Consider the following 288,358-nt stretch of genomic DNA (forward strand, 5'->3'; position numbering starts at 1 on the left):
GACACTGCTTTCTCTTCCCATGAACAAGCCACACTACTCCCTAGAGATCTCACTTTTCCTCTCCAGAACTTAAGTGGCAACCAGTGTGCAAAGAGATAATAGATCTGTATTCCCTCAAACTAAATCACAGCAGGCCCATCTGTGAAACCCCAGATGCCCATGAGTCTGGGATCAGCCTCTCATTTGATATTCATTTTAAAATGTAGGTTTTATGGTATGATTATTCGGGTATGGTGAGGCCAGCAGATTTTTATGGTATGATTATTTGGGGATGGTGAGGTCATTGAAAAGAAAAGACAGCTTGTTACTCATAGTTCCCAAGAGGAGAGGGGATGTCACGCAAGCCCATCTGGGGAAGCACCAGGGTGGCTCAAGAAGCAGGAAGAATGAAGGGAAAATGTGAGCAAGGGCTTTTATTGTGGTTTACGCAGGAAAAAACAGGCAACACAGGGTACACAGGTTTTGGATTGGCTAGTTTGAATAATTTCAGTAGGCTGCGGGGTTAGAGACTGTCTCTAGTTGTCTGGTACCTGGCCCTAGGGTACCTAGGGCAGGGGGAGAGTAGCCCAGAGTACGAAAGGCCACAGAGGAGGTGGCTGGGCTATGGGCTCCAAGTCGGTTTGTATATGAAAGGCATGCTCCTAAGCTAGGAAAGGGCTAGCCCTCGCACGGGCGGTCCCTCCAGGGTCGGCAAGGCCCTAGATGTCAAAGCATTAGAAATTCAGAAAATGGAAAGGCATGATTAATACAGAACATTCTCAAATCAGTGAGTATTTGCCCTCTCCACACACCACTGAAAAGATATCAGCATATTGTGGGGTGGAGGAGCTTCAGGAATAGGCTCCCCATAAAAGAAAGAGTGGGGCATGATAATCAAAGCCTCTGAAGGGAAAGGCCCCCTTGTGTAACAACAAAAGGTCAAGGTGCTCTGAAGAGGACAAGATAGAGCAGATTAATGTACCCTCAAGGCCAGGGCAGGGTTGGGCATGCTGCTAAGGAAAAAAAATACAAAACGAACAAACAAAAAAATCCCATGTTTTGTTTTTTTTTTCCAAGTAAGCATAGTCCCTGGCCTTAGTCTCTAACATCCCAACTCAGTGTGAGACTAAACGAAGCCCCCACTCTCTGAGTGAAGAAAGCTACATTTGGATTCAGACATTGTAATGGAATGAAGATGACTCTGCTTGAGTGCACTGACCTTTATCAACCATTTCATCAGAATTTCTGGAGCATGAATCTGTTAGACATCCTCTGCAACTGTTCGTAGGAAGAAGGATCATTCCTTTCTGGCTCAAGTCCAAAGGATCTTTCTCAAGCAACCAGAGATGGGGAAAGCAAAATCAAATCCACAGACAGTTGAAATCTAGTTAGGGAATAGTTAGAGGAGACAACAAAAATAACAGTCATGCTGCATAAGTCTCTAGAGGATACTGTTTTTCTTCCCGTGGCTGCCTGAAAAAACAATTACATTCTCAATATTCCTCCAACTAAGGCTTGGATTCAGTCCTATATAACATACCAATTGCTGGTTTGAGGCTCTTCTTTCAGGCCAAGTAGATATCCAGGAAAGAACGGTTCGGCACACATACACAAACCCATGCTCATAAAAAAACAACATGCTTTTCAAATTAGTACCAAGATTATAAAGACTGGGCAACATCTTACTATTTAAGAAAAAATATTTATTTGCAAGAAATGGAAATACAAAAGCATAACAATTTCAATTTATTTTTTTTTCCCAAACTAAGTACAAGTGTCCTACAAAGCTTTTTTTTTTTTCTTTTGGTATTTACTTAGCTATGATAAAGAATAAAAAGTCATTTAAAAAACGCGATAGGACAGATAACAGACTCACAACGTATTTAGATTTAAACACTGCTGGTCTACGTAACCTGTTACAAAAGAGAGCAAAACCTAACTGTCAGCATAGACATTAAAGCTCACCGTTGATTATAGCTCAGGGTCTGCTCAGCATTGTTTAAAAAGGGTCACTCACAGTTTTGTCAAAGAGTGCTGGTGTTCTCTATGAACTCATAAACTGTTTTATCTGAAAAGGTGATTTTCTAAGTAGTGTAAGCCATGGGTACATGGTGCAAAAAGTTCATGTTCTCACTCAGCTGGTGAGCGAAGGATGGGAGCAGAGAACAGAGCTAAAACCCCTGGTATTCCTTTCCCCAGATGTAAAGCCTGCTAGCTGGAACTCACAGAAGATTGGAACAAAAAGATAGGAGATGGACACCTGGGGGACTGCTCCAGCACGAAGGGAAGCGATGAGCATCACACAGCAGGGCCATTGCAGGGGACAGGTGCTGTAATTCCTGCCCAGAGAACTTGAAAGCTTACAGCGTGCTCACAGGAAGGAATCGGCTCAGCTAGTCCAGAAATTGCTGCATTTCCCATATTACTTAGTTCTTTATTCATCCTGTGGTAAAGAGTCACCCTTGTTTTCTGTATCTGTAAAACTGAAAGACTTAAAATTTACTTAGCGCAGCACGCAACACCCTAGTAAATGCTCAAGAAATATTATTTCCCTTCCTTCTAGAAACCAAGGCTAAATAAAACATTCCTGAATTTTATGTTGTCCAAAATAACAAAACAAAACAACACCTAGTTTTTTCCTGTGTTAAGTAAGTGCTGGCCCTTTGACCACAAAGACATGGAACATTAATCTTCAAACGGGCCAGGTTCCTTTGCCCTGAGAAATGTTCCGCTATGAGGATTTATAATACCTTTAATCCTGGCTGGTTGTTTTTTTGATGTGATTGCACTCCTGCAAACTGGGATTTTCCTAATGGACGTAACCCTATTTCTTTTCTCCTGATGTGCAAATCTGATAGTGGCTCACTTTTAGGAAACCACTTTTGAGCCTTCGGAAAAAAATTTTCCCCCACACCCACCTCAATCTAATAATAAAAGAATATATACAAAATCTCCCGGTGACGAGGGATTCCTCAGTCATCCTGGATTTATATATAAGGCACAGTTAAGGCACAAATGAGCATGTAAGGGAGGAATGTGCATGTGTGTGTGTGTGTGTGTGTGTGTGTCAGAGAGAGAAGAAGGGAGAGAGAAGTATAAGCATTTGGGTCTTTTGAATAACTATTATTAATGTTTCCTCAATCCCTTCTATTCCCCAATATTCCCTAGGGCCTCAGGCAACACTCTTCCTTATGAAACTGAAAAGTCTTAGGAGTAACTGAATGAATGAGTGAATGAACGAAACATCTAAGTCTTGTCTCTGGATCCTTCACAGCCCTCACGTCACCACCACCTACTCTCTCCTGTAACTGCCCTCCCAGCGGGGCCTATCCTAGCATGTGTCTATGGATAGTCTCAGCTGAAGGTGGCCAAATAAAATGACTCTCAAGAGGGCACTACCTGCCCACGGCTTCACAGGTCCAGCCAGCCCAGCAAGCAGAAGTGCTGGTGTCTTTAACCCAGGTTTCTTAAAGACTGGCTTCAACAGAACCAACTGTAGTGACTTGGGGCAGATGAAGGGGAGGATGAAGGTCTTCTAGTGCATCTCTGCCCTCTCCGTGTTGGCAAGGTTGGCATGAATGGGCCATTATTCAACTGGGGGTGGGATGTCTCCATTTCTGGAGTGTGCTCAAATTCACACCTCGTATGACATGTGGGCAGAGGAGCTGGCCTGGAGAGGCCTCTGATTCTGCCTCTACGCTTTTGCTGGGTCTGAGGACATGGGAGGGAGGAGCCATAAAATGCTGGAGAACAATTTTAATAAAACACTTATAAAAAAATGCTGGACACTTGACTCACTGCCAGAACAAAGAAGAGCCAATTCAACATCCCAACTTTATGGGCACGTAAGATTCACAAGCTGAACCAAGAGATTTAGGAAGAAAAAAAAAACATGGTAATTATAAGGGGTCTGTGAATAAGTTAAACTAAAAGCTGCTTTCACAATCTACAAATTAGGCCTCCAAATCAAAATCATTTATATTAACCAAAAGGTTATCTAATTTTGCCCATATTGGTGTCAAATCTCATCCCCACTCCCTGCCAAAAAAGAGCAACCTAGTTCAGCTGTCGGATTTTTATATAACACTCTCTTTATGTGAGCTAGACTCCAGAGTCCTCACACTTCACAGAAATTCTTTCTTAAAACTGGCACTGCAGCCTTTCATTTACAATATCCCTTTTTAAGTGCAAAGTCGAGGGCTGTGAAAAGAACCACAGTGGGGGGTCTGGGTTACTCAGGTCTTATCCAGTGAAAAATTAGTTCTCTGAATCTTTGCAAAACATCTCCTTCACTGGTGCAATCTAAGAAAGGGAAATGGGAAACTTGTTTACATGATGAAAAATATAATTAAGGGATTGACTCTTTATGGCTTATGGCCGCTCTGACAGACTCGTATTTCTCAAAACTTACATTCAGAAGACACTGTCTGCCACTATTTGAAATCTTTAGAGCTAACCATAAGTTAATGACTAGTCTAAGAGGCCACTTGGTGGGGAAAACAAATCCACTGATATTGTGGTCTTAATCCCTGAACAGAAAATGTGCACACATCCATTAATTATTTGGAACCAATCTGGTGCTATACAACTCTTCTGTGTCCTCTTGACCCCATTTTGTCCTCCTAAAGGGACAACTGTTAATTCCTTTAACCCACTCAAGCAAGGAGTGGAGGGCAGAGGTTTATCTAAAAGAGCAGTGATGTTGGTTCTTGGAGCCCCCTTAAAAGGGCCATCTGAGCTCTCTGCCTAATGTCCCATTGTCTACATAGATTCCGTTTTGGAAGGACAGTTTCCCAGAGAAAGAGTCCTGCTGTCTGGAGGTCTAGAGAGAGTGATGTCAAGCAAGGGTAGTAAGGGAGAAAATAAAATCCTCAAAGCACTAAGGACAGGGGCTAGAAGTTTCCTTTATCTTCTCCCTCCTCATTTAGAAGAGCATGTTTCCTACTCTACGTCTGGGAGCCTTGAAAACCCAGTCTGGTTCAGTTGCAGCAGGTACATGGGTTGGCTCATTCTCTCACTTCTGCCCCTAAATTTGAAACCTTTCCTTCCTCATTGCCCTAATGCTACTTGAGTAAATCTTATCTTTTTGCCTTCTTTGGGCCCTATAGGCTGCCTATGCCTGATAATGACCTGACAGTTTAAAAGAGAGGGATGCGTCAGTGGAGGCCCATGGTTACCAGACACCAGCCAGGCCCAACAGGATCTGGGCTGCAGACAGTGGAGCAGAGAGAAGCAGAAGCAGAACCTACTAGCAACCCTCCTCCTGCACAGCCCAGACAGTCTCCGCCCTGGCTAATGGGAGGGACAACAAGAACCCTCCAGACAACAGGGCTGCCAGGACTACGGGGGCCCGATCCAGCTTCCACTCACAGTGAGAAGATGAACTTGGCCGCTTTCCAGGCTGGAACCATCTCCAGCATAGCAGAGAGAGGGGAATCACTCACAGGGAGCCCCAAATGGGCCTAGACAGACAAGGCAGGGACCGACTTATGAGGTATGACGACAAATGTTAATAACATCAAATCCTGTACCTGATATGGAATGGAAGCCAGGGTGTGGGCTTAATCCCTCTAAGTACAGGCTCCAATAACAATGCAGATGACGTGTGTGGGGGTGGGTGGTGGGGGGAGAGAGAGAAGGAGAGACAGAGAGAGAGAGGGAGAGAGAGAAGCCAAAACCAAAGGCATTTCAGCTGCTAATAAAAATAAAATACAAACTCTATGCACATTTCCTACACAAAATCTTTCCCAAGCTCGGAAAAAACACTTGAGGGTTTTCTACATTACACAATAAAAAGGCAATTTCCACTTCTTATTTATATGAAAGAGGAAAGATTTTTTTAAACTACAAAAGTTACTTTTAACCATAAAAAAAAAAAAAAAAAAACTAAAACTAGGTTGGGGGTTAGGTTGTATCTCTTTGGGCGAGCTGCAAAGTAGCCAAACCTGACTATCAAAGGTAAGAATGTGGATACACAAATGTCACCTACCCCACCCTGCTTTGTTGAGGTAGGGGACGAGGAGGACAAAGTGGAAGTGTGGAGGGAGGAGGGGGCCAGGCAGGTGTGGAAAGCCAGCAAGGTTGTCTGAAATGTCTGTTGTCAGAACAGGGCTTCCCCTTCTCTGTCATGAAAACAGGATAGAAAAAGCTTGTGGCCAGGGAGCCCGGGGCCTGAGTGAGGCATTGTGTCATCTCTCGCTCTGAGCTCATCCTAGAGGCAGACACATACATGCTCAAGGGAACTTCTTTTTCAATGGTAATTATTCCAGTTAAAAGAAAAAACAAAGGAAAGGAAACAAAACATTGTCTGGAAAGACAGGGGATCCCAGAGCCTAGGGGGCCCTCCTAGCTCTGAAGGCTCGCAGAAAACTTGGCTAGCTTGAAAGGAGGCATCGATCTCTTCAGTGTGGTTGCTAGCAGGAAGCCTCGGCAAGCTAATAAATACTATTTACAAGTGGGGAGGAGAAGCTGGGGAGGCAGAACTATGGATGTGTGGGGAACCAGGTTGTGGGAGGTCCTAAACGCGACAAGATGGGGCAGGTTTGCCTGGAGTAGAAAAGCCTGATCCCCTCAGGCATTGCACTTGCGGCCTGAGAATATGAACGAGAGCCCTCGCCTGCCAGTGCTGCTGCAGGAGACGAGACGATCCAGCGAGGGCTCCCAGGGGGCAGAGTGGGCGGAGGGCTGCTGTCGGGGGTGTTCACACCAGAGACCCCAGTGCGAGCAAGGGAGGACATGGGTCAGTGCTTTGCCAAATACCAACAGGCATTATGGCATTTTTGTGGCCAGAGTCTGGGGTCTTGACTGAACAAGAGCCATCTCGTCTCCAAAGCGGGGGGTTACACCTCACAGGTGCACATTAGGCAGTATCTTTTTGGCACTATTGGTGGAAACAAGCCTGCTTGTCCCACCTCCAACCCCTAAAATAATTTCCTATGGCAGTAAGAGAAAGGAAGGGAGGGATGCAGGCTCCCTTCTGCACAGGAGGGGCATGGACCAGGGGGAGATGCTCTCTCACTGCAGGGAAGTCCCAGGCTGGTCTCCCATCTGAAGCCACTAATGCTTGCCCATGTCTTCATGAAGATCCAGTGGCAAAGAGGAAAAGCTGATGACAAAGGTGGTTTGGGGATGTAAAAGTAGAGTTAAGGGAAAGGGAGGGGGTGCAGGCAGCCTCTTTAGAAAGTGGTGTTCACTCTTCTGTCGAGTTCTACAACTTTTAGTGTTTCATTCCCCTCCAGTTTGGCGCTGACCCTGTGAAGGCATTAAAAGGAAAACGAAGTATTAGTCACCAGCTGTTAGCTACAATTCTCATGCTTTGTAGCGTGATGCAATCATTTAGGGGTTGCAACTTGGTGAGATGGCCTGGGCATGTTTCTTGTCCTTTTCTCTCCTAGTAGCAATTCTCTGTTTCCAAAGTCCCCTGCTACCAGCCTCTCCACTAGTCCACATTCTTACCTTTATCTACACCCAAGGCATCCCAACCCTACTAAGGATAATCATGGTGGCTTGATATTGATCTGCTATGAGATGCATTATATTATTCTATTTACTTAGGATGTTTAGCCCTATGCTAAACTCAGGGAAGGAGAAAATAAAATGATAAGAGCTGATCCTTGGCCTAGAAGAGCTAATAATCCAGATAAAGATTTTTAACAATGAGCTAATTTGAAATAATAATAAATCCATAACAGAAAATAAATACATTATTAAATTGTGTAACAACCTGGAAAATTTCTAGGCATTCAGAGGAGGGCTAGGAGGCTTTGTTATCTAGGAGACATCACAGAACAAATGGGATTTGAAGGCGGCCTTGAACAGCTTAGCTGAGAGAAGAGAAACTGTGTCCAGAGCCAAGTAAGCAGGCACTGGGTCTTCTACAGATCCCAGCGGTGGCTACGTTGGCAAGTCTCTCTATGACGGGAATAATAATGATGCCTTACCACATGGGATACTTAAAAGGATTTGTATGATACTGTTTCAGTAGCCCTCATCCGAAAATCTAAAATTCTAAAATGCTCCAAAATCTAGAAATTTCTGAGCATTGACATGATGCTCAAAGGAAATGCTCACTGAAGCATTTTGCATTTTTGGATTAGGGATGCTTAACTGTTAAGTATAATGCAAATATTCCAAAATCTGAAATCTATAACACTTCTGGTCCCAGGCATTTCAGATAAGGGATACTCAACCTGCCTCACATCTGTAAAGTGCTTAAAATAGTAAGTGCTAGTAAATGTTAACTATGTATGTATAATGTACACACATAAAAGTACTTCATTATACACCTTCCCCTGCAGAATTAGGGGATGAAAGCTGAAGAATCTGAAACAAAATCTTTCCCATTTACATCGGAACAGCCTCATTTCTGGGAGGCACAGGAGCAGAGTTCAGCTAAATCACCAACCATGTCACACGTAACCAGGAGCATGCATGCAGGCCCAGGGACCTCCCCTATTACAATAACAATACCTTGCAGTCACATAAGCCTTTATGTTTACAAAGGGATTTTTCCCAGAAACTGAGAAACAACTCATGTAGAATTGGAGCCAAATAGAGGTTGTTCTCAATATGGAAATGTGTGCACAGTGCCTCTTAAATGGTACCCCTCAACATACATCTATAAGTATAAAACTATAATATGTATAGTTTTAATTAACACATGTGTATTTACATATAAATCATAAACATATATTGACATATAGCACAATATATATCTACTCCCTAGTTGAAGCCATGGAACATGTCTTAAAGTTGGATTTGCACAGTAAACACATTGTGGTTACCTGGGCTGTGCATTCACTCGTGTGGCTTGGAAGGGAGGATGGAGACAGTGGCGGAAGGGCTTGAATCCCTTCCCCCACTTCTTGGTGCCACCACGCCAGCTCCCCGCTGATGCAGCAGACATAGGGGAGCTCATGCTGGCTTTTTTCCCCATCTCTGCTCAGGGCAACTGTTGGCTGGCAACAGACTCTCTGCAGTCCCAGGTCCTGGAAATAGGTCCTGAGAGAGCTGAGGGACTGAACCAGGCCTATGGAGAGTCTCAACCTCACATCCCAGGTTGCTGACTCATAACCCACCATCAGTGCACTAGAGGAGTTGGCTCTGTGTCTCTATGACTCACAGGTGCTGCTGCAGCTCCAAAAGCACTGACTTCTCCAGGCTGGTCTCATTCGAGATAATGAAATGGGGAAGATCCACATCCGGCCTGGACTCCAGCCCTGACACCCTGAGCAGGGAGGAACCTCTGTCCCAGCCCCCCAGCTCCCCAGCCGAGCCCGGGCTAGATGGCTCCTCTGGGGGAGAATGTTCCTCGTAGATCAGCAGGTTTCTGGATCTCACTGAGGACAGAGCAGAATAACAAGGTGTTAGCAAAAGACCACAGGGGTCCAACACATCCCCTCACTCCAGGTGCTCAGGGCTGGTGGCAGATGACAATGTGTGTGTTCTCGTTGCCCAGAACCGTGGGTGCCAACAGGATTTGGCTTTCTATAAAGACTTTAGAGCTTCGGAGTTTGTGCATTGAAAAATTATACCAATTATACAGTGCTGGAAGAACAATAGAAAAGCAAATAAACACAAGGCAAACTACCACCCCCACTGCTTTGAAAATATAAAACTGCCCCCCTTACCACCCATAACCATCTAGGGAAAATGATTCATGGAGAATGGGAGTGGAATACTTGGAGATGTCCAGACCCAGCTAAAAGAAGCAGCATCCCCAGTGAGTAGGTCTGGCAGGGGGATGAGGTACAGGGCATTTCATTTAGAAAGTGAAGAGGAGACACAAAGCCAAAGCCATAAATCAAAGGATAGAGACAATCTCCTTTGTTTTGTAGGACAGTCACACAGCTAGATGGCTCTGTAGCAATTTTCCATGACATAGAAACTATGCTTCCAATTAAATTTAGAGAGATAGTTCCTTGGGGGGAAAAATTCTCAACAGGCCACTGAAATTATTTAATTGGAATGCTAGCACTTCTGTCATACCTGGCAGAGACACACCTGCCTGGTGAAGACCACAGACGTTTCAAGATGGCAAAATTTTCCCTATCCCAAATCCAGTACAGTAGTCCTCCCTTATCCATGGGGAATACATTTCAAGACCCCCAGTGGATGGCTGAAACCGAAGATAGAACTGAACCCTATATATATGGTATAAGGTATATATGTATAGGAAAAACCATACAGGGTTTATATATGGGCATATAGCATGTAAGGTTCATATGCCTTTTCCTATACATATGTACTTATGATAAAGTTTGATTTAGAAATTAGGCCCAGTAAGAAATTAACAATAATAATAAAATAGAACAATTCTAACCGTATCTTCTAATAAAAGTTACATGAATGTGGCCTCTCTCTCTCAAAATTTCTTATGGTGGTGTACTCAGCTATTTTCAGATAACTGCAGGTATTTTTATTGGCTGCAGGTAGTGTTTCTTATTATAGTGTATTCAGCTATTTTAAGGTAACTGCAAGTATGTTCATTGGCTACAGGTAACTGAAAGCTTAGAATGCAAAACCTCAGATAAGGGGGGACTACTGTACCGCCTAACCCCATGCTCATTCCTATAGGTGTAGGTGTGAATTTGTGTGTGTATTCCTTACTCACCATCCCTTTATTTCTAGGTGAGAACACCATACGCTTCTTATCTGACACCGGAGTCCCCATATTCTCTAGATCTTAGGCATAAGGTTTTGGAAGGCAGGCTGATTCTTTTTGTTTGTTTGTTTGAGATGGAGTCTTGCTCTGCCGCCCAGGCTGGGGTGCAGTGGCACGATCTCGGCTCACTGCAACCTCCGCCTCCCGGGTTCACGCCACTCTCCTGCCTCAGCCTCCCAAGTAGCTGGGACTATAGGTGCATGCACCACCATGCCCAGCTAATTTTTGTATTTTTAGTAGAGACGGGGTTTCAGCATATTGGCCAGGCTGGTCTTGAACTCCTCACCTTGCTGATTCTTTTTTTTTTTTTTTTGATGGAGTCTCGCTCTGTCGTCTAGGCTGGAGTGCAGTGGTGCGATCTCGGCTCACTGCAAACTCTGCCTCCCAGGTTCACACCATTCTCCTGCCTCAGCCTCCCCAGTAGCTGGGACTACAGGTGCCTGCCACCAGGCCTGGCTAATTTTTTTGTATTTTTTAGTAGCGATGGGGTTTCACAGTGTTAGCCAGGATAGTCTCAATCTCCTGACCTCGTGATCTGCCCGCCTCGGCCTCCCAAAGTGCTGGGGTAACAGGCGTGAGCCACCACGCCCGGCCCTGACCTTGCTGTTTATTTAATTTCACTTTACAAGCCCTTACTATATACATTGCATTACATTACTCATACAATTCCACTCAGTGGAGGCAGAAACACAGCAGTTCTCTTAAAACGTCACAGAAAGCGACAGACTCTTTCCCTCATCTGCTTCCCTCTCCCTTATCAGAACTCAAAAATTAGATGTCAGAATGGATCAGGGAACACAGTCTAGAACAGCAGTTTGCAAACTGTGCTCTGTCAAGCTCTGGAGAATTCCCAGTGATGCCGCAGTCCAGTGGATGAGGGGCCCCAGGGGAACCCCCACTTGCCTCTTCAAAGGGAGAAGCTCCACTTTTACCACTTTTTAAACATTGGACTTTCACAGAAGATTCCTTTTGGAAGGCTGAGAAACCCAGCTCTAGGGAAATAAAACAAGACCCTGCCCAAGTTGCCACGTGCTGTCTTACCCACGGAGGCTGTGTAGGGCTCCTGCAGGGAATGCTGGCTGGGCAGAGCCATCTTGGTGGCAGAAGGATAGGGCCCGTAGCCTTGAAAGAAGCTGCCGAATGCAACGGCAAAACAGAGCACCACAACCTGTGGGAGAGAAAGAGGGGAGAGAGAACACGAGGGGCTGTGGACTTCAGCCTCTGGACAGCACAGCTTTATACCCAGGGACACAGACTCTCCTCTTCAGGCCAGTGGACTGCACCCACCAGTCACATCACCAGAGTGCCTCACCGAGGAACAGCCTCAGAGTGGAGTTCCTCCATGTGGTTTCTCCTACAGCACAGCACTTGGCCTTGGCAAGTGGAGGGAGAGGGGAGACAGGGGCCAGGCCAGGGGCGGTCACTGTGCTACCCTGCTGGGAAGCTCACCATGAGGCAGGTGCCAGTCTGCGTGCCAGCTAACTTGCAGGTTCGAGAAACCTTGCCCATCACCAAAGTCTGAAGCTTCTGGAGTTGCTGAAGGAGAGTCCTGCCAATGATAACAACAGCCGTGAGGGGAGTCTGACAGAGAAGAGATGCTTTTTGATCTCTCCATGTGACCCAAGAAGGCCGCCGTGCCTTTGTGCCTGCATTTCAACAGAGCCCCAAGGGACAGTTTCCTCTGGAAGAAGATACGAACACCAGTACCTTCTAGCACCATTGTCACAGAGCTCACTGGGGCTCAGAATCAGCCTTCACACTTGAAAGTCCTGTTCTTGCACTGCCCTGAGTTAGAGGTAACTGCCTCCACATTACCCCTGACAGGCTGTGGCTTGTTTCTCAGCGACTGAGAACAAAGGAAAAGGAACACTCTGATTGGATGGTGGCTAAAGTCAGAATGGTTGTGTCTCTCCTAAATTCCTATGCTAAAACCCAGTCCTCTATGTGACGGTATTAGGATGCAGCACCTTTAAGTCATAAATGGAGCCCTCATTGACGGGATTCATTCCCTTATAAGGAGCTGAAAAGACTAGAGTGCTTCCCTTCCACTATGAGAGGACACAGCAAGAAGCTGCTTTTTGTGAACCAGAAAGCAGGCCCTTGCCCAACACGGAATCTCCCAACACTTTTACCTTGGACTTCCCAGCCTCCAGAACTGTAAGAGATCAATTTCTGTTGTTTGTAAGTGACTTCGTTTATGACATTTTGTTATAGCAACCTGAACAGACTAAGAAAATGTCGATTAAAAGAAGAACTCATTTAACCAAGAGATGAGAAACATTGACAAAAACATAAAAAAGGGACAAAGGCAAAGAGAAGGAAAAATAAAAAATGACCAGCAGAGAACAACCGAAGGAGTGGCCAGAGGTGGGGGCTGTGACTGGAAATGCCAACACAGAGTAACAGGCATTCACAGGCAGGTTAGAAGAGAGAGAGAGAAAGGAGAGGAAAAACAAGAATGGCTCTGTTTAAGGCAGAGAGGCAAACAGCCACCTGCAGCTCAAGCCTATGGTTCTTAAATGCTCACAGCACCACCAGAGTCAGAAACGAAGCCAACATATGAAAGAACAAAGATGCCTGCTCAACTGGACCCTCACGCCCAGAGTCAAGGGTCTTTAAAACCATCCTTTGAAACAGATTCTAGCCTTTCTCCAGGAAAAAGACAAGAGAGCAAGAGCAGAAAAAAAAAAAAAAAGGAGACGTTTTATCCCTAAAATTGGACAACTGTGCCTCTCCTTAAAAGGCAAAGTTTGAGGGATAAGAACAGTCTTATATACTCTGCTCTGTGTGACATCAGCACACAGAGCAGATGGTAAAATTCTTTGCAAATTCTGAACACTGCAAGGCATAGAAAAGGATCTGACAACACACCCTCCTGAGTTAGAGCACCCGGGAAGAGTTCCCTGTGAGTGGTGTAAAGAGTTGAAGCTCCTCCTCATCCTCATCCCCCACCCCCAAACCCAGTGCATATGGCAAAGTGGAAAGATTTTATGAGCAGATGCTTTCTCTTGGGTCTCAAGGATTCTCGGAAAATGTGTGCTGTGATGTAACAATGTTAGACAGCCACATAAGTTCACTGGAAAACATCATCAAATCATTTGTTCACAGAATGCTGTGGGCTTTCGCAGATAACTTGCTTCTCATCACAGTCTACCCCCGAATAGCATTCAGGTGCTAGAAGGACAAGCAGATTTTTCCTGGGCTTACATCTTCACCCCCAGCTAGTACCAATGAAACAAGTTCTCCCAATTTGAGCAAATTAAGGACAGGTTGGCCACAAGAATGGTTTTGCTTTCAGCAGTTTAAATGGATAGGAGTGGTGGGTGAATTGGAGCAGCCCTCAGCACACAGAGTAGATGCTTTCTGGACTCAAAACTCCTTTCCGGGCCAGGCGCGGTGGCTCACGCCTGTAATCCCAACACTTTGGGAGGCCGAGGTGGCCAGATCACGAGGTCAGGAGTTCAAGACCAGCCTGGCCAACATAGTAAAACCCTCATCTCTACTAAAAATACAAAAAATTAGCTGGGCATGGTGGCGGACGTCTGTAATCCCAGTTACTCGGGAGGCTGAGGCAGGAGAATCGCTTGAACCCAGGAGGCAGAGGTTGTAGTAAGCTGGGATTGCACCATTGCACTCCAGCCCAGGCAACAGTGCGAGATTCCGTCTCAAAGAAAAAAAAAAAAATTTCTATGCGTTTCTATCTACATGACATTTTCCCCAGGTATAGTGATTTTAATTTAAGCAACACAGAATCATTCATTCTATTAGTTAATATCACTAATTTAAGTTCTATTTAATGTGAAGATCTTTTTTTGTACTTAATCGTACATTTTTGTTTCTGTTTATATAGAAGTATGATTGAATGTAGTTTAGACCTGGTTTATATTTAAATGTATTCAGGTACAATTTTTATTTTTCTTTTTTTTCCTGGAGATAAAGTCTTGCTCTGTCGCACAGGCTGGAGTGCAGTGGTGTGATCACAGCTCACTGCAGCCTCAACCTCCTGAGCTCGAGCAATCCTCCTGCCTCAGCCTCCTGAGTAGCTGGGAGGGAATACAGATGTGAGTCATCATGCCCAGCTAAGTTTCTTTTCTTTATTTTTTGTAGAGACAGCGTCTCTCACTTTGTTGCCCAGCTCGTCTGGAACTTCTGAGCTCAAACGATCCTCTCACCTCTGCCTCCCAAAGTGCTGGAATTACAGGCATGAGCCACTTACACCCAGCACCATTTTCTTTAAAAGCATTTTGTATGTTTACTTAACGCTGAGAAATACTCAACAGCGTAATTACTTAAAATTCTACTTAAAGAAAGTTTGCAACTAAATGGTTCTATGATGCAGCACCTTTCCTTCCTCATGAAACTTTTTCTCTGTTCTCCCAGGACTTCCCCAGAAAATTCCCTTCCTACCCAACAGCACAGCTGCCTTTTCCTTCTGCACTGCCACTTCCTGAGTGTGCATTCATTCTCACAGCGAGATTTCACTGGCCGAAGCATATATTTGACTCTCTACCACCTGTAATGCCAGCCCCAAAGCCCTTGCTGGGTTCTCCCTGCTGATATTTCTTCAAGTCCTTGGGCAAATTTTCAGGTAAGCCCACAGAAAAGACCACATGGCTCAAACCCTTTCCTCTTATTGCCAACCACTCTCTATGGTAGGAATGGGTCTCTCCTTCCTGCTAAGCTATGAAAAGCAGTCTCCTGTTCCCCTGGCCTGCTCAAGAGCTACTTCTGTAAGTGACAGCTGCCACTTTTCCTGGGCACCTCAGTTTTCCACTGGGCGCTCCTGCTGCCTGTAAGCTGGTGGCCGCAAGGTGCTGAAGTTTAGCTATGCTCTGGGCATGAGGGGGTAAGGTTGCTCCATCCAGGCTTCAGTTAGTACCTTTCCAGATGGTACCAAAGCATGTTACTTTTGCTCCAAAGTCTTAAGCTGTTTTGAAAGGGGAATGACCACTTCCATTTTTTACCAACAATCCCTATTGACCAGCAGCCAGCCCGTACTTCCTCCCTGCCCATCCCCTACCCCTTGCCTAGTCCTTAGAGCATGAATAGCTTAAAAAAAAAAATCCACACAAGGAATCAGTCCTCCCTTCCAATTTCTGGTTGATATCTCTGGGCCCTGTACCCCTTCCCCTAGGATGAACAGTCTCCTAGGAGGCTCCCCAGTGCCTCCTGAAAACAGACTTTCAGCAGGCCACATACACCTGAAGCCCACTGAAAGAATATCTTAGGCTCAAATTGGAATCCCCCATTCCCCAGTCACAGGTGTAAAGTGCTACAAGTTGGGAAGAAGGACCCTTCAAGAAGGGCTGCAGAGAGCAGGGAGGGCTGGTGTTTCCTGACTGCACAGCACTTTGCTTGGCATTCACGGACACATCCTTTCCCAACTCAAGATGACTATATTCTGAATTCACTGCAAATGAAAATGGTTGTTTAATAGTCCCTGATTTCTAACAGTTTATAATCTAACTCTTTAAGATGAGCAAACATGTAGTTTAAAATACACATTTTTAGTTTGAAATGTTGGTGGAAAGCGCGACAGTGACTAATAATATGCTGTTTGCCATTGCTTCTCCTACTGGTGCTGGAGAAAGTAAACGGAACTGATGGTGGAAATGACAACATGTGCAAGGCCCCATCAATCAGCAACACTGAGGCATTTCGCTCAGTCATCCCCAGAATCCAAACAGACTTCTATGATCCAATAGAGTTTGGGAAATTCACACACATCCATACAACAGAAACACTCCTTTTCATCATAAAAAGAGAAAATGAACAATGACAGGGTACTGAGTGCCTACTACTTGAGTTCCAAGAACTACATACGCTAAAATACTAAGCAATCATCTCAAAGTCACGTAGCTAATAAGTAGACGACCTAAGATGTAAACCAAAACCTATCTGACCCCATAGCTTGTGTACATTCCAACATGGTACAGCATGGTACCGTAATCAGTAACCTACTAAAATTAATAATAAAGCATGTCTTAGTTAAGTAGATTTTTCTTAACTCCAGTAACATTAATATTATGTTGACACCAGCCCAACTGAGATATGTCCACCATTAAATATGAAAATATTACTATTAAAAGAGACTAAGCCATAGACGGAAGAGCCACAATAAAACCCATTCTGATGGCTAGGAGATGCATACTAACAAAATTTCAGTAACAATGACACAAAAACCATCAAGGCAAATAAATATTGTGTGGTATTTTCTCTGGATACATCAAAGATAAAATGCAGATAATAGATAAAAGAATCAAGGGTACTTCTTGCCTAGTTAAGGTGTCAGGAAGTCAAGCCTGGGCTTTATTTAGAAAAATGGAAAATATAAAACCTGTCTCTCTGTGAAACACCAAAAAAGCTGATGAGATGGCTTTAGAATTGCTAAGCTGATGCATATATATCAGGAGGATTGGCTCTAAAGGCAAAGACACCTGAGTTTCAATCAGAGGATGACTGCTATGTGCCTTTATTCAAGTTAAGTTCTGAGTTTAGGCAGCTACTCAGATGAATTCCCTTGACCACATCAGCTCATGGAATAATGAGAAAATGCCCCCTCCCAGGGTAACTCTGGGTTTGCTGAAGCAAATACATCTTTGAAGAGTGCTTGCTGTCTCTTTTCACTGATGACAGATGAGGCCAGTCCTTTTTATGGGAAAGCCTGTGACCTCATAACTGATATGTTGGTTTGAGATGATGTGGCACTTTCTCTGATGTCACTGAGACAGATGTCACTGCCTGCAGCAATGGGAGCTTGGATGACAGCCCCCACCCTACTTGCATGAAGGGCTGGGTGGAGAAAAGACAGCCAGCAGATGAAATGGAAAAGTTATTTTTAAACTACAGCTATAAAAAGTCAACCGCAGGACAGATCCAATGGTGCCTATGAAGCTCAGTATACACTTCCTCTTTATTATTGTATTTTAAATCATCAGTGATCATGGCTAATTATGGCCTTAATGAATTCTTGGGCTTCCGGGAACAAAATCTTAATTTAGAGAAAGGAATACTCTTAGCATACGTTTATCTGGGCCAACAGATTTTTCACAATTTGTTAAATTGGAGTGTCCAACACTTGATTGAAAATGTGGATTTTGTCCTGTGGTGAGATGTAAAAATAAACTCAGTGGCTATCCTCATGCAGTTCCTTGCAAAAGAGCAGTGGAAAGCAGCTGCCAGGCTTGCCCAAAATAAACCATCACCCTGTATCTTGGGAGGCATATCAAAGGAAATTGGGCAAAACATTCAAAAGAATCCAAGAGTGGGAGACACAATCTTACAATAACTGGGAAATGCATCAACAGTCTCATGTTTTCTTCGTCTTTGGTTTAATTTTGCTTTTTGTGTGTGTTTCCTTATTTACAAAAGAAAGAATGAGAACAGTCATACAGTTATTGAATGTTGGACTTTGAACATTCAGGAACCCAATTTCCCACTGGAGTCAGAAACCAGGAGCAGGAAAAAAAAAAGTGGTGGTTCCCAATTATTTGCTGTGCTGGGAGCTTCAACTTAGGCCCTCTCTGTAGACATACTTTCTTTTTTTTTTGAGACGGAGTTTCACTCTTGTTGCCCAGGCTGGAGTGCAGTGGCGTGATCCAGGCTCACTGCAACCTCCGCCTCCCAGGTTCAAGCAATTCCCCTGCGTCAGCCTCCCAAGTAGCTGGGATTACAGGCATATGCCACCACGCCCAGCTAATTTTTTTTGTATTTTTAGTAGAGATGGGGTTTCACCATGTTGGTCAGGCTGGTCTTGAACTCCTGACCTCAGGTGATCCGCCCACCTCGGCCTCCCAAAGTGCTGGGATTACAGGTGTGAGCCACCGCACCCAGCCAGACATACTTCCATCAAATCTTACAACACATCTTAGAAATGGAACTCTCTGGGAAGTGGTGTGTGTGGGTGCACATATGTGTGTGTGCCCATATGTATGCGTGTAAACTATTCCCTGGGTAAATCAGCCTCCTTCAGAGATGAAGGAACTTTTTCACAGCCTTATGGAAGCACCTAGAGCAGTCATTTCCAAATTCCAAATCATGAACCATTTGTGGGTTTGTGAAATCAATTGGGTTGTGACTGGTATATGTTTTTAATGAAATGGAGTCAAATAGAATACACAGTATCAGAGGGCATTGTATGCTGTAAAGAACTATCGATTTGTGAAGCATTCATATTAGTGAGGTGTATGATGTATACGTACATGTTCATGTGGTAGTCTGGTGTGCCATTTACACTGCATAAAATGTAAAATAATTGTACAATCAAAAAAGCCTGAGTGTTACTTATCTAGTGCACACAATTAAAAAAAAAAAAAAAAAACTTGGCCAGGCACGGTAGCTCATGCCTATAATCCTAGTACTTTGGGAGGCTGAGGTGAGCGGATCACTTGAGGTCAGGAGTTCGAGACCAGCCTGGCCAACATGGCAAAACCCTGTCTCTACTAAAATATAAAAATTAGCCAGGGGTGGTGGTGTGTGCCTGTAATCCCAGCTACCTAGGAGTCTGAGGAACAAGAATCGCTTGAACCCAGAAGGCAGAGGTTGCAGTGGGCCGAGATCACGCCACTGCACTCCAGCCTGGGTGACAGAGCAAGACTCCATCTCAAAAAAACAAAACTCAGGTGACGATCAGGTGACCTCATGATGGAAGAGATGAGCATCCATGTCCTTCTGAGGCAAAATCCCCCCTGAATCCCTTCCCACCCCACCCGAGTCACATCTAGAGTTAGTGCCTGGGAGGTTCTGACGTGAGAAGGGGGTGTCCAACAGCTGAAACCTCTACCTCAAAATCCTGGGATGGAGGGCAGGGAGGTGGTGGGATACAATGTTAATAATTATAAGTTCTACACATTTCATAAGGATATTTAAGGAAAATCATGAACAATCTCAAAGACATTTAAATACTAAAGTGTGTCATACACAAAAGACAACCATATCAGCTCAAACTCCTAAACCTTGAGTAAATACCTATATGTTTATGGCCTTTTACTTAAGTTTTGAAGGTTGTTCATGGGGCTCTGGCCTAAATGAAAAAAAAAAAAAAAACCGTATAAATTTTCTCCTTTTTCTTCCTGTGTTAATTGCTACATTACAAGAGGCTTCTTTATTTTGTAGGAACCAGAGGGCATTTCTGAAATGCTATATTACCTACTGGCCCAGGAACAAACACTGGCCAAGGAACAAAAACTGAGGCTGTGGAATTTTGAACTTTACACTAAATTACACTAAAATGCCTTTTAAATCCCTCTGGGGAACTTAGTTTAGTACCCAATAATCCTTTGAAGTTTGAAATATTTCCACGTGGAAAGAAAGTTCACACTCTTCACACAACCAGAAGTTAGAGATAATGCAGAAATGAAAAGTGAATTAAAACCAAGGTAAAAGTGTACAGTAGAGTAACTTGGGTCATTTATCAGTCCTCAAATAGCTTCTTTGTGTGCAGCTGGGGGTGGGTTCAGCCAGTTATTGTCAGTCTAAGAGAGAAGAGATGAACCCACACACAGAAAACCATAATAGTGTGTAGGGAACAAATATACAAAATTAGTGCAAACAGACACAGCTGTGTGGGCTAAACAAACAGACCAGGAGAGCCAGAATCCAGTCAAAACCCAGTAGACTTGGCTGGAAAGACCTTTAATAGGAATCATATAGAGATTGTCAAGAACAAGAAAAGTAGAGTTAGAAAGACTATAGCTAAGAGGAAGATCAAAGAGAAAGATTAAGGAATTCTTATTTCTGATAACAATAGAGATAAATGTCAGGCAAGCATGTCCCTTAATTCTGTGAGGTCTGAGGAAAGTGTACAAATGAAGTCCACATGCCACACATCTTAAGGTTTCTCCAAGTCAAGCAGCCCAACACCTGCTCCTTCCGGCTCCCTCTATGGCCAGGTTTGAACAGAATTCTTGGACTTCCCAGGGCTGCTTGCCAAAATGTGGTAGTATAAGCAGAATTACTCCAGGCCTCAGCCTGCTCCACACCGTTGGAGAGAGACAGTCTCTTGGGTCTTCTTGTGTTCCTACACATTCTGCTGTGGATGCCAAGATGGAAAGGCTCTCACTGCTCTTTTATGATGGGCCACCTCTCAAGGTTGTTATGAAGCTGGTAACCTGGACAGATGAGGTAATGTCTCTCCCTGGGCAAGAAGCAGGCTTACTGATTGCTTGCTATCAAAGCAGTGGATTCTCCAAGCTCAGGCTTCCTTAACTGTGACACAATCCCCACTGAGAGCACAGCATCCACCCGGATCTGTCCTGGTACCTGGGGGCAAGGAGAACTGATACATATATGCTGCTGCTCACACTGTCTGCTGAGCAATAGAATCCTTTGTCTTTGACCCAGGAATCTCATATCTTCTATAAATAAGGCTAAATTGAATCCCAGACCTGACATATTGTGAAGGATGTCATGCACACACCAGGCCTGGTTCAAACTCCATATGCAGCCCTCACAAAGAGCTGTCTCTGTCTACCCCATTGGCTTCAGGGGTGCCCACTGGTCACCAGGTTTGCCCTTCGGAGAACAGATTTGGGGTAGAAGTCCACATAGGCCCTGGAAATGAGCTAAGACCTTTGGACAGGGAATTCCAGGATCCTAGGTACCGGAGTAAGCTCTAGAGGGCTAGGGTGAGAGCTCCAGATGGACGCATCCCCTTGGTCCTGCCAACTACACATCCCATGGAGGGGGACATGGCTGAAGGAGAGTCAGCACAGGGCCCTCTAAAACACTGAGTCCAAATCAAGGGCCCTTGTGTCCAGGTCTAAAGTTGGCTCTTGCTGGGGCAAGGTCCTTGAAGGAGCAAGAGGTATAGCAGCAAGAGAAACCAAAGTAAGGACCAGTTCAAAAGTTAAGTGACCAAGTTCTCGTCCCCATTCTACCTCTAAATGTTAAGATGACTTTAACCCCACCAGGCCTCAGTTTCTCCTTCTGTAAAATAAGGTGATTAGCAGTTCAATACAATGATATCTAAGGTGTATCTCAAGTCTAAGCTCCTATGATTCTACAAATCCATGCTCAAGGAGAAAAGCTGTAGCTCACAGCCCTAAAGATGCCTGAGAACAAAATAAGAAATAAATGGAGCAAACTGAGCCACAAACGCCTACAACTAATGGGCCGGGCAGTGTATGTGCATCACTCATGCAGAAGAAAACTATACCAGTGGGAAAAAATGACAAGATTTCTCAGGGATGAGACCAGGGTGGGGCCATCCAGAAAGCTTGCAGCTTAGAGAGGTGCATTCACTTAGAAAAGCCAGAAGGATTCTCTAGCAGCCACACAGGCACTGCTCAGACACCAGCAAGTGAAATGTATTTCTTGATGGAGCACAGGAAGAAGGGCCCCCTGGGAAACCATCTCACTCCCATCTTACACATTTCCTGATAGCATGCAATTAGCGGATCACCTCAGCAAAGGAAGTGTGAAGGTGCTTTCACACCACTTCAGCTCTGTTCCCAGAGTCTCCCAGAGAAAAACTGAAGAAAGATGAAAAAGACTTCCTCATCTACTCTCCTGGCCCTGTCCTCTTCCACTTTCCATAGCTCAGATAAAAGATCTTTTCATCTAGAAATCAATAATAGGCTAGGTGGCTGCTGCTGAGTCCAGTACAAAAAAAAAAAAAAAAAGAAAGAAAACCATACTCAGGATTGACTCATAATCCGAGCACAAATTTTCATCTGGGTAGATGGGAAAGTCCCCTGTGGGGTATTGTATAGGGGTGGAAAAAAGTAAAGAGGTATCATTTTCTTTCATTTGGTCAATGATGAACAGCCACTCACCTTCCCTGCCACACCATGCATATGAAACAATGGCCCCCAAGGCCTCTCCATCCCCCATTTCTGGTGACCCAGGATCCTGTTCACTTATCAAAGTTGTTCTACTTCCATCCAGCTGCCTCTGAAGGATGATAATATGAGAAGCATCAACAGGAACACACACACAGGTGTGCATTCCCCAGCCCAGCCCTGCACACTGCTCAAACACTGGTCACCTGCATGGGGTGATGTGAGTAAAGGGTCCCAACGTCTTCCCTTGCCCAGCGCCCCAATCACCAGCTCCCCATGGCTGGCTCTCGGGCAGGGAATTGCCAATGCTTACATCAGTCATTTTGGTTACTGTGGTGTTCTCTGAGTGCCACAGACGCCCTTGGCAGAAAACAAAGAGAAAGGGGGAAGAGCAGTTAGAGGAACTCTAGGTCCATTCCCCGTTTGAGCGAAGCAGCCCTGCTTTTATCTATTTCCCTCTCAAGCCAAAATACATTAAAAGCTACTGGTTTTGTTTGTTTGTTTTGAGATGGAGTTTTCCCCTTGTTGCCCAGGTTAGAGTGCAATGGCGTGATCTCGGCTCACCGTAACCTCCGCCTCCCAGGTTCAAGTGATTCTCCCGCCTCAGCCTCCTGAGTAGCTGGGATTACAGGCACACGCCACCACGCCCAGCTAATTTTGTATTTTTAGTAGATACGGGGTTTCTCCATGTTGATCAGGCTGGTCTCGAACTCCCAACCTCAGGTGATTCACCAGCCACGGCCTCCCAAAATACTGGGATTACAGGCGTGAGCCACCGCGCCAGGTCTTAAATATTATGATCTTAGGAGGTCCCCGCTACAATTATCTGTGGGAAGATCACAGATGAATCCATTGCCAGCCATTACTACCATAAAAGCGTTGACCACGAGGAGAGGTGAGTCTTGAAGAGGGAGAAGAAATGGGAGAAGAAGACACACAGAGCCACTGCGCTCCTGAGACTCAAGGGAAGGCACAGAGTACAGGGAAGGAGGCCAAGGGGAAGAGGAACATTGACAAACTTGTTCTGCTTTGTAAGTAAAATAAGCCAGACAAAGACAAATACTGTATGGTATCACTTACATCTAAAGAAAAATTTAAGTCAAACTCACAGAAACAAGAGAATAGAAAGGTGGTCACTGGGCACTGGAAGTGGGAGAACTGGTCAAAGAATACAAACTTTCAGTTATAAGGTAAATACATTCTGAGGATCTACTGTACAGCATGGTGACTGTAATTAAAAATGCCATATTATACACTAGAAGTGTGCTAAGCATTGGCACCAAAAAGAAAAAGAAAAAAAGGTAATTATGTGGAGTGATGGATGTGTTAATCAGCCTGCTTGTGATAATCATTTCATAATATACGCATACATCAAATCGTTACATTGTATACTGTAAAAATATGCAATTTTGTCAATTATGCCTTAATAACGCTGACAACAAAACACATAAACAAAAAACTTTCCCTGCTTTAACAGGTGGCTAAGCTACCCCTGGTCACATTCAGTAACAGCAGACTGTCAGGGAAGGCTCAGATCCCAATAGCATGAAGTAGATTATTATTATTATTATTTGAGACAGAGTCTCGCTCTGTCGCCCAGGCTGGAGTGCAATGGCACAATCTCGGCTCACTGCAGCCTCTGCCTCCTAGGTTCAAGTGATTCTCCTGCCTCAGCCTCTCAAGTAGCTGGGATTACAGGAGTCTGCCACTACCCAGATAATTTGTGTATTTTTAGTAGAGATGGGGTTTCACCATGTTGGTCAGGTGATCTCTGACTAACAGGTGACCCACCCGCCTCGGCTTCCCAAAGTGCTAGGATTACAGTCATGAGCCACTGCGCCTGATCAAGGTAGATTATTTTTAATGGTGAGTCAAAGATCCTGTAGAAATGTATATGTCCAGTGTTTTGTTATGTGGAAATAGTTCTTAACAAAGAAGTATGTACAATATAAATACATACACATAAGATATTCCAAAACATAAAGATACCTCTGAGTGAAAGGATTCTTTTTTTTTCTAAATTATTTTTACAAGGAGCACATATTATGTATGCATCTTCCTTAAGTCGAAACATATGATAAACAAGTAAAACTATATCAAACTAAAAAGCTTCTGCACAACAACAACAAAAATTAACAAAATGAAAAGGCAGCCCACAGATTGGGAGAAAATGTTTGCAAACCATATAAACCATCATGAGGGGTTAATATTAAAAATATATGAGGAACTCATACAACTCAATATCAAAAAAAACCAATTTTAAAAAATGGGCAAAGAATCTGAATAGACATGTCTCTAAAGAAAACATAAAAATGGTCAACTGGTATATGAATAGGTGCTCACTGACACTAGTCATCAGAGAAACGTAAATCAAAACCCTACATGATATCACTTCACATCTGTTAGTACTATCATTATAAAAAAGACAAGGCGTGAAAAGTGTTGGCAAGGGTGTGGAGAAAAGGGAACCCTTCCACACTGTTAATGGGAATGTAAATTAGTAAAACCATTATGAAAAACAGTGTAGAGGTTCCTCAAAATATTAAAAATAGAACTAGCATATAACCCAGCAATCCCTCTGCTGGTATATACCCAAAGACAATGAAATCAGCATCTCATGGTTACTTGTGTACCCATGTTCATTAACAATGAAGAGTCTTGCTTTAGAAAAATATTCTGCTAATAACTGGAGGAGAAATGATAGAATTCTATAAGGCTACTTTCAAACCCCTAATGTATTGATCTCTCTAGCCAGTAAGTATACATTGTGGAGAACCAAATAACCAATTTTTATGTTCCTTCTGATGGAGGCATGTAGTAGAACCTATGAAGAATTCTTACCAAAAACCAAAACCAAACAAAGTAGAGTCTGTAGTGGACGAAGCACTGTGCTAACGGACACCACAAGGACATTACAGGTAAACTAAGACCAGGGAAGACTCTACAGGACAACTGACTCGGCCTTTACTAAATAACAGCAAAGACATGCAAGAGAACTTACAGACAAAAAGATATGTAATGGACATATCAAACAGTTTGAACACATGGACCTTATTTGGATATCTGATTCAAACAAGCAAACAAAAATAAAAATGTGGAAGGAGGGAGGGAGGGAGGGAGGGACAAAGGAAAGAAGGAAAGGAAGGAAGGAAGGAAGGAAGGAAGGAAGGAAGGAAGGAAGGAGGGAAGGAGGGAGGGAGGGAGAAAGGAAGGAGAAGGGGAAAGGAAGGAAGGGAAGGAAGAAAGGAAGAAAAAAGAAAAAAAGAAAGAAAGAGAAAGAGAGAAAGAAAGAAAAGGAAGGAAGAAAAAGGAAAGAGAAGGAAGGAAGGAAGGAAGGAAGAAAGGAAGGAAGGAAGGAAGGAAGGAACAAGCAGCACAGTCCACCTGCAGAGGAGAGGAGAGACTTCCCAGGCAAGGTAGTGGGTCGGTCCTTCTCCCTCACACACCCGGACATCGCCCCAACACATCCCTGCTGTGCCTCTGCTGCCCCCATGTGGCCCAGGGAAGGCCTGACACGGAGCCTGTAGAGGACGAAACCTGAACACAAACTCCAAGGAGGTCTTTGCTCTTCCCTTTTTCGCCAATTCTTGGCCAGGATTTGTCCCACCCACCCATGAACATGGGGCTGCTGCGGAAGCAAGTGCCAGGATGGGTGCCGGGAACGCCTATCGGCTTAGGATGCTAAAAACATGCATACATATGCTGGCTCGGGGAGCAGGATCCAGAGAACCAGAGCCGCCTCAGGCAATCCCCCCAGGGGAGAGGAAGTGGAGATAAAAAGAGAGGAAGCCCCAGGAGACTAACGACCAAAGGCAAGCAGTGAAACCAGCTCCCTTGCCTCATGAGATCAAGGTAATGCCACACTAAGTTGGTGGCACTTCCTCCCTTTGGGCAGTCTGTCTTACAGAGCACTTGGGGTGAACTGCCCCTGACTGCTATCTGAGCACACATTCCCAGAAATGCAGAGAAAATTTCAGGGGGATCCCACTGGCGGTAGTTTTAGCTTATGTCTATATTAGCTGGCTTTTTGAGCAACAAACCATGAAGAATCAGGAAACGGGAATTAAATTCATTTGTTATTATCAAATAACATGCAAAGAGATTTAAACTGATCCCTTAATATTTGCACAATTGTTATTGGGCATTAACACTGACCCTTAATCTGATTAAATTTTTGTTTACACAGTAAGTCCATTTTTCTCTGCTTAATTTGTTGGATCTCTAACACTCAGGGTGACAGGAGTCTCTAAGAAATAATTGTCACAGCACAAGTATGTATCATGTGTGCACATGAACACATACATTCATGAAACTCCCCAAAAGCCAGTTTCTTAACCCTGCACTTTCACCCCTTTCTCTTGCATATGAGCCAGCATAAACCTCCATATACTCCTCCCATATCCAGGCTCCACAGCCAGACTGCCTGGGTTCAAATGCAGCTTTAGCAGTTACTGTGTGACCTTGGACAAATCACCTAAACTTTCCGAGTTTCAGTTACCTCCTCTATATAGTGAGGATGATAATAATGGCACCTCATAGGGCTAAATGAGTTCATAGCTGTAAAGTGCTTAAAATCGCACTTGGCACAGCAAGTGCTAGAGGAATTTATCAACTTGGTACCATTACAATTTTTGTAAAATGGGTTTGAAATGCAATTAATAAACTAGCTAATTTTAAAAAACTAATTTAAAAAACAATGATTTTCAGCCGGGAGCAGTGGCTCAGACCTGTAATTCCAGCATTTTGGGAGGCCAAGGTGGGGGCAGATCATGAGGTCAGGAGATTGAGACCATCCTGGCCAACATGGTGAAACCCCATCTCTACTAAAAAAAAAAAATACAAAAATTAGCCGGACGTGGTGGCGCGTGCCTGTAGTCCCAGCTGCTCAGGAGGCTGAGGCAGGAGAATCACTTGAACCCGGGAGACAGAGCTTGCAGTGAGCCGATATCATGCCACTGCATTCCAGCCTGAGCGACAGAGCAAGACTCAGTCTCAAAAAAAAGAAAAAAAAAATACCAATGATTTTCTCTTTTTTTAAACTAATAAGTATCATTTGCTACTAAAATTAGATTATAATGAAGTGGCCAGTGCCTCCTTGGTCACCTCTAAATTTTGATGTCATTTTCAGGAGAATCAGGCTTGTTGATCTTATTCTCCTCCAAGCCTCTTTTTTAACCCCCTAGTCATAGTCCTTGTCATGATCAGCTTCTTCTTCAATCCTGTATCATTTAGGAAAAGAATATGCATGTATGTGTACATGTATGTGCATATGAGAGTGTGTACATATGTGTATTGTGGATGTGAACATGAGAGCATGTGTGCATATGTGTTTGTATGTGTGCAAGAGTAGCAGGTGTGCATGCGTGTGTGTGTAGCAGGAGCAGGTGGGTGGAGTTTGGCCATGCTGAGCATCTCAGCACAACTGCACTTTCACTGTGACCTCCTCCACTTTTCTGCCATCCCTGGTTCTGGATTCTATCCTCTTCCTTCCCCACCTTCCATTGGTAGCACAATCAGCTCTCAGTCCACTGACACTTACCTATTAGTGTTTTCTAGAACCTCTACCTTCTTCCGAAGCTCCAAGTTCTCAGTTGAACAAGACTCCACTCTACAAAGGAGGGAGAAAGAAGAAAATTATTATCCATAGAGCAAACACTAAGCTAGGAGCTAGGGTGGAGGTAGGTGGGGATGAGGAAAAGGAGGGTTGGGGGGATCTGCCACCCCATGGAAGTGTGGGAAAGTATTGAAAGAAGGATGAAGAGACTTAAGAAAAAAAAAAAAAAAAGGCCGGGCACGGTGGCTCACGCCTGTAATCCCAGCACTTTGGGAGGCCAAAGCAGGCGGATCACAAGGTCAGGAGATAGAGACCATCCTGGCCGACATGGTGAAACCCTGTCTCTACTAAAAATACAAAAATTAGCTGGGCGTGGTGGCACGTGCCTGTAATCCCAGCTACTCAGGAGGCTGAGGCAGCAGAATCGCTTGAACCCAGGAGTCGGACGTTGCAGTGAGCCAAGATCGCCACTGCACCCCAGCCTGGTGACAGAGCAAGATCTGTCTCAAAAAAAAAAAAAAGAAAAATAGAAGGAGCTGGGGCCGGGCATTGTGGCTCATGTCTATAATCCCAGTAATTTGGGAGGCTGAGGCAGGCAGATCACTTGAGGTCAGGAGCTCAAGACTAGCCGGGCCAACATGGTGAAACCCCATCTCTACTAAAAATGCAAAAATTAGCTGAGCATGGTGGTGTGTGCCTGTAATCCGAACTACTTGGGAGGCTGAGACAGAAGAGTCACTTGAACCTGGGAGGCAGAGGTTGCAGTGAGCCAAGATCATGCCACAGCACTCCAGCCTGGGCCACAGAGCGAGACTCTGTCTCCAAAAAAAAAAAAAAAAAAAGAGGGAGCTGAGTGATGAGTGCCTGAATAATGAAAGATGAATAGTGACAGTACAAAATATGACCCTCTTTTAGGGTGTTACAACCCTCTTCCCTCTCACCTCCTCCCTAGTGTTCTCAATGCCCATCATACTTCTCCCTCTATACTACAGTAATCTGGATACTCCCAGCTATACTCTTACCAGGACTGATAAGAAGTGAAGAGACTTAAGCAAAGGGCAGGATGAGAGCCCAGGACTAGGAATCCTGGTGCTGGGGCACGCGTGCCCAAAAGAGACAGTAAAGAGATTTTCATAGGAACATCTTGACCCTGGATGCCCATAGAAAATGGTGGGACAGCATGGGACTACAGTCTTCCCACGGTATTCAGGGGGGACTAGTTCCAGAACTCCCCACAGATACCAAAATCTCCAGATGCTCGAGTCCCTGATTAAAAAATGGTGTAGTATTTGTATATAACCTTTACATATCCTCCAGTATATGTTAATCATCTCTAGGTTATTTATAATACCAAACACAATGTAAATACTACGTAAATATGTGTTATCTTGTATTTATAGTTGTATTATTTTTTATTGTTGTAGTCTTTTTTTTTATTGAGTTGCTTGGTTTTGGCTTTGGTTTTTTGAGACAGAGTCTCACTCTATCATCAAGGCTATAGTGCAGTGGCACAATCACAGCTCACTGCAGCCTCAACTTCCTGGGCTGAAGTGATTCTCCCCTCTCAGCCTCCTGAGTAGCTGGGACCACAGATGTGCACCACCATGCCTGGCTAATTTTTTTTATTTTTTAAGGGGTCTGGCTATGTTGCCCAGGCTGGTCTTGAACTCCTGAGCTCAAGCAATCCTCTCACCTTGGCCTCCCAAAGCACTGGGATTATAAGAGTGAGCCATCACACCCAGCCTATTGAGGTTTTTTTCTGAATATTTTAGACCCATGGTTGGTTGAATCTGAGGACGCTGAACCCCCAGATATGGAGAGCCAACTATACTTAATGCTGCATTACCAGTACTTAAGTCAGGTGATAGAAGCACTAAACTTTCAATAGTAGCTTTGAGAAACAGCCAGGAACCACCAGCCACTCCTTTCCCCAGATCCACATGAAGTTCATTTCTGGGTCTGGGACCTCATGCCCATCTTAAAAATATCTTGGTTTGTTAGCTAAAGAACTAACTTCTAGGGCTAAGACAAAACTGTATTTAATTCATCTTTTTCTAACAGCCCGCCTGATATTACAGACTTTTCAAAAGAACAAAGATTGCCTTCAAGTGTTTTTGCAAAAAAAAAAAAAACATGAATTGTAGTGGCTGGAAAATAAAGGCTGCCAACCTGACATCTTTCCCTATGTGCCCTCTCTAGAGCATGAGGGAGTGTGGCCAACGGGGGCTGATTAAGTAGCACTGCTCCTTTCGGCTAAAACAGGGCTTCTCCTGCTAGAAGTTTCAGGAATGTGCAGGAATGTTAATATTTGTATGTGTTTGAAAGGAAGTCTCTGAGGACCCCGGGGTCCTTGACTGGCAGTGGTATGATTCAAACGCCTACTAAGGTACTTTCACTTCTTTCTTGCTTTATTATAGACGTCTCCTCCAAATAACCACTAGGTGGCAGGCAAACCACAGCTGATAAACCACCGGGTTTCCAAGGTGGCCAGAAAGAGGAATTGAACTGCTTCTCCCCGATTCTCCGCACACCCATATTTCCCTGTGCATACTGCCCGATGAACGCAACAGTTTGCCAGCAGGCTTACTTCTTCTCCAGGCTGTCCATGTATTCTTTCTTCTTTCTCCTACTTTCCTGAGCAGAAATCTGAGAGAGAGGAGTGGGAGGAGAATGATTAATTTCCAGCTCTGTAAGTAAACCAGTTAAGATGGGAGGTGGTCAGCGTAGAAGTCACCAAAGCCCTGCTTACTTCTGCAAGCTGCTTGCCATTTGTTTAAGCTGCTGGTTCATTGACTAGTCTGTCCTCCCGGGTTTCTAGCTGCCAAACTCACACCTACTTTCCTACAAACCAGGCCACCAGTAAAATGGACACTGAGTGGCCAGGAGCAGTGGCTTACGCCTGTAATCCCAACACTTTGGGAGGCTGAGGTGGGCGGATCACTTGAGGTCAGGAGTTCGAGACCAGCCTGGCCAACATGGTGAAACCCTGTCTCCATTAAAAATACAAAAAAAATGGCAGGCGCAGTGGCTCTAGCCTGTAATCCCAGCACTTTGGGAGGCCAAGGCAGGTAGATCACCTGAGGTCAGGAGTTCAAGACCAGCCTGGGCAACATGGTAAAACCCCGTCTACTAAAAATACAAAAATTAGCTGGGCGTGGTGGTGCATGCTTGTAATCCCAGCTAATTGGGAGGCTGAGGCAAGAGAATCGCTTGAGTCCGGGAGGCAGAGGTTGCAGTGAGCTGACATCGTGCCACTGCACTCCAGCCTAGGTGACAGAGAGAGACTCCATCTCAAAACAAAAAACAAAAAACAAAAAAATTAGCCGGGCATGGTGGCACACGTCTGTGGTTCCAGATGCTTGGGAGGCTGAGGTAGGAGAATCACTTGAACCTGGGAGGCAGAGGTTGCAGTGAGCCGAGATCATGCCACTACACTCCAGCCTGGGTGACAGAGTGAGACTCTGTATGAAAAAAAAAAAAAAAAAAAAGAAAGAAAAGAAAAGAAAACAATGGACACTGAGTGAAGAGCCAGGCCAGAACATGTGGCTCACAAACCATCAGTGTGGTCTCAGATAAATGAGTTTAACTCCTGGACCTCTGCTGGCTGAAGTACATCTATAAAATAAGAGAGCTGGCTTGGTCATACATCAACTTGCTGCTGGTTCCGCACATGGATAGAGTGACACTAAGCTCTTGTCTTCCTTCCCTCTTTGCCCCCTCCTCCTGGTAGGCCTGCGCCTCAGCCATCCCCCTGGTTTTCATCAGCCCTGCTCAGCACTGAGGGGCCCAGGGGTAGGAGACTACTGAGTCCAAATATAGACCAGCAAACTGCAGAAGTTTTGTAATCACAAAATCCTACCAAGAAAAAAAAAATTAACCAAGCACTTGCAATGTATTTGTATCTTATATATATATATAATACATATATATGCTGTATTTTATATAGATACATACAGTACATATATATGTCTACTAGAGGAAACTATTGTATATATCATACACCCAAAATTTAAAAGGCTGAGTTAAAAAAAAAAAAAAAACTAGATGGAAATTCTAATAGCTTCCTCCCACCCGTGAATGTAACATCATGGGCACCAAGGAGGTAGATACTGATTTGGGAGTCTGCTGGCCTCAAGAGGGATGGGATGGGCTGGAGGAAGAGAGGGGCAAGTGGTGAGGGTGCTCCTCCCAGGGCTTAGGGAAGGGAAGGGCTGGGCCTTGGTCTCCACCATGGGATGGGGTAGTGCTGGCCATTGGGAAGGCAGGGAAGGGGATGCTGACTCGATTCTGCTCGTCTCTGCTCTAGAAGTGCCTAGATTTGAAGAGCTCACCTTATTCTTGATCTTCCTCCGAATTTTCTTCAGGGCCTTCTCCTCTGATTTTGACAGGGGCAATTTGGTGGGGATGGGATAGCCCTCAGCAATCAGGGTCCTCTTCTCCTCCTCTGTCAGGACCAGAGGGCCTGATCCCTGCAGTTTCTGTGCAGACCAAGGAGCAGAAAAGGGTCAAAGAAAAAGAACTGGGACCACTGAAGAATCACCTCCCAATGGGGTGATGAGAATCTGTTAACAATGTCTTACAGAAGGCTCTGAGACAAGGATGCCCCATCTGCTTTGGGTGATAGATGGGTATTCTGAAGGGCATGGGAAGATGGGGAAGACACCCCATGTGAGTGTTATAACCTAGGGATTATAATTCAAGGGAAAGAATAAAGAAGCCTCTACCCATTATTTCCCGGGAAGCACTCCACTTGCTAAAACATGAAAAGAAAAACAGAGAAGTCATTTCCCACATCCCTAGAGATTTCCTGGCCTTGGAGTGATGAAGGATTCATTTGCAGCCCTGCTTTGTGCAAGAGTTTTGTTGTTCTCCTTCTGAAAATGCAATTTTATAAGGTGCTCTCTACACACCAGGAGTCATTTCTCTCCTCCACTTTTAGCTAAGGGTGCAGAGCACCCAGGGACATACCTGCAGACTCTTTCCACAGAAGCCTCTGGCTTCAGCAGTTTCAGAATGTCCATCAGCAATGAAGACAAGAACAGTAGGACATCTCATGGAACCCACAGTAGAATGGCATGTTTATTATAATTAATCAAACAGAGTCCCTATTGCACTTTAGCTCTATACTAAATGCCATGGAGGACTCAAAACAAACCCTACCTCTCAAGTAGCTTGTGATCAAGACTGTGAGACTGAATTGATACCCATGAAAGGATAAGAGTAATTAAATGCTAAACTGTAATCTTAGCTGATATGGTTTGGCTCTGTGTCCCCACCCAAATCTCATTTTATAGCTTCCATAATTCCCACATGTTGTGGGAGGGACCCAGTGGGAGATGACTGAATTAAGGGGTGAGTCTTTCCTGTGCTGCTCTTGTGAGAGTGAATGAATCTCACAAGATCTGTTGGTTTTAAAAAACAGGAGTTGCATTGCACAAGCTCTCTCTTTGCCTGCTGCCATCCATGTAAGACATGACTTGCTCCTCCTTGCCTTCCACCATGATTGTGAGGCTTCCCTAGCCACGTGGAACTGTAAGTCCAATTAAACCTCTTTCTCTTGTAAAGTGCCCAATCTCGGGTATGTCTTTATCAGCAGCGTGAAAATGGACTAATACATTAGCTAAAGGTGTACTAAAAATTTGAAGTAAGAGAACACTGCTATGAGTTGTGTGATCAGGAAACGTTTAGGGCAGGAGATGAGATTTGAATTGGGCATCCTGAAAGAAAGGGGATGATTTACATAAGAGAGAGGAGTGCATTCTAAGCAAAAGGCAGTATTTTGAAAAGTCACTGAAGAAGCCACTGCCTAGTGTGGGTAAGGAGTTCTTGAAGCAGCGGAGGGTTGGATACCTGATAATGAGTAAAGGTGTCAGGGCTTGGTGCCAACAGGTAATAGGGAAACACAATATAGTTGCTGGGCAAGCATCTGACATGGGGAAGAGTTCCTCCATAAACATGTACAATGGACAGATCATAGTAGTACACACAGGTATATAGGATACAAGCTATTCTAGTAATCCAAGGAGTGAAGTCAGGTTCAAGTTGAAAAGGTGAAGAAAGAGGGGAAGGGTGAATTCCCTTGTCCTCAGTAATGATGAAATATAAGAATGTGGTTACAGATCTAGAACTTTCAGGGACAGAATCAATATATATTTTCAAAGTTATGTTAATTAATGGACAGATAGTACTTACAGAATTTTAAAACATCTCATTTCATTTAAATTTTCTAGCTGTGATATTGTAAATTCAAAATAGCTGATTATAATTTTTAAAATTTCACAGAAATCAATTCACTCCTAGAACAATAAGAAGTAACAATCTATTCTTCTTTATTATGGTGTCCTCATGTATGTGAGGGATGAACGAGGGGTTTTGATGTCTGATCTGAGTTTCTGGGTTAAGAGTCATACGACACACAGAAAAGGCTTAAACTGCTTTGACCTTTAGGCATCAAAGAAATTAATCTCAGAGTAATTTTTAAGTTCACCAAAAATTGCTTCTTTAAAATATAAAAGGTATTTCCTATGACATAGGTCACAAGGACCATTAAATTAATGCAAATATTTATGATAGAACTTTGAGGAGAAAAACCCCAAATTTTTATTCCTCATGTCTATAGCTCTGTAAAATAAACATATGAATAAAAACTGGAAGTGTGCATGTGAAAAGGAAGAGAATTGTGGTAGTAAAAGGTGAGATGTGCGGGCAGTTCCTAGAAAGTGTTCTTTAGGGTTGACATCACTCTGCTTTCGCCATTAAGCAGAGACTTCTTGACAAAAGTAAAAACCAAACAGCCTTGAGTGGTCCTGCTCTGGATACAGCCCCAGGGGAATGAATGGAGAGGGTTCCCTTTGGTCCAGGAATGCCCGCTGCATACTTACATGAGGAGCTGTGAGGAGAGGGGAGCTGGAGAGGGCGGAAGGGGCCCGGGGTGCAGCTCTGGAGGGGCTGTGGGTCTGAGGCAGGCTGAAGGGGTGCAGGCGTGGGTTGGGACTCAGGCTGCCCTCTGAGTCACTGCCGTGACTGCTCGGAGGGGTGGGCGGCAAATGCAGGTGGTCCACTGGGGCTGCAAAAAAGGAAGCACATCTCATCCATCCCAGAGCCACAAATCAGGACACAACTGATTTGTGGAATAGCAAACTAAAGTGCGAGGGGCCTCCATGAGCTGACCCAGACAGATCTCCAAGGTGCAGAGCGTGGATACTGGAGTCCTCCTTTTGTATCAAAAAGGAGAGAAAGAGGATATAGACCCACATTTGCTTATACTGGCAGAAAGAAACACTGGAAGTGAATACAAGAAACCAATAAATGTGCGACCAGGGGCCAGGCAAGGTGGCTCATGGCTGTAATCCCAGCACTTTGGGAGGCTGAGGTGGGCAGATCACCTGAGGTCAGGAGTTTGTGACCAGCCTGACCAACATGGCGAAACCCCATCTCTACTAAAAATACAAAATTAGCCTGGCGTGGTGGCACGTGCCTATAATCCCAGCTACTCAGGAGGCTGAGGCAGGAGAATCACTTGAACCCAGGAGGCAGAGATTGCAGTGAGCCGAGATCATGCTAAAATACAAAAAAAATTAGCCAGGTGTGGTGGCACACACCTATAGTCCCAGCTACTTGGGAGGCTGAGGCAGGAGAATTGCTTGAACCCAGGAGTTAGGGGTTGCAGTGAGCCAGGATCACACCACTGCCCTCCAGCCTGGGTGACAGAGCGAGAATCCATCTCAAAAAGCCGGAGTGGCTGCTTTGAAAAAAGCCAGTTTGTTTCTGGAGCAATGTGCGTGGTCATGCCCGCAGGCAAGACGCCAGGCATTCTTCATTCAGAAAACATGAAATCCATCTTCAGATACGGGAGTGAGCACAGGAAAAATAAGTGAGAGTGCAGTGGGGGAACTTTCTCCTCTAAAGTCTCCTGCGTCCTTCCTCAAGGAGGCACAACACCCTCTCTGCCAGGGCCTATGGAGCCTTGGTCAGCGTCCATCAGGCATCTCCAGGGCAGCAGAGATGGGCTTCTGAAGGAGGAATCCAACCAGGCTTCCACGTGAATGAAAGCACTCTTGGGTCTCACTGTTCTTTCTGAACAGTGCACATTTCTGTTGTACCAGCCACTGCTGCTGAGCCAAGGGAGATAACTGCAGGTAAACGCTTCACTCCTGGAGCCCCCAGGACAATGGATTCCTCTGTACGGCAGCCCCGTGGTGGGCATGGCCCACACAGCTGGTTCTGCTCGGCCAGAGAACTAACTGCTGAAGGCCACGGGAAGCCTCAGCACATCACCTCCTTGTCCCTTCTTCCAATGGAGACCACCCAACATACTATGGATGGGAAGGGCCCTCCTGAGACACAACAACTGACCCAAAAAAGATGACCTTACCCATAGCTGCCTGATATGGTTTGGCTGTGTCCCCACCCAAATCTCCTTGAATTGTAGCTCCCATAATTCCCACATGTGGTGGGAGGGACCCAGTGGGAGATCACTGAATCATGGGGGCAGTTTCCCCCATACTGTTTTTGTGGTAGTAAATAAGCCTCATGAGATCTGATGAAACCCCTTTTGCTTGGTTCTCATTTTCTCTCTTGCCTGACGCCTTGTAAAATGTGCCTTTCGCTTTCCACCACGATTGTGAGGCCTCCTTATCCACGTGGAACTGTGAGGCCATTAAACCTCTTTTTCTGCATAAATTGCCCAGTCTCGGGTACTTTATCAGCAGCATGAAAACGGACTAATACGCTGCCCTCAGAGAGGATGAGCAGCAATCAGCATCTCTCTCCTGCAGGAATACCTGAATAGCCAAGGCCACAACAGGCAATGCCCCCTCAGCCAACCCTGGTCCCCCCGGCCCTGGCATGCTTTTTTTCTTCTCTCTCTCATTGCAATTCCCTGTCTCTCTCCCACCCTTTCTTTCTCTTTCTGCCACATACAGCTTTTCTCTAGATGTTTCCTCTTTCCCTTTTTCTCTGCCAGTCTTGCCAAAGAGGTCCCTGGGCTTTTTAGTCTCTGTGGGCACTCTTAAAGCTAAAGAAATATGCTAAAATAATCCTAATCGTGCTATTCGCACTACTGCCACAGGTGCAGGCAGCCCAGGAAGGGAAAATATGCAGGTGCTTGGCTAAGAGTGAGGAGTCCTAAGCGTGTTAATCAAGGTTTCTCGAATGCCATGAATATTATGGCACTTCATGGTTTAAAAACAAAAAAAACAAACAAACAAAAAAACGGGAAGCAGACGAACCTAATAGGGGCTTTGTGCTGTTACATTCCCAAGAACGAGCGAGGAGTACCTAGAGCCACCCTGTCCCTTTCACTTGGTAGGGGCCAAATTATTCTAATACCGTTCTCCCGTCCAAGCAGAGGGCACCCCACAAAAGACAGAAAGAGAATGTGAAGCAAGTGAAGCAAGTAAAATCTTGTCTTTCCTATCTATTAAGAGCTACAGAGCTGGCCAGAGGTGCCTCAGGATCAGATTTCTAAATATCATTTGAAATGCTGCTTTTGGGTTACTGCAAGGTCTGGGGACAACAAGCTACTGTGCCTAGAAACTCATGCAGTGAAGGATATTGAATTTCCTTATCTCAGTTTATCCAGGATAATGAGGAAGGGCTGTCCTTAACTTCATTCTTGAAACATTTCTCCTCCAATAACCCTGGATTCAGAAGCCACTATGGGATTCATTGTTATGGTGATGACACTTCTGAACCACATCACAGCATAAATTAAAAGAGTAAGATGCATTTGATAGTAATAACTGGTGTTATACAAACGAAAGCAATTACTTTGAAGCAGTACATAAAGCTGAAAGGCACTACTGTCTGTCACTCAGTGCAAAGACATAGTGTCTCAATATGGATTCTAAGTATTATTAACTTTTACTAAGTAAATAAGTAGTATTTACTAAGTATTATTTCACTAAGTATTATTAACTTTTAAAATTTAATCCTTTCTTTATTGATAATAAAGGCAAATAAAGGGCCAGCCCTGATTACATTGTTACAAACCAAATCCTGAGTTAGTTTCTAATGGAATGAAGACAGATGATATTTTCATGAGAAGTGCTCATATGTAAACATCCTCACATTTATATACCGTAGCAAATATACCTTTTCGGTGACAACTGTATAAGCCAATTTCTTATTTGTTGACCACAGTAGTGAACTGTACTTTGAAATTTGTACTGAAAGGATGAATGGGACCGGGTGAGGTGGCACATGCCTTTAATCCTAACACTTTGGGAGGCCAAGATGGGAGGATCACTTGAGCTCAGGAGTTTCAGACCAGCCTGGGCAACATGGTGAAATCCTATCTCTACAAAAAATACAAAATTTAGCTGGGCATGGTGGTGCATGTCTGCAGTCCCCGCTACTTGGGAGGCTGAGGTGGGAGAATCGCTTGAACCCATGAGGTTGAGGTTGCCATGAGCCATGATGGCACTACTACACTCCAGCCTGAGCAACAGAGTAAGACCCTGTTTCACACACAAAAAATAAATAAATAAAAAGTATGAATGAGAAGGGAAGTGATGGCATGAGTGAAGGCACAGAAGTGAGAAGAGCAGGATGTATGCCGGAGAATCTGCATACGCAAGGCAGAGAGAGCTTCATTAGACCTTATGAGGCTCAGGGGTCTGCATCCAGGATTCCTAACTATGGGCTTCATAGGAGAACAAAGAGGGAGAAACTCAGAAAGAAACTGACATAGAGAAAGATAAATATAGAAATATAACAACCTTGGCCAGGCGTGGTGGCTTATGCCTGTAATCCCAGGACTTCAGGAGGCCGAAGCAGGCGGATTGCCTAAGGCTGGGAGTTCAAGACCAGCCTGACCAATGTGGCAAAACCTCGTCTCTACTAAAAATACCAAAATTAGCTGGGTGTGGTGGTGCACACCTGTAATCCCAGCTTCTCAGGAGGCTGAGGCACAAGAATCGCTTGAACCTGGGAGGCAGAGGTTGCAGTGAGCCGAGACGGTGCCATTGCACTCCAGCCTGGTAACAGAGTGAGACTCTGTCTCAAAAAAAAAAAAAAAAAAAGTATGATCACCTCAAGGATGTGTTAATTCTAAATGGATGGATGTCAAGAAGCCCAAAAAGATGCACAATTGTGAACCATGAACATGACCAAATAGAGAAGGGGCTCCTTGCAATAGTTGTCATTCAAAGTCAATGTTTACAAACAATGAATTGGCCACATAATTAATTGTGAATTTACTTCACAAAGAGTTGAAACCAGAGTTGTTTGAAATAAGCAAGGTGCTTTTGTAGATGGTTGTTGATTTGTGGGGCTATATAGGGTTCACGCCTGGATGAATAAGGGCTGCAGTTCTCTTGTTCGATAGTGTTTGTAGTAGCAGTCCATAAAAGTTTTGAAAAATATCACCCTGGCTAGAAGTAAAAGTATGGTAACACTTAGCTGAAACTTAATCCTGTGCATATATGGGAAAATAATATTTAGCTTGCAAAATTTTTATTTGGAAGCAAAATTTTTATTTTTTAAGAACAGAGCTATTTCATAAAGCCAGCTACAACATCTGTGGTACAAACTCATCCCAGCTCTCTCGCCATATTCCCTCTCTGTAGACCCAGACACCATACCCATAACCCAAAGGGACACAGGGAGGGCAGACAGACCTTCTTTAGGAGAGAAGTTAAGAAACTGATCCACTTCATGAGGCTCCAGCTTAATTTTAGGAATAATGGTCTGGCACGAGGAATCAACCTGGAGGAAGAATTTCAAACACAATTTTTAAAAACCAATCACAGCCTTGAAGACACATGCAGGAGAGCTATTTGTCACCTGTGTCTTCCTCTCGGGACAGCCCTGCCTATCCTGGAGAATAGCTGAGTGTAGGCAGCTTCCCTGACAGGGAGTCATTTTAGTTCTTAACCTTTTTCTCATTGCCAAACTTGGCATTACAGCTGACAGGACCTTCAGAACTTACTTGAGACCACCCTGGGTAACATAGTGAGACACCGTCTCCCCAAAAAATACAAAAATTAGCCAGTTGTGATGGCATGCACCTGCAGTCCCAGCTACTTGGGAGGCTGAGGCAGGAGAATCACTTGAACCCAGGAGAATCACTTGAACCCAGGAATTTGAGGCTGCAGCGAGCTGTGATCATACCATTGCACTCCAGCCTAGGTAACAGAGTGAGACCCTATCTCAAAAAAAAAAAAAGAAAAAAGAAAAAAAAAGAAAAAGAAAAACACTCAGAACTCTAAAGTTGAAAGCCAAATGCTCAAGCCCAAACTATATCAATATTCTTTTCTATGTTTTTATAGTACTATAAAGGCATTTTATTACAAAATATTCTGGTACTTTTTTTTTTGGTGGCATCATTCTGCTAACTTTATTCTTTATACATAGTTTGGGCAAAGTAAGAACCAAACACTGCTTCCACTCCCCCTATCCTCACTCCACTTGGGGGCTTTAAAAAGCAACTTATAGTTGATACTGGTAAGGATTCCCAAGACTACAGAATTTAGTTGTAGAGCGTAACTGTGCATTTGATCACTGAAAGAAAATAAGAGACCTTCTAAGAGGTGGTGACCTTAGCAGAATAAGGAGGGGCCAGGGGGTCTCTTATCCCAGTTCAGCCTCACACCAGCCTGGGAGTTTTCCCTGCCTGCAACGTAAAGCAGCCTGTAAATTACATATAGCCACAATGCACTTAAATCGAGTCAATCACCATGGAAAATGGGAACTAAATTTTAAAGAGTCAAAGGCCTCCACCAGCTTGCCCTGGGGTAGGGACTGTGCACCAAGCCACATCCTTTCTCTTATATATAACTTTATTAATATTAATAATTAATAATGTTATAATACAATTAATATAATTATTAATAATATTAATGATGTTATTATTAAGGCTTCCTAATGACTGATGGTATCTAATCATGAAAATCCTGGTAGGGAAAGGAGAAAAGTTATCTGGCCCATACACAGGAGCAAGGCCATGCCTCTGAGCTTTGCTAGTTACGTACTTTACAATAATTCAACTAGGCCGGGCATGTGGCTCACGCCTGTAATCCCAACACTTTGGGACGCTGAGGTGGGCGGATCACTTAAAGTCAGGAGTTCGAGACCAGCGTGGCCAACATGGTAAAACCCCATCTCTACTAAAAATACAAAAATTAGCCAGGCGTGGTGGCTGGTGCCTGTAATCCCAGCTACCTGGGAGGCTGAGGCACAAGAATCACTGAACCCGGGAGGCGGAGGTTGCAGTGGGCTGACATCATGCCACTGCACTCCAGCTTGGGTGACAGAATGAGACTTCTGTCTCAAAAAAAAAAGTAATAAATAAAGTAACTAAAATTCTGTGGAGCAAGGAGACTAATATAGACCAGAGAGCCCAGCCTAATAAAGAGACTCAGGTAGCTACTGAGAAAGGAATCCTAGCACACTTGCAGAGGCCTCTGTCTACAACCCTTCATCATCTACACAGATGGACTGACAAGGGAGTAAGCAGTGACACTTTAATGAGTCTACTGATTCTGTGTTACCTTATTCTGAACAGGTAGACACTACATCTTTTTTTCTTTCTTTCTTTCTTTTTTTTTATTTATTGAGACAGAGTCTTGCTCTGTTGCCCAAGCTGGAGTGCAGTGGCTCGATCTCGGCTCTCTGCAGCTTCCGCCTCCCAAAGTGCTGGGATTATAGGCATGAGCCACCGTGCCCGGCTGCAGATAGACACTCTATCTGGCTCACAAGAAATCTGACTTAAGGAATGTTAATGAAGTTGTTGTTTATAACCTGAAGCTTTGAACTTAAGGGAAGCTAAGACAGGCTTCCAACACTTGCAAGAAGATGTACAAATACGATGCTGGTCCATGGCCAGACACTGGAAATATCCAGAAAGAAGGTAGAGTAGAATTAAATTCTACTTGCAGTAGGCATGGAATCTAGTAAGGAAAAAATCCTGATTTCTTATGCTTTCCACGGGTAACACAATAATAGGTGTTATTATTACTATTACTATTATTATAATGTTATTAATATTGTTAATATTATTCATACTATTATACGAATCAATATGTGGGACATTCCTGACTTGAGTAAGGACAACTCAGCATCTCACTAGGAAAGTAAAATATTACACAGGAGCTCACATTCCCAGTAGCCATGCACTGTAAGCCATGGATTACATCACCACCTCAATCACTCCCTTTCCACTGCTTAAAAATCAGTGCCATAGAGAATTTTTTTTTACCACAGATATTTTCTGTGTTTTTTATTTTGTAACGGTAATCAAAAAGAGAATGAAATCAGCTTAGCTACTAATTTTTTCTGAACAATGGCTTTAAAGGAAGTTGGCACCAAATCAACATACCCTTATTAAATGTATACATATGTATATACACACATATAAAGTTGCATGTCCTTAAATGTACACAGCCACTAACTCCAAAAAGATTAAACACCTTATTGGAGAATGAGGATCTATCTGTATCTTTTAATCCAACCTGTTTAAACAGACGAAAATTGAGCATACCCCAGTGTTCATTTCCAGAGGACGTTCCTCCTTTTCCAACGGGGTGGAGATGGCTGTGATGGTCAGAGTGACAGACGGAACGAGTCCTGGGGGTGGTTCGTCTGTAATTGGCTCTGTCTTGATGGTTGTTGAAGGGAAGTCTGTAGACAGGTACCATTTCTCACTTTCCACCTCTTCTGCAGGAAAAAGACAAGCACACATGTGAACTTGTTCAGGGCATCAGGCATAAGCAAAACAAGCGACCACTAGTCTTTCTCCCCAAAAAAGCTCAGTGAAGGATGATTGAAAGTAGAATAAAAGAAAATGAAATATGTGAGGGAAAAGATTGATGGATATGAACAGCAAAGAAAGAATCTATACTTGTATTTGCTTGCATGTGAGTATGCCTAAAGAAACTCTGGAAGGAATCCATAGAAAAGAAAGAAACTTGGCTTCCTGAGAAAGGCAGAAAGAAACCTGGGTTGATGGGGAATAGAATAGGAGGGAGGATTTTGAATATGTAATGAGCTACTCTTTTTCGTTGTCAAATCATGTAAATGTACTATCTATTCAAAAATAGATAAATAAGCACATTTAAAAACATGAAAGAAAGAAGCAGCCGGGCACAGTGGCTCACGCAAGTAATCCCAGCACTTTGGGATGCCAAGGCAAGAGAAATGCATGCTTGAGCCCATGAGTTCAACACCAACCTGGGCTACAATGCAAGACTCTGTCTCTACCAAAAAAAATTTTTAACTAGCTAGGTGCAGTGGTGAGCATCTGTGGTCCCAGCTACTTGGGAGGCTGAGGCAGGAGGATTGCTTAAACCAGGAAGTCAAGGCTTCAGTGAGCTGTGATCATGTCATTGTACTCCAGAGCCTGGGCAACAGAGTGAGACCCTGTCAAGAAAGAAAGAGAGAGAAAGGGAAGGGAGGGGGAGGGGGAGCGAGAGAAAGCAAGAGTGAGAGTGAGAGCGAGAGCGAGAGCGAGTGACAGCGAGAGCGACAGAGAGAGAGAAGCAAGCAAATGGTTGGTAACCAACGGGAGAAGATGAGAGAACATGGTGAGTAGGTCTCTCTCTCCTTCTCTCCAAAGGAAAGTTATTTGGTTTTTCGATATTTTTTCTTCTCACTCCATTTTTTTGTTTGTTTTTGTTCTCTTCTGTTTTCACTGTGATCCCACCTAGCCTTAAACCTAACTTAGACTTTCATAGACTCTGCTCAGCCCTTTGGGAGACTTTGGTTTGTAATAACCATCTGCCCTTTGCTGAAATGGACAAAATACTCTTCCTGAGAAAACGGCTGCATCTTGGTGAGTCTGGGTCTTGTCTTTCCTGATTATCACCAGGCCTGGAGATAGCTAACAACCGAGAGACAAGACGGAACAGACAGAGTGCCTCTGCCACTTAATGCACATTCTTCTCAGAGTCTAAGAGAATAAGAATTTGTATTTCTTAACAAGTTACTTTGGAGCTAGCGCTCAGCACTGCCTGGAAAAGCAGGGAGGAGGGAAGGAAAGGAAACGACCAGAGAGTTGGAAACAGCCACAGAACAAGACAAAGCAAGCCAAAGGCAACGTTCCTTAGCTGATACCAGTTTTACTAAAATGAGGCTAAAACAAAGCAAAGACACGCTCCTTTGCTTTCTCAAAATGCTTACACACGTACACCACATTTCACATACTTAGTGACCCATGACTGTCAGGAGAGCAAAGTCGTTCACATTATACATTTATTTTACATTCAAGAATGTGACTCCAGTTTTCTTATGAAAAGTACAATCATTTAGAACCGCTAAGAAGAAGGGAAGGGTAGACACAGAAACTAAGAACTAAAACCTACGATTATTAAAATTATGTTTCATAAGTGACTTCTTTAAAGCACAAAAAAGTTAGGTTCATATTTGAGGAATGATTTCCCCCCTAAATCCAGTTTATAATTGATGAATTATCCCAGCCTCAATTTATTTCCCAAGGTGAAATAAAGACAGGATGGGCAGGTGGTGGAAGATGTTTTGCTTTTAGAGTGGGGCTGCTGAGTGCTATGGTGTGACGGGGATTTCCATCCTTCATGGGGTGTGGGCCACATCCTGGTGGAAGGGGAGGGCGGGGGAACAAAGGGCTCTCCGATGGCGGCCAGAGGAGGGAGACCACTCTGTACTGGACTCAGACCGTGCCCCAGCTCAGCCCAGAGATGAAGCAACTGGACCACGAGCCAAAAGATTCCGTTGACTCTCCCCAAAGGAGCTTAGGAGCTAGAAGACACTGTCCGCTGCAAAGAACACCCGCTTAGGACAGTTAGGGAAGGGCTGGAGAGACAGAGACCGCATAGATCCCATTTTTTCCATTCAGCAATGACATGGTGATGCTTTTGCTTTTTGTTTTGTTTTGAGACATTCTTGCTCTGTCACCCAGGCTGGAGTGCAGTGGCACCATCTCGGCTCGCTGCAAACTCCGCCTCCCGGATTCAAGCGATTCTCCTGCCTCAGCCTCCTGAGTAGCTGGAATTACAGGTACACGCCACGACGCCCAGCTAATTTTTATATTTTTAGTAGAGACAGGGTTTTGTCATGTTGACCAGGCTGGTCTTGAACTCCTGACCTCAGGTGATCGGCCTCCCAAAGTGCTGGGATTACAGGTGTGAGCCACCATGAACAGCCATGCTTTTGCTTTTTGAAGTCAACACTTAAAGCCTGCCCACACTGAGTAATATTTATCCCTGGCAAAGGCTGGAAGAAAGACAGTAGGATGAAATATAGCCTCAGTACAGGCTGAAATGGACGGTAAGGAAGCATCCCTGAGAAAAAGGTCGCACACAATTACCAGGAAATTGTGAGATAAGGCCAGATCCCTTGACTGTGCAGTGAAGGCAACTGTGATGAAACTTAATTCACAAGGCAAACAAAAGAAGCAAAAGTTAAAAAAAAAAGTGAATACAAAAAACAAAATGAAGATGGGTGATAGATAGAATCAGTTCTTCCAATCTAGTGAGGCCATTCTCAAAGTGTGCACATTCGTAAAACAAGTCAAGACCATTTAATATTCTTAATGCCCAGTGTCCTATAGCCCTCTTTACAAACATACAAATATCATCAGTGCTGCCTCAGGGAATGGAAACCACAGGGCAAGTGATGGTACTTGAACTATAAAAGGAAACCTTCTCTCTCAAGGACAACTGTACATTTCCAAGAGAGAAGCCCAAGGAAGCGGCCTCTCCTCCCCTGAGCTTTTTTGAGGGCAAACAACAGGCGCTGCTTTCATGCTTCCATTCCAATACAGCAATTTAGTCCTTGATCCTGAAAGATGCTTTAGAGTTATAAAGAGATTTAAGGCCATTGAGCTCAAAGATATCTTTTTTTTTTTCTTTGAGACAGAGTCTTGTTCTATCACCCAGGCTGGAGTGCAGTGGTGCGATCTCGGCTCACTGCAACCTCCACCTCCTGGGTTCAAGCGATTCTCCTGCCTCAGCCTCCCAAGTAGCTGAGATTACAGGCGTGTGCCACCAAACCTGGCTAAGTTTTGTATTTTTAGTAGAGACGGGGTTTCACCATGTTGGCTAGGCTGGTCTCAAACTCCTGACCTCAGGTGACCCACCCGCCTCAGCCTCCCAAAGTGCTGGGATTACAGGTGTGAGCCACCACACCCAGCCTATCATTTCTAGATGAGGAAAATGACACCTGGGCCTAGGTCACATGGCAAATTAGTGGCAGAACCCAGATCTCTGCACTCTGGCCAGTAATCTTCCCATTAACAAGAAAACTTTCTATGTGGATAAAGATTATGCATAAATAATGCTCACTAGGGCATTGTTTATGATGACAAAACACTGAAAATAACCAAAACATTAAAAAGCAAGAGAAAGGTTAAGTCAATTATGGTGCATCCATACAATGGAATATTTATGCAGACATTAATATTACATGTATATAGCCTTTTTAATTACAAAGAAAAGACTTATAATGAAATATTAAGACAAAAACTCTAGATAAAAATTTATAACTATTAAAGAAGAAAGTGATAGAAAAGCATCAAAAGAAATATGCCAAATAGTAAGCATCTCTGGATAATCGTTCAGAACATGAATGACTTTTTCTTTAAATTTTATGGTACTTCTAGATTTCCAATCTTGGGACACTATTGTCTTTGGATGAACACACAGGGACATGGCCTGCTCCACTTCATGGCTTAGGATGGTAATTATTGGGTAGAGGTTGTAATTGCCCATGGGGCCGTTTAGAAGCCCTTGACTCAGTAAGAGTCAATGAGTCCCTTATTATGTAAATAAGTTGCATTCCTGGCTCCAGGTCTTCCTCCTCCCTCCATCCATGTCTTTTGCCTTAGAATTTTGCAGTGACCTCCCACCTTGGGCTGATCCCCACCCACAGCTTGGTCCTGTGGCTTGATGTACCATTGGTATGTGAGCTTTTTAATACAAGCGGAGTTTTGGAATGTGCTTGCAGGATGGAACTAATGTTGCTGTAGTTTTGCCATCAGCATGAGAAGAACGAGCTAGGATAATCTAGTGATCTCAGGAGAAGGATGACAGCCACATAGAACAGTCACCCCCAGAGGAGCTTAGTCAAGACCAGCCAACTATTAGCTGACCTTAGAGATGCCAGCGAATCTAGCTGAAACTAGCAGAACCACTCTGCTGACCCCCACACAGAAACAGACAGGTGGATTACGATAATAAATGACTGAGTGACTGAGTTTGGGGGTGGTTTGTTATGCCGCAACAGAGCTAGCTGATACAATATAGCCGAATGTATGAAAAATAAATTAAACCCATTACATTAGAATCTATTACAATGAAATTACTACATTCATTTCCAAAATAATTCCTCTAAACCATCAACTATGGATCATATCAATAAATGTCTGTAGATTGGCTGATCAGACCTACTAGTTACATCACAAAATACGAAATGACTTCATATGAAGAAAGTCAGCCAGTAAGTAGTTTGGTGAGAACAGCATTCCAGTGGTAGCTGAAATGAAAGAAAACAGCTTTCATTCTGAACTGCTGGAGGTTGGGTTGTACTCTCTTACTCAATGGAAATAAATATCAAATCACAGAAAACAAAATGACAAATGTAATCTATGAAGTGAGGGTTAAGGAAGGACAGAGTAGAGGAGAAGGAGCAGAATATGTATCACAATGTTTCTCCATGTCCTTACTTTTGTAGTTTTACTTTATTGGCAAAAAGATCAGTAGGGCCACCCTGGCTTAGAACTGGAATTATCCTTGGATGTCGTAGTTATTGGCTAAACTACAAACATAAGAGTCAGTAGACACTCCACACCCTCTAATTTCTAAAACTTGAAGCTGAGATACCGAGTGGAAAAAACAAAAATGTTCTTTCCGCATTGTGTTTATACGTCTTTTAAGTGTCATTTCAGACGAAAAACATCCCTGGTAAAGTTTAGCAGTCCACAGTTTGGGAGTAAGAAGAACAACCCCCATATCAGCTGATTTAAACAGCTTCCTGTCAAAGATCAAACTCGACTGGCACATTTCCTCAGCTTCACCACTTAACTGTCAGCAAGAAAATAAAAACAAGCCACTGATCGTGGTAAGAAGCAAGTCCTTTACATCCAAAGACAAAATGGTGCAGCCATGAGCAATGGGGCTAGATGCCAAGTTATCAAATCATCAAGATAGGCAAATCATCAAAGAGACTGAAAAAGACATGAACTCAAAGCCAAGGTAATAGCAACATCAAAATGCAGATCTTCCATCATTTCCATAGGTGCCACGTAGCTAAGCGCATTGAATGGATACTGATTCCTAGGAAAGAAAAAAAACCCCTAAATTGGGAGTTGGCATTATCTTGATATATAATGAAAGGAAAATAAAAATTCATGACCCCAATCCACTATGCCAAAGGGAAAAATCAAGCTGAAAGCTGAGTCATCCAAGAAACTGCCTTTCCTTTTATTCCTAAGCACAGTTATATATGAAAGGTTAAAGATCTCCACAGGTAGACACTCTATGTTCACCTTTTTCTTTTCTTGCTCTGTCACTGCGGCCTTGACCTCCTAGGCCCAAGCAATCCTGCCGCCTCAGCCTCCCAAGAAGTTGGGACTACAGGCATGCGTCAACTCACCCAGCTATTTTTTTTTTTTTTTTTTTTTTTTTGATAGAGATGAGGTCTCACTGTGTTGCTGCCCAGGCTGGTCTCAAACTCCTGGGCTCCAGTAATCCTCCTGCCTCAGCCACCCAAAGTGCTGGGATCACAGTCATGAGCACCCAGCTCAACATACATCTTATCTTATGAAAAGTGTTGATTTACTGAGCACGAGATGAATGTGTAATGGACTATTCCCCTACCTGCTCCTTTTCTCTCTTGCAACATATGGATTACCGTACCCTCCCTCTTTTCCATTCAGCCACTTTTCCTTTAAATACTCAAGTCCTCAAAGTCATCTTTGGAGAAAGGCACAGACTACAGATTTTTTCTGTGATTCTGTGTTTATTTGTTCTGGGTATGTCTTTAACCTTGGCAAAATAAACTCCTAAATTGATTGGGAGCTGTATCAGATACTTTTTGGTTTACTATATATATATATATATACACACACACAATATATATATATATACATGTGAACATAGAGAGAATGGGCATTTATTCTTAAAAAGGGAAATCAGATGACGGCCTACCACTTACATGAGAAAAACACATACGCAGTTGGTCCTTGAACAACACGGGTTTTGAACCATGCGGGTCCACTCACAAGCAGATTTTTTTCAAATAAATGTGGATTGAAAATACAGTATTCATAGGATGCAAAACCCAAGCACAGGCAGGGTGGACCGTACATCCATTTACTATTTATGTAACATATCTAAAGTGAAAAGAAAATTTTATAAATTAAATAAATATGCCTCATCTAAATCCTTTAGCATTTCATTTGTTTGCCCTTTGAGAATTTTCAAAGGAGTTGGCAAATCTTGAACAATTTTTTTATGTAAAAATCTCTTAAAGGAAAAATATAATGGCTAGGCTCTGGAAGCTGGGGAAAGGGGCAAGAATTCAGTTAAATGTGTCAGAATCATATTAAACTACAGCCCACTACATGCTCCAATGGAAGTTACAGGCCTATCTCCCCCTGGCCCGTTCCTGAGTATCTTAACCCTGAAATAACTTTCAGTATTGAATGGCATGAAGAGGTGGTGATAGTAGTAGAAACAGAAAATATTTACTACATCCTTTTTTCTTCAATGGAGAAGTTATGACTCTCATGTATGAATATCCAAAGTAACTGTAATCACTGGATTAATGTGAACATGCTTTCTTGTACTAATCTAGCACTGCAATGGCTAGGCAGAGAAGTCATTATTTTACTTTTTTCAAAAAATAAAAAGGGAAACATCACTATTGTTTTTATCTGTTTGGAAAAAAGTAAAAGGTAACACCAAAAAAGCGGAGGAATAGCAAAATAGCGTGTATTACAAACCCAAGCTTCAGATGGAAGAGGTCAACTGTTCCTCTGCCTGTCCTCCACAATCACTGTCAGGTTCTCTCTTTGGCCGTGCATGACAGAGGACCCAGTGACTCAGTAGATACACATACTTTTCTCTTCTACCCCTGAGTCTGGCTACTCTACTATGATTCAGACTGATGTTCTTGTCATCATCTCACGCTATATGTGATGAAGACACCGCTATGCACCTCATTTCTGTGATTTTCAAGTCTCACTTCTATGGACCATGTCAACATCAAAATCTCTTCAACACTGCAAAGCAAAAACCTAAGTCATCTCTGACTCACCTCTGCCCCTTCCTCAGCATATTCGATCCTGTGCTTTTCCTGCTGCAGGTTTCATCAAATCATTTCAAAACCCATTTTTTCTTTGCCATCATGTTATATACCTTTCCACTTCTCCCTGGATAACTATATCTGTGCACACCTTCCCTGTTCTTGCATGACAGCCATAAGATCTTCTGTGTTTCGTCTAAGCTCCAAAAAATGTGATCCTATGTTTCTCAGTCCCTGCTTCCCATCAGGCAGAGATAAAACCCTAGTCCTTGCCCTCCTCCAGCCTGTCCCACTTACCCCATGTGACTTTGCTCCAGCAATATCTGCTCACCTTTACCTCAAGACTACTGTGTTCATTCCCACCTGAGAACACAGCTCCATAAATTTAAGGTATCCGTAGTGAACCAGCCTACCCAGCCATCCCTTGCCACTGAAAGCCCTACTAAATTCATCAGGAGGAAGATGATTCTTATCCATGTTCCTGGCCCACCCTGTGTAGACCTGGGACAGCCATAGTCACGGTCCTTTGTTCCACCCTTGACTACATTTGTGATGCAAAGGTAGTATTAGACCACTTCTGTATTAGCCTATTTTATGCTAAGGTCTGTTGATAGTCTATATAATCTTTAGCTCTGTTCTTGTATCATCTTAGAGGATAGGGGCCATGTCTGGTTCTCTCTGAACAGCCCTCATCCAGCACTAGTTTCTTCTTTAGGAAGAACACCAAAATTAAAGGACAATGCAAATGCATACCTAGCATCCCAACTGAATTACACAAAGGAACATGACTGAAATATAGTAACTCATAAAGACAACCTCCATGTGGTGAGGTACAAGACTTGGTCATTCAAATACAAGCTTTTGTTTCTCAAAGCATAAAAGTATCATAAATATTTTGCTGGGATGCTTCTGCGTTTCTCTCTTAACCTCATGACATGTTTTTTTTCTTCTTCCTTCTTCCTTTTTTTTTTGGTGTTTTCTTGTTGTTGTTGCCTTTTTTGTAGAACAGAAAACCTTGCTTAGCATCTGGTTCACAGCCTTAATCACAGGGAGAAATGGCTGAGCTGGATGCAGGATGTCTTTCTGGGGGTTTTGAAGGCTGCACCTACATTTCTAGGGTTGGCTCCTGTGGTTGCTGAGCCACGTGAAGTTCCTTAGCTCTAGTGTTTCAGAAGTCTACAAAGTCCCCCTGAGACAGATGATTCCTGTGGAATCTTAGAACAGTTATTTTTAACTTTTTTTGGTCACAAACTCTTTTGAGAATCTAAGAAATGATATAATAACTCTCAAAAAATTAACAAATGTAGATAGCCCACATTTTTGTATACAGTTTTAGGGGTCCACAGTTCATCTGAAGTCCGTGACAGAATGATAGGATAAGAACATCTGTGTGTGCCCTTTTCAGTTGTCCTGGGGTTCAGGTGGAGGATGGAGGGAGGAAGGGAAAGTTAGGAGGAAAAGGGCAAAGGAGGAAGAGGGAAAGAGAAGAGTTCTAGTGGGAAGGAGAAGGAGAGAGGGGAAGCAGGAGGCAGAGGGAGAAAAAAGGAGAAAAACTCTAATAAATTCGGAGGGAGTTTCCACTTAACTGTGTCATCACTCTTTTTCCAGGCTTAGAAGCAATTGCAGAAGAACTGTATTTAATCTAAGTACAATTGGACAGTGAGAGCTGAATCACTGGCTTTCCCAGGTATAATGAAATATTAATTCCCCATCTATCACTGAACACAAGGACTCCTAGTTTTGCTTAAGCTATTATCACCATGCAGCAGATAAAGAATATAAAATGTAATGTATATAGCTGTCTATACATGCTACATATTTATGTGTTGCCTAAAAATAACCATCCTTCTCCATCAGGGTGGTTATCTGCTCTAACAGAGCACTTCGATTTGGAAGGAATACTTGTGGATTGATTCCCCCACCCTACAGATCGCCACCTTAAGGGGGATGCAAACTGGGGTTCACATGAATAAAATAATCTGTTCCCAGACATCTGCCCATCCACACAACTCAGAAAAATAGATCCAGACAAAGCTTTGCTGAATAAGTTCCCCATCCACTCATCCACACTGCCTCACTCTGATTTCACACATCTTAAATGACTAGTATCCCGTGTTTGTTGTCTTGCTTTTGCTAGCCTAGGAAAGTGACTTTTACTCAGATAAGACACTGGTACTTCAAAAAAGCTGAACTGTGGATCAGAAACCCTTTGTAAAATACATCTGACCCACTGTACCTGTTCTCAGCAAATTACCAGCATGGCCTGTCACAGCCTAAGAGCTATAAATAGAACAAAGCCCCAGCTGGGGGAACTGAATGGTGAATGCTTTGGCCTCACAATTAAAGGGCATCTCATGCCATTTAGAATGGCGATCATTAAAAAGTCTGGAAACAACAGATGCTGGCGAGGATGCGGAGAAACAGGAACACTTTTACACTGTTGGTGGGAGTGTAAATTAGTTCAACCATTGTGGAAGACAGTGTGGCGATTCCTTAAGGATCTAGAACCAGAAATACCATTTGACCCAGCAATCCCATTACTGGGTATATACCCAAAGGATTATAAATCATGCTGCTATAAAGACACATGCACACGTATGTTTATTGCAGCACTATTTACAATAGAAAAGACTTGGAACCAACCCAAATGCCCACCAATGATAGACTGGATAAAGAAAATGTAACACATATACACCATGGAATACTATACAGCCATAAAAAAGAATGAGTTCATGTCCTTTGCAGGGACATGGATGACGCTGGAAACCATCATCCTCAGCAAACTAACACAGGAACAGAACAGGACCCGCATGTTCTCACTCCTAAGTGGGAGTTGAACAATGAGAACACATGGACACAGGGAGGGGAACATCACACACCAGGGCCTGTCAGGGGGTAGGGGGCAAGGGGAGGGACAGCATTAGGACAAATCCCTACATGATGGGTTGATAGGTGCAGCCACCTTCAAAAGATGCTGCCATATGTACAGTGGTATAAGAACAAGAGGTGAACACCAACACCAAGAAGGTCAAGTTGGTGAGTATTCCTCACCATGTCATCCTCCTGTAAAGAAGAAGGCATATGCTGGACTGGGAATAGGAAATAGAGTTTTTAAAATTTAAAGTACTAAAATAGCTGGCTATCCCTCTAGGAAAACAAAACATAGAAAATTAAATTTAAAGCTGGGCATGGTGGCTCACGCCTATAATCCTAGCACTTGGGGAGGCTGTGGAGGAAAGACCACTTCAGCCCAGGAGTTCAAAACCAGCCTGGGCAACATAGTGAGACCCCCATTTCTACAAAAAAATAAAAATAAAAAAATTAGCCAGGTGTAGTGGCACATGCCTGTAGTCCCAGCTACTTGGGAGGCTGAGGCTGAATGACTACATGAGAGCCCAGGAGGTCAAGGCTACAGTGAGCTGAGATCATACCACTGAACTCTAGCCTGGATGACAGAGCAAGACCCTGTCTAAAAAAGAAAGAAGGAAAGAAGGGAGTGAGGAAGGAAGGAAAGGGAGGAAGGAGAGAAAATAAAGAAAGAAGGAAGGGAGGGAACGGAACGGAACAGAATGGAAAGGAAAGGAAAGGAAATGAAAGGAAAGGAGGAAGGAAGGAAGGAAGGAAGGGTGGGAGGGGAAGGGAGGCAGGGAGGGAGCGAGAGGGAGGGAAAGAGGAAGGGAGAGAGAAAAAGAAGAAAGAAAAGAGAGAAGGAAGGGAGGGAAGGAGGGAAGGAAGGGAAGGGAAGCAAGGGAGGGAGAGGAAAGGAAGGAGGGAGGGAGGGGAAAGGAAGGAGGAAGGGAGAGAGAAAAAGAAGAAAGAAAAGAAAAGAAAAGAAAATTATACTTAAAAGATATATATGCCTTGGAGAGTTTGGAACAAGATACAGCTTTTACCAATTAAGGGCTGTAGAGTAATGGTCAAAACATCTTAACATCTCTAAGGCCAGAAAAACTAGACCTTCAACAAATACCACACTCATGGCATTGATGATGGGCATGAAAGGGTAATCAACAAGAAAGTCTAGGAATGTCCACTAAGATCTGGGGTGGGGGACATGGGGTCAATAGAACATGATGGAATTGGGTTAAGAGGATGCCCAAGAAGCTTCTATAGAGGAATAGTTCTTTCTCAGAAAAAAAAAAAAAAATGGCATGACCCCTTGAAACAGTGGACTTACTGTACTGATAGGAATGACCAGCCAGATAGGCCGGCCTGATTTGCAAAAGGCTGCTCTGCTGCTGAAGCCATAGGGCGAAAGAGAGTAATGACCATCCTTCAGTTATAGCAAGTTCCCAGGGAACCTGGGCAGTGTAGAGAAATGGGTCCTGGGCCTCTTTGCTTTTCCCCACAGCCCAAGCACAAGGCCGTACACACTGTAGGTATCTCACTAATGAGGGTGCTGACACCCTCTTTAATATAATACACACTCCACACCCTCAAGAGCTCAGAACCAAAGGCGCTAAGGTCCAGGTCTTCCTCCTCCTCTGAGTTTACCGTCATTGAAGCTGTCACTGGTGGTAATGTGGGTGAAGGGCGACTGGGCCCGAGGCTCCTCGCACAGGGAGTAGCTGTGCTCAGCCTGGATGAGAGGCGCCGGGGACGTCGGGGAAGGTTCCACCTCCATTGACACACTCTTCTCTGAGAGGAAAGGGTCATTCAGGAGCTGACCCAAGACGTTCTGGGAAAACTCATCCAGAAGTTCTGAGAAGTGCTACAAGAAACAAAGGAGGAAGAACTCAGTTTCTCTTAACCATAATGTGACAGATACCCTACGCACATACCAAATACCTCATCCACTGCTCGATATGAAGTCCCTTCTACACACACAATGTCCAGTTAGCTCGTGCTGTGTAGCAAACCACCCCAATGTTTAGTGGCTGAAGGTAACCATAATATTAATATATTACTTCTCCCTCCTCCGTGGGTTGGGCTGGGTGGGTGAGCTGATTTCATCTGGGTTCCCTGACACAGCACATTAGTGGGAAGGCTGGCTGGGAGTGTGCTGGGCTGGGACCCCTGGACACTTGGGCCTCTTTCTCAAAAGGAAAGATCAGGCCGGGCTTCCTCCCATGACGGCAGACATCTTCCATGAGGGAGAAAACCCAAAGCTGAGTGGCCCCAGACATCACGTATCATTACACCCTCCACATTCTTTTGGTCAAGGCAAGGGACAAGACCAGCTCACACCCATGGGGCGGGAAAACAGACTCCACTGCTTGATGAGAGGAATGGCAGAGTCACAATGCAGATGAATGTGGATGGTGCGGGGGGCATGATACACTGGGGGTCCTTGCTATCATGACCTACCACATTTTGCACTGATAATATGTTTAAATAAGCGATCCTCTGTTTCTATAGCACAAAGGTGCAGTTTACACTAAGGTGCCATGCTCAAAAACATTAGAGGTGGCTTCTCTCTAGTCTCCACATGGGCTGGACTTTGTTCCTCTCTGGTTTTTCCTTAATATGCTCCCATCCTTCATCTCTAATACCATGAACTTTCCAGCCCCCACCATGCTTTGGACATAATATAGGACTAGCCCATAAAAATACCCCGGGATTCCCACATCCCCTGTGACACTGTCCCACTGTAAAGGAGCTGCAGCCCCGTCCACTCTCCCTCCTTGATAGGTCTATATTCACGGTATGAGGATCTTCGGAGCAGGGTTTCTCAACCTGGCACTAATAACATTTTGGACTGGATAATTCGTTGTGAAGGGCAGGGGTGGGGCATTGTTTTGTGCATTGTAGGATATTTAGCAGCATTCCCGGCCTCCACCCACTAGATGCCGGTAGCACTCCCCCAGTTGTGAAACCAAAAATATTTCCAGACACTGCCCAAATGTCTGTAGGTGAAAAAGTCACCCCTGGTTTAGAATCACTGCTATTGACTATATTAGAAATAATAATAATAATATAAAATAGGGCCAGGCACGGTGGCTCATGCCTGTAATCCCAGCACTTTGGGAGGCCAAGGTTGGCGGATCACAAGGTCAGGAGTTTGAGACCAGCCTGGCCAACATAGTGAAACCCCGTCTTTACTAAATATACAAAAAAAAAAAAATTAGCTGGGTGTGGTGGCAGGCACCTGTAATCCCAGCTACTCGGGAGGCTGAGGCAGGAGAATCGCTTGAACCCGGGAGGCGGAGCTTGCAGTGAGCCAAGATCGAGCCACTGCACTCCAGCCCAGGCAACAGTGCAAGACTCCATCTCAAAATAAATAAATAAATTAATTAATTAATTAAAATAATTTTTTTTTTTTGAGACGGAGTCTTGCTCTGTCGCCCGGGCTGGAGTGCAACGGCGCGATCTCCACTGCAAGCTCCACCTCCCAGGTCACGGCCATTCTCCTGTCTCAGCCTCCTGAGTAGCTGGGACTACAGGCATCCGCCACCACGACTGGCTAATTTTTTTTTGTATTTGTAGTAGAGACAGGGTTTCACCATGTTAGCCAGGATGGTCTCAGTCTCCTGACCTCGTGATCCGCCCGTCTTGGCCTCCCAAAGTGCTGGGATTACAGGCGTGAGCCACTGTGCCCAGCCAATAAAATGAAATTTTAAAACCCACTTTGGCACCAGCTATTAGAGATTTCTGCCTTCTTAACATTCTCTGAATCACAGACCAATGGTGTCATCCTTACTGATTAAACTTTAGGGACACTTCTAGTATAGAAAGGAAGTTAAGAAAGCAGACACAGCAATAAGAGAACGATGGCAAATAATGAGGCTTGGGGTAAGCAATACAATTCTTGGGATTCACATGGACACCTAAGTCCCACCACCAAACTGAAGTGTCAGTGAAGGCGTTATGAAAATGAACACCAGAAGGGAAGGTGGGAGATGTCCCTAGAGCTGGAGCTCTAAGATCAGGGTAGTTGTAGAACAGGATGCTTCCTTTAATAAAGAAGAAAAGCGAACAGCAGAGAGGAAGCCTCTGCAGGCTCAGTCCCTAAAGAGTTAGAACGGTGAAATTCACTGACATCACAAACACGGGACACGGCATTTCATCAGGACAGAATGCAGGGAAGCTACAGGACTTGGGCATGTCCTAATAGGCATGATTGTCTATGAGAACAAGAGACACGGTCAGGGAGAGAGCTGAGTACAAATACATTTCAAACTGGAAGGTCCTTAGGAGTATTTAAGGCCACATGCCAACTGCCTGCATCACAATTACCAGGGAAGTTTGGGTTAGTCATTTCATAATGAAATATTGTAAGCATTCAGAAAGATTATACATATCATGAACAATTATGTAGTCATTCCTTTAAAAAAAAAAAAAAAACTGGGCTGGGCAAGGTGGCTCATGCCTGTAATCTCAGTACTTTGGGAGGCTGAGGCAAGAGGATCAGTTGAGCCCAGGAATTCTAAACCAGCCTGGGCACCATAGTGAGATGCAGTCTCTACAAAAAATACAAAAATTAGCTAGGCATGGTGGTGCATGCCTGTAGTCCTAGCTACTCAAGAGGGTGAGGAAGGAGGATTCCTTGAGCCCAGTAGGTCAAGACTATAGTGAACCATGATTGTACCATTGCACTCCAGCCCAGGCGATGGAGTGAGAACCTGTCTTTAAAGAAAAGGCCAAGCACGGTGGTTCACGCCTGTAATCCCAGCACTTTGGGAGGCTGAGATGGGCGGATCATGAGGTCAGGAGATCGAGACCATCCTGGCTAACATGGTGAAACTCTATCTCTGCTAAAAATACAAAAAATTAGCCAGGCATGGTGGCGGGCACCTGTAGTCCCAGCTACTCAGGAGGCTGAGGCAGCAGAATGGGGTGAACCCGGGAGGTGGAGCTTGCAGTGAGCCAGGATCACTCCACTGTACTTCAGCCTGGGTGACTGAGTGAGACTCCGTCTCAAAAAAAAAAAAAAAAAAAAAAAAAAAACTGGCCAGGCTTGCTTGGTGGCTCATGTCTGTAATCCCAGAACTTTGGGAGGCCGAGGAAGGTGGATCGCTTGAAGTCAGGAGTTCGAGGCTGGCCTGGCCAACATGGTGAAACTCCATCTCTACTAAAAATACAAAACTTAGCTGGGGGTGGTGGTGCACACCTATAGTCCGAGCTACTCAGGAGGCTGAGGCAGGAGAATCACTTGAACCTAGAAGGCAGAGGTTGCAGTGAGCCGAGATCACGCTACTGCACTCCAGCCTGGGTAACAGAGTGAGACTCTGTCTTAAAAATAAATAAATACAATTAAAAAAAATTTGAATACAAAATTTAAAAATCTTATTTTTACATGGTTGCTGCTGTAATCTTTCTTTTTTTGCTTTTTCTTTCTTTTTCTCAAGAAATAAAACATGAAGGACTGTTAAAGCTCCCATCCATTCCCTTCATCCCTCTCAAAGTTAACCATTAGCCAGACTTGGTGTTTATCTTTCCCATCCAGGTCTTTATCCTTTTACTACATATGCATGTATCCATTACACATAGGATTCTTTAAAATGTTAAGTAAATGGTACCATATCTCACATTTCCTCTGCAATTTTCTTTTATCAAAAAAAATTTTTTAGATTTATCCATGTTTATACATGTAGCCCTGTTTCATTGATTTAAACATCTGAATTCTATTCCATTGTATTTATCCATTTCCTCTTGAGGAACTCTCACATTTTTATTGTATGTAATATTGTAAAAAATATTCCTTAACATGAAGGGAACTTTAAAAAACACATAAGTTTTGTTTTCAGAATGTGGTTTAAAGGCATAAATAAATAAAAACATACAAATTTGATGATCCACCCTCAGAGACTTTGACTTAGGAGGTTAAAGACATCTATATTAAAACTACCACCTAGGCCAGGCGCAGTGGCTCACACCTGTAATCCCCACACTTTGGGAGGCAGAGGTAGGCAAATGGCTTGAGCCTAGGAGTTCAAGGCCAGCCTGGGCAACATGGCAAGACCCCATCTCTACAAAAAATAAACAACAACAACAACAACAACAACAAACTCACACCACCAGTCCTTCTATGCTCACCTCAGTTTCTCAATCACTGGCTCCATTTCCACTCAACAGTCCTCTCCCTACGCCACTTTACAGTTAAGTCCCTAGAAGCTTACAAAGTTCCTACAAGTTCAAATATGCCCAAGGTAAGAGGAAGATTCAAGGATTTTGCAGCTACTGTGTGTTAAACTTCAGATAGACACTGGGGATACAAAATAATAAATAAGAAACTAGAAAATGCCCATGCCCTACCAGAGTTTACCACTTAGGTCAGTGCTCAAAGTTTTATGTGCAGATAAATTACCTGGGGCTCCTAAGCCGTCGCTTCTGACTCACAGGTCTAAGCAGGCCCGAGATTCTGCATTTTTCATCAGCTCCCAGGTAACGCTGTGACTCCACAGAACACACTCTGGGCAGCAAGGAGCAGAACAGTGGCAAGGCTAAGATTAGAACCAGACTTCCTGATTATAAAACAATCTAAGTCAGCATCTGATTGCCTAAGTAGCTCCCCAAGGACAAATTTCCTGGTTGCCTGATGGTAACTATTCTACAACTGTTTGACAGAGATCCTTTCAAGACAAAACTAAGTTAACAAAAAGAGAAATAAATAACAGAATGTAACATGCAAATGCAAGAGGTAAACCCACAGTCCCTGCATTTCCAAGCCACAGTTTTGTTTCCTGAACTACAAGGTCAAGTCCCGATCTGCTGTGCTGGCCACTAAAGCTCTGGAATCCCATTCTATCCCGAGGCAACGCTCTCTTTGATTGGCCAGGCTTTCCTATGGAAGTTGCCCAGGTTGGCGCGCTCTGCTGACACTCTGTTTTCTTTCTTCTGAGCAGCACTAATGAATGTTTTCATGAACATCCCCTGGATAACCAATAATAAACGTTCTCTAACTCTGCTAACTTTCCCTGAACTCCCCCTACTTTGGATTATGCAGTAATTCTCATGTTACAAACCATTTAGCACTAATGATAGACAGTTTTGAAGCATTCACAGTTGTTATCAAGTTTATTATCATAACCTCCCCTCTGGAAAAGGATCCTCCTCAGAAGTCTAACTGTGCCTAAACACCCACCCACACCCAAGAATTTAGCAAAGTGGTGAGCTCTCAGTAGGTTCAGGGAGATCCTTGTGATGGAAAAGAAACCGGTTCCAACCAGATGCTATGACTCAGCCCAGCAAATTAGCTCCAGCTGGGTGTCCTTGGCAGTGGTGGGCTCCAAGACTCAGCAGACAGGTCAACATCCCACTGCTGGTGCCAGGATCGGGCCAGAGTGGGCCCATCTTTAATGCCAGCCAGTTGGAAAGGGGCCTTATGGTCCTGAAGGCCAAAAACCAGAGAAAGGAGCAAAGTGAGCCTCGAGGAGGAAGCCTTTCTGGATACTGCAAACGCTTTAGCGAAGTACTAGTCATGTGAACCCAAGGGTTATGGGATTTTACTTTAATTCCTTCAAAGGCAATGGCATAAGAACATTTTACCATTCTAATATTTGAATCAAACTTTATGAGTTTACAAAATAATTTCATAACCTTTTTCTCACTAATACTCACGACAATCCTGTAAATTGGCTTTTAGTCCATTGTCCAAGATCTCTGTCCCCTACTGAGAGACCTTGAGCTAGGGTACTCATGTCAAATTGACTGAATTTTTTTTCCTTATTGTTTCTCCTAGGAAAAAGATATTTAAGCCTCATAATACAACTGTATGGAGAGGTTCTAACAAGTGTAAAACCATGATGGTGATGATCATGGATAATGATGTTGTCAGGATTAGGTGCTAGACTTGTGTGATGGACTAAGTACTTGACATACTCGATTTTCAGAAAATGAAAACATGTCCCCATTTACAGATCAGAAAACTGGGGCTCGGGATAATTAGCTATTTTGCCTTGAGATGCACAGCTGATGAAAGGTGAAACTGATATTCTAGCCCATGTTCAGCCAGTTCCAAATCACAGGCACTTTCTACAGCATGCTGCCTCATTTGTGTCAGCCTCTAAAGCTAGATAAAGATAGGCTCACAGACGGTCATCCGCTATGAACACATGGTCTCCTGCACTAAACCTGTAGAAACATGCCAAGAGTTTGTTAGAAGGAGAGGTTCCTGGTATCACTTGCTGTGATACATCAGCAATAAGGATGGAGATACTTACTCGGCCTTAATGCATGTTTCTGCCAAAGGATTCAAGCAACATCACAGAATCTCTGAGTTGGAAGAAACCTCCTAATAGGATTGAACCCCTGCCTCACAACATAAATGTTCTTCACCCAGTTCAGAGAATACACATGGCAACTTCCCTTAAAAATTTGTGTCAAGTTTTATCTCCCCTATTTGTGTCAGGTTTTATCTCCCCATTATCTTAAGATTCTGCATTAAACATCCTCCGACTATCCCATAAAGTTTTGTCTCCCTTTATTCTTATAAACACAACACCTTCATTGCAATCCTAATGGTCACAGTATGGCATTGTGGCAATATAGCTTTGGAGTCGGTCAGCCCTAAATTTGAATCCTGGCTGTGCAAGCCTGAGGAAGATATTTCCATACTCCAAACCTTGGTTTATGAGGTTAACAATAATGCCGGCAAAGTGAAGTTAACAATAGTTCCGGCCTTGTGTCATGAGAATTAAACTAAATAATGCACGTAATATACCTAACACTTCACTGCATAGCAATCTTTTAAAAAGCTCTTTTAAAAAACTAACATAATTAAAACAATAAAATGTTGGCATTTGCTACTTGCACACCAGCTTCTCGCATTGTTCTTCCTAGAATATGCTTTCATTTTCATCTTTACCAAACAGGAAACTACCTAAGACAGAACAAATGTACTTGTTTTAGAAAGTCATCCCTAGACAGAGATACACCTTGAATTGATCTCTCATTTCCCTAACAAGTAAAGCCCTTTAAGTATCTCTTAATTTGACACATTTTTCCTTTTCTTTGATGTTCCTTTCATTGCCAAGTTACTTAAATATCTTATCACTAGGCCTTCCAAACTCTATGGCCCAGATGTAAACCGTTTACCCACCCCTCTCTCTGGACCTAGCCCAGATCAGAGATCATAGATCGTAGATAGTTGCTGCATTCAACAACTATCTCATTTGCATCTATTATCATTCTATAACATCCTAACGAAATAGAAGATAAATCCAAATTAGGGCTAGATCTCCCAACAGTTATAAATAAGTGCCTTCAAACATTTAAAATGTATATCCAAATTTACAAATCAGATAAATTAGGAGAAATTTTTATCCTTATAAGAATTACTTATTTTATAAAAAATTACCTTGGCTCTGAAGCATTTACGCTTTGAGTTTTCAGGTCACTAATGAACTGCCAAAGTAGCTTGCAAGGAAGGAGTGGTTTATGATCTGGGCCACTTCCTGCTGCTAACAATTGCCCTAAGATCGGAGGTCACGAGGGTGAGGAAAGGGGAACAAAGTGGGAGGAAAAGGAAGGATTCATAATTCTTTAGTTCAAATAACTGGCTGCATAAAGCTACCGACCTGTCTTCCGTACAGTACTCTCCACTGAGGTTCGCCCACTCAACAAATACAGTGGGAGCATGGGCAGAAAGATGAATAAAGGTCAGTCTTATAAAGACAGAGTTGTCCCAAGGTGCAAAATGAGTTAGCCAGAATGTATGTCCTGTGCCCCATCATCCAGAGAACTTATAGAGCGTGTTCTAAAGCAGTTGTGCCATCCCATAGTCAGCCCAACAGGCCTCTTTTGTGCACAGGCTAACAGAAGAGTGCTGCACCAGACCAGTTAGCGACAGGAGTTCTAGTCCCAGCCTTGCACTTCAATGGTGGTCAGTCTGCCTCTTCTAGACTCAGTTTCCTTCCCTGTAAACCTCTGTGTGTGTGCGTGTGTGCGTGTGAGTGTGTGAGTGCTATGTGTACTGGGGATGCGGGTAGGCTTGAAACCTGATCAGTAGTTTGTCACCTTTTTTCACCTTTTTTAAATTCTTAGACCCTTTTGGGAATCTAACGAATGCTCCTGCCTGAGAACCTAATGCTCCTTTTGGGAATCTAATGACAGTCCTGCCTGAGAAATGCTCACAGCCACAAACACACAAACACAGCCCAGCATTTCAGGAGGCTGACCCACCCCTGAAGTCTGTCTGCAGACGGCAGGGGGATTCCATGGATCCCGGGCTAAACCCTGCCAGCAGAGAAAGTAGTAATAACACAGGGATATTTATAAGTCATTGCTAACAACCTATTCAGCTCTACTACCCTATCATTTTCTAAAATGTTGCAGGCAACATAAAATGGAGCTACAAAGGTTTTTCAACTTGGGAAAAGGAGGACAGAGAACACCCTCTTTCTGCCTCACGGGTTTGTTTAGATTTGCCCCTGTAATGCCACCCCATGGGCAGTGAAGCAGGTGGGCACGGCAGGTAATAGGATTCAGAAAGCAGAACCTGGGCTGGCAACAAGAGGCCCAAGGCCTGCCTGGGCTCCTTCTGAGCTCCCCAAGCATTCAATTCCCAGCCCTGCCCTCTGGGATGCTTTGCAGCCAGTCTCTGGCTGAAAAGATAGTTCTCCGGCAGGCAGGAGAAGAAGGCTTTGTACTTAAAAATCGTGGCTAGGAGCCTTACCTAGAGCACAGAATGCCTCCCAAAGACTGGAGCCATAGAAGAAGGGAGTGTGGCAGGAGCAAGCTGATCCTCTCCATAAATGATTCAGAGGACACAGCTCAAATTCACATTAGAAACCAAGGCCTCCTTCCAGCAAAACATAGTTTGACTGTATTGCTCAGGCAGGGAGGAGCTGCCCTGGGCTCCTGGCATCCCCTAAGCCACCCTCCCTCCTCCCCTTGCAGGGAGAGAAGGGACCTGCCTTCAAAACCAGTGCACCTTAGACCTGAGTGGCTCTCACACAAGTACCCTGCACACAACACACAGAAAAGGGCCAGATGCCAACCATGAGGAAAAAGGTGACCTTGTCAAAGTCCCAAGAAAAAAAATGGCTCACAAGTCAAATCCCATTACAGTGAAATTTCAAGGATACCCAATTCTTTTCTAGTACAAAAATGTAGGCCCATTACATATTTAATTTTTAAAAAATGGGGGCTGAGCTTGGAACTCTTTATTACACCAGAGTTTTGGAGGTTTGTGGTGGGGGTTATTTTGGGGAGGGTGTTTTGTTGCTTTACTGAAATTTCACTAGCGTAACAAAAGCTGTGTTTTAAAGAGGCTTATTACCAAAAAAAAAAAAAATTAAATAAATAAATATATATACACCTTGCCTGGTAGTATCCAGATGAACCTTTTTTTTTTTTTTGTAAATGAAGTATGTGAAATAGATTAAGCAATAAAGGCATTGAGAGATGATATTTAAAGGAAACCTATTATAAATCCATTGGTAGGGTATATTCAATATTTTGTAAAAGGAGTCACCCTGGGAGAAGGAGGAATAAATAGGTGGACCACAGATGATTTTTAGGGCAGTGGAACTCTGACACGGATACTATAATGGTGGAGACACGTCTTTATACATTTGTCCAAATCTATAGAATGTACAACACAAGAGTGAACCCTAATGTGAACTATGGACTTTGAGTGATAACAATGTGTCAATGTATCTACCATCATGTCTACCAATACGATGGTAGATGTTGACAATGGCGGAGGCTATGAACGTGTGGGGCAGAGGACATATAGGAAATCTTTGTACCTTCTGTTCGATTTTGCTCTGAACCTCAAACTGCTCTCAGAAATGGGTTTTTTGTTTGTTTGTTTGCTTTTTGAGACAGAGTCTCACTCTGTCGCCCAGGCTGGGGTACAGTGGTGCGATCTCGGCTCACTGCAACCTCCACCTCCTGGGTTCAAGCGATTCTCTTGCCTCAGTCTCCTGAGTAGCTGGGATTACAGGTTCCCGCCACCACACCCAGCTAATTTTTGTATTTTTAGTAGAGACGGGGTTTCACCATGTTGGTCAGGCTGGTCTCGAACTCCTGACCTTGTGATCCACCCGCCTCGGCCTCCCAAAGTGCTGGGATTACAGGTGTGAGCCACTGCCCCTGGCCAGAAATGGTTTATTTTTTAAAACTAATTCCTAATGTATATATTAAGTAAAAATGAATTTTTACATATGATATTTGCTTCAAGGGTCATGCACCATACTAATTCCTTTTAAACTACATAATTTTTCATCATTAAAACAAGTAATGATCCACTTTCCCAAATACATGCCAATCCTGAATGGCCTATAGCAGTTATTAGAATTTGATGTGGAAAAAAAATCCACTGTTTCATTTTAAGAGCATCTGCCCACAATACAAATAAATCAGTTAATGAGATGAAGGGAGAAATACCCCACAGGTGGCTCCTGATAACAAAGGAGAGCTGCAAGATTCAGAATTAGCTAGCACACAAAAATTCAATCTGCCTACTTCTTGGCTTATTTACACATATAGCTGCAAATACCCCCAAAATGCACTTCTTCATTCTTTCTGAACCCAAATTAGCCTCTAGCCTAGTAGGGCCTGTCCTTCCATGGCCCAAGAGTATCCAACAAGTACCAACAGGTATAAAAATAAAGCAAAGAAAATTTAATAATAATAGCACCTTCCATGTACAATGCATAGTATTTACATATGACAAAACACTTGCACACCATGACTCTATCTGATCCTCACAAGATGGAGAATTATCCCGAGGGTAGAGACAGTGGGGCAGCCTGGAGTAGGGCAAGACCCCTTCCCAGGCACATTCGGCATAGTCCCTGCTGCCTCTCAATCACTAACACAGAGGACTTGGAGCTCAGATTTCTAATTGTTCCCCAAAAATGCTTTTTGAATTGTAACTTGGGCCTGAGAGAAGGGCAATCTCCTCATGTCAATGGAGGAAATCCTCAGGATCCTTTTAGAGCAGACAGAGCTGTTCCAGAAATACCCGTATCAGGTAGAGAAGTCCTCTGATATGCTTCAAGAAACTCAAACCATCCCTGAGTCCTCTTGCCCCTTCCTTCTGCCACAACAGACAGCTGAATCTCACCAACAAGTGAAAGACCATGAAAGCCATGATCAAGTCAACCGTTCAAGGCTGAGGCAGTACAGAACCTGTGATTCTGTTCTCGTCATCCATAGTGGGGAAGCCACGGAGACTGGGATGCTGAAAGCAGCTGCCATCAGGACCACCAATTCTTCCCTCTCCCTTTTCTCCACTTCTATCCCCGAGTCTAGACTCTACCCCTGCAATCTTGGACGGGAGTGCTGGAGGCCCAGCGGGGCTTTTTGCCTGATCTATCCGGCAAGCCAAGGCCAAAAAATGTTTGCTTTTAACCCTTCCACACTTAAGAGCCTCCTACATAACTCAATCTATGTCCAAATTCCCCACAGTGAGAGTTAAAGTAGATTTAAATTTCTTACTACCCAGTTAAATTCTCTAGATACTCTTCCTAATTGGTGTTGTTGATATCCCTCCTTCTGTCCCTTATCCTTCAATTTGCAGTTTTCAACCCTTTTACATGCTCATTATATAAGGAAATTTGGAGGGTTTTTTGGTCAGACTGCTCTAATGAGGTCTCTTGCCCTCTCTGCAGTCATAAGCTTCTCCTCTCTGGTATCTTCCACTCTCTTAAACAGAAGGCATCCCCATTCCCTCTCCCACAGTATACACTCTCCATCTCCATTTCAGTCTTTACCTCACCAGGGGACACCCAGGGCATTCCCTCATATCTTTCAGTGAAGGCACAAGCTAAGGTATTTACTATTCCTACACTCTTGTGTCCTACCCTAAAAGAATACAATCCGGTACTCTGCCATTCATACCAGAAAAACTCTGGATTATAGCAGGCTCCAAATCACAGACTAGTGAAGCTTGAGGAAACATTGGATATCATCTGGCCTGACCTGGTCACTCTAATTCGAGAAAACTGAGGTCCAAAATGGCACATGAAATCAAAGAGTTGAGAACTGAAATCTACACTACAGACTCTCTAACAAGAGAAACGGTGACCAGACATAAAGATCACCAAATGGGTGACTGAAAAGTGTTCCACAGACGACCCCCACAGAATTCTCTGAACAGAACGTGCATGTTGCAATGGAACAATTCCGCCTCCAAGTCAAGATCTAATGCCAAAAACATCAGGTATGAAACACTAACGGGCGATGAAGTTTGTGGGAAAAAATGAACGGCATGCATGCTTCCTAGAAACCTATGCTTTATTTATGAGCCAAATATGTCTTAAGCATTACTGAGATAATCTCATCCCTAGAGGGCCACATTGGGGAAAAGGGAAAGTGCTTGAGAGGTACAAAGTGCTGTTTGTGTTGTTTAAATGCTCAGGCATGACTCTGCCAGGAGGTACCCCTCCACCCCAAGATAAGAGCTAAGGGAATCCCGCAGGTCAGCAAATGGGAGACCAGGAAGGTTCTGGCTTCTAGCCACTTTGGCTCCTGCTCTGTGAGAGCTCACATGTATGCCCCACCTCTCTGGAATGACATGTGTTGAGACATACCAGGGGATCTTAGCCTTTGAAACCCTTGTGTTATGCACCGGACTCATGGGACAGAAGGCATATAGTCTACATCAGCTCTGTAGATCCTAGCAGCAACCTTGGGTCAAATCACTCGTTCTCTCCACACCACTAGAAAATGAGAAATCCAATCTGCCTTTCAAAACTGTAGTGAAGATAAAAATGAATTCATCGATACAAGTCTAATCCAGATACAAGATGGTGCTATGGTAAATGAAAACTGGCTAAGAAAACCATGTGCAGGCTATGAACACGAAAGTGACTTCCCAGACATCCACAGAATTCTTATCTCCATCGTGGCCAGCCAGTTAGCAACCGCAGTTATTGGGAGCGCAGCAGCCATTGGCTGTCTGCTCCTGCATGTTCCTTCCTCTCATGAACCTCAACCAGCTGAGGCAATGAACCCTCTTCTATCTCTAAGTGCTACCAGAATCCAAGAGCTTTGAGGCCTGCTCAGGACAGACTATCTTGGGGCAATGGGGAGTAAAGGGCCCCGGTTGGCTTTCTGTTATCCCACATTGCTAGCCCCAGCCAGGTTATTCATTCCAATCACATTTCTAGAAACAAGAGAGATCAGAAAGGCAAGCTCCAGTATTTTAAATGAAGAACCTGAAGTTAAGGTACACTACACCACTACCCTAAAGAAGCAGAGTTTGATGTTTCTCTATTCATTTAGAAGAATTACTTTGGCATAATAAGAGCTTAATAAATGTTAGCTGTTTTATTGTTGTTTGTATTACATGCCTCGCTAAAACTGGGACAAAATTATTAAGTATTTCTCTGACTTATCAGTCTCTTAATACCATAAAAAATGATGAAGGTCATAAAACATCATTTTTCTTTAGTGAACTCGGTCGATTCTAGTTTGCCCATTTGCTTACCAGGGGGCTCATTTTCAGTTCATCAATTCATAATTGATTGATTGATCTTCCTTTCCCCTTTTTGAAAACTAGGCCCATATCTCCAGTCTCAAAGCATCTCTCTCATTCCCTGCAATTTCTCCACAGTTCACCAGCCACACTGTGCTCACATCCATAAGCTTCTTTAGTGTCCTTTCATCTTAACCAGCAATTATAATTTTTAGGCAAACCTCTCATTCAAACTTTTATGAAGGAACTGTTTAAAGCTGAACTGCACTATCAAGTTCCTACTTTGGTGGCACTGCTGAAAACCAGACAAATATTTTCAGGTTCTCAAATCTTTCTCTGGAAGTGGGGTCCAGGTTCTCCTAAAAGTATCCCTCTAAATCCTTCTGCCCTCAGGCGGATCTCCCCTGTCATTGAGCCACAGTCCTGTCATCCCTTTTGGAACAGAAAGGAACCATTCTAAATGAATAGGGAAACATCAAACTCTGCTTCTTTTGGGATAGTGGTAGTGGTTCAGTGTACCTTAGCTTCAGATTCTTTATTGAAAACAATGGAGCTTCAATGCTTCAACTTGGTAGAGTTGAAGAAATTCTAAGAAGGAAAAACAAAACAAAACAAAATAAAACACGAGGCCATAATATTCTCTTTCTAAGAAAGACCATAAATAGAATCTAGTGATCTCAGCAGGTTATTATGAGAACAAGCAAACAGAGATATTCTGCAGTCCTGCTGGAAAACACATGCAACCACCATATGTTAAAAGTTATTCCCAAACAGTTTGAGTATTTTTCTCCCAAAAGACGAGGTAGAGCAATGCTTCTGAATATTTGTTCATGATTGAGCAATGGTGGATAGTTGCTTATTGGATCATGAATAGGACACATTTGCCTTCTAGTCACAAAAGATTATTTTCTGTTACCTATAAAGCCAATGGTGTCAGAAAGTACACAAGGTTTGAATGCAATAATGATGCAATGCCTCGGGGGTGGGGGAGATATTCTAGAAAGAAAGTCAGCACAGTTTCATTAAGAAGTAAGAAGTCAAAGGGGTAGTTGCTGGCATAGCAGAAAGAATGCCTTGTTTGGAATCAAAACGCTTGGGTTTTAGACCTAGCCCTGTCACTACTTGGTTCTGTGACCTTGGACAAGTCACTGAACCCCTCTGGGTCTCTTTTCTTAGGAAATAAAATAAGAGGTGGGACCAGGCAGTCTCCCAGGCCCCCTGCGGCTCTGGTATTCTGAGACCAACTATGACGTAGGTAGCTTCTGCTTCCACTCACACCTAAAAGAGTAAAACAGCCTGAAAATAAATCTTAAGCCTGAATCAATGTTCCCTGCAACTCCCCCTCTCTGGCCTTTTCTGAGATTCTATTGGCAAAGAATGGCTTCCCTTGAGGATGGCTGAGCTAACAGCTGGGCAGTACTGGGTGATTTCTGCCCTTTCAACAGCTGGTCTCTGAGACAAACAACCAGACAGGCTTTATCAGAAAAAAATGACTCAACTTGTGGAGGCCAAGCATAGATGGAGAGCAGTTATCAGACTTAAAACTACTGTACTACTTTCTCCTCAACCAAACCTCCTTTCATCTACCAATATCTTCTAGCCTCAGTTATGCAGAACCTCCATGAGAAATGCGGGAGGGAAATGGCACTAGACCATTTCTAGGAAGCCTAGAAAAAAATTCAGGGCCATAGTTTCATGTTTTCTGCCCTATTCCTCAGAAGAAACTAACAATTTCTGAAGTGGTTAGAGATGTTCAACCAGGCCATGTTGATATTGTCGATGAGATGATTCTTCATTAATGAGGATTTTCCTGTACATTCCAGGGCCCCTGGGCACTCAGTGCTGGTAACATACCCCTTTCCCATTATGACAACAACCAAAAATGCCGCCATATATTTCCAAAAGCCAAAAAAGGAGCTTTCAAAATGTAGATTCAACTAAGAGGGATCCATAACATTGATTTAGGTTCTTTCCATGGGTCTGTTTTCAGCATTCATGCAAAATGCAGCACTGTGTCAAAAACTTCTCTTCATGACTGTCTCTGGCATGAAATTGTATTCTCTTCACTGTCTAAAGACCCACCAATATCCAAGTGCCCTTTCCCCATTGATCTGAATACTCTTCACATTTGCAAAGTCTGGGTGTCTAATAGGTTAAACCCCTTAACTTTTGAAGTTTGGGCTTTAAACTGATCTTTTGCTTACCTTTGTTTAAACAGATTTTTGCCACCGGGAGCCCATTTAGAAGGGAAAGGGAAAGAAAAATAGCAATTCACAAAGCTGTACACAGAGTCCGTGTGTGGAACGAAGGTGCAGCTGGACCACCTCTCTGCCTCATGATGTCTGCAAATGCACAGTAAAATTAAGAAATTGTGCCAATGATAATATTCCCAGTCTCAACAAAGTGGTTTGTTTATTAGGTCTTCTAGCTCACAAAAGAGGTATTTAAAAACTCTGCATGTAGCCTTGGGAACCGACCACGGAAAAAGTAAACCTAAAGCACAAGTTTTGCCTTTGCAAGCAGCAAGCACTGAATCAATGAACATTAGACCATTTGAGTGAAGGCAACAAGATCACAATCAGAAAGAACAGCTTACTGATCAAAGGTAGATATCCCTGAATTGTGATCCATCAATCTGTGAAATTTAAAATAGCCCACATAAGAGTATTTAAATTAAGGTATATCTAAGTGGCTATGAAAACAAACTGCCACTGTAGAAAACTATCTGTTAATATACAGAAATGTCCACGTCATATATCTAAATGAAAAATATATTGTGAAAACTGAATTCCCTAATTTATAATTGTCTTTATATATTTATATATTTTGTTACATACTTTATATATCAATGTATTTTTATCTATTTCATAAATGAATAATCAAATTTATAGTTTTAGAATTTATAACTTTTATTTTTTTATTTTTATTTTTTATTTTTTTTGAGACAGAGTCTTGCTCTGTAGACCAGGCTGGAGTGCAGTGGCATGATCTCGACTCACTGCAACCTCTGTCTCTCGGGCTCAAGTGATTCTCCTGCCTCAGCCTCCCAAGTAGCTGGGCTTACGGGCATGTGCCACCACGCCCGGCTAATTTTTGTATTTTTAGTAGAGATTGGGGTTTCACCATGTTGGCCAGGCTGGTCTCCAGCTTCTGACCTCAGGTAATCTGCCCGCCTTGGCTTCCCAAAGTGCTGGGATTACAGGCGTGAGCCACCGTGCCCAGCCAAATTTATAACTTTTAATTGAAAGTAGAAATTATCTATAAGTGCTAGAATATAAAAATGTATGGACAGCCTTATAGCAAAATGTTGATGCACTCCTGTGTAGTGTTAATACGGTTTTTTAATTCTTCTTATCTATATTTCTGACAATGAAGACCTCTAATTTACAATGGGAGGAAAAAAGCATTTGCTTTTTCAAAACAGACTCTGTTTAACTGAATTAAGTGAGACCTGGTTTAAATAGTCCTCAGGGAACAAAAACCAGGGAGGACAACTGACTAGAGACAATATTTTCTGCCCAAAAGATAGATATTCTATATTTTATGCATGTTAACAAATAAACAAACTAACCCATTGGTAGGCACAGGCCTAAAAGACAGACTTTTCTGCAGGGCAATAATACCCCAAATCACAGATCCTTTTTCCTCTGACACTTTAAATGTTACATAGGCAGAAATCTGCTCTCTAATTTTGCCCTCCATGTAGACAGCAATCTGGACTAAGAAGAACTGGGCCTTTCACCAACAAGCATGGTTACCTACAGGTGAACACGCAGGTTTTGTATTAATACAGAACCTCAAATGCTGGAAAGGAGCTCCTCTTTATTCACCCGCCTCCTCATGAGGGTGGGCTCTGAAATGACTCCTAACAAATTGCCCTATCGAAACACTTTTTCTTTCATAAATCCAAATTTCCGCCTTGAGCCGCTACAATTAAGCTTTTATCTTTAGATTGTATTTAGTGGCCGTTTCTGTTCTCTCATGACTTGAGCCACCAGCCACAAATACTTAAAATAATATTTTTGATCCTGCTCTCCAAATGCACCCTCCCCCAAATTATAGTCTGTTAAATCCCTCTGCTTTTATGGAAAGAATAAACAGGCACTGGCCACACACTCCCTCCTGCCCACTGTAATAGGCTGAAATTCTAAGATGACTCCCAAGACTCCTGCTCCCTGCTGTAACATGCTCGGTATAACCCCCTTCCCTTGAGTGTGGCCTGTGCAACATGTGATTATGACAGATGGCAGTCCTGTGAGTGCTGGGTTACAACGGTGAAGGCAATTTTGTAGGTGTCTTGAAGGTCTCAATTCAGTTGACTCTGAGTTCATCAAAACGGAGATTATCCTGAGTGGGTCTGATCTAATAAGGTGATCCCTTTAAAAGAAGGTCTAGAAATGAGAAAAATTTTCCTCCTGCTGGCCTGGAAGAGGCAAACCACTAGAAGATGTACAAATGCAGAAAAAAAAAAAAAAAAAAAAAACCCTGAATTCTGTCTACAACCATATGATCCTGAAAGAGGACCCTGAGCCTCAAATGAGACTGCAGCTCCAGCTGACACCTAACTGCAGGTTGGTGAGCCACTGAGGACAGGACCCAGCTAAGCCATGCCCAGACTCCTGACCCATGGAAAATGTGAGATAATAAATGTGGTTGTTTTAAGCCACTATGTTTGTGGTAATTTGTTAGGTGTAGTGCTATATATATAAGCTATATATATAAGCTATAAGGCTGTCCATACATTTTTATATATAGTTATATATATATATATAGTTCAATCCATAGATTGAACTGAGTCCCACCAAAATCCAAATGTTGAAGCCCTAGCGCTCTCTCTCTCTCTCGCTCTCTCTCTTCCCTCCACTCTACCCACTAAGGACACAGCAAGAAGGTGGCTGTTTACAAGCCAGGAAGAGAGCCCTCACCAGAAACCAACCATGCTGGCACCCTGATCTCAGACTTCCCAGCCTCCAGAATCATGAGACATACATTTCTGCACCCAGCTGTGGTATTTTGTTATGGCAGCCACACCCACTCAACACCCGTAGCAAGAGAAAACTAATAGACCCACTGACTGGCTACATCTCTGTCCACTCCCTCACCTACACCCTCGCTTCTCTGGGTCTACTATCTGAAGACATTCTTGAGGAGGAAAAATGAATCCTGAAGAGAAACAGGAGAGCTGGAGAACCTGTGACACTTTCAGTCAGCCTCAAACTGGGGGTGTGGTCCTGGCCTGTGCCCTCCGGGGCTCCCCTGAGCCTCTCCACACCTGTGTCTTGATCCCGCCATTTGCCCCCCTCGGCTCACTCCTTTAGAAAAGGAAGTCAGACTAAGATGGCGCCTGTGACTTCATACCTTGGCTCCCAGATCACAGGTTAGTTGTTCTGCCCTGGCCTAAGTTTAGGTAAATCTCTTTATTCCTGATGGTCTAGCCAAGACCAAGTTGAGTTTTTTAAAGAAACTTTTACAGGAAAACTGAGGGGAGGGAGGAAGAAGAATTTTTGAAATGCTCAAAGTAGACACATTTATATAAGACACATTTCTTAACTGAAGACCAGTCACAGCCTGGCTTGGCTGGTGTCACGTCTAGAATATCCACCTCCACATCCACTTCCTTCCCCTGCCCTGTCTTTACAGGAGGTTTATAACTGTGCCAGGCCTCCTCCGGCCCGACCTTCATTTGAGTTGGCTCCCTCACTAGCCTGAAGCCTCGGGCCCTGCCACTCTGCAGCTACCCCGCCAAGTCCTCCTGCTCTGTTTCTGGCTCCCTGGATGAACAAGGTACTTCCATACCTGACCTCAACAATTCCTCACCTGGATCTAATATCGAGGACCTCACAAGACAGTGCTTTCCCATGATTCCCTGTCTCCAGGCCTCTTTGCTCTTGTGTCTACCACCTTGGCTTCAATTCAGCTAAGATATATTCGAAATTCATAATGTGTCAGTCAATTGTGCTAAATTCTGGAGATGCATAGATGCTGTCTTGCAGCTCAAAGCCTACTAGGACTACCTAAAACATGCTCACTAGTTCATTATTGAAGCTGGTATTACATCATGCTGAAACTCAATTCACGATTAAACTGTTTTTCTCAACTAGTGCCTAAGCTTCATCTTGCTAGTAGCCAGGGGGACATTATGGTAGGAACCAAAACTTACCCATAGCTTCTCCATCTCCTCCAACTCTCCAACTCTATAAAGTTGGAATAAAACAAATGTATTGGAATTTTGGTGTCTTAGTTCCATGTCCCTACTAAATTTCTCACTATTAGACTGTTTACTTACTTGCAGAAAGCCACTGCAAGTTAACAGAAGGAAACAGGATATTGATTTACCTTGGCCAAGGTAAATATTAGCATTTAAGAGGATCATCTTGGCTATTCAAAAGCGTGCTGGGCTCACCATAAGACTTCTCTAGTTTCAATTTTCCTACTGAATCCACAGCATGAGTATTAGTACGTAACTGAAGAATAGCCTCATGAAAACGAATGGACCATTCCTATCCAGTTATCTGTTATAGACTGCAAGCTCCAAGAAGGTATATCAGATGCATTTTGTTGTCCTTGTTCTGTGACCTGCACAACATAATGAACAACTGGCCATTCAAATGAGTTTCAGTGATGATGATGAAAACCAGCAGGATCATCAGTTTTGTGACCATCCCAGGCTTAAGGATGGCTGTCTGTTACCAACTTACACCATAGGAGTCATCAGAAATATAAAGGACATTCACACAAGAATGGAACAAAGTTCCAAACATGTTTACATGAAGTTGTCCCTCTTCCTAGTTGAGAAATAAGTCTATACCTCACATCAGGGTACAGAGATCACTGGTCTCACGGCAATCTCAAAGGCCAAGTCAGCCCAAAGAAATATCATTTTCTCTTAGGCAAATGCCAGCTATCAAAGTGCAAAAGGAAATAGCCACTTGGACCTGGAGTTTGGCATTCAAACTGCTGACCCCATTATCTCTGCCACAGTGAGGCTGATACTGACCCGTGATGGGCAATCCAGCAGTTGGGATTCACTTGCTAACTTCCCACAGATGTTTAAAAAAGAACATGTCAGAAACTGTGTCGTTGTAAGGTGTAAGCCAGATCTCAAAACACACTTTATAAGGGACTCACATATTCTCATTTAATTGCAAAATTATCAGGAGAGAGGGAATCTAGGTTTTGTTTCTCCAGTAATTCAAAGGCTTGGGGAGGATTTCCCTAGTTTCAAGATCCTTCTGTGCAAGTTACTTCCTTATATTTCGCTTTTCCCATGGATTAAATGGACACCAGTGTTGCACTAGCCTCTTCCCACAGCCCTTTGACCTGGGTCTGTTATATTCACCAAGCCTCTTCTATGACTTTATTCAACAGCTAACACAGACGTAAAGCTTGTCAACACCCCAATCAAGATTAGAAAAAAAATCTGAGGGATATTTCATGAATGTTTACTTTGGAACATTTGTGTTTCTCACACCAGGGAAAAATAACATGTTTTGGAAGAATAAAATTAAATAGTGACATTTGCTTAGACACTCATGGATGCAAAACCCAATCCACACTGGTTATTTGATAATGGTGTTATTGAGAGTGATCAACTCCAGGCCGAGTTGCTGGGAAACAAAGGTCACTGTCAAGATGACTCACTGATTTTCTGTAAGGATCTATTGATAAGCTCCTTGTCAACAGAGGTACTGTCAGAAGTATAATAAGGGAAGTGGCTAAGTATATTATTTTATTTAATCTTCACAACAGACATATGAGTGGGGTCATAATTATCCCCATTAGACCAATGAGAAAATGCAAGCTCAGAGAGGCTTTAAAACTTACCCAAAGTTGCACAGCTGAGGAAGGGGTAGAACTAGGAAATCAAAATCAGTTCCTCTGACTGCAAAAGCCACACTCTTTCCAATACACCATATGCTTCTTGATCTTTGATGGTGAAAATGTGGGTGGTTTTGTCATGGATTTGTGGGTCATATGAGGAGTACTGTATTTTCCAATGGGATAGCTATTCTCACCAAACAGGCACTGGTCAAAGAAAGGATCAAGACTCACACCCTGGATTTCTCCAGAGGGCAAAACGTCTGATAGTCATTTCAGGTAAGGTCAGGTATGATTACCATCAATCCACACTTGTCTTTTTCTGGGGAAACTGGACCACATCAAAGAAGCTCACAAATGCTAACGCCCCTCATAAATGTAAGGTGATATTATCACCACTGTTCCCTACTGAGACACAAAGGGCTGTTTCTCCTCTACCCCATGCTTCTGAGCTACTCCGTAGTAGTGCTTTTTTCAGGATTTGGTTTGTTTGGGGTGGGGAGTGAGGAGGTATTATGAAGGCTCCACAAACACCAGAGTAGCAGTGTCTGTGTATGCATCCGAAGGTGAGCCATTTATGATTTAGTTTCAGAGTAAAACAAACAAACAAACAAAAGGACATATCAGAAACTGTGTCGTTGTAAGGTGTAAGCTAGATCTCAAAACACACTTTATAAAGGACTCACATATTCTCATTTAATTGCAATATTACAGGAGAAAGGGAACCTTTTCATTTCTCCACTCCAGTAATTCAAAGGCCTGGGGAGGCTTTCCCTAGTTTCAAGATCCCTAGTTTCATGGTACAGCCATGGTACAGTCTGAAGAATAATACACTGATCCTCACTATTCACAGATTCCATATTTCTGAATTGTGTCTAATTGATAAAATGTATTTGTAACCTCAAAAATCAATACTTGTGGCACTTTCATGGTCATTTGAGAATCCGCATAGAGTGGCAAAAAATTTGAGTCACTGACATGCACGTGCCCAGCTAAGGCTGAAAAAGGGCACACTCTGCCTTCTTGCTGTAGCTCTCAGGCTATTACGCAGGTTCCTTTTCATGGTCTATTTAGTGCCATGTTTTTCATATCTTTGTGCTTTTTGTTGGTGACGTTGCTGTCTAAAACACCTCCCAAGCACAGTGCTGAAGTGCTATCTAGTGTCCTAAGTACAAGACAGCTGTGATATGCCTCACAGAAAAAAATCCATGTGTTCGATAAGCTTTGTTCAGGTATGGGTGATAGCACTCTTGGCTGTAGCTCAATGTTAATAAACCAACAATATATTAATACATTAAGTATGGTGTCTTTAAACAGAAGCACACATAAAACAAGGTTATATACTGATTAGTGATAAAAATGTAATCAGACACCCGCGAGAACCTAATCCTCTATTTCCCTTAGCAGCAAAGGTTTAGTATTTGCTAGTTCAGTGTTCACAGTGACTTAAGAGACCATAACCACTGCAAATAACAAGAATTGATTGTACTTATTGAAATGTATAAGTATGGTATATAAGCTTAAGGAATTATTGGGGAAATGTCTGTCATGCATTCAAAGGGCAATGTATTAACTATCTAAAATCATATACATGAAAAAGACTGTAAGAAACACACAAAACAGGCCAGACATGGTGGCTCATGCCTGTAACCCCTGCACTTTGGGAGGTGAGGCAGAAGGACTGCTTGAACCCAGGAGTTCGAGACCAGTCTGGGCAACATAGGGAGACTCTGTCTCTACCAAAAAAAATGTTTTAATTAGCTGGGCGTGGTGGTGCAGAGCTGCAGTCCCAGCTACTCAGGAGGCTGAGGTGGGAGGATCGCTTAAGCCCAGGAGGTGGAGGCTCTAGTGAGTCAGGATCACACCACTGCACTATAACCTGGGTGACAGAGTGAGACCTAGTCTTCAAGAAATATACAAAATAGATAATAGGGTTGGTAGGATAGTGGGAACATAAGAGCTTTTCTTTTCTTACTTCTCTAACTTTGGTAATATGTTATTTTCATAATTTAAAAGTAAAATTTCAAATGCAAATTTACTCCCATCCATTAATATCTCTGAGAAAAATCTGCAAGTCCTTATTGTCAAGTATATGACTAATACGCTGTTCAGCAGCCCTACAAAAAGGTAATTAAAATCATCTAGAGGCCTGGTGAGGTTTGATTTACTTTTCTGGGAAACTTGGAAAAGATCTTCCTAGTATGGACCTGATTTATCATCTGACTTTGAAGATTCTCATTGTGTTTGATTTCTATTAACTATCTCTTCCACATACTCAGCCTCCTTCCCAACTTCCCCATGGCTGAGAGGATATCCCCGCCCAGCCCTCAGGCTCTCAGCCTTGCAACTCAAATGTCACCTTAGAAAAACAGTGTCCATGAGCCCTACGGTAGCCACAGGTCCCATTTTGTCGTCTTCACTGCATTTGCCGGTATGTGAAATTAGCTTACAGATTTATCTGTTCCAGTTTTTATTATCTGGCCCCTGCTTTCCCGCCTTTGCACTAGAATATACAGGGACTGTCTGTCTTGCTCAGTGTTTGACAGCCACCCTACCTACCCCACCCCAACTCTACCACACCTAGAAGGAAGTGCTCAGTAAGTATTTGCTGACTTACTAACACTAAGTTTTTCCTGATTCCTCTTTCTCCTTTGACCCCAAATCCAGATATAATCACTTATTTACCTATCTATCCTATTCCAGAGGAGTTTAAGAATAATTGTTTTTTTTTTAGATGGGGTCTCACTCTCTCACTCTTGTCAATTAGGCTGGAGTGCAGTGGCGTGATCTTGGCTCACTACAACCTCCACCTCCCGGGTTCCAGCGATTCTCCTGCCTCAGCCTCTAACGTAGCTGGGATTACAGGCGCCTGCCACCACGCCTGGATAATTTTTGTATTTTTCGTAGAGACAGGGTTTCACCATGTTGGCCAGGCTGGTCTCGAACTCCTGACCTCAAGTGATCTGCCTGCCTCGGCCTCCCAAAGTATTGGGATGAAAGGCATGAGCCGCTGTGCCCAGCCAGTTTAAGAATATTTCAATCACTTAGTAAGACCTTTTAATGTAAACTCCTTGATGTCTCTTGACTTCATCCTGATTTATTTCCTGGGAAACAAGAGAGCTCAGGGTTAGAGAGTTTGTTCCCTCTAAGTCACTGTAGTTTATGTTAAGTGGGATTAGCTGCCGGTGGTGTTTCACTGAAAACCTGCTTACCGCTTAGTTGATTAACTGCTACTCCACATAACACATTCCTTCTTTATGACCAAATTACTGCCAGAGCCTTCTAACTTCTCTGCACCCACTCCAGTCTAGCTGAGGCCTGAGGAATAGATGGATAAATAACAGTATCTGAGACCCGCTGTTGGTGTATGTTAAATGTTCTTTAAAAAGCGCCAACCATCCCCAACATACGACTCTCCTGAAAGGGAAAGGTATGTGGGTTTGCAGAGGAGGGGAGAGTTGGGTGGGTGATGACCGTCTCAGAATGTGACTATAGAGAAATCATTTCATCTCTGTTGGAAAGTCCTTGTTTCACTTGCATTGTGTTTTAAGGCTGGGAAGGGGTAGACACTGAGCTCTTTCTAATGCCAACCCTTCATCAGAAAGCAGCTGTAATATAGAAAAAATGCTTTGCCTAATCCTGTTTTCATGATGGTTTCTAGGCAACCGCTTGATGCAAACTAGTTTGTAAACAGCTGGCAGCTAGATAACCAAGAGAAAAAGGGGCACTTAAAACAGACGGTCAAACAAAGATCTGCAGAAGGGAAAGGCATCATCATGGGTTTTTCACACAGCCCAGTAAGATCACAAGGTCCTGTAACCTCTCCAGGAGGAAAAAGCAGCAGGGGTGTGTGAGCTGTAAACCTGGAAGAATAAACAGCACTCTCCTGATGAATCACAGGGAAAGAGAAATTCTTCATGTCATTCTTCACGGAGGAGACAAGATCAAAATCTTGAGAGGCCACCTCTCTGCATGGGTTTCTGTCTGGTATTCTGAAGTTCCACAAACATAAGTAGAGTCCTGCCCTTTGACCTTGAGATACAGGTTGTACCTGTCCTGTCTACGCATGAGGGATAACTAAAATGACAACTGAAATTGTGAAATGACCCACAGCATTTAATGATCACCGGGAACAAAAGTGTAGGATCTTAGTGCTTGTTTACATTTGGCTTGAATTGTGTATTATTTTTCCTGAAAAAGAAAGACTAGTAATCCTAGGGACATAATCCACAGCTTACAAATACTCTTGCTCTTGCAGGTGGTGACAGCAGATAGCTACCCAGAAGTAGGGGTGGACCCAGGCAGGGGGCAGGGGGCTAGGGATCCTCTCAGAGGTTCCTGTTTGCTCCCTGTTCTAACTATAATGGCCACGGCTTTCTATTTTCAGAAAACTTTCAGTAAAAAGGAAAGAACCACAAAGAAATCATCAGGAGCACTGCAGGCAGCACACGTTTAAGCTCTATAAAGGCAGCTCATGCTTGCGTCCAAACTACCCTAGGAGCACTCCTATTTTTTAAAATGAATAACTTTGTGTTGCCAAACTCCCCAGGTCCACCACATGTAAAGTTTATCTGTAACAGCAGCCTAAAGAGTTTGGAATGCTCATGGTATTGTCTGGCCATGAGAGAGGAGGTAAGAGGAGAAGAGGAAGGCATGGAGGCTAGAAAGTAGGAAGACCAGCTGCCCCAGTTGCCTCAGACTTTTCTGGTTGTAAAGTTCCACATCCTGGGATATCTCTTAGTCCCACAGAAGTCGGAACAACTGCCCAACCTACAAAGGAATAGAAAGAAGACTACAAACGTTGCCTAAGCACAAGTGTAATTAGTCACTCAAGACTCCCAGTGACTGAGAACCCAGACCCAAGAAACCAGGCCCTATAACTGCCAGAGTCTGCGTTCTTATTTAACATAAAACTCTAAAGTTCCCTGGACAGAGCCACTGGTAGAGACACCATTCTCCCACCACGTTAACCTACATTTAAAAGTAAATAATGAATGACCATGATAAACCAATCACTCTCTTGACCCCTAATTCTCACCAGGCTGACCTTTTATAAGTGGTTACAGATACACTACTACTTCATCATTAGAAACCCCCGGAAATCCTTGCCCATTTCCATCTTCAACGAGTACAGTAAGAACCCATCCAACAGGTATAGAAAAAGCACGTGTTCACAGACAGTTTCTCTAAGGAGCAAGCAGCAAAGCCCTGGTGGATTGAAGCTGGTCGCATCCTGGTTTGGTAAGCACCACAGGATGGGGGAGGGTGAAGATGGCAGTCTTATGATTAGTTCTTCAGCACGGCCACCTCACTCCTCTCCCCTTAATCCCCACAAGCCAAACTTACACGTCCGGTTCAGAAATACTCATGGAGTCTAGAAATATGTGTGAGGGCACTTGGCATTTTCACTTCTAATTTGTGATTAAATTTTTGTTCTAATTGGAAAATAATCTGAAACAAACATAACTCAGAAAATAATTTAACAGGTACCCCTGAAATCCACCACCTCAACTTTTCAAATGTAAATCTGCAATCTTGGCCTCAAATTTTTGAAAAAGAACTGAAATATTACCAATAAAACTAAACCCACCTCAAAGAGGCAGATCTGAGCACCATCCTCTCCTTTTTATAAAGGCAGAAACTGAAGCTCGGAAAGATTAATACGCCTCGTGTTCCATTATTGGAACACTAAGCATGCGGGAGTTATTTATATCCTACTGCTCAAGGTCATCGCCAAGGTCTGATGTTTCATTCATGCAAAAATTCAAAAAATTACAACCTAAGGCATAAACGGGTTAAATAACTTACCCCAGGATGTATGGGGACAGTCACTGGACACATTCAAGTCCTAGTCTTCCTTGCTGCAAGTAAAATTTCTCTCACTGGGTACCTTTCAATCACTTGAAATCACTCATACTTTGATGTTTAAAACACTAGCTAAGGCACTTAATTTCAGGTCTCAGATTTTGCTGCCACTTGTGTTACTAGGCACCAGGTATTTGGTGGCAAGACAGAACCATCAGTTTGCCTCAGGAATGTAAGACTTTGAATCAGAGAAGACCCAAAGGCCTTCTAATTATTTATAAACAGTTGTTTCCCACTTACAAGTGGAAATAAAATTAAAAAGCACAAACCGAGTGAGACGAATAAGCTATAAGGAGTAGAATACAATCTCAATCTAATTGAACATTTTCATTATAGAGCATTTTCAAATAAGTGTTTAGTCAATTTACTTTAGAGAGCATCTCAGGTCAGTGTCTGGTTTAAATTCCAAATACCACTCTTGCCAGAAGAAAATCGTTTCGCAGTGTTAGCAGTGGACAGTGATACCCGGGTTTCCTCCCCAGTGCAAGTTTCCAGTAACAGAATTAATTTGAAGTCAATTTCCTCTAAATCAAATCTGAGCTCTCTCTTATTCACAAAAGCTCCTAAGCCCACCTGAGCTGCTTTCAAGCTGCCATTGCACTCTCTACCTTCCATCTTTCAGGTCCTGGCAATCCTTCACACGGACAGCCATGCCGAATATTTCTCGAGAAGCCAGCGGCCCAGGTAAGCCATATTGAAACAGCACAATTTAACAATGATAGTTATTTTACTTTAACTTGAATTTCACAATCCAGGTTCTGAATTCTTTGAGTTGGGCAAAGATTTGCGATTGCTAGCATACAGCATAAGGCCCCACCTAAAAGAGTTAGACCATTCAGACAGGTGAAACAACATTCCGCACAGAGCTAGGTGAATCTGTTCACCTTTTTCTAGAAAAAGGGATTTGTCACTTACAGGAAAGTAGGCAAATTCAATTAACCCAGTAGTGAAGAGCTACTTTTAGAGCTGAACAGCATTTCCTTTTGTCAAACAGAGGCCTTTTAGAAAAGCAGTGTGTGTGGATTTAATCCAATGCCCCCCACCCCCCAGTGTACATTAAAACTCATAAAACGTTTTGTCTTTTCTTCTTCGGCCTCTCCACTCCACTCGGTTCCCACTCTGGTCTAGTCAGATGTAATGATGACGTGGAGTTCCCTGAACACAGCGCTCGTCACTCCTCCCCGTCTTGAACACAGGTTCCTGCAGCCTGGAATTCCACTTCCCTGCCTTCTCCACCTGGAAAACTGCTACTTCCACAATCTAGCCTTTTTCCACTCACCCAGGAAATCATGTCACTAGGCACCCAAAGTGCACTCAAAGACTCACACATTTCCTTCTCTTAACACATTTACCACTTACTTTCTGCATTTTTTTTAACCTATTTCTCTCTCTTCAAGGATGTGACTACAGGAATCTACAATGCCTAGACATAACAGAAGCCAAATAAACACTTGAGAAATCCATTAACATCACAACCTCATTCCTTTCCCCACCGTCTGTACAGCATCCTGACTGTCCACAGGGGTGCCTAATTATACAACCCCAAGTCCTCCTTCACCCTGGAATCTCCACTGGGCCCAGACTACTTCGCATCAGAAAAAAATACAGTAACTCCAAACTCAACAACTAGGCCCAGCCCCTCAACTAGTAAAGAACTCTTAAACTTGAGAAGATGGATATTTTTTCTTCATTTTTAGAAAGTGAAGAACATATTAATAACCCAAATAATTCCTACTCCTTCCACTCAATTTACAGGCTTCACAAGTTTTCTTCAAAGAACGCACCTGTAAGAAAGAAGACTGGCTGTACAAGAAGAGTGGTAAATGCAATGACATTTATCTCTTTCCTCTGCCAAGGTATTAATTCATCAATAAGCAAAAACACTTCAGATGCATTCCTACTAATTTTTGCTGTATCACACAGGGTGGAAGACTGTTTGATCCCAAGGGAATAATGGCTACAATCTAGGACCTCCTCCCAGAAGGCAGGAACATTGTGTCTGGCGTGTTCCGTCCTAGGCCTGGCCCACTGAAGTCCCAGGAGCTGTTCAACTGAATCAGTCACTTTCTAGTTTTCCCCTAAATCCAGGTCATCACTGTTCCTAATTTCCATGGTCACCAAGGGAAACAGGCAGCTCCCTGACTCATGCAATTCCCTGGGGTCAGTCCTCAGTGGGAAGACAGTAGAGTTTACAGGCCAGAAGTCAATTTGAACAGTTCACACTACCCAAGGCACACAAGCCCAAGGCTATGCATAACAAACTTGATGGCCCAACACAAGTTAGAACTCAGGTAAAATTCATGTAAAAAAAGAACCCCTTAAGTTTGTGACTTGGAGACAAACCACTGAGATCCTAAGTCTACTGTCTTGGGAGAAATATTGGAATTTATTTTCCCTCAAAATGATCAGAAAATAAACCTTTGGCCAGGCACAGTGGTTCACACCTATAATCCCAACACTCTGGGAGGCCAGGGCAGGAGGATCGCTTGAGCTCAGGAGTTTGAGACCAGACTGGGCAACATAGTGGAGACCCTGCCTGTTTAAAAAAAAAGAAAGAAAGAAAGAAAGAAAGAAAAGAAATCCTTGGCTGCTTCAAACAAGCCAAACAGCTTGAGATATCTGATGAGTGATAAGAGTTTTAAAAAGCTGTATTTGAGGAACTCACTTATCTGCTTGGCATTTGGTACAATGCAATGTTTAAATGTTTTAAGAAATCCAGTGAGTTAAGGGCAGGCCCTTTCTCCCATGTCTCACTTTCTGCATCAAAGACAATGAATAAGCTGCTCTTGATCCAGGGCCACCTGAAGAGCCTCTAGTGAGGTCACCAGCTAACACTTCCTCATTCTGCCTGACCACTGCTTAGACACAGGTGAGTGGATCTGGTCAGGATTAAATCCAAGGAAGGTCCAGTGCAGTCAGGATCAATCCTCTGGCGCCAACACTTCAAACACTTGAGATCTGTCTGCAACATAAGGGATGTAAAAACTTAAGTAATTCTTTTCAGTCTTCAAAATGCCAAGTCATTTTTAAAGAGACTAACATTAAAGCAGAAGTTACTACAGTATGTGTGTATGTCTGTCTCATGTCTGAGAAGGAACCTATTGACTCCAAGAGACCAGAATTGACTTGTTAATGAGGACTGTAGAGTCCCCACCTAAGGAGGATTGTGAAAATGGCCTCAATGCTTGGCAGGTCCTCCCATGAAGAGGTGATGTCTATTTCTCTGCTCTTTGATTCTGCAATGGCATTTCGAGTTGCTTTGGCCAACACAATGAAGTAAAGTATAACTGTCCAAGTTCTGAAACTGGGCCCCAAGAGTCTTTGGCACTTCCAGTCTCCCTCCTGGAACCTTCAGCTGCCATCTGAACTAGACAGGACTAGTCTCTGGGTAATGAGTGACCCCCAAGGTCCATATTCCCCACCATTCCCTTTCTCTATCACCCCAGCTGATTGCCACCCATTCCCTAGAAGCAGAGCTGGCTGACCAGCACCTGACCACAGACTCATAGGTGAACCCAGCTGAGACCAGCAGAAGAAAAGTCCATCTGAGCCCAGTCCAAATTGCTGGTTCACAGAATTGCAGGCTAAATAAATGATGGTAGTTTTAAGCCACTAAGTTGTATGGTGATTTGTTATGTAGCAAAACCTCAAGCACCATTCCCAAAAACGTTTTGGGAGAGAAGACATGACCATATGTTGAAAAGACATTCAACTCTGTGAAGACAGGGAGCCCGATCAATGATTTCTCAAACATTCTACAAACTAGGGTAAAAGAAAGCACGATGAGAATCAAAGTATAATAACCAAATTAAATTATCCGAAGTAAACTGCATCCTCTGCCATCCAGCGAGGAAAGTACGTGCAATATTTAGAAAATGTAAGGTAATGTAATTACTGGTTCACCAGTACAACAGAAAGTTGAGTGATAAAATACTTATTTACCTCAGTAACTTTTCACTTTCACTCCCTTCCCTTTGTTTTTCAGAGGTCTACTTTCCATGTTCCCATTCCCTAGTTTTTAGAATGCTCATGGCTTCATGTCTCCATTGTACTCCTCTAGCAAAAACAGAAGCAGCAGTAGCTTCCACTAATGGAGGCACTTTACTAGGTGCTTGTAACATCTAGTAAAAAATATATAATTCTCATTATATAGTGAATTATCATAACCAACCCATTAGATAAGTAATAATTAGACCCATTTTATAGGGCAGTAAACCAAGGCTCAGAGAGGTTAAGTAACTTGCCAAGAACATGTGGTTTGCATGTGCTGGAGCTAGAATTTAAACCACCATCTGTCTGGTTACATAGCTCATGAATTTTCCATTATCTAACACTGCCTCTGAGGAGTAAGTGCTAAGTTCGTAACATAGACTTTCCATAAGAATGCAAGCTTAAAATACAGTGACTATAAGTAAATGCAAAATAAATACATATGTGTGTGTTTATACATACACACATGCACACACACACAGGGGGGTGGGGAGAGAGAGAAAATAAAAGAAAGAAGTAATTGTGAAAACTGAAATTCCATCAAAAGAGAATATTAGTGATTTTGTCCAAAGCCTTTCCAAGGCTTAGAGAGAGAATCAGGAATATATAACAGTTAGGGTCAGTGGGATATTAGCCTGGAAGTATCTAATAAAAGACAACATTGGATCAATTACCTCTGGCTCTAAAGCATATACCTGGAAAGACATCCACAGGGGAACCATCGGAAATTCAATTAATTAACTGTGCATATTTTGAACAGTTTTGCCATAGTACAACTACTACAGAAGCATGTGTTTTATTTCATTTAAATGAACAAATAAACATAATCTTATTTACCAATTATTTTAAACTTAAAACTAAATTATTTCTTTCTTTTTTTTTTTTTTTTTGAGACAGAGTTTCACTCTTGTTGCCCAGGCTGGAGTGCAATGGCACGATCTCAGCTCACTGCAACCTCCACCTCCCAGGTTCAAGTGATTCTCCTACCTCAGCCTCCCGAGTAGCTGAGATTAGAGGTGCGTGCCACCACACCCAGCTAATTTTTTGTATTGTTAGCAGAGACGGGGTTTCACTATGTTGGCCAGGCTGGTCTCGAACTCCTGACCTCAGGCGATCCAGCCACCTTGGCCTCCCAAGAATTATTTCTTTCACTCAGAAAGAAATGTGGGCTTAAAAAGCCAATCTATTATTTTAGGAAGAAGCCTAAATTGTTAAATGTTTATATTCTGCATTAAATTTACTTCCTTCCTCCAAATTATAAACTGGGGGGTGGGGGGTGGGGGAGATGAGAACATTAAAATTTTTCATTTGTCCTCAATTTTCTCAATGTAAATGAATTCGCTCAGTGTCCTTGCAATCAAGCCAGCATATAATTAAGTGGCAGTTTGGAGGAAAGTACGTATGTCTCTGAATTGAAATTGGGGAAAGAACATCATGGGGGCCCTCCCCCTGCACAGTCAAAGCACAGGCTGAGTCAGGCTTTCTCTCCTTGAGTCAGTTGTTGCTCCCCACACCCAGGCAACCCAAACCTGGAAGAATCTCAGGCTTTCTCCTACTTCAGCCTCTCAGGCAGAGGCCCTTTATCCCACCTTTGCCATCACAGGATACAGACAGAATGCGTCTTCTGTGGATCCAACCTCTAGGCCTCAACTCTTCCTGTCATTTTGGGGGTCCCTCCCCTGTGGCATCTCTTGTCCTCCCCTCCCCATTTCTATGCCAGACAGTCCTCTATCTTTCTCTCAGGTACCTGTGGTCCCTAGGAAACAAAAGCTTTCCTTTTCCCACCCGGGGGCACACCTCACAAGACTCAGATCGTCACCTTGGTCACACCGCTCTAAGCTCTGCCCTTGGCAATTCTTCCATTCATCCTTTGCTACTTCCTGAAAGATCTCTAGCCTACCCCAGGCCTTTCCTCCATGATCTCATGACCCATGCCCTCTTCATGCTCAATGCTCAGTCTCTCCGTGGCAGGCCCCCTCACTTTTCTGAACCATGGGAACTTCTAGGAAGTTCTTCTAGGAACTCACACTGCTCCCCTGTGTCTCCATGAACCCAGCCTCCACTTCCTCTCCTAGCATCCCCTGCACCTCCACGCACCTGCTCTGCTCTTCACCATCTGCGACCCCACCGAAGTCAGGACCAATGTCAGGAAACACTTGTAGAACAAGGGGGAAGACTCACTGAATGTTCACGTTGAAATGGACCCTGGTGGTTTTTAAGCGCAAATCCAGGGACACTAAACTCATGAAGCAGCACAGACCATTGCTTGGGCGACTTGAATTCTAAAGCTGCCATACACTGAACTAAAAGCTGTCTCTTGGTACCTTTCACTAGATGGCCATGGCTCTGACTTTGGAACTGTTCCCTTAAAGCATTGGAAGGCTGTCATCAAGAAGGATCCTGAGTGTGTATTCCCAGATCTTGTCCCTCCTCTACTCAAATCCTGAATCTCATCAGGATGAACAAAGGGTTTCTAGGCCCCCTTTCTCTGCCCTCTCACCTTGAGCTTCTTCCCGCACCATCCTCCTTCCCCTTCCCTGAGGGATCTCTGCTACAGGCACACTTGCCTCTCCCAGCTCCAGCACACACCCTGGGGAACCACTTTTGCCAGCCATCTGGGCTGATTGCACCTTCACTGCCCCCAGACTCAAATACCACAACATCAGGCAGGACTCCCCACCACCCTGTGTAAGCCAGTCAGAGCCTCCCACCCCCCACCAGCATTCTCTTACCCCATCGTGGTTTATTGTTCTCCATAACATGAATCACCCCCTAAGAAATTACATGTATGTTTGCTTCCGATCTCCTGCACTACACATGAGTTCCATGGGGGCCGAACGTTTGTCTACTTGATTCACTGCTACAACAGCACCCAGAACACAGTACCTGGCACAAAGTGGGTGCAGTGCTCTGTATGTATATATCAATAAATGAATTCCCACTCCCTTCCATCCTCGCACTCATCCCCCAGCACACACAAACCTCTTTGCTTTCTCTCTGCATTCACTGGTCTGCATATCCAGCTTTCCTAAACAGCAAGGTGATTTTGGATACTGATCTGACATCTGACATACCAGCAGTCCCTCTCAGCTTTGGGGCCCTTGGATCTTCATGAAGATGTCTCCCTCCTTCTTCATCTCACTCAACCAGCCCCCCTCCTTCACGTTCCTTCTGGATCCCAAGCCTGCAACACCTGGAAAGTCTAGATAAGGGTTAAGGTCTATGTCATCCTCAGATATGCTGATAAAAAGGCTGAGCAAACAGAGCACATTTAAAGATCCCCCTCTCCAGAGGCTCTAAGCCAGAATTTACCTGCTCTTCAGGACCTCTTAGCAAGTCCCTGTTCCCACTTAGTCAGCACTGCTTTCTTCCTATTCACAAAGGATCTCTTTAATAACCAGCTCTACCAGTTTTCCAGGTATTAATGTCAAGCTTTTCCCTTTTCAAAAACCAGTACGGTATTCACTTCTTTCTAGTTTTCATGCACCTCATACTTGACTTTGTTAGTCCTTAAACTGATTTCTAATTCATGCCATTTTGTATTTATCCTAAGGTAAACATCAATCTTTCTAGCTTCTGGATACATTATTTTAAATTCTGAGCAAAATGTCTCTAGTCACTCTCTGGTATCATGATCCACCCCTCCCATCTTTGTTTTTATTGTTCATTTTTACTGGATTAAATTTAAATGTTTTTCTAACTTCCTCCTTCACGAACTGTATTTATGTTAGAGTCTCTCTGGCCATGGAGCTTACCTAATTTTCCCCCAGGATCTTTTGAAATCTTGAAATCCTCTTCCCTAAATTGCCGAAGCAGGGATAATTATGTCCAGGGATAATTATGTCAAGCCAAACTTGATTTGTTTTTATAAGCTTAAAAATAGTTATTGCCGTTTTTATTTTGGTGTTTTTTTTTAAACAACTTATTTTGTTCAATGTTAGGATAGTATTTGACATATCTGTTGAAGAAAGAAAGAAAAAATAGAAATGAACAAATGATGACAACACCAAAGTAAGAATGTATCACAATCTGTTTTCAGCTGAAATAAATTCCTAGAAGATCCTTTATCCCTTTTAAGATGGCCATGTTAAAGAAACCCTTGCGGCCAGGCGCGGTGGCTCACGCCTGTAATCCCAGCACTTTGGGAGGTCGTGGCGGGCGGATCACCTGAGGTCAGGAGTTCGTAGACCAGCCTGGCCAACATGGTGAAACCCTGTCTCTACTAAAAATACAAAAATTAGCCAGGCGTGGTGGCAGGCACCTGCAATCCCAGCTACTTGGGAGGCTGAGGCAGGAGAATCACTTGAACCCAGGAGATGGAGGTTGCAATGAGCCAAGATCATGTCATCGCACTCCAGCCTGGGGGACAAGAGCGAGACTTCCTCTCAAAACAAACAAAACAAAGCAAAACAAACAAACAAACAAACAAACCCTTGCTTAACCCACTAGCATGTCTCTGGCTCCCAAAACACTTGTCACTACCAAATCAATCATGTGTTTCGACAGGGGAATGTTTTCCTCCGTGTTTAGCCTTTTGAGCACTCAGCATCTAGACTAAAGCACCCAAGGCTATTGACCCATCAAATACAAAAATGTTAAGCCATCTAGAAAAACCAGATCATTCAGTTAAAGGCTTTCTTTGTGCCTCCTGCACTCCCACAAAGATGGGGAGGGAACAAGCATGATATGCAAGGTAATCAATATTGAACAATCCAATATTGAAAACAAACGGACTGCTTTCAAATTCTTTAAATTCTACCATTCTTTTCAAATTCATAATCCAGTAGTGATATGGTTTGGCTTTGTTCCCACCCAAATCTCACCTTGAATTGTAGCTCCCATAATTCCCACATGTTGTGGGAGGGACCTGGAAGGAGATAATTGAATGATGGAGGCGGTTTCACCCATACTGTTCTCATGGTAGTGAATACATCTCATGAGATCTGATGGTTTTATAAGGGGAAACCTCTTTTGCTTGGCTCTCAATTATCTCTTGTCTGCCACCACGTAAGACGTGCCTTTCGCCTTCCGCCAACCACGTGGAATTGTGAGTCCATGAAACCTCTTTTTCTTTATAAATTACCCAGACTCAGGTATGTCTTTATCAGCAGCGTAAGAACAGACTAATACAAGTAGTGACTAAACTCTAGTTCTACTACAGAGATTGTCCAATGGGGGAAACAAAATAGGTAAAGCAACTGCCCATAAGGTAACATTCTAAATTCAGCTATCTCTAAAGCCAGAGTTAGATCAAGGGACAGGATAGTGCTCAAACTGTTGCCAACTCCAGTAATTACTGCTTCCTCAGATTACTTACGATTTTTCTATAAACAGAAATTTAGTCTGTCTCCTTCTGTCTTTCAAACATGCAGTATCAACACACATGCGCACAAATATATTTACACTCGTTGAGGAAAACATGGCCAAAAAGATAGAAATGTGAACTTTTGCTAGTTTAAGCATTCCATTTTTTCCCTTAGGATAATTAAATCAAATCAATGACAAAAGCCCCTTGATTGTGAGGCTTTGCAATCTACATCTGAAATATCAGAATATTGTTAATATTAAAATGTTAAGAGAACACACAGGTGAGTAGACCAATGCTATTGGTTCTTCTGGAATACTTCCTTAAGTTATTTTACAAAGAACCCTGGTCTCAGGAAGCACTGATTAAAGTTTCAAGGAAGTGACACAGCCCATGTTATAAGCAAGGACATAGAAAGCCCTAGGTTCTCCAGCCAAACACTGCAACTATCTGCAAAGCTCTCTCTTCTATGGTAAAGTGAGTTGACCAGGGTAACATCCACTCAAAATCCCTCTCCACTTAAAACTATGGGATTCTATGCCTGAGGAGGAGCTAAACAAAGTGCTATTATTTATGTTAAAATGGGCAACTGGGAGAAACACCTACTGAATCTAGCCTCCTCGTCTAGGGCAGGAATGCTTAAACCTGAGGGTGTATCACAATCGCCTGGAGAGTTTATTAAAACACAATGGGTGCATCTCACCCTAGAGTTTCTAATTCAGTAGGTCTGCAGTGGGGCCCAAGAATATGTCTTTCTACCAAGTTCTCGTATGCTTTGCTGGTCCATAAAGCACACTCTGAGAACCACTGGTCTTCCAAAGAAGGAATCTGATGTTCACTGATGGCATCAAGGACTTAGGTGAACAGAAGTTGGGAGGGGCATCAAGACAGAGGAGCCAAAGAAGATACAGATCAGAGACAGGAAGAGCAAACATGTGAAAAGTTATGAAATTCTTCCAGAGAGTGGAAAAATAAGGGCTAGTTGCATCTTCTTAAATTATATCCCACTATGTCTTACTGCATAATTTGTAAAATAGATTATATGTTACTTGCTTACATACTTTAAAAAATTATGTCCAATAAGTTTGGATGGTAATGTGATGCACTTTCAGAAAGCAGGTTAAAAAAAGCAAATTCAGTCAACAAAGAAAACTGTTAATACATTGGTGCTCCCTCCAGTGGCTCAGGGAGAAGGAGGAGCACTATCCTTGATATGGAATTGGAATATTTAAGAAGTGTATGTTGATCCTAGCCACGACTCAGATAGAAGGAAAGCTCAGAATAAGTTAATCTTTTGGATAAAATAGGAAGATTACCTCACTTTTGACTACAGACAGCTCAATTTGGAGATTTTACAGAGAACAGGAAATAACATATTTTGCCTCATGTTCATGCCTCTCAAATAAAAATAATAAGGAAATTTTAAAAAGAAAAATCGTAGGTAGAAAGGAAGGACCTATGCCATATGAGAGTTCATCAAAGCTCCCCCGCAGTGGCTTACTGACAAGCTGCTAGAACTGTGCTTCTGAATCCTTGTCTCTGCCTCCATATAATACGCAGGAGTCGCATACTCTTCAAGGTAACACTCTCATTACATATGGATTCTCAGGTGTCTGGGAATGAGGGCATGGAAGGAGGGTGTTATGAACTGAAAGTGTGTCCCCCTAAAATTCATATATTGAATCCCTAACCCCCAATGTGATAGTATTTGGAGATGGGGCCTCTGGGAGGTTTACATGACGTCATGAGGTGGGGTTCCCATGATGGGATTAGTGCCCTTATAAGAACAGCCCAGAAAGCTTGCTCTCTCTCCCTTTCTTCTCTCTCTCTCAGTCTTCTCTCTTTCTCCCTTCCTCTCCTTCCCACTCCTCTTTGCCCTGTGAGGACACAGAAAGAAGGCAGCTGTCTGCAAGTCAGGAAGCGGGCGCTCACCAGAGCTCAACTATGCTGGCACACTGATCTCAGACTTTCAGTCTCCAGAGCTGTAAGAAATAAACGTCTGCTGTTTAAGCCACCCAGTCTATGGTACTTTGTTAAGGTGGCCTGAGCAGACCAAGGCAAAAGGTGAGTGACTCTCCATCAGCCTAGCAGTTTGGACTCTGAGCTCATTATCAGGACATCATTATCTACCTAGAGACAATTTACCTAACTTTGGGCCAAGGACTCAGGAAGAAAAGAGCCTCTGGAATGTTATCATGGTCACCACACTACTAGCGGATGTAAAAGGAGAACAAACACTAGGCTTAGCTTGAGTCCCAGCCCCCCTCCCACAGTCACTCCCCCAACCCTAGCTTCTCCCTAATGCTAACCCAAAACAAGAGATACTCCGGATGACTCAGCCGCAACTGCCCTTGCTATTGATTTGAACCTGATCAGACAGTTTGGTTCTGGCTCTTCGATTCTCTCCCAGACACCAAGCCCCATGTCTCTGTACTGGAGTGTTCCTGTGGCCCCTGCTCCCGATCGCTGGAAACTGACTCACAAGTTTCCCTCCCAGGAACAGGAAGCCTGCCCTGCACTGCATTCCTAAGATCCTTCTAACCACTGGCAGCTCAGCCTCGTGTTGGCCACCTGCATGAACTTCCAACCATCACCTCCCCTCACTGTGATGCCCCATCCACTTCCTGGGACACCATGTAAATACCTAACAGCTACTGTTGACTAAACACCACCGTGTGCCAGGATCTCTGCTTTAATATGCATTATCCCTAATCCTCAACACAATGCTGCAAGGTAGGTTATACTCTTCCCATTTGTGGTTGAAGCACACAAGACTTAGGGAGTTAAATAACCTTCCCAAGATCACACAGCCAGTCAGTAAAAGCTTGCTATTTTCACCTTTCTTTCTGACTTTAAAGTCTATTTTCTTTCCAATACAACACAGTGTCGTTTCTACCCCATTTTGGCACACCCCATCCCTTCCTTGTCCTCCACAGCTGATGTTGCCCTGGACTGGAGCTAGCTACTCTTTTTTTTTTTTTTTTAATTATACTTTAAGTCCTAGGGTACATGTGCACAACGTGCAGGTTTGTTACATAGGTATACATGTGCCATGTGGGTTTGCTGCACCCATTAACTTGTCATTTACATTAGGTATTTCTCCCAACGCTATCCATCCCCCAGCCCCAGACTCCCCAACAGGCCCCAGTATGTGATGTTCCCCTCCCTTTGTCCATGTGTTCTCAATGTTCAACTCCCACTTACGAGTGAGAACATGCAGTGTGTGGTTTTCTGTCCTTGTGATATTTTACTGAGAATGATGGTTTCTAGCTTCATGCATGTCCCTGCAAAGGACATGAACCCATCCTTCTTTAAGGCTGCATAGTATTCCATGGTGTATATGTGCCACATTTTCTTAATCCAGTCTATCATTGATGGACATTTGGGTTGGTTCCAAGTCTTTGCTACTGTGAATAGTGGAGCTGGCCACTCTTGTATCCTCTCAGCCTCACACTGTTTGAAGCCAGCTGAACCTCCTCCAATGGGGGGTACTGCTGGATCAGTCCCCAGTATACCATCAGCTCAGGCCCGCCACCAAGTCTCTATCCCAACTCATAAATGAATCCAATTTGGTGGCTCCCACCTGCAACCTCATTGATTTCCAACTTCCAATTACAGCACATAAGAACAAGTCTTGTGTGTGTCCTAGGGGGTTGGAGAAAAGAAGGAAGAAAGTGAGAAGGGGCAAAAAGAAAATGAGGAAGAAAGAAACGAAGGAGAAGAATAGGGTCAAGGAAAAAGGTGGATCAGAGGAGAGAGAAGGAACGAAGAAGACGTGGCGCCCCATAAAACAGCATGTGTCAAGTGAGGACACTGTAGGGCTGCTTAGTCAGGAAGGGCAGAGAGCTCAAATCTGGAACTCCAGCAAGATCCCTGGTCTCCTAGTTAAGCCAAAGAAAACTGTTCCTAGTCTGAGAAGAGAATGTGCATGATGATATCAAGATTACAAATCATAAAAGCAAAGTTTCCTTTTTGATAAATTGGATCAGAAAAAGAGGTAGCTATAAAGGACATTTTGGGGACAACTAGGGCAATTTGAACATGAATGCCTTAGATAATAGCAGTGTATTAATGTAAAATTTTTTTGAGCATTATGATCTTCTCTTTTTTTGTTTTTTTTTTTTTTTTGAGACAGAGTCTCACGCCGTCGCCCAGGCTGGAGTGCAGTGGCACAAACTCGGCTCACTGCAAGCTCCGCCTCCCGGGTTCATGCCATTCTCCTGCCTCAGCCTCCCGAGTAGCTGGGACTACAGGCGCCTGCCATCACACCCGGCTAATTTTTTTTTGTATTTTTTAGTAGAGACGGGATTTCACCATGTTAACCAGGATGGTCTCGATCTCCTGACCTCATGATCCACCTGCCTCAGCCTCCCAAAGTGCTGGGATTACAGGCATGAGCCACCGCGCCCGGCCTATGATTTTCATTGAGGTTGTTTAGCAGAATTTTTTTTTTTCAAAGATACATTTAGAGATGAAATGTCATAATGTCTCAACTAACTTTCAAGGGTCAACACACACACACACACACACACAACATACACATACGCAGAAAGACAGAAAAATAAGTTAATATAGTAAAATATTAGCAACTGATGGATTTAGTCAAATGATATATGTCTTGACTGTATTATTTTTACAACTTTTCTCGGGTTTGAACTTTTTCAAAATAAAAAAGAAAAGAAATTATAAAATAGCCACAACCTAAGAAACAAATGTTTTCCAGACGCCCAGGGTATTTTAATTTGCATAATAAGTTCTTCCAGATGACTTGAAAGCACTGTTATGGGGGGGTCAGAAGATCATCCAGCTCTGGAGTCAGGCTGCCTACACTGGAATACCCTCTAAAGAGCAAGTTTCTTAACCTCTTCAAGCCGCAGTCTCCTCATCTGTAAAACGGTGCCCAAAACGGTATTGAATACAAAGGGTTGATTATGAGAGTTAAATGTAATAAGTCACAGAAGTTACTATTATTACTGATATGAGAAAAGACAGGATGTATAGTACTATTCTCACTTAAACTGCCCAAATAGAATTCCAAAGAATAAGCTGACCATTTTGTTTTAGAACTTTTTCTTTCTTCCTCTTACATAAAACACAGAGAAGCAATTTCAGAAAGATGACATGTGCCAAAAACCACAGATATTGGAATCAATCCAGACATCGTATCTTTTAACGAGAGAATGGGGTGACATTTCTCCACCAAATAAAGTTCCTTATAAACTCAGTTTCCTAACTTTACGTTCAGGGTGAATCACTTGCAATGAAGAAACAGCAACTGTAAGAAGGAAAAATGGGTCTTCTCCGATAAGCCGGACAGTTCACAGAAGGGGGTGGGTGGGGTGGGCAGGATCCAGGTGGGAAACCTAATCTTCCAAACAGATTCCTTCTTTTGGCCAGAAAAGCTCAGGTCAAGGAACTGAAGAGCTGGCTTCTTCCTTCCTCACAGTAACTGCCTTGATGACTGGCAGTGTGGCCCAGACAGAGCACATTCCATAGAGCTGGACAGCAGGCGTGGGGCCAGCAACCGTTAAACATACTTTTGTATCCTCCAGTAAAAAGAATGTCTGGAACCAACAGCATGTGCCTTGTTCTAAGAACAGATTTCTCCTCCAGCTATTTCTCCAGCTTACAGAAGAAGTGTTTATGCAGTGTGCACCTACCTACACTACGGTTACTTTATAGCTGGGTGCCTCAGTGTGAGATACTTAAGAATATCCATGTTTTTAAAAAGCTTGGAGAATGGCATGCTTTCAACATCAGTATGAACCTAGTCCCTAAATTAAGTTAGCACACATATTAAGAGATACACACAAACTTAAAGAAAAAACAAAATCAAGTCTACACAGAGTTTAAAGGTGCCTACTTATTTCCAGAGTCAGAATTATGTTTAAAAAAAAAACTGGGGCCAGGCGTGGTGGCTCACGCCTGTAATCCCAGCACTTTGGGAGGCCAAGAAGGGCGGATCACGAGTTCAGGAGATGGAGACCATCCTGGCTAACACGGTGAAACCCCATCTCTACTAAAAATACAAAAAATTAGCCGGGTGTGGTGGCGGGCGCCTGTAGTCCCAGCTACTCGGGAGGCTGAGGCAGGAGATGGCGTGAACCTGGGAGGCGGAGATTGCAGTGAGCCGAGATCGCGCCATTGCACTCCAGCCTGGGCGTCAGAGCGAGACTCCATCTCAAAAAAAAAAAAAAAAAAAAATTTGGATCGGGGGAGACATTGTATGAAGGACACTAAGGCAACACTGCAGACACCGCAGAACTTGATCTTTTTGCGGCTATGCTGTGATGTGTGAGTGCACACAAAACACCGGTCCTTACTCTCTGCAACCCTAATCCCCTGGGTCTCTTTCCCCATTGTAAAGAACCTTATCATAAGTTCTTACCTTAGTCATTAACTTCTCTGGATGGTCCAAAAAAAAAGCCAGGGACTGTTTTCTAATGTATATTCTTGCTCTTTCCATTTTTCTAAAACTATTAATTAAACATTAAGCCAACTTATTTAAAAGAGGGAAAAATGGGAAATAACCTAAAATCCTAATAATTGGATGTCACTTAAGAACCTACAAAACATACACTCAATGAATAATACACGGCCATTAAAAAGTGATAGATAGGCTGCTCTGTCTATGGAGTAGCCATTCTTTCATTTATTCACTTCCTTAAAAAAAAAAGTAATGGCTAAGTATTAAAATAGGAAAATGTCCATTATTAAATACAAAAGAGCATGGCACAATAGTTATATGGATATGTTTTATTAATAGCTATGTAAAAGAAGTATTCATAAAAAAATCTGAACTCTAACACAAGAGAAATTAACAGCAGTTTGGGGAGTGCATAATGAGCTTTTGAGAGATGTCTTGGCTGGGCGCAGTGGCTCATGCCTGTAATCCCAACACTTTGGGAGGCCTGTAATCCCAGCACTTTAGGAAGCTGAGGCGGGCGGATCACAATGTCAGGATTTCGAGACCAGCCTGGCCAACATGGTGAAACACCGTCTCTACTAAAAATACAAAAATTAGCCGGGAGTAGGGTGCACACCTATAATCCCAGCTACTTGGGAGGCTGAGGCAGGAGAATTGCTTGAACTCAGGAGGCAGAAGTTGCAGTGAGCCAAGATCATGCCACTGCATTCCAGCCTGGGTGACAGAGCAAGACTCCATCTCAAACAAAACAAAACAAAACAAAACAGAGAGATGTCTTTTTTGCTTGTTTTTTAGTTTCTTTAATGAGGTAATACTCTTTTTGTAATGAACAATAAGAACAGTATTTTTTTCTTGATAAGTAAAAGGAAGCCAGGTTTGGTGGCTCACATCTGTAATCCCAGCTACTTGGGAGGCTGAAGTGGGAGGATAGTTTGAGGCCAGGAGTTTGAGACCAGCCTGAGCAACACAGTGAGATCCCTGTCTCCAAAAAAAAAAAAAAAAAATATATATATATATATATATATATATATATATATATAGAAAAGAAAAATAATAAACCTAGGATAAAGGTTGATTTCTTATTTTAAATTCCACAGTCACCTAAGGGAACTAAACTCTAAGGCATCTGTAACATTCATGAATAAATACATTGTGGATCAACCCAGGGAGCATTTTCATACCAGCAAGGCCCCAGATGGACACCCTGGTAACAAAGTCCTCTTGTTCGGGGGAATGTCCCCAAATCCCTATATAGGAAAGAAGCTTCAGGGCCTCTACAAAAATATTTACACATGAGAGAACACAGACACGCACACCCCAAATCCACATGAGAAATGGAAGAAACAGCATATCTAGTGGGTGCAGCACACCAGTATGGCACATGTATATGTAACTAACCTGCATATTGTGCACATGTACCCTAAAACTTAAAGTATAATAATAATGAAAAAAAAAAAAAGAAATAGCATATCATGAAAAACTAAAATGGTTTGAAATTCTTCAACTAATGATGACCTTAATCATAGAAATCCCTATTCCAACTTGTTTGCCTTGTATGGAAGACTTGGGTCCTAAGGAGAATCCATACACTTATGGTGAGGGTGTGCTAAAGTTGATCAAATTTAACTAAATAGGTTTAGTACCACACCAAGGAACACAGAGTTTCCCAGACAGTGGCCCACCGGCGCCTATTCTCTTTGAACACAATGGAGAGGCACATGACCCTCGGGAGCTAGAGGAAAGCTCACCTAGAGTGAGTTGGAGTCTACTGTGCTCCTTGGTGGGAGCAAGTAGCAAAAAGGTAACAAGAGATATCCTAAAGTCAAGAAGGTAGCAGCATAGGGCCCATCCGACACAAGATCACAGTTAGTAAGCCCAGAGACTTATTATGATGGATCTGAGACACTAATGCCTAATGCCACGAGGCAAAAAAGTGAGACTGCCAAGAGGGACCTTAGTCAGCCACAGTTTTACAACTCAGTCTTCAAATCCTTCTCTTACAAACCTCCTGGCATTGTTTAATCAATTATTCAGACAGGGCTTCTGATGAATGGCTCCCCCATTCATATTCACAGTTAAATTCTCCAATAGTTAACTATGCACGTTTTCACAAGATTTCCAACAACCTGAAAACATTTTATGAGCTGGCATTGCACGTTCTGGGGAGTATTTCCAAACCAATAACTGCTCATCATTGTCTCTGCTGAAGTGAATCTGGAACGAGCCAAGACCGAGAAATGATGGCACAGGGAACCTATCAGAGGCAGAAATATCCATATTATAAAGTTAGAAATAAAATAATGCCAAGCATCTGCTCTTTAAAAAAAAAAATCAACCTCCTTGTGTAAAAAGAAAATGAATAAAAATACTTGTCCTACCTACCCCATTGGTTTCATTCATTGAACAAATATTCCTGAGAGCTGGGTACTGAGGTACAACGGTGATGAAAAGCAAATAGACCCTTGCTCTATTGGAACTTACAATAATGGGAGAGAAAAGGTGAAACAATCAAAATAATGAATCAAAAACATGAAATATTATAACCCCTCTGAAATAAAGGAATACAGATCTCTAAAAGCAGGAAGAGTTTCCTTAAGGCTTGAACACAATCTGAAGGCTAAGCACCAGGCAAAGGGAAAAGGGTGAAAAGAGTGTTCCAACCAGGACCAACCGGCATGTACAAAGGCCCCATGGCAGGAAGAAATGTATTTAAAGATCTTAAAAAGGGGAAGGGGACTCATGGATGGAGCGCAGATTGTCAGGGAAGAGATCAGATGTCAGGGAAGAAATCTTTGAAAAGATTTCTCTAAAACTTGGGGATGACATGAAAGAGAGAGAAGGGAGAACAGATATGAGAAAAGTTGTTAATAGGCTACTGCAATAGTCCTGGCAAAAGACAGGGATAGCTCAGTTCTAATGAGGTGACCAAGGAGATGGAAAGAAGTGAATGGAGTCAAGCTATTCAAGAGGGAAGAGCCACAGGACTGAGTGACAGATGGGATATAAGTTAGGAGGGAAAGAATGACATCAAGAACGGCTCCTAGGTGCCTGGCCTGCCCCAGTGAATGTTTGACTGCACCATTTGCTGGAGATAGGGAACAGGTTTGGGGCAGAGCCTGTGAAAGGTGAGGAACCTTTGAGATAGTCCAGTGGAGAGACAAGCTGGCAACTGGATAATCAGGTCTTAGAGACAGATCCAGGCTAAAGATATAAATTATGGGCCCATCATGATAGAGATGCCAACTGGAGTGTTGCCCAAGAGAAAGTTACAGAATGAGAAGAAATGGCATTTCAGCATCAAGCCTTTAAATACTCAGACCTTTTAGAAAGTTGCATGAATCAAGAAAGATAAGGTATATGAATATCTTTTATAAACCGTAAAGCATTATAAAAATATTAGTTACTTTAAAAGATGAAAGGGCATGGAAATTAATATTTCTCTGACATTAAAAGCTATAGATCAAACTCAACAAGGCCATCAGTTGTACAGAACTCAGGAGGAGTTTAATCCATATCAAAGCTCCAAAAGTCCAGGAGAACAGATTGAATTTGCTGTGAGCCCAAGAGGCTCTCAGAAGGGGACTTAGGGTTACTCATAACCAGCAGGCTATTTCTTCTTGCAGAACCCACAAATGAGTCCCATATTTGGGCCTCTGCAATCAGTTGGCTGCAGCTCCCAGGCAGGCTGACACACACTGCAACCTCACATCTGCAGGACTCTCGCCCCTTCTCTCTTTTTTAAAGGGCCTTTGTCCTTTGTTCCCCAGCCTCACAGGCAGGACAGAAGAGCCTTTGCTTCTGTACTTCTTAAAAGCATTAGAAAGGGACTTCATTCTGCACACTTCGGGGAGGACCAGGACCCATGACTCCATGGGAAGTAAAACACAAGTAGCACACAGCATACTTCTCCTAGATGCTCTCTGCGTCTTCCAGCACCTCAACATCCAATTGTAAAATAGCAGGAAAGATTGAGTTAGAGCCCAAAACTAAATTTAAAAATTAAAAAAGAAGTAAATAAATTAAACAGCAGGAAAGAGACAATCAAGCTTTGCATAAAACAGCTTTTATTTTTCTTTAGGAAAATGGTTTTAAACTATATTCATTCTCTGGAATTCAAAGTAGTTTTGCCCTTAAAAGGCTGACCTTAGAATCATTCCACCCAGCTGCATAAATCTAATACAATTCAGCTCAGGCCACTGGGAAAGACACTGAGTGGGAGGCTGAGCCAGATGACCCTCAATGTTTCTCTGCTCCAAGAGTCTGATCCCATAAGTAAGAACCAGATGTTCCACAGACATCATCTCCAATTAGGGAATCAGCATCTTTCAAAAACATCTCTTTCTTTTTGCTAATAATGTGGCCCAATGGCCCTCAGAACTCTGATTAACCAAGTATTGGGTTCAATATGGATATTTTATCAGCCAGGAGTCTGCTCTTACCTACTTTCTCAGTTGGACCTCCTTGGGGTCCCTTTCCTAAATATATGGCCACCCAGCCACCAGGCATGTGCCAAAATCTGCTTATTTAACACCCTTTACCCAGAGAACTAATGTAGTCTCTCTCCACTTACCTCCACACTCAAGCCTTGGGTGGCATCGGCCCCAAATTTCCTGCCCTAAGCACCTCAATGCAGTGGCCACTCGTTAATTTATCCTTTCGTCCAGTGATCCTCAAACCTGGCTGCATATTACAATCATCTGGAGAAGTGGTTATGTTTGTTTTTTCCCAGCATTCTAATTTAAAATATGCAAATGAGAGCAAAGTTGAAAGAATTTTATAATGAATACCATATGCCTACTGCCTAAATAACACCATTAATATTTCATTGTTCCTGCTTATCACAAACCTACCCATTGACATATTCATCCATCACCCCACTTTATTTTTTATGCATTACAGAGTAAGTTGCAGACCTCAGTATATATAAACACAAATCCAATCTGGAGACTATTTAAAAAAATCTTATGCCCCACCTCCAGACATTTTAATTTAGTCAGTTTTGAGTGGGGCTCAGGCATTAGTATTTTTTTAAAATCTCCCCAAGTAATTCAAATGTGCAACCAAAGGGATAGGGGAGAATGCTTCTGCCTCCCATGAGCCCTGCCCAGAGACAGTGGGAGAGGCCAGTGGGTGGAGCCTGTGGAACATCATAAGCTATATAGGCTACGCAGACGGCAGCCTGCCATCTTCTTGCACGTACACACCCACACACAACACCAACCATCGACAAATGAAGCAAAGGCCAAGGAATGGGTTGGGAGGTGGAAAGAGAAAATTCCCTTTATTCCTTTAGAAATGAGGCTGCAGAAGGGGAAATTCAGGTCTAAAGACAGACACCCCCTGAGCTTCCACACTTAAACACGGCCCCTGCCCCTGCACCTCCCACCATCCTTCCCAGGTTCCTCCCCCGTTATTCTGACTCCCAACCACAGTGGAAGTCTGCATGGAAATGGGGTTGCAGGGCTTCTCAAAATCCAGCAAAAGGAAGAAAGTGGGATTAGCAATAAACCCTGCCTAGATTTTCTAGTCCAGACAGTCCAAAACCAAAGTGCCGAGGTGGCAGAAGCTACCGGTAAGCAGCATCTCCACGTCTGTCCTCTAAGAGACCCAAAGCACACAAGTGAAATGGTTATGCAACAACACAACGATTATAAAATAAGACTGTGGGGACAGTTAATACTTACAAGGGTTGGGAAAAAGGAATGACAAATAGTGACTCAGCAAAGAATCTTGGTATAACCCACTGGGCATCTAACTACATCATTAGTAGCCATTTCCAAAAAACCTTGAAAATTAATTTCATTTTGAAGGCAATAAATGACAGATAGATAGATAGATAGACAGATAGATAACCATATGTAACCACAAATCTTGTTTTGTTTAAAAAGAAATGTAGGGCTGGGCGTGGTGGCTCATGCCTGTACGCCCAGCACTTTGGGAGGCTGAGGTGGGCGGATCACTTGAAGTCAGGAGTTCGAGGCCAGCCTGGTCAATATGATGAAACCCTGATTCTACTAAAAACAGAAATATTAGCTGAGTGTGGGGGCGCACACCTGTAGTTCCAGTTACTGGGGAGGCTGAGGCATGAGAACTGCTTGAACCTGGGAGGTGGAGGTTGCGGTGAACTGAGATCATGCCACTGCACTCCAGCCTGGGCAAGAAAGTGAGACTAAGAAAGAAAAGAAAAGAAAAAAGGAAAGGAAAGGAAAATGAGGGGAGGGGAGGGGAGGGGAGCGGAGGGGAGGGGAGCGGAGGGGAGGGGAGGGGAGGGGAGGAAGGTAGAAGCAGTTTCCAAAAGTGCCTTACAATTCAAACTTGATGCCTTACAATTAGCCTTTTCTGAAGAGATTCCTCACAATCTTAGTCATCATATCAGCTTTGTGAAATCAATAGGTATTATCATTTCACCTTACAAATGAAGCAGAGAGACCAAGATAAATAAAAACAAATCAGACACCATGGAGCACAAGGAGCCCAAAAATGCAACTATCCTGACTTCTGGACAACTTTACAGAGATATACTCTCTATAGAGAGATAACTCTCTATATATCTCTCTAGAGAGATAACTCTCTATATATCTCTCTAGAGATTATCTGTCTATATATAAAGCAAGAGATTTTACACACATATAAAATCTGTATTTCTAACATCTTTTGAAGTCAGAACAGCTGAAAACACTGGGTCCAAATTCCTATATGGTAAGGGTCTGTTGGAGCTAAGTGGCAGCTGCTTCCTTTAAGCAGGTCCTGAACTTTCCTATCCCCTCCGTCCCTCCTCCTCCCTATGATGTCTCTGACCAGCTTCACTCCTTCATGTGCCTGACTCCTGAGCTCAAATCAACCGAGATGGCAGGTGGTTCTGGAAGGTGGCAATGGCAGGCCCGGTACGATGTAAAGGTTAGGAAGTCATGTCATATCGTTTTCAAATAATGGTGAGTGGGAAAAGAACGTAAGACACTGGTCAGGCAGTGACACAGGGGTCATGAAGCTGAGTGACTCAGTGTGCTGTCATTCCCCCAGGGTGAATGAGAGGAAGGGGGGCTGTCCTGACTAGGGCAGTAGTGACGCAGCTGAGGCAGGCAGCTGAGTCCCCACAAAGTTTGTGTTCTTCCAACTCCTAGCCCACTGCAGCACTGGGCACAGAGTGCGGCTCAGGAAACATCTGTGGAAGAGAGCCGTGGATGAAAACCTCAAGGAGAAACACACACTCATTTCACCAACTGCCTGTGAGGGCCTAGAGAGTGGCCCCATGCATGGTGGGATGAGGCGAAGGTCTGATGGCATCTCAGAGATGTGATCTGAGAACTTGGAAGCTGTGTGACAAAACTCAAGACTCACAACGAGAGCAGTAAATGATGCTACTCTGGGAAAAAGAAATTTCAAAATAGTTGCATCTTAAGTAATTGACCATATCTGCCTGGTGTGCCCTGCTGACAGAGGAACTAGCATCAAGTCTGAGCTCAGTAGGGGCAAGATCTGTGTTGAAAAACAAGCATGTTCAGGACACACAGTGAGGGAAGAATACGAGTGCTTTGTGCCTGTCATCTCTGTTCTAACTGATCACAGCTCTAGCATATTTTACCCATTTTCTTTCATGAAACTTTTCCTTTTAGCCTGATTTTCCTGTTCCTACCCTCCAGGGTCAGGATGGCAGGCTCTGCCAGGCTGACCAAATAAAGCACAGCAAGGGTGGGTCATCAGGCCAAGACATCAAAAAGCACAGGCTGCAACTGGTCCTACCAGTCCTTAGTTTAATATAAGAATGCTGCCGGCCGGGCGCGGTGGCTTACACCTTAATCCCAGCACTTTGGGAGGCTGAGGTGGGCGGATCACGAGGTCAGGAGATCGAGACCATCCTGGCTAACATGGTGAAACCCCACCTCTACTAAAAATACAAAAAAATTAGCCGGGCGTGGTGGCAGGAGCCTGTAGTCCCAGCTACTCGGGAGGCTGAGGCAGGAGAATGGCGTGAACCCGAGAGGCGGAGCTTGCGGTGAGCCGAGATCGCGCCACTGCACTCCGGCCTGGGCGACAGAGCGAGACTCCGTCTCAAAAACAACAACAACAACAACAACAACAACAAAGAACACTGCCTGGCTCTTTCAATCTCTGGCCTTGAGACATGCTGGGACTTCTGAGTGGACAGGTATAAAAGGGATCAGTCAGAAATGGAGACAGCAGGGAGCCTAACTCAGATGTAGAACAGATCCCCAAGAAGGGATCCGGGGGAGGCCACATCAGTTTCTTGGGCTCCATCTAGCTTGATCTGGCATCAGTACCTGGTGCATGCGGATGATGGGTGAGTCCAATCAGCCTCACAGGAGGCAGCAGAATATTCTAGCCAGCAGTTCTCAAATTTTACATGCACATGGATCATCTGGGGATCTTCAGATTATAATTCAGAAAGTCTAGAGTAGGGCCTGAGATTCTGAATTTGTGACAAACTCCCAGGAGATGAATGTTGCCAGACCATGGACCATGCTTTGAGTAGTCATACTCCAAGCCAGTAGTTCTCACCTTGGTTTCACTTTGGAAGCACTGGGAGAGCTTTTAAAATGCCTGATGCCCAGGCCTCATCCCAGAACCAATTAAATCAGAATCTCTTGGGCTGGGACCCAGGCATCAAAGTTGTTTAAGCTCCCAGGTAAGTGTGATGTGTAGCCAAGACTGAGACTCTTTGCTCTAGACCGTGGGGATGGGCAGAGCAGGAGCTTCATCGTTCCAGTGGGTTCGCCTGGCCTGGGGCAGCTCAGGAGAGTGGTCACCCAGGCTGAGTTGCGCAAGTGACCACAGGCTCAGTTAAAAAGGTTCCAAACTGGTGGGGGGCAACCCCAGGCCTAGACAAACACAACCAGAGAAAGGGGAAGAGAAGACTTGCTGGTGCCCAGGGCTTACCCCAAGCATTGCAGACACCTGTAAAAATCAGGCCTACTTTCAGACTTCCCCAACCAGTGGCCCAGGCTCCTAAAATACATGACATGGGATTTCTCCATACAGGCTCCAAAGCTGCTAGAGCTATAGGCTGAAGGTCCTCAGGATTTCAACTGAGAGGGAGGAGTTGGGAAAGGCAAACTAGGAAACAATTTTCCACTGGCCATCAACAAAATTCCTCATTAATTTCTAAGAGTGACCAGCTCCTCTCTTTGCCTCTCCTGCTCTTTATTGATGCACTGGCCCCTGTTCCTCCACAATGTGACCCCCCTTTGTCGCCAGCTACTCCATACATTTAGAAAGTCAATTCTGCAATTTCCAAATGCCAGACAGAAATCCCCTCCAAAGACCCTTAACGATGATGCACACCAATAATGTGACACCCTCCAGAATGCCAAGATCTGCTGAGGACCCCGAGTCCTTGCAATAAAGCAGGAGAACCTGAGATAATATCCCAAGCCCTGAGTTCAGGTCCTCACACCTGTCAGGACTGAGCAAAGCTCTAGGAAAACCGGCAGAGTTAAAGCCCAGAGGAGGAGGGGAAGGCCTGCGTGAATGAAAGAAACAGGAGAGCAAAGGAGACAAAAAGGGAAAGAGAAGGAGAGAAAGGAGAGGAGGAAAAGGGAGCCTGGGTGGAGAATAGGAAGGTGGAGCATGGCAAAGGCCTCCAGCATTCTTTGGGGACTGGTCAGGGGTAGCAGTGACCTAGCCTGAGGATAAACCCAGATTCTATGAGGGCCTGTGCTTTTAAAATGGATTCATGTTTACCAAGTTTTAAAAAGGACTGAAGTGACTTAGAGAAAACATATCAAATGAGGTCAAATAAAATTCAACATGGGTGTAGAGAAGGATTAGTCATGTGGGAGCACCAGGAAGTAGAGAACAAGAAAAAATAATAAGTATGGGGCTAGAAAACAGTCCAGACCCCACAGAAATTAACTAGGAAAAAAGTCACAGACCAAAAATATATACCCATGAGTCCCAGCCTTGCTCTTGAGATCAGTTAGCCAGGCAGGCAGTGGTTTAGCTCAAGGAGGGATGAATGAATGTGGGGGCCAGAGCCCTCCATTTAGAGGCAGAAAAGCCAGCTTCTACTATTGTCTGCTTTGAGTCCGAATCTTGAGAATACTCTGAAATGCCTTTAATAAGCACAGTGGTTTTTCTGGTTTATGATGTAAGACAGCCACTCGTTTCATGTATTCTCCAAAAATAGAGTTTGCTCCAAAAATAAAAAGTAAAAGAAGTCAACAAAGGGTTAGGTTTCGAGTACAGAGGCACAGGGCAGCTTTTGGGGGAAGAGCTCTCTCTCTTTAGTTCTTGGGCAGTAAGCTCACCTGCCAGCAGTCAGGGTCTAATTAGTGCCCAGCAGCAAGAGGGAGCAGAGCTTCTCTGGAATGCTCCAGGGGGATGGGGCTGCACAATGAGGTGGGGGGTCTGCTGGTGGTGGACACCAGTGTGCACAGACCTGTTCCTTCTCAGCTTCTACTTTAGAGGTACAGTCTCTGGGACATTAGCTTTTACCACTGTTAGGTCAGCAAACCTTTTGAAAATGTGATGAAAGACACACATATGCACTGCACATACGATGCCCTGAAGAGCATTTCCAGAAGTTCCCAGACCCTCTTGAGGCCATAAACTCAGCTTAAGAACCTTCAGTCTGTAGGTTTTCAACTCCCACAGGTTTCTTTCAGTAGAAAACACACTGCTCTGGTCACCACCATGAGTCCTTGGGAACCTTATGAAACTCTAGTGAATCCCCAGTGCTATGGGGTTGAATTGTGTTCCCTGCTGATGTGATTTGGCTGTGTCCCCACCCAAATCTCATCTTGAATTGTAGCTCCCACAGTTCCCATGTGTCATGGGAGGGACGCAGTGGGAAGTCATTGAATCATGGGGGTGGGTCTTTCCTGTATCGTTCTCGTGATAGTGAATAAGTCTCACAAGATCTGATGGTTTTATAAAGAGAAGTTCCCTTGCACAAGCTCTCTCTTGCCTGCCACCATGTAAGATGTGCCTTTCACCTTCCACCAAGATTGTGAGGCCTCCCCAGCCATGTGGAACTGTGAGTCAATTAAACCTCTTTCCTTTATAAATTACCCAGTCCTGGGTATGTCTTTATCAGCAGCATGAGAACGGACTAATACACCTGCAAATTCATATGCTGAAGCCCTAACCTCCAATGTGACAGTATCTGGAGACTGGGCCTGAGGGTTAAATGGGCTGAAAGGATGGTGCCCTCATGATGGGATTAGCATCTTCATTGGAAGAGGACATAGCAAAAAGGAAGAAAGAAGATGCTGTCTCTACCACAGGAGGACATAGTGAGAAGATGGCCGTCTGCAAGCCAGGAAGAGAGCCCTAACCAGGAACAGAATTAGCCAGCACCTTGATCCTAGACTTCCCAGTCTCCAGAACTATAAGAAATAAATACCTGTTGTTTAAGTCACCCATCTGTAGCATTTTGTTATATCAGCCTGAGCAGACTAATACACCCAGATACTCTCAATGCCAAAATACAGTCTACCTGTTCCCATGTGTGCCATAAGAGCCTCTGAAACACTAGTCTCCTTATTTCTGCCCCCTCCACCAACCACATGGCCCTATGACAAGGTGGTGAATGCCTTCCAGAGGACTATCTACCACACAGCCCCAGTACTGAGGAGACTGGCTGGGCCCTCGAAGAAGGAATCTTAAACAAGAGAAGCAAGGGCAGAAATGCAACATCAGAGCTACCAGGCAGTGGGGAAGGGAAGAGAGGACGGAGATTGAAACTTCAGAGGAAACGCTGGTACAGAGCTAGTGGTCTTTTAGACATGTTCCAATAAAACTGGCTAACTTAATACTCCCTCTGCATCCATCAAGGAGTCCATAAGCACTGTTGACTCAGGCTGTTCTTCTAAAGAAAACACAGCAGGCTTCAGGCAGGTGTTGTTAAATTGCTCCAACCAGGCAAAGCTGCTGACTCTCACTTAGTATTTTTACACACCATTGTGAGCCGCCAAATAACAGACCTTTATAAATCCCTGGTCAAAGTCAACTCCTCCAAGCCACCTTCCCGGCCTGGCCACTCCGTCTGCTATGGCCTTTCTTCATTGTTCGCATACCTCTCTGTTTTACCTCTCCCCTGTGGTTGTTCTGTCCGCCCTACTAGGCCTTCACTCCTCAAGGGCAGGGACTGAGTCTTGCATGGCTTTTTCATTCCAGAAGGCTGGATTCCAGGTTCTGCACTCAGGGGCGGCCCAGTCATTATTGTTGGCCGGCTGCTTTTCCTGAGAAAGCACAATCGGACCTTTTGATTCCCATCCGCACACTGCCCGCTCCCTGCCACTCTGCTCTCCAGTGAAGGAACTTCTCAGCCCACTCACATTCCAGGCACAGTTTGGGGATCAGGGGATGAGCAGCCACACCCAGAAGTGCCAAAAAGTGCCACTGAGGTTTTTGGCTGAACAGAAGTAGAAGGAAATAAAGTAGCTCCCTTATCTGTGAGATGCAGGCGTCATTCTCAGCCATCTCACAGGTCCCGACCAGACCTTGGATTCTACAAATTTGGGAAAATGTTATTTTGGGATGTGGTGGACACTGCTGCTTGACCACTCAATATCCATCCTACCCGTCTTCCTTACTATCAGACATCAATTTTATTCAGGGTGGCAAGTATTAAGCTAACACACTCACACCTTCCTGGCCTCTTTTGCAGCTAGGGATGGCCAGTGAAACCTAACGGGAAATCTGCTGGAGGCCTCAGAGAAAGCCCTGGCTTGTCCTAATATAGGTACTACCCTTTCTGCTTTGCCCCGCCACTTTCTTCCACCAGTGAGGCTGATGTTACGCTGGAAGTGAAGCAGTCATCTTGTAGTCATGAGGACAAAGGTGACAAACAGCCTCACGGGAGGGGCCCCGTTGGCCCTGATCAAGCACTACACTAGCCCTGGAGGGCCTAGCTCAGGACTGCTTGGTTCATGAGATAAATAGGCCCTTACATGTTTAAATTACCAAATGCTCAAGCCAAGTGACAGATAAGCTTGTCATCTTCATACTTTTATTCTTCTTATTTTGTTGCTCCTGCAGCTTTTTGTTTGGTTTTTCTAAAAGCAAACTTGGGTCGAGTAATAGTTCCTCAAAAAAGCTATGGGGGAATAAAAAATCTACCTACCAGGATATTTTTCTTTCAGTTGGCAAATACCAAAGAACAAACTTCTCCATGAAAGGAGTCCGCGTTTCATGAAAGATCAAAGGTCTCAAAGTCTCCCAAATTGCAAACTCTTTTACAGTAACGTAGCCCAATAGAGAAGAACCAACAGGTAGCTCATTAAAGCTTGTCAGCCTCAATAGCTAACATTTTCTTCCTTTCTCATTGAACTCCATTATCAGCAATGAGTTTTGTGGGGAGCTGGGGGTTTTGTTTTCTTTTGCTTTTACTTAAAATAAAAATGTGTAACTTAACTTCCAAGAGACATTGAGATTTGGGCACAGTTTTCAGTCAGCTCCCTCTTCAAAGACCTACTGAAATTGCCAAAGCAATAATAAGACATTATGGAAAGGGGGAAGGGGGCCCATTCACACGCCAGAATCTACATATAACCTCTGTTTGATAAAATGCTAGTTGGTCCAGATAAAAGGAAGGCACAGGAGAGCAACTTAGAACCTGATTCCCAAGAAAGCAGGATTCAGAGAGGTTCTCTCGCTCAACAATATGTACATCAACTGCTTGGGAACAGCCAAGGCTAGACACAGTTCAGGCCAGGGGTCGGAGGAAGAACGTGGCTTAAATGCCTTTGCTGCAGTGTATGGACAGCATTCCAAAGGTGCTCTGCCAGGAAGCCCCAGGCCTCGCGGATGGAGAGCGCTTCAGCTTGTCCCTGACACTGCAGGCAGTAGCCCTACCAGGACTGCTCAGTGCCATCCTGCTGTCCCTTACTCACCTTCCTGCTGTTAACAGACCCCTAAACAGGTCACAATCAGCCCCAGAAAAACTATTTTCATTAGGAAAAAATAATGTAAGTGACCTCAGTGTCCAGTGATAGATGGTGTTTCAGGAAATGACAGGGACATGGAACAAGCCGTCCCCTTCTTGTCTTCCCTCTTGTAACTTAAAGAGTGCTAACACCTGCTGCCAACCCACCCCCTCAAAACTGACAAAAACATTTCAGTTCCTCAGAAGCAGGTGCCTGAAAATTTGAAGTGTTAATTCAGTCATGCAAATCAATACCAGGCATTGAACCTAAGAGGATTCAGGTAAGAATTGAAGAAATATTTCAGGTCTTTTTCCCTAAATGCCTTTCACAATTAGGCCACCATTCAGAGGTCTTATTCTATTTACTCATTTTATCCATGAGTTCAGAATGCAGCAAAAATTTTCTTCCTAGGCCTCTCAGAAACTATTGGAGAAAAAAAAAAATAGAAGAAAGGAACCTAATATCCCCCATCTAGTGGCCACAAACCAGACATAGTGACACTTTACTTATGTCATTTATCTTCCTCCACCATGGCCTTGTGAAACAGTCTCAGAAAGGTGCTCACAGTAGGGAGAGCCAGAACCAGATTGTAAGCCTAGACTCATTCATTTGTTCATCCATTCATTCACCAAACATTTTACTGGACACCTACCATGTGCACAGCACTGTTCTGTTAGCTGGAGATAAACAGCAGTGAATAAAAGAAAGTCTCTGCTTTCATGGTGTTTCCATTTTGTTAGACGAGAAAACAGACAAGCACACTTATCAGGGCTTCCCAACAGGTATGCCAGGGAGTGCCCCAGCTCCATGGGACTGGGAAGGAGGGCAAGTTGGCAGCAGAGGCTGGAGCGACTGCACCCCTGAGATGGATTCCACCCACTATGATTAGGCTCATCCATTACTTTGACACAAAGCACCATGCAGATATCATCATTTTCCATGACTGCCATGTCAGCAGGGCTCGGGGATACTAAAGAAATCATTTGCCAGTGGTGATAAGGGCTATGAAGTTGTGCTGACTGCAAAATCCCTGCTCCTCCTACCAACTGCCTTTTCCAGTGGTTGAGCAATCTGCAGACAAGAGGACATTCAGAATCCCACACCAAAACTGGGAGGATGGGAATAAGAAGCTGAAACTTCCTCATGCTCCATCTACCCAGCCATCCCACCCTCATTTCAGTGTCCTCCTAGAAGTCTGTATTTCAGTCAAAAGGAAACACTGGGTTTCGACGTACCTCATGTTCCTCAGCTTGTAAACACAGCTGAGAAACCAAATGGTTTTTTGGCAGCTACGTTTCTGCCCCTCTCTTAGCACACAAGAAAACGTGTCTGTGAAGACTGCCTTAGAACATGATGCCCCAAGCCCAAGGGCGACCCCACTGCACCATGCAGGTAACATCACAGCTGTGCTGCAGCTGTTCGCCTGGAGCTGGTTTGGGCCTTGGCCTCCTCAGCCCACTGCCCCAGCTCTCCCAGCGGCTCCAACATGGGTCTTGGGCTGCAGGAGAGCCTGGAGAGAAAGCTTGCAAACCCAGAGTGGAACCAGAAAAACAATTCCTGGCAGTGCCTCAGAAATGAATACCATTCGGGGGTAGGAAGTAAAAAGTCAAAACTACAAAGATCAGAGTCAGGTTCTTTGGTTACAAAAAATATATACTCTTTCCTCACTGGATCCCATCTCTTTCCAAAGGATAACATCTACTGCTTAAGGCATCTGTAACTGGAAAGAGGGAGGGAAATGCCGCACCATAGTTTGACTTTTTAATGGTACTGAAATCTATAGGTCTGTGCCTAGTCGTTTGAATAAGTTTTCAGTAGCAAAAAAAAAAACAAAAAACAAAAAACAGGATACAGTCTTCGGTGTTCAAGGCTTTTGTGGCCAATCTGGCTTCTTGCTGGACTACAAAGGGAGGCTTATCTGTGACTAATCTCTAAAAATTAAGTTTAAATCAAAAGCTGCCACAGGTGACCCCAGCTTATGACTCCATATGCCAAAAGTCTGTAATAGCAGGATGCTGATGGTGGGACAGGTTTTGTGTGTTGGGGGGACAAGAGATACACGGGAGCTTTTTGTATTTCTGCTCAATTTTGCTGTGAACATAAAACTGCTCTAAAATGCTTTCTGTTTTTGGAGAGACAGGATCTGGCTCTGTTGCCCAGAGTGGTGCACAGTGGCACAATCATGGCTCACTGCAGCCTCAACCTCCTGGGCTCAGGCGATCCTCCCACCCCGGCCTCCTGCAAGTAGCTGGGACTATAGACGTAAGCCACCACACCTTTCTCTACCTTTTTTAAAAGTTTGTAACACGGGTGGTTCAAACTCACAAGACATTTTCTTACTGACATAATGTGATAAAAAGTCATCTGTTTCCCAGTCAGGCCTCAGAAACCCATTTAATTCACCACACAGCTAAACTGTGGAGTGAATCCTAAACTCTGTGTCTCCTTCAAAGAGCCTGCTCTGCTCTGGGCTGTGAAGGGTGGCCCTTTCCTCCCTGTGCAGTCTGAGGCAGAATTCTCCTTCCTCTGCACCCACCTCTGTCCTCAGTACTCACATGCCCGACCTCAGGCCCAGCTGAAGGGCTTCCTCCTCCCACCCCTGTTCCTCATGTCCCTGAGAGGCCTGAGGGCCATGACAGGAACAGAGATTCAGTGAAACAGAGAGCAAGGGCAGAACCCAGAATCCAGCCACGGCACGTGGGAGGCACAAGAGGGGAGCAGGGATGTGTCTGGCCAGAGTGCCTTTGCGGGTCCTGAAACCTGGGCATTGCCAGCAGCTGCTCATTTTCTTTGAAGCTACAATTATTTACTTAATGTTCCTTCTGCAGGCTCATATTCTTATTACAAAGCCATTTGTCCTCACCTGTCCTTATTATTATGTCATACAAAAATGGAAGCAATTAGGGCTTGTTTCTATGTTTCTACCACTTGAATATTGTTGATGCCTCTGTGATCAAACTCATCTTCGGCATTCAGTGGATCCACCTGATACTTCCTTAGTGGAAGAGTCAGAAGAATAAAGAGAGGAAAAGACTCACACACCTTGGAGTCATGTGGTGAATCCCAACACTCTTGAACAGGTTAATGAGTACAAAGGCTATCCTTTTGCAAAGCCCCAGAACTAAGAACTGCAAATGACACAGTCACAAAACAGACACATGCACAAACTCCATCCAGCCGATGGGAAGGACATCCAGAGATAGATGGACTTATCTGGAGAGAAGAATGATGAAAGGACCCTCAGAGGCCAGGCTCAGTGGCTCATGCCTGCAATCCCAGCACTTTGAGAGGTGGAGGGGGCAGGATGGCTTGAGCTCAGGAGTTCAAGATCAGCCTGGGCAACATAGCAAGAAAGGAAGAGAAAGAGAGACAGAAGGAAGGAAGGAAGGAAGAAAAGGAAGGAAGGGAGGGAGGGAGGGAAGGAAAATAAAGAAAGAAAAAAGAAAAGAAAGAGAGAAAGAAAGGACCCTCATAAAACTACACAAGCACCAATGAACCAGTGATGGTCTCCAATGCCAATTTTGAGGACTGATATTAATCTTGTTCCAAAAAAATCAAAAGAGGCAGCACTGTGTTCTACACTTTGTCCATTTACTCTGAGTTCCTGGCCTTCTGCAGTTCGTGCTCTCGCCTGGAAACCAGGCCTCTCCTTCCCAGCAGAATGCCACATCCCATGCACACAGGTCTGCTACAGAGAAGACCTGTGGCTACAGAGACACAGACACCACCCTGAGCTAACATGCTAGTAAGTCCTCAGGGGACTCGGCGGTCAGCTGAATAGCACACTCAACCCTTATTTGTACTGACCACTCTGTAGCGACTCTCCCCTATTTTGGAGCCTATGATGGAATTTTCCTGGCTTTTCTCCAGTTTTTTTTTTTTTTTTTTTTTTTTTTTGATGATTCTTTCTGGGTTCTATCTGTAGGGTCTTCTCCCTGGCCAATCCTTCCGGTGCCCCCAGGGCTCCACACTCAGCCCTTCTCTCACACTCCTCCCTCTCACTCTAACCTTTCTGGACTATCTTATATGGATTATTGGCTTCACTAATCCCTCACCAGGATCCTAACACCCAAATCTACATCTCCAGTCCAGACCTTTCTCCAGAACTCCAGACCCAAGTCTCCAAATGCCCTTTACGTGTCGCTCCTGTGAATGTTCTGCAAGTACATTAGAATTACTGTGCCTGAAAGTGAACTCATTATCTTCCCTGCCAAACTCATCCTCCCTCCAAATATTCCCATTCAAGGTCAACGGCAACACCGTCAACTCAGCCTTCCAAGCCAGAAAACAAGAAGTCTCCCATAGCCCTCATGCCCTGTAATCACATCTCCAGTCTAACCTCCCCTATCCTCTCTTGAATTCATCTACTCCTCCCTGTTGGGTTCAGGCCCTCATGGCATCTTATTCTACTCCACGGATGAAATAGCCAGCCAGAAGATCAACTTGTCACTATCAATTCTGCCGTCCAGTCCATCCTTTCTAAAATACATTTCTGCTCCTGTCTGGTCTCTCTTGCTAAAAGCCTCCCACCTTCCCGCTTACAAAAGAATGTCCAAGTCATTTGCCAAGCACACAAACCTCTCATGATCTTGTGGTATCTCCCAAGACTCCCCATAGAGCACCCTACTCTCAAACTACATAAAATGACTTGGGATTCCCAGGATCAGTCATGACTTTTTCCACGTTCCTATTCTGTAGTTGCTGTTCCCACTGCCTGGTGAACTCCTATGTATACTTCAGCACCCATTGCAAATATCACTTGCTCCTCCATGAAGTGTTCCCCAACTCTTCACCCCCTTCAGATTTGTCATTCCATCCGCTTTGCTACAGAAATACTTCGAACACAGCTCTCATGCAAAACATGTATCAGGCATTTAATGACTTATAATTTAATGACGCATCTTCCTTCCTACTCTACTTGGAAAGCCACAGGTCAAGAATGTTTATCCCCTGCCTAGAACAGGCACATGCTTAGACAAGCAGCTTGTTAAGTTCCTCGAATTGGAGGAAGGACCAGCTATGTGAGAGGTTTCCCCAGGATGCACGCAGACAGGATGCGAGGGGAAGGAAGGAGTTAATGGCTGAACCTTTAAAACTCTATGACTGGTAACCTTGGATTTAAATTTCGGTTTAACACAATTGGCCACTGAGAAAGCATTTTCATCACAAATCCTATTTCCTCCAAGTTTTCTAAAAACATCACCCTATCAGTTTGAATCCTGCAAGCTCTTTCTCAGCCAAAAGGAATTTCCCTTTAAACAAAAACTATTCAGACATTTCCAAGATATGAAATGTGAAAAACCAGGATTTTCCACTCAGACAACTAGGAAATTGTTTGCAGATTTTTTTTTCCCCAGACTCCTCTTATTTGCCAAGGAGTCTGAAGGGACTTTTTTTTCTAATGTTAAAAAAATGTTTCCTACCTCTGTGTCTCTGTTTTTCCATTCTTTATTTTGTCTGGGTTTCACTTAAACAAAGTTTTAAGTCAGAAAACAGAGACTACAAAACGCAAAACTACACCTGCCAGTTGAATTGCCCAAATGAAATACACAATCGACTGAATGCTGCTGGTGCGGCTGTCGTCGTGGCTGTCATTGTTTTACATAGCTTTTTTTTTTTTTCTTCTTTTTGGAGACGGAGTCTTGCTCCATCGCCCAGGCTGGAGTGCAGTGGCATGATCTCGGCTCAATGCAAGCTCCGCCTCCCGGGTTCATGCTATTCTCCTGCCTCAGCCTCCCGAGTAGCTGGGACTACAGGCACCCACCACCACACCTGGCTAATTTTTTTTATTTTTAGTAGAGACGGGATTTCACCGTGTTAGCCAGGATGGTCTCGATCTCCTGACCTCGTGATCCACCCATCTCAGCCTCCCAAAGTGCTGGGATTACAGGCGTGAGCCACCGCGCCTGGCCTTAAATAGCTTATTTTTAAAAGATTCTTCAGTGGTAGGGGCATAACACATGTAATACCACTGGGATTTTGAGATCATGTAATAAAAATGTAGAATTTACAAACTGATCACTAAAGACGTGAAGTAAATTGTACTGTGATGAGTTTATAGATCAAAAGGCACGGCCGAGCACAGTGGCTCATCCCTGTAATCCCAGCATTTTGGGAGGCCAAGGCAGGTGGATCACTTGAGGCTAGGAGTTTGAGACCAGCCTGGCCAACACAGCGAAACTCTGTCTCTACTAAAAATACAAAAAATTAGCCAGGCATGGTGGTGGGCACCTGTAATCCCAGCTACTCGGGAGGCTGAGGCACAAGAATCGCTTGATCCTGGGACATGGAGGTTGCAGTGAGCCAAGATCACAGCATTGTACTCCAGCCCTCCAGCCTGGGCAACAGAGCAAGACTCTGCCTTAAAAAAAAAAAAAAAAAAAAAAGCTTTATCCTCCAAAGAAAAACTCTCTTCCAAGAACTACTGTTAATAATTCTAACAAGAATTGGGCATTAAAATATGAATGGTTCAGAATAACCCATCTCAGTTCTTTAAAAAAAAACCCCAAAGCTCTTCGTAATATCAGTAAAGTTCAAATAAACAGATTACACCTACACCAGAATACAGCAACTCAAAAGCAGGCAATTCAACATGAGGTAACCGTAGCTGAGCCCCAGAGCAGCTGTACACACAAGAGGAAAATATGGTACGTGATCTAAGAAGTTACGTCTCACTTTTGAATTGACCTTCCACACAGTCGAAAAGATTAGACCTACCCCCACAGGATGCCACAGAGGGTTTCCCAAGCCAAAGTACAAGCAAAAGTCTAGGCAAAACACAGCTTGCCTCTAATGAGTGACACGGACTGTAGAAGCAGCTGAATCCCAGGAATGACCCATGAGCTCCTCTTGGGTTTACACTGCAAGAGAGCTGAGTCACTAAACATTCCCTGAGATAAATGGGTGCAGCGATAAGAAGGATCAACATCCCAGCTCTTCTTTGAAACACATCAAGAAACACATGAAAATTCAAGGGTTACCCAGCCAGAGCTGTTCTGCTGCTCAGGTGGACCTAGCAGGCTTGAGTCAAACTCCAAAGATCTGCTTTTCGTCAAAAGACAAATAACAAGTATAAAAAACTGAGAACCAGATGCACTGAAGTTTATAGCAGAGCCCAGGGGAACATACAGAGAGAAGAGAAGGCCAAGTACCAAAACACTCACATTTAATAGGTGGTATGGAAGCCAGAAAAGGAGGAAGAACTAAGCTTGCCAGAGTGTCATGGAAGCCAAAGCAAAAACGAGTTATGAGACAATCCTGTGGGTCAGTATTGCCAAATAGTCCCATGAGGCCCTGCAGGTAAGGACAGAGAAAAGACTATTGGATTTAGCAGCCAGGGAGAGGCTGAGCAGTAGGACCCAGGGGGCAGAGGATACAGGGTAGAGACTAAGGAAATGGAGGCCATGGCTGGTGACCACGCACTTGAGAAAACCTGGCAGTAAACAAGAGAAAAGAAATGAGTAAGAGGGAGCATCTGGCAAACATGTGTTCAAGGCAGAGGCCTGTGTTTACAGCACAATGTAGGAGCTGGAGAGGAGAGGAAATAAAGATGCATGAGAGAGAATAATGACAGGCTCTCTCCACTTTCTGAATGATGTCAGACTCCTAAGGTTGGGACACCTCGTTCTCAAAGAGAAGACATTTGACTTAGGGGATAGGTTGGAAAAGTACTTCTATTATGGATCAGGCAGTGACTTGCAAAGAAACTGAAATCCAAATAGGTGAAGTAATGTACCCAAGGTCACCAGAGAGCCTGTGTCCCTCAACATCAAAATGGCCTGCCTTGAGAGCCCACCCTTTCCACCATGCCATCAACTCCACTCCCACTGGAAACAGGGACTGTTTCAATCACCCCACGCCCACCTTGTTCTCTAATCAAAACAAGAAAAGATATCAACACTGAATTACCCAAGTCACTATTATACTGAATTTTCACATTTGCAAAACCGTTTACAAGAATCCAGAGTTTATTTGTTTGCTCATTTATTTATTTATTTTGAGACAGGGTCTCACTCTGTTGCCCAGTCCGGAGTGTAGAGGCGTGATCACAGCTCACTGTAAACTCAACCTCCTGGGCTCAAGCGATCCTCCTGCCTCAGCCTCTGAAAGCGCTGGGATTACAAGCATGGGCTACCACGTCTTGCCCAGAGTTTTAAAAATATATAAAAACAGGCCAAAGCCACCCATCCATTTTCCAGGACTGCCTCACTCTACTTAACTATGCATCAAGCACTTACAATTCTCTGGGCATCCTGCACTTGACTAAGGACCATGAGGGTATAGAAGAGACAGTCATGTCTCCTGTCCTCAAGGAACTTGTGCTGAGCAAATCTCTCTACTGCTCTATGTCTTACATTCCCCATAGATAAAATGGCCCATCTTCTCCCATGTGCCTCATGAATAACCTATACAATTCGATTCAAGGAAAAATCAAGATCCCTTAACACTTCATTTAGAAAGACCAGAGAGCATCTACTGAGCAGGGAAAAGGAGAAATAGGCTCAAGGTTGATCCAGAGACAGTGGGTCTCATCATTTCCTTTCCATCCTGATTCCACAGGGGCAGAAAACAAGGGCAGCACTCCCTCACTCATAAGATCACTCATTTGGACAATTCAGATGCCCTGCAACCATAGGCCTCAATCCTACCAAATGCCCAGCTAAGGCTTAAGGCTATTTACCCCAAGAGAGTCACCAGACAGCGTAGAGCCACGTCAGGCTAAGGCCGGCAGTTTTAGCTGCAGACAGGCACATGTGGCCTCATCAATATTTGAACAGCCATATGCAACTGGAAAAATAGCTTCTTTGAAAAATGGCATTTAGCTTTCCACCTGCTGTCGATCCCAAACAGAACAAATCATTCTTGTCCTGCATGGTAAGCATGATTACAGGCTCAGCTAGCTACCTTCAGCCCTGGCATTCTACTCTGACGCCAAGAGTCCAGATAATACAGTTAATTCTACATCTCCTAGTTAGTGAGTCAAGACATAGCCGTAATCTCCTCCTGGCTCCCACCCCTCCCTAGCCTTTCCCTGCACTTTCAAGAGGCTATTTCTACATCTATGGTCTTCTTTCACTGGGCATTGGTAGCACAGCTAAATAATATTCTTAGAACTTTGCTGGGCCGGACGTGATAGCTCATGCCTGTAATCCTAGCACTTTGGGAGGCCGAGGCAGAGGATCCCTTGAGCCCAGGGGTTCAAGACCAGCCTAGGCAACATAAGGAGACACTGTCTCTATTTAAAAACAAAAAACAAAAGAACTCTGCGAGTGGCACAGCACTTGGGTTTACTGTTTTGCACCCAGGGCAAATTACTGTGAATTTTAAATTTTCTAGTTGCTAGCCCATGTTCATGAGAAAAGAAACATACCTTTTGACTAAGGAAAGAATTGTTAACTCAGACTGTTTTACTAATGATCCCAATGGTCATGCTGGTTGAGTCTCCATCCCCATATGATTAATCTAAGCTGATAATATAAATCCCATTCTCCTTTCCAGCCATTGGCTTAAGAATGGTCATATGACCCAATCCTTACCAATAAAGCTTTAAGAAAAATCAGCTAGTGGGCTACTAAGAAAAGTTTCTTCCATTCTAAAAAAGGGACACAAGAAAGAGACAACTTCTCTTCTTCCTCTGGATGTTGTCATTTTGAATGTAACACCTGTAACTCCTATGTCCATCACACATCCAACCTGAGGATGAAAGCTGCACATGGGCAGAACCAAGGTCCACTGAGGAACTGCTGAATCAGCCAAACAAGGAGCTCTATTTCTTTTTTTTTCTTTTCTTTTTTTTTTTTTTTTTTTGAGACAGAATCTCACTCTGTCACCAAGGCTGGAGTGCAGTGGCATGATCTTGGCTCACTGCAACCTCCACCCCCCAGGTTCAAGGGATTCTCCTGCCTCAGCCTCCCAAGTAGCTGGGATTACAGGCGCCCGCCACCACGCCCGGCTAATTTTTGTATTTTTAGTAGAGACAGGGTTTCACCATCTCGGCCAGGCTGCTCTTGAACTCCTGACCTTGTGATCCACCTGCCTTGGCCCCCCAAAGTGCTGGGATTACAGGCGTCAGCCACCGCGCCCGGCCAGGGGCTCTATTTCACAACCTCTTGCAACATGAGATAATTTACTTACTGTATGAGCCGATCTGAATCCATTTTCAGTTACTTCTAGCTGCAAGCACTGTAATTAATTCAATTATTAATCTAGATGCTATATCTTATAACTCCTGCAAAAGCAATGTCACATCAGAGATCCCTGTTTCCCATGAACATCATAACTCAGGGATCATTCGAGAAGGAGGGCAAATATAAAACTCTGTACTGCCCTCTCATCTTTCAGGACTGTGCCTATGTCTACCACCTCCCAACCAATGTTACTATCATGAGAACAATTTCAGAGACAATAAAATAATCCGTCAAAGATTTTTTGCTAAGCCAAGGGAAATCCTTTAGATCATAGGCAAATTAGCAACATATAAACAAGGCTGCCTTATGAATAAGAGCCACATTATGAAATAATGGAGGGCAGTGAGGGTTCCTCTCCCATTCCCCAAATATTCACCCACTACTACCTGGCTATCGCCCTAGGTTCTCCAAGTGGAGATTCACCCTTTTGACCTGAAGTAATTATTGTTAAATATAAATGCCCATTTAGGGGTAACATGTTAAATCTTACTAACACTAAAATTTCTAGTGTAAGCTTATCAAATCTTTCCTGACAGCAAAATTTGAAGGGATGAAATTGGAAAGAGAACATTACAGTGAACACTTGATGTCTAAGAAAGGAGGGGAACACAAAAGGGGTGAGAATGTTGAAAGGGAAAAATTATACTTACTTCCCAATTCTGTCTCCCGTTAGAACTCATTACATTCATTCAGCTTGTGGAGGTCATGTGACCATAAGTAATAACATTCTCAGCCAATGAGGACCCGGGTGCCCCTTCAGAACCTGGCCTGGGGCCAACCCTAGGAGTTAACTCCAAAGTGGAACATCAAACCAAAAGCTTCAATATCGCATTGAAATCATATCACTCTCCGGGCCAGGCGGGAGGAACAGGAAACCACACAGTCTGTGAGATCAGCCAACTCCTTTTCAGCACTCAGTAAGACATGGAAGCCAGATGGCCTTTCCATCTGGACACCAGGCAGGTCGAATATTCCCCCAACTCCCTACCTACCACTGTCTGGGACCAGTGGTTTCACTTGAAGAACCAACCAGATATAAAACTGTAGTAGCATAACCACCAAATGATTTTACAAATAACTTGGCTTTATAGGAATTCTGCATTTTAAACAAGCAGAACTTCTGTTGTTACTTTCACAAAGACTTAGTTTTTATTATACACTTTTTTAAAAGGATATAATCATGGCGAAAATTGCAAAAATTGTTTTATTTTCCAGATGGCTAAACTGAGATAGAAGAAAGGAGAACATTATCAAGATCTTGATGTTTATCATAGGCAAACCACCTGCCAACCTCTCCCGCTAAAGCCTCTTTCCACAGGGCCTTCCCACTTCCCCTGTTCTTCATCCAACGCCTCCACTGACCTTGAGTGGTGTTGAGTTTCTATATAGTACTGAAGCTCCCTTTTTCCCCCAAGAACACTTGGTTGAAAATTACCTCTAGTCCAGTTTTACATGGTGCCTACAAGTTGTATTTCTTCCATTTTCTAGACATAGTGAGGAGGTAAAAATCTGAATCGTACCAACAGGTATAGTGTGTAGACATGCTTCCCTTCATCTCTTGACTTCCACTTCCCCAAGCCGCTTTCCCAAAAATTATCCACTTCTTGAGCATCCTTCCAGATACAGTTTATACATATATAAAATACATTTTAAAATTTATAATTATTTTGCTCTTTAAATTGCAAAAGGGGGCTGAGCACAGTGGCTCACACCTGTAATCCCAGCACTTTGGGAGGCCAAGGCAAGAGGGTCCCTTAAACCCAGGAGTTGGAGACCAGCCTGGGCAACATACTGAGATCCCGTTTCTACCAAAAAAAAGAAAAAAAAAAATTAGCCAGGCATGGTGGCACACACTGATACTCCCAGCTACTCTGGAGGCTGAGGTGGGAGGATCACTTGAGCCTGGAAGGTTAAGCCTGCAGTGAGCCATGATTGAGCAACTGCACTCTAGTCTGGGTGTCAGAACAAGACCCATCTCAAAAATAAAATAAAATAAAATAAAATAAAATAGAAATTACAAAAGCACAGACAATTCCCAGAAAGTAATTTTCAGAGAATCTTATAGGAATACAATACAAATGGCAGAAATGTCCAACATACAGGCAGGTTTGGGGAAAGAGGCAAGGTTTCTTCTCACGGTGGTACCGAACCCCAAGAGATATTCTCCTGATTTTTAGATCTGCCATCTTTTCTGAACCAATTTTAGCCTGTATTCCATCTTGAAGCAACAGCTTTCCTAAAATCAGTACTCACTGAATTAAAATAACATTTCATCATCTGTATGGAAACAATTTTTTAAGCTTCAAGAGGAAGCCCAGAGCTTTAGCAATTCAGGATCTAATGATCAGTCCATCTTTGCCCTATCCATATGCTTCATTATTTTGTAGACTTTGAACCTGTCTGCCTTTGTCCTTGTAGACCAAGATGTCTTCATAACTAACCAAATGAAAAAAAACATTGCTCCTAATGGTTAACAGAAGGCTCCTGAGAAACATCATAATCTCAGCCTTGGGTAACTTGAACATTCTAAATTGTTTAAATCAAGTATGTGACAGGTTTGCTAAAACAGAGCATTAGCAATCATGCATGTAGTAACTAAATCCCTAGTAAGAGCAACAAAAGTGATCTCACTAGGAAGGTTTGGTGGCTGCCACTGTCAGCCTCATTTAAACATTAGCTGCTTTCAGGCTCAGCAGTTCCTATATTCCAATCACTCTCTCCCAACCTCTTATTCAGTTCCTTCTCTTTAAGTCAGGATTCTTCACTCAGACAGCCTGATAGGCAAGTACTTGCAGGCAGGCAAACATGGGTTTGAATCCTGGTTCTATCACTAAATAGCTGTGGGAACTGAGCCAAGTGGCTTAAACTCACGAAGCTTAAACTCATTTTTCTTATATGTAAAATAAAAGTAATAAAAATGGCTCATTTCACTGGGTCATTACAAGGGTTAAATGGCATAATATTTGTAAAGCACTAGACACAATGTCTTTCAGCAGGACCAGCTACGTAATTTGTGAAACCCAGTGCAAAATGAAAATGTAAGGTCCCCAGTTCAAAAAGAATTAAGATTTTCAAGATGGTGACAGCACAGCATCAAACCAAGTGTGGACCCCGTGGCACTGCATGGGTGGCAGGCCATGTGGTCAGCCCTGCCTTTCGGAAGATAAACACTCAATAGATGGTAGCTGTCATCATCTCTTACCACCCTCACAACTCATATTTGCACCTCACCCTCCCCTCAGGCTCTCTTCAACTTGGAAAGTTTTATGAAATCATTCCAAAAACAGGCACCGGTGTCTCAGAAGCACCCAGAGTTTATAAGACAAATAACTCACCAAAATGAGTAATCTGAAATACATGATATTAACACAGTCTCATGAAAATGCACACCTACCTTAGGCCTTTGCTCTAGTTCTTCATCCTGCTGAGCTAACACTCTTACCTCCTTCCAATCTTTGTTCAGATCCATTTTCTATGGGAAGCTTGCTCTGATCACTCAGTTCAATCCCATAGTTTGCTCTTCTTCCACCTTGTATTCTCTATCCCCCTCACCTTGTTCTACTTATACGTTTTCCATAGCACTTATTTCATCCAACATAATCACTTCTTTATAATGTTTATTGTTTATGTTCCCCTACACACACACACACACACACACACACACACACACACACGAATATAAGCTTCTAGAAGTCAGGGATTTTTGTCTGCTTCTGTTCACTCATGTTTCCAAGTGCTTTATATATTCCACAAATATTAATCGAAAGAACAAATATCTCTCTGACTGAATGAATAATCAGGCCATCCTTTTTCTACATAAAGATTCAGCTAGAGTAACAAACAGCTCTGCCCCTGGATATCTAACAGAGTTCAGGAAACAGATGGGAAAATGATCTCCCCACCTCTCCCAAACGTCCCTTAGTTTGAGAGAAATATAACCCAATCATCTGTGCTGCTAAACCAATACCTCTTTCAACAGTAATTCATATGCACAGTTTGTTGCACTGACTTGCAGCAATGATGAGCAGCATTTTACAGGAATGAGCTGTTCACAACAGACATGTACCTAAGTGGAGGACATAATAAGCATTTTTTAAAAATAGAAATAAAAGAAAAATAATCACACATTCCTGCTTTATCACAATGACAGAAAAACTGGGCTGTTAATATCAAAGCAAATGTAAGGCCTCTACTCCCTGAAAGTGTGCATAAGGTGTTAGTTAGAGCCAGTCCAAGCAGTTCTTCCCAGAGTGAACGCCACAGTCACGGGTAGCATCTCGCACCTTTCCCTGTGAACTCACAAATGCAAGCTACAGGGCCAAAGAACAGCAAGGTAGATGCCTGTGCGTAATTCATCCCACCAGCTGAAAGACAACCCCCTAGCTGTGGCATTGCAGCTGCTGGATGAGACACTGTCACAGCGAAAGAATACTTCAAGAACAAAAGAGAAGGGCTGCCCCTCTGCATATGGATAAAATGTAGCCTGTCAGTAGAAACTCCTGGAGCACCCATTCATCAAAAGATATTTGAGGAACAACATACTCCAAGTTCTTCACTGAGGACAGGAAGCACATCTGGTACCCCAACCTCCGTGCTGCCCACATAGTGTCCCCATGACAAGCTCAGCAAGCAAAGCCCAGAAGATCACACTGAACATCTGGCTTTTGCCCCAGCATGAACTACCACTCCCTCTCAGCCCTGCACTCTGCATTTTTTTAAAACAAGCCACTCTCAGCCACCACAAATACTTCGGTGGGAATCAGCAGGGAGGCCCTCATTCCTTGTCTCAAAATAACGTCAGCCAGAGTCAAAGGCCAAAGAGGTGGAGCCTGCAGGCCATTTTGCGAAAGTTTCAAATATCTTGGTACTGACCCCATTAAAAAAGCGTGAAGGGGAAGCAGCCAAGCCTCCAGTGGTTTTCTCATTAGTGTCCCCCCTCACCCCAGCCCCACCCCCATTACAAACGTCTGCATGGATAAGAATCAAACAAAGAGATCTTGCATAAAGTCCTATGATCAGTGCTGGCTATTGAAAACAAAATTTCATTTTGCAAACTTAATACCAAAAAGTTGACATTAAAAACTTTAAAAGAAATGTGCGTGCTCTGGGACAGCTTAATCCCCAAAGAGATCTCCGAGGCATTAGTATAAGACTGAACAAGCAACTGGTGAGCTGTCCCACCTTCCCCAGAGCCTTCCTTAAATATGCAACTGTCTCAGATTTTCCATACTCCTCTGCTGGTTTTTCCTCCGAAGAGGGAGGAAGGAGACTCCTTGGTCGTACAGTTTAAGAAAGCAAATAAAGCCGCCTTTCTCCTAAACGTAGAGGAGCCCTTTCAACACACACACACACACACACACACACACACGCGTGTACTTTTTTAAATATAAATATGAAAGAAGAGGAAGGGAGGGAGAGAGGGAAAGAGAATACGAGACAGATGAAAAGGAAATGCTACTTAATCTTGTCCAGTTTTTGAAAACCTCAAAAAAAAATCAATAGCAAACTAGGCGGAGGCATGTTATTCTCAAAACACACACTCCCTCTCCCGCATTACAGTACTGTTAACAACAGCAAATGATATTACAGATGGAAAAAGCCTCAGGGAAAAAAGCATGAATTGTTAAAGGAATACAAAGTGGCATTACTCTCATGAGAAATGTAAAGGGGCCAGCTGCCCGCCTTCATCTGCTCAGACATTAAAGTACACCTCGCCCAGGACCTCTTGATTCTGACCGTGCCCTGCCCCAAACTCTGCCTTCCCGGGTCCCAGGACTCCAGCTGCTCCTCGCGTGACAACACTTGCCCGCTTTGAAAGCCCTCCTGCTCCGCCCGCCGGGTCCTCACCGTGTGGTACATGAGGGCCTCGCCGTCCCCGGGCTCTGACAGCTCGCTCAGCTTGCGGTCCCACTGCAGCACGCCCTGCTCCCCGCTCTCCAGCACCTCCATGGCGGTGCGGGCCGCGCTGGGCCGAGGATGCTAAGCGCAGGAGGGGACGCGCAGAGCTGCCTCGGACCGGCAAGGTTCCTCTCTCTCCGCGTGTGCGTGCGTGCGTGCGCGCGCGTGTCTGTAGTTTTGCACTTGGAAAGCAAACGTCTGCTCCTCTGACGGAGAGAGGATGGCCAAGCGCTCCCGTCCGGTGTCCTCGGAGATCCGAGAATCCCCAGGGACACGAGCCGGACCAAAGGCTGCCGGGGCTAAAGCGGGATGTGCATCCAAAATGAAGGCAGAAGACCCGCTCTCATCCCAGGAAAATCCCTTAGTCGCAAGCCCACTTGCAGCTACGGCTCCAGACACAAACTTTGAGACACCCCAGGGCTCCTCGGCTCTGCTCCAGGACCCAGCTGCGGCCCCACCTCCCTCCAAGGCTTGACCAATTGGATATCCGCCTTGCCTAGCAGACCCAATCAGAAGTCTCATTCTCGGCTTTGTCCCGCCCCCAAAGGCAGAGGCCGCGGGAAGTCTCCGCCCACGCCTTGGAATGTAGCCGGGGAGTGTCTGTGACGTCACCGAGGAACTCCTCCTGCCTGAGCGCGGCCCGCTGTCGGCTGTCGCCTACAGCTGACCAATAGAGGGCTTGGATCCGGAAGTGATGGACTGGAGGCTTGACTAATGTGAAAGGGGCGTCTGAAAGGTACAGCCAATGAAATAGCGACAAGAATACATTTTGTAAAAGAGGGAGGGTGAGTTCAGTCCTCTTGCTGAGAATCCTCAGAAATTAGCCAGCGCGCCGACAGGGGGCGCGAGAGTTGTTGCGCGGGGGACTTAAACATTTTCAAGTACTTTAGTTCATTTGAATCTCTCGGAATTTTTTAAATGGATTACATATTATACAAAAATACAAATATTCCTCATGCACATACATTTATATTAGTGCAGCTCTAGGAAATTGTCATTGTTCTTCACCTTTTTCGCCCATTTTCTGTTGGGTTCTTCTATTTTTTATGGACTTCACTTATTGTATGTTTTTCTTTCATCTGCTTGATAAGAGTCAATGGCATGCTTTTCCAGGTCCTACAGAAGTGAGCCCAGTCCTTGAATTCATAGAGCTTTTATCTCAGAGGAGTCAGGCAATAAACAAAGAAATAAACATTTAAATTCAGAAAGTGGAATTTGCTATAAAGAAAAATAAAAGCAGGAAAACAGGATGCGTCAAGATCGATGCTATTTTACGTGCTGATCAGGGAAGTTCTTCCTAAAGGAAATGAGATTTCGGGGGAAGCTGGTGTTCACGTGACTGCTGGGGAGGCCAGTGTGGCTGCAGCAGAGGTGCTTGGCAGGGAGGGGTGGGAAAGGCCGGAAAGGTGAGCCAGGGCCAGAGCACCAGGCCTGCCTCCTAGAATAGGGAAGAGATGGCCTGTTCTAAAGGAATTCCCCCCAACACTGTGATTCTTCTTCCTCCTTTTTAATTCCAAAAAAAAAAGCCCTTAAAAATATAGTTTACCTATCTTAAATATAAAAGTAGGTCTTTGCCAGTTAGCTCTAGAAGTTTCTTACAATGGCACATTCAGGTATTAGCTATTGTGTTGTTTCCTTGGCAAGTATTTTTTGGCGGGTGGAGACAAATGTCTTTGAACTCTATGTTGTCTTTAAAGCAGCAGTTTATCATATAAACTATTGCATTTGTCTGGTCCTATCTTCTGGGGTCTTTTGAGAATTTTTTTTTTTTTTTTTTTTTTTTTTGAGACAGAGTCTCACTCAGTTACCCAGGCTAGAGTGCAGTGGCACGGTCTCAGTTCACTGCAGCCTCCACCTCCTGGGCTCAAACAGTTCTCCTGCCTCAACCTCCTGTGTAGCTTGGACCACAGATGTGCACCACCACACCCGGCTAATTTTTAAATTTTTTGTAGAGGCAAGATCTCACTTTGTTGCCTGGGCTGGCCTCAAACTCCTGGGCTCAAGCAATCCTCTCTCCTGAGTCTCTCAAAGTGCTGAGATTTAAGGCATGAGCCACCACGCCCAGCTTTTGAGATTATTTTAATGCTTAAATAGAAGCTCTAGTTTATGGGCACACACCTTCCTTATATAATAGTTTTCTCATTTTTCTCTTAGGTTCTTGGTTTTTCTTTTCCAGCCTAGTATCCCCTTCATCACATTCTTTCCATAGATTGCTCTTTCCATTTTTAAAGACCTTTCTTATTTTTTTAATCTGTCACTCAATGTACAATGGGATTACATCCACATAAACCCATCATAAATTGAAAATATCATCAGTCAAAAATGCATCTACTATACCTAACCTATCAAACATTATAGCTTAGCCTAGCCTACCCTAGATGTGCTCAGAACACTTATATTAGCCTACAGTTGGACCAAATCATCTGGCAACACAGTACTAGTTATTTACTGTCATGATTGTGTGGCTGACTGGGAGCTATGGCTCCCTTGCACCAGGAGAGAATACCATATTGCGTATTGCTAGCCCGGGAAAAGATCAAAATTCAAAACTCAAAGTACAGCTTCTACTGAATGCATATCTCTTTCACACCATCATAAAGTCAGGAAATCATAAGTCATAAGTCAGGAACCATCTGTACATCTTCCTTAATGTAGGAATACAAACATTTATCCGTGAAGCATTTCTGCTTTTGACAAAGTCTAATCCTGCTTATACCCCATGTAGTAGCCAGTTTCCAAGATGGCATCTAGTGATCCCACTTCCTGGTGCTCACGCTCTTGTGTAATTCCCTCCTCTTGAGTCTGGGCTAGACCTGAGGACTTTCTTCTAACAGAATATGCCAAAAACGAGAAGATGTCAAAAAGATTATGGCTCCTGACTTGCTTGTTTCCTCTTCCTCTCTTGCTTGCCTGCTTTAAGAGAAGCCAGCTGCCATGCCATGAACTGCAATGTGAAAAGGCCAATGTAGCAAGGATATGTCCAGCCAACAGCCAGTGAGGATCTGAGGCCCTCAGACCAGCAGCCCATGAGCAACTGAATTTTGCTAATAACCATGTAAGTGAACACAGAAGTGGATCCTTCCCCAGGCGAGCCTTCATATGTCCACAGACCCAGTCAAGACTTTGACTGCAGCCTTGTGAGAGCCCCTAAGCCAGAGGACCCAGCTAAGCCACGTTCAACTTCCTGACCTGTCAGGTAATAAATGTATGTTGTTTTAAGCCACTAGGTTTTTCCTTTGTAAAATATGTATTATGATCATTGGCACCCTAAATGGTTTGGTTAAACTTACCTGTACTCTAATAATAGCATCACAATCCCTCGTGGTGGGTTTCTCCAGCCTCCTTTGTTTCACGTATACTTCTCTGTTAAATGTACACACAACTTCTTACCAGCCTGTCTTCCTGTTTTGCATTTTGAAAACGAAATTCTTTCCCTTTTCATCTCCTTAGAACTTAGCAATGTAGTTGACTCTCCTTCCAGCTTCGCTGGCATCCTTGTTCTGCTGTCTGTTATTAATAGATTCATGGCACTTGCATGACTGGAAGTCATACTCTCCCAAAATGAAAATCAGATGCATTAGCCAACAAGACATTTCTCTGATTTTTTTCTGATATTATTTGCTATCTTTCCATGTGTCAGTCTATTTACAAATTTGTTCTATGTGCTTTCTATACCTTCATCTCAATTATTAAGATAAATTGTATCTAGAACTGGGCACTTGACAGATCCCCCACATCATGAAAATAGAATCCGCCTTCCAAGTTCTCATGCTCCCATTCATCGGCAAGCTTTTTATTTGACTACTCAATAAAAATTAATCTACTGAATTTTCCTTTTTCATGTCCTGTACTTTTTCAGTTTATCCACAGGGATAACTGTTAAGTACCTGCTTAATTCCAGACACCATTGTGTATACATTTTTCCAGGTTTAAAACTCTGTTAAAAAAAGACATGGGGCCAGGCATGGTGTCTCATTCCTGTAATCTCAGCACTTTGGGAGGCCGAGTTGGGAGGACTGTTTGAAGCCAGGAGTTTGAGACCAGCCTGGACAATATGGCAAGCTATCTCTACAAAAAATTTTAAAACTTAGCTGCACGTGGTAGCACACGCTTGTAGTCCCAGTTATTTGGGAGGCTGAAGCAGGAGGATGGCTTGAGCCGAGGAGGTCAAAGTTGCAGCAAGCTATAATTACCCAACTGCACTCCAGCCTGGGAAAGTCTGCCTAAGCCAACGTGAAAAGGCTGTGCAAAGGCATCCCTGGTGCCACATCCTGACACCGGCACATGACACAGCTGTGAAGACTTGGTCTTCTCAAGTGATATTGTCGGCCAAAGAATGTGTGTGGGGTTACAGTTGGCTTATCAAGGTCTCCCTCACCAAATGGTGAGGATTATGTGAAGGGGAGAGGAAGGCATACTCTATTGGTTTCCCAAGGCTACCATCACAAAGTACAACAGCCTGGGAGGCTCCAAACAACAGCAATGACTCTCCAAGGTGTATGTCACCCTCTAATGTTCTCTGCCTCCTCTCTTTCCTTTGTACCTGTCTATTCAAGAGCTCATCTCAGCCCTTCCCCAACCAACACACTGAGTTCTCCAAGTACAGCCCCCTTGCCATCCTTACTGAAACCATTTGGGATTACTCAATCAGAGTTGCATTTTTCAGATCATCTCATTCCTCTTGGGCAGTTTTTTTTTTTTTAAGTAATACAACAAACCATGGAATCCTGCCTATTTCATCTCTGACATTGTTTTAATAAATTCTGAAGATGTATTTATTTTACTCCTCCACGCTCTTGACTTTCTACCATCTGTTGAGATTTTTCTTTTTATTTTAACGTGTTCTATCATTCTATTCCAGTGTGGAATGGGAGCAAACTTTTACTACCCTCTGGCCTTCTTTTAATTCTTCCTGTTCTAACAGTGTTCAGTATAATAGAAATTTCCCAGCTTTGAGGATTTTCTTTCAATGTCTATTTCTTATTTATTTATTTATTTATTTGGAGACAGGGTCTCGCTCTATAACCCAGGCTGGAGTGCAGTGGTGTGATCATGGCTCACTGCAGCCTCAACCTCCCAGGCTCAAGTGAACCTCCCACCTCAGCCTCCTGAGTAGCTGGGACTACAGGTGTACGCCACCATGTCCAGCTAATTTTTTAATTTTGTATAGAGACGGGTTTTCTGCTTTGTTGCCCAGGCTGGTATCAAACTCCTGGGCTCAAGCTATCCTCCCACCTCAGCGTCCCAAAGTGCTGGGATTACAGGCATGAGCCATTGCACCTGTAATATGCAGTGTATATAGAACAAACAGGAGAGAAGATGTCTGCAAGAATCTAATACCTTCCTAGGAAATCCAGGAAATCAGGATAGGCCTCAGGAATGTGAAATAACTTGGTAATGAGAACTCTGAGTACTGGGATAAAGAGTCAGACAGAAGGAGGGGAGAAGGAGAGCTGCTCCCCACCGCTGAGAAGTCCACCTGGCGTAGAAAATGCGCTGGAAAGAGACGGCACAGGTGCCTTGGCTTCAATTGGCTGCAGATTGCTTATTGATAGAGAATAGCCCCTGATGGGGGTGCTGGATGGAACCGTTCTGCCTGAAGCCAAGGAAACACGTCTCTCTGCCTCTCGGTTTCTGAAAGGGGTTTGGGGGGGTGGACTCTGAAAACCTAGAAAGCAGGCTACCCTTGGAAACAGACCTCTTCCCATCTTGGCAAATTCAGAAATGGCCAAAGGCCCCAGGACAACAGGAAGAGCTACAGGTACGAGCAGCCAGAGTCACATACGTTGGTCCTTCTCCACCTCTGCTGACCTCAGGAGATCTTGAACTCCACCCTCCCAGGGCCACCCGTCGGCTTCACAATTACATGCTGAATTTATACTCGTACTAACCTGCCACTGTGTGGAGGCTGCTAATACACTACAGCTTGTTTAAAGACTGTAGAAAATTTGAAAATAAAACTTTATTATATTAAACCCCTACCTTACAACTTATATGAAAAAAAGCTTCAGATGGACTAAGGATATTAGTGTAAAATAAAACAAAGCCATCCAGAGAAACCAGAGATAAAATACTTTTATAATTTTGGTGTGACCAAGGTCTAGGCCTAATGTAAAAGGCAGAAAATATATAGGAAAAAATAGCTTTAATTTATACATAAGTATATGTGTCTGTGTGTCTATGTATGCACACACATAGCTATACAGAGATATACATCTTAACCTGTAATTAAATAAATGAGATTAAAATGTTATACATGTTACAGTTCGCATGAGTCATTTTGCAGTGAAGATTTTTTTTTTTCCATTGTTTATCTGCTCATGGCCATCCCATCCCAAGAACAGAGTGGTGACAGCCTGGTACGTATCGTTCCATACTTCCTTTATGCTCATATAATCATATACAAATACACAGAGACAGAGAGAAGTTCAGTCACTGTTTTATTATGCACATTTCTCTGCAGTTTGCTCTTACCACTTAATAAGAGATCTTGAAAATCCCCCGTCCTCCAGTGTGGATTTAATGCATTCTTGTTAGCAGCTGACTGGAAAAGGATGAAGCATTCTTCATGTTGATAAACAGGTTTTACTTCTAGAAACATCAATTGTATGACGCCAGGATCATATGCTTTGCATGTCTGAATTTCCCGGTATGTGACCTTCTCCCGGTGATAGAAGATCGGGCTCAGGGTGTTGAATTTTTTTTTTTTTTCTGAGACAGAGTCTGGCTGTGTTGTCCAGGCTGGAGGGCAGTGTCACCATTTCAGCTCACTGCAACCTCCACCTACTGGATTCAAGCAATTCTCCTGCCTCAGCCTCCTGAGTAGCTGGGATTACAGGCGTACACCACCAGGCCCGGCTAATTTTTGTATTTTTAGTAGAGACGAGGTTTCACCATGTTGGTCAGGCTGGTCTAGAACTCCTGACCTCGTGATCCACCTGCTCGGTCTCCCAAAGTGCTGGGATTACATGCGTGAGCCACCGCACACGGCCTCGGTGTGTTGAATTTGACAGCCTAAGGGCACACCCAGTGCCCAAGGAGCGGGGCTAGCAGGGCAGGAGAGGAACAGAGAAAGGGATCAGGCATGAAATGGTGTGAAGGGCCTGCAGGAGGGTTAGGCAGGACGCAGGGATAGAGAGGCTCAAGGATTGACACTGCTTTGCCACAATTTTTCCTCCAACCTCTGTAGGGCGCTCCCCTTAGGAGATTGTTGGCACCGTGTCACAAGAGAGGTTGGTGGAGGCAAGAGGTTCCTTAAAGGAGGACGGAGGACACAGCCAGAAACAAACAGCCCTTTAATTGAGCTAGAAAAGACCGGAACTTCAATTTCAGCCGTTTTGGTCACTTCTCCAACACTGCCACCAAGTGGCTAAAGAGGAACAATGCAACTAGCAAACCCAAAGGGAAAGATTGCAAGAGCTGGGCAGTCATAAAATAAAACCACCATGCCTGGCTAATTTTTTTTATTTTTAATAGAGACAGAATCTCATTATGTTGCCCAGGCTGGTTTCGAGCTCCTGGACTGAAGCGAACCTCCTGCCTCAGACTCCCAAAGTACTGGGATTACAGGTGTGAGCCGCCACTCCTGGCCCCAGCAGTGGTAAAATAAAACCACATCTCACATTCCAGATTAATTTGCAACCCTCAGGTGGAGAGAGAGAACATTTTCATCAACCTAAAGAGTGCCTTCGTGCTGTTTGCTAGTCAGTGCTTCTCCAGAGGTCATTGCCTTTCTGGCTTCCATAGATCAGATTTGCCTGGTCTTGAGCATGATGCAAATAGAATTTTACTGCCTATACTCCTTGTCTGACTCACGCATCTGTGAGATGGGTCCATGCTGTTGCTTGTACAGCCTATTCTCATTATTTGCAGTAGCTCTGTTCTACAAAATCATCACAGACACTGAACCATTGCTCATAGGGAAAATAGGGGTTAGGTTCCTGGGAGACTCTGCTCATGACAATTTCATCAAGCAATCAGTACATATAAAGAAACAAATGTATCAATCTATGTTTAACGTGTATCAACTGATAAACATGCAGAAACAAAATAAAAGCAGATAACCTGGTTTTATGTGTGTTTCTGTTTAAAGACACCTTGTTAAATATATATTGGTGATTCATTAACGTTGAACTCATGGCCAACAGCACTGTAATTCACGACTGAACGAAACTTATCCATGCCTATTTTCCCCCAAAAACACATCACAGCCTTCTTGCACTTACGAACATTAGACGGCACTTTACCCTTATGCTTGGGGCCATTTTAAACAGCAAAATCACCAACAAAGCACCACAAAAATGAATTTAATGCTATGTTTAGCACTAAATTGACCACAAAAATGATACTTGTTTTACCATATGACAGCCAGAACAAGAAGATAGAACTTGGTCTTGTTTGACCTCACTAGGATAACAAATTTTGGCTGCAGTGGGGCACACCAGGAGATTCAAATTTCTCACTGTTCTGTGCAGGTCCAAAAAATGGACCATAAGAATACCATGAGTATTTTAGGGTGACAAATAAATATTAGCAAGTAGCCAAATTCTCAAATACAGAATCCATGAATAAAGATCAACTGTATCTGTACTTTGGTCTGTGGAGTTTGTTGTTGTTGTTTTTGAGACAGGCTGTCACCGTGTCACTGAGACTGGAGTGCAGTGGTGGGATCATGGCTTACTGCAGCCTCAACCTCCCCAGCTCAAGCAATCCTCCCACTTCAGCCTCCCGAGTAAGTGGGACTACAGGCACACACCACCATGCCAGTTTTTCTGATGGGCTATGAGCTCTATAAAGTCAATCTCAATTCCTCAAAGCAGTCTTCTCATATCTGAAAATATGCCATTCCAGTCAAAGCCTTGGTAAAATACCCAGTGTCTCCACATGTGACCTGTTACTAAACAAAAACAAAAACAGATTCTTATTGAACCTAAGCAAATAGCTGTACTGACATAAATTAAGAATACTCAAATAGTTTCCAAGTCCTGGAGAAATCAGGTAGAGAGAAATTTTACTCAAGAGAGTATACTCAATTGTTAAAAGCTATAAATAGGCCAGGCGCGGTGGCTCACGCCTGTAATCCCAGCACTTTGGGAGGCCGAGGCGGGTGGATCATGAGGTCAGGAGATCGAGACCATCTTGGCTAACACGGTGAAACCCCGTCTCTACTAAAAATACAAAAAATTAGCCGGCGAGGTGGCGGGCGCCTGTAATCCCAGCTACGCAGGAGGCTGAGGCAGGAGAATGGCGTGAACCCTGGGGGGCGGAACCCTGGCAAGCGGAACCTCGGGAGTGAGCGAAGATCACGCCACTCCAACCTGGGAAACAGCGAGACTCCGTCTCAAAAAAAAAAAGCTATAAATAACTCAAGTTTTCAGCTGGGCACAGTCGCTCATGCCTGTAATCCTAGTACTTTGGGAGGTTAAGGTGAGAGAGTAGCTTGAGCCTAGGAATTCAAGACCAGCCAGGGAAACATAGTGAGACCTCATCTCTACAAATAATAATACAAAAAATTATCTCAGTGTGGTGGTGCACACCTGTAGTCCCAGCTACTCGAGAGGCTGAGGTGGGAGGATTGCCTGAACCTGGGCAGTCGAGGTTTCTGTGAGCTGAGATCATGCCACTGCACTCCAGCATGGGCAACAGAGCAAGAACCCATCTCCCAAAAAAGGAAAAGAAAAAAAGTTTTCTTGACTCTGAAAAACAAAACAAAAAAGTATCAGCAATGTTTCAAACAAAAAAGGCATAAAAAATTATTTCAGTTATAAATTAGTTCAGTCCCATGTAATTAACCTTTGTTCTGTCCAAGACTGGGCCAGCAATCTTCATGAACATATCAGCTCTTCAATGAAAGATCTGGCAATTTTCTCTCTAGTCCAATGACACAGCCTCCAAACTTAGAAACCTGCATTCAAGAGCACCCATCAGAGTCCTCTCCATGAACTTCCCTAAAGAAGAAGTAACTTTTGAACTGTAGCTAATCATAAACTACTTTTTGAGAAGAATCAAAGTAAAACAAGGACTGTCCATGGATGATAGAAGTCTTAGGACAGGCCAGGTGCAGTGGCTCATACCTGTAATCGCAGCATTTTAGGAGGCTGAGGAGGTGGATCACTTGAGTCCAGGAGCTCAAGACCAGCCTGGACGACACAGGGAGACCATATCTGTACAAAAAATAAAGTAATTAGCTGGGTGTGGTGGCATGAGCCTGTAGTCCCAACTACGAGGGTGCTGAGATGGGTGGATCACTCGAGCCTGGGAAGCAGAGGTTGCTCAGTGAGCCGAGACCATGCCACTGCACTTCAGCCTGGGTGACAGAGTGAGACTCCTATCTTAAAAAAAAAAAAAAAAAAAAAAAACAAAAACAGTCATGGTTAAAGATACAATTGACAAGAAAATTTGCTTATTTCTGTGACATGCAATTTACATCAGAATCATAATTATTACTGATAATATAATATATACTAAGACATATCAGGATTACAGGAATCTCATATGATTTTGGAACACATACTAATATTTATTTAACTCAAAGTTAAATAAACATTTGATATTTGACAAGGCTTCCTTTATGATTTTAACACACCAAATAAGGCAAATAAGTCCAAAATCTCCTTTGGACTTCAGGGGACCTAATATCTAAAAAAGTTAATAAGGTCAAAAAGAATAGATTTCAAACCTGAAATTTTGATTTTGGAAAGTTTGTCAAATATCAAAAGTTTAAAACATTTGACATCACAAAATAGGATCACAGGTTATTCATTTAGCCAAAAGTGATAACTCAAATATTTCCAAAAAGAAAAAAAAAAACCTTTACTCTTTGATAGAGAGGAGACTGAGTTTCCCAAACAAAAAGACCTAATAAAAATAGCGTGCAGCCAACTGAATCTGTCTCTTTTCTTGCCTCTTTTTTTTTTTTTTTTGGCAGTTTACTCAAAAAGTAAGCAAACATATTTTATTGTCTCTTAATTATTACATGAAAATCTTGTTTAAAAGAGAAAACCAAATTTTGCTTTTGCATAGTATATTAACACTGAAATTAATTTTTAATAAAATCTTATAAACAAATCCATTCAATCTCAATCACTTTGACCATTTAGAATTTTCTAGTAAAGAACAGATCAGTGCTCTAAGAAAACCCTTTTATTCCAACACAGGGTTTCTGACTCTGGCCCTGCATCGTGTGCTCTTGATATTAATGTTTAATTTGCAGAAAAACTAAATAATACCCTTTAAATTGTAGCCAACTTGATCACACAAAAAAATCCTTTCATAAGATCAATTCACCACAATCTTACTGAAAGCTTCAGTTTTATCCTATCATTTTATCTTAGGACAAAAATTTACTTTCCCAATTTTCTATATCCATTTCATTTTATCTATCATTTTTCCTTCCATTTAAAACAACTTAAAAACGTCTAAGCTAGGAAAAATCACTTTCCCTTAAAAAAAAACACTACATTTCTCTGACCTTTTACCAAAAACACATCCTACTTTCCTTATATACTTTACATATGGAATTTTTCTCTTCTATCTAGTGGTTTTAATTACATATATTAATTACAATGTTAACTCTTCATAATTTTTAAACGAAAAACCTAGGAGGTAAGCAATTTAAGTTATGTATCAGATGTGTAGCCCAGGACAAAAGGAGAGAGCTGCAGATAATACATGACCCTTCCCACCGCAGCGAGGAGGCATAGTTAGGCCAGAGAGAACTCCACATGTCCCCAGGCCTTACCATGTCATTTTTTAGAGCCTAGAATCTAAAGGTGCTGCTAAGACTGGCAAGTCAAACAAGCATCAAAAATATTCCAGAAACAGTTTATAACCTTAAAATCTCTAGCAAAGATAGCATCTGACCTACCTAATTCAGATCAAATGTCTATATTAAATCCTGAAGATGTTTCTATTTTATTTCACCAATAATTATAAAATTATCTTTATTTACTAAAGATTATTAAGGTCATGTGAACGAAAAGACATTTGAGTTAAAGTTTCTGGTTTTTTGATAAAGTATTTGATTTAAGCACTTACTTTTTTTCTTTAAGTCAATTAATTGGAGCTCTATTATATATTTTGGTAGTGAAACATCATACACATGACACAGATACACAGATAGAAGCAGATCTTATAGGTTTATACAAGTCTCATTAGCCAGTTTTTAAATAGTTTTTTTTTCCCATACACTCTTCCAATTGCCTATTTTATTGCCCTAGGCAATTATTATCTAGGTAACCCTATATTTGTCTTTATAAAGGAACATTCTTAGGTGAAATGAGATAGAAAATGTATATTTCAAAAGCACAGAACTAAGACATTAGTCCTATATATTGTACCATCATTTGCTCAAACCAAGGAAAAAATGGTGTAAGTAAAAGTTCAGTTAAGATGGCCAGGAAAAGCTTGCTTGCTTGCTTGCTCTTTCTTTCTCTCTGCTTCTCTGTCTCTCTCTCTCTCTCTTTCTTTTTGTATTAGTCTGTTTTCACACTGCTGTAAAGAAATACCTGAGATTGGGTAATGTATAAAGGAAAGAAGTTTAATCGACTCACAGTTGTCCATGGTTGACAGGCCTCAGGAAACTTACAATTATGGTGGAAGGGGAAGCAGGCAGGTCTCACATGGCAGCAGGTGAGAGGGACAGAAAAAAGAGAAGGAAGAACTTCCAAACACTTAGAAAACCATCAGATCTCATGAGAACTCACTCACTATCACGAGAACAACATGGAGGAAACTGCCCCCATCATCCAATCATCTCCCTTTCTCGACACATGGGGACAACAGGTCCCTTCCTCAGCACATGGGAATTACAATTCGAGATGAGATTTGGGTGGGGACACAGAGCAAAACCGTATCACTTTTCATTTTTGAGACAGGGTCTCACTCTGTCACCCAGGCTGGAATGCAGTGGTGTGATCATGGTTCACTGCAGCCTTGACCTCCCAGGCTCAAGCAACCCTCCTGCTTCAGCTTCCCAAGTAGCTGGAACTGTAACCAACTATCCCCATTTTTCTAAGAGATAATTTATTTTTTCTATCTTCTTTTCTCTTTCCTCCTTTTCCCACTTTCTAGTTAGTCCTTTAGAAATGCAAATATAGTCTTTTACCTCCCCTTCACCAGACATTCCCTACAGGGTAAGTTCATTTAACTATCTGCTTAGGAGCTCCAGAAAGGAAATCTCACCCACCAGGAGGTTGCCTTGAGAGATAACAGTCAATTTACAACCCAAAGTACACATGCCCACAAAGACACAGGCAGTCACCACCTTGACAACCTAGTAGATAAGGTACCAAGCTAACAGGTAGATGCCGCACTTGCTTACTTCCCCCGACCCCATGTGCCATTCATGTTAAGCCCCCTTTAAAAGTGCTCACTTTCTGCTCCAAAAGCAAAGTGATACCCCTAGGCAGGAAGCCTGTACTTGTTCCCCTCAGCTAGCTTTGGAATAATTAAAAAAAAAAAAAATCACTTTCTTTATACCAGAACTCACTCTTGTTAACTGGACTCTGCAAGCAGCAAATAGCTGAACCTGCATTTCGGTTACAATTTTGGTGGCCCATATAGGGAAAGTGCTGCATGCTCTGGGTGAATCTGTGCCTGACAGCCAGCTTTTGCTACCGGGCAAGGTTTGGGGTCACCTGTGAGCACCAGCTGCTCATGGCTAGCAGATCTCATGACAGGAACATTCAGGAACTTCTCATGACAGGAATATTAGGGAACTTCTCAGCAGCTGCCAAAAATGCTTTTGGTTTGGGGGAGCCTCCCTTTCGCCTCACAGCACATTTGCTGCCTTCAACTCTCTGCTGGTATAAAGTAAGTGACCTCTGTAAGACCCAGCAAACTTTGGAAGTGGCTGAGTTAGCTGGAAGTGCACCTGATCACCCTCTGCTTCTTTTGGGGTGTCACTGGGGCCCCGTTCTACCTAAGACTTGGCTGCTAGTGACACCATTTGAGCATTTTAGGTGTTTCTGTTTGTAAGTGTGGCACCATGGGAGCTTTGCTGGGCCTATGGAACCATTTGGACCTGGGGAGGGGCATTCAGCATCTCACTCAGCCTCCTTGATTGGAGACTCATTTGGAAGTATGCTGTTTGTTTGCATGTACTTTGTGAATGGGCCCTGATTTCTTTCTTTCCTCTCTACCTCCAATCTCACTCTTCTAACTATCTTCAGAGAGCCACCTACAGCCTTAGTCCTCTCAACTGCAGGCTTCCCTAGCTCCCTATGACTGGAAACAGCTCATCTTGACCAGTGACTTGTGAAGGTGGGAGGGTCCCATCCCATATTATATGGACCTGGGGTGCTGAGGCTCTCCTGAATGGGAGATAAATAGGGGTGATGGGAGTATCAACCCTGTGCCGTGTAGTGGCTGGAAGCTCACAAGCTCCCTTTCTATCGCTTTACTGTTTCTTCTTATTTCCTTTTCCTCTTTCTCATGCCCTGCTTGTAAAACCTGGCTCCTATGCAGAGGCTGGCCAGACTATATATTCCTCTATTTTCTTTTCTGCTTGCTTTAAATCTGCTGTTACTTTACCGGTGTTAAGACAAAAACCACCATTTGGATTCAACTGTTTTTTAATAAACAGATGAGTTTGCATTGATATCTCTTAGCTAGAGTTCAAAAATAAAAGCTATAAGATCTTTGTTTATATGAGTGTGTATATGTGTGTTTATGTGTACACACATGTATTTTGTTATATGTTGCTGCTACAAGGTACCAAATTGACTTAAAGTTAAGGAGTACTCATGAGACTTAAGGTAAATCTTGAATAAATAAGCTGGCTTTAAAATTATTGGTAAAATAATATTAGAAATGTCTTATGAATTGTCAATATACATTTTTGTTCAGATTTATTGATCAAGTGGTTTCATACTTATCTCTGCCAGATATTATAAGGCATCAAAATTTGGCATAAAAGTTAAAAAACTATAAACCTAGCCCCAAAAAGAATGATCTTTGTTTGTGTAATTTTTGATAAATAGGACATTTAATGTTGTTTAATAGAAACAGCTAAATCTTCTAAGTCAGCAGTCCCCAACATTTTTGGCACCAGGGACTGGTTTCGTGGAAGACAATTTTTCCATGGAGCCCGGGAAGAGGGTAATGGTTTGGGGATGATTCAAGCACATTACATATATTGTGCACTTTATTTCTATTATTATTACATTGTATATATAATGAAATAATTCTACAACTCACCACAATATAGAATCAGTGGGAACCCTGAGCTTGTTTTCCTGTAACTAGACTGTCCCATCTGGGGATGATGGAAGATAGTGACAGATCATTAGGCATTAGAGTCTTATAAGAAGCGCACACCCTAGATCCCTCACATGCACAGTTCACAATAGGGTACATACTCCTATGAGAATCTAATGCCACTGCTGATCTGACAGGAGGCGGAGCTCAGGCAGTAATGCAAGCAATGGCGAGTGGCTGTAAATACAGATGAAGTTTCACTCGCTTGCCTGCTGCTTACCTCCTGGTGTGCAGTCTGGCTCCTAACAGGCTATGGACTGGTCCATGGCCTGAGGGTTGGGGACCCCTGTTCTAAGTTATCAACAAAATGTCCATGTGTTTGACTATAAGGTTCTTAAATAAACACCTGATGTTCACAAGCTTTAAAAGTGGTTAATAGAGAAATAACTTTAAATAATGACCACCTTTGTGTCATAACCTAGTTTTCAGAAGTAATCTAAATAAATGGTTAAAAATGAGAAAATGGAGTACCTATAAATGAGACAAATGCTTAGAAAAAATAAAAATTTTGTATAATTTAAAATCTTAAATCTTTTTTTTTTTTTTTTCTTTTGAGACACGGCCTTGCTCTTTCACCCAGGCTGGGGTGCAGTGGTGTGATCTCTGTTCACTGCAACATCTGTTTCCCAAGCTCAAGTGATTCTTCTGCCTCAGTCTCCCAAGTAGCTGAGACCACAGGCACATACCACCATACCCCGCTTTTTTTTTGTATTTTTGGAAGAGACAAGGTCTTGCCATGTTGCCCAGTCTGGTCTCGAACTCCTGAGCTCAAGCAATCTGTCTGCCTTGGCCTCCCAAAGTGCTGGGATGACAGGCGTGAGCTACCGCGCCTAGCCCATTTTGAATGCTTATTGAATATTTGGATCATTTCCACTCAAGAAAGTTTTATTATATGGGAAATATGTTCCAAAATTGTGAACTATAAAATGCTAATATTGCATCTATAAAATGCTAATATCTGATAGGCAGTTCAGGATTTATTGCTTCCCAGGTTTATATAAAATGTGCCAAAGAAGATGTGTTCTTATTGAGAAAAAGAATACTTTCATCTAATTCGAAAGTTATCTAAAAGTTAACTCAAATTCTGGATTTGACAAGGTTATTGCATCCATGTAACTTTCTGTATTACCTTTAAAGTACTTCTGCTGTTAAGTTATAGGGCTTTGACTCCTTAGCCCTAAAAAGGACACATGATAATGTCATGTCTAGCCTTAATTCTCTTGAATAGTTAAAATCCTTTGCAAGCTCAACAGTGACTGCTCTAGACTCCTGGAAAAAGCAATAGCAATCACCTTGTGCTAACTCAGTAGCTAAGGCTTTGCTCTTTCACATTGACAGCCTAGGTTCAACTCCTGCCTTTGGAAGTAAGTCCTTTCTGGTTAACAGTCACGGGACTTACCATTTGTGGATTCTTTTCCCCCTCCATGGACAGCTTCTGGTTTCCTGTCTTGAATTTTCTTTTCTCTGAGCTACCCTACAGAGAATTCTAGATCTTGTGAAAACTGCTTGCCATCTTTTTGGAGATACCTCATACATCCATGCTTAAGCTGTAACCTTAATTAAAGCTTATTGGTTTCACTTGGGAGAATATCTTTGGAAAACAAAAAACAAAAAACAAAAGCCTAAAGGCCAGAGGTGTCAGCTGTTTTTCCCACCTAGAATCTGGTAATAAGAGATTTTAAAAGATTTTTGTTTTTTGGTTTTTTTTAGAAAAAAAAGCTCTATCATTAAAAGTCAGCCTAACTAAATGCTGATATGTATTATATACATATTATATAAGTATATATAATATACAATCATATAATATAACATATATAATTTTTATATAATAATTTATATATGATAGATCTATACATATATTCAGTCAACTGAACTCTGTCTGTCTTCATGCTACCCTCAATGCTCACATGAGAGGGCCTAAGGTAACTTCTGATAGCCTGGGACTCCTTGGGAGAAACAGAGAAGGCACTGCGGACACCGTTTCAGGAGAAGCCTCTGTTTTCCTCATGGAACTCCAAGAATTGTGAGTAGAAAGATCCCTATCAAAATCTAAGGCTCTGTTCCATTTTGCATTGTGTTACCTGAGCTTTTTGACTTTTAGGGGCATCAGAAATTACTCTGCATTACAGTAGAACTTTTAGCCTTGGCGTGTAATAGCTAGGTAACAAATATATTTTTAGGGATGGCTAATGGCACTTGCTTACAGTGAGTGGGCGTTACTACAGGCTGGTACTTCTTTCTTCTCGCATTTAAACAAGAAGAAAAACATGCTCTATTGGCACCTAAAAGGCATGGAATGGGGGATGGGCCGATTATAAAATGGGCTGATTGGCTTTGGTTTGCCCGTCAGCCTCGGGAGAATGTCCTTGGAGTGAAATGCACCAGTGAAACCATTGTACTGTCTTTTCCTGTATCATTTCCTTCAATTTTGGGGGACTCAGGATTCGGTGTAAAAATGGAATCCTTGGTTTTTGGAAATCTGTTCTGCTTTCCAGTGATGCCTGTTTTTGACACGATTAAATGTTAGGCCCTAGAAACTCCATGCTTTCTCGGCCCTGTTCCTCAAAGGGCTCCACCCTGAAGCCAGTAATCCAATGAAGAAACTTAAAATCTGGCAAATGAAAAGTCTTCAAACTACCAGATCATCTTCTGTCTGTCTGTGTATTTATATGTATTGTGTATGTGAAGTTTATATAAAAGAGCTCTAATTATTTGACTTAAAGAAAAACAAGTGCTTAAATCAAATATTTTGTCAGTAGAATAGGCAATTTAATGCCTTTTAGTTCACATGAATTTAGTAATCTTTGGTAAATAAATATAGTTTTCAAGATTATTGGTAAAATAAAAGATGTCTTCAAAATTTATACATTTGGTCTAAATTAGGCAGGTCAGATACTGTCTGCTAGATGTTTTAATGTCATAAACTGCTTCTATGACATTTTTTTTTCTTTTGTGACAGAGTTTCACTCTTGTTGCCCAGGATAGAGTGCAATGGTGTGATCTTGGCTCACCACAGCCTCCACCTCCCGGCTTCAAGTGAATCTCCTGCCTCAGCCTCCCAAGTAGCTGGGATTACAGGCATGCACCACCACGCTCGGCTAATTTTGTAGTTTTAGTGGAGACAGGGTTTCTCCATCTTGGTCACGCTGGTCTCGAACTCTGACCTCAGGTGATCTGCTTGCCTCAGTCTCCCAAAGTGCTGGGATTACAGGCGTGAGCCACCATGCCCGGCTGACATTTTTGATAATCATTTGACTTGTCCGCTTTACAGCTAACAGATTTTAGATAGGATTTAGGCTGGGAAGAGTCAGACACTGTCTGCAGCTCTGTCTTACTCCTGAGCTCTACAATCCCTTACGCAGTTACTTACTTACTTACTTACCAGGTCTTTTGCCAAAAATAAAAGTTGCAAAGAGTTAACACTGTGACATGTACTTGAAACTACTAGAGAAACAGTTTAACACACAAGGTCTATAAGGAAAGTAGAGCGTACTTTTGGTAAGAGGTTATAAGAAGGCATGGAAGTATGGCCTTTGTTAAAGGGAATGTTTAGGGTTTTTTTTGGTTTTATTTTTCTTGAGACAGGATCTCGCTTTGTTACCCAGGCTGGAGTGCAGTGGCATGATCATGGCTCACTGCAGTCTCGACCTCCCTGGCTCAAGCCATCCTCCAACTTCAGCTCCATGTGCAACTAGGACTACAGACGTGTGCCACCACATCTGGCTAATTTTTTTAAATTTTTTTGTAGAGATGAGGTCTCCCTATGTTGCCCAGGCTTGTCTCGAACTCCTAGCCTCAAGCAATCCTCCCACCTTGGCCTCCCAAATTGCTGGGATTACAGTTGTGAGCCACTGTACCCGGCCAATGTAATTTTGTCTAATTCAGAAGGTTTTAAGGATTGTCCTAACCTAAAAGAATAACGGGAGAAAACTGAAGGTTTAAACAAGCTGTAAATTGTGAAAGATTGATCTTGTAAAGGAAGTTCTGTGAGTATGAGCAAGTTGGCTAAAATTTGAAGGATATTTTTCAATGCGTCTGTAAATTCAATATTAAAATAAAGCCACACCTAATTCAGAGACAGAATCTGGGCCCATGTGTCTGGATAACAGGGTATTCTTGGAGCATTGATTTGTTCTTTAACAAAATATTGTAAAGGCTTATAAAAGGTTTATGGGAATTTTACCTTATGGTCAACTAATTAAAATTGGATAGATTTCTTTATAAGGTTTAATGAAGCTTTTTTTTTTTTTTTTTGACAGGGTCTCCCTCTGTCACCCAGGCTGCAGTGCAGTGGTACAATCTTGGATCACTGCAATCTCCACCTCCTGAGCTCAAGCAATCCTCCTACCTCAGCCTCCCGAGTACCTGGAACTAAAGGCACAAAACACCATGCCCACCTAATTTTCGTATTTTTTGGTGGAGATGGGACTTCACCATGTTTGCCCAGGCTGGTCTCAAACTCCTGAGCTCAAGAAATCCACCCACCTCAATCTCCCAAACTGCTGGGATTACAGACATGAGCCACCGCACTGGGCCTCCTTTTTTTTTCCTTTGAGACAGGGTCTCCCTCTGTTGCCTAGGCTAAGTGAAATGGTGAAATCACAGCTCACTGCAACTTCAACCACCCAGGGGTGATCCTCCCACCTCAGCCTCCCAGGTAGCTGGGACCACAGGCATGCACCACTATCCTTGGCTAGTTTTTTTGTATTTTTTGTGTTTCATCATGTTGCCCAGGCTGGTCTCGAACTCCTGGGCTCAAGCAATCCGCACCTCAGCCTCCCAAAGTGCTGGGATTACAGGTGTGAGCCACCACCCCTGGCCTTTCATTAAGAATAGTACACTAATGCAAAGATGCAATTTGGCTTTCTCTTTTGAACAAGATTTTCATGTAATTACTAAAAGATAATGAAAGGTTTTTTTGTTTTGTTTTTTGTTTTTTTTTTCTTTTTGGTTTTGCCTTTCAAATAAACAACCAAAAAAAAAAAAAAAAAAGAGAGAAGGGAGAGAGAGAAAAGTCAGATTCGGGTTGGCCTCATGCTGTCTTTATTGGGTCTTGTGTGGAAAGTTGAGTTTACCCTCTATCAACAAGCAACATTTTTGCTTTTTAAAAATTTCTGAGCTGCCACCACAGCTACCGCAGCCTCTGGGAGCCTAGAAAAGGGGAATGAGAACAGTGAATGACTCAGTCCCCTGATGGCAGTGGTGGTGGTTGTGGCCAGGGAGACATGATGATGAGGTGGGGGCGCTGCTGCTGCGAGGAGCAGGCAATGATGTGGTGGGGGTGGGGGTGGGGCCGGGGCGGGGTGTTGGGGGGTGGCACAGGAATAAAAAGAAAAAGAATCACCAAAAACAGGGAAAAGTGGAAAAAGTTTAAAAGGACAAGACACAGTAAGATCAGAGCAAACTTCCTTCAGGAAAAATAGCCTTGTTGCTGTCCCATCTACAGTATCTGCTAACATAAATGTACCAATCTCTCAGCCCATAGTCAAGAAAGACAAACAGCAAAATTCGTCAAGGTTTAGCGCAAGCAATAATAAAGAACTTCAAACACTACCATCTTTAAATGATGTTCCTCCTGCTGATCAAGAGACACTTTTTATTTGGAAGTTACATCAGTGTTGTGTCCTCTTTGACTTTGTTTCTGATCCACGAAATGACTTAAAGTGGAAGGAAGAACAATGAGCTACTTTAAGTGAAATGGAAGAATTTATCACCCATCATTGGAATAGGATCACAGAGCCTGTTTACCCAGAAGTAGTCCATATGTTTGAAGTTGACATGTTTCAAACATTACCACCTTCTATCGTCCAGGAGCTGAATCTGGCCCAGAGAAAAACAAACCAATGTTAGAAGCAACTTGGCCCCATTTACAGCTCGTTTATGAATTTTTCTTCAGATTTTTAGAGGCTGGGCACAGTGGCTCACACCTGTAATCCCAGCACTTTGGGAGGCCAATGCGGGTGGATCACAAGGTCAGGAGATTGAGACCATCCTGGCTAACACAGTGAAACCCCATCTCTACTAAAAATACAAAAAATTAGCTGGGCGTGGTGGCGGGCACCTGTAGTCCCAGCTACTCGGGAGGCTGAGGCAGGAGAATGGCGTGAACCCGGGAGGCGGAGCTTGCAGTGAGCCGAGATCGCACCACTGCACTCCAGCCTGGGCGACAGAGTGAGACTCCATCTCAAAAAAAAAAAAAGATTTTTAGAGTCTCCAGATTTCCAACCTAATACAGCAAAGAAATATATTGATCAGAAGTTTGTATTGCAGCTTTTAGAGTGCTTTGACAGTGAAGATCCTCAGGGAAGTTTTTTGTTGTTGTTTAGTTTTTTGTTTGTTTTGAGACAGAGTTTGCTCTCTCACCCAGGCTGGAGTGCAGTGGCACAATTATGGTTCACTGACTGCAACCTCCGCTTCCCAGGTTCAAGCAATTCTCCCACCTCAGCCTCCTGAGTAACTGGGACTACAGGCACGTGCCACCATACCTGGCTAATTTTAGTATTTTTTTTATAGAGACGGGGTTTCACCATGTTGCTCAGGCTGGTCTTGAACACTTGGCCTCAAGTGATCTACCCACCTCACTCTCCCAAAGTGCTGAGATTACAGGTGTAAGCCATGTGCCTGGCCTGGGAGAGAGCTTTTCCTAAAATCAGCCTTTGCAGAATCTATGGGAAATTCTTAGGCTTGAGAGCTTATATCAGAAAACAGATACATAATATATTTTATAGGTTTATTTATGAAACAGAGCATCATGATGACATAGCAGAGTTACTAGATATATTGGGAAATATGATTAATGGATTTGTTTTACCACTGAAAGAAGAGCACAGATTTTCTTATTCAAGGTGCTATACCTTTGCACAAAGTGAAATCTCTGAGAGTCTACCATCTCCAGCTGGCGTATTGTGTAGTACAGTTTTTAGAAAAGGATAGCACCCTCACTGCATCAATGGTGATGGCACTTCTCAAATATGGGCCAAAGTCTTACAGTCCAAAAGAAGTAATTTTCTTAAACAAATTGGAAGAAATTTTAGATATAATTGAACCATTGGAATTTGGAAGATCATGGAACCTCTCTTCTGGCAGCTAGCCAAATGTGTCTCCAGCTCACACTTCCAGGTGGCAGAGCAAGTGCTCTATTACCGGAATAATGAATACATTATGAGCTTAATCAGTAACAGAGCAGCAAAGATTCTGCTGATCATGTTTCCATGCTTGTACTGCAATTCAAAGACCCATTGGAACAAGACAATACATGGCTTGATATCCAACACACTGAAGCTCTTCATGCAGATGAACCAAAAGCTATTTAATGACTGTACCTAACTGTTCAAAGCAGAGAAACTGAAAGAGAAGCTAAAAATGAAAGAACAGGAAGAAGCATTGGTTAAAATAGAAAATCTAACCAAAGCCAATCACCAGGTACTAAAAAAGAGAGTAACATGAAAATGTCCAGGGTGTTACTTGAATGTTTTCATAAGATAGGAATATATCTTCATCCTGAGAAGGAGGGATATCATTTTGGCTAAATAAATGACTCATAGTGACCTGGGATTCTATTTTGTAATAGTAAGTGTTTAAACCTTTGATATTTGACAAACTTTCCAAAGTCAAGTTCTAAATTAAGCTTTTTCTTTGATCTGGCTAACCCTTTTAGATATTAGGTTCCCTAAAGTCCAAAAGAGACATATTTGGCTTATTTGGCATACTAAAACCATACAAAAAATATTGCCAAATATAAAATGGTGTTTAAACTTTCTTTGGGTTATATTCATATAAATATATTATTAGCATGTGTTCCAAAATTGTATAGGATTCCCATAATTCTGATATGTCCTATAATTCTGATATGTCTATACATTATCAGTAACAATTATAATTGTTATGTTAAATTGTTTTGTGCCATAAGGTGATCAGACTTTAACCATAGCTGTTCTGAGACTTTAGCCCCTCACTCGGCCTGGGCAGCCCCTCCCCTGACCCTGCCACAAGCAACCCCCTTGCTCCAGTACTCTTCAGGCCCCGGTGGCCTGGTGTTCACTTTGCAGGCCTGAGTGGCGGTGAGCGGAGTTATTTGTTAGGCTAGAGGAGAGAGTTGGCAATCCCCAAAGGAAAGGGAGCCTCAAACCCCTCTGTATGCAGTTGCCAATTATTATTTCACTCTGATTCTTTTCATAGGCAGTTTTATAATCAGCTATAGGACTCTGAGAGTTGCCCTGGAATTTAAGTTTCTGATAACTTTGAAAATTGTGACATTAGAATAGAGGGAAAAACTTCCAAGACTGCCATAGAGAGTTAATGTGTTCATAAATGTCAAGCAGGACAGGAGTTAATTACATAGACTGAACTAATGGAAGACCAAAATAGTCTTTTTACAACTTTTTGTTTGAAACATTGCTAATTCTTTTGTTTCACAAAGTTCAGAAAACCTTTTGTCTTTTGTACTGTTTGCAGCTTTTAGCAACTGGGTAAAGTACATTCTTGAGAGTAAAATTTAGAGCGTATTTCTTTCTGTCTACCTGGTTTCCTCAGAATTTGAAAACTATTTGTAAGTGTACTTAATTTATGGCAGTATAGTTGTTTGCACAAGTTCAATAAGAATCTTTTTTCTTTTGTAACAAGACACCATCGGAGACCCTGGTGATTTTACCAAGGCTTTGACTAGAGTGGCATACTTTCAGGTATAAACAGACTGCTTTAAGTAATCACAGTTGACTTATAGAGCCAATAAAAGCCCCTTGGGAAAACTGGCCTCATACCTTGTCTACACAGTCCTTGTATAGAGTTCCTCACCTGTGGTAAGTAAAGAATGTCACCTGACAGGTCCAGGAGCCCCAAATTATCTTGGGGCCTTAAGGAGAGGAATTCCCCCAACTCATACAAGTATTTGCAGGTACAGATAAATCCATGACTGGGCTCAAGGCTTTAAAAATCTGAGATTCCACACTACCAGCAAAGTCAATTTTAGAAAGAGTCTATGTGGCAAGTAATAATTCTTGCTATACTTTATGCAAATATTCAGGCCACAGATGATAAGACTGAAATTTATTATGCAAATAAATTGGTTCTACAATGACTTGTCTTTAGTAAAAATAACTAGAGAGAAAAAAATATGTTTTAGAAAAAAAACATAGTACACCTGTTGTTAGAGTCTAGTTGTGTTCACTGTTTGTTTGTGAGTTTTTATTTTCTGCAATTTGGACTGAATCCTGAATTCCATCCAGGCTTCAAGTCCCAAATTATTGCTTGAAAATTTTTCTGACTTGGAATCAATGAAATTACTACTACATTATTCCTTGTAATATAGATGAGAAAGACATGTCAGACTGCCACAGCCTTCCTCTTCTGTAACTAAAGATGCTTTGAGTCTAACATCTGAATAAATTGTGCTCAGTGTTAACCTTTGTTTTTCTTCTGTCTCCATAGAAATGCCTCTTATTAATAATCTGTTTGCCTTTATCACATGTAGAGGCCTAGCCCACCTGCAATGCCACCTCCTGGATGGGACACAGCTATTTAACTAAACTGATCCATTCTCAAGAACTAGACAGTGCTTATGACAATGTTCATGAGTATTCATAGCTCTTCCTGTAACCTGTTAAATACATATTTAGCCAACCTGTCATTATATCCAGTTATGATGGACAGTGGGCAACCTGTATGATAATTAAGACTAAATGCTGTGTATACATCCCAGTAAATTTGGGAAATGTCTCAGATAGCCCTGCAAGATACATACCAACAAATCAAAACTTTGTCTGACTCCACATTGTCACTAGACCAGTGATTATTGTCCTGACTCAGGTCAGTACCATCCTGGTAGCAAAAGCTGGCTGTAACATTCGCCCTGATTTCAAGGATAGGCATATCCCTCTGTTGTGGAGTTTACTGCTGCTGCACCCTCCATATGGGAATGCGAGATGGGCTTTCCCCAGAGACTTTCCAGACCTTGCACCATAATGGTCCAACAAATATCATCTGCAAAGTCCAGGTATTCATGAATATTTCCAAATCCAAACAGATCAATTCCATACCAATACCCAATAACTACACTGTCTTTCAGCAGGAAGTAGCCAGAATAAATACAGTACCCCAATTTCACAGAGATGGAAGGGAACTTGGTAGTGGGGAATTGTAACCAAGTACTCCCATTTTCCTAAGAAATAGTTTATTTGTTTTCTCTCTCTCTCTTCTTTTCTTTTTCCTCCTTTCCCCACTTTTTACTTGGTCCTTTAGAAATGCAGATTTCTAAATTTTAATAGCCTTTTACCTCCCCTTCACCAGACATTCCCTACAGGGCAAATTCACCTAACTATATGCTTAGGAGCTCCAGAAAGGAAATCTCACTCACCAGGAGGTTGCCTTGAGAGATAACAGTCAATTTACAACACAAACTATGCCTGCCCATGGAGACACCAGCAGTCACCAGCTTGATCACCTGGTAGATATGGCACTAAGCTAACATGCCAACCCCTCACCTGCTCACTTCCTCCCACCCCTTGTGCCATTAATGCTAAGCCCCCTTTAAAAGTGCTTGCTTTCTGATCCAAAAGAAAAGTGGTACCCTCAGGCAGGAAGCGTTATAACTTCTTCCCCTAAGCTAGCTTCAGAATAAAATATCACTTTCTTTATACCAGACCTCACTCTTATTAAATGGACTCCGTTGGCAGTGAGCAGCTGAGCCTCCATTTTGGTTATAAGACTAGAGGGCATGCCACCATGCCCAGCTAATTTTTAAATTCTTTTGGTAGAGGTGGAGTCTCACTATGTTGCCCAGGGTGGTCTCAAACACCTGGCTTCATGTGATTCTCCCACCTTGACCTCCCAAAGTGCTGGGATTACAGATGTGAGCCACTGGGCTCTGCCTCTATTTTGGCTTTTTAACTTAACTTATTCCCTATGTAGATAACTGGTTTTTGGTAAGGAAAGGGCCAGGAAAGCATGCAGCTTTAATATTTAAATATGCAACAAGTAGGCAAAGCTGGAAAGCAGAACACAGATGCCCCAAAATCAAGGATCCCATTTTACATTGAATCTTGGGTCCCCAAAAAGAGGGGGATACAGTGGAATGTGACAGTGCAATGCTTTTACAATACACTCCACTGCAGGGACATTCTCCCAAGATTGGTGGACAACTCAACACTGATCAGCCCACTGTGTGATCAGCCCATCCCCCATGGGAGACTTATCCCTTATTGGGGAGTGGGGGTATTTACATAGCTTTTAAATACCCAAAAGCACATTTTTCCCCTCCAAATGTGCCACAAAATAAGTAGCACCTTGGAGTAATAACCATTCACTATAAGTAACTACCACTAGCCATCTCTAAGAGTGTATCTCTTACTTAACTATTACATACACCAAGGTTATTTTTGCACAATGCAAAGTAATTTCTGGTACCCCAAAAAGCCAAAAAGACCACATAACACAATACAGAAAGAACAGTTTTAGATCTGAGAGGACTATGTCCATTTACAACTTGGGATTCCCAGAGGACAAAAAGCACTTGCTCCCAAAAAGGAGTCTGTGGCACCTTTTTCTGTTTTTCTTAAGGGTTCTCAGGCTGTTAGAATTTACAATATATGAAGAATAGGGTGAAATAAAACTAACTTGAAGAACAATTTTTAAGAAAAGGAAGTGAACATAGAAACCAAACACATGAGTTCTTTAAAAAGGTTTCAGTCATCTGAAAAAAAAAATTCCCAAAAATAGAATAAAAAAAAGGGAAGAAAAGTATAAGGCCTTTTAAATACACACACACACACACGTATATATATATGTGTATATATTTATAGAGAGAGAGAGAGACAGAGAGAGAACACTTGAATATCAGCTTTTAATTAAGCTGATTTTTAGCCACAGAGCTCTTTAAAAAAACAATTCTTTCAAGTCTCCTGTTACCAGATTTTAGCCAGAACAACAGCTGATATTTTTGGCTTTTGAGTTTCTTTACCAAAGGTATCTTTCTAAGGGTCTCAATCAAAATTATCACTTAATCATGGGTGCACGAGTTATCTCCAAAGAGGTGGCAAACAATTTTTACACGATCCAGAACCACCCTAGAGATAGCTCAAAGAAAGGAAAACACAGGACGAGAAATCGGAAACTGTCCATGGAAGGAAAAAGGATCAATAAATGGCAATTCCCTGGCTGGCTATTGAACCCACGCAGCATTAGTCAAATGGGAGAAACTTAGCTACTGTACTACGGCATGGGGTGGTGCATTAGCCTGTATTTGCATTGCTATAAAGCAATACCTGAGGCTGGGTAATTTATAAAGAAAAGAGGTTTGATTGGCTCATGGCTCTGCGGGCTTTAAAGGAAGCATGGTGCTGGCATCTACTTCCGGTGAGGCCTCAGGACACTTACAATGATGATAGAAGGTGATAGGGAGCCAGCATGTCACATGCCAAGAGTGAGTGAGAGAGAGAGAGAGAAAGAAGAGAGATCCTAGACTCTTTTAAACAACCAGATCTTGCATGAACTAAGAACTCACTTATCACCAAGGGAATGGTGCTAAACTCTTCATGAGGGATCTGCTCCTATAATCCAATCACCCTCCCTCCGCCCAGGTCCCACCTCCAACTTTGAGAATCACATTCAGCGTGAGATTTGGAGAGGACAAACATCCAAACCACATCAGGTGCTCTCCACTGATCTTCCCGGAGGGAATGTAGAGCAGGCAGTTTTGAACTTGCAAAAGATTTTAACTTTCAGGTCAAAACTTTTTTTTTTCACTCTTTTTAATTTTATCAAGAGAATTTCTAAGGCTAGCCTATGTCCTTTTAAAATTTTTGATTTTCCCATTAATTATTTAGAATAAGAAATGTATAAAATCTTTTTTATTTTCAGTGGTGTACTTAGTTCCAATAGTAACTCAATGCAAAAGCCTCTTGAAAGCCCAGGTGGTAACTTTCCAGGTTTTTTTCTACATAAGCAAGAGGTATTCCTGGGGAGGGCGTTGAGGAAGCAATCCCCATGATCATTAAAAACGTACTCTCAGAAATAGACTTAAAATAACAGAAGACAATGTGAAAGGAGAATAAATACTTGGGGCCCTAATTCATTATGCCAAAAGAAAAAAATTATCCTGAAAGCTGAGTCATGTAAGATGTTGCCTTGCCTTTTGTTCCTAAGCAGATAGCTGCAGATAAAAGGTTAATCATCTCCTCAGGCAGCTACTCTAGGTTCACCTTATCTTATGGAAAGTGCTGATTTACTGATCATGAGATAAATACATAATTGTATACATAAATTGAATGCATAAATTCCCCTGCCTGCTGCTTTTCTCTTGCAACATGTGGATTACCATACCCTCCCTCTTTCCCCTCCAGCCCACTTTTCCCCTTTTAAAACTGAAGCCCTCAAAATCACAGCTAGAGAAAGGCACAGACCACAGACCGTTTCTGTGATTCCATGTTTATTTCTTCCAAGGATGTCCTTAACCTTGGCAAAATAAACTTCTAAATTGATTGAGACCTGTCTCAGATACTTTTTGGTTTACACAACAGAAGCCCCATAGAGACGGGACCTTTTAAGACAAAACTCCCCTAAGAGCTTGACACACTTGAGATGAAGAGTGTGCTGCTTAAAATATTACATCTTGGACTCCCTGTCCTTTCAGACTGGTCCCCTGATATGAACCCAAAAATTCATGCCCTCTTCCTGGACACAGTGTGATGCCTGTAATCCCAGCACTTTGGGAGGCTGAGGCAGGATCCAGTCACCTCCCATCATGCCCCACCTCCAACATTAAGCCCAGGAGTTCGAGACCAGCCTGGGCAACATAATGAGATACCATCTCTACACAAAATCAAAAAAAATTAGCCAGGCATTGTGGCACGTGCCCATAATCCAAACTACTTGGGGAGCTGAGGTGGAAGCATCACTTGAGCCGATGAGGTCAAAGCTGTGGTGAGTCATGATCACACCACTGCACTCCAGCCTGGATGACAGAATGAGATCTTGTGTCAAAAATAAAAGTTAAAATTTAAAAAAAAAATCATGCAGTCCAGATGGCAGAGACCAAGAGAGGGTACCCCCATCTAGTCACAAGATCAAGCTCTCAAGGCCATAAAACAAGATGAGAGGGGACTCTCATCTGATTTTTATTTCTGGGACCTACAGCAAAGTTTGTCTTTACAGATGACAACATAGAACTGTGAAAACTGATCAGTCTGCAGGGTCTTGAACAGTGGGTTTAAAGGGGTTCTAGGCTCATGTTCTCCCCTATAGTACCCCTCTTTATGACAGAACAACCTAGAAAGAAAAAGACAAAGGAAAAGAGCAACAAAAAAAGCTATTTCTGAAAGGGAAGTGGGTCAAACAGTATGAATATTCATACCACATGTACACCAGAGTCACTACAACCCAAGGCTCGTCACACAAATTCTTTTTTCCCATTGATCAAAACCATGTAGAGGAGACAACCAGTGATTTTTACCATCTCATCAGCTGGAGTGCACAGAGGGAGAGAGGCCCCCTGGCTGGTAAGAAATTCATACCCCTTTGCTTCCGGGTTCCGGATAAAGGAACCCTTTACCCAGGTTCCTGGTTTCTCTTCAATGCAGCTTCCAGGACAGAAGCATAGCTTTGACCATCCTGCTCACACTGCCATGTTGTGGGGGCTATGGCCATTCACCCACTAAAGGTTCATTGAAAAATCACTGGCATGAAGCAGACTGATTAAGAGGAGAAAAGACATACAAATTAATTCAATGTGTCTACATAGGAGCCTTCAGAATGAAGACCCAACTTCCCAGTGAGTAATAGAAACTTTTTGAGTTATAGAAACTTATATACTATCTTGAAGTTATACAAAGAATGGGGGCTTGTACCCTGGTAACATAGATTATGGGAGCAGGTAGAAGAGGAATTCCACTGAGGGGCGATAAATAATTGATAGGGAGAATGATTGGATTGGGGAGCAGAGATCAACTTGCAAATCATTTTCTTTGGAATTTAAATGATCCTTGGAGACAGTCATTATACCGTCTTCTCAGGTATGGTCACGTCTGGGTCTTTTCTGCAATAGATAATGAGATAACGGAGCGGAAGAAAGAACTGTCCTCCTTGCTGGATCCGCATCCTAGGCAGATAAAGGAACTTCAGCTTCTTTGGGAGAGGCAGTGGAGGATAGGGGAAGGTCAAAGAGACCTTGAGGCTTTTTCAGTTCAGCAAGTCAAAATGCCATACTTGGAGGTATTCGTTTCTGAGCCCCAAACAGCTTTATATTTTTACTTTTCACATTTAAATATATGATCTGTGAAAGGAAAGTAGAAAGTTGGGATCCCAACTCACTCTGCCAAAAGAAAAAAAAATTAACCTGAAAACTGAGTCATGCAAGAAGCTACTTTCCATTTTGTTACTAAGCAGCAAGCTACAGATAAGTTAAATATCTCCACAAGTAGCTATTCTGTGGTCACCTTATGGTATAGTGAGCACAGGATGAATACATAATTGACTATTCCCCTACCTACTTTTTTTCTCTTACAACATGTGGATTCAGTAATGTGACCATATCCTCCCTCTTTCTCCTCCAGCCTGCTTTTCCCCTTTAAGTACTGAAACCCTCAAAATCATCTTTGGAGAAAGAAACAGGCCTGTCTCCCAGGCACACATCCTTCACTTTGGCAAAATAAACTTCTAATCAATTGAGACCTCTCTTGAATACTTTTTGGTTTATAAATTGGCAACACAGGTAAGGGACTCTGAGTGGAGGTGTCCCTGACCTTTGATAAATCTCCTATTGGTGCTTGGTACCAGCGTGAATGAATATCTTTATTGCTCAAACCAACAGGACATTTTGCTGAGGTCTGGGAGCTACTCCCCTCCAGAGAATCCTTGATCTCCCCAAATTTGATTGCGATCTAAGGTTTATTTTGCTGTACAACTCCTTTTTCTGGAGTTTTATTCACTTCCAACAAGAAGGCCAGCTTTTTTGCTTCCATGACGATGGAGAGCAGGCAACTCATTCCTGGAGTTTCAGCTCACTTCCAACAGTGAAGGAATGTTTGAGATTTTTCCTGCTTCTAAGATGGTAGAGCGCAGTCTTCAGCCTGGGCCCCATTCCTAGATAAGTAGCTGAATTTGGGTTTTGTCTTGGAAATTCTCCTGAATGACTAAAGTTAACATTAACAACCAGCTGATCTTAATTTTTCCTTACCATTAGAGTATTCAGTTATTGTATAAATTATGCAATTGCTTGTTTTGCTAACTGTTTTTTGTTTGTTTCTGTTTTTGTTGTTGTTTTGATCTTTTTCCATCGGGTTTGACTCTACCCAACTTGATCAAGTCTGAAAAAAAGTTTCAAATTATGGGGAACAAAGCCTCTGAATTAGCGAAATTCCCATAGCCGGGGGAAAAAAAAAACGGCCAGCAAAAAAAGAAAGAGTTTTACTACTTGAGGGACTGCATTTGCATAACTAGGCCACCTTTTGCTAGCCAAGCCAAACTGATAGAGCAATGACTTCACATTGTAATCAGTAGCTAAGATTCTACCCTTTTTTTCACCATGACAGCCTGGGTTGGTTCCTAAATCAGGTCATCTCTGGCTTGACATTTCTGTTACTTTTGAAATATCAGTAGTTTGTCCCAGCTAAAAAATGGTATTGAGATTTAAAAGGATTTTTTAAGAGCTCAAAGGTTAAAAGTCAGCTTAATTAAAAGCTAATATCCAAGATGTAAATGTGTCTCTGTGTGCATTTTCATATTTATATATTACCTATATAATATGTAATTCATATTTATATATTATCTATAATATAAAATTCATAATATAATATGTATAATGTATATATATATATTTAAAAGGCCTTTATGTTTTCTTTCTCTCTAGGGTCTTGTTTTTTGAGAAAAAGTTTTTTTTATTCTCAGTTGACTGAATTATGTTTTCTCCATTTACTTCCACCTGTCTCTCCTTCCTCTTGCCACCCTCTGCTGCATGAGGGAGATAAAATAATTTCTTTTTTTTTTTCGAGATGGAGTCTTGCTGTAGTTGCCCAGGCTGGAGTGCAATGGTGTGATCTCAGCTCACTGCAACCTCTGCCTCCTGGGTTCAAGCAGTTCTCCTGCCTCAGCCTCCCAAGTAGCTGGGATTACAAGTGCCCACCACCACACCTGGCCAATTTTTTTGTATTTTTAGTAGAAATAGGGTTTCACCACGTTGGCCAGACTGGTCTTGAACTCCTGACTGCCTTGGCCTCCCACAGTGTTGGGATTACAGGTGTGAGCCACCATGCCCAGCCAAACTAAAATAATTTCTAACAGCCTGGGCTTCCTTGAAGAAAACAGAAGGTACTAGACTCCTTTTTGGGGCAAAATCTCTGTTTTTTTAATGACCCCCAAGAGTTTAAACAGACAAAGTCCTCTCATATCATAATCTGCTTGCTTTTGTATTGTGTTACCTGATTTTTTTTTTTTTTTTTGAGACAGAGTCACTCTGTTGCTTAGTGCAATGGCACTTAGACTGGAGTGCAATGGCACGATCTTGGCTCACTGCAACCTCCGCCTTCTGGGTTCAAGCAATTTTCCCACCTCACCCTCCTGAATAGCAGGGATTACAGGCATGCACTGCCACACCCAGCTAATTTTTGTATTTTTAAAATAGAGACAGGGTTTCACCATGTTGGCCAGATTTCTCTTGAACTCCTGACCTCATGTGATCCTCCTGCCTTGGCCTCCCAAAATGCTGGGATTGCAAGCATGAGCCACTGTACCCAGCCTTACCTGATTTTTTTTTTTTTTTTTTTTTTTTTGCTAAAATAGTTATTACAACAGGGATACTCTTGGGTGTTTAACATAAGAAAGGGTGTGTTAGTCCATTTTCATGATGTTTATAAAGACATACCAGAGACGGGGAAGAAAAAGAAGTTTAATTGGACTTACAGTTCCATATGGCTGGGGAGGCCTCCGAATCATGGCAGGAGGCGAAAGGCCCTTCTTACATGGTGGTGGCAAGAGAAAATGAGGAAGATGCAACAGCAGAAATCCCTGATAAAACCATCAGATTTTGTGAGGCTTATTCATTACCATGAAAACAGTATGGGGGAAACTGCCCCCATGATTCAAATTATCTCCCACTGGGTGCCTCCCATAACATGTAGAAATTATAGGAGTACACTTCAAGATGAGATTTGGGTGGGGACACAGAGCCAAACTATGTCATTCCACCCCCGGGCCCTCCAAATCTCTTGTCCTCACATTTCAAAACCAATCATGCCTTCCCAACAGTCCCCCAATGTCTTGACTCATTTCAACATTAACCCAAAAGTCCACAGTCCAAAGTCTCGTCTGAGACAAGGCAAGTCCCTCCTACCTATGAGTCTGTAAGATCAAAAGCAAGCTAGTTACTTTCTACATACAATGGGGGTACAGGTATTTGGTAAATACAGCCATTCCAAATAGGAGAAATTGGCCAAAACATAGGGGTTACAGGACCTATGCAGGTCCAAAATCCAGTGGGGAAGTCAAATTCTAAAGCTCCAAAATGGAGGAGGCTGAGACAGGAGAATCACTTGAACACGGCAGGCGGAAGTTGCAGTGAGCTGAGATTGCGCCACTGCACTCCAGCCTGGGCAACAAGAGCAAAACTCCATCTCAAAAAATAATAATAATAATAATTAGGCAAATGGAGTAAATTCTTATAAATAAACTTGTCATATAATTTAGAATCTAAAATTACATTGGATTAAATAATACTCATTATATGTCTGAGTCATTTCCAATTTTTTTTAGAAAAATTATAGGAAAATATTTTTCTAAAGAATTGTGCTCTTTGCTGGGTTTGGTGGCTCATGCCTACAATCCCAGCATTTTGGGAAACCAAGATAGGGGGATCACTTAGGCTTAGGAGTTCAAGACCAGTCTGGCCAAATTGGTGAAACCCTGTCTCTACGAAAAATACAAAAATTAGCCAGGCATGGTGGCATGCACCTGTAGTCCCAGCTATTCAGGAGGCCTAGGTGGGAGGACCAGTCGAGCCTGGGAGGTGGAGGTTGCAGTGATCTGAGATGGTACTACTGCACTCCAGCCTGTGGAGGCAAGACAGGGTCTGGCTGTCATACACACACACACTCACACACACACACACACACACCAAATGTGTTCTTATTTAAAGGAAAATAATTTTTGTCTAATTAAAAGGTTATTTATGAAACAAGGTAAAAGGAACCAGTAAATAAGAGAGATGTAAAGATGGTTATAGTTATAAAGAGACACTTTTTGGTACGAAAGCTTAAAAGGAAAATAATTTTATATGAGAAAGAATCTTGTAAGGTAAATTTTCTGTCCTACAATGACTAGTTATTTAAGAAAGAGCAAGTTTCGGAAAAAACAGGAAGCCCAAGCATGTCATAAATGTTTTGTGTAAGTGGTAATAAGGTTTGTAAAAAGAGGATTTATGAGAAAAAAAACTTCATGTAATCGAGTTGGCTAGAATTAAAAGAAAATTATTTATGATAGTCTTTCTAAAAATTGGGCTTTAATATGAAAAAAACCCATGAATACACTAAAGAATTAGTTAGAACAACATTTTCTTAAATTATTAATTTTCTCCTAATAAAGTTACAAAATATTTTTTATTTTTATTTTTATTTATTTTTTTGAGACAGAGTCTCGCTCTGTTGCCCAGGCTGGAGTGCAGTGGTGCGATCTCTGCTCACTGCAACCTCCACCTCCTGAGTTCAGGCAATTCGCCTGCCTCAGCCTCCCAAGAAGCTGGGATTACAGGTGCGTGCCACCACACCCAGCTAATTTTTTGTATTTTTGATAGAGACGGGGTTTCATCATGTTGGCCAGCCTGGTCTCGAATTCCTGACCCCGTGATCTGCCCGCCTCAGCCTCCCAAAGTACTGGGATTACAGGCATGAGCCACCACGCCCAGCTGAGATTTTTATTCCTTTAACTCAAAAGTTCAACTTTTACTGCATCTCACTGTTTTTAGCTTTCTCTTCATTTTGAGAAGGCTTTAGATAATTACTCTCTCTCCTCCAAGTTTTTCATCAGTTCTTGTAACTTTTTTCCTCAGGTTCTAACTGCTGTTGTGGCCTGATGCTAAAAATGTTTTTCTTTAACAGTTTAAAGGAAATGTTGTCTTCTAAGATAACATTCTGTGCTCTTTGCTTTAAATTCTTCTATGAAACTTAAAATGTTCACTTATGACCCAGGACACACTATTCCTATGTCTAACTAATTCAAGTACACTTTTCGTGAGTTTTGACTTCCAGGTTATCTAAATGGACTCCCCATAGGGAAAAACAATCACAGTGCAGATGCATTCTTTTTTTTTTTTTTTTTTCACCGTTTGGTAACTGGTCTCACAAACAGATTTTTGTTTTTTCAAAATAATTCCTATGACATTGTTATTAAGTTTTGATTTCCTTAGGAAAACTGAAATTAAACTTTTAAAATTTAAGGTTATTACACCCATGTAACTTTCTGTATTGCTTTTATAGTCCTTATGCCATTAAGTTACAGGGCTGCTTCTCTTGGGTCTAAAAAGGACACCAAGTCCTGCCAAATCTTAAACACTGATGGCAGTTAAAGCCTCATCTTCAAACCTGGGAAAAGAGGACAATCAAAATAAACTGTGTTCATAAGACCCAGAGCCAGAAATTAAAACTATTCAACCCCTCTAAGCCCAGGGACTATCATGGAAGAGGTGGATGCATGAGATTGTGAAGGTGAGACACTTTCTGAGAGATAAAATTAATTCAGATTTTCTCTGTAAATTAAATATTAATATCAAAGGCACAATGATGCTACTAGACCTTGTCAAATTAACAAGGTTTTCTTGGAGCATTAACCCACTTCTTAATTTAAATAAACTATAAAATGTTGTAAAAAAGGTTTATGGAGGCCAGGCGTGGTGGCTCATGCCTGTAATCCCAGCACTTTGGGAGGCCGAGGTGGGCAGATCACGAGGTCAGGAGATCGAGACCATCATGGCTAACACGGTGAAACCCTGTCTCTACTAAAAATATAAAAAATTAGCCTGGCGTGGTGGCGGGCGCCTATAGTCCCAGCTACTTGGGAGGCTGAGGCAGGAGAATGGTATGAACCTGGGAGGCAGAGCTTACAGTGAGCCAAGATTGTGCCACTGAACTCCAGCCTGGGCAACAGAGCAATACTCTGTCTAAAAAAAAAAAAAAAAAAAAAAAAGTTTATGGAATTTATATCTTATGATCAAGATAATTACAATTTAATAGATTTGTTTATAACATATGAAAGACAGACTTGACTGGCCTCATGCCATTTTTATTAGGACTTGCTTACTGTTTGGGAAATTAAGTCTCCTCTCTGAAAGAATAAAGGTTTTTGCTTTAAAAAAGTATTTGAGTTATCACTTTGGTCAAATGAATGACTTATGTTACAATGACCTGTGACCCTATTTAGTGATATCAAGAGTTTCAAACTTTTGATATTCACCAAAGTTTCCAAAATCATATTCTAAATTCAGTCCTTTTGACATCATTTAATTTATTTGATATTAAGTCCCCCGAAGTCCAAAAGAGACATATTTGGCTTACTTGGTATAATAAAATCATACAGGAAGCATTGTCAAATATGAATTGATGTTTAACCTCCTTTGGATTATATTTATATAAATGTGTTAAAAGTATGTGTTCCCCCCACTGTCAATATTAGCCAGATCAATGAGACACAAGATTAATAGGGATATCCAGGACTTGAACTCAACTCTGCACCAAGCAGACCTAAAAGACATCTACAGAACTCTCCACTCCAAATCAATAGAATATACATTCTTCTTAGCACCACATCGCACTTATTCCAAAATTGACCAAGTAGTTGGAAGTAAAGCACTCCTCAGTAAATGTAAAAGAACAGAAATCACAACAAACTGTCTCTCAGACCACAGTGCAATCAAATTAGAACTCAGGATTAAGAAACTTACTCAAAACCACACAACTACATGGAAACTGAACAACCTGCTCCTGAATGACTACTGGGTAAATAATGAAACAAAGGCAAAAATAAAGATGTTCTTTGAAACCAATGAGAACAAGAACACAATGTACCAGAATCTCTGGGACACATTTAAAGCAGTATGTAGAAGGAAATTTATAGCACTAAATGCCCATGAGAGGAAGCAGGAAAGATCTAAAATTGACACCCTAACATCACAATTAAAAGAACTAGAGAAGCAAGAGCAAACACATTCAAAAGCTAGCAGAAGGCAAGAAATAACTAAGATCAGAGCAGAACTGAAGGAGATAGAGACATAAAAAACCCTTCAAAAAAATCAGTGAATCCAGGAGCTGGTTTTTTGAAAAGATCAACAAAATTGATAGACCACTAGCAAGACTAAAAAACAAGAAAAGAGAGAAGAATCAAATAGACGCAATAAAAAATGATAAAGGGGATATCACCACTGATCCCACAGAAATATAAACTACCATCAGAGAATACTATAAACACCTCTATGCAAACAAACTAGAAAATCTAGAAGAAATGGATAAATTCTTGGACAAATCCACCCTTCCAAGACTAAACCAGGAAGAAGATGAATCTCTGAATAGACAAGTAACAGGCTCTGAAATTGAGGCAACAGTTAATAGCCTACCAACCAAAAAAAATCCAGGACCAGATGGATTCACAGACAAATTCTATCAGAGGTACAAAGAGGAGCTGGTACCATTCCTTCTGAACTATTCCAATCAATAGAAAAAGAGGGAATCCTCCCTAACTCATTTTATGAGGCCGGCATCATCTTGATACCAAAGCCTGGCAGAGACACAACAAAAAAAGAGAATTTTAGACCAATATCCCTGATGAGCATCAGTGCAAAAATCCTCAATAAAATACTGGCAAACCGAATCCTGCAGCATATCAAAAAGCTTATCCATCACGATCAAGTTGGCTTCATCCTTGGGATGCAAGGCTGGTTCAACATATGCAAATCAATAAACATAATCCATCGCATAAACAGAACCAATGACAAAAACCACATGATTATCTCAATAGATGCAGAAAAGGCCTTCAACAAAATTCAACAGCCCTTCATGCTAAAAACTCTCAATAAACTGGGTATTGATGGAACATATCTCAAAATAATAAAAGCTATTTATGACAAACCCATAGCCAATATCATACTGAATGGGCAAAAACTGGAAGCATTCCCTTTGAAAACTGGCACAAGACAGTGATGCCCTCTCTCACTACTCCTATTCAACATAGTGTTGGAAGTTCTGGCCAAGGCAATCAGGCAAGTGAAAGAAATAAAGGGTATTCAATTAGAAAAAGAGGAAGTCAAATTGTCTCTGTTTGCAGATGACATCATTGTATATTTAGAAAACCCCATCGTCTCAGCCCCAAATCACCTTAAGCTGATAAGCAACTTCAGCAAAGTCTCAGGATACAAAATCAATGTGCAAAAATCACAAGCATTCCTATAAATCAATAACAGACAAACAGAGAGCCAAATCATGAGTGAACTCCCATTCACAATTGCTACAAAGAGAATAAAATACCAAGGAACCCAACTTACAAGGCATGTGAAGGACCTCTTCAAGGAGAATTACAAACCAGTGCTCAACGAAATAAAAGAGGACACAAACAAATGGAAGAACATTCCATGCTCATGGATAGGAAGAATCAATATCGTGAAAATGGCCATACTGCCCAAGGTAATTTATAGATTCAATGCCATCCCCATCAAGCTATCAATGACTTTCCTCACAGAATTGGAAAAAACTACTTTAAAGTTCATATGGAACCAAAAAGGAGCCCACATTGCCAAGACAATCCTAAGCAGAAACAACAAAGCTGGAGGCATCATGCTACCTGACTTCAAACTATACTACAAGGCTACAGTAACCAAAACAGCATGGTACTGGTACCAAAACAGAGAGATAGACCAATGGAACAGAACAGAGCCCTCAGAAATAATACCACACATCTACAACCATCTGATCTTTGACAAACCTGACAAAAACAAGAAATGGGGAAAGGATTCCCTATTTAATAAATGGTGCTGGGAACACTGGCTAGCCATATGTAGAAAGCTGAAACTGGATCCCTTCCTTATACCTTATACAAAAATTAATTCAAGATGGATTAAAGATTTAAATGTTAGACCTAAAACCATAAAAACTCTAGCAGGAAACCTAGGCAATACCATTCAGGACATAGGCTTGGGCAAGGACTTCATGACTACAACACCAAAAGCAATGGCAACAAAAGCCAAAATAGACAAATGGGATCTAATTAAACTGAAGAGCTTCTGCACAGCAAAAGAAACTGCCATCAGAGTGAATAGGCAACCTACAGAATGGGAGAAAATTTTTACCATCTACCCATCTGACAAAGAGCTAATATCCAGAATCTACAAAGAACTTAAACAAATTTACAAGAAAAAACAAACAGCCCATCAAGAACTGGGCAAATGATATGAACAGATGTTTCTCAAAAGAAGACATTTATGCAGCCAACAGACACATGAAAAAATGCTCATCATTGCTGGCCATCAGAGAAATGCAAATCAAAACCACAATGAGATACCATCTCACACCAGTTAGAATGTGATCATTAAAAAGTCAGGAAACAACAGATGCTGGAGAGGATGTGGAGAAATAGGAAAGCTTTTACACTGTTGGTGGGACTGTAACCTAGTTCAACCATTGTGGAAAACAGTGTGGCCATTCCTCAAGGATCTAGAACTAGAAATACCATTTGACCCAGCCATCCCATTACTGGGTATATACCCAAAGGATTATAAATCATGCTGCTATAAAGACACATGCACATGTATGTTTATTGCAGCACTATTCACAATAGCAAAGACTTGGAACCAACCAAATGTCCATCAATGATAGACTGGATTAAGAAAATGTGGCACATATACACCATGGAATACTATGCAGCCATAAAAAAGGATGAGTTCATGTCCTCTGTAGGGACATGGGTGAAGCTGGAAACCATCATTCTGAGCAAACTATCGCAAGGACAGAAAACCAAACACCGCATGTTCTCACTTATAGGTGGGTATTGAACAATGAGAACACTTGGACACAGGGCAGGGAACATCACACACCAGGGCCTGTCATGGGGTGGGGGGCGGGGGGAGGGATAGCATTAGGAGAAATACCTAATGTAAATGACAAGTTAATGGGTGCAGCAAACCAACATGGCACATGTCTACCTATGTAACAAACCTGCACGTTGTGCACATGTACCCTAGAACTTAAAGTATAATTTAAAAAAAAAGTATGTGTTCCAAAACATATACTTTTGTGTGATATTCCTGTGATTCTGATATGTCTTAGTGTATGTTATTAGTACTAATTATGATTATGTAAAATTGTTGTATGCCACAGAAGTAACCAAATTTCTTTGTCAATTGTATCTTTAACCATAGCTGTTCTAAGATTTTTGTCATTCATAATTGTTGTTTTACTCTGCTACTTTTATAAGCCAGTTTATAATCAGCTATAGAACTCTGAGGAGTACTCTTAAATATACATTTCTGATAACTTTAGAGATTGTTCCATTGAAATAAAGAGGAAAACTTACAGGACTTTCATGGAGAGCTGATGAATTCATGAGGTTTACTAATCCAACATCAGGAAGAACAGGAGTTAATTGCATGGGCTGAACTAATAGAAGACTGAAATAATGTTTTATGACATTTTGTTTAAAACATTTGCTTATTCTCTTATTTTTCAGTTAAGAGAACTTTTTCTTCTTTTAAGCTATTTACAGCTCTTAACAATTGAGTAAAGTATACTCATGAGCAAAATTTAAAACAGAATTCCTTTCTCTCACTGAATTTCTACAAATTTTGGAACTATTAAGTGAATATTCTTAATATATGATAATTTAGTTATTTGCATAATTTTAGTAACAGTCTGTTTTCTTTTATAACAGAGCATAATTTGAGTCACTGATTATTTTACCAAGGCTTTGACTGGGATGACATTTTCAGATTGCCTTGAGAAAATGAGGCTGATCTATAGAGCCAATAAAACACCCTCGGAAAAATTGGCCTAATATTTTGTCCTTTACAGGGTCCTGACCTGTGGATATGCAAAGAACGTCACTTTCTTCCTTTTCTGAAGCAGGTTAAAGAAAAAAAAGAATGACACTTTCTGGCAGGCCCAGGAATCCTAAGTTTTCTTGGGACCTTAAAAAGAGGAATTCACCCAATTCACACAGGCATTTGCAGGCACAGGTAAGTCCTTGGCTAGGCTCCAGGCTTTTAGATTCCTTATGAAAAAGGTTCTAGCAAAGCAAATTGTTTAAAAAGGATTAGGGATAAAAGTCTTTAAGGTTAAAAAAAAGAAATGTAAAAAAGAGAGACAGAGAGCCTATAGGGCAAATGCTTATTCTTGCTGCACTTTATGCAAATAAGTAAGCCAAATGTAATAGGACTAAAACTTACTTTACAAATAAGTTGGTCCTACTGAACTAATGCTTGGACTTCCGCTTCTGGCTAAGATAGAATAACAGGGACTATAGTTAACCTTCTCCCTGGAACAATCTAACAAACCAGACAAAATATATAAAAACCATTTTTTTTAAGACGCTGAATATTAGACAATGAAAGACAGTGATCCCAGAGAGAATAGCATGAAATACTGTATTTCTCTTTTGAATAAAAACTGATTTGTAAAAATATTAGAATTATATCAGTTTTCTTGTTGTTGACCTGAATTTAAATTTTTTTTTAATGTAGATATTTTCATTTCCAGGTGTGTTTTTCTCATTTCAGTGATATTCTAGCAGAGTGCAAATCTTGTTGCCCAATATACTTGAAAATAGACGTTTTCACAATGACTATGATACTCACCTTAATTTATCTACTGGTAATTGCAAAATGGTAATATCATAATTTTTACATTTATCAGTTGCATTCTTCAGAAAATAAGAGTCTTTCCTCACCAAGTGTAAATAAACTGTGTTACAAAACTCAGGATGAAAATGTAATCATTCGTACTTAACTGTCAGTTTTTGGAATGGGAGTAGACATAATAATTGCCTGCAGTGGTAGTCTGTGAAGGGCTTTTTTTCTTTTTTCTTTCAGTTCTTAATTTTTAAAAAATAATTGTATTAGCTGGGCGTGGTGGGCATGCACCTGCAGACCTAGCTACTGAAGAGGCTGAGGCAGGAGGATCACTTGAGCCTAGGAGTTCGAAGCTACACTGAGCTATGATCACACCACGGCACTCCAGCCTGGGCAACAGAACGAGAACCTGTCTATAAATAAATAAACAATAATTCTAGACTCATGAATTTTATTTACTCGAAGTTTTATAATCACTATTTTTAAAATAATTAAATTGTCCCAAATTGGACTAGCAAGAGCTCCAGCAAACTGACCTCTGTGTCCTTTTGATTCATTTCAGTTCTTTTTGAGCACTTTCTTCCCTTTGGCACATCCAGAAAGGTAAGTTCACCCTGTCCTTTCTCTGCCCCAGTCCATATCCAGTCATAGCTCTAAAGAGCCTTAATTTCCTGGAATATAGAAAGGTATTTAGACACTGAGATCTGAGCTCTAGGAGGGCTCACTACTAAGCTATCATTGCTTTTAGGTGGCTTCAGTGTGAAGAATATATGAATATCTTCTTAACTTGATTTTATATTGATATATCCAACTCAAATTTGATATGACATGGCATGATTTTATGTTTATAGCTCTTTGACACTTTAAATCTTGATTCCTAATAACTTTAAGATATTTATGTATTTATTTACTTGCTTTATCTTACAACAAAGATAAAAAACATTTTCAAAATTCTGCCCTGATGATCTTAGGTTGAGAAAAAAAAAAGTTTCAAAATTACAGTACCAATATCACTATAGGCACTGAACCACCACACCAGGCTAATTGTTTTACTTTTTGTAAAGATGAGATCTTGCTATGTTACCCAGCCTGGCCGCAAGCAATCCTCCCACTTCAGCCTCTCAAACCTTTTAGTTCTAATGGCTTTGAACTTCAGAGAAAGGATATCTTACTATTTGTTCTTTTCTGGACTCCATTTTTTAAACTCTATATTGCATTCCTGAGATTTGTGCATGTTGTTTTGTGAAACTGTTGTTTACTCATTTTCAGTGAGGTGTACTATTCCATTGTGTAAATATACTACAAGTCACTTAGCTTCCTCTGTCACTCAGGCTGGAGTGCAGTGTCATGATCATAGCCCACTGTAAACTCAAACTCCTGGTCTCAAGCAATCCTCCCACCTCAGTCTCCCAAGTAGCTGGGTTATAGGTATGCACCACCACACCCAGCTAATTACTTTATTTTTTGTACTGGCTGGTCTCGAACTCCTGAGTGGCCTCCCAAAAGTGCTGGGATTACAGGCGTGAGCCACCGTGCTCGGCTAATTTTCTAAATTTTTTTCGAATGTGACTTTTGCATATGTTGTATGTGGTTCGCTTCCTTTTCATCTGGCCTTGTTTTCCTTTCAGCATCTTTACACGGGGATTGATGTGATTCTTTTCTGTTGTTCATCTTTCAATGAGATGTGTCAAGTAGTTATTAATTTCAGACAAAGCCAACTTCAGAACAAGGAAAATGACCCAGAATAAAGAAGGACATTACATAATAATAGAGGAGTCAGTGCTTCAAGAAGACATAATTTCTAATGTGTGTGCACCTAGCAACAAAGCATCAAAATATAGAAGGCAAAAACTGATAAACTGCAAAGAGAAACAGATGAATCCACTATTACATGTGAATACTTCCATGCCCCTTTGGAGTAACTAATGGATCCTGTGGGCTGAAAATCAGTAAGGACATAGTCGAGCTGAACAGCAGCACCAAACAACAGGATCTAATTGACATCTATAGAATATGTCATCTAGCGACAGAGGAATCCATATTCTTTTCAAGTTCACACACAACATTCACTATGATATAAGACCACATTCTGGGCCATAAAACACACCTTAGCAATCAGAAATTATACAAAGTATCCTCTCAGATTACAATGGAATTAAACCAGAAATCAAATCAGAAAGATAGCTGGAAAACCCCCAAAACCCCCGAAATACTTCAGTTTAAACAATCCAATTTTAAATAAACATAGGTTAAAGAAGTCTCTAGATAAATTTTAAAATATTTTGAAATAAATTAAAATGAAAATACAACTTATCAAAATGCATAGGATACAGTGAAAGCAATATTTTACAGGAATGTATAGCATTGATAGCATTGAATGTGTACACCAGGAAAGAAGGAAGACTTCTGATTTTAAAATGGCAGCATAGAAGCAAGCTGGCTTCATTGCCCTCCTACAGAAAACCAAAAAATATATAGAGAGCATTGAGATTTTTACCAGCGACAATTCAGAACTCAAACATGAAGATAAGAGAGATACCAGATCCACAAAAAAGTAAAAAATTCCAAACTGATAGTAGGAGAATCAGACTTTCATATACCTGATGCCGCACCTCCTCATTCTGCCCAGCAACCTGCATGTGAAAAATCTTCCCTCAACCAACAGTTTCTACACTAGAAAAAGTGAGATTGAGGTGGTCAACCAGCTTTCTCACCACAGTTACCAATATCAGAAATTAAAGAGGGGCCATCACTACTAATTCCACAGACATTAAAAAAAATGCAATGAATAATCTATGTCCACCTATTTGAAAACCTAGATAAAATAGACCAGTTCCTTGAATGGCACAGCCTAGATCCTGCCAGTCAGCCATGCCTACACAACTGCCTGAGTTCTCACCACCACTGCCGTGGTGAGCAGCTGCAGTGCCACCTTCTCATTATCCTGGCTGGATATAACTGAGTCTTCAGGAAACTGGGGATTGAGCCTTGGGGATGCCCAGAGGCCCTGGTCACAGGGTTGGTGGGGGCATACGAAGATTACTCTGGGGTGGCCGGGTGCAGTGGCTCACGCCTGTAATACCAGCACTTTGGGAGGCTGAGGTGGGTGGATCACCTGAGGTTGAGAGTTCGAGACCAGCCTGACCAACGTGGAGAAACTCCATCTCTACTAAAAATACAAAATTAGCCGGGCGCGGTGGTGCATACCTGTAATCCCAGCTACTCGGGGGGCTGAGGCAGGAGAATTGCTTGAACCCGGGAGGCAGAGGTTGTGGTGAGCCAAGATCATGCCATTGCACCCCAGCCTGAGCAACAAGAGCGAAATTCCATCTCAAAAATAAATAAAATAAATAAATAAATAAATAAATTACTCCAGGGTTCGAGTTGGCATCGAGAATGCTTCTCCAGTGACCCGAGAAGGGAGTGCTGTTTCAAGAGGGGTCAGTAGTTGGAAGTGATCACACCTTTTCAGTTATACTTCAATTCCTTAATTAATCTTTAAACACTTTCAAATATGGAGATGAATAACAAAGTTCTTATTTTGAGGGTCAGTTGGATTCCGTTTTTTATTTAACATAATTTTTCTATCGTTACTGTCAAATGCTAGAAGGCTGTTTCCAAGGCTGGACAGCAGACTGTCCTTTCTGGTGGATTCTTAATGACTGTATCCTTCAACAAATAGAACACATACAGGAAAATGTTAAAGAACACCCTGTCTTCTTCCTAAAGCTGTTCATCTGTCTCCCACGATTCACTAGATATTCTGAACAGATAAAAGTAGACCTCTAGATTTTCACTTCAGGGCATTGTCATTTATTTTACAGCACATTTTCTGTGACAACTTTCCAAGCCTAGAGGTCAAACAGGATGCGCATGTCAGAGGAACTTTTAACCAGGCATTGCAATTGGATACATATATTTTTTTCTTGGAAGATCTGTTTCCTGGTCAGTCTGGTGGAATAAGAATTCTGAAAACACCATCTATTTTGAAAGCGATTTTTGATACACCAGATGAGGATCCAAATTACAATCCACACCTGAAGAATGGCCAGAAGGTTTCACCTGGGGTGAGGGCCAGTGCCTCAAAGGTTAAAGCAGCAGTGCCAATAATGAGACCCAGCTGAGAAGGACCCAGTGCTACCCATTGGGATTCTTTTATCCTTTGTTGCAAAAGTGTGGACACTTTTGACAGCCTGGCAGATTTTAATTCCAGGAGCACTTTATGAAATGATACACTGACAAATCCAGAAGACATTTCTAGCAGTTTGCCAGTGATTTCTCACTACGCTGGTACCGAAAGTGTAATCTCTTGAAGCCAAAAAAACTGAAGCAACAAACATCCTGCCACCTCTAACAAGTATATGAGTACTTGCATTCCATGGTATAAGGCAGGGCTTTTTCTTCCTCTTCTTTGATAGATGAGAACATGGTATAAATGGAAGTTTCAGAGAGGACAAAATAAAACTGAATTCCACTTTTCTCTCACTGCAAAAAAAAAAAAAAAAAGAAAGAAAGAAAAAAAAGGACACAACCCAAACTAACATACATAAAGTAGATAATCTGAAAAGGCCTATATTTATTTTAAAATTTGAATCAGTAATTAACCTTCCAAAACAGGAAATACAGACCAAGATGATTTCACTGGTGGATTCTACCAAATATTTAAAAAAATTGTATTGGTTATCTACAATTTCTTGCAGTAAATAGAACCAGAGAGAAAACTTCCTAATTCATTCTATGAGGTCACATTACCCTAATACCAGAGAGTGACACTACAAGTAAGAACTACAGACCAGTATGTCTCATGAACATAAATGCAAATATCCTCAGTAAAACATTAGCAAATCAAATCCAACAATGTATTAAAAAAATACACCACAAATAAGTGAGATTTATTCCAGGTATGCAAGGCTGATTCAATATTTGAAAATCATTTAATGTAATCCATCACATCAACAGGCTAAAGAAGAAAAGACATATGGTCAGTCATATCAATAGATGCAGAAAAAGCATTTGACAAACAAACTATGACACCCACTCATGGTGAGAACAACAGAAACAATCTAGAAAACTAGGAATAGGGAAAACTGTTACCAAAATGACCTAGAGGTTCGGTGTACTCCTGCTGCTTGCTGCACAGAAAGTCAATCACTGAAACAAGTATTGCCAGAAATGAAGCCTTTATTTGGGCTCTGCAGCCAAGGAGATGGGGGATCAGTCTCAAATCTGTCTTCCTGACCCATGAAACTTAGAGGTTTATATAGTAGAAATGTAACTACATGCAGGAAAACAGGAATTAGGGAGGGGTAAGGAAGAGAAGTTAGTCAGTGGGAAGCTGGTGGTTGGTTAGACAATCATGATGGGTTAGGGGTCTGACAATTCATTGTCCAAATGCAGTGACCTGGTGAGTTTCAGTTCTTTGATATTATATGGGAGGCCTGATGATTAATTTCCTGAGAAGGGAGCTCAGATAAGACAAATATAACTTTCTCAAATTTCAAAACTGAGAGGATCAGTTTCTGCGTTTATTCAAAAGCAAGCATGGACATCAGTTCTGTGGGACAATTGGGTCAGTTTCAAAATTTCCTAAACTCAATAAAGAAAAATTGAAGGAGATTTAAATAAATGGAGATATATTCCATGCACATGAATAGGAAGACTCAATAATGTCAAAATGTAAGTTCCTCCCAACTTTATATATTCAACACAATCTCAATCAAAATCTCAACTCATTTTGTGAAAATCGACAAACTAATCCTAAAGTTTATATAAAAAGCTGAAGACCTAGAATAGCCAACTGACATTATCTAACTTCAGGATTTACTATAAAGCTATTGTAATGAAGACAGTGTGGTATTGGTGAAAAAACAAACAGATCAATAGAACAGAATCAACAGACCAGAAACAGATCTATATAAATACAGTCAACTGATCTTTTATAAGGGAGCAAAGGCATTTCAATGGGGAAAAGATAGTCTTTTCAATTATTGGTGCTAGAACAACCAGACATCCAAAAACAAACAAACAAACCAAAAGTACTAATCCAAAAACAAACAAACAAAAAGTACTATAGCCCTAGTTACTCAAGAGCCTGAGGTGGAAGGATCACTTGAGCCCGGGAGTTGGAAGCTGCAGTGAGCTATGTTCATGCCACTGAACTCTAGCCTGGGTAACAGGGTGAAACCTTATCTCTTAAAACAAAACAAACAAAACAAAACAAAACAAAACAAAACTGGATCTGAACATGGACTTTACACCTTTCATAAAAATTAACTCAAAATGGATCATAGAACTATAAATGTAAAACACAAAATTATAAAACTTCTAGATTATAAAATAAGAGAAAATCTAGGTGACCTTGGGTTTGGCAGTGAACTTTTTGATACAACACCAAAAGCATGGCCCATGAAAGGAAAAAATTAATAAGTAGAACTTCAGTAAAATTTAAAACTTCTGCTTCAAGAAAGATACTGTTAAGAGACTGAAAAAACACAAACTGGCAGAAAATATTTGCAAAACATATCTGATAAAGGACTGGTATCTAAAATATATGAAGAACTCTTAAACTAAACAATAAGAAAACAACCCAATTTTAAAATAGGCAAAAGATCTGAATAGACACCTCACCAAAAAAGATACACAGATGGTAAATAAGCATATGAAAAGATGCTCAACATCGTATGTCATTAAAGAATTTCAAATTTAAACATTGAGATACCACTACACACCTACTAAAATCATTAATTCATGTGATATATGATATAAAATCTAACAATTTTTGTCTGATCGCTAAACTACCTGTACCTTAGAAAAATCAAAGGCAGAGGGTTAATTCAATCCTCTTTTGTAAGGATTGTAGCAATCCTTTTGTAAGCCAAAACTGAAGAGATTGCTACATATCAAAAGTCCGTGGAGGCTGGGCTTGGTGGCTCACGCCTGTACTCCCAGCACTTTGGGAGGCTGAGGTGGGCGGATCACTTGAGGTCAGGAGTTCAAGACCAGCCTGGCCAACATGGTGAAACCCCATCTCTACTAAAAAAATACAAAAATTAGGTGGGTGTGGTGGCACATGCTCATAATCCCAGCTACTTGTGAGGCTGAGGCATGAGACTCACTTGAACCTGGGAGGTGGAGGTTGCAGTGAGCTGAGATTGCACCACCGCACTGCAGGCTGGGCAACAGAGTGAGACTCTGTCTCAAAAAAAAAAAAAAAGCCATGGGTAATCAGTACAGTGACAATGTGATATTGGTGAAAATAACAGGCAAATAGTTCAATAAAACAAAACGCATAGCCCAAAAATAGACCCACAAATATAGTGGTCTTTGTTGAAGGAGCAAGGCAGCCTGGGCAACAAAGTGAGACCTCTATTTTTAAATAAATAAATAAATAAATAGAATTTCAATTTATGTATGTTTTGTGCCTGTCTTTATCACTCAGCCTAATGATTTTGAGATTCCTCCATGTTGTGGCACATACAAGTAGTTTATATTCCTTCTTACTCCCTGGTAGCATTTGCTTGTTTGTATATGCCACAGTTTGTTTCTCCATTGACCTGTTGATGGACTTTTGTGCTGCTTCCAGTTTGGGACTCACAAAGAAATCTGTTACGAACATCAGTGTACAAGTCTTTGTGTAGACATACTGTGTCCGGAATTGGTTCCTTCTGGTGGGTTCTTGTTCTTGCTGACTTCAAGAATGAAGCCACGGACCCTCGTGGTGAGTGTTACAGTTCTTAAAGATGGTGTGTCCAGAGTTTGTTCCTTCAGATGTTCAGATGTGTCCAGAATTTCTTCCTTCCAGTGGGTTCGTGGTCTCGCTGACTTCAGGAATGAAGCCACAGACCCTCGTGGTGAGTGTTACAGCTCATAAAGGTAGTGCAGACCCAAAGAGTGAGCAGCAGCAAGATTTATTGTGAGGAGCAAAAGAACAAAGCTTCCACAGTGTGGAAGGGGACCCAAGTGGATTGCTGTGGCTGGCCTGGGTGGCCAGCTTTTATTCCCTTATTTGGCCCTGCCCACGTCCTGCTGACTGGTCCATTTTACAGAGTGCTGATTGGTCCATTTTACAGAGTGCTGATTGGTGCGTTTACAAGCCTTTAACTAGACACAGAGTGCTGATTGGTGCGTTTTTACAGAGTACTGATTGGTGCGTTTACAATCCTTTAGCTAGACACAGAGCACTGATTGGTGCATTTTTACAGAGTGCTGATTGGTTCATTTACAATCCTCTAGCTAGACACAGAGTGCTGACTGGTGCATTTTTACAGAGTGCTGATTGGTGCATTTACAATCCTCTAGCTAGACAGAAAAGTTCTCCAAGTCCCCACTCGACCCAGGAAGTCTGGCTGGCTTCACCTCTCAATACGTTTTGGTGAGCAGGTGGTTCACAGAGAGAAACTACAAATAATCAAAAACAAGTTTTAAAAGACATAAAATTTGAAACACAATCTTTTAGTTTATTTATTTATTTACTTAGAGACAGTTTCTCACTCTGTTGCCTAGGATGAGGGCAGTGGCACAATCACAGCTCACTACAACCTCGACCTACTGGGCTCAAGCAATTCTCCCACCTCAGCCTCCCAAATAGCTGGAACTACAGGTGCCCATCACCACACCTGGCTAATTTCTGTATCTTTTGTAGAGACCAAGTTTCACCATGTTGCCCAGGCTGGTCTCGAACCCCTGGGTTGCCTCCCAAAAGTGCTGAGATTACAGGCATGAGCCACCGTGCTCGGCTCTGTGCTAATTTTCTAAATTTTTTTCTAATGTGACTTTTCCATTTGTTGTATGTGATTCACTTCCTTTTCATCTTGCCTTGTTTTCCTTTCAGCATATTTATATGGGGCTTGAATGTAATTCTTTTCTGTTGTTCATCTTTAAATGAGATGTGTCTTCTCATTTAAAGAATGACAAGACATTCATTCTTGTGGGCTCCCCATAAAGCCATTTCCACAATTTTGAGATCTGCTTCCTCTGGACCCATTCCACCAGCAGTTGAAACATTTTTCTTTCTCACTCTCCCTTTCCGCTCCTAAGTACTCCCTTATTTTCTGTTGTGCTCTAGGCAGCCTTTTCCATAAAATATGCTTCTGTGCAATTTAAATGAGTTTTTCCTGGGTATTTCCGAGTTCCTTGAATGAGGCTGCCTCAGGACTTGCTGATCTCCTACAGCCTCTTAGAGAGTACTCATGGACTTTTGGTGCTCACCTACATATTGGATCCTCCTTTCAACTCACTGATACTTTTTTTTTTTTGAAACAGATGAAATTAATTTTATTAATATATTTTGTTTAACCCAATACATCACAAAATTATTTTCAACATGTAGTCAACATAAAACATTGTTAGTGAGATATTTTACCTTCTATTCCCCCAATCTTCAAAATCCAGTCTGTATTTTATTCTTGCAGCACATCTCAATTTGTCTTGCCAAATTTCATGGCCAGGGGCTACTGTATTGGATAACATAGATGGATCCACGCCAAGAAATATCTGTTCCGGGTATTGCCAGCACACTTGATGAGCCCTCAAAGCCCTCACTCCAATCCCAATATTGCCTCAGAACCCTGGTCTTTCATATGAGAAATGACTTCAAATACACAAAACCTTCTGGGATGGCACCAAACCCAATTTGGATTCTGGAAAATACAAAGACAGGCCACTATATAGGATTTATGTTTTGATCTGTGGACTGATGTTAACTTGAGGATGCAAAACAACAGACCCAACTCAAAATCAAGAAATGCCTGGCATTCATTTACAGGGAAGCTGGGTGGCTGTCCTGTGCTTAAGAAAACAGCTACCATTACTGAGAGTGTCATGGTCTTCCTCTAGCGTCCTTAGGAGCCACTTTTGTATTTTGATAGACAGAGAAAGAAGTTGGACAACTTTTCTTAAACAGAAAGGATATTTTTAAATTTCCTAAAACACCTGTTAATATCTGTAATCAAAACGATAGCTGAAATAACTCATTAGGACCTCATTGCATTTTTGTTGTGCTAAAGATTTAGATAATAGCAGCATCAGATGAAATAAACTTTTACCCACTTTAATGGAACTTATGTATGGCCAAGTGCTTTTGAATTCCTATAAGGTGAAACAGAGTACATCAGAGAGTACCATTTGCATAGAATAATGTCACACATGAAGCCAGATTACATTTGTTAGATGATTTGGTAGTTTTAGTATCTGTCATAGTAAGTCCTATCACCCATATCTCTGAATGAAAGCTCATGCTAACTTTTTGTTTTTTGTGTTTTTTTTTTTTTGAGATGGAGTCTTGCTCTGTCACCCAGGTTGGAGTGCAACTGTGCTCACTGCAACCTGCGCCTCCTGGGTTCAAGTGATTCTCCTTGCCTCAGCCTCCTGAGTAGCTGGGATTACAGGTGCCTGCCACCACATCCAGCTAATTTTTGTATTTTTAGTAGAGACAGGGTTTCACCATGTTGTCCAGGCTGGTCTTGAACTCCTGACCTCAGGTGATCCACATGCTTCAGCCTCCCAAAATGCTGGGATTACAGGTGTGAGTCACTGCACCCAGCCAATTTTTGCTCTCTTTTATCTCCATCGTATTTTTAAAAAATTACCATCTATCTACTATTAAACATTACAGGAATATATAACTTAAAAGTGAAAATTCCCTGTAATGTTATTTGTTTATATTCTTTCAGATTTTTCTATGTATACTCATTTTTCTCTAAATTGAATTCATAAATTCATATTTCAATATTAATTATATTTGTGAAAGTTACCCTTCTCAAAGGCAACCACTACTACCAGTTTCTTCTGTATTTTTTCTAAAGATAGTCTATGCAAAGAACTCCATATAAATCTTTTTTTTTAATGGTATTATTTGAGGTTAGGAGTTCAAGACCAGCCTGGCCAACATCGTGAAACCCCATCTCTACTAAAAAAATACAAAAATTAGGTGGGTGTGGTGGCACATGCTCATAATCCCAGCTACTTGTGAGGCTGAGTCATGAGAATCACTTGAACCTGGGAGGTGGAGGTTGCAGTGAGCTGAGATTGCACCACCGCACTGCAGGCTGGGCAACAGAGTGAGACTCTGTCTCAAAAAAAAAAAAAAAAAAAGTCCATGGGTAATCAGTACAGTCACAATGTGATATTGGTGAAAATAACAGGCAAATAGTTCAATAATTCAATGAAACAAAAAGCACAGCCCAAAAATAGACCCACAATATATAGTCAAATGATCTTTGTTGAAGGAGCAAGACAGCCTGGGCAACAAAGTGAGCATGTATTCTATGCTTATTCTACTTTTTCATACTTGACATATGTTGGAGATCCTTCCATATCTATACATGAAAAGCTGCCTCTTTCTTTTCTAGAGATGCATGGTATCTTGCAGGCAGCACATTAATTTATTTCACCTATTGATGGACATTTAAATTATTTTCCATATTTTGGGATTGTAAGCAATGTCCAATAAATAACCATGCAATTGTGTCATTTCGAACGTGAATATTTTTATAGGATAACTTTCTGAAATTAGAATCATTAGATCAAAGGGTATATGCACTTTAAATTTTGGTTACATATTGCCAAACTGTACTCCTTAGACAGTTCTGCCATTTCACAATTCCACTAGTACAATGTGTTCTCGTTAGCTGAGAGGTAGAAAAACAGTAACTCATTTAGTTTAATTTGCTTTTCTCTTATGAGTGAACTTGGTCATGTTTAAATAGGTTTAAGGAGCCATTTGCAGTTACTTTCTATAAATTGCCTGTTATTATTTGCTGACTTTTTAAAATTATACTTTAATTTCTAGGGTACATGTGCACAACGTGCGGGTTTGTTACATATGTATACATGAGCCATGTTGGTGTGCTGCACCCATTAACTTGTCATTTACATTAGCTATATCTCCTAATGCTATCCCTCCCCCCTCCCCCCACCCCATGACAGGCCCTGGTGTGTGATGTTCACTGCCCTGTGTCCAAGTGTTCTCATTGTTCAATTCCCACCTATGAGTGAGAACATGCAGTGTTTGGTTTTCTGTCCTTGTGATAGTTTGCTCAGAATTATGGTTTCCAGCTTCATCCATGTCCCTACAAAGGATGCGAACTCATCCTTTTTTATGGCTGCATAGTATTCCATGGTGTATATGTGCCACATTTTCTTAATCCAGTCTATCATTGATGGACATTTGGGTTGGTTCCAAGTCTTTGCTATTGTGAATAGTGCCGCAATAAATATACGTGTGCATATGTCTTTATAGCAGCATGATTTATAATCCTTTGGGTATACACCCAGTAATGGGATGGCTGGGTCAAATGGTATTTCTAGTTCTAGATCCTTGAGGAATGGCCACACTGTCTTCCACAATGGTTGAACTAGTTTACAGCCCCACCAACAGTCTAAAAGTGTTCCTATTTCTCCACATCCTCTCCAGCATCTGTTGTTTCCTGACTTTTTAATGATCACCATTCTAACTGGTGTGAGATGGTATCTCATTGTGGTTTTGATTTGCATTTCTCTGATGGCCAGTGATGATGAGCATTTTTTCATGTGTCTGTTGGCTGCATAAATGTCTTCCTTTGAGAAGTGTCTGTTCATATACTTCACCCACTTTTTGATGGGGTTGTTTGATTTTTTCTTGTAAATTTGTTTAAGTTCTTTGTAGATTCTGGATATTAGCCCTTTGTCAGATGGGTAGATGGTAAAAATTTTCTCCCATTCTGTAGGTTGCCTGTTCACTCTGATGGTAGTTTCTTTTGCTGTGCAGAAGCTCTTTAGTTTAATTAGATCCCATTTGTCTATTTTGGCTTTTGTTGCCATTGCTTTTGGTGTTTTAGTCATGAAGTCCTTGCCCATACCTATGTCCTGAATGGTATTGCCTAGGTTTTCTTCTAGGATTTTTATGATTTTAGGTCTAACATTTAAGTCTTTAATCCATCTTGAATTAATTTTTGTATAAGGTATAGGGAAGGGATCCAGTTTTAGCTTTCTACATATGGCTAGCCAGTTTTCCCAGCACCATTTATTAAATTAAATTAAATTTCCTCATTTCTTGTTTTTGTCAGGTTTGTCAAAGATCAGATGGTTGTAGATGTGTGGTATTATTTCTGAGGGCTCTGTTCTGTTCTATTGGTCCATCTTTCTGTTTTGGTACCAGTACCATGCTGTTTTGGTTACTGTAGCCTTGTAGTATAGTTTGAAGTCAGGTAGCGTGATGCCTCCAGCTTTGTTCTTTTGGCTTAGGATTGACTTGGCAATGCGGGCTCTTTTTTGATTCCATATGAACTTTAAAGTAGTTTTTTCCAATTCTGTGAAGAAAGTCATTGGTAGCTTGATGGGGATGGCATTGAATCTATAAATTACCTTGGGCAGTATGGCCATTTTCACGATATTCATTCTTCCTAACCACGAGCACGGAATGTTCTTCCATTTGTTTGTGTCCTCTTTTATTTTGTTGAGCAGTGGTTTGTAGTTCTCCTTGAAGAGGTCCTTCACATCTCTTGTAAGTTGGTTCCTGGGTATTTTATTCTCTTTGTAGCAATTGTGAATGGGAGTTCACTCATGATTTGGCTCTGTTTGTCTGTTATTGGTGTATAGGAATGCTTGTGATTTTTGCACACTGATTTTGCTCACTGATACTTTCATTCACATCTGCTGTCCGAGGATTCCACTCAGACATATTTCTTCTCTTTGATGACTCAAGAGTTTGGGGTGGGGGGTGGGGGCAGGTACAGTGGCTCACGCATGTAATCCCAGCTCACAGAGGCAGGCAAATCACACGAGGCCAGGAGTTCGAGACCAGCTTGGCCAACATGGCCAAATCCCATCTCTCTCTATATATATAAAAACAAAACAATAACACAAAAATTAGCCGGGCGTCATGGCGTGCACCTGTAATCCCAGCTACTCAGGAGGCTGAATCAGGAGAATCGCTTGAACCCAGGAGGTGGAGGTTGCAGTGAGCGAAGATTGCACCACTACACTCCAGCCTGGTCAACAGAGCTAGACTCTGTCTCCAAATAAAAAAAAGAAAGAAAGAAAAAAAGAGTTTGTGGGGAATATCTGTGTTCCAGGTTTCTCTGGAGATCAGAATTCCTCTGTCCCTTCCATCCACTACTTCTGCATAGATTTATATAGACTTTAAATCTAAGTGAGTTCTATAGGAGCCTGCTTTTTTTGAGGCCATTTAACCCTACCTGTTGGTGTTTAGGGTTTCATGGAGGTTTCTTTGTTCCCAGTTGTATTGAAGATGTCTGTCGTCTTTTTTCTTCTGCCTTCCTAGTTCCCCTCTCTCTTATATAAAGACATTTGGGGAAATTCAGAAACTCTTCTGCCATCATAATCTTGCTGTTTCCAGCGATCTCTTATAAAATCTTAAGCAAAGTGGCTAAGGGAGTCCTTCCAATGTTCAGAGATCTGAGTTACATAATGAGTCACCACCTGGGCTGCATTGCTGACAATGAATTTATCCTCACCCTGAAAGTTTGGTACTTATTTAAGGACAAGGCTACTCTCCACAATTATCCTGTTGCTGGGGCTCAGAAACCAGTAACCCCAGATACGGTTCTTTGACATGCTGAACTGGAGAAGCCTCAAGATCTCTCTGACCTGCCCCCCTACCCACTATGGCCCCTGCCGTCTCTCCCAAAGCCTTTATCTGTCTGACATCCAGACCCACCACTTTTTCCTCTTCTCCGCATAAAACCAATAGGGTAACCCCACCTGAACAGACACTTTCACAAGATACTGTACAAGTTAATCTCTGCTCCCTGATCCATTCATTCTCCCTGGTAATTTTATCAACAGAATTCCTCTTCTCTGCCCTCCTGTAATTTGTTTTGCCAGGATGGTGTATAAGGTTCTGCACCCCATTGGGGGATGGGTAATCACTCTGTGATTCTTCCCATGTATGTGCATTAAATAAATTCGTGTGCCTTTTCTCCTATGAATATGCATATTGCCAGTGATTTTTTTTCAGCAAACCTTCGGAGGACCAAGGGGAACTTATGCCTTGACACCCCTCCTCTGTCAAGCTATAATTTTCAAAGCATTGAAAATATGACTGGTCAAAGAAGCCAGGCCCAGTGGCTCACGCATTCAATCCAAGTATTTTGGGAAACCAAGGCAGGAGGATCTCTTCAGCCCAGGAATTTGAGACCTGGGCAACATGATAAAACCTCATCTCTACAAAAAAAAAAAAAAATACAAAAATTAGCCGGATATAGTGGTGCAGACCTATACTACTCTCAGCTACTCAGAAGGTCGAGGTGGGACGATCACTTGAGTCCAGAAGGTCAAGGCTGCAGTGAGCCATGATTGTGCCACTGCACACCAGCCTGGGCAACAGAGCAAGATCCTGTCTCCAAAAGTATATATATAATATGAAAAGATGCCAAAAGTCTGTTTAACTTATTAATAAGAAGAGAAAAGAAGAGAGGGTAAAGCTAGTTCCAAGAGGATTCTAGTAACAAGGGTTTAAGTAATCCATCAGGAATGGCCTTTCAAAAATTTAGAAAAAAAATTGCTGGGTTGGATATAAAACTGATTATTGCCCCATAGGGTAATACAATATAATTTTGGGGTTATCTTTGCTACTAGACAAAATCTACAAGTCAACATGTAAATTCAAAAAGAAGATTTTTATCAACTAGTAAAGGGTACTAAAGAATTAAAGAATCCTGGGCCAGACACAGCGGCTCGCTCCTATAATCCTCCAATTTGGGAGACTGAGGCAGGAGGATTGCTCAAGCCCAGGAGTTCAAGACCACCCTGGGCAACAAGCAAGACCCTTTAAAATGTTATCCAGCATGGTGGTGTGTGCCTGTGGTCCTAGCCGAGGCAGGAGGCTCACTTGAGCCCAGGAGTCCAAGGTTGTAGTGAGCTATGATTGCACCACTGCACTCTAGCCTGGGTGACAGAGCGAGACCCTATCTCTAAAAAAAAAAAAAAAAAAGAAAGAAAGAAACTATAGGCTGGGCACAGTGGCTCATGCCTGTAATCCCAGCACTTTGGGAGGCTAAGGTGGGCGGATCACAAGGTCAGGAGTTCGAGACCAGCCTGGCCAATATGGTGAAACCCCATCTTTACTAAAAATACAAAAATTAGCCAGATGTGGTGGTGGGGCCTGTAGTCCCAGCTACTTGGGAGGCTGAGGCAGGAGAATTGCTTGAACCTGGGAGGCAGAGGTTACAGTGAGCTGAGATGGTTCCACTGCATTCCAGCCTGGGTGACAAAGTGAGATTCCATCTCAAGACAAAAAAAAAAAAAGTACATGAAATTAATCAAAGGCAAACTTGAACAGAGGCCAGATAAAGTAAAACTTTTATGGCAGGGGCTGCAGAAAAATCAAACGTATCCTTGCTAATTTCAAAAACTACCAGTTCTTTACTGGTGACACATGATTCCAGATGACATGGTTGCTCTACTGGATTACCCTGAGGGTGGTGTGATCCCCATATATGATTTTCTTTAGGGATGGTTTAGAAATGGAAAAATGTTAACTAATTTGGCAATTACTTTGGATCTATCACCTGTCATCATAATTGGTTGGTGCTTGTCATCCACACAGCACCAGGACTTAAGACAAATGGAACTGAAGTCATCTTGAGCTTTTCATTTATTTTGATGTATTTGAAGCACAGATATTGTTTTTAAGGAAATTACACGTTATGTAGGTTGTCTAAAAATAAAATGCATTTAAACTCATTTGAGAGAATACCTCTTAGTTTAACACATGTTAATATTTAAACTAAATCCATCCTGTAGCTGCTTCTTCCTGAAGACACCTGGCTGTAGGCCACTACAAGAAAGCATAATACTGTCATCAGATAACTTCTACAGTGGAAACTACTTCTGGGGCTAGAATATAAAAAACAAGAATCTTTTTTTATTTATTGTAGAGACAGGGGTCTCCCTATGTTGCCAAGTCTGGTCTCGAACTCTTGGACTCAAGCAATCCTCCTGCTTTGGCTTCCCAAAGTGTTGGGATTACAGGCATGAGCCACCATGCCTGGTCTAAAAAACAAGAATCGAAAGTTTTAATTCCTAGTTGCAGTAAAGAGAAAGACCATGCTCATAGCAGTGACAGCATTGGAAGTGGAGCCTTATCCATTTTATCGCCTAAAACGGAAGTAATGACTCTGGAAGAGATTGCCAAGAGAATAAAAAGAGGCTAATTCAGTTGGAAAAAAGGAAAAAAGAAACTAAGGCACTATGCAACCACATACACACACACACACACACACACACACACAATCAAAACATACCCCTCACCTGGTATAAATGAGTTGCTGCTACATCTCCACTGACAGTTTTAAGCCTTTTCATTCCTCTTGTTTCATCGATAAAAATGATGATACTAAATCATTGGATTGTCCCCACTTTCTGCCAGTGCTCAATCCTGATCAAACCTCTGATTCTTGAACTCTCTCAGAAAGAACCTTAGGCCAGGCCTGGTGGCTCATGTCTGTAATCCCAGCACTTTGGGAAGCCGAGGCAGGAAGATCACTTGAGCCCAGGAGTTTGAGACTAGCCTGGACCACATAGTGTGATCTCATCTCTATAAAAAAGACCTCAAATATTAGCCAGGCATGGTGGCATGTGCCTGTAGTACCGGCTACTCAGGAGGCTGAGGTGGGAGGATCACCCGAACCCAAAGAAGTCAAGGCTGCAGTGAGCACTCCAGCCTGGGTGACAGAGTGAGACCCTGTCTCAAATTTTTAAAAAATATAAAATAAAAATAACCTTAACGTAAAGGCTAAATTCTACAAGGAGCATCTTTTCACTCCCTCTTGCCAAGACACTCCCTGTTTCCCCAGAGTACGGTCTCCCTTGCTGCACCAAGCTCAATAAACGTAACCTTAACTACAAGATGTATTTATGGTAGTCTTTGATAGTGTGTGAGTGTTAATAGATGTGGAGGACCTTATCAAGATAAACCTGAGACTCTCTCTGCTATAAACAGATCTTTAACCCAGTAAGAATGTACATGCATTATCTGAGATCCTTTTTGTCTGTATCTGCTAGTACCCCCCACCACCCGCCTGACACTGCAATGTGTATGTTGAGTTGAATCTGAATCTGACCTCAGATTATTTGATTGAAGCCATTCAATGTAAGATTTATCTTGTGTTCCTAGAAATAACATCTCCAGAACTTTTTGGATTGTCTGGTCATAAGTTTATTGTTGTTTGAGATAAAGATGTCCAGTCTTCTAAAACTTGCTTCTGTTTTTCTGGGTGATTATCCAGTATCTTGAGTCTCATTTTTCTGTAACAGGAAAAGTCTATGGAGAGAGGATGAGCATAGGCCCAGTGAGTCCATCCTCCAGGTGGCCCAGGGCTGAAGAGTTCCAAGGGTCTCATTAGACTAGTGCCCTTTATATAAACTTTGCCTCAGATCTCTTTTCCAAAACTCTTCAAGGATTATTTCCTCAATCTTGTCTTTGTATCTCTGAAAATGTCTTTATTTTGTTTTATTTCCCCAGAGGCTTCACTGGTGATGACTTGTCTTTGGCCAGGTTTGGGAGACATGTAGTTTCACGAGCCCCACTCTAATCAGTCTCGGAAGTCTCCTGACTCTAAAATTCTGCCTCCTTTAGGCCAAATACCTACCTTTCTTCATGCTGTCTTGTTTCAGAGTCAATTCATGCAACTATCATTCCTTCTTTTTCTTTTCTTTCTTTTTTTTAGGTCAAGGGTAAAATGGATCTTTATCGATTTTAAGTGAAAAATAAAAATGGTATTATTTATAGTATACAGCATGATGTTCATGGACCTATCCTTCCAACTGGCACAGTTTACAAAGACAACCCGGGATTATAGTGGCCACTTTTAGAAATCTTTGGTATAAATAAGATTGTTCATTTGAGATGCCCTTTAGGAAAGCAAAACACAATTTTAACTGTCCAATGGTCTACTTTTTCTTTTTTCTTTTTTGCTCCCAGCCCCACCTGGTCTGTTTTCTTTAATTAAGATGAGGAGGCTTCCAAGTGCAATTTGCCCTTTAAAACTACCTCTCTAAAATACCCTTTAAGTCCACTGAAAAGTTTGAGAACTTAAAGCAGGCTCACGTGTGTCTCCGTCTGACTCCTATTCCCCTCCTTCTTGTTTGTATCTTTCCTTTTCCTCTCCAGATTTTGACTGGTGTGTGCATTTTAAACCTTGATCATATTCATATCCCTATGCCATATATTAATATTAATAGAAGACTTCTCAAACCCCAGAATGGACAGGAAAAGGTATATTGAAGAATTCAGACCTGTCATGACCACTAGCAATTATATTTTGATAAGATCAGAAGATACAAAAACTTGGTGAAAAAAATAATTAGCTTAATCATGAGAAGGATTTACAAATTAATGAATTTTTAAGGGAAATTTAATAATTTTTTTCAACAAAGAGACCTGTCAATATTTTAAACAAAGACGTTATGGGAAAATTAACAGTCCTATCCTAATTAAAAGGAAAAGCAAAAACATTAAACTTGTAAACTGTGTTGTCTTTTACAATTTCATCTTGCTAAAAGCTCGGAGTTTAAAGGAAATAATGAGAGATTTAATTGTGAGTTAAGCTAATGTCATTGGTTAGGGTTACAAGATTTAAAAAGTTGACTATACAGAGCTTTTGGCATAATTTAGAGTCAACTTTAGTTATTAATGCAGATGTTTATAAATTATATTTTAAAGGTTTATGTAATATTCTTGGTTAAAAAGGTAAATCTCAGCTTGAGTCAATATTAACTCCAACAAACTAGAGTTAATATTGGTTTAGAGACAAATAATATTGATTGAGAAATAACACTGTCTTTCCCCAGGTTTTGTCATATGAGAATTTTGTTAGCACAATATTTTCGTTTGTGCAAGACTGAAGTTTCTCAAGATTAAAATTTCCAAAATTCCTTTCGTTGGTCAAGTAAATATAAGATGACAAAAATACAAAATTGTATTCAATTAATTGAAATGGTCATAGCAGACGTCTTTTTAAAGGGTTTAATATTGTGAAATTTTTATACTGCTACAAATCATGAAGGCTTAATGTGCTGGCTAAAATTGTAATTTCCAGATCCTTAATTAGCTTTGATACCTTAGATAAAAGTTAAATTTAGCTCATTAATAAGTTATCACTGAATGCCCAAAAAGTATATTAGTAAGAAAAAGATACAGAAATTTAGTCACTAAACATAGTTTTAATTTGCCATTACTTCTTAAAATGGCTAAATTAAAAGTTTGTGTAAATGCTTTTAGAATAATGTCATATATTTATTTTTGCCACTTTATATTTGAGTTAATAATGTAACATGCGTATTCACTGAAAAAAAAGACAATTCTTGGCTTCATGTTCTTTAATTTTCTTTTCTATCTAAAGGCAATAGGATTATTTTTGTTAAATATGGCAATTAATGTAAATGGTACAATAGATACAAAAATATGTAAAATATATAAATATATAGATGGTACAAAAAATGATTTCTCTATTCAGGAAATTGTTGCAGAAAATTAAAATGGTAAATTCAATATGATAAGCATTATTTTATTTAATATATTTATAAAATTATATATTAAGACTAAAGTTAAAATCTTTCTGTTTATCATCTGTTTGTGTATTTATCTCTCTATGTCTAAATTCTTGCACATAGAGCAGTATTAGTAAATTATTTACTACAATTTGTTACGTGAATAGTGAACCAAAAGGAGAAAATTATAATTTGTGTTTTTCTGTAAAATGACTCAGTCATTTTTTGTCACAGATGTACCTTTTTTAGCACTATAATATTCTATTAGCCCTCATTCCTTTGGACATGCTTTTAAATTATTTTAACAAAACAAAACAAAAAAACCCTCACAGCTTAAAAGAATTAAAAGTTTCTACTAATTATTGTTTCTTGTTATGGTGTGTTTTCAAATATTGCCTGGAGAGAACAAACATTTGGGTAACTATTACCTGCCTCTAGAGACTGTCTCATGTTTTTATACCTCTTCTTCTCTGAAAACTCTTCATTTTGCATTCCCCAAATTTAAGCCCCAAATTCAGGCCCCAAATTCAGAAAAATAAGAGGATATGGACAATGGAGTTAATTTACAGCTGGACTTTCCACCTGTAAACTCTTTGTCTCTAGGTCTCCTGGATGACATTTTGACACTCAGACAAGATAAGGGCAGTTTTATGATATGCTGGTTAAAGGGTAAAGCTCCCCCTGGTGATCCCGCACCCCCAAGGTCAGTTTCTTTACTGATGATGTGCAACAGGTCAAACCAGCTGAGTTAGCTAGGCTTGATTATGTGGCTCAAGAGAGAAAAATTCCTGCTGGGAAGCTTGGTTTTGAGTTCTAGCCTAAGCTAATGTATTCCTCACACAGATCTTGGCGGTTCAATCTGGAAACTTGGTGTGCTGCGTGTGAATACAGATGCTGGGAAGCTTAGCCTGGGATGCCATCTCTCTGACCCCTAATGCTTGGCTGAACTCTTCTGCTGCACTCGGTCTTTCCTCTGTAAATCACAGCATTGCATCACTATACGCTGGAGTCTGGTGAGTACTCACAGATGTCTCAGCTTGGAAAATCTTTTCTGTGAAGATGTCTTTTTATGACTAAGCTATCATTAAATTTCTCGAAGGGTTCCCTAGGTACCACAAAGATTTATTTTAAAAATAAGTAAAAATAATCAGATTTGTCATTCTCCAAATTTTCACCAATTTGAAACTATTGTGCAAAATTTAAGATGAACGACGGGTAGCTTGATAAATCACAGCAAAAGTTCACCTTTCCAGATTAATTATGTATAAGTAAAATACATTAATACAAATATGTACCCATCAGTTTTGTACTTTTCAGGTTAAAAGAAATATACCTATGTTTAAATAGGTATATAATAGTTATATAATAATAGTTATTAATCATAGTTATATAATAATAACTGCCAAAATAACTATTAAAAGACTTTTTTCCCAGTATTTTAGATGTAAATATTCTTGTCAATTGTAAACAATTACAGTGCACTTTATGGGATAAATTAAATGCCTTGGAGATAGATTATGGCATCATTGTTTGTCTCTCCTTCATATATAACTATCCACAGCTTTAGTACCTTGGACCCAACAACTCTCCTTCCCTACTCAAGCAAGAAAAATGCCTTGATTATTTAACCTGTATTAGGAAATTATCAGTGCCCTATACAGACCTTTGTATATTCCCTTTGTATGGCATGGGTTAACCTCTATTGACCTTCTTATCTGGAGATAAGGACAAATGCTTATCTCCAGAACTGCCTAGAGAATGACATTGACTCTTGTCAATACTAGGGAATGTATTAACTAAATATGTATTAATTAAAGGTAAATGATGTTATATAACCATGGATCTGTGAGTTGTTTTCAGGGTAGCATGTACCAGCCTGTCAGCAATATTTAGTATTAATAATTGCATTTATAGTTTCCACTGGTTTCAGTGGAGCTTGAGGGACTAAGTCTGGTCACATATTGGAATATGTCTATGCAACTAGCTCACTGTAAGACACACCCTCCTTGAGCAGGCTCTGGGCTTTCTGGTACCAAGGTGCTCACACAGGTCACTGGTGTTTTAATACCTGAAGACAAAGCATAATCAGAACAACCATGTGGTGTGAAAGTAAGGAAGTCTTCACCTGAGATCTCTAGACACTCCCAATGCATTTTCTTCTCCTGCTATTGCTTTATATGTTGCCTGTAATAAAGTACAAACTGGGTCCTATGGATCCCTTCAGGAATCAAACACTTGATCAAAATAATTAATGTATCTTTTGATAACCCTAATTGAATTATGTTCATTGGTAGTTCATACTTAAACATAAAAGCTGGAGATTGTCAGGCAAGCTATGCTATTACTGATTCGAATTCACTCTTGGCATATGAGCCTTTCTCAAAAGTCAGTTGACTTCAGATAACTGAGTTAACTAACCTCAAGTGGATCTGCCAGTTAGCATAAAATGAAAGAGCAATTATTGGTCCAATCAATATTTCCCAGCAAGTTTTGGTCATTCTTTACTTATTTTTAGGATGGATTGAGACTTTTTCTTGCCAGACCATCATTAAAGACTTTGAATGCTTTTCCTTTTACTCAAAAACTGTATTGTTCTTATACCCAATCTTCAGGAAAATGTAGAGAAAATAAAGGATTACTAAAACTAAAAATTGTCAAAGTTCTAAGAGTCACTGGAACTTACATGTAAGTTCCTACAGTATTCCATTTATCTTCATGACACAGGCTCTCCCCTTAAGAGTTAATAACAGACCATGCCATGCGTTTCAGAATTTTGCTCTGATCCTAGTCGTTGCCCCACTGCAAGTTGACATAACTAAATACTACATCTTATCATTAAACGGATACAAGCTGCCTTTTCAAAGTAACCATTTACACAATCTTTGAGCCTGAAACCTGGAGATTTTGTCTTCTGGAAGAGAAAGCAAAGGAAGATTTGCCTTGAACTTTGACTAACAGGACTGTATCAGGTACTGTTACTAATTAACACTGTGGTGAAACTCTAAGATAGTAATCCCTGCATTCATATTTTCAGTTCAAAAGACATACATCCTTTTTCCTAGATCAGGGGACTTCCATTTCACTGGTAGACCTCAAGCTGAGAATTCTTTGAACTCTACCAGAAGCAGACAATCCTCTAAAGTAACAGTTGATTCAAAACCCTCCATTGAAGCTAATGATTATGTAAACTAGATAGCTTTTACTAAAATCTCTGGAACAAGATTAATTTTAAGATAATTTAATACACTTTTCCTTTTGATTTTTTTTACTATGGATCTTGCCTAATAGCATATGTTGAAGCTCTCCAGTGACTGGGTCAAGAGTTCTCAGTCTGTTCTCCTATACATTTTTTTTTAAACTTCTAAGCCTCTGTGGTCTTTTCTTGTGGCATTTCAAGAGAAAGAAAACATTCTTATACATTTTTCTCAGACCTTAGTTACTGCTGTAAATCTGATTGGTGGATCAATATCCATTTGACCCCGCTGGGGGAAACATATGTCATAGATGTTTCTTTAAATATTGTCAAGATAGATGTTCTTATACAAATTTCTTCTAGTACTGAAATGTCTCTCACATTATGAGTCCCAACCTTCAACCTTGTAAAAATTGGACTTTACCTCCACATTACAAAATACATCTTATTAGATCATTAACTAAACCCAGGAACTCCGCTCCACTCTCTGCAATGGTCAGTTGCTCTCTTCAGAGTCACTGTATCCTGCAGGAATTATTTAACTTCACTCAGAAAATATGTCCAGCATTAGGGTCCAATGATTAGTTCTCTGTTTTGAAGATACATAATGTTTATACTGTCCTTTGAGTCCATGCCCTACCAAAATACTATTCCTTATGTGTACACTACCACTGGAAACCCATCAAACAGTTTAAATTCATTACGCAGGGTCTGAATGGATAACAACATATTTCATCTTGATTTCCTCTTCACTAACCAAGAGGGAGTTTATGCCAGAACAAACATACATATCTACATATGTATTTGCATACCTTGGTGCAAATACATATGTACAAGAATAGACTCCGCTGGATTTTTTAGCGCATTTTTGAGATCTGGGTTTGGTTATCTAGTCCAGTGGATGAACAGTCTTCTACCAAAGTCATAATAATTTCTTTTTCTGGCAAGTGCCTGTATCACAGTTGTCCAATGCATCCTGTCTAGATTCTTAAGTGCTACTGTGTAATCACTTTTACATTACATGATGCAAACACTCATTCTATAATATTTGGTTGCTGCAAAAGTAGTTGTGGTTTTTCCCATATAAAAGTAATGGCAAAAACCACAGTTATTTTTGCACCAACCTTAGAAGGCTCAGAAGGAACTGACACTTGTCCAGTCTAGAGGCAACCTTTCCCAGATAATCTAATCAGCAGGATCCTGACAATGCAAAGGTCTTGAACATCAAAGATTATTGTCCCACAGTCTGACTTTGTCTTTCCTGATATCTATCAGCAGACAGTGGCCTAGTTTCTACCACTAGGCTATGATGTTTCTTCCCTGCTAAACATAAATAATTTCATAGAATATCAATATTACATGAGGACTCTTCATGACCATGATGGAATAAGAAAAAAATAAGTCCATTCTGTAATTATACCTGAGCAGAGGTACTATGCAACCACAAGAATAACCAAATATCCCATCTTCAGCCAACATGGGTGACTGCTACTTTTTCTCCAATGGCAATGCTAGCTATGCTCTATTTATTCAACCTTCTAGAAATAAATTATTAAGATATCCAATCACTGTATTGGCCCAGTGTTAAGAGGGCACACATACACCCACAAAATATAGCTGTGTCCTGGAATCTTTCCCCAAATCACCTAAGATAAGCCCAGTTTCTACAATGAGCTCTTCCCATCTCCGTCTTACTAAGACTCCATGCTTCTATGTAGAGTGCAGTCTTCTTGCTGCAGGGAGTTTATAAAACTAACTTCATTGGTTACATGTATTTTTCTAATGGTCCTGGACTGATGTCTTCAACAAGTGATTGACTAAATGGCGCTAAAATGTCATCTAAAGTATCTGACTTAAGATATACTCTAGACATTTTTATTATCCTTTTTATTAATGGTAATAATAATTAATTATGCTAATAGTAATAATAAATAATACTAATAATTTAGTAAAATTTATTATTGATAATAGCTCTCCAGTAAACAGGTCAAATCAATTTTCATCTCTGATACAGTAACAAGCAAACATTTTTCTACCATCAGATCTACAGAGAGAAGAGTATCTAATACTGTGAGCATATTATATACGAAGGTTTCAATTTATTTTCATTTAATTATGACTAGTTTGGATTAGTCATTTTTGTAATCCCTTTAAATATGTTGTCATTGATCAATGTATCTACCCTGTTATCACTTTATTGGAGGGAGTAGAGTGTAGTGACTAAAAGCATGGGCTCTGGAGTCAGACAGCCTGGCAGTTCTTCCAGTTACCAAGCAATTTTTGACAAAAACTGTTTTGGACCTCAAGACTCTTCCTATAAAACAGGAATAATAATATTACCCACTGCATTCCTTTCTAAGGGCTGCCATAACAAATTACCACAAACTAGGTGGCTTAAAACAAACAAACAAAAATTATTCTAGCACATTTCTCGATGCTAGAAGTTTGAAATGAAGACATCAGCAAGGCCATGCTCCCTCTGAAGTTTCTAAGGAAGAATGCTTCTTTGCCTCTTCCTTTCTTCTAGTGGTTGCCAGCGATCATTGGCATTCTTCGGCTTGTAGATGCATTACTTCAATTTCTGTCTCTGTCATCACATGTCATTCTTCCCTAAGCCTCTATGTCTCTGTTTTCTCATCTTACAAGAACACCAGTCATTGGATTTGGGCTTACCGAAATCCAATAGTAACTTATCTAATTATACCTGCAAAGATCCTATTTCTAAATAAGGTCACATTCTGAGGTTTCAGATAGACCTGACTTTGGGGGGACACTAAATGACCCAGTATATTCACCGCATAAGATTGTTGTGAAAATTAAAGAAGCCATGTAAAGTACATAGTAAATATCAAACTTAATCTTATTATTTGTCAATATAATTTTTATGGATTTATGGCCACAAAGAAAGTATAATTCACAAGCAACTTTTTTGTTGAATGAAAATAGGAGCTGTTTTAGGTCAATTTATTTCGAAAATATTAATATATAAAGAGTAACTTGAAACATTTCTGATGAGAAAAGCAATGTAATATTTAGATTCCCATCAATTTAGTAAGGATGTATAATACATTAAAAATTAAGAAACATGTGAGGGTTCTAGTTCCAAATAAGATGGAGTTTCCCACTGAATACAACTCTAAAGCCTGCCTTCTACAATGAGAACGTTAACATTCTATGCCATTTAAACAGGACCCAGGGAGATTGAGGCTGCAGTGAGCTGTGACTGCATTACTGCACTCCATCCTGGAAAACAGAGCAAGACCCTGTCTCAAAAGCAAACAAACAATAACAACAAACAAACAAACAAAACCAGGACCCAGGATCTCATAACCTAACATTCAAAAAGTTCTCAATAACCAAAAGACACCAAAGCCAAGATGTCATAGATGTTGTACATACTTATATGGTGAAAACTTTAAGGCAGTGATTACAAAAGTTCCCCAGGAAACAATCAAGAACACTCTTGAAGCCAGTGCAAAAGTAGAGAGTCTAAGGAAAGAAATAAAGCATACTTAAAATAACGAAATGGAAATTTCAGAAATGAAAAACATATCTGACATTTAAAACTCACTGGAGTGGAAAGATGACTAAGCCTAAGAGACCTGTGGGACACCATCAGTCATACAAACGTATACATAATAGCAGTACAAGAAAGAGAGGAGAGAAAAAAACAAAACACTATTTTTTGAAGAAATAATGGCCAAGAAACTTTCCAAATTAGGTGCAAATCATGACACTACGCATCCAAGAAGCTCAGTGAACTCCAAGAAGGACACAGCCAGAGATCCACAGAAAGACACATTACTGTCAAACTGTCAAAACCTGAAGACAAAATCTATGTAACAATAATAACATAAAGGAGTAGGTTGATGGAGTTTTTAAAGGATCAAAATGTTTGAATACTATTAAAACTGGGTTAGTATTAATTCAAACTTGATTGTTACAAAGTTAAGATGCTAATCATAATCCCCAGGGTAACTCCAGCGCTATGGACTGAATAGCGTCCCCCTAGATTTCACAGGCTGAAACTTGAATTCCCAGTGTGATGGTATCTTGAGATGGGGCCTTTGAGAGGTAATTAGGTTTATACCAGGTCATGAGGGTGGGTTCCTCATGATGGGCTTGGTGTCCTTTTAAAAAGAGACCACAGAGCTCGCTTACTCTCTGTTTCTCCTCTTCCCCACCTCCCCAGCCTCCAACACACTGTGAGAACACAGCAAGACAGCCATCAACAAGCCAGGAAGAGAGCTCTTAACAGAAACTGAATTGGCTGGCACCTTGATCTTGGACTTCACAGCTTCCAGAACTGTGCAAAATAAATGGCTGTTGTTTAAACCACCCGGTCTATCATATTTTATTATGGCAGCCCAAAATAAGACACCCAGAAAACAATTTAAATATACAAAATAATCCTGCAGGAATTTTAAACACACAAACTGATTCTAAAACATATATCGAAAGTAAAAGAGAAAGAATAGCTAAAATACTTTTGGGCAAGAAAAATAAAGTCTGAAAATTATACTATATGGTTTTAAGGTTTATGATAAAGCTACAAAAATCAAGACAGTGTGGTATCAATGAAAGAAGAGACAAATAGATCAGTGAAGCCTATTTCTATGTGGAGTTCACAGAAATAAAGCAAAAAAAAAATCAATGAAACAAAGTAGAAAGTCATAGACCCACCAATATATGGCCTTTTATTTATTATTTATTTATTTATTTATTTTATTTTATTTTTTTAAATATATGGTTTTAATGTTGAAATATTTATCATATTATAGTTTTTAGAAACTTGGACAATTATCAATAAAAACAGGGCTGGTCTTACGATTTACTAGAGTATATGGCTGCTCGCTTGCCTTTTATTTTTAACAATGGTGCAAAAGAAATTCAGTGAAGAAAGCACAGATTTTTCAACAGATGTAATTGAAACAATAAGCCATCCTTATTCAAAACAAAACAACTAAATCTCTTCAATTATACAAAAATTTATTCACGATGAACCATAGGTCTAAACAGAAAATATTAAACTATATAACTTTCAGAAAAAAAAAACAGAATTAAATTTTTGTGACCTGGGGTTAGATACTTAAAGCACAATACAAAGAAAATGACAAACAAACATTACCAAAATTAAAATATTTTGTTCTATGAAAGATACAGTTAAGAGAATGAAAAGACAAGCTACAGACTGAGAAAAAATATTTGCAAACTACATATCCAGTAAAAAACACACATCAGGAATTTACCAAGAAATCTAAAAATTCAACACTAAGAAGACAATTCCATCTTAAAAATGAGCAGGAGATTTAAATAGGCACTTCACCAAGAGGATATACAGACGGCAAATAAGCATAAGAAAAGGTGGGCCAGGCGTGGTGACTCATGCTTGTAATCCCAGCAGTTTGGGAAGCTGAGATGGGAAGAGGATCATTTGAGCCCAGGAGTTCAAGACCAGCCTGAGCAACATAGTAAGACCCCTGTCTCTACAAAAAAATTTTTAAAAACCAGCCATGCATGGTGGCACACACTGATAGTCCCAGCTGCTCAAGTGGGTAAAGCAGGAGAAATCACTTGAGCCCAGGAGGTAGAGGCTACAGTGAGCTAGCTATAATCATGCCACTGTACCCCAGCCTGGGGGATGGAGTGAAACCCTTTCTCTCTAAAAACCAAAAAAAAGGAAAAAAGAAAAATGTGTTCAACATCATCAGCCACATGGGAAATGCAAATTAAAATAACAATGAAATAACACAACAAATGTACTAGAAGGCTAAAATAAAAAATACTAAGTGCTGTCAGGATACAGAACAACTGCAACTCATGTGCATTGCTACTGGGGAGGCAAAATGGTAGTCATTCTGAATGGCCGTTTGGTGGTTTCTTATAAAGCAAAACATACATTTGCCACATTACCTGATAATCTCACTCCTGGGTATTTACTATAGAGAAATGAACATTTAATGTTCATACAAAACCCTGTACATAAGTGTTTAGAGCAGCCCTATTCAAAATCACCAAAAACTGAAAACAAACTAAACATCCTTCAGTTGGAGAATAGAGAAACAAACTACGGTGCACATATATAATAGATTACTACTCAGCACTAAAAAAAATAAACTGTTGACACAAGCAACAATCTGGATGAATTTCAAAGGCATTATGCTGAGTGAAAGAAGCCAATCTCAAAAAAGTTTATATTGTGTAATTCAATTTTTATGATAATTTCAAAAAATAAAACTATGGTGATTGAAAACAGTGATTTCTATGGATTAAGGGTTAGGGGAGGGTGTGATAGGATAGAGTTCTTTGGGTTATAGCACTTTTCAGTATCCCAATTGTGGTGGTGGTTACAAAAATCTATATATGTGTTAAAATGCATAGAACTAAATAGCAAAAACGCAGTAATAATAAAAATAACAAACACATGCTAATCAACATTTTAGCACACAAAGGTGCACAGTAAGCATTTGTTGTATCAATTTAAAAATGATATTGAAGACCATTACTGCCATGTTCCACATTGCCACAGCCTAGTTTAAATTACTGTGTCTATTTGAATACTGAACATGTTATATATACGTTATGTGTTAATGTGTACATAAGCAAGAATGACTGTTGGAGGGAGGGCAAGTCAATTATAGACAAACTTTATTGCTGAAATACCTGGAGTTCAGTCAAGATTGTGATGCTCCCTGCACAGAATGCCAATCACTAAGTCAACAAGGATTGCCAGAGAAGAAGGCTTTAATCTAGTCCTGCAGCCAAGGAAAGTGGGAGTTCAGTCTCAAATCTGTCTCCCTGACTGACCAAAATTGATCTGTTTACATAGCAGGGAAGGTGCGAAAAGAAATTAGGGAGGGATAAAGAAGAAATCCTGATGAGTCAGGTATTTGGTATCTCAATATCAGGATGTGGTGATCTAGTGAGTTTCAGTCCCTTGCCTGAGGGTCAGTTTCCTGAGGAAAAAACTCAGTTAAGACATAAGTTTCAAGTTTTAAGACAGAAGGCCCATTTCTATGTTTATTCAAAAATCCATAAATATGGGACAATTTGGCCAGTTTCAACTTCAGGACATTTTAACCATTGTGGACTCAGTGACCTGTGAAGTGTACAGGCCAAGGAAACTTCCTCTTTGCCTTCTGAAGTTTCACTGAAAAATCAACTCACAAAAGGCAGATTAATTGGAGAAAAGGTATTCAATTTTATTTAACTATGTGTTTACACAGGGAGAACCACAGAGTGATTACCCACCCACAACGGGGTTTAGAAGCTTATTTACTGGCAAATCAGGTTATGGGAGAGGGGAAAAGAAGAATTCTGTTGAGGGGATCACTAGGGAGAATGAATGGATCAGGGAGTAGAGATTACCTTGTACATTACCTTGTGAAAGGGTTTGTTCAGGAAAGGTTACATTCTTAGTCTTACAGGGAGAGGAAGAAAAAAGAATTGTTCCTTTTGGTGGGTCTGGATCTTAGGCAGATAAAGGAACTTCACTTTGGGAGAGGTGGTAGGGAGTAGAGGTCAGAGAGACCTTGAGGCTTTTCCAGTTCAGTATGTCAAAGTGCCATATTTTGGGTATCAGTTTCTGACTCCCAACACATTCTTGGTCTTCTTTTTTTGTAATGGATCATGAGATAACAGGGAGGGGAAAAAGAACAATTGTCCTCCTTGGTGGGTCCATCCTATCTTTATGTAGACAGGGGAAAGTCTCTTCCAGAGCCCATTGATCTCTAAGGGTCTTTACTTCAAAATCTTCATTATACTAGGGAGCCATATGTTGGGGTGGAATTTCCTGCCTCCTTCAACCCCCAGCTCCAAATTTGGAAATGGCTTCTAATTTTTTTAAGGAAATGTCTTTCATTTCCTTTGGCCACTGTGATTGATTTCATGATGGATCCATGAACCAAGAAAGGCAATCAAGGCCAACAAGTTTCAATTTCGGGACTACTGTTTGAGCTACTGAGAAAGTAAAATCTCTTTTTCGTTGTTTGAGCTGGAAACCTTGTCACTCCAAGGACAGTCAGTAAACACTTTTCAATGTTAAGGGAACTGAGAGAGAGAGAGTTTCCTGAGAGAACAGGAAGGCAGAGAGACGAATGAGAAGTGAGAAATTGGTCCTGGCCATGTTATTGTTCCTCTAGTCCAGTTTAACTGGTGATAAGCTTAACTTGTGATAAAGATCCTAGATCCCTTTCCAGTCCTGCTGCATCCAAATCTCCCGGGAAGTCCTAGAAAATGTCTAGTCCCCCCTGAAGCTAGCCCTACTGCCAGAATTTGAGGAATATGAACCAATAAATTTCCATTATACTTTAAGAGAATTTAAGATAGATGTGTGTATTAGTTCATTCTCACACTGCTAATAAAGACAACCGAGACTGGGTAATTAACAAAGAAAAAGAGATTTAATGGACTCACAGTTCCACATGGCTGGGGAGGCCTCACAATCATGGCAGAAGGTGAAAGAGGAGCAAAGGCATGTCTTACACGGCAGGAGGCAAGAGAGCATGTGCAGGGGAACTGTCCTTCATAAAACCATCAGATCTTGTGAGACTTATTCACTATCACAAGAGCAGCATGGGAAAAAAACACCCCCATGATTCAATTACCTCCCACTGAGTCCCTCCCAATGACATTGGGGATTGTGGGAGCTACAATTCAAGATGAGATTTGGTTGAGGACGCAGCCAAACTATGTCAGTCTCTTATTTGCCAACAAAAGCATCCTAACTGATAAAGGCCAGACAGATTTGTTTCTTTTTGTTTTTTCAATCTTTTGTTGTGAAGAAGTAAGCATAAACTCTCAATAGGTTATGTTTTACAAGCCTCTGATGAAGTTCAAAGGACAACCATGCTTAGGATTTCCAGGACAACCTGGAAAAAAAAACAGGTTGAGAAATAGGTGTGTTAATCTCCCTTCCCTCTGCTCCTCCCTCTGGCCTTCCTTTCTTTGATGGAATAGGCCCTAGGACACCTTCCTAAAAAGACTCCCTGTGGTGTTCAGAATCACTCCTACAATCAGGTTCTCCACAATGGATCTCAGTGCTGCAAGTCACCGCATACCTCTAAGTGATGGAAACAGCATTCCCATCATCGGACTTGGTACCTACTCAGAACCTAAATCGGTAAGCTTATCTTTTCTCTCTTTGCTTGCTTGTTTGTTTCTTTTAACATTTGCCTATAGCATAATCTGCAATTTATTTTAAGCAGATCTCATTGACTTACTTTTTGTAGTAATGGAAGCAACCTCAATTTGTAATAATGAAAGGACAACTATTTACTGAATAGGTATTGAGCCAAAGGTTAAACTAAATCAATTCATGATTAAAAATTAGTTTGGATAAGAGAAGGAGAACTTTCTGCTTCCTTTACTGAAATTTAGCTAAATGCTGATTACTAGAGTGAACTGAGCCACATGAAATTCGTGTGTTTATGACTTGTGTTTTTTTTATATTAGATAATTTTTAGTTCAGTCTAACAAACACCTAGTGAATACTTGCCACGCACTAAGCACTAGGCGATAGAAGTGTCATATATGAGGAAAACAATGTCTCTGTTATCTAGGGATTAAAAATCAAATAGAGGGGGCAGATTCTTGACAACTAATTGTAGAATGACCAAGATGAGGATCAATGCTATTCTAGAACTCTCTGTAAACAGTCTCTGAAAGCATATGTATTGGTCCATTCTCATGCTGCTATTAAAGACATACCCTAGAGACTGGGTAATTTATAAAGGAAAGAGGTTTAATTGACTCAGAGTTCAGCATGGCTGGGGATGCCTCAAGAAACTTACAATCATGGCAGAAGGGAAAGAAAACACGTCCTTCTTCATAAGATGGCAGCAAGGAGAAGTGCTGAGCCAAAGGGGAAAAGCCCCTTATAAAACCATCAAATGTCATGAGAACTCACTCACTATCCTGAGAACAGCATGGAAGTAACCTTCCCCATGATTCAATTACCTCTCCCTCGGTCCCTCCCACAACATGTGGGGATAATGGGAACTACAATTCAAGATAAGATTTGGGAGGGGACGCAGCCAAACCATATCAGCATAGAAATGGAAATAATTAAATTTGACCATGAAGATTGAAATGGGCTTCCTTTAAAACATAGTAAAGTTTCAGCTTATGAGAATATCTGTTCCTTGTTGCAGTTCAATATTAAATGCTGATTACGAGAATAAACAGTGACATGTGTAGAAATGCTACTGAAATTTGAGTGGTCATGTATGAATGAACTATTTGAAGCTGAGCATGAATGTACCAGACAGAGAAGCACAGCTAAAGCAGGACATTTTGGCAATACGAAGTATAGAGACATTTTAGTTAGACAGAGAAGGATATATGATATATCCAGTGAATGCCAAGCCCATAGTGCCTGGCACAGGGAGTTAATGGTGATGGCAGCTGAATCTGAAAATGCAGATTAAGACAGGGATTACCAAGGACCTTGAACACCATGCTAAGGAGTTGGAACTCTGTTTGTTTGTTTAAGGCAGGGTCTTACTCTGTCACCCAGGCTGGAGTGCAATGATGCAATCTTGGCTCACTGCAACCTCTCCCTCCCAGACTCAAGCAATCATCCTGACTCAACCTCCTGAGTAGCTGGGACCACAGGCAGGTGCCACCATGCCCAGCTAATTTTTGTATTTTTTGTAGAGAAGGGGTTTCATCATATTGCCCAGGCTGGTCTTGAACTCCTGGGTTCAAGCGATCCGCCCACCTCAGCCTCCCAAAGTGCTAGAATTATAGGCGTGAGCCACTATGTTCAGCCAGGAGTTGGAACTTCATTCTATAGTAATGAGACATCATCTAAAGTTTAGAAGCAAAGAAAGAGCATCACTAGATCTGTGTTTTTGAAAGATAAAACTCAGGTTGTAGCATGGAGAATGGAAGGCAGATGAGGAGAAATAAACTACCCATAGCAAGAGTAGTTAAAACTTGGATCACAATCCCACATGCCACTTCAATTGCACACCTCCCTTGTTTTTGGTAATGCAATGGAAAATTACTCTTGGAACAATTATATGAGTTTGATCCTTGGCCCCTTTCTCTTCTTTCTTTGCACAATGTCTCTTTATGATCTCATTCATAATCTTGGCTCCAACCACATATATGCAGAGATTCTCGAAGCTATATTCTCTATTGTTTGTTGTATCTCCCCCATGTAAGTCCCTTACAGGAGATAACTATTGTTCAAAGATGAAAGAAATGATGAGCAAGTCTAATTATGGGGTACAAGCTATGGAGAAGGCATGGCCTAGAAAGTTAGATGGGGGAATATTCCTTCCTGAGTGGCTCTGGTTGGGACTGCTGTAGTTGCAGCAAGTTTTCAGAATCTGAATGAGCCATGGGGCAAAGGAGAAGTGCAGTCCAAGCTCTTGGTGAGTACCTAGGAGAAGCCTAAAACACCCACTACATTTTGCCCCTGAGCAAAGGGAGGTGGGGGTGCAGGGCTCAGAACCCATTTCTCAGGAATGTGCCATCCTTTAAACATTCCTTTTATTTTATTTATTTTATTTTTATTAGAGGCAGGTTTTTGCTATGTTGCCCAGGCTGGTCTCAAACTCCTGGGCTCAAGTGATCCACCTGCCCCAGCCTCCCAAAATGCTCGGATTACAAGCGTGAGCCATGACACCCGGCCCTAAACATTCCTTACTTTCTCTCCAATGCCCATTAAATTCCCCTTTTCTGATCACCCAGGGAACTTTGTTTCACCTGAGGAAAGCAAAGCCTTGCTCTTATACCAAGTAATTTTTTCAGATCTGGTTTTAAGCTGAGGACAGGGTGAAGGTCTCATAAGCTCTACCTAAGGGGACCAGGGGCCAGGCAGAAAGCATAAATGAGTAGTTTCAGAGAGTTAAGTCTTTTCTCCATTTTGTCCTACTTCCCCATTCTGATACTAGACATGAGTGCAAGCAATGCCTTATTTTCCTCTTTATTTCTACAAGAAAAAAGAAAAAACACAAGCAACTAACACTCGGGGGACTATTATTGAGAATATAATAGACATCACACTACAAGAGGGTGGCAGCTTGTCCTCCAGTACAGCCAATCATCATGAATAATAATCCAGTTGTTGGCCAGTCTTCTAACACTTTTTGGAGAATGCTGTAAAGTAATTATTAATTTGTAAGCAACAGCAACTCATTCAGATTTTGGATGACATCTGGATGGCATGCTGTCTTGTCCAACTTGTGTCCAACCACAAATGTGCCAATTACATCTTACAATGGATTTCCACTGACCCACCCAAACTTACGTTGTAGTGGATCTTACATAACCCAGCTCATAATGGGCAGCTCTGGCCACACAGTCACATCATGTCCCATGGTCAGATGTACTATCTCTACAGGACTCAGCAGCAATGTCAACAATGTAGATGGCGTGACTTGCTCCAGAACCCTAGAGGCTTACCTTGTAATTCTCCAACTGGGGCTTGCCATAAACTCCATGCCACATGTAAACAATAGGGCCTGCTGGGTCATATGGCCCAAGTGGCAAGGATACTTGTGGTAAAGTCTAGAGTTCTGCTGAGCCCCTCCCCATTCTGGGCCTAATGAAACCTGGTGTATTCATGTCACACAGTAAATGGGTAGGAATAGTACTGCAAGTATGGAATATGCTGCCTCTGGAGCCTGAGGGCGCCTTTTGGGTACTGTGCTTTCTTCTTAATGCTTTTCCTAGTATACAGCCATACCTATGACTTTATCTTGAAAGAACTTCCATCAGCCTTTCAATAATCCATTTTTTAAAATTCTTAATAAAGACGAGGTATCTCTATGTTGCCCAAGATGGTCTGAAACTCCTGAACTCAAGCAACTCTCCCACCTTGGCCTTCAAAATTGCTGGGATTATAGGCATGAGCCACTGTGCCCAGCCCAGTAATCCATGCTGACTGCTTTGGTTTCTTTAAATTATGCAATGCACTTGTTGGCTGCCTATGTAACTTGCCTTTAGGGTAGGGTTGCCAGATTCAGCAAGTAAAAATATAAGATGTCCAGGTAAATTTGAACTTCAGATGAACAATGAATAATTTTTAAATATAAGTATGTTCCATCCCATTTAATATTTGGAATATGCATATACAAAAATTCTTGCCCATTTGAATTTCAAATGTAACTGAGCATCCTGTATGTTGCCTGAAAACTCTAGGGATTTCCTGTCTAATTAACCATCTCTGCAAAGCATCTCTGTGGGTTATGCTCTTTGGATACCACTCATTTTGATAACAGTGCCCACTTCACTTCTGAAGTTAGTACTACCATGTAGCCTCTATTATTTTAAAATTCCATCATGCCTAGTTTTTAAAATAAGGACAGGATCTCACTATGTTGCCCAGGCTGGTCTTGAACTCCTAGGCTCAAGCAATCCTCCTGTCTTGGTCTCCTGAAGTGCTGATGTTAGAGGTCTGAGCCACCACACCTGGCCCCTAATTTTTTAGTAAACCTAGTTTTTCAACATCTCTCACAGTCTGCCTTGTCTACAGAGGACAGCCGTAATTGAGCTCAACAACTCTGGTGTTTTTGTTGCTAAAGCATTGCTGTCTCTTTGATAAAAGGAGTGTTCTCTGGGCCCTGCTGCAAAACATAGATCATCTGTGGATTTCCAGCCTTACATAGTATATCTACTATAGTGGGCTCCCTTCTCTGAGCTTCCTGAGCCCTCTTTTGACCATCTGCCATGGTATTTCTGGAATGTCTACTTCATGTATGTGGATGTCACTTTTTCCAAGATTTCAAGAGTTATGCCGGCAGTGTGTTAGCACTGTTTCCTGAGGTGTTAAGTCACGTATCAGAAGATGGTGTTTCCATATCAATAAACTCTCCTTTATCCAACTTGAAATTCCACCTTCCTCTTGATGCTGCACCCCAAGATCCACTCTCACACACACTCTCCACCTCCATTGCATGGTGTCTTGGTGTGCAGCTCCCTCAGTGTATCACCCTCTTTCTTCCTTTATCCAGCCAGGAGATCTCATAAGGGATAATATCCAAAATATAAAAGGAACTCCTACCTTTTTTTTTTTTTTTTTTTTTTAGACAGACTTTCACTCTTGTTGCCCAGGCTGGAGTGCAATGGTGTGATCGATCTCGGCTCACCAAAACCTCCACCTCCCGGGTTCAAGCAATTCTCCTGCCTCAGCCTCCTGAGTAGCTGGGACTACAGGTGTGCACCACAACACCCAGCTAATTTTTGTATTTTTAGTAGAGATAGAGTTTCACCAAGATGGCCATGCCCAGCTAATTCTGTATTTTTAGTAGAGACAGGGTTTCTCCCTGTTGATCAGGCTGGTCTCGAACTGCCGACCTCAGGTGATTCACCTGCCTCGGCCTCCCAAAGTGCTGGGATTACAGGCATGAGCCAACAAGCCCAGCCAAGAAGTCCTACCTTTTATATTTAGAAGGATATATTCTAACGTGACTGCATGGCTGTGAAATTAGTCTCCCTACCAAGTGATATTCACTGGAAGCCCTCTCTTGGAACAACTAATTATTGGTCTGGTGACTAGGAGGCAATATGCAGGTCGATCCTGCCTGGAGCACGTGTTCCAAGGCAGCAGCTTCTGCTTCGTTTTCAAAGGACACAGGGAATGCTGGACATTAACATGGAGGAGCAGTGCTGGATCATTTCTGCTGATTTACCTTCTTCCTTCTACCTAATTCCTTCTTGCTATGTCCGATATGCTACTGATGCGTCCATTTAATTTTAGATATCTTATCAGATTTTTGTTTGCTTGTTTGTTTTGTTTATAGAATTGCTGTGTTTGGTTCTTTCCTAAATCTTCTAGGGCACTTTTCATAGTTTCCTGTCCTCTACAGAGATTTTCAAGTTTATTTCTTTGTTTTTAAATTTAATTTTCTTTTTTTTTTATTTTAATAGAGATGGGGGTCTTCTTCTGTCACCCAGGCTGGACTGCAGTGGTGCAATCGTAGCTCACTGAAGATCTCAACTCCCGGGCTCAAGCAATCCTCCTGCCCCTGCCTCTCGAGTAGCCAGGACTACAGACAGGTGTACATCACCATGCCTGGATAATTTTTTAATTTTTGTTTTTATTTTATTATTTTATTGTAAGACAGGGTCTTACTATGTTGCCCAGGCCAGTCTCAAACCCCTAGCATCAAGCAATTCTGCATCAGCCTTCCAAAGTGCTGAGCTTATAGGCATGAGCCACCATGCCCAGCCTCAAGCTTATTTCTTTAATCAAAACAATCATAGTTATTTTAACTTTTGACTAATAATTCCAATTTTTTATTGTGGTATTACTCTGTGACTGAATTATTTCATTTAGTATAATGTTCTCCAGGTTCATCCATGTTGTTGTGTACTGCAGAATTTCCTTCTTTTTTGAGGCTGAATAATATTACATTGCCTATGTACCACATTTTCTTTACCTGCTCAACTGTCAGTGAACATTTAGGTTGTTTCCATATCTTAGCTATTGTGAATAATGCTACAGTGAACATGGAAGTGCAAATATTTCCTCAAGATAGTGATTTTATTTCCTTTGGATATATACCCTGAAGTAGGATTGCTGGATCATATGGTAGTTCTATTTTTAATTGTTTTTCTTGACCAACATGTTCTAATATATCTTTAATTTTTTTAGGAACCTCCATACTGTTTTCCACAGTAGCTGCACCATTTTACATTTTCACCAACAGTGTACAAGAGTTCTAATTTCTCTACATCCTCACCAATAATTGTTACCTTTCAGTTTTTTGATAATAGTCATCCTAATGGGTGTGAGGTGTTATTTCATTGTAGTTTTGATTTGCATTTCCCAGATGGATAGCGATATTGATATTTACATACCTATTGGCCATTTGTATGTCTTCTTTGGAGAAATGTCTACTCAAGTCCTTTGTCAACTTTTTAATCCGGTTAGGTTTTTCTTTGGGGTTTTTTGTTTTGTTTTGTTTTTTTGTTTTTGTTTCTTTGCTATTGAGTTGTAGAAGTTCCTTTTAATTATATCTTGGATATTAACCCCTTGTGAGATATACAGTTTGCAAGTATTTTCTCCTATTCCGTAAGTTGCCTTTTAACTCTGTTGAGTATTTCCTTTTCTGTGCAGAGGCTTTTTAGCTTGATGTAGTACCAACAACCTATTTTTGCTTTTGTTTCTTATGCTTTTGGTGTCATATCCAAGAAATCATCGCCTACCCCAATGTCATGATGCTTTTTCCCTTATATTTTCTTCCAGGAGCTTTACAGTTTCTGGTCTTAAAAATCTTTAATCCATTTTGAGTTGACTTTTTGCATATGGTGTAAGATACAGGTCCAATTTCACTCTGATGACAGTTCCAATATTAGGATCTATGGTTCTGTTTAGGCTCTCAGTTGCTTCTGCCAGTCTTCCTTTATGGAACTTTGTTTTCTGGGGTACCTGAATTCTTCAGCTGTGTGCAGGTTAATACTACTTTTAAAAAAGTATTTGTGAGCGAGCATCAAGGGTGAAAAACAAGTATTTTCCTTCAGACAGCATTTGTGTGTGTTTGCTCCAGGTTCCCTGGAGGCATTGCTACCCAGTGACGATGTTAAACTGGTCAGCAGACTCCGGCTACATAGGTTATGAATTCTCCCAGGGACTGGAGGTGGCCACAGCCTGTTAGGGAGTTTTTTTACTTTCCTTTTTCATCTCCTACACCTCTCATTTCTGCATTCAGACTTTCCCATAAAATTTAGTTTGAATTAATAAATGCCTACTGTCTTTTCAGCACTTTTATGGTAATCTTTTCAAAAGTTTTAATCTAGCTTTTTTTTTTTTTTTTCTTTTATTGAGACAGGGTCTTGCTCCATCACCCAGGCTGAAGCGCAGTGGCATGATTACGGCTCCCTGCAAATTCTGCCTCCCAGGCTCAAGCGAGTCACCAGACCCGGCTAATTTCTGTATTTTTTATAGAGATGGGGTTTTGCCATGTTGCCCAGGCTGTTCTCAAACTCCTGGGCTCAAGCGATCCTCCCACCTCAGCCTCCCAAAGCGCTGGGATTACAGGTGTGTGCCACTGCGCCAGCATAATCCAGCATTTTTAATTTTCTTAAGTAGAAGGAGATGCTGTCAGCCATTTTAGGAAACCAGATTTTTTGTTTTACTGTTCAGTGAGATTGTCTTTAATTGTGGAATCAAATTTTTATATTTTAGATTCTCCTGTCATATCATTTATGTGGTATCCTATTTGATCTTTCCGATTTTTTTCAAAACTGGTTTTCCTAAAAAATGTGTCAGAATTTATGTAGAATTTCTTTGTGCCACATTTAAGAATTACAAAGTGTGGGCCGGGTGCAGTGGCTCACGCCTGTAATCCCAACACTTTGGGAGGCTGAGGCGGGCAGATCACAAGGTCAAGAGATCGAGACCATCCTGGCCAACATGGTGAAACCCCGTCTCTACTGAAAATACAAAAATTAGCTGGGCTTGGTGGCACACACCTGTAGTCCCAGCTGCTCGGGAGGCTGAGGTAGGAGAATCGCTTGAACCCGGGAGGCAGAGGTAGCAGTGAGCTGAGATCATGCCACTGCACTCCAGCCTGGTGACAGAGTGAGACTCCGTCTCAAAAAAAAAAAAGAAAAAAAAAAGAATTACAAAGTGTGGTCCTCATGTCCACAGTCCCAACTAGTTCCTCCATACTGATGAGAATTAAGTACAAAATAGTAATACATCTCACTGCTGCTTCTGCCTTCTGAGGGACAATATTTTTCAGCAAGTATATAAATATAAACATATAAATAAATAAGTAAATAGTAGATATCCAGTAAGTAAATATCCAGCTTTTAGAAGAGACTCCCTGGTGATAGCTGAATAATTGAAGATTTTTCACTACTATAACTTGCTTCTGCGCCATAATCCTTATTAAATGAGTCATCATCCAAATATACAGCACCATGGTGGACTACACTCCTACCTTAGCCCTTGCCTTTGCCACTTTCTTTCTTTTTCTTTTCTTTCCTTTTTTTTTTTTTTTTTTTTTTTTGAGACAGAGTCTTGCTCTGTCACTCAGGCTGGAATGCAGTGGCATGATCTCAGCTCACTGCAACCTCTGCCTCCCAGGTTCAAGAGATTCCCCTGCCTCAGCCTCCTAAGTAGCTGGTATTACAGGTGTCTACCACCACGCCTGGCTACATTTTGTATTTTTTAGTAGAAATGGGGTTTCACCATGTTGGCCAGGCTGGTCTTGAACTCCTGACCTCAGGTGATCTGCCCCGCCTGGGCCTCCGAAAGTGCTGGGATTACAGGCGTGAGCCACCATCCCCAGCTGTACTTTCTTTATCCTAAATGCTCTCCTCTGTACTTCATTTTTTGGGTTAATCTTCAAAAATACAAGCACCTACTTTAATATGCATTTGTCTGGGGCTCCCTTCATTGTGTACTTTAGCTCTTCATTTAAATGATCAGTTCCAGCCCACAAAATCTCAGTGATGTTTCTGAGATTCTATTTACCATCTAGTATTAAGCTTCATATATTAATAATATGTAGAGGGAGGCCAAGGCAGGAGGATCACTCGAGCCCAAGAGTTTGAGACTAGCATGGGCAACATGGCAAAACCCCATCTCTACAAAAATGTATGCCAGGCATGGTGGCACAAGCCTGTAGTCCCACTTACTCAGGAGGCTGAGGTGGAAGAATCACTTGAACCTGGGAGGCCGAGGCTGCAGTGAGCCATAATCGTGCCATTGCACTCCAGCCTGGGTGACGGAGACCCTGTCTCTAATAATAATAATAATAATGATAATAATGTAGATACTTGAGAATGAAAGTAGATGTTTATTTTCTTCCCTGTAAATTTCTGGACACCACGCCTCACCTCCCCTTCCCACTGTACTTTGGTTGTCACACTTGTCATTCATAACATCTCATTTTACAGGCTTTTTCTGGCCTTTTGACTCAATTACTGTCCAAGTCCTATTAATCATGTTGTTATTTAATTAACCAAACAAATATTTCTAATGTTGCTGAAATGTGTGTCTCCTTTTCCCAGCTATTTGATATTTGTGACTATGAATCTTATAATATCATCTATGTAGCCAGTTTGTTCATTTTTCGTATCCTCTTATCTTCTCTATAGTGATGACTTTCAACTGTAGCAGGGGGAAAAAATACAATATATGTCCCCAAGGCTTTCTATTTCCTGCCCAGGACTATAAAATCACTAGAAATACATTTCAGATTTATTCTCTCGCTCAGCCTACAACAAATCAATAGGTGTGGACCAGAGTTCACATGTCTGATGTGATTTGTCCAGCATTTGGTTAGAACACTAAAGAAAGCACAAGTAGTTAACCAACATTTGTTGAGCAAGATCAGAACAATCACCCTTCGATATGAAGTCAGCACAAATCAGAAAATAGAATCAACCCTCTCACACACACACGCTCTAAAAGATGCTTTGAAAATTATATTTGATGAGACTAGATGTTTGTCTTCAGAGAAATCTCATTGCTGTTTCTCATTAAGAAAAAATGTAACTAAAAGAAACACATTCGTATATTTAAATGCCATCATAACTGAGGCATAGGGAATTATGTGGAATCTGAAAAATGGTGTCTTACTCTATTTTGTGCTGCTGTAACAGAATGCCTGAGACTGGATAACTGATAAAGAACAGAGGTTTATTCTCTTACAGTTCTGGAGGCCGCAAAGTCCAAGATCAAGACGCCGGCAGGTTAGGGCCCAGTCTCTCACTTCCAAGGGTGTACCTTGATTGCTGCATTCTCTGGAGAGGAGAAACACTATTACTCACATGACAGAAGAGGGAGAACCCACTCTCACAAGCCCTTTTTATGGTGACATTAATCCTAAACACCTCCCATTAGGCCCTACCTCCCAACACTGTTTGTCAAATTGGAGATTAAGTTTCAACATGAGTTTTGGAGGGGACAAAAATAATCAAACCATAGCAAATGAAAAATCAGTGTTCAGGGAACAGGATATGCTCATTCTTATGTTTAACGTGAGTTAATAAAATGAACAAACATGTAGCTACCAAATGTTATTAAAATATATCCTAAAACATAAAATGTTCCTCAACAATATTTTTTCCTCAGTTTCATTGAGATATAACTGACATATAATAAACTGTCCATATTTAAAGTATACAATTTGAAGAGTTTGACATATATACATCTGTGAGGCCATCACCACAATCAAAATAATGAACGTATCTATCAACTCTATAAGCTTCCTCATGCCACTTTGTAATCCCTCCTTCCACCCATACTTCCCCCCATTCCTGACCCCAGGCAATCACTGATCTATGTCTGTCACCACAGACTATGATTCCATTTATATAAAATGCTAGAAGAGAAAAACTAAAGTATTTATTCTTTTTGGTCCGGCTTCTTTCACTCAGTATAATTATTTTGAGATTCATCCATACTATGTGTTGTCATCAATGCTACATTTCTTTCTTTTTTTTTTTTTTTTTTTGAGACAGGGTCTGTCTATGTTGCCCAGGCTGGAATACAGTGGCATGATCATGACTCACTGCAGCCTTGAACTCCCAGGCTCAAGCAATCCCCCTACCTTACCCTCCCAAGTAACTGGGACCACAGGCGCATGCCACCACATCCAGCTAATTACTTTACTTTTTGTACACATGGGGTCTCCCTATGTTGCCCAGGCTGGTCTCAAACTCCTGGCCTCAAGCAATCCTCCTGCCTCAGCCTCCCAAAGTCCCGGGATTACAGGTGTGAGCCACCGCACCAGGCCCACTTCATTCCTTTTTATTACTGAGGAGTATTCCATTCTGTGGATACATCTCAATTTGTTTACCCAACCTTTTGATTTATAATTTAGCCTTCTTCAATCAGCTTGTGCCTTCCTATAAAAAGGCTTCCATGAATTCTCTTGTCACAGGAAATATTGATCAAATCACATTTTTGATGCCACGAAGCTGAGGGCAGACCTGGGACAGATGGTGTCTCCCACTGAGGGAGGGGAGGCCCCTGGGAGGTCAGTTTCTCCTGCTGCTGAACACCATCTTCCAATCACAACAGCAAGGAATTGGGAATGTGTCATTTTAGCTGTAAAGGAATGTACATGCAAAATGTCCTGATTAATGATGATTAAAGGAAAGACCATTTCTCTTTTCCCCAAACCCAACCTCTTTGTCACTTCAGACCCCTAAGGGAGCCTGTGCAACATCGGTGAAGGTTGCTATTGACACAGGGTACCGACATATTGATGGGGCCTACATCTACCAAAATGAACATGAAGTTGGGGAGGCCATCAGGGAGAAGATAGCAGAAGGAAAGGTGCGGAGGGAAGATATCTTCTACTGTGGAAAGGTGAGATCTTGCCTTCAGCCTCCATTGGGGACAGTGAGAAGGTTTCAGGTGAACATTTTATTATTCATCTTCCGTGTGTGTGTCTGTAATTGCACTCATGAGTAGGCAGTACTTAATAACAGTCTGGGTTTGTTTGTTTCTTTGTTTGTTTGAAAGATAAGTGTTTAAATGGGACCAAAATCATGCAAAATAGGATTTTCAACATTCTTGTATCATATTAACGAATTATTTATTAGTTTGGGAGAAGTAAGCAGAGTAGCATTTGGGGGAGAGAAAGAGGGTTTTAAAAAAGTATTTGGCTGGGTGCGGTGTCTCACGCCTCTAATCCGCACTTTGGGAGGCCGAGGCAGGTGTTTTTCTTGAGCTCAGGAGTTCAAGACCAACCTGGGTAACATGGCAAAACCTTGTCTCTACAAAAAAAAAATACAAAAATTAGCCAGGCATGGTAGCTTGCACCTGTAGTCCCAGCTACTTGGGAGGCTGAGGCAGGAGGATGGCTTGAGCCAGGGAGGTTGAAGCTGCAATGAGTCATGTTCATATCACTGCACTCCAACCTGAGTGACAGAGAGAGACCCTCTCTCAAAAAAAAAAAAAGCATTTGAGCAAATGTAATTAACTCAGACATGGTATTCAGATTTTGTTTAATAAAAGCAAACAAACGTAAATTAAAAAAAAAAAAACAAAAACAAGCTCATAAGGTCACCAATCCAAAAGCCAGCTATGTGGGCTTCCTGGGCAGGCACATTATGCAAGCCTTTTGCTTAATGACTCATATTATAGGAGTCATTTCTTCCTATGATAGAGGCTAAAGTTAGCATACAAGGAAAAGGTGGTCAAAACATGCTTTAAATTGTCCTTTAACTTTAATCCTTTAAATTGTCCAAAAAGTACAGTTGTGAATAGAAAGCAATATTTATACGTATACAATGTCAATATGGGCTGTATGTAATAAAGCATACTTGGGCGAAATATTGGTGTTTACTTATGTAAACAGAAACAGTGTGTGCAGCTGAGTTCATGTAATGTGCCATTGCTATTGCCTCATCAGGACTGTCTTCACTGCAGCTCAGCAGCACCTGAGAGGCAATGTGGGGGTGATTAAGAGCCTAGACTGGTGCAAGGTTGCCCAGATCTGTCACTATTGGCTGAGTTGCCTAGCATTTCTGGACCCAGTTTTTTTTCTCTGTAAAATGGGGATAATAATGTCAACTATTTCATAAAGTTGTTATGAGTTCACATTTACAAAGCACTCACACCGAACCTGGCACAAAGCTAATACTATGTATGTTTGTTGAATAAAAGTAAATTAAAATATCATCAGCCTATGCCCAGGAATGAAAAATAAAGTAAAATAAATATCAAACAGAATTTCCATTTAGATGGGATTGCAATAGGAACACCAAAGGGACCCAGAGTAGCAATCAAAACACACGTAACACATTTTTCCACTACTCTCTTCATGTTAAATTTTCTCTGTGTTTTTAAGGCAAGAAAAAAATCATTGTCCAACAGAGGAAAAAATCAGATTTTACCAATTTTGCTTGCCCTTTCTTGTGACCAAAAAAAGTATGATTCAGGCCGGGTGCAGTGGCTCAAGCCTGTAATCCCAGCACTTTGGAAGGCAGAGGAGGAAGGATCACTTGAGGTCAGAAGTTCGAGACCAGACTGGCCAACATGGTGAAACCCCATCTCTACTAAAAATACAAAAATTAGCCAGGCGTGGTAGCAGGTGCCTGTAATCCCAGCTACTTGGGAGGCTGAGGCAGCAGAATCGCTTGAACCCGGGAGGCAGAGGTTGCAGTAAGCCAAGATCAAGCCACTGCGCTCCAGCCTCAGCAACACAGCAAGACCCCGTCTCAAAAAAAAAAAAAGAAAAAAGTATGATTCTAAACTTACATCCCCCCAAAAAATCTGTGAGCAAAACTGATATTCCAAAAGATGTACTAATTTGTCCTGTGGGTATAAGCAACCTTGGCACCGTATGTCTCAGACACCTAAGGGTACACATGCTCCAGTAGGATCAACCAAACCTTGATCCTTCATTATGTAATGCCTTAGCGAAAGAGTAATTTAATTGCTCTGGGGTCTAAGTAGGGCCAAACAAGAACAAAAGATCAGTGAAAGCAAATCTAAATCTATGCACTAATTTAAAATTTCACCAGGCTTTCACACCACTTGTCACAATGTGAAGGACCCAGTGAAACCACACGCATAACCATATTCCTTGCTCATTTTATCAGAGTGGCATGACAATAAAGTATCAGGCTAGGTCAGGACATCTAGAATATTGTGTAACCCTAGTTATACAATGAGGAAAAATGCAAGCACTAAGCGTCAGGAAATTCACCCGGAAATGGGGAAGACTGCCATCAAATTAGGTACTCTGTGGTCAAGGAGGATCTGTAAGTCTCTTGTGGTAGATTTGCATAAAATTATGTCTGGAGATGTGAGGGTGATCTGGCTGTAACATATGTTACCCCATTAGTCACCAGGGCTAATTCAGCTGATTTGGCCGTCTAGGCAATTGTACCTCTTGAAGCTGCACTCTCAGTGGAAGAGGACAGCTTTCCCTGATGAAGGAGGAGGGTTTTTAGGTCAAGTGTATGTGAGTAGCTGCACTCCCCTACTAGAACCTCCAAACAAGCTCTCAAGCTAGGCTCTGAGTGTCAAGAGTTTTATCAGCTCATCCTATACTCAGATGACACTGCATCATAAACATATTTTTGTGAAATGAAATGTGTGAATAAAATGTGTACAAGGGGCTAGGCACGGTGGCTGATGCTTATAATCCCAGCACTTTGGGAGGCTGAAGTGGGCAGATCGCTTGAGCCCAGGAGTTAAAGACCAGCCTGGGCAACACAGCGAGACCCCCCATCTCAAAAAAAAAAAAATGTCTACGAGTGTTTTACAAAGAAAAAGGGGCTGCCTTATCGTAAAAAGCGTGTAGACATTAGTTAATTATCCCTCTTTGATTCTTTCAGCTATGGGCTACAAATCATGTCCCAGAGATGGTCCGCCCAACCCTGGAGAGGACACTCAGGGTCCTCCAGCTAGATTATGTGGATCTTTATATCATTGAAGTACCCATGGCCTTTAAGGTGAGTTCAGATGCCCAAAGGTCAGGTCTCTGCACCCTGGCAACCATGAGCCAATAGCTATGTGCATGAAGCTCTGCACCATGAGCCAATAGCTATGTGCATGAAGCTCTGCACCATGAGCCAATAGCTATGTGCATGAAGCTCTGCACCATGAGCCAATAGCTATGTGCATGAAGCTCTGCACCATGAGCCAATAGCTATGTGCATGAAGCTAGCGTATTACTTAGCACCACAGAATATTGTGGTGTTTTGTTACCACAGATCAGAGAGTACTGACCTAGTCTGACAAATACCTGAGAAGATTATGTTAGCAGACTCAGGCTTGGTTTCCAAGTTTCTTGATTTTTTAATTCAATGCAATTTCTATTATACCATGTTTTTACAACTATAGTTTAAGCTCTCTGCATCAAACCAACATGTAGTCCCCTAACTGTAGCCCAGCACTGAGACGCACACCCTTCTTCCCACTCACACAGTCACAATCTCCGCCCTCATCCTCACTTTGTTAATGCTGACTCTTGTTCAAATGTCAGATTTCTAACCTAAGTCTTAAAAATTTGGAAAGACCCAGTGTACAATTATGTGTTGCTTAGCAATGGGATACATTCTGAGAAATGTGTCATGAGGTGACTTTGTTGTTCTGCAAACATCATATAGAGTATACTTACACAAACCGAGGTGGTAAGGTTTTATTTACCAGGTAGACTGCATTACTTTTGTAATAACATGAATAAAACGCAAACACGTTGTGCCTAAATGGTATAGCCTATTACAGACTTAGGCTAGATAGCCCAGCCGATTGCTCCTAGGCTATAAACCTGCACAGCATGTTACTATTCTGAATACTGTAGACAATGGTAACACAATGGTAAATATTTGTGTATATAAACATAACGTAGAAAAGGTACAGTAAAAATATGGCATAAAAGATAAGATACACCTATACCTGGCACTTACCATGAATGGAGCTTGCAGGATAAAAATTGGATGAGTCACAGAGTAAGTGGTGAGTGAATGTGAAGGCCTAGGTCATTACTGTACATGACTGGAGACTTTATAAACACTGCACACTTAGGGTACACAATGAATCACATAATATTTTTTCTTCAATAATAAATTAACAGTAGCTTATTGTAACTGTTTTCAGCTTATAAATGTTTTAATTTTTTAACTTTTTGATTCTTTGTAATAATACTTAGTAGTAACACTAATACTAATTACTTTTTTTTTTTTTTTTGAGACAGAGTCTCGCTCTGTTGCCAGGCTGAAGTGCAGTGGTGCCATCTCGGCTCACTGCAACCTCCGCCTCCCGGGTCCAAGCGATTCTCCTGCCTCAGCCTCCCAAGTAGCCGGGACTACAGGCAAGCACCATCACACCCGGCTAAGTTTTGTATTTTTAGTAGAGACAGGGTTTCACCATGTTGGCCAGGATGGTCTCAATCTCCTGACCTCATGATCCACCCACCTCGGCCTCCCAAAGTGTTGGGATTAATTACTTTTTTAATAACATGAATAAAACACAAACATGTTGTACAGCTGTATAAAAATATTCTTTCTTTGTATTCTTATTGTATAAGCTCTTGTCTATTAAATTTTTTTTTTAATTTTTTGTTAAAAACTAAGACATAAGCACACACATTAGTCTAGGCCTACACAGGGTCAGCATCATCAATATCAGTGTCTTCCACGTCCACATCTCATCCCACTGGAGGTTATTCCGGAGCAATAACATGCATGGAGCTGCCATCTCCTGTGACAACAGTGTCTTCTTCCGGAATCCCTCCTGAAAGACCTGCCTGGGGTTTTTTTACAGTTAACATTTTTTAAAAGTAGAAGGAGAACATTCTAAAATTATGATAAAGTGTAGTAGAACAAATATATAAGTTGTATCCATAGTAAAAATAGAAATTGTTTACTATCATTATCAAGTATTATATACTATAAATGATTATGTGTGTTCTACTTTTATATACCTGGCAGCACAGTTGGTTTGTTTACACCAGCAACACCACAAACATGATGTCACTAGGTGATAGGAATTTTAAACTCTATTATAATCTTATGGGCCACCATCATACATGCAGTCCACCATTGACCAAAATGTCATTATGCAGCACATGACTCTATTTAAAAGTGAGAAAATAAAATTTACTTCTCTGTGACTAAATAATGACATTTACATCTTTTTGGACGTGATAGATAATTTCTATTCTTATTTTTGATGGGTTCAAAGGCACAAAAGGTAAAATTTTAACAGTGAGAAATGACACAATATAGTGACATTACCTTCCAACTGAACCTATAATTGGGAAATCAATATTTGAAGCTTAAGTACGACGTGTTTTTTGGTGTTTGTTTGTTTGTTTGCTTAAGGTAGGGTCACCCGGGGACAGTGGCTCACACATGTAGTCCCAGTACTTTGGGAGGCTAAGGCTGGCAGATCACTTGAGTCCAGGAGTTTGAGACAAGCTTGGGCAACATGGCAAAACCCCATCTCTACAAAAAATACAAAAATTAGCCAGGCTTGGTGGCATGTGCCTGTGGTCTCAGCTACTTGGGAGACTAAGGTGGGAGGATCACTTGAGCTGGGGAGGTGGAGGGTGCAGTGAGCCAAGATTGCGCCACTGCACTCCAGCCTGGGTGACAGAGCAAGGCCCTGTCTTGGAAAAAAAAAAGAAAAAAGGAGGGGGGGGGGGTCTTGCTCTGTCACCCAGGCTGGACTGCAGTGGTGTGTGGCTCACTGTAGCCTTGAGCTCCTAGGCTCAAGCAATCCTCCTGCCTCAGCCTCCCAAGTAGCTGAGACTACAGGTGTGTGCCACCACACTCACCTAATTTTTCAATTTTTCTTTTGTAGAGACAGGGTCTCGCTATGTTGACCATGCTGGTCTGGAACTCCTGGCCTCAAGCCATTCTCCCACTTCAGCCTCCCAAAGTGCTGGGATTACAGGCATGAGCCACCATAACTGACTTCACATGCTTTTTGAATCTTAAGTTTTTTTAAACAAAAAACCTTTTTTGCTAAAATATTTTTAGCACTTTATTATTTTTTAAGTGTCAAGCAGACAGAATTTTAGGCAACAAAATATTAAAAATTATGTCATGTTTAAAAGATAAATGAACAAGAATGAGAGTCAATAGCATAGATTTTTAGAGGGTTGGGTTATTCTTCCAATAATACCTGACTGTGAGGAAGAGGAATGAAGGAAAGAGACAAAGAGGCTTATCAGGATGAAAGGATGAGTAAAATAGGCACAATGGAAGGTCAAGGGAAACACCTAGAGGTATCTAATGTGGGTTCAGGATTGATAACCACCTGATTAGAATCTGGGAAAGTAAAAATCACGTAACAGAATTCATGATGGAGGCATAAGGCCATTCAGAAGGTAAGTAAAATTAGGAAACACAAGGCAAGAAATATGGAGCAGAAATGTGGGTCATAAGTGTTGAGAAAGTCAAAGTGCTTAGAAATCAGAGACAGAATGGATAATTAACATGAGTAATAATGTGGCATCAAGGAGAAAAGGGACTGTTCCCTGCTCCCAGGGAGATGGGAGGAACTTGAGAAGACATTGTCTTTCCCTAAAGCAGACAATGGGGAAAATGTTTTCCCTAAAGGAAAACTGAGTTTCACAAAGGTGAAATGCTAGAGGAAAAAATTTAAATTTTTGTTTTGTTTTGTTTTGTTTTGAGATGGAGTCTTGCTCTTGTTGCCCAGACTGGAGTGCAGTGGCATGATCTCGGCTCACGGCAATCTCCGCCTCCTGGGTTCAAGCGATTCTCTTGCCTCAGCCTGCTGAGTAGCTGGGATTACAGGCGCCCGCCATCACGCCCGGCTAATTTTTGTATTTTTAGTAGAGACAGGGTTTTGCCATGTTGGCCAGGCTGGTCTCGAACTCCTGACCTCAGCTGATCAGCCCGCCTTGGCCTCCCAAAATACTGGGATTATAGGTGTGAGCCACTGCGCCTGGCCAAATTAGGAACAAATTTAAGAGCATAATGGATTTTGTCCAATTGCTTGATTCCCTTCTCAGTCTGTTTTGTGCTGCTATAAAAGCATGCCTGAGGCCTGGTGCAGTGGCTCACACCCGTATTCCCAGCAATTTGGGAGGCCGAGGCAGGTGGATCACTTGAGCCTAGGAGTTCAAGACCAGCCTGGACAGCATGGTGAAACCCGGTCTCTACAAAAAAATATACAAAAAAATTAGCTAGGCGTGGTGGTGCACACCTGTAGTCCCAGCTGCTCAGGAGGTTGAGATGGGAGGATCACCTGAGCCTGGGGACATCGAGGCTACAGTGAGCCATAATCATGCCACCGCACTCCAGCCTGGACAGCAGAGTAAGACCTTGTCTCAAAAACAAACAAACAAAAAACAACAACAGAAAAAGAATGCTATCATTCAGAAACATTTCCTTTAAAAGAAAAAAAAAGAAGGCCTGACACTGGGTAACAGATAATAAACAGAAATGTATTGGCTCAGAGTTCTAGAAGCTGGAGAGTTCAAGACCAAAGTACCAGCACCTCACTAGAGCCTTCTTGCTATGTCATCACATGCTGGAACGAGGAAGGGCAAAGAGCACAAGAAAGCACCCCTCCTCGTCTGAGCCCTTTTTACAATGGCATTAATCCACGACTGAACAACTCCCATTAGGCCCCAACTCCCAACACAGTTGCACTGGGGATTAAGTTTCCAACACATGAATTAGGGGGGACACATTTAAACCACAGCAATTCCCAATAAGAAAATCCCTGTTGCCAAAGTCAACAAAGACTTTCATCCTGCCAAATTCAATAGACATTTTGTCCTCCTATTATTTGATCTCTTTCAATACAGTTGACTACCACCTTCTTCTGTAAACATTTCCTTCTCATGGTGTTCGTGACATCTCATGACCCTCTCATGGTCTTTGGCAGCTTCTTCTCTGCCAGCTTCCAAATGTTGTTATGCCCAGTCCTCTACCCTCAATATTCTTGTCTTACTAGCTACACTCTCTCTATAGGTGACTTAATCCAATCATGTGGATTTAATACCATTTTACATGCTAATGACTCCAAATTTTATCTGTAGCCATGACCTCTCTCTGAGCTCTTGACTTCTCTGTTCAACTGCCTCCCTCAATATCCACTTGAATGTCTAGTGACCATTTCAAAGTCAAAATATCCAAAATGATATTCTGGATTCCTAGCCCCAACCTCAAGAAATGATTACCACCAACCACCCAAGGCATCTGGGATCATCTTTGATTTCTCCCTCTCCCTCATTCCCACCACCCCACCTCATTTCCAAGCCAACATTAAAGCATGCTGGCTCTACTACTCATTCATGTGCTAATCTGTTCCCTTCTTTGCCTCTCTACTGCAGTTGCCCCAGTCCCAGGCACCATCAGCTCTCCCCTATTGCATACAGCCCGTTAGGTTGATTTCCCCAGAAGCAGACCCTGAGATGAAGAGAATGCATACAAGAGTGATTTATTTCGAAGTACTGTTAAGGGAGTGGGGAAATGTGGCTGAAAAATAAGAGGTTAAGCAGATGTGAGGTAGAAAGCAGAGTCCTACAGAGAGCAACTTAGGCTAAATGTCACAGAAAGCTCTGGAGACAAAGTTGTTCACATCTCAGAATTACACAGTCACAGGGCAAAGAAACAAATATTGATGCTTGTAACTTTAGTTCAAAGGCTGTCCCAGCAGGGGGAGCAGGGTGTAAATTCCTGGGCACATCTAATTGAGTAGATACACAAGTCCCAGTAGCCTGAGGTCTGTCCTCTAACAGATGCAGGTGTCAGCTGTACAGAGTGACAGGACAGTGCACACAAGACAGGTACTGGCATCCCAGGGAGCATGGGCAGGTGTCTTAATCCAGCTGGGCCGCTATGACAAAATACTTTAGACTGGGTGATTTAGAAACAATAGACATTGATTGCTCACAATTATGAAGACTGGGAAGTCTAAATTCTATTATTTTAATTCCCAGATATAAATAAAATGAATTACATTTATTCTTTTTTTTTTCAGCCAGGAGATGAAATATACCCTAGAGATGAGAATGGCAAATGGTTATATCACAAGTCAAATCTGTGTGCCACTTGGGAGGTAAGTTCAAATGTGCTTCTTATTTTAAAAGACAATATTTTTAAACCTGTGATCTGATTATTCCTGTCATATTTATGGAGAGAGATGCACCCTTTACTTTCAATGAAAAGTAACAGTCAGAACAGGCATTCCTAACCATAAGTACAGGTATATGAAATCTCCACTTCTGGGTACTAAATAATTCTTACTTTTGTTTTGCTGGAATGCCAAAGAAAAGAGAGAGGGGTGGAAGGAAAAACAGTGTAAACAAAATATGTTCTAATATAAAAGTAATTAGAATATATGAATAAGATAAATTCACAAATTAAAAAATATATATCAAGTTGTTAATATGATGCCTACAAGAAACAAACTTAAAATGATACATTAAAAAAAACTGAAAAACAGGCCAGTCGCAGTGGCTCACACTTGTAATCCCAGCACTTTGGAAGGCCAAGGTGGGCGGATCATCTGAGGTCAGGAGTTCGAAACCAGCCTGGCCAATGTGGTGAAACTCTGTCTCTACTAAAAATACAAAAATTAGCCAGGCATGGTGGTGGGCGCCTATAATCCCGGCTACTCAGGAGGCTGAGGCAGGAGAATTGCTTGAACCTGGGAGGCAGAGGTTGCAGTGAGCCGAGATCATGCCACTGCACTCCAGCCCGGGCGACAGAGCAAGATGCCGTCTCAAAAACAGCAACAACAACAAAAACCTGAAAAGCAATTCTGTTTTTTATTTCTGGGAAAGCTGCTGGCTCTTTTCCCAAGATCACAAGAGTAGACAACTATAGGAAAATAATAAATAAACCCTTATGGATTCATGGTGGGGAGGGATATTTTGAACTTGTTTGCTTAGAGGTGGTGTGGCAGCTCCAACCTAGAGTAGAAGTCAACCCAACAAGCAGGAAGAAGATAATACAGGAGAGGAACGGTTGGTCCTTTTGCACTTCCTTCACCCCTGCCATAGCCTGGGAACAAATATGGCCGCACAGGTGGAAACTCAGGACTCAGTTGTAGAGCAGCCTTGAGATTCTGAACTTGTGAAAAACTGAGGAAAAACATAAGTTACCCACTGACCTCTGGCAGTTTTTTTTTCCCACCGATGTGATTCCAAACTCCGAAAGTTTGGAAATTACACTCTGGTAAGTACCTCTTTGTATATACTTGCCTGTGAGGCAACAGCTGAAGGTCTGAGCTGTGGAGTTGTTTAGAGGGGCGAGGAGGAATGATTTATTTCCCAGTGCCCGGGGCTCTGTCCAAAAGAACACACAGTCACTCCCGACCTCATTGGAGGGAGTCAGGTTTGGACAGTTGGACATTTTGAACATTCTCTTCTAAGGGACTGCCTAACAGGACAGCCAGTATCCCCAGGAAAAAATGATTTCACAGCCCAAAGTAATAAGGCATTTGTTTCACAAGAAAACAATACATCTCAATTACTGATCCAATGTAAACAGAACAGAGAACCAGGAACTTCTAAATTAACCAATTAATATATTAGAGAACATAAGAAAAGATATTAGCAATATAAAACGTGAGCAAACAACATTTTAAAAAACAAGCTAAAATAAAAATTAAAAAATAAAAACACAATGCAATTGGTTTGGGATAAATAGAAGAAAATGGTCAAATTGAGATATCAGAATGAGGAAATCTCTCAATATGAAGAAGAAAAGGAAAAGAATTTTTTAAAATATGAAAGAAAAGCTAAGAAATTCAAAGAATAAAATTAGAAATTCCAATATCCACACAACTGGACTCTAAGAAAAAAGAAAGAAGAAAAAATAAAAGGAAACAAGAAGGTGGGCATAGTGGCTCATGCCTATAATCCCAATGCTTTGGGAGGCCGAGGCTGGAGGATCACTTGAGCACAGGAGTTCAAGACCATCCTGGGAAACATAGTGAGACCCCCATCTCTACAAAAAAGAAAAAAAAAAGGGGGGGTAATAGTTAAAGAAAAAAAAAAACCACGAAGATCTTAAAGGGACCATGGAGCACAAAAGAGGAAAGATGAGGAATATCATGGGTGAGGTGACCTGTAGTCCCAGCTACTTGGAATTCTGAGGTGGGAGGACCACTTGAGGCCAAGAGTTCAAGGCCACAGTGTGCTATAGTCATGCCTTTGAATAGCCACTGAACTCTAACCTGGGCAATATAGTGAGATTTCATCTCAAAAAAAAAAAAAAAAATCAAACATAAAGAGAAAATGTTAAAACTTCCAGAGCATAATAAATAATCCAATAAAGAAGGCAAAATGGAATAACAAAAATAATCAATCCAAGACAAAGCAGAAAAAAAAAGAGAAGGGGCAATAAACAGATGAGAAAAGTAGCAAATAAAGGGCAAGATGGGAGATTTAAACTCACTAATATCAATAATTGCAGTATATATAAATGGTCTAAGCACCCCAATTAAAAGGCATAGATTATCAGAATGGATATAAACCAAGTCCCACTATACATTATACACAAGAAATCCATCTTAAATAAAAAGTCACCAACAGGTTAAAAGCAAAAGTCTTTCAAAAAGCAAAAGGATAGAAAAAGATATATTAGGCTAACACTAGTAAAAATAAAGCTGCAGTCGCTATTTTAATATCAACAAATGCTTCAGAGCAATGAGTATTACATGGGATAAAGAAGATTATTATATAATGATAAAGGAGTCAATCCTAAACATCTATGCCCCTAATAACAGAGCTTCAAAATACATGAAGCATCATCTAAGAGAACCGAACAGAGAAAGAGAAAAATCCACATTTATAGTCAGAGATTCTTTTTTTTTTTTTTTTTTTCTGAGGTGGAGTCTCGCTCTGCCGCCCAGGCTGGAGTGCAGTGGCGCGATCTCAGCTCACTGCAAGCTCCACCTCCCAGGTTCACGCCATTCTCTTGCCTCAGCCTCCCGAGCAGCTGGGACTATAGGTGCCCGCCACCACTCCTGGCTAATTTTTTGTACTTTTAGTAGAGACGAGGTTTCACTGTGTTAGCCAGGATGGTCTTGATCTCCTGACCTTGTGATCCACCCTCCTCCGCCTCTCAAAGTGCTGAGATTATAGGCATGAGCCACCGCGCCCGGCCTATAGTCAGAGATTCTATTAAAATGATATCATACTAAAATGATAAGTATACAGAAAGAGCTATAGGATATAGGAGATTTAAACATTATCAACCTTCTTAACTTGACATTTATAGAACACTTCACCAAAATATAAGAGTGTTTTCTTTCTTTCCCTCCCTCCCTCCCTCCCTTCCTTCCTTCCACGAGTCTCGCTCTGTAGCCCAGGCTGGAGTGCAGTGGCGCAATCTCAGCTCACTGCAACCTCCGCCTCTCGGGTTCAATCGATTCTCCTGCCTCAGCCTCCTGAGTAGCTGGGATTAGAGGCTCACGCCACCATGCCCAGCTAATTTTTGTATTTTTAGTAGACATGGGGTTTCACCATGTTGGTCAGGCTGGTCTCGAACTCCTGACCTCGTGATCAACACGCCTTGGCCTTTCAAAGTGCTGGGATTACAGATGTGAGCCACCGCGCCCGGCAACATAGGCCATTTTTCGAGCCATAACATAAATCTCAGTAATTCTTCAAGTATTTTAATTATGCAAGGTATGCTGTCTGATCAAACAGGAGGCACACATGTAAATAACCCATAAGACCTAAAAAAATTAAAATCTTTATCTAGATGTAATTTATATATTAGCAACACACAATTGGAAATTATTTTTAAAAACAATGCTAAACATTAAATATTTAAAGATAAATCTAAAAGAATCTGTGCAAGAGCTATACAGTAAAAACAACTTATTACTGAAAGAAATAAAAGATGATCCAAAATTCAATGGAGAGATATACCATGTTCCTTGATCAGAATATCAAGATGTTAATTTTCCCCAAATTCATCTGTAGATTCAATGTAATCCCAGTCAAAATCCCAATAGAAATGGAAAACCTACTTCTAAAATTTATATGGGGCCTGGAGCAGTGGATTATGCCTATAAATCCCAGCACTTTGGGAGGCCACGGCAGGTGGATCACATGAGGCCAGGAGGTCGAGACCAGCCTGGGCAACATGGCAAAACCCTGTCTCTACTAAAAACACAAAAATGAGCCAGGCATAGTGGCGCCCATCTATAATCCCAGCTACTTGAAAGGCTGCGGCATGAGAATCACTTGAACCTGAGAGGCGGAGGTTGCAGTGAGCCGAGATCCCACCACTGCACTCCAGCCTGGGTGACAGAGTGAGATTCTGTCTCAAAAAAATAAAATAAAATTTATATGGAAGTACAAATAACCTATAATAGCCACAACAACTTTTTGAAAAAAAGCAATAGCCAAGCACAGTGGCTCATACCTATAATGCCAGCACTTTGAGAGGCTGAGTGGGGAGAATTACTTGAGCCTAGGAGTTCAAGACCAGCATGGGGAACACTGAGACCCCGTCTCTACAAAAACATCAAACAATTAGTCGTGCATGGGAGTTGCATGTGCCTGTGGTCCCAGCTACTCAGGAGGCTGAGGTAGGAGGATCACTTGACCTGGTAGGTTGAGGCTGCAGTGAGCTATACCACTGCAACCCAGCCTCAGTGACAGAGCAAGACTCCATCTCAAAAATAAAAAGCAATAAGTTTGGAGGGCTTATACTAATTTCAAGAATTATTATACAACTATTAGAATCATGACAGTGCCATATTAGCATAAAGAGGAACATATAGATCAATAAAACATAATAGAGAATGTTAAAATAGACCCATACACATATATGGTCAGTTGATTTTCAACAGAAATGCCAACGCAATTCAATGGGGAAGGGTAATCTTGTACTACAACTGGCCCATACCAGCTTGCAAGAACCCGTTGTGCAAACCTCTTCCTAACTCCACATTCAGTGATGTCGGCTTGTTAGCTTGAATAGCCCGGTGTGAATAGTCACATCACAGACATTGACAAATACTACAAACTGGGGAGCTTTTTTCTTCCTCGATAGCTGGTCGTTAAACATTTATCAGTATTCCACTGGAGGTGTTCATGATCTTGATTGTAATGATGATTTTACAGGTGTATGCATACATTAAAATTCCTCAAAATGTACACTTCAAAAATGTGTAGTTTATTGTACATCAGTTATAACTCACCAAACTAGAAGGCAAAAATAATGCATGATAAAAAGTTGCACATCTACACATGCTTAGAAATTTTGCCACATAAAGACTCACACTGGAAATCATTAGGTCCGACTGATGTACTAAGTGAAAGGAACAAAAATCTAACAGATGCTCCAAAAAAAATGCATAAAGCAAAAGTGATCAAATTAAACTTAAAGTGTGTATTATCTATAAAAATATTAAGATCAAATAATAAAAGGAAAATGAACCCATAATACGCTACAATTAAAGTTTATATATATACTATTAGCATCACAGATGTTGAGGGTAGATAAATACCGTGTGAACATGCTAAGTTATTGTCTTTATTAGAAAACTTCTTAAAAGTAATAAAGAGTTAAGAAGAAACAGGATAAGTGGGATAAATTGAAATAAATCAAGATGGTAGAAACAGTTCAAATATATGTATGGTTGCAATAAATGTAGATAAAATAAACTCACCTAGACAGAGATTGACAATTTAAAAGGAGGCACCTAAGCAAAAAGACATGTGAAAGTTAAAACTTTACAGGTAAAAAAAAACACACACTCACCAGTCAAATACCGGAAAAAGTTGGTATTACTATATTAATATCATATAACACAGACTTAAAAATTAAAAGCATTATTAGGGATAAAAAGAGTTGCGCGTAAAGCTGAAAGATTGAATTTACCAAAAAGATATACTAATTTTAAGCACATATATATCAAATAAAGTATCTTCAAAATATATAAAACAAAAAATTGACAGAATACAGGAGGACATTGGCTCACGCCTATAATCCCAGCACTTTGGGAGGCCAAGGTAGGAGGATCGCTTGAGGCCAGGAGTTTGAAATCAACCTGGGCAACATAGTGAGACCCCCCTCATCTCCAAAAAATATTTTAAAAACAAAATTTAGCCAGTGTGGTTGCACATGCTTGTAGTCCAGCTACTCAAGAGGCTAAAGAGGAAGGATCTCTTGAGCCCAGAAGTCAAGGCTGCAGTGAGCAAAGATCCCACCACAGCACTCCAGCCTGGGTGACAGAGCAAGATACTGTTTCAAAAAAAAACACAGAAGAACATTAATAAATCACCAGTATAGTAAGAGATTTTTGACATATTCCTTTCAGTTTTTGACATATTCCTTCTGTTAATTTTGACATATTAATTTCAGTTACTGAGAAGCCAAGAAGAGCTAGACCTAATTTTATATATAACATGTGTGTATGTATATTTACGTACATATATGTATGAGAGAGAGAGGAGAGACAGAGTGTTACATCCAAAAATGGGAGAAGGTATCTATTTCACATATACCAGAATGTTTATAAAAATTGCCAGCCAGGCGCAGTGGCTCATGCCTATAATCCCAGCACTTTGGGAGACTGAGGCAGGTGGATCACCTGAGGTCAGGAGTTCGAGACCAGCCTAACCAACATGGTGAAACTCCATCTCTACTAAAAATATAAAACTAGCTGGGCGTGGTGGTGCATGCCTGTAATCCCAGCTACTTGGGAGGCTTGAACCTGCGAGGCGGAGTTTGCAGTGAGCCGAGATCGCGCCATCGCACTCTAGCCTGGGCAACAAGAGCAAAACTCCATCTCGGAAAAAAAAAAAAAAGTGCCCAGGTACTATGCCACAAAGAAAGTACCCAAAAATTTCAAGAAGTAGGATCATTTTAAAAAATTGTTTTTAATTGAGATAGGGTCTCACTCTGTTGCTCAGGCTGGAGTGCAGTGACACAGTTATAACTCACTGCAGCCTCAATTTCCCCAGCTCAAGTGGATCCTCCTACTTCAGCCTCCTAAGTAACTGGGACTACAGGCATGTGCCACCATGCCTAGTTAATTCTTGATTTTTATTAGAGATGAAGGCTCACTCTGTTGCCCAGGCTGGTCTTGAACTCCTGACCTCAAGTGATCCTCCTGCCTTGGCCTGCCAAAGTGCTGGGATTACAGGTGTGAGCCATCGCGCCCTACCTGGGATCACTAAGTGTGGTAAATACCTTGAGAAAATACAAGGTGAAGATATGGCATACACATGTTTTCCAAATTCAATCATAGAATTACTGCCTTTTCCCACCATCCTTCTTTTACTTTTTTTCGCAAGATGCTTATTAACATACCCAGGAACTTTCGTTTTTAAAGAATTCACAGTCACCCTTATAAACATTCATTCTTGCTTCTTGTGAGGCTTGTTTGTTGACCCGTGGACATTTACTCTACAGGCGATGGAAGCTTGCAAAGACGCTGGCTTGGTGAAATCCCTGGGAGTGTCCAATTTTAACCGCAGGCAGCTGGAGCTCATCCTGAACAAGCCAGGACTCAAGCACAAGCCAGTCAGCAACCAGGTACAGCCTAATAGCTTCCACTAGGGTGTGGGGAGTGGGGGCAGGATTTACATGACACAAAGAAGCCTCAGCTGGGAGTCAGGAAGGCTCATGATTGCGCCACCTAAATCTCATCATGGGACCCTGTGCAAGTCTTTAGACTTCTTTCTATTGGTGTCACCTAAAAAAACGGACTTGGGGCCAGGCGCGGTGGCTCACGCCTGTAATCCCAGCACTTTGGGAGGCCGAGGCAGGCGATCACGAGGTCGGGAGTTTGAGACCAGCCTGACCAACATGGTGAAACCCCGTCTGTACTAAAAATACAAAAATTAGCTGGGCTTGGTGGCACATGCCTGTAATCCTAGCTACTCAGGGCTGAGGCAGGGGAATTGCTTAAACCCGGGAGGTGGAGGTTGCAGTGAGCCAAGATTGCGCCACTGCACTCCAGCCTGGGCGACAGAGTGCGACTTCGTCTAACAACAACAACAACAACAACAACAACAACAACAACAACAAATCTAATGAAAATCAATGAAAAAAATGAGAAAAAACACTAAGGCTCAACAGAAAAAGGAGTAAAAGGAATGAACAGAAATTCACAAAAGACAAATTGCAAGACTGGTACACATGAAAAAAAACTCACTATTAATTAGAGAAACTTAAATTGAAGTGTGATTTTTCTATTGCACATCAAATTAGCAAAGTTTTTGTCTTATTAATATTTTTAAATATAATGCCCCCATGTAGGCAAGTGATTAAATGCTAGTGAGTGCAAATTGGTTCAGCCTTACTAAAAAAATAATTTGTCAATATGTATCAAGGGCCTTAAAAAATGTTCACAGTCCTTTATTTCTGCAATCTATGCTAATAAAAAAATATCAGAATGCCCAGATCGACTGATGTGTGTTTACTACAACATTGTTCATAATGGAAAAAAATGGAAACAACATAATACAAAAAATTAAGGGGATGATTAAATAAGTTACAAGACATTCATATTATGTGAAATCTTAACAAAAGATGTTCTTGAATCCATTTTAAGGAAGCAAAATGAACAAGATATGAAGGGACAGACTAGGACACGAAATGTATACAGTATGAAGGAGATTCTATTAATAAAATGGATTTTATTGAAGAATTTTTTTTAACAGTAAAATTGCATTCAACAATGTGGCCTTGATTTTGTGCTCTGCTCTCCAATGCAACCACATAGGTTGAGTGCCATCCGTATTTCACCCAGCCAAAACTCTTGAAATTTTGCCAACAACATGACATTGTCATTACTGCATATAGCCCTTTGGGGACCAGTAGGAATCCAATCTGGTAAGTAAAACTTTAGGAAGCATTTCCTTTGGTGTAGAGTGTGAGGCTCATGTGAACTACTGTATTTGATTGGAATGCCTTTTGGTTTGCCTGTGCAACCTCTTCAAGTCATTATCTGTATATATGAATTAGAACTTTTCATACTTTCCTGACTGAGCTGTTGTAAAATTGATTACATTATAGGTATGAAATTGCCTATCAGTGCCCGATATATAGGAATGCTCAGTAAAAGTTAGTTTAATTATTATTTGACAAAGGAGTTTCTATGGCCATGTTTTGCAAATTTTGAATCTTTTGATCTCTGTATTCAATAGTGATACTTCTACTATGATGTGCTCCATAAACTTAAGTAGAAATTTTTCTACTTTAAGATGATTCCAAAAGTTGTGTCTGTATTTCTTCCACTTCAGTCTTCCTGCCTTTCCCTGTATGCCAGCTCTCTCTATAAGACTCATCAAAAAATATTATTTACCCTCTGAAGGAGGCAGCTCCATAAACTTGCCTTGCTTGATCTTCCCATACTACGAGTAACTCTCCATTCAGTGCATACTCTGCACTCAGAGAAACTGGTTACAGGTGACCTGCAGTGTCCTGGTAGGTGACTGGGTGAATGGGAAGACAGAGGAGGAGGATGGTTTATTAACCTTTGGTTCTCATCATGCAAACTAATTATGATGCATGTTTTGATATTTTTAAGGGTGAATGTTTCTTCTCCACCTTTGTTAAAGGATGCACTTCTAAACTCATTGGGGAAAAGGTACAATAAGACAGCAGCTCAAATTGTTTTGCGTTTCAACATCCAGCGAGGGGTGGTTGTCATTCCTAAAAGCTTTAATCTTGAAAGGATCAAAGAAAATTTTCAGGTAAGAGAATTGCTTTTGGAAATGTGAAAAGATGGGTATGTTTGCTATTTTTGCTTTTATAGAATGTGTTCAGCTTAATAGGAAACCTGTAACGCTCTCATATTTTATTTTATACCAGCTCCTTGACCCGTGTAGCCCATATCTAGGTTTAATTTTCATTCAATTTGAGACAATTGCTAGTACTTCAGAGATTGCTTTGCTACTTGTACACTATCCAGATCTCTTATATTTTCTCTTTCCTTATCTATTTTTTATTTTTTGTTTTAAATTTTTTGTTTGTTTGTTTAGAGACAGGGTCTTGCTATATTGCCCAGGCTAGTCTGGAACTCCTGTCTTCAAGCGATCCTTCCACCTTGACCTCCCAAAGTTCTGGGATTACAGGTGTGAGCCACTGTACCCAGCCTCTTCCCTTATCTATTGACCCTTGACACTACCTACTCACTTCTCTACCAGCACAACAGAAATTGAGTGAATAAAATTTGGAATTCATAATAGTCAACTTTCCACCTTCTTAATGGCTCTGGTAGAAGTTGAGGACAAATTTGAAAATTATTGAAGAGGACCATTTAGACTTCATGAATGCTAATTGCCTTTATTTCCCTCTATAAGTAATCTATGACTTACGTTGTAACTTCCAAGTGAAGAAAGAACTAGACAAAGGGGTAATTCATTTATTCCACTACTACTAAAGACTAAACTGCTAGGTAAACACAACCATAGAAAAGTGCCATACAAAATTAATTAATTACCCATTAGCTAATTTACATTTCAAAAGTAAATTGCCTGTTTAGCCCTACTCATAATTAAAGATAAATAAAAAGTAAGATACTAGTTGTCCCTTCATATCAGAAAATAAAATACTTGGTAATATTTGGGGAAACAGGCGCTTTGACACACTATTGTTAGAAATGTTAATTTGAGATATGGAAGAGTAGGTTAAATTATTTCATGTCCATCAAAATTCAAATGTACATGTTACATGATTTATTTATATGTGGAACCTAAAAAAGTTAATCACATAAAAGTAAGGAGTAGAATAGTGGTTACCGGAGGCTGAGATTATTGAAGGGAGGGTGCTATGAGGAGATGTTGGTCAAAAAATTTGTGATTACAGTTAGAAAGAACAAATGTCAAGAGATCTATTGTACAAAAAGGTGTCTATAGTTGATGATGATATAGTGTATTCTTGAAAAACATAAAGAGAGTGCATCTTATGTGCTCTTACCACAAAAATGATAACTGTATGAGGTAATGCATTTGTTAATTAGCTAGATTTAACCACTCCACCATTTATATGTATGTCAAAACATCATGTTGTATATAATAAAAACATACAATGTTATCTGTCAAATTAAATAAATTCAAATACACATATCCATTGACTCAGCAATCTTATCCTATAGATGTATTTGCACATATATACATGGATGCACTCACACAGACAGATGTTTATTATAGAATTCTTTGTAATTTTTTAAAAACTCAAAACTTCAACAGGATTTTATAAAACAAGCTATGACATATTTGTACACTGAAATATCATATAGCCATTTAAAAAATACAAGTATTGACATAGGAAGATATCCACAATATTAGACAATTACATCTTCAGAGCTTTTTTGCTACATGATAGAATGCAACTCAAACTTTAGCAAAAAATAAAAGATAATTTATTGGCTTGCATAACTGGAAAGTCCATGAGTAGATCAGAAATGGCTAGACACAGGTACTCAAATGATTTATAAAGAGATTTAGTCCTCTCTCTCTCTCTCTGTCTCCCTCCTTTCTCTCCACCCACATGGTGGCACAGACAATTCCTAACAGCTCCAGGATAATCAATTACTCATACTCAGTGAAGAGTGAAGACGATCAGAAACAAAGTCTTCTATCAGGGTCTCTATCAATCCCTGATTAGCTCCTGAGGGTCACCCTCATATTACTCACTGTGGCCACTGAGTAGGATACCCTGATTCGCCCCCAGGGCTATATCCCTATTCCTGTGCTGAAGAAGTTAACAGACAGCTCCACTAGAAGGGGAAAGGAAAGTTCATAAAAAGAAAAAAGGCGAAAAGATGCTCAATAGTTACATCAACTCCTGACAATAACATTTGCCAAAATGCCTCATCATAAAAAGTGGTTGACACTCTTTTCCACAATCTTAGAAAGGGATCAACTGCATGACTAATGTGTAGGTTCATTGAAGATTAAAACACATTTTGATGGACTTTTTGAGGACTGAAAATTTTGCTGTTCAAAAATTATAAGAGTGTTACAAGTGACCTTTGCGATGGGAAGCATTTGGACTTTATAGCATCTAGCAAATCGCAATTTTGTACCAGAGAAAATGCCACTCTCCTTGAAATTTTCATTGTAACTAATTATGATATATTCCATATGTTTCCATAGCCTTGATAATAAAAGAATGGAACTCAGAGGTCACATATTCCAAGAAAATATAAAACGGATACAGATTTAGAAGGAAAATGAGAATGAAAATCACAGCCAATTCTCACTCTTTAGGGAATAGACTCACCCAATAACCATGAATTTTGCTGGGTATGAAAGCAAGGAGCAACAAAATAAAAAATTATGCTCTCTTAGAATGAAGGTAAAATAAACTGTTAGAAATATTTTAAAAGAATGGCAAAGATCAATAAAGCATAAAGAATAAAGGGAAAAATAAATATTTTGATGAAAAAAGAAGAGCAAAAGAAAATAAAAATTATGTAGTAAAAAGTTAAGACTGGGCACAGTGGTTCACACCTGTAATCACAGCACTTTGGGAGGCCGAGGCAGGAAGATTGCTTGAGACCAGGAGTTTGAGAGCAGCCTGGGCAACAAAGCAAGATCCCATTGCTTTAAAATAAAAAAAAGTTAAGCTAAACCATCAGTTTAGGCTGGGTGCGGTGGCTCACTCCTCTAATCCCAGCACCTTGGGAGGCTGAAGCAGGTGGATCACCTGAGGTCTGGAGTTCGAGACCATCTTGGCCAACATGGCAAAACCCCATCTCTACTAAAAATACAAAAATTAGCCAGGCATGGTCATGGGCGCCTGTAATCCCAGCTACTCAGGAGGCTGAGGCAGGAGAATCGCTTGAACTAGGGATGCGGAGGTTGCAGTGAGCTGAGATCGTACCATAGCACTCCAGCCTGGATGACAAGAGTGAAACTTTGTCTCAAAACAAATAAACAAAAAACCATGAGTTTAAAAACTAGATAAAATTAAAGGTAAACATGAAGAAAGCTAATACGGAGCCAGGATATTTTAAAAGTTAAAATTAAAAAAAAAAGAAATTATACCAGGTGTTGTCCAGCTTTGTTGCCATCATCCACTGGCCTCCATTCTTTGAAGATGTTATCTCTGGGGTCACTTTCACTTTCTCCAACACTCTTCCTCTCATAATTCTTAGTGAATTCAACATCCACACCAGTCATTCTCCGCCCGTACCTGACAGCTCTTTGACTTCCTCTCCCGTAAGAATCTTGTCCTATATATTTCAGCCACTAATTCCCATGCCTATCCCTTGGAAATTGCAATAACAACTTCCTAATAAATCCTCCATAGCCTCAATTTCAAACATCCCCCTCTCTTTCCTACACTAGCAATTGTTCCTCTCTACTGTGTAACTCCCACCAACATTCACATATGTAGTAACCTCCTATCTTAAAAAATAAAATCCAACCTAGACTCACTTTCCTCTCCAAGTATTATCCACTTCTCTCTTCTGTTTCAAACATCTGGAAAGAGAAGTTGTTCTCGCTGCTTCCCATTCCCTTCCCCCACTATCTCTTGAAGCCATTCAAACCAAACTTTTACCCTGACCATCCCACTGGAACAGCCCTTGTCAAAGTTACCAGTGACCTCCACATTGCTAGATCCAGTAATTCTCAGTCCTTGTCCCACTTGGTCTTTCAACCACATCTGATACAGTTAACAATATCTCCTTCTTCAAACATTTACTGAAAGGGAAAACTGTAGGGGAAGCAGTTTGAGAAGAACTATCAGGAGCTCAGTTTTGTAATATGAGATCCTCATTCACTTAGGATAATTTGTGCCATGGGAGAAAAAAAAGACCACTGAAAATTAATCCACATATGACAAGAAAAAACATGACACAGAAATAATGTAGAGAGGGTGAATTTGAAAGCTTATATTAAGATCGAAACCAAAGTTTATGAAAGTAAGTTCACTTCTATTCTCAACAAAATGTAGGTTACAATTGCAAGTTTATTAACTCAGAAGAAACAGTGAATCAGTGTTGATTTTTTTTAAATATGCTTGACAAAATTACATACCACAACATGACATCCTCTATTTCACAAAAGTTTTGCAGAATGTTCATAAAGAGAATAATTATCACAAAAATTTTGGAGGGCTTTATCTGAAGGAGATTTTTAATTCTTTAATTTTTTTTTCAAGTCACACTCTTTTGACATATCTATCAAAGTAGATTTTTAACTGTGCAGGATTCTTCTTTGAAAAAGATCATACCTATAATTAGAACAAATCTCCAAGATCACTTTCTTTGATTTCATAAAATCCTGCATCTTTGCAAGATTTGCAACCTCACTTTGCCATTAGATTATTCCATATATTTACTGGATAAGAGGCTGATCCTCCAAGACTTAAAGGAGAGGACTAGTGTTTAGCAAAAAAGAAGTCTGAGTAAGGATTCATTTTATAGGCGATTCATTCATTTTTATATTGTGCACATTTTTGATTCCTTATGTAATCTCATAAACGCCAATAATTGGATAATAAATCATAAAAGAAAATGGTTCCCTGAAAAGAGTACTTGGAAAGAATCCACAGAGGGATAATTAAGTAAATCGTGTTCCATCTACACAATGAATACCATGGCTAAATGAATAAAGTCAGGTTGCATATTGTGATAGAACTATCACTGGGGTCACTAAGATATTATGTGAATAAAGGAAAGTTGTAGAATCATAAAGATATGGTCCAATTACTGCATTTTCCTCTTAATGTGTGTAGTATTTGGGAGGAATATCTGGGAAGGGAAATAAGAATGGGGTGATGAGTGACAAGATTTTCATTATTTATTCCATATGGGTCTATGTACTTCTACAGTGTTTCATTTCTTTGCAAAGAACGTATATTTATGTACTACTTATATAATTAAAATCTATTAATCATTAAATATATTAAAAGTTAAAGGATAGAAAGATAAAATAATAAAGAGAAGATAGGTTATATACAGATAATCCAAATGTTAAAAATAAAAGGAAGTGAAAAAATATATATAAATGTTAATAAGGGACAATCATAAAACCAGAATATAAATAAAGTATAAAATCTAAGAAAAATAAAACAATGGAAATGTAATTAGAATAAAAAGGTAGAAGAGACATAAAAAATGAGAGAAAGGATTTCAACATAGCAAATTAAAAGTTAAAAACAAAGCAAATTAAAAGTTTTTTAAGGCGTGGTGAGGCTCATGCCTATAATTGCAGCACTTTGGGAGGCTGAGGTGGGAGGATCGCTTGAGTTCAGGAGTTTGAGACCAGCCTGGGCAGCATGGTGAAACCCCATCTCTACAAAAATTGAAAAATTAGCCAGGCATGGCAAAACATGTCTGTAGTCCCAGCTACTTGGGAAACTGAGGCATGAGACTAGCTTGAACCCAGGAGGTGGAGGTTGCAGTGAGCCAAGATGATACCACAGCACTCCAGCCTGGGTGACAGAGTAAGACCCTGTCTCAAAAAAAAAAAAAAAATCATATTTAGAGACTCAGAATTTTTTAAGTGTAAGACAGTAGTTCAGAATCAAAAGACCAGCATTTCATACAGAAATAAGAATTCTTCACATTTGAAATTTTAGGGGATTTCATTAACATTTGTGGTTTCAGAGCATTTGGAATTTCTTGTAAGATGTCCCCAGAAAGACCGTCTCAAAAACAAAGAGCAGAACAGAGTATCCAGCTACACCTCAGTGGGTAGCCCCCCAACACCAGCCTGACTCCTCTTAGACATTTGCAGAGATATTCATACATCTTTGGAAGGCTCCCACCGGTGGCCCCACTTTCGGATCCCAAGCTTGACCTTCAAAAATGTTCTATTATTTCCGTTATTTCAGATCTTTGACTTTTCTCTCACTGAAGAAGAAATGAAGGACATTGAAGCCTTGAATAAAAATGTCCGCTTTGTAGAATTGCTCATGTAAGTTCTGGGGATCATTAATGGGTATTGACCAGTGGTATTGAATGGTCATGTGTCAAGCAACAAGGCTCATATGAACCCTGACCTATGTCCATAGCACCAGGGCAAAGCATGGTGGGCCACATATTCTGAATGTTAACATGCCTGAGGGAAATACATCCACCACAGGGCCTTCCACAACCCTACACTCTCACTGAAAAGAAGAGTCCTGGCATCTGTGACATTCTGTGACTTCGGTGAAGGCACGCAGGCTAAGGAACCTGAGGAGAATTAATTCATCATGTACATATGCTAAAACAACAGCAGCACAAATGTTGAAACAACTTATTTATTTATTCCTAAAAATGAAAGTGATGCACAAATTAGAGCAAAGTTATAAAAAAAAATTTCTAAGGGAGAGGCATGATGATGTTGTAGAAAGAGTACTAGATTGAAACCAAGAACTTAGACTTTTAGATAAATACTTAAGATTTTAGTTTCTAGCTCTACCTATTAGCTGACTTCCTACAAGCAAAATTCCATATACTCCTTCAAAATGTCAAGTTCAGCTAACCAACTGAAGTAGCTCTTTATTCTCTAAATATTACAGGCCCTTTAAAAAAGAATATAGTTTTGGCCAGGCGTGGTGGCTCACGCCAATACTTTGGGAGGCTAAGGTGGGTGGATCACCTTAGGTCGGGAGTTAGAGATCAGCCTGGCCAACATGGAGAAACCCTGTCTCTACTAAAAATACAAAAATTAGCTGGGTGTGGTGGCACTTGCCTGTAATCCCAGCTACTCAGGAGGCTGAGGCAGGAGAATTGCTTGAACCCAGGAGGCAGAGGTTGCAGTGAGCCGAGATCACGCCATTGCACTCCAGCCTGGGCAACAAGAGCAAAACTCCATCTCAAAAAAAAAAAAAAAAAGAATATATTTGCTATATATGTGTGTATAGATATACACACACATATACATATATATACTCATATACACACACATGCATTTTTTTCTTCTTAATCATTCTCTATTAATGTTTCCAGTTCTTCAAATCACCTGAATAATCATCTTCGTCTTGAATCTTTAAGTGAGCATTCAGAAAATGCTAAGATGATTCATATAGTTTGGACACTTACTTTATTGATCCCACTGTTTTTCATGGGTCAGAAAGTACAGTGACTGGATTAATATTGAATTTCTGAATTAATAAAACAACTTCCTAATGGAAATTTTTCAGGGGGAAAATTGTTTGACATCAAAAGGCACCACCACCCAGCCTCAAGAACAAAACAGTAAACATAAACACATAAATAACACTTTCCTAGAACTAACAGTTATAGGTTAATTAATAGTTCTTGAAGATAAATGACTTCTATTGAATCAATAATATATCAATAAGTTAAGAAGAGAAACCAGGTGCAGTGTCTCACATCTGTAATTCCAGCACTCTGGGAGGCTAAGATAGGAGAATCACTTGATGCTAGGAGTTCAACACCAGCCTGGACCACATAGCAAGACCCCATCTCTACAAAAAATTTAAAAATAAGCCATCGTGGTGGCATGCACCTGTAGTACTAGCTACTTAGGATGCTGAGGTGGGAGGATCACTTGGACCCAAGACTTTGAGTGAGCTAAGGCTACGCTCCAGCCTGGTAGACAGAGCAAGGCCCTGTCTCAAAACAAAACAAAAAACAAACAAACAAAAACAGTATAATCAATCCACCAATGTACTAATTGTTTTACAGACAGTTGGTGACATTATTCAGTTTGACATTTGACATATTTAAAAGCAATTCTAGCAACTTAGGGGAAAAAAAATAACTCTTACCAGGAAATAACTAGAAAAATCAGCAAGGTGGAACAAGAATTAGGCCCCATTAATCACAAATACTGTATCATTTAGAGATATTGGACCATGATTTTTTTCAGCTTTTATCAAGTTGATTTTTAACATTTGAAAATCTTAATATTTTCCATTTTAATTTACAGTACATGCAGAAAACTAAATCAGGAACACACACATTCCAGACATTTTACAGACCATTTCATCATTGTTATTTAAGAGCTAAATTCACTGCCATCATCATCGTCATAATCATCCAGCTAACTTATTTTGCTACTCATCACCTTTCTAGATCTCAAACTCTCAACATGCAGGAGGTCTAGTGAGAGGGGCAAGTAAAAATGCTAATGAGACTGGGTGTGGTGGCTCACACCTATAGTCCCAGCACTTTGGGAGGCCGAGACAGGGCAACTGCTTCAGCCCAGGAGTTCAGCTTGGGCAACCCACGTGGTGGCACATACCTATAATCCCTGCTACTTGGGAGGCTGAGGCAGGAGGCTTGCTTGGGAGCCCAGGAGTTTGAGGCTGCAGTGAGCTATGATCATGCCACTACACTCCAACCTGAGTGACAGAGTGAGATTCCATCTGTAAAAAAAAAGAAGAAAAAAATGCTGATCAGCAGAGGGTGACACTGGTAATAAGAGTTTTGAAGAGAAATGCCCATGTAGTGGATTGGAGGAGGCAGCCAGCGTCAAGGGAACAGAAAGGGGGAAGGAGTAGGGAAGAGGCATGTGCACATGTTGATAAGGTGGCCACCAACCTTCCCTCAACACACTCACATTCAGGAGGCTGTCCAGAGCTTCAGGAAAAGGTGCTGGCTTGAGGGAAAACAGAAGAGGAGAGTAGGTAAGAAACAGCAGAGGAATGAATAGGAGAGAGGGGTAGTGGTCAGTGAAATTCTCAAAGGATGCTATGGAAACATACAGCTGTGCAATTTTTGAGTGAACTTTTTTCTGCGGGGGAATTGTTTTGGCAGGTGGCGCGATCATCCTGAATACCCATTTCATGATGAATACTGACTGCAGGGAGTTCCTGAACAGATTTTTCACTCCCATGAGTGCCAAGACAGTGCAATGGGTAGTCCCCTAGATGTGAAAATGAAGAGAGAGGGTTTTACCATCCTGAGAAGAAATAATGATGGAAACATGTTTCATATTTGTGTAGTGTAAATGACTTTGACTCAGTCACATTGAAGTAAAAATATTAAAATCTGTTGAAATAACTCTTAGGAAATTATCAACTAATTTTTTCAGATCAGTATCTTCTAGATTCCAGACAGAAAAAAATTACACTTCGGAAAAGACATCAAAGGCAACATATGACAACAAGTAATTTATGAATCTGGGTAGTAGCGTTGGTAATCTGAGTTCTTTAAGGGTTAACAGGACAACGAAGTGCATGTGGCAGTGTGCTGGCAGTGGCCTTGAGGCTGTGGACCATTGGTTATAAAACAGACACAGCCAAGATAAGATCCACACACGCATTATTAACAAGGAAGTGATTTGCTGCACCTTGAGTTGAGAGGGCTACATGTAGAAAAGTCTTAAAATAGAGCTAAACACCACAGTGGTCAACAAAGCCATCATAATGTTGGTGTTTGTTTCCCTCCAATGTATGTTTGTTTAGTTTTTATCCAACCTGAGGAATGAAAACTTAACTGGATCTCTCTTGCATCCTTAAAGGGCCTGAGTCTCAACATGGCTGCTGATCCATACTTACACATCTTACTGTCAATCTTGCCTACATTGATTATAGAACCACTATTACGTGAAAAGGCTTGAAACAACCAACATATACAAATAAAACCCTGCCTCGTAAAATAGTAAAAGAGAAGCCATATATTGGCTTTTCTTCTTAACTTGGGAGATATATTGAAACAAGGTGCTTTATAAGATTATTGTACTTAAGACTTTAATAGTGTTACTTGGATAGCTTATATGAATTTTGAGAATTTTATATGAATTTTGAGAAAGCAAGTTCAAAAGAACTCTGGTAATTTTCCTGTATGTACAATTTAAAGAGTGAATAAGATTATTAGAATTCAGCAATAGAGATATATCTATTTTCAATTCAACTACAGAAATATATTTTATTGGCCGGGCGTGGTGGCTCACGCCTGTAATCCCAGCACTTTGAGAGGCCAAGGCGGGCGGATCAGGAGGTCAGGAGATCGAGACCATCTTGGCTAACACGGTGAAACCCCGTCTCTACTAAAAATACAAAAAATTAGCCGGGTGCGGTGGCGGACGCCTGTAATCCCAGCTACTCAGGAGGCTGAGGCAGGAGAATGGCATGAACCCAGGAGGCAGAGCTTGCAGTGAGCCGAGATAGCGCCACTGCAGTCCGGCCTGGGCGAAAGAGTGAGACTCCGTCTCAAAAAAAAAAAAAAAAAGAAATATATTTTATTCATTCACATTAGGTCACTGTCATACTGTCATAGGATGAGAGAGTTCTTCAAAAATTATGTTTTCCCAAGATCAGTTGCTTATAGATAATGTTCAATGACCTCAAGACATATATTTTTGAGAAATTATCATTTTAAAAAATTTGGTCTATACTGATTGTTTTCACTGATTCCAATATTATTACTTATAACACTGACCTCTGGAAAATATTTTGTTCACAAGAAATAATAAAGTATAATGATTTGTTGCATCACATGAATCTCCATTCTGTTTCTAAGGTTGGGGCAGGGGAAGAATCATCTGAAGCCAGTTAAAAGGCCTTTGATTTAATCCTGCTGTACATTTAGCACTGGGAAGAGAGGAAAGAAAAGGGGATGTGGTGGCTCATGCCTATAATACCAGCAATTTGAGAGGCCAAGGCAGGTGGATGGCATGAACCCAGGAGTTCAAGACCAGCCTGGAACAACATGGCAAAACCCCATCTCTACCAAATATATATATACAAAAATTAGCCAGGAATGGTGGCACACACCTGTAGTCCCAGCTACTCAGGAGGCTGCTATGGGAGGATCACTTGGGTTGGGGAGGCAGAGGTTGCAGTGAGCCAAGATTGTGCCACTGCACTCGAGCCTGGGTGACAGAGTGAGATTCTGTCTCAAAAAAAAGGAAAGAAGGAAGGAAGGAAGGGGAAAAAGGAAGGAAGGAAGGAAGGAAAAAAAGAAAGGAAGGGAGGGAGGGGAAAGAAAAAGAAGGAAGGAAGGAAGGGAGGGAGGGAGGCGAAAGAAAAAGAAGGAGGGAGCCAGGCGCGGTGGCTCACGCCTGTAATCCCAGCACTTTGAGAGGCGGAGGCAGGCGGATCAAGAGGTCAGGAGATCGAGGCCATCCTGGCTAACATGGTGAAACCCTGTCTCTACTAAAAATACAAAAAATTAGCCGGGCATGGTAGCGGGCGCCTGTAGTCCCAGCCACTCGGGAGGCTGAGGCAGGAGAATGGTGTGAACTCAGGAGGCGGAGATGGCAGTGAGCCGAGATCGTGCCACTACACTCCAGCCTGGGCGACAGAGCAAGATTCCATCTCAAAAAAAAAGAAAAAGAAGGAGGGAAAGAAGGAAGGAAGGAAGGAAGGAGGGAGGGAAGGAAGGAAGGAAGGAAGGGAGGGAGGGAGGGAGGGAGGGACGGAGGGAGGGAGGGAGGGAAGGAGGGATGGAGGGAGGAAGGAAGAAGAAAAAGGGGGTACCATTATGAAAGAGCAGAAACTTGAGTCCTGGTCCCTGTTGTGAAAGTCCTTAAAAATACTTTGAGGGTATTAGTGTAGAGGTGAGAATGGAAACAACACCTATCAAAGCATTTTTAAAAGACAGACATTGGAAAAGAGTCCCATCATTTGTCAGCGAAAAGGTATTTCTAAAAATTGGGGGAGCGAAATCCTCTCTTAGTCATAACAGAGATGGAGGAAAAAGATCTGGAGACAGAAAGTAGGAAGGTCAGGAAAGAACAACAGTCTGATGGAAGCTTCTGCATGTTCCTTCTCCCTCCACTGTCACCCCTCTCAGGCTTCCCATCTGTTATGGGTTGAACTGTGTCCTCTCAAAATTCATATGTTAAAGCCCAGACCCCAGTACCTCAGAATGTGATCTTATATAAAAATAGGGCCAGGTGTGGTGGCTCTTGCCTGTTATCTCAGCTATTTGAGAGGCTAAGGTGGAAGGATCACTTGAGGCCAGGAGTTCGAGACCACCCTGGTCAACAGAGTGAGACCTTATCTCTACAAAAATTTTAAAATTAGCTGGATATGGTTGTGTACACATGGCTGGTTGTGCACACACATAGCACCCAGCTATTTGGGTGGCTGAGGCAGGAGGACTGTGTGAGCCTAGGAGTTTGAGGCTGAAGTGAGCTATGATCATGTCACTGCACTCTAGATTGGGTGACAAAGCAAGACCTCATCTCTTAAAAATAAATAAAATAGGGTCACTGCATATGTAATTAATTAAGATGAGATCATACTGGGGTAGGGTGGAGTAACGTGAACCCTAAACCAATGAGACTGTGTCCTCATAAAAAAGGGAAATTTGGACACAGACAACACACAGGGTGCATGTCATGTGAAGACGAAAATAGAGATCAGGGAGATGCTTCTACAAGGTAAAAAATGACAAAGATTGCCAACAACTACAAGAAACCAGGCAAAAGGCATGGAACAGTTTCACCTCAGCCCTCAGAGGGAATCAACATTGCCAACACCTCTATCTCAGACGTCTAGCCTTCAGGACTGTGAATCACTACAGTTCTGTTCTTTAAGCCACCCAGTTTGTGGTACTTAGTTATAGCAGTTTTACAAAAGAAAACACCATCCCTCAGTAAAGATTTCCTGTCTCTCCAATTAACATTGGCTGTAAAAATGGCCTTGCCAAATCAATGCTTTGCTGAGCCCAAGTATTGACAACCAATAATCTTGATCTTTTGGGGACTTACGCAACCCCAAAGAGATGTTTGTTAACCCAAATCAATTTTTCTTATCAATGGCCTCTGATCAGCTATGTAGAAAGATCCGTCAATAGTGATGCAACCTGCCTGAAAAAGGAGAGGAGACCCACGGCATGCCATGCTCACTGGTCCACAGAAACATACCAGGCTGGAGCGGCAAGGACATCCTGCCCCAGTGCACAGAATGTTTCTGGAACTGCAGTGTTTCTTGATAAGACTGTTTCTTTGCTGGGTGCAATGGCTCACGCCTTTAATCCCAGCACTCTGGGAGGCCGAAGCTGGTGGATCATATGAGGTCAGGAGTTCGAGACAAGCCTGACCAACATGGGGAAACCCTGTCTCTGCTAAGTACAAAAAAAAAAAAAAAATAAGATGGGCATGGTGGCTTATCCCTGTAATCCCCGCTACTTGGAAGGCTGAGGCAGGGGAATCACTTGAACCTGGGAAGCGGAGGTTGCAGCGAGCCGAGATTGTGCCACTGCACTCCAGCCTGGGCAACACAGTGAAACTCCACTCAAAAAAAAAAAAAAGGAATGTTTCTTGATCTTTTTGTAGTTCATGAGCGTGATGACTGAGTGTTCATGTGCATGTGTGAGATGTGCCACCCTTAAACCTTGTTATAACATCAGCACATTACCCACAAGACATCAAAAAAAATGTTTCTTATCCCTGACAGTTCTCCAAGAGGGCCTCCTTCAGGCACTGTCATTCCGTCCACAGTAACGACACAGCACCAGGAGAGGCCATTAGAGGGGCACAGGCAATGATCCCGTCTTCAGCCTTCAACACTTTGAGGTGTGTGCATTCTGAGGCCACAGTCATAGGGATTAACAAAGATAAACAAACTCATATTTCTAAGACTTGATATTTCTCAGAACTCTCAAAATTTCAGGCTTCTGCTAACTTCAATGTCTTCTTCTTGAATCAGAATCCTCCCTGAATCCAAATAGTAGCCTTAATGTTTCTGTCTCTACATATGAAATCCCCAAATTCTCACTTTAGCTTCTTCCACCCTAGTCTCTGCCTCCCATTCATGAGAAACAGGATGAGAGGGTGATGCCCAACTAATAGGCTTACTCTCTCATCTAAAGGGCATTTTGGTAAAAGGCTTTTTCTGTTGGGTCATATCTCCTCTGGCAGGAGCTATATCCCCCTGGCTTCCCATTTGGATTCTTCAGAATCTCGGCTTGAGCTCCGGCTGCCCTCCCTAGATGTACTAACTGCCTAGCTTGGGGCAAAATTCTCCTTTTGCACAGCACGTGCTTGCCTGATTCAGCTCAAAGCAGATCAGACTTTCTTAATAAGGCCACATTCTCTTCCCTCGTTGCCTTCTGCACTCCAGGCTTGAACCAAAACTTGATTCCTTTATGAAGGACTTCACCGAAGGCCACAGGAAGCATCCAGCACAATCTTCTAACCCAGCACCAAAGCCTGAGCCTTGGCAGACACATGGTCCAAGTTCCAAAATATAAGTTACACTTCAAGTGAATCTGGTGAATGGGCTGGAGCCTTGGTCTGGTGGGGAGTGCTGGGGGTTGCTGGGGAGGAGAGGAAGGGACAGGGGCGTAGGGGGAAGCCCTTCTATCCGTCTTTTTTTTAACAGTTACTTCTCTTCCTTTTTCTGTCTGGTTTCTCATAACTCCAACCAGCAGAGACAAGCCCAGGATGAAGACTGGGCAGTACCCTGGGAAGAACCGGGCTTCGGTAACCACAAGGGCCCCAGGCGGCCCGGGAAGCGTGGAGGTCCCAGCGTGCGGGCAGAAAGCCCAAGAGGCCGAGCGCTGTGGCAGCTCCATGGGGCCCTGGCGGAGGCAGGGGCATAGCGTGGCTGGCTGCATATGTGAACAAGGTGAGCGGTGGGGCCGCGGTCGTCGCGGAGCCTGAGCACACCAAGGAGCGCATCAGACTTCAAGGGTCGAAGTGCAAGGGGGCAGCTTTTGATTTCGGGGTCAACCAACTAGGACTCGATGGGTGGAAAAGAAGTGCCTAAACAGCAAGCTGCTTACCTCAATCTCGGTCAGAATTTGTGGGGGCCCCATAGATGTGGGTGCCTGGCGGGGTCCTGGCGCGGACAGCGGTCTCGGGTTTGCGCGCTGCGCACAGTATCCTCATCACCACACAATGGAAGCTGCGGAGCTGGGGTCAAAATAAGAAGGGGCAGCTGAGACCTGGCCACACCAAGAGAAAGGAAGCCCCCAGACTCACTGCGGGTCTCTGCCGGGAAGTGAGTATGTAGGCAGCCTGTGGGCGGAACCTCACCTTGGCCTTGACGGAAACGGGCTCTGCGTTTGCCTTCGGGGAGAACAAGATGGGGCAGTTGAGCCTCAGCAACCACGCAGGAGCATCCCCAGCACCGCACAAATCATGGACAACGGGCAGCCAATTACTAGAATGGCCAGTGGAAATGAATTCCGTATAATGGGCGACAAAGGAGACCTCTGTTCCTTCGTGTGCCCTCAATGTGGTCAGCTGGGACCCAGGCACAGTGAATAGTTAAGGCTGTGAGCTGGTGCCGGTGCCACGATGAGTGGCCCACCTTCACTGAGAATGAAAGATGGGTAGATTCTGCCTGTACCAAAGGTGGCTGTGAGACCCCCAGAGCAAGGCAGGGACCCCTCCCCATTTCCCTTACATGTTGTGCTGACTGAAGCTACATTCAACCTTGCAGCCACACAACCACAAACGTTTCCTTTCACAAAAATAGACCAATCAAATCTGAGACAGAGTACTCTGAGCACAAGCATCTTGGCTAACAGTGGGCACTTTGCAAAAGATGCTCCCCAATGCACTTGCCCAGTAATGTCCTAGCCTGTCCTAACCTGGCCTTTGCTTCATTTCAGTAGTAAAAATCACACCCCTGGGTGGAGATTTAAGATGCTAATGAGACATGCATCACATGAAGAAGCATGTCCAGAGACTGCATAGGTGCAACTGCCAAACCACCCCAAACATGCAATGATGTCACATGGAGGAGCTCCAAAGCAAATGAAACCCCAAACTAACCTGCTGTCAGGAAGCTAGCTGCAGGTCTCTTCCTGTTGCTACCTCCCCTTCTGCTCAAGCTGAGAGCTCCAATAAACTGCCTTGCTCAAGCCCATCTCAGATTCTTGATCTATTTCTATTTACTAAGGGTCAAGAACCCACCAGCCAGTAACAGTTGTGTAAGACGTGGCCTGTGATGCTAACCGCACATTGATTCTGGACTCCAAGAAATGAGTCTTCTCCTGGGGCTTTGGTGGCTATGGTTGGCTGGGCCACTCGGAGTAGAAGGATGAGATGGTCCCCGCTTGGTGAGGTTGGAGTCTGACTTCCTTGGGTGTGGGGCATCCCAGATCCATGTTGGTTACACCTGGTCCTTTGCTGTCTGTGAAGTTGGTAGTCTCTTTTTCTGGGGGAGCCCAATATCTCCCATGAATCTTCCATGTACCTGAAAGCAGTGCAGGACCTCTGCGGCTACAGAATCCAGAGCCTGGCTTGTGGGAAGAGCAGCAACACTGTGGCCGCCAATGAGAGCACCATCAGCTGAGGGCCATAACCAACCTTTAGGTAACTGGGATACAGGGACCATGAGCCCAAGTCTTCCACTGCAGCCCAAGAGGTGAAGACTCTGAATGGCATCTTTTCAAAGCAGGTCTCCATAGGCTACTCGCACTCCTTGGTGATAACGCGAGATGAAAGTGAGACCAGGAAAGAGAAGATCAAGAAACTGCTAGAGCCGGGTGCGGTGGCTCACTTGTAATCCCAACACTTTGGGAGGCCGAGGCAGGCGGATCATCTGAGGTCAGGAGTTCGAGACCAGCCTGGCTAACATGGTGAAACCCTGTTTCTACTAAAAATACAAACAAATAGCTGGGCGTGGTGGCACATGCCTGTAATCCCAGCTAATCGGGAGGCCGAGGCAGGAGAATTGCTTGAACCCAGGAGGTGGAGGTTGCAGTGAGCCGAGATCACGCCATTGCACTCCAGTTTGGGCAACAAGAGTGAAACTCCAACTCAAAAAAAAGAAAAAAAGAAAAGAAAGAAACTGCTAGAATACAACCCCTGAACCCTTTGATGCTCCTGGGGACTCCTGCAACTCCACGCGTCTCCCAGAAGCTGTCATTTCCTGTGCACTGGGAGGTGAAGTCAAACAAGGAATTTTAAAAAGCAAAAGTTAGCCAAAGGTGCATTTTTGTTAGACTCCCTGAGGTTCCATTTTTACAAGGGATCCAATGTTAATTATCCTTTTCTGCATACTTTTAAAAGTCTGTTTTTTTCTCTTCAGGTTTAATTAAAATATTTGCTCATATTTGGAAAAAATATGAGTTGTTATAAAATAGTGGAAAAGATATCCAGACTCCCAGTGAGGATTGTGTTTCCCATTATGCTTCACCCAAATTAACTCAGTCGATTCTAACTTTCAGGAGTATTCACTTGTTATGCCCCACTTCCACATAGCGATTTTTCCATCAGGATGTTATTAGTTCCTAGTAACAGAAATGCAATTCAGACTAGTTTAAGCAGAAATAGTGAATTCACTTTGTCACAGAACTGGAAACAAAGAAGTGCAGGGGTAAAGTGGCTGTAAGCAGCTAGAACTAGGGCTCAAGCAGTGTGTTTACAACTTGTGACTGTTTTCACCCCGTTGGACTAGCTGTCTCCAGACAGCAGGCATGATAGCTCTCAGCAACACTCTCCTTCACTCAGATTAGGAACCCAGAAGAGAGTGAGTCTTTGGTAATAGCTCTGTCAAGGAAGTAATCCTGGGAAGAACTCTGATTGGCCAACATGCATCATGCTGGAACCAAGGGTGACGGCCTGGGGCAGACTGAATGGAAGGGCCTGAGACATAAACTCATCCCTGTGCAGAGAAGAAGCAAGAGAGGAATGAGAGAGACAGCGGGAGGGGGAAGGAAAGGCAAGAGGGTAGGAGCGAGTGGAACAAGAGCAGCACTAAGGAGAAAGGAATCATAAGGAACTACAATCCTGCCTCAATCACCAGGAATAGGTTGCCCCAAGAAGCAGGCAAAATAAGAGATGTCTGCAACAGGGACTTTCAGGGCGTGGAGATAAATAAAATTTAAAAGCTATTGGAACCCCCCAAGAACACATTAAGCCCTGAGTGACATGTGACTATGATCTGAGTCACACATGGTTACAACTTCTGTTCTCAGATAGATTAACTCTCTTTCTTATTTTTCTTGTTCTGCACAATGACTAGAGAGAATTCAACTACACCATAGATAAATGCCTCCTGCCTTCTTCATTAATGGCCCTGGTCATAGATTCACTTCCCCTTTGCTGCCTCACTTTGCTTAGACCAGATGACAAAAAACGCATGACTATTACACCCTCTGTGAAAAGTGTTAAATGTCCCCTTCCCAAAAGGAAACACTGCCTATAACCAATCAAATTGCTGTAACTATGCACCAACCTTTTGTAAATAGTGTTGTAATCCCACTAAAATCTCTGTCTCTGTCTAAATAAATGAAATCTTAACTTCCCTACTTCAAAATGCTGACTCCATTCCTTTGGAGTTGGTGTTTCTGGGTGGTCCATCCTCACTCTTTGAGCTTGAATAAACTCTCTTTAAATTAGATTCTGAACCTTTTGATTATTTTAGGTTGACAGGAGTTTTGGAGTACTAGGTTTTAGCTTCCTGCTTCCCTCACTTCAGATTCCCAAAAAAATGATATAGTAGAAATCTCCATCAGCACTGAAGATTAAGAAGGTTGCTGCCTATCAGAGGGTGTAAATGAGAAGAAACTGTCAAAGTATAATTTTTTACAAATCAGGCCGGGCATGGTGGCTCACGCCTGTAATCTCAGCACTTTGGGAGGCCAAGGCAGGCAGATCACCTGAGGTTGGGAGTTCGAGACCAGCCTGACCAACATGGAGAAACCCCGTTTCTACTAAAAATACAAAATTATCCAGGCGTGGAGGCGCATGCCTATAATCCCAGCTACTCAGGAAGGCTGAGGCAGAAGATTTACTTGAACCTTGGAGGCAGAGGTTGTGGTGAGCCGAGATTGCGCCATTGCACTCTAACCTGGGCAACAAGCGTGAAGCTCCATCTCAAAAAAAAAAAAAAAAAAATCAAAAATATGATTCTTATGTAAATACAAAATGAGTACATACCAGTGATTTAATTATCTCATTAATGATGGAGACAGAAAAATGGTAAGAGAAATACCAAGAGAATTGGAGAAAGTAAAATGTTTCAGCAGCTGAAAGAAAGGATGCTTGGATCAAATAGCTCATTTAGCTCCAAACCAGTTTAGCCTTCTGAAAGGCAATACAACTATATAACTTTTATCTCTTCTACCAGATTTAATAATTTATATCTCTACAATAAAAGATCCATTTGCATTGTTATTGGACAAGAATCATTTTCATCACTACCAGGTTTCTATTAGTTAACAACTACTCTTACAAAACTGTAAATTACCCTTTTAAACAATTCACTCAGCTGATCTGGGAAATCCAAACCCTGCACCTTCCAAAGAAAGGTCTGGCCATTAACCACTTATTGGGAGATAACCTCTAAGCCCCTGGAATGTCATTCCTGAGAAAAATGTCTTTGCTTATCTGGGGCTTTGGGCCACACTAGACAGTTTATGCTAACAATGTGATTTATGAAGGGGGGTGGGGAGGCAGGTGGCTACATGATGTCAGTTTGACTCCAAAGGGCTGGAGACTGAGTAACTAAGGTCAGCTATGTGGGCACTCCAAGCCTATATGACTGACCCCCAATAAAAACCCTGGATCTAGGGCCGGGCGTGGTGGCTCACACCTGTAATCCCAGCACTTTGGGAGGCCGAGGCAGGCGAATCACGAGGTCAGGAGATCGAGACCATCCGGGCTAACATGGTGAAACGCTGTCTCTACTAAAAATACAAAAAATTAGCCAGGCATGGTGGCGGGTGCTGGTGGTCCCAGCTACTCGGGAGGCTGAGGCAGGAGAATGGTATGAACCCGGGAGGCAGAGCTTGCAGTGAGCCGAGATCGCGCCACTGCTTCCAGCCTGGGTGACAGAGCGAGACTCCGTCTCAAAAAAAAAAAAAAAAACAATAAACGCTGGATCTCAAAGTTTAGATAAGTTTCCCTGGTTGACAATACTACTTATGTGTTGTCACACATCACTGCTGGAAAAGTTAAGCACTATCCATACAACTCCACTGAGAGAGAACAAGTAGAAATTTGTGCCTGGTCTCTCTCTTGGACTCTGCCATATTGTCCTTTTACCTTGGATAATAAATCTAAATTCTTTTTCTATAATAAACCATAACAATGAGTAGAACAGCTTTTCTGAGTTCTGTGGTTCCTTCCAGCAAATTATTGAACCTGAGGGTGGTCTTAGGAACCTTATACCACAAATAATTAACAGCAAATCAAAAAAAGTTACAAAGTTTCCCCTGGGGGAAATCAGTCCTTGAGGAAGCCTGCTAGACAATCCCCACAACAACACTGAAAGTCGACACATTTTTTTTCATCCACTTTCAAATTTTAGATAATTTTTCTTAATGTATCTTAGAGAAAATACAAAGTGTGATACTTTAATGAGTTGTGGCAGGAATACAATAATACCTTTAATGTCATGATAGGCCCTTACCTACTCTACAAATTTGTGGTAACAAAGTATATTGAAAACTGTATGAATCACCCTGATGCCCACAGAAAATAGATGACTATGCACACTGAGCACTACTGAATTCACATCCCTTGATAAAGAATTTTGCCTTCATATTAAACTATTTGTAATTTATGTTATTATACATATATATGAGTATATATAAATACACACACTCACAGTAAAGTACATAAAGTACACTAATCTGAAATGTACAGCTCAGTGATATTTTTTACATATATACACACCTGTATTATTCCATTCTTGCATTGCTATAAAGAAATACCTGAGATGGGGTAATTTATAAAGAAAAGAGGTTTCATTGGCTCACAGTTCCACAGGCTGTACAGGAAGAATGATGCTGGCCATCTGCTCAGCTTCTGGGGAGGCTTCAGGAAACTTGCAATCATGGTGGGAGGTGAAGGAGAAGCAGGCTCATCTTACACAGCCCAAGCAGGAGCAAGGGAGTGCAGTGGGGGTTGGGGAGGTGCCACACACTTCTAAACAACCAGATTTCATTAGAACTCTTATCAAGAGAATAGCACCAAGGGAATGATGCTAAACCATTCATGAAGGATCCACCCCCATGCCCCAATCACCTCCCACCACGCCCCACCTCCAACACTGGGGATTACAATTTGACATGAGATTTGGGTGGAACACAGATCCAAACCATATCATTCTGCCCCTGGCCCCTCCCAAATCTCATGTCCTTCTCACATTTCAAAATACAATCATGCCCTCCCAACAGTCCTTCAAAGTCTTAACTCATTCCAGCATTAACTCAAAAGTCCACAGTCTCATCCAAGACAAAGCAAGTCCCTTCCACCTACAAGCCTGTAAAATAAAAAACAAGTTAGTCACTCCCAATATAGGCATTGGGTAAATACTACTGTTCCATAAGGGAGAAATTGGCCAAAATAAAGGGACCACAGGCCCATGTAAGTCCAAAACCCAGCAGGGCAGTCATTAAATCTTAAAGCCCCAAAATAATCTCCTTTGACTCCATGTGTCACATCCAAGACACACTGGTGGAAGGGGTCCCCCAAAGCCTTGTGCAGCTCCACCCCTGTGGCTTTGCAGAGTTCATCCCTTTCAGCTGCTCTCAAGGGCTGGCATTGAGTGCCTGAAGCTTTTCCAGGCTCAGGGTGCGAGCTGTTACTAGCTCTACTATTCAGAGGTCTGGAGAATGGTGGCCTTCTTCTCACAGCTCCACTAGGCAATGCCCCAGTGGGGACTCTGTGGGGGCTCCAACCCCACATTTCTCCTCTGCACTGCCCTAGTAGACGTTCTCCATGAGGGCTATGCCTCTGCAATGGGCTTCTGTCTGGACATCAAGGCTTTTCTATACATCTTCTGAAGTCTAGGCAGAAGCTCCCAAGACTCAACTCTTATATTCTGTGCACCTGAAGGCTTAACACCACATGGAAGTCACCAAGGCTTACAGATTGCACCCTCTGAAGCAGAGGCCCAAGCTGTTCCTGGTCCCCTTTGATCCACGGCTGGAGCTGGAGTGACTGGGATGGAGAGAGCAGTGTCCCAAGGTTGTACAGGGTAGTGGGGCCCGGGGTCTGGCCCACAAAACCATTCAGTCCTGCTATGCCTCTGGGCCTGTGATGGAAGGGGCTGCCAAAGTCTCTGAAATGCCTTCAAGACCTCTTGCCCATTGTCTTGGCTGTTAGTACTTGGCTTCTCTTTACTTATGCAAACTTCTGCAGCCTGCTTGAATTCTTCCCCTGAAAAATGGGTTTTTCTTTTCTGCCACATGGCCAGTCTGCAGGTTTTCCAAACTTTTATGCTGTGCTTGTGTTTTAAATATAAGTTCCAGTTTCAGATCATTTCTTTGCTCATGCATATAAGCATAAGTGGTGAGAAGCAGCCAAACCACATCTTGAATACTTTGCTGCTTAGAAATTTCTTCCACCAGATACCCTAAATCATCACTCTCAAGTTCAAAGTTCCACAGATCCCTAGAGCAGGGGCACAATGCAGCCAGACTTTTTGCTAAAGCATAGCAAAAGTGACCATTACCCCAGTTCCCAATACATTCTTCAGTTCCATATGAGACCTCCTCAGCCTGGACTTCATTGTTCATATCACTATCAGCCTTTTGGTCACAAGTCTCAAGGTCAACAAGTCTCTAAGAAGTGCCAAATTTTTCCTCATCTTCCTGTCTTCTTCTGAGCCCTCCACACTCTTCCAACCTCTGCCCATTACCCAGTTCCAAAGTCACTTCCACATTTTCAGGTATCTTTATAGCAATGCTCCACTCTTCAGTACCAATTTTTGTATTAGTTCATTCCTGCACTGTTATAAAGAAATACCTGAGACTGGTAATTTATAAAGAAAAGAGGTTTAATTGGCTCATGGTTCCAGAGGCTGTACAGGAAACATGATGCAGGCTATCTGCTCAGCTTCTAGGGAGGCCTCAGGAGACTTACAATCATGGCAAAACACAAAGGAGAAACAGGCTCATCTTATACAGCCAGAGCAGGAATAAGAGAGGGCAGGAGAGAAGTGCTACATACTTTTAAACAAGATTTCATGAGAACTCTATCACTAGAACAGCACCACAGGGGTGGTACCAAGCCATTCATGAAGGATCCATCCCTTCATGATCCAATTACCTCCTACCAGGTCTCCCTTTTAACATTGGGGATTACAATTAGACATGAGATTTGTTGGGGGACACAGATCCAAACTGTACCAATACCCATGTCACTGACACCCAGATCAAGAGATAAAATATTTCCAGCACTCCAGGAGGTTCTCACCTGCTTCTCAATTCATGTCCTCCTTCCAGAGAAACCAGGATATTATGACTTCTCTTATTTGTGGCATTTACTAACTTTCTTAGCAAAGAAACTTCAGCTTTGTTTAGTTCCCAGTGATTGCAAAGTGGTATATCCTGAAGATTATTGGAAAACGACATGAGGGCTAGATTCTGTTATTTGTAGACTTTTTTATGCAAAAATAATTTGAGCTTAGTCATGCTTTTATACAAGTAATGTATTTTTGTTTTATTTTTATAATATATATCAGAAGAAAAGGGACAGACATGATGTTCATGCCTGTAATCCCAACACTTTGGGAGGCCGAGGCAGGAGAACCACTTGAGGCCAGGAGTTCAAGACCAGCACAACATTGTGAGATCTCACCTACACAAAAGAAGAAGAAGAATCTGAGACTTTGTTGGGATGTTTTGTTTCTTTGTTGCCTTTTGTCTAAAAACTTATTTACTAAAGATTTAGACCAAAATTTGTAATTACCATGTTTATAAATAATAAACTAAGACTGGAAACTATGGACATACAATCCCCTAGGTATAGTTATGTAATCTTTTGGTTAATCTAACCTTGATTTCATCACTAAACTTGGCTATATCTCAAATAATTTTTTAAATATTTTCTTTTTTTTTCTTCAGTTGTTCTTACTGGAGATTTTCTCTGTTTCAGAAATCTCTGCCTAGCATTATTCATGTGTGGCTTAGAATCCATAGGTGGCTTTTTTTCCTATATTTTTAGCTTTCTTCAGGTATAACTGACATATAAAAATTGTATATGTTCAAGGTATACAATGTGATATTTTGATATACCTATACATTGTGAAATGATTTGCACAATTAAGCTAATTAACGTATCCATTATCTCACATACCTTTTCCTTTGATTTTTCTTTTGTGTGTGTGTGTGTGTGTTGAGAATACTCAAGCTCTATCTGAGCAAATTTCAAGTATACAATATAGTATTATTGACCATAGTCACCATGCCATACATTAGGTCTCCAGAACTTACTCATCTTCTAACTGCAAGGTTGTATCCTTTGACCAACATCTCCTCATTTCTCCCCTACCTCAACCCTGTTACTACCCTTCTATTCTTTGTTTCTATGGGTTCAGCTATTTTAGATTCCACATGTAAGTATTCATCTTCTTATATGTGACATTTAATTAGCAAAATCTCCTCCAGATTCATCCATTTTGTTGCAAAAGGTAGGATTTCTTTCTTTGTTCAGGCTGAATCATAGTTTGTTATAATAAGTGTGTGTATGTATACTTGATATATATATCAAGTATAAATATATATTTGGTCTCTGTCCCTGGTTCCTGGCACACAGCTGCTAAAATCCTTGGAATCTACAAAGTGATATGTCTTTTTGTATGCTAATGAGATGGCTGATCACTGAGTACTCTAAATAACCACAGGATAGTTGCCAGGGCTGCCAACTATGTGATTGGAGGGTTAAAACTTTCAGCCCCACCCCCACCTCTAGGAAGCGGAGAGGGGTTAAAGGTTGATTTGGTCATCAAAGACCAATCATACCTACCTAATGAAGTATGTGTGTATTATACATATATATGTATAATTTCCTTGTCCATTCACCCACTGACAGACATTTAGATTGTTTCTGTATCTTGGCTATCATGAAAAATGCTGCTGCAATGAACATGGGAGTCCAGATATCCACCTTTTTCAAGATCCTGATTTCGGTTCTTTTGGATATACCCAAAAGTGGGATTGCTGCATCATGTGGTAGTTTTATTTTTAATTTTTTGAGCACCCTTTATACTGTTTCCCATAGTGGCTGCACCATCTCACATTCCCACCAATAGTGTACAAGAGTTCCAGTTTCTCCACATTCTTGCCAATACTTGATATCTTTCATGGTTTTGATAATTGCCATTTATTGCCTTTTTCTGTTGAGTATTTGTATGTCTTCCTTGGAAAAATATCTGTTCAGGTTCTTTGCTCATTTTAAAATCAGGTTGTTTTTCTACTACTGAGTTGTAAGAGTTCCTTATATATTTTGGATATAAACTCCTTATAGGATCTATGGTTTGTGCATATTCTCTCTCATTCTGTGGGCTGACTTTTCATTTTGCTGATTGTTTCCTTTGCTTTGCAGAAACTTTTTACTTTGATATAATCCTGCCTGCTTATTTTTGCTTTTGTTGCTTGTGCTTTTGGTGTCATTGACAAGACCTCTGTCATAGAGCTTTTCCCCTATATTTTCTTTTAGGAATTTTATGGTTTCAGATCTTGCATTTAAATCTTTAATCAAGTTTGAGTTGATTTTTGTGCATGGTGTAAGAAAAGAATCCAATTTCATTTTTTTGTTTCTTTTTGAATGTGGATATCCAATTTTCCCAACATCATTCACTGAAGAGACTATTCTCTCTGCATTGTATATTCTTGGCAACTTTATTGAAGATTACTTGATCATATATGTATTGGTTTATTTATTGGTTTCCCGTTACATCCCATTGGTTTATGTGTGTTTGTTTTTATGCTTGTATCATATTGCTTTAGTTACTATCACTTTGTAATGAAATTTGAAATCAGAACACAAAGCCTCCAGCTTTGTTCTTCTTGATCAAGATTGCTTTATCTATTCAGGGTCTCTTGAGGTGCCATATAAATGTTATGATTTTTTTTCTATTTCCATGAAAAATGACATTGGCATTTTCATAGGAATTGCATTAAATCTATAGATCACTTTCAGTAATATAGACAAGTTTCCAATATTGATTCTTCTGATCCATAAACATGAAATATCTTTCTATTTATTTGTGTCTTCTTCAATTTTATTCATTAATTCATTATGTTTCATAGTTTTCAGTATACAGATATTTCACCTTTTTGGTTAAATTTATTTCTAATTATTTTATTCCCATTGATGCTATTATAAACGTGACTTTTTAAAAAATTTCTTGTTCAGATAGTTTATTGCCAAAGTATAGAAACACAAGTGATTTTTATATGTAGATGCTGTATCCTAAAACTTAACTGAATTCATTTATTAATTCTAACACTTTTGGGTAGAATCTTTAGGTTGTTCTATATATAAAATCTTGTAATCAGCAAACAGAGACATTTTGACTTCTTTTCTGATTTGGATGACTTTTATTTCTTTATGTTGCCCAATTCCTTTGGCTAGGACTTCAGTACTATGTTGAAAAAAAAAGTGGTGAGAGTGAGTGTAATATTGTGATATAATAAAATATATATACTTGGTCTCTGTCCCTGGTTCCAGGCACAAAGCTGCTAAAATCCTTGAAATCTGCAAAGTGATATGTATTTTTGTATGCTAACGAGATGGCTGATCACTGAGTACTCCTAGATAACCACAGGATAGTTGCCAGGGGTGCCAACCATGTGATTGGAGGGTTGAAACTTTCAGCCACACCCCCCACCTCTAGGGAGGGGAGAGGGGTTGAAGGCTGATTTGGTCATCAAAGGCCAATCATACCTACCTAATGAAGTCTCCATTAAAAACCTAAAGATGGCTGGGTGCAGTGGTTCATGCCTGTAATCCCAGCACTTTGGGAGGCTGAGGCAGGCAGATCACCTAAGGTCAGGAGTTTAAGACCAGCCTGGCCAACATGGTGAAACCCCATCTCTACTAAAAATACAAAATTAGCCAGGCATAGTGGTGCATGCCTGTAGTCCCAGCTACTTGGGAGGCTGAGGCAGCAGAATTGCTTGTACCCAAGAGGCAGAGGTTGCAGTGAGCTGAGATCACACTGCAGCACTCCAGCCTGGGCAACAGAGAAGGAACTCTGTCTAAAAACAACAACAACAATAACAACAACAACAAAAACCTAAAGAGACAGGTTTTGGAGAGCTTTCTGGTTGGTGAACACATTTACATACTGGAAGGGTAGTGTACCCCAACTCCATAGGGATGAAAGCTCCTATGCTCAGGACCCTTCCAGACTCCACCCTATGTATCTCTTCATCTGGCTGTTCATTTGTATTCTTTAAAATATCCTTTGTAATAAATAGGTAGATGTAAGTAAAGTATTTCCCTGAGTTTTGTGAGCCACTCTAGCAAATTAATAGAACCCAAGGAGGGGGTCTTGAGAACCCCAATTTAGAGCTGACCGGTCAGAAGCACAGGTCACAACCTGAGGCTTACCATTGACATCTGAAATGGGGGCAGTCTCAAGGGGCTGAGTCCTTAACCTGTGGGATCTGACTCTATCTCTAGGTAGATGGTATCAGAATTGAGTTAAGTTGTAGGACACCCAGTTGGTGTCTGCTGGAGAATAGCTTGGAAGTCTGGTGAAGAGCCCCTACACATTTTGCATTAGAAGTGTTGTGCTGAGGGGTATGTGGGATTAGGAAAAACATTTGGTGTTTCCCATCTCTTAATAGTGGACATCCTTGTCTTGTTCCCAATCTTAGATAAAAGATTTTCATCTTTTCACCATTGCGTATGATGTTAGCTGTGGGCTGGTAATATATGGCCTTTATTGTGCTAAGGAACATTCCTTTTATACCTAATTTGTTCAGAGTTTTAATCATTAAAGGATGCTGAATTTTGTCAAATGCTTTTTATGCATCTATTGAGATGATTTTTGTCCTTCACTTTGTTAATACAATGTATAACATTTATTGATTTGCATATGTTGAGCCATCTTTGCATCCCAGGCATAAATCCAAGTTGATCATGGTGAGTGATCCTTTTAATATGCAATTGAATTTGGTTTGCGAGTCTACTGTTGAAGATTTTTGCGTCTACGTTCCTCAGGAATATTGGGCTGTAATTTTTTTTTTTTTTTTTTTTTTTTTTTTTTTTTGGAGTGTTCTTGTCTGGCTTTCCTGTCAGGATAATATTGGCCTCACAAATTCAGTTGGAAAGTGTTTCTTCCTCTTTAATTTTTTGAGGAGTTTGAGAAGTACTAGTACTCATGCTTCCTTAAATGTTGGTAGAATTCAGCAGTGAAGCCATCAGGTCTTAGGCTTTTTTTTCTTTTTTCTTTTTCCTTTTTTTTTTTTTTTTTTTTGAGATGGAGTTTCGCTCTTTCACCCAGGCTGGAGTGCAGTGGTGCAAGCTCTGCTCACTCCAACCTCCGCCTTCCAGTTTCAAGCAATTCTCCTGCCTCAGCATCCCAAGTAGCTAGGATTACAGGCACCCACCACCACACCCGGCTAATTTTCATATTTTTAGTGGAGACAGGGTTTCACCATGTTGGTCCGGCTGGTCTCAAACTCCTGACCTTGTAATTGGCCCACCTCGGCCTCCCAAGTGCTGGGATTACAGGCATAAGCCACCAACCACATTGGCTTATTAGTGATTTAATATTTAATCTCCTTACTGATCTGTCCGAATTTTCTATTTCTTCATGATTCAGTCTTGTCAGGTTGTATATTTCTAGGAATTTATCTGTTTATTCTAGGTTATCTAATTTGTTGTTATATAATTATTCATAGTAGTCTCCTATGATCCTTGTATTTCCTTCTTTTTTTTTTTTTTTTTTTTGAGAGTCTCACCCTGTTGCCCAGGCTGGAATGCAGTGGCGCGATCTCAACTCACTGCACCCTCCGCCTCTTAGGTTCAGATTATTCTTGTGCCTTAGCCTCCTAAGTAGCTGGGACAACAGGCACACACGACTATGCCCAGATAATTTTTGTATTTTTAGCAGAGACGGGGTTTTGCCATGTTGGCCAGGCTGATCTCGAACTCCTGACCTTAAGTGATCCACCCATCTTGGCCTGGGCCACTGTGCCCAGCCAATCCTTTGTATTTCTGTGTTATCTGCTGTAATGGCTCCTTTTTGGTTTCTAATTTTATTTGAGTCATCTCTCTTTTGTTCTTAGGCTAGCTAAAGGTTTGTCAATTTTGTTTATGTCTTCAAAAAAGTTTTGTTGATCTTTTCTATTCTTTTCCTAGTCTCTTTTTTTTTTCCTGCTCTGATCTGTATTATTTCGTTTCTTCTACTAACATTGGGCTTAGTTTGTTCTTCTTTTTTGAGTTCCTTAAGGAATAATGTTAGATTACTTATTTGAGATCCTTCTTCTTTTTTAATGTAGGTATTTATTGCTATAAACTTCCTTGTTGGAACTGTTTTTACTGCATTCCATACATTTTGTTATGTAGGGTTTCCATTTTTGTTTGTCTCAATATATATTTTTTAATTTCTCCTTCAATTTCTTGTTTGGCCCATTGGTTGTTCAGGAGTATGATGTTTAATTTCCATATATTTCTGAGTTTCCAGTTTTCCGTCTGTTATTTATTTCTAATTTCATACCACTGTTGTTGGAAAAGATAGTTGACATAGTTTCATTTTTTTAAATTTTTATAAAATATACAAAAATATACATAGATACATATAATAGATTTTTATAATAAATATATTAAAATATACATAAATAGAGTCTTGATACGTTGACCAGGCTGGTCTCAAACTCCTGGCTTCATGAGATCCTCCCATCTCAGCCTCCCAAAGCGCTAGAATTACAGACAGGAGCCACCACTCCTGACCACATTGTTTCAATTTTTGAAATTTGTTAAGACTTGTTTTGTGGCCTAATATATGATCTTAGAGAATGTTTTATGTGTGCTCCAGAAGAATGTGTATCCTGCTGCTGTTGGATGGAATGTTCTGTATGTGTCTGTTAGGTCCATTTAGTCTAAAGTATAGTTCAAGTCCAATGTTTTCTTATTGATTTTCTGTCTGGAAAATCTATCCATTGTTGAAAGTGCAATGTTGAAGTCTCCTACTATTATTGCCTTGCTGTCTACTTCTCCCTTCAGACCTATTAATATTTTATTTATGTATTTATGTTCTCCAATGTTGGGTACAGAATAGTGTGTGTGTGTGCGTGTGTGTGTGTGTATTATATATTGTTCCATATTACCTATTGTTCTATCATCTTGATGAACTGATCTCTTTATCACGATATAATGGCACTGTATGTCTCTTTTCACAGTTTTTGACTTAAAATGTATTTGTGTGACATAAGTGTGGCTACTCCTCCTCTCTTTTGGTTTCCTTTTGTATGGGATGTCTTTTTACATCTCTTTACTTTCAGTTCACGTTTATTCTTGAAGCTGAAGTGAGTGTTTTGTAAGCAGCATAGAGTTGAGTCTTTTTTCTATCCTTTCAGCCATTCCATGTCTTTTGATCAGTGAGTTTAATTTATTTAATGTAAAATAATTACTGAAAGTAAGGACTATTTCCATTTTGTTCATTGTTGTCTGGCTGTTTGGCAGATCCTTTGTTTCTTTCTTCCTCTCTTGCTGTCTTTCTTTGTGATATGATGATTTTCTGTAATGGTATTGTCTTATTCTGTTTTGTATTGCTATGAAGGGATATCCGAGGCTGAGTAATTTTTAAAGAAAAAAGGTTTCTTTGGCTACAATTCTGATGTTTGGAAAAGTTCAAGATTGGGCATCTGGTGAGGGCTTCCATTTATGGTAGGAGGTGAAGGGGAGCTGGAATATGCAGAGATCTCATGGCAAGAGAGGAAGCCAGAGGGGGAGGTGCAAGGCTCTGTTTAAAAATTACCTCTCATGGGAACTAACAGAGTGAGAACACAGTCACCCCCAATGGAGGGCATTAACTTACTCATGAGAGATCTGCCCCCACAATCCAAACATCTCACATTACGCCCCACCTCCAACATAGAAAATCAAATTTCAACATGAGTCCAAATACCACATGTTCTCATTTATAAGTGGGAGCTAAGCTATGGGCACACAAAGGCATACAGAATGGTATAATGGGCATTAGAGACTCAGAAGGGAAGAGGGTGAGAGGGGGCTGAGGGATGAAAAACTACCTATTGGGTACAATGTACACTACTCAGGTGACAGATGCACTAAAATCCTAGACTTCACCACTATCCAATTCATCCATGTAACCAAAAAACACTAGTGCCTCTGAAGCTACTGAAATTTAAAAGTTTTTTAAAAATTCAACATGAGGTTTAAAGTAGGCAAACCATATTTAAACTATAACTAGATACGCTTTCATTCATTTCTCTTTATCTTTTATGTATCTTTGATAGGTCTTTTCTTTGTGATTACCATGAGGCTTACATATAACACCTTATAGTTATAACATGCTATTTTAAGCTTATAGTAATTTAAATTTGATCCCCTCCCCAACATTCTCTATATATATTTTAATTATGACATTTGAAGAAACTTCAAAAAAATTAATATTTTATATACACACACACACACACACACACACACACACACACACACACACAAAGTCTTATACTCTGTTACCCAGGCTGGAGTGCAATGGCATGATCTTGACTCACTACAACGTCCACCTCCTGGGTTCAAGCAGTTCTCCAACCTCAGCCTCTTGAGTAGCTGGGATTACGGGTGCATGCAACCATGCCCTGGTAATTTTTGTATTTTTAGTAGAGATGGGGTTTCACCATGTTGGCCAGGCTGCTCTCGAACTCCTGGCCTCAAGTGATCTGACTGCATTGGCCTCCCAGTGTGCTGAGATTACAGGTGTGAACCACCACGTCTGGCCACATTCTGTATTTTTGATGTCACAATTTGCATATTCATCTATGCTAAGAACTGACTCAGATAAGTGATGGTTTGAGATAAGCCTAGATAGGTAAATAGGACATGACAGAACTTTAGTCTTGTTTTTCCTAGAAGGATATAGAAAGTCATTGAAGCAATTTAGATGAGGAAGTAATACTAGAACAGGCAATACAACATCTCAAATTCATTTTGAGTTCTAACTCTAAGGAACACATTTTGCACAGGTTTATATATATGTTAAATGCATTTTTCTTGGTGCAAAGTCATCAAAAGTACATACTAACAGAGCTTTCTTCTATTACATAAACATCTGCCATTTACAATAAACAAGGGAAGTATTAAAATAAGAGACAGAAGATGGTTTTCTTCAATTTATGTAATCTGTGTCTAGATATTAAGACACTAATAATCAACCTTAATCATTCTAATAAATTCAAGATATGGAACACAGAGGTGCAGATACACACACAATTTGCAACACTTTTCATCTTCTCAACTAAAATAATCCATATAAAATTATGGTTATTTATTTTAGAGAAGGAGTCTCACAGTGTCATCCAGGCTGGAGTGCAGTGGCACGATTACAGCTCACTGCAGCCTTGAACTCCTGGGCTTACGCAGTCCTCCTACCTCAGCATCCCAAATAGCAGGACTTCAGTTACACACCACAATATCTGGCTAATTTTTTTTCTGAGGGTGGGAGGCGGTAACAAAGTCTCACTCTTGTTGCCCAGGCTGGAGTGCAATGGCATGATCTCGGCTCACTGCAACCTCCGCCTCCCAGGTTCAAGCGATTCTCCTGCCTCAGCCTCCCAAATAGCTGGGATTACAGGTGCCTGCTACCACGCCCAGCTAATTTTTGTATTTTTTAGTAGAGACAGGGTTTCACCATGTTGGCCAGGCTGGCTGGTCTCGAACTCCTGACCTCAGGCGATCTGCCCGCCTCGGGCTCCCAAAGTGCTGGGATTATAGGTGTGAGCCACTGTGCCCAGTCAATATCTGGCTAATTTTAAAATTTTTTGTAAAGATAGAGTCTCACTCTATTGACCAGGGTAGTCTCAAACTCCTGGTCTCAAGGGATCCTCCTGTTTTGGCCTCTCAAAGTGCTGAGATTACACGGATGAGCCACCATACCCAGAACATACCTATTTATCCATTTTTAAAAATCCACATTATATTTGGCCATGTTTTACAGAGCACTTTTGATCACATTACACAATAGGAAGGGCAAGTAATACACCAATTTTTCACTTGTAAAAATGGAGACTCTGTGTTTTTTTTCAGCAACACTTCGGTAAACACAGTAGAAATGTAATACTTGGTTGTGGAATGCCTGAACAAATGAAAAATAAATACATATGTCTGTAATTTTTTAAATTTATTTTTAATTGACAAATAAAAATTATACATATTTATAGTGTATGACATGATGTTTTGATACATCTTTTTTTTTTTTTTTTTTTTTTTTTTGAGACAGGATCTGGCTCTGTCACCCAGTCTGGAGTGCAGTGGTGCAACCTCGGCTCACTACAACCTTTGCCTACTGAGCTTAAGCCATCCTCCTACCTCAGTCTCCTGAGTAGCTGGGACTACTGGCACCCACCACCACGCCCAGCTAATTTTTGTTATTTTTTGTAGAGACGGGGTTTCGCCATGTTTCCCAGGCTGGTCTCAAACTCCTGAGCTCAAGCAATCTGCCCACCTTGGCCTCCCAAAGTGCTGAGATTACAGGCGTGAGCCCCTGCACCCAGCCTTGATACATCTTTTTATATTGTGAATCCATTAACAAATTATTGTAGTTACAGTTTTTTTGTTTTGTTTTGTTTTAGAGACAGGGTCTTGCTGTCATTCAGGCTGGACTGCAGTGGCTCAATCATAGCTCACTATAACCTTGAACTCCTGGCCTCAAGAGATCCTCCTGCCTCAGCCTCCCAAAGCTCTGGGATCACAGGTGTGAGCCACCATGCTCAGCATTACAGTTATTTTTAATGTTCTTTTATTTTAACCTTTGTGTTGAAGATATAAGTGACAGATGAGTGATATACGTATTTATGGTTTTGTTCCTTTTTCTACTAATCAATTAGTAGTGTATCAAGTTATTTTTGCTTCTTTTCTGGATTTTACTTAGAGCAAATTTCCCAAAGGAAAAGAAAATGTATTGATTTGTTCTACTGTTTTTTGTTTGTTTGTTTTCTGTCTTCTTTTACTGATATCTTTTGTTGGTTTTTCTTAGCTTGTCGATAAATTTCTAACTTCTTAGGTTGAATACCTATTTCATTCTTTTTTTGGTTTTTCTTCTCGTTTAGTAATATAAACATTGAATACAATAAATGTTTCTCTACGTACTGTTTTGGTTAAGATCTTATAAATGTAATGTTTTCAATTTTGTTATTTTCTAGACATTCTGAAATTTGATTTTGGTTTCTTCTTTGATTAACAGTTGTTCATGAGAGTTCTTATTTATTTTAATTTCTGATGTAGAGCTTTATCTTCTATCTTGGATATTTTATTTTTAATCATGCTGAGCTCAGATAATATCATCAATCAATGTTTTTAATATTTCATGAGATTGTGACAAGATTATTCTAAAGTACTGGGTTAGATGTAATGGACATACAGTCATGTGTTATAGATTTTTATCATCTAATATTGGAAAAGTTGTTTTGAGTGAGTGGTTTCATTCCTTTACCATAGCGATTTTTTTTTGGTTTTTTTATTATTATTATTTTTTTTTTTTTGAGACAGAGTCTTGCTCCGTCACCCAGGCTGGAGTGCAGTGGCACGATCTTAGCCCACTGCAACCTCCACCTCCCTGGTTCAAGAGATTCTCCTGCCTCAGCCTCCCGAGTAGCTGAGATTACTGGCATGCACCACCATGCCTGGCTAATTTTTGTATTTCTAGTAGAGATGGAGTTTCACCATGTTGGCCAGGCTGGTCTCAAACTCCTGACCTCAGGTGATCCGCCTGCCTCGGCCTCCCAAAGTGCTGGGATTACAGGCGTGAGCCACTGTGCCTGGCCAGATTTTTAACTGTGGTTAATTTTGTCCCACGCTCCCTCAGGGGACGTTTGGCAATGTCTACACATATTTTTGGTTGTCACAACTAGGGTGGGGGACACAGAGGTGGCATTAGCATCTAATAGGTAGAGGATAGGGATACTGTTAAACATCCTACAATGCACGGGATAACTTCCCACAGCAAATAATTATCTGGCCTCAAATGTCAATAGAACTGGGGCTGAGGAAGCCTGTTAACACAAGTGTCTTTCTTGATAGATGCTAAAGGGTACTGGTTCCTAATGCCATGCTTTCAGCTCATTGCATACAACTGAAAACTAATCCTTTTAGGTTTATTTCTATAGCACTTAAAGTAAACAGCCCATCCATTATAATTCACCTATTTTTATGCATTTTATCTGTTCTCAGATTATTAAACTGATAACGGATTTCATGCTTTCAATGTTTGCATTTGAAGCACATGGACAAATGAGTCCCAATGAAAATGAGTTCATGCAGGAAACAGAAATTACAAATTATAAATTATGTCTTCAGTATAAGCCAAGAGAAAATTGCTCTGATAAATAACAGACTGCTATTAAGATGGAAGCAATAAGACATCAGATTAAGCTGGTTATCTACTTTCCTTCCTGTTCCCAATTTTTAAAAATAACTATGCAGAAAGTCAATTTAAAAGACCAAATTCATATCACCTTTAGAATAAAGAAAGCATACTATCAGTGAACTTAAAACTCTCAAAAACAGAAAGCACAAGAGATTGGATTGACAACAAAATAAGAGTAAACTGCAATCCAAAGCACTTGCAGTAAACAGCTTCTGCAAAGACAAGAGCAATTTTAGACATGTTCCAACCTTGGAGTCAATTAAAAACTTAAAAAGCAGAAGCTTTTAGGGAATCAGCAGATAATTCATTAAAGACCTGCACTTCAAAAAGTTACACCAATGACCTCGCATTCCACCAGCGCTACTCCTTGCTATACACACAGAGTTCCAAGGATCTACTAATAGCCACATTTGTTCTTCTGGTTGGAATCCACTTCTTTCTAATCAAAGTGAATACTGTACCTGAAAAGGGCAGGTAACACAAGTATTGAGACTAGAGAGAGAAGCAAAACACTGCCTGGGGTGACTTCAAAGAACCACACAAGCCAGGCTCAATGGTGCACACCTATAATCCCAGCGCTTTGGAAGGCCGAGGCAGGAGGACCTCTTGAGCAGAGGAGTTTGAGGCTTCAGGGAGCTATGATCATTGCTGCACTTCCAGCCTGGGTGACAGAATCAGACTCCGTCTCCAGTAAATAAACAAACAAACAAACAAACAAATAAATAAGAATCACACAAAAGGCAGGAGATAAAAAGGAAAGAGTGAAGCTGATTCTGGCATTTACTTCCAGGATGAAGCTGGGGATGGGGGAGAGATGAGACAATGGAAGGAGGAAACAGGAAGGCATATCAGTATTAAAAGGATCTCTTGGGTTATGTAAGGTCAGAGACACTATGATTGTGTTATGTATAAATATTACCTCCTAACATCTCCCTGAGGAAGGCAAAGAAGCCAATGACATGAACAGCCCAACAATTGTCCTGGAAACCCTAAAACTAGTTATCTCCTCTTGCTAAGTCCACCTGCCTTCTGGGAAAGGAGGCTCTGAAAGGAAATGTTAAAGACCAGAGTCCACTGTGGAAAGCTGAGAAACAATTGCAGCACATAGATTATACCAGCCAACTGCAAAGAAGATCACAACAGAGTTTTGTCCAAAATGGCCTTGGGCAACTAAGAGTTCAAAAGGCAGAACAGAAAATAACAAGGCTCCAAATACACTGATCATGGCCAGGCGCAGTGGCTCATGCCTGTAATCCCAGCACTCTGGGAGGTGGATGGGGGTGTGGATCACCTGAGGTCAGGAGTTCAAGACCAGCCTGGCCAACATGGTGAAACCCCGTCTCTACTAAAAATACAAAAATTAGCCAGGTGTGGTGGTGCATGCCTGTAATCCTAGCTACTTGGGAGGCTGAGGCAGGAGAATCACTTGAACCTGGGAGGCAGAGGTTGCAGAGAGCCAAGATCACACCACTGTACCCCAGCCTGGGCAACAAAGCAAGACTCCATTTAAAAAAAAAAAAATCACTGATCACAACCAAAAAATTCTAGGATCATTCTTCACAGATGTGTGGCATGAACGGATGACCCTTATGCACAGGTGTCATCGGTCAAAGCTGTACCTGATAATTAGCACCATCAATTTCCACCTCTATTTCTATGCTCTTTGAACTGGAGACTGGTGTTAGACACCTTTGGAATGCCTCACACATATATCCTTTGGAGTAAGCTCCTGAAGACAGACTTTTACGTAATGTAAAATAATGGCCCCTTGTTGGCTCGTGGTGACCTTGCATATATCCATAGACCACATGAGCCAAGCTTGAACTGCAGCTAATCTGAGCCTCGGCCAAACATCCTGCATCCTTCTGAACCTTGAGCACATGGGAGGCTTTTGAGGAGATGCTTGGGGCCATTCTCACTCACTTTTCTATCTGTCAAGGAGGCTGTAATGAGGCAATTCCTCATCTCCTCCCAGTGTCTCATGAGGTTTGAGTCTTTCTGTTACCTAATGGGGTAACAGCTGCGGAGCTGTAACATAGCTAAGCAGTAGCATAGCAGTAGCTTCCCCAGCAACAGAGCATACCATTATTCACGTTGCAATCATCTGGGCCGTTTTCTTTTAGTGTTGCCCTACCCAAGGGAGTAAACACAGGAGACTGTCTTATTATAAGAGACATGGAAATTGAGAAACAGAGATTATGCTGCTATATTTGGAAGGAAATAATAAACTTACTTAGATTTTAATAATGATTCCCCTAAGGGTCCTAGTGGTTCATAATTATGTCTTTTTTCTTTTTCTTTTTTTTTCTTTTTATTTTTTTGGAGATACAATCTCAGTCTGTCTCCCAGGCTGGAGTGCAGTGGCGAGATCTCGGCTCCTTGCAATCTCTGCCTTTCGGGTTCAAGCGATTGTCCTGCCTCAGCCTCCCGAGTAGCTGGAATTACAGGCGCCCACCACGAGGCCCAGCTAATTTTTGTATTTTTAGTAGAGACGAGGTTTCGCCATGTTGGCCAGGCTGGTCTTGAACTCAGGTGAATCCGCCCGCGTCAGTCTTCCGAAGTGCTGGGATTACAGGTGTGAGCCACCGCGCCGGCCATCTTTGTTTCTTTAATTCAGTGGTCCGCAACCTTTTTGGCACCAGGGACTGGTTTATTAGAAGACAATGTTTCTATGCACGGGGGTGAAGCGGGGGCTGGTGGAGGGGGGCGTGGAGGATGGTTTCAGGATGATTCAAGCACATTACATTGATTGTGCACTTTATTATTACATTGTACTATATAATTAAATAATTACACAACTCACCATAATGTAGAATCAGTGGGAGCCCTGAGCTTGCGTTCCTGCAACCAGACAGTTTCATCCGGGGGGGTGATGGTGAGAGGTGACAGCGTGCTGGCAGTCCTCACAGCCCTTGCTCGCTCTAGGCGCCTCCTCTGCCTGGGCTCCCACTTCGGTGGCACTTGAGGAGGCCCTTCAGCCCGCCGCTGCACTGTGGTAGCCCCTTTCCGGGCTGGCCAAGGCCGGAGCCGGCTCCCTCAGCTTGCTGGGAGGTGTGGAGGGAGAGGCGCGGGCGGGAACTGGGGCTGCGCGCGGTGCTTGCGGGCCAGCGCGAGTTCCGGGTGGGCGTGGGCTGGGCGGACCCCTCACTCGGAGAGGCCAGCCGGCCCCACCAGCCCCGGGCAGTGAGGGGCTTAGCACCTGGGCCAGCAGCTGCTGTGCTCAATTTCTCGCTGGGCCTTAGCTGCCTTCCCGCGGGGCAGGGCTCGGGACCTGCAGCCCGCCCTGCCTGAGCCTCCCCCCAACTCTGTGGGCTCCTGTGCTGCCTGAGCCTCCCCGGCGAGCGCCACCCCCTGCTCCACGGTGCCCAGTCCCATGGACCACCCAAGGGCTGAGGAGTGTGGGCGCACAGCACGGGACTGGCAGGCAGCTCCACCTGCAGCCCCAGTAGGAGATCCACTGGGTGAAGCCAGCTGGGCTCCTGAATCTAGTGGGAACTTGGAGAACCTTTATGTCTAGCTAAGGGATTGTAAACACAACAATCAGCTCCCTGTGTCTAGCTCAGAGTTTGTGAATGCACCAATCCACACTCTGTATCTAGCTACTCTGGTGGGGACTTGGAGAACCTTTATGTCTAGCTCAGGGATTGTAAATACACCAATTGGCACTCTGTATCTAGCTCAAGATTTGTAAACACACCAATCAGCACCCTGTGTCTAGCTCAGGGTTTGTGAATGCACCATTCAACACTCTGTATATAGCTAACCTGGTGGGGACGTGGAGAACCTTTGTGTCTAGCTCAGGGATTGTAAACACACCAATCAGCGCCCTGTCAAAACAGACCACCCGGCTCTACCAATCAGCAGGATGTGGATGGGGCCAGATAAGAGAATAAAAGCAGGCTGCCGGAGCCAGGAGTGGCAACGGGCTCGGGTCCCCTTCCACGCTGTGGACGCTTTGTTCTTTCGCTCTTAGCAATAAATCTTGCTGCTGCTCACTCTTTGGGTCCACACTGCCTTTATGAGCTGTAACATTCACCGCGAAGATCTGCAGCTTCACTCCTGAAGCCAGCGAGACCACAAACCCACCGGGAGGAACGAACAACTCCAGATGCGCCGCCTTAAGAGCCATAACACTCACCGCAAAGGTCGGCAGCTTCACTCCTGAGCCAGCGAGACCACAAACCCACCAGAAGGAATAACCTCCGAACACATCCGAACATCAGAAGGAACAAACTCCGGTCACGCTGCCTTTAAGATCTGTAACACTCACCGCGAGGATCCGCGGCTTCATTCTTGAAGTCAGTGAGACCAAGAACCCACCAATTCCTGACACAATGGGAGGCAGTGACAGATCCTCAGGCATTAGATTCTCATAAGGAGCATGCAACAGAGATCTCTTGAATGTGCAGTTCACAACAGCGTTCGTGCTCCTATGAGAATCTAATGCTACTGCTGATCTGACAAGAGGCGGAGTTCAGGCGGTAGTGGGAGCGATAGGGAACAACTGTAAATACAGATGACGCTTCACTCCTGTGCAGCCCAGTTCCTAACCAGTACCGGCCCATGGCCCCAGGGCTGGGGACCCCTACTTTAACTGATCGATATTCCTCATAGATCCTGACACCTCTGCTTCCACGTTAGTCTCTGCTTCATCGCCATTGCAATTCCAGCTTGCACAAGAGTTGGTAAAATGTTCCATTTTATAGTTTTTTAAGCAAACATATATACCTTATCTACCTCTACGAAAATTAATAAACCAGGTTGTAAGATTTTTTTAAAATTTAATGAAGCAAGTTCTTATTCCAATTATCCAATAGACATGGTGTTAATATATCAAATGTTAATATAAATATGAAGAGGAACTCAAAGATTTCTAGAGTTTTTTTCTTTTTGTACTTTAAAGGTATCTCAGAAAAAAAAATCTTGCTAAGGTGGTAACAGAAAAAAATGTTTTTAAAAAGTTACCTGTAAGTTTAACCAATGGCCTTGATTACTAGGAAATGCGATAACAGCAACAATTTTTTTAATGGAGATGTCACTATGTTGCCCAGGCTGGCCTCAAACTCCTGGCCTCAAGAAATTCTCCTGCCTCAGCCTCCCAAAATGCTGGGACTACAGGCATGAGCCAAATTGTCTAAACAACTTAAAAATTATCATAACTAATATATAGTTATAATGGGAAAAGTTTTATATAATAATCCTAATCGAGGATTCGTTATTAAATTAAACTGGCTTAATACTTTTAGCTTAGAAATAGCTGTCTTTTCTCAGATTTTACCAGTATAAAATTATTTACCATAATTTCTTATTTTAACAAGTCTTGGGTTTATTTTCTAATATAAAGCCTAATTAATTTGAGTTTTATGAATTTCCTCTACTGATTTTACTCGTCAAATAAGCTAATTCAGATGAGATTATAAAATATTAAAATTATGTGTCAAACTAAATTAAATTATAATACATAATTCTTTATCAAAGGGATTATTACAAGGCTTTAAATCATACAGATTTAATGTGTCAGCATAGATTGTAATTTCCAAGTCCTTAGTTTTTAGACCTTAAGCTGATATTAAATTAACTGTGAAGTATCTTCATATACCTGAATTTTTTTTTTCATACAGAGTCTCGCTGTTGCCCAGACTGGAGTGCAGTGGCATGATCTCAGCTCACTGCAACCTCTGCCTCCTGGGTTCAAGCGATTCTCCTGCCTCAGCCTCCCGAGTAGCCAGGACTATAGACCCGCACCACCACACCCAGCTAATTTTTGTATTTTAGTAGAAATGGGTTTTTGCCATGTTGGCCAGGCTGGTCTTGAACTCTTGGCCTCAAGCGATCCATCCCCCTTGGCCTCCCAAAGTGCTGGGATTACAGGCACGAGCCACTGCCCCCGGCCCCTGGAAAATTTTTAAGATAAAGATGTAAAACACTGGTCACTAAACATCATTTTAATTTATATTTGTCTCATATTTTTACAAAAATTACAGAATAGGCCAGGTGCAGTGTCTAATACTTCATAAGGCTCTTGAGAGGACTGAGACAATGCGTGTAAGCACTCAATATGTATTAACTGTTGGTGTTTTGTTGTTGTTTCTTTTAGACAGACTCTCACTCTGTCGCCCAGGCTGGAGTGCAGTAGCACTGTCTCGGCTCACTGCAACCTCCACCTCCCAGGTTCAAGCGATTCTCCTGCCTCAGCCTTCCAAGTAGCTGGGACTACAGGTGTGTGCTCCTACACCTGGCTAATTTTTTTATTTTTAGTAGAGATGGGATTTTGCCATGTTGGCCAGGCTGGTCTCAAACTCCTGTCCTCAAGAGATCTTCCCACCTCCGTCTCCGAAAGTGCTGGGATTACAGGCATGAGTCACCACTCCCAGCCTTAATAATTATTTATTTTAAAAAATAGTCTGGCCAAATTGAAACAACCCCTTGCCAAAGACTAACAGGCTGATACAAAGACATACAGATTTTATTTTCCTGTCTGGAAATATCTTCAATCATCAATAATAATGAAAGCTCACTTTACCAGCAAAAATTTTTTTAATGTATGCAAAGTATTCACATTAATTTGAAACATTTTGTCCACATTATCCTTAAAGCTCTACGAAAAAGGTAAGCTAATGATATTTTAAAGTCAATACTGCCAGCTTTTAAAGGAGCTTACTTTTCCTTGGCTGAAAGTGTTACCACGAGCCTGAATGATAAGGAGAGCTTTACCCTATCTCTATAAACCCTCCCTATATGAAATTGTTACTAAAATTCCCTGAAGATTTTGCTTAAGACTTGTACTGAAAGTTTCTGCCTTGTACATTCTGACCTCATTGGTTATCATATTATTTAACTCATATATACTTAATTATATGTGAGAAGACTTTAATCTGGATGAACCTTGAAGACAGTACAATAAGTGAAATAAACCAGTCCCAAAAAGGCAAACACTATAGGATTCTACTGATTGGAGGTTCCTAGGGCAGTCAAATTCGTAGAAACAGGAAGTAAAATGTTGGTTGCCAAGGACCGGAGGGAAGAAGGAATGAGAGTTATTGTTCAATGGGTATGATGTTTCAGTTGGGGAAGATGAAAATGTTCTAGAAATGAATGGTGATATGGTTGCACAACAATGTGAATGTACTTAATGCCACTGAACTTATGCTGAAAAAAGGTTAAAACAATAAATTTTGGCCAGGTGTGGTGGCTCACGCCTGTAATCCCAGCACTTTGGGAGGCTGAGGCGGGCGGATCACAAGGTGAAGAGATCAAGACCATCCTGGCCAACATGGTGAAACCCCGTCTCTGCTAAAAATACAAAAATTAGCTGGGCATGGTGGCGCATGTCTATAGTCCCCCCTACTCAGGAGGCTGAGGCAGGAAAATCGCTTGAATCTGGGAGGTGGAGGTTGTGGTGAGCTGAGATCACATCACTGCACTCCAGCCTGGCGACAGAGCAAGACTTTGTCTCAAAACAAAACAAAACGAACAATAAATTTCATGTTATATATATTTTATAAGAAGAAGAGAAGGAGGAGGAAGAGGAAGGCGGGGAGGAGGAAGAGGAGAAGAACTTAAGATTCTACAACCTCGTATCTACCAAGAGGTTAGTCTGGAAGAAAATGATAAAAAGAAAAAAGTTATGTAACTTTCACATACAAACTTGCTGGAAATCTGACCCTGGAACCCACTTAAAAGCCCCAGAAACAGACCATTGCCAGTGCAGACAACCTCTGTGAATTCTGTGATTTAAGATCGTGTGACTCAAGATGACATCCAGTGTAGACAAAGTCCTGCCAAGGTCTTTGAATCAAGATTTATGATCAGGATAAGGGATTTACACTTGAACTCAGGTCTTACTATTTATTGCATCTTCTTTTTTTTTTCCATTTTTCCTTTCATGCTAATCCTTCTGGCATCTGAACCACTATCCATTCCCAACTGTTGAATTTGTTTTCTAGACTTTTGAAGTATTTAAAATAAAGCCTGATGTCAAAGGTTGTCAAAAGGGAGCTAAGATGCTGAATTTCACTGGTTTCTAAGAAAGATTCTACTCTGGCAAGATGTTTCAAAACCAGAATGTATGACCCATAATTTACCTCTGATCAACCAAATAACAGTTAAAATACTCAATTAAGACACACACACACAGACACACACACACACAGCAGCTTATTGAACTAAACTTGGGGAAACTACTCTCTTTGATAAGCCATAAGTTCCCAATGTTTCTCATAATATTTGCTCCCTCCTCCATTGCCTAAGAGCCAGGTGCTAACATGTTGCTACACACACCATTGACAATTGATAAAATTGACAATTGATGAAACTGTGTCAAGGCTGTGTCAAGAAGAGACTAGGCCGGGTGCAGTGGCTCACACCTGTAATCTCAGCACTTTGGGAGGCCAAGGCGGGCAGATCACTTGAGGTCAGGAGTTTGAGACCAGCCTGGCCAACATGGCGAAACCCCGTCTCTACTAAGAATACAAAAATTAGCCAGGCGTGGTGGCAGGCGCCTGTAGTCCCCGTTACTCAGGAGGCTGAGGTAGGAGAACTGCTTGAACCTGGGAGATGGAGCTTGCAGTGAGCCAAGATCATGCCACTGCACTCCAGCCTGGGAGACAGAGTGAGACTCTGTCTCAAAAAAAAAAAAAAAAAAAAGGAAGAGACTGACTCCTCATGGCCAAACCTGTTCCACTTGGAGCTTGTTTGACCAAAATGGAGGAGTTGAGAAATTCCTATGAGGAAAGTAGCACAGCCCTGGCCCAGCTGAGGAAGAGATGCTCACAGAAGGACCTGACAGACGTTATACTAGAGACCACGTGGCATGCACACCACGAGTAAAATTCCCAAAGCCATCTGGAAAAGCCACAAACTAATGAAATTCTGACTACAGGTCAGCCTTCTCAAGGACAAAATGTCCAGGCTGACCCCTCTACTAGCTGCCAACTAGCTTTCCAAATGGAGAAGTAGAAGTATATTGCAATAAGATTTTTAACAATGAATGTGAAGTTGTTTGATGATAGCCTGTTTTAAGTTAAATATGCAAAGGGAAACTCTGGAACAATCTTTTAGTGCAGTGGAATGATCACAACTCACTATAGCCTTGACCTCTGGGCTCAAACAATCCTCCCACCTCATCTCCTGAGGCACGTTCCACCACACCTAACTAATTTTTTTTTTTTTGGTAGACAAGAGGTCTTACTATGTTTCCCAGGCTGGTCTCAAACTCCTGGGCTCAAACAATCTTCCTGCTTTGGCTCCCAAAGAGCTGAGATTACAGGCATGAGTCATTGTACCTAACCACAGTCATTTTTTTCAAAAAACAAGTATAGCTAATAAGTCAATAGTGGAGATACATGGGATCACAAAAATATTTACTTAACCCAAAAGTAATCCCACTTGTAATCCCAGCACTTTTGGGAGGCTGAGGCAGGAGGATCACTTGAGGCCAGGAACTCAAGACCAGCTAGGAAAATGTAGTGAAACCTCAACAACAAAAATTTTTTTTAAGTTAGCTGGGTGTGCTGGCACACACCTGTAGTCCCAGCTACTCAGGAGGCTGAGGTAGGAGGATCCCTTGAGTCCAGGTGTTCAAGGCTGCAGTGAGATATGATCGCACCACTGCACTCCAGCCTGGGTAATGGGGTGAGACACTGTCTCTAAAAATAAAATTAAAATGCCAAAAGTACCAAAATAATAATAATAATGTGACATAAACTAAAGCATATGATTAACTCAGCCCTCTGTACATGAAGTCCAACCAAGAAATATATATACATAATAAAATATTATCTAGTCAGATCTGTTAGAGGCTTTTTTTAGACATTCTGGCTTTTCTATGCTATTCTAAAATTATATATATGGCCTCTATTTTTTCTGATTAGTTCTAATTGTTTGGCTTTTTGTTTTTAAATTTAGACCCTTAATTCATCTGAAAATATTTTTGCATCTGCTATGCAATATAGTCATAACTATATTTTTTAAATAGAGATCCAGCTGTCCCAATGCCATTTTTTTTTCTTTTGAGACAGAGTTTCGCTCTTGTTGCCCAGGCTGGAGTGCAGTGGCGTGATCTCACCTCACTGCACCCTCCGCCTCCTGGGTTCAAGCGATTCTCCTGTCTCAGCCTCCCAAGTAGCTGGGATTACAGGCACGCGCCACCATGCCCAGCTAATTTTTGTATTTTCAGTAGAGACAGGGTTTCGCCATGTTGGCCAGGCTGGTCTCAAACTCCTGACCTCAGGTGATCCACCCACCTCGCCCTCCTGAAGTGCTGGGATCACAGGCATGAGCCACATTCCCGGCCTCAATACCATTTTTACTCAAGGGGCCATCCTTTCCTCACTGATTGTAAATGGCCCATTTATCATACATTTCACTCCCATTTGTACATAGGTCTATTTCTGGGTTATTTGATTCCTCTGATATATTTGACACATTCCCCTGCCAAAAATACTAATTAGTGTTGCTTTAGAATATAGTTTAGTACCTATTAGGTCCTCCCTCACTATTATTCTTTTTCAAAACATTGTTGGTATAATTACCACTTTTTATCCCTTAAGATGAAAACGGAAACTTTTCAAGATCCCCTCCCAAATGCTGCATGGGGATTCTCTTTGGAATTGCATAAAATTAATACATTATTTTGAGAAACGTGAACAGCTTTTTCCATAGTAAATCTTTCCATCTAGAAACATGGTATGTATCTGTGTTCAGCTCTTGTTTTATGTCCTTCAGTAAAATTGCACAGTTTTCTTCACATAAGTGTTCTGCCTTTCTTGCTTAATTTAGCTTTGGGTAATTTATAGACTTGTTGCTGCTGTAAATTTTTAAAATTTCTATTTCTAACGGGGATGTCATTATAAAGAAAAGCTATTGATCTTTTACTATTCACCTTGTAGCTAGAGGTCATTCTAAATTGCCTTTTTATATATAATAGGTTTTTTTTTTAAATCTCAGTATCTTGAATTTTCAATTATCAGACAGTGATAGGTGATTGGTCATTGTTTTCCTTCCAGAGTCCTTCCAGAGTTGGAAATAGACCCATGTACAAATGGGAAAGAAATGTATGATAATTGGGGCACTTACAGTCAGTGAGGAAAGGATGGCCCCTTGAATGAAAATGGCATTGGGACAACTGGATCGCCATTTAAAAAAATATATAAAGTAGGCTGGGCGCAGTGGCTCCCACCTGTAATCCCAGCACTTTAGGAGGCCATGGCGGGTGGATCACCTGAGGTCAGGAGTTTGAGACCAGCCTTGGCAACATGGTAAAACCCTGTCTCTACTAAAAATACAAAAAAAAATAGCCTGGCTTGGTGGTGCGCACCTATATCCCAGCTACTCGGGAGGCTTAGGCATGGATGGCTTGAACCTGGGAGGCGAAGGTTGCAGTGAGCCCAGATCACGCCACTGCACTCCAGCCTGGGCAACAGAGCAAGACTCTGTCTCAAAATAAATAAAATAAAATAAAATAAAAAATAAAGTTATGACTATATTGTAGGGCAGATGCAAAAATATTTTCAGATGAATTAAAGGTCTAAATTTAAAAACAAAAGGCCAAACAATTAGAACTAATCAAGGAAATGTCTGCCTCTGGCCAGCCACATAGTCAGCCCTTGTCGTGTGGTCAGCCCACGTTTGCTCATCCTGCGTGTCTGCAACATTTCATAAACCCCTGACTCCGTGACTGTGTGCAGCCCTCCAGAAGAATACATTGGAGACAATAAGCAGGACAGAGCATAGGTTCCCACGTCTCTTGCTTGAATCACTGCATTTTGAGAAAAGATAAGTTCAATAATCCTGGCACTTGCCTGTTCATAAGATAACATCTGACAGGCTTAATGATTCTGCCTCTGTCATCTATAACCAGATGTACTCTTGCACCCAAACTTTGCTGAGATGTTGCTCTAATGTAACTTCTGAGCACACTTGACTTCACTCATGAGCACATGCAGAACCTCTACCACTTGCTATATAAGCTGCGGACTGAAATACAGCTTTGAGCAGTCTAACAGAAACTCTGAAAGACTCTCCCAGGTTGCAATGCTCAGTAACTCTAAATAAAACTGTAACTTTAATTCTTTAAAAGTCTGATTTTTCTTTAGTTGACAAGAGTAGAAGGGAAAAAAAGGAAATTTAGATTCAAACTATTCTTATTTTATTTTACACACACAAACAGTGAGCAGAATGTTTACAGTATTGTTTAAAAATTGGAAAAATGTTAAAAATTTACTTTACTGATGTATAAGGTCAAGGCTGTATCCAGAAGCAAATATAAACAAATATAAACATAATGAAAGGAGGTATTCAGGGGAAAAATGATATATATATAAAATTAAGCAGGTTCTATGGGCCAGGCACAACATAGGAGCTTAAAATTTGATAAGAAAGGCCGGGCGCGGTGGCTCATGCCTGTAATCCCAGCACTTTGGGAGGCCGAGGCGGGCAGATCACGAGGTCAGGAGATCGAGACCATCTTGGCTAACACAGTGAAACCCCGTCTCTACTAAAAATACAAAAAATTAGCTGGGCGTGGTGGCAGGCGCCTGTAGTCCCAGCTACTCGGGAGGCTGAGGCAGGAGAATGGCGTGAACCCGGGAGGTGGAGCTTGCAGTGAGCCGAGATTGCGCCACTGCACTCCAGCCTGGGTGACAGAGCAAGACTCCGTCTCAAAAACAAACAAACAAAAAAATTTGATAAGAAAAGGGTTAATAATTTTAAATTGACTAGGCACAGTGGCTCATGCTTGTAATCCCAGCACTTTGGGAGGCCAAGGCAGGAGGATCTCTTGAGGTCGAGAGTTTGAGACCAGCTCTGGCAACATAGTGAGACCCCACCTCTACACACACACACAAAATTTAAAAATTAAATTATGTTAAATAAGATAAATGTACATAAATTTATACCAATAAGCAACATTATATCAACTACAGGCAATCATCCCTTTGCATGATAGTGTGGGACTGCAAAAAAAAGGCTGCAAGCTAAAACCATGCGAAACAGTCATAATAATCAATGGGGAAAGTTACAACTGTCTGTGATGTTTAAATTTTCGTTGAAACATTAAAAACTTTCTTTTTCTTGATTATAAATGTATAGTGAAATGGGAAAAAAGTACAACTAATATTTAATCAGCATACTATAAAATTTTAGAAACATTGAAAATTAAACTGCTTTATTTCCTTGTAAAAAATATATCAAGAGTAGTCTGAAAAGTTTTTGCCTTTTTCTCATAAAATTTATGATACAATACAAACATCTTTTCTATGCTTTGGAGAACTGTCATATTCTTTTCTAAGTTTGAATCAGATACCAACATTTTATCCTTCATGCTTTCAATGTCATAAAATATCTCTGAGAATTCCTTTAATGCAAAGTTTTTTTGCTGCTGTCACTTCCTCTGGAAGATCTTCATCCTTTTTCTTATAAATATTTTTCTTCAATTTGTCAATAAAGTCACCTTCACCAAATGCCCCTGACTGCCTGTGTAGTCAGGCATTCAACATTCTGTCAACAATTTCATCTATAATTCCATTTATGTTGGACTCAAATTTCACATCTAGCATTATCATTCATTGGGTTTTTTTTTCTGCATTCATCTTTACTGACCAAGTCCCTATTTCAATTGTTCATTTTTGTGGAATATTGTGTGGGTTTATCACCAGGAGACAGAGAAGCAACACAGCTACATGCCTTGCTGCCTGTGTGTGAATGGAAGAACAGGTACACAGAGACCATAACACAACCCAAGTGTCCCTAGATGGATAAATGGATAAACAAAATATGGTATAGTCATACAATAAAATATTAATTAGCCATTAAAAGGAATGAAGTTGGGTGCATACTACAATATAGATGAACCTTGAAAACATTATGCTAAGACACCAGTCACAAAGACTACACATTGTATGATTCCATTAACATGAAATATTCAGAACAGGCAAATCCATAAAGACAGAAAGTAGATTAGTGGTAGCCTAGTGTAGAGAGATTCAGGGAAACAGGGAGTGACTGCTAATTAGTATGAGTTTGAGAAGCGATTAAAATGTTCTAAAATGTATAATGATGATGGCCACACAACTCCGTGCAACTAAAAATCATTGAATTGTACACCTTAAATGGGTGATTTGTATAGCATATGAATTATATCTTGATAAAGTTGGCATTTAAAAAATCTTATTGCCCATTTAGTTTAAATGTTCTTGGGAGGGAAGGCAGATAACACCTTAGGAAGCTATTCAATGCTCAAGAAAAAAAATAATTAATTATGATAAATCGTCTCAGTGAAACACAGAAATTATATGATTACAATTAGAAATTATAACTATAAAGATTAAGGTCAGGCACAGTGGTTCATGACTGTAATCCCAGCACTTTGGGAGACCGAGGTGGCCGGATCACTTGAGGCCGGGAGTTAGAGATCAGCTTGGCCAACATGGCAAAATCCCATCTCTACTAAAAATTTGCCAGGTGTGGTAGTGCTCACCTGTAGTCCCAGCTACTCGGGAGGCTGTGGTGGGAGGATCGTTTGAGCCCAGGAGGTGGAGGCTGCCATGAACCGAGATTGTGCCACTGCACCCCAGCCTGGGCAATGGAGTTAGACCCTATCTCAAAAAACAAACAAACAAACAAAAAAACCCAAAAACTATAAAAATTAAAACATGGAAAAGATGCATATAGTATAATGTTAAGTGAAAAAAGTTGAGTGCAACATTGTACCTATACAACAAATTCTAAAGTGTTCCCTGGAATGCAGTTTAATATTGTTATGTTTGCTGTGTTATCAGAGGACCTGCAGTTCCTAAATACACTAGGCACTCACTCTTTCTTTCTCATCTCCCCAAATGAGATGATTTGAAACCATGCTATAGAGAGTTATCCTACACATATTGAAATTCCACTTGACATTGATTATACATACATATAAACATACATACATACACACACACACACACACACACACACACACACAGAGCCATTCTATTTAAAAGCTGTAAATACGAATTTTATATCAGGGTCTCTGGTTATTTTCAGACTAAAAACACTTCATCTTAAAACGGGATGGCATTCAGAGCTTGGGTAGATTCTAGAAGCAACCTCATGCCAGAATGTGGCTGGCACCTATGCAGACCAAGTCCGGCAGGCAGAAAGAGAAAACAAAATTCTGCTTGCAGGAACTAAATTAAAAAAAAAAGAAAAAGAAAAAGAATGTGGCGTCTTTTACACAGGCCAACTTGGATTTGAATGTGTTCTAAAATTCATCAACCATGTGACCTTTTGCGCTACTGAATTTACCTCTCTGTCTCTGAGCTTCAGCTTTCCCACTGGTAAAATGGGAATAATATCTACCTCAAAGAGTTTCTGTAAAAATCGGGAAAATCAGAGCAAAGCAGCTGGCATAGTACCTCCCTCATAGTAGAGGCTCAATAAATGATAGAGATGTGAGAAGAGGAGCAGCTATGGTTCAGGTAGTAGGAATAATAGTATTTTTGGTAATCATGGGTGAGTTAATCATTAAAGAGCCAAGGGCCAAATGTCAAGTGGTTAGGTCAGGGGGACAAAACTAGGAGTGTATTCAGGAGATCACCAAGCAAACAAAACAAATATAAAAAATAAGACAGAGGAGGTCACAGTCCCTAGGATGCATTCAGGAATGAAGAAACAGAAAAAATAGGCAAGTGTGCAGGAAGCAAAGCAGATCTTTCTCCAGGAGAACGAAGCTGCACCTGAGGCTGCTTCCACCAGCACATGTGATTTCTCTTGCCAGTCAGCATCCTCTTCTCAAGGCCTAACGGGATCCTGGCCTATCGCAGGATTTTGTTCTTGTAGGGCAAAGTTTCTTTACATGTGCCAGCTCATTCTATCTCATGCATATTCTGTGAATTCTGTATGTGTGTAGTGGCAGCTAATAGTATTTCCACCTGGACAGAGGGAGGCCAGAGTCCCTGACATTCCCTGCACTGATTTGTCTACTGAGACTAGGTCAATTATCTTCAAAAAGGTATTTGAGGCCAGGTGCAGTGGCTCATGCCTATAATCCCAGCACTTTGGGAGGCCAGGGCAGGAGGATGCCCTGAGCGCAGGACTTTGAGACCACCCTGGGCAACACAGAGAGACCTCGTCTTGACAAAAGATAAGAATAAAAAAGTTATTTGACTACGTCCCTGACATGATCAAGTCTAGTGATTTTCAGACTTTATAGCAACAGAACCCATTTTGAAAGAAAAAGAATTGTATTTGGGACCCCAAAAATAAAGGAAAAAAAACCTATTCTCAATTGACGTAATGCATGTTTTTTTTTTTTTTTTTTTTTTTTTTTTTTTGAGACGGAGTCTCGCTCTGTGGCCCAGGCGGGAGTGCAGTGGCGCAATCTCGGCTCACTGCAAGCTCCGCCTCCCGGGTTCATGCCATTCTCCTGCCTCAGCCTCCCAAGTAGCTGGGACTACAGGCGCCCGCCATCACGCCCGGCTAATTTTTTTGTATTTTTAGTAGAGACGGGGTTTCACCGTGTTAGCCAGGATGGTCTCGATCTCCTGACCTCGTGATCCGCCCGCCTCGGCCTCCCAAAGTGCTGGGATTACAAGCGTGAGCCACCGCGCCCGGCCGTAATGCATGTTTTAAATTCAAATTTATATATTTACAACTTATCATAAAGTCAGTTAATTAGAATGAGGCTGTTTTGAAGAACAACAAAATTAAAAATGATACTGAATGTTATAGCAATCTCTAGAGCAAATTTATTTATTTATTTATTTATTTATTTATTTTTATTTTATTTTTTTGAGATGGAGTTTTGCTCTTGTCACCCAGGCTGGAGTGCGATGGTGTGATCTCGGCTCACTGCAACCTCCGCCTCTCAGGTTCAAGCGAGTCTCCTGCCTCAGACTCCCGAGTAGCTGGGATTACAGGCACCCACCACCACACCCAGCTAAGTTTTGTATTATTAGTAGCGATGGGGTTTCACCATGTTGGCCAGGCTGGTCTCAAACTTCTGACCTCAAGTGATCAGCCCACGTTGGCCTCTCAAAGTGCTGGGATTATGGGTGTGAGTCACCACACCCTGCCTTTTTTTTTTTTTTTCTAACCTTTTATTTTTTAGAGACAGTCTTGTTCTGTCACCCAGGCTGGAGTGCAGTGGCACGATCTCAGCTTACTGCAGCCTTGACTTCCTGGGCTCAAGTAACCCTCTCACTTCGGGCCCCAAGTAGCTGGGACTACAAGTGCATGCCACCATGCCCGGCAAATTTTTCTTTTTTTCTTTTTTTAATTGCACAGTACTAAAAATTCTGACAATATTCAGGAACAGTTGTAAAGAGTAAAAGCTATTTTTTTCTTATATTTAAAACCATTTTATTTACTACGTTGATAATTGTTTCCCCAGCAGTGGTAAAAATGACATCAAAATAACAATTTTGCAAGCTCAGATTATTAATATAAAATCAGTAATCAGGCCGGGCGTGGTGGTTCACGCCTGTAATCCCAGCACTTTGGGAGGCTGAGATGGGCGGAACACCAGGTGAGAGATCGAGACCATCCTGGCCAACATGGTGAAACCCTGTCTCTACTAAAAATACAAAAATTAGTTGGGTGTGGTGGCACACGCCTGTAGTCCCAGCTACTTGGGAGGCTGAAGCAGGAGAATCGCTTCAACCCGGGAGGTGGAGGTTGCAGTGAGCTGAGATCATACCACTGCACTCCAGCCTGGCAACAGAGTGCGGCTCCGTCTCAAAAAAAAAAAAAAAAAAAAAAAAATCAGTAATCAGCTTTTTAATAGCCATAGAAATTGGAGAAAAGGATAACCTGAAATGTTTATCTCAAAGTTGAATCACCAGCAATATCCAACACTAGTTGATATTTTTATCATAAATATAAAAATCAAACATGAAGTTCACAAAACATACAATAAGGGCCAAAATTCTTATATTATCGTAACATAGCATATTGTATATTTAGTCACTACTGTGTAACAACTACCCATTCACTGTGGAATACTCTCAAGGAGTCTCAAATGGGTGTTCAATCTCTACCTTATTATTACAAATTTATAACAGATTTCTTTCCATTTAGCAAGTTTATAGAATGCCATATATACATATTTAAATATATATAAATTTACATATTATTTATATATAAGCAAAAAATTGGACACAATTCAACGTTAAAATAAGGTCATACCACTGTTATTTGCCATACAGCACTTTTAGAAGAAGACAAAATGTTCTAAAGATCAGAGATGGCTGATAATTGATATATCATGTTCTGCAATCATCGTGCCCAGCATTTTGAGTTAGTTGCTGTTGCAATATTATATGATTTGGATATCATATAGGATTTGGAAATCCTATCAGATTTGGATAACAAATTTGCCCTGAAAAGAGAACAAAAAGAGAACAAAAGATGGATCTTTGAAAATGAATATCCATATAGCAGTGTTTCCATGGAAGAATTAGAATGATTGTTTTAAAAGTGTTTCTCTTTCCTTTCCCCAGATGAACCTCTACCTTAAGTCATGAGGGTGTAAGCCCCAAAATCTTCTATAGATGAATAAAACAACGCAAACATTGCTGCACATTCAAACCCAGTACTGATTCGAAAGAGCTATGGCCATAGCTCTATCGCCAATCTAGGACACCCAGACCTGCTTTTTCAGGCTGAGAACACCAGGTGGCATATGGTGGCTGAATCAGAGCCTCGGTAACCATGGCAACCAGCTACCCTTCCAGCTCTGCAGCTGCCATCTTTTATCCAAAGCAGTGTTCTGTGCACGCTGGGGGTTTTGCTTTGAAATGGTGGTGCTGTGTGCTGTTCATTCTTCATACAGTCAGGGTTCCTACTTCTGGGCAGGGAATTCAGGTGCCAGAGATAGATAAATACTTCAGGTCAGTAGCATTCATTTTATTTTCTGTGCATTATTTATTGTGTCTACATAAAGTCATCTGCAAACTGATACTTGAGAGGGCCACACCTTTCACAGCAGGCTTTCTCTAGGGAGGCTAGACTTCACTGAAGGGAAATGAATGATGGAGTGAATGAGTCCTCTCCTGACCAAGGTTAAGAACAAATACGAGTGCCCAGCTCAGTGCTTGAATTGGTTGTAGGTACAATGACCCTGAGATTTGCCTGTACCCTAAGGGATGTCTGCTAGAAATATCACTGATCTATAGACAGAAGACATCTGTTCACCAACCTATTGGGAGGATGTAGTTGACATAAATAGTACCTTCTCACAAAATTTGTTTTGTG

The 288,358-nt window shown here is 41.6% G+C and overlaps 2 protein-coding genes, 2 long non-coding RNA genes, 1 other non-coding gene and 2 pseudogenes across 9 annotated transcripts in view; 6 read left to right on the forward strand and 1 right to left on the reverse strand.

Annotated features, from left to right (window-relative positions):
* Positions 1-1,661: 1,661 nt before the first annotated feature.
* On the reverse strand, positions 1,662-130,216 carry CREB3L2 (cAMP responsive element binding protein 3 like 2). Of its 3 annotated transcripts, none has more exons than XM_003813426.4 (12): positions 127,830-130,216; positions 54,689-54,905; positions 42,459-42,634; positions 39,598-39,685; positions 34,858-35,042; positions 32,308-32,454; positions 30,564-30,622; positions 27,962-28,030; positions 12,092-12,191; positions 11,684-11,810; positions 9,101-9,317; positions 1,662-7,230 (listed from the first exon to the last, which is right to left on the reverse strand). In XM_003813426.4, exons 1-12 carry the CDS (start codon positions 127,929-127,931, stop codon positions 7,155-7,157), a joined length of 1,563 nt encoding a protein of 520 aa, XP_003813474.1. In that variant the 5' UTR covers positions 127,932-130,216; the 3' UTR covers positions 1,662-7,154. The 3 variants fall into 3 exon arrangements, with proteins under 3 accessions (XP_003813474.1, XP_008964233.1, XP_054971395.1); XM_008965985.4 differs by having other exon boundaries at positions 42,459-42,631; positions 127,830-128,438; XM_055115420.1 differs by lacking the exon at positions 127,830-130,216 and adding an exon at positions 59,442-59,550.
* LOC130541678 (uncharacterized) lies at positions 70,711-85,141 on the forward strand. Its single transcript, XR_010112807.1, has 3 exons — positions 70,711-81,563; positions 82,810-82,871; positions 83,943-85,141. It is a non-coding gene; the product is annotated as an uncharacterized LOC130541678 (long non-coding RNA).
* Positions 130,217-148,472: 18,256 nt separating the features above from the next.
* LOC100972683 (serine/threonine-protein phosphatase 2A 56 kDa regulatory subunit gamma isoform-like) lies at positions 148,473-150,584 on the forward strand (annotated as a pseudogene).
* Positions 150,585-202,589: 52,005 nt separating this feature from the next.
* On the forward strand, positions 202,590-244,843 carry AKR1D1 (aldo-keto reductase family 1 member D1). 3 transcript variants are annotated; one of them, XM_014345798.5, is made up of 9 exons: positions 202,590-202,742; positions 214,737-214,904; positions 217,886-218,002; positions 224,013-224,090; positions 231,416-231,538; positions 232,731-232,840; positions 233,538-233,703; positions 239,801-239,883; positions 242,679-244,843. In XM_014345798.5, exons 1-9 carry the CDS (start codon positions 202,650-202,652, stop codon positions 242,719-242,721), a joined length of 981 nt encoding a protein of 326 aa, XP_014201284.1. In that variant the 5' UTR covers positions 202,590-202,649; the 3' UTR covers positions 242,722-244,843. The 3 variants fall into 3 exon arrangements, with proteins under 3 accessions (XP_014201284.1, XP_054971396.1, XP_054971397.1); XM_055115421.2 differs by lacking the exon at positions 239,801-239,883; XM_055115422.2 differs by lacking the exon at positions 231,416-231,538.
* Positions 244,844-245,554: 711 nt separating this feature from the next.
* LOC100972347 (protein RCC2-like) lies at positions 245,555-250,948 on the forward strand (annotated as a pseudogene).
* On the forward strand, positions 247,138-247,241 carry LOC112440594 (small nucleolar RNA U13). The gene has a single exon (XR_003028620.1). It is a non-coding gene; the product is annotated as a small nucleolar RNA U13 (small nucleolar RNA).
* A 36,905-nt stretch (positions 250,949-287,853) lies between the features above and the next one.
* LOC129398358 (uncharacterized) overlaps positions 287,854-288,358 on the forward strand; it is a 5,843-nt gene continuing 5,338 nt past the window's right edge. The window contains exon 1 of the long non-coding RNA XR_008626064.2: positions 287,854-287,994. This is a non-coding gene — a long non-coding RNA (uncharacterized LOC129398358). The remainder of the gene's footprint in view (positions 287,995-288,358) is intronic.

Source organism: Pan paniscus, chromosome 6 (genome assembly GCF_029289425.2).
Source record: "Pan paniscus chromosome 6, NHGRI_mPanPan1-v2.0_pri, whole genome shotgun sequence".
Classification (NCBI taxonomy): Eukaryota; Metazoa; Chordata; class Mammalia; order Primates; family Hominidae; genus Pan; species Pan paniscus.

What these genes read in the sequence shown, in the direction of transcription:
- CREB3L2 (XM_003813426.4), bottom strand. Translation starts at nt 127,931, where the DNA reads ATGGAGGTGCTGGAGAGCGGGGAGCAGGGCGTGCTGCAGTGGGACCGC. An exon ending in CAGTGACAGCTTCAATGACG is followed by an intron (nt 42,635 to 54,688) that starts GTAAACTCAGAG and finishes TTTTTCCTGCAG; the next exon opens with AAGAGGTGGAAAGTGAGAAA. An exon ending in CTCTCCTCACAGCTCCTCAT is followed by an intron (nt 32,455 to 34,857) that starts GTAAGTATGCAG and finishes TGGTCTGCACAG; the next exon opens with AAACTGCAGGGATCAGGCCC.
- AKR1D1 (XM_014345798.5), top strand. Translation starts at nt 202,650, where the DNA reads ATGGATCTCAGTGCTGCAAGTCACCGCATACCTCTAAGTGATGGAAAC. An exon ending in ATCTGTGTGCCACTTGGGAG is followed by an intron (nt 224,091 to 231,415) that starts GTAAGTTCAAAT and finishes TTTACTCTACAG; the next exon opens with GCGATGGAAGCTTGCAAAGA. An exon ending in GGATCAAAGAAAATTTTCAG is followed by an intron (nt 233,704 to 239,800) that starts GTAAGAGAATTG and finishes CCGTTATTTCAG; the next exon opens with ATCTTTGACTTTTCTCTCAC.